At 56.6% G+C, this 266,289-nt stretch overlaps 24 protein-coding genes and 4 long non-coding RNA genes across 39 annotated transcripts in view; 13 read left to right on the top strand and 15 right to left on the bottom strand.

Moving 5' to 3' along the window:
* Window positions 1–3,829: 3,829 nt before the first annotated feature.
* On the bottom strand, window positions 3,830–17,244 carry PIN1 (peptidylprolyl cis/trans isomerase, NIMA-interacting 1). Its single transcript, XM_072848406.1, has 4 exons — window positions 17,125–17,244; window positions 15,163–15,363; window positions 8,396–8,506; window positions 3,830–5,089 (listed from the first exon to the last, which is right to left on the bottom strand). The coding sequence occupies exons 1-4, from the start codon at window positions 17,180–17,182 to the stop codon at window positions 4,980–4,982; spliced, it is 480 nt and encodes a 159-aa protein (XP_072704507.1). The 5' UTR covers window positions 17,183–17,244; the 3' UTR covers window positions 3,830–4,979.
* Window positions 17,245–17,543: 299 nt separating this feature from the next.
* Window positions 17,544–18,531, bottom strand: UBL5 (ubiquitin like 5). Its single transcript, XM_072848419.1, has 5 exons — window positions 18,461–18,531; window positions 18,257–18,317; window positions 18,062–18,145; window positions 17,874–17,911; window positions 17,544–17,771 (listed from the first exon to the last, which is right to left on the bottom strand). The coding sequence occupies exons 2-5, from the start codon at window positions 18,310–18,312 to the stop codon at window positions 17,728–17,730; spliced, it is 222 nt and encodes a 73-aa protein (XP_072704520.1). The 5' UTR covers window positions 18,313–18,317; window positions 18,461–18,531; the 3' UTR covers window positions 17,544–17,727.
* On the top strand, window positions 18,493–21,289 carry FBXL12 (F-box and leucine rich repeat protein 12). The gene is made up of 3 exons (XM_072848412.1): window positions 18,493–18,672; window positions 18,755–18,827; window positions 19,605–21,289. The coding sequence occupies exons 1-3, from the start codon at window positions 18,572–18,574 to the stop codon at window positions 20,376–20,378; spliced, it is 948 nt and encodes a 315-aa protein (XP_072704513.1). The 5' UTR covers window positions 18,493–18,571; the 3' UTR covers window positions 20,379–21,289.
* Window positions 21,290–23,257: 1,968 nt separating this feature from the next.
* On the top strand, window positions 23,258–26,615 carry LOC140645160 (hepatic lectin-like). The gene is made up of 6 exons (XM_072848416.1): window positions 23,258–23,530; window positions 24,452–24,559; window positions 24,977–25,051; window positions 25,440–25,591; window positions 26,055–26,167; window positions 26,456–26,615. The coding sequence occupies exons 1-6, from the start codon at window positions 23,488–23,490 to the stop codon at window positions 26,589–26,591; spliced, it is 627 nt and encodes a 208-aa protein (XP_072704517.1). The 5' UTR covers window positions 23,258–23,487; the 3' UTR covers window positions 26,592–26,615.
* A 3,168-nt stretch (window positions 26,616–29,783) lies between these two features.
* Window positions 29,784–55,860, top strand: LOC140645157 (LIM homeobox transcription factor 1-alpha-like). Its single transcript, XM_072848411.1, has 9 exons — window positions 29,784–29,967; window positions 30,412–30,489; window positions 34,128–34,314; window positions 52,904–53,136; window positions 53,599–53,756; window positions 53,847–53,924; window positions 54,613–54,745; window positions 55,124–55,282; window positions 55,706–55,860. Exons 1-9 carry the CDS (start codon window positions 29,784–29,786, stop codon window positions 55,858–55,860), a joined length of 1,365 nt encoding a protein of 454 aa, XP_072704512.1.
* Window positions 43,273–65,242, bottom strand: CHCHD5 (coiled-coil-helix-coiled-coil-helix domain containing 5). 2 transcript variants are annotated; one of them, XR_012039943.1, is made up of 5 exons: window positions 65,176–65,242; window positions 64,860–65,000; window positions 64,599–64,750; window positions 46,229–46,311; window positions 43,273–43,890 (listed from the first exon to the last, which is right to left on the bottom strand). XR_012039943.1 is itself a non-coding variant. In XM_072848417.1 (4 exons), coding segments are annotated over exons 1-3 (294 nt in total). In that variant the 5' UTR covers window positions 65,178–65,242; the 3' UTR covers window positions 63,410–63,876; window position 64,599. The 2 variants fall into 2 exon arrangements, 1 of the variants encoding a protein (XP_072704518.1); XM_072848417.1 differs by lacking the exons at window positions 43,273–43,890; window positions 46,229–46,311 and adding an exon at window positions 63,410–63,876.
* A 188-nt stretch (window positions 65,243–65,430) lies between these two features.
* Window positions 65,431–80,720, top strand: ATP13A1 (ATPase 13A1). Its single transcript, XM_072848407.1, has 26 exons — window positions 65,431–65,788; window positions 66,514–66,603; window positions 66,912–67,102; window positions 67,462–67,534; window positions 67,854–68,009; window positions 68,334–68,403; window positions 69,053–69,159; window positions 69,798–69,927; window positions 70,202–70,257; window positions 70,867–70,993; window positions 71,268–71,405; window positions 71,919–72,039; window positions 72,703–72,860; window positions 73,674–73,849; window positions 74,253–74,363; window positions 74,896–75,021; window positions 75,348–75,456; window positions 75,993–76,192; window positions 76,590–76,686; window positions 77,123–77,304; window positions 77,625–77,739; window positions 78,040–78,236; window positions 78,680–78,822; window positions 79,449–79,560; window positions 79,815–79,958; window positions 80,320–80,720. The coding sequence occupies exons 1-26, from the start codon at window positions 65,450–65,452 to the stop codon at window positions 80,428–80,430; spliced, it is 3,579 nt and encodes a 1,192-aa protein (XP_072704508.1). The 5' UTR covers window positions 65,431–65,449; the 3' UTR covers window positions 80,431–80,720.
* A 65-nt stretch (window positions 80,721–80,785) lies between these two features.
* MVB12A (multivesicular body subunit 12A) lies at window positions 80,786–83,168 on the bottom strand. Of its 3 annotated transcripts, XM_072848413.1 has the most exons (9): window positions 82,949–83,168; window positions 82,777–82,872; window positions 82,572–82,668; window positions 82,337–82,463; window positions 82,115–82,249; window positions 81,880–81,953; window positions 81,484–81,548; window positions 81,352–81,402; window positions 80,786–81,243 (listed from the first exon to the last, which is right to left on the bottom strand). In XM_072848413.1, exons 1-9 carry the CDS (start codon window positions 83,024–83,026, stop codon window positions 81,181–81,183), a joined length of 786 nt encoding a protein of 261 aa, XP_072704514.1. In that variant the 5' UTR covers window positions 83,027–83,168; the 3' UTR covers window positions 80,786–81,180. The 3 variants fall into 3 exon arrangements, with proteins under 3 accessions (XP_072704514.1, XP_072704516.1, XP_072704515.1); XM_072848415.1 differs by lacking the exon at window positions 82,777–82,872; XM_072848414.1 differs by lacking the exon at window positions 82,337–82,463 and having other exon boundaries at window positions 82,777–83,168.
* A 20-nt stretch (window positions 83,169–83,188) lies between these two features.
* On the bottom strand, window positions 83,189–87,564 carry DSN1 (DSN1 component of MIS12 kinetochore complex). Of its 2 annotated transcripts, XM_072848409.1 has the most exons (11): window positions 87,386–87,554; window positions 87,254–87,299; window positions 86,586–86,933; window positions 86,069–86,142; window positions 85,755–85,827; window positions 85,298–85,385; window positions 84,194–84,253; window positions 83,940–84,011; window positions 83,682–83,829; window positions 83,480–83,567; window positions 83,189–83,371 (listed from the first exon to the last, which is right to left on the bottom strand). In XM_072848409.1, the coding sequence occupies exons 1-11, from the start codon at window positions 87,476–87,478 to the stop codon at window positions 83,283–83,285; spliced, it is 1,179 nt and encodes a 392-aa protein (XP_072704510.1). In that variant the 5' UTR covers window positions 87,479–87,554; the 3' UTR covers window positions 83,189–83,282. The 2 variants fall into 2 exon arrangements, with proteins under 2 accessions (XP_072704510.1, XP_072704509.1); XM_072848408.1 differs by lacking the exon at window positions 87,254–87,299 and having other exon boundaries at window positions 87,386–87,564.
* A 154-nt stretch (window positions 87,565–87,718) lies between these two features.
* Window positions 87,719–101,958, bottom strand: PBX4 (PBX homeobox 4). 2 transcript variants are annotated; one of them, XM_072848395.1, is made up of 9 exons: window positions 101,620–101,958; window positions 98,250–98,323; window positions 91,617–91,858; window positions 91,072–91,262; window positions 90,635–90,770; window positions 90,235–90,391; window positions 89,907–90,013; window positions 89,021–89,107; window positions 87,719–88,551 (listed from the first exon to the last, which is right to left on the bottom strand). In XM_072848395.1, the coding sequence occupies exons 1-9, from the start codon at window positions 101,826–101,828 to the stop codon at window positions 88,459–88,461; spliced, it is 1,296 nt and encodes a 431-aa protein (XP_072704496.1). In that variant the 5' UTR covers window positions 101,829–101,958; the 3' UTR covers window positions 87,719–88,458. The 2 variants fall into 2 exon arrangements, with proteins under 2 accessions (XP_072704496.1, XP_072704495.1); XM_072848394.1 differs by having other exon boundaries at window positions 89,006–89,107.
* An 8,453-nt stretch (window positions 101,959–110,411) lies between these two features.
* LPAR2 (lysophosphatidic acid receptor 2) lies at window positions 110,412–121,565 on the bottom strand. 4 transcript variants are annotated; one of them, XM_072848500.1, is made up of 4 exons: window positions 121,341–121,565; window positions 119,356–119,611; window positions 116,696–117,438; window positions 110,416–112,846 (listed from the first exon to the last, which is right to left on the bottom strand). In XM_072848500.1, the coding sequence occupies exons 3-4, from the start codon at window positions 117,426–117,428 to the stop codon at window positions 112,545–112,547; spliced, it is 1,035 nt and encodes a 344-aa protein (XP_072704601.1). In that variant the 5' UTR covers window positions 117,429–117,438; window positions 119,356–119,611; window positions 121,341–121,565; the 3' UTR covers window positions 110,416–112,544. The 4 variants fall into 4 exon arrangements, with proteins under 4 accessions (XP_072704603.1, XP_072704601.1, XP_072704602.1 ...); XM_072848502.1 differs by lacking the exon at window positions 119,356–119,611 and having other exon boundaries at window positions 110,412–112,695; XM_072848501.1 differs by lacking the exon at window positions 119,356–119,611 and having other exon boundaries at window positions 121,495–121,547.
* An 8,052-nt stretch (window positions 121,566–129,617) lies between these two features.
* Window positions 129,618–147,214, top strand: LOC140645236 (uncharacterized). The gene is made up of 4 exons (XR_012039962.1): window positions 129,618–130,122; window positions 131,355–131,458; window positions 143,055–143,242; window positions 147,107–147,214. It is a non-coding gene; the product is annotated as an uncharacterized lncRNA (long non-coding RNA).
* GMIP (GEM interacting protein) lies at window positions 130,521–154,258 on the bottom strand. 2 transcript variants are annotated; one of them, XM_072848572.1, is made up of 23 exons: window positions 153,872–154,258; window positions 152,369–152,506; window positions 149,250–149,294; window positions 142,985–143,078; window positions 142,826–142,901; window positions 141,888–141,951; window positions 140,896–141,021; window positions 140,554–140,618; window positions 139,979–140,089; window positions 139,649–139,729; window positions 138,821–139,009; window positions 138,565–138,702; window positions 137,918–138,108; window positions 137,238–137,359; window positions 136,902–136,988; window positions 136,678–136,776; window positions 136,453–136,592; window positions 135,958–136,146; window positions 135,739–135,876; window positions 135,435–135,631; window positions 134,568–134,862; window positions 132,925–133,045; window positions 130,521–132,400 (listed from the first exon to the last, which is right to left on the bottom strand). In XM_072848572.1, exons 1-23 carry the CDS (start codon window positions 154,122–154,124, stop codon window positions 131,913–131,915), a joined length of 3,447 nt encoding a protein of 1,148 aa, XP_072704673.1. In that variant the 5' UTR covers window positions 154,125–154,258; the 3' UTR covers window positions 130,521–131,912. The 2 variants fall into 2 exon arrangements, with proteins under 2 accessions (XP_072704673.1, XP_072704674.1); XM_072848573.1 differs by lacking the exon at window positions 149,250–149,294.
* On the top strand, window positions 148,702–157,487 carry LOC140645235 (uncharacterized). Of its 2 annotated transcripts, XR_012039960.1 has the most exons (9): window positions 148,702–148,814; window positions 151,002–151,252; window positions 151,481–151,626; window positions 152,853–153,055; window positions 153,273–153,575; window positions 153,924–154,318; window positions 154,643–154,867; window positions 156,015–156,102; window positions 157,355–157,487. It is a non-coding gene; the product is annotated as an uncharacterized lncRNA (long non-coding RNA). The 2 variants fall into 2 exon arrangements; XR_012039961.1 differs by lacking the exon at window positions 152,853–153,055.
* NXNL1 (nucleoredoxin like 1) lies at window positions 154,832–158,673 on the bottom strand. Its single transcript, XM_072848578.1, has 2 exons — window positions 158,351–158,673; window positions 154,832–157,589 (listed from the first exon to the last, which is right to left on the bottom strand). Exons 1-2 carry the CDS (start codon window positions 158,671–158,673, stop codon window positions 157,292–157,294), a joined length of 621 nt encoding a protein of 206 aa, XP_072704679.1. The 3' UTR covers window positions 154,832–157,291.
* Window positions 158,674–159,500: 827 nt separating this feature from the next.
* Window positions 159,501–169,181, top strand: SLC27A1 (solute carrier family 27 member 1). Its single transcript, XM_072848576.1, has 12 exons — window positions 159,501–159,819; window positions 161,869–162,263; window positions 163,011–163,172; window positions 164,177–164,246; window positions 164,349–164,440; window positions 164,565–164,674; window positions 165,511–165,720; window positions 166,010–166,136; window positions 166,377–166,514; window positions 166,916–167,080; window positions 167,735–167,881; window positions 168,470–169,181. Exons 1-12 carry the CDS (start codon window positions 159,653–159,655, stop codon window positions 168,625–168,627), a joined length of 1,941 nt encoding a protein of 646 aa, XP_072704677.1. The 5' UTR covers window positions 159,501–159,652; the 3' UTR covers window positions 168,628–169,181.
* A 148-nt stretch (window positions 169,182–169,329) lies between these two features.
* PGLS (6-phosphogluconolactonase) lies at window positions 169,330–171,164 on the top strand. Its single transcript, XM_072848577.1, has 5 exons — window positions 169,330–169,658; window positions 169,735–169,842; window positions 169,921–170,022; window positions 170,443–170,583; window positions 170,734–171,164. Exons 1-5 carry the CDS (start codon window positions 169,383–169,385, stop codon window positions 170,869–170,871), a joined length of 765 nt encoding a protein of 254 aa, XP_072704678.1. The 5' UTR covers window positions 169,330–169,382; the 3' UTR covers window positions 170,872–171,164.
* A 139-nt stretch (window positions 171,165–171,303) lies between these two features.
* On the top strand, window positions 171,304–180,718 carry NIBAN3 (niban apoptosis regulator 3). Its single transcript, XM_072848575.1, has 15 exons — window positions 171,304–173,328; window positions 174,207–174,337; window positions 174,707–174,750; window positions 174,864–174,995; window positions 175,381–175,495; window positions 176,517–176,666; window positions 176,933–177,048; window positions 177,132–177,236; window positions 177,713–177,875; window positions 178,195–178,382; window positions 178,753–178,911; window positions 179,160–179,276; window positions 179,472–179,579; window positions 180,209–180,320; window positions 180,511–180,718. The coding sequence occupies exons 1-15, from the start codon at window positions 173,117–173,119 to the stop codon at window positions 180,708–180,710; spliced, it is 2,052 nt and encodes a 683-aa protein (XP_072704676.1). The 5' UTR covers window positions 171,304–173,116; the 3' UTR covers window positions 180,711–180,718.
* Window positions 180,719–182,115: 1,397 nt separating this feature from the next.
* COLGALT1 (collagen beta(1-O)galactosyltransferase 1) lies at window positions 182,116–192,126 on the top strand. The gene is made up of 12 exons (XM_072848289.1): window positions 182,116–182,380; window positions 182,467–182,577; window positions 183,170–183,287; window positions 183,398–183,532; window positions 184,992–185,196; window positions 186,050–186,169; window positions 186,952–187,022; window positions 188,762–188,868; window positions 188,976–189,108; window positions 189,978–190,105; window positions 190,196–190,402; window positions 191,838–192,126. The coding sequence occupies exons 1-12, from the start codon at window positions 182,142–182,144 to the stop codon at window positions 192,103–192,105; spliced, it is 1,842 nt and encodes a 613-aa protein (XP_072704390.1). The 5' UTR covers window positions 182,116–182,141; the 3' UTR covers window positions 192,106–192,126.
* Window positions 192,127–192,234: 108 nt separating this feature from the next.
* On the bottom strand, window positions 192,235–199,678 carry PRKCSH (PRKCSH beta subunit of glucosidase II). The gene is given in 18 exon segments (XM_072848291.1): window positions 192,235–192,419; window positions 192,591–192,731; window positions 193,536–193,635; window positions 193,736–193,810; window positions 194,267–194,353; window positions 194,647–194,719; window positions 195,106–195,178; window positions 195,287–195,362; window positions 195,364–195,416; window positions 195,616–195,702; window positions 195,800–195,878; window positions 195,965–196,052; window positions 196,553–196,682; window positions 197,998–198,115; window positions 198,235–198,292; window positions 199,146–199,241; window positions 199,332–199,448; window positions 199,545–199,678. Coding segments are annotated over 17 exon segments (1,536 nt in total). The 5' UTR covers window positions 199,636–199,678; the 3' UTR covers window positions 192,235–192,419; window positions 192,591–192,596.
* A 9,599-nt stretch (window positions 199,679–209,277) lies between these two features.
* LOC140645106 (adhesion G protein-coupled receptor L1-like) overlaps window positions 209,278–266,289 on the bottom strand; it is a gene marked incomplete at its 3' end in the record, with an annotated part of 87,856 nt that continues 30,844 nt past the window's right edge. Inside the window, 5 exon segments of the mRNA XM_072848325.1 lie at window positions 209,278–209,297; window positions 263,579–263,596; window positions 264,364–264,492; window positions 264,976–265,072; window positions 266,036–266,164. Of these exon segments, the coding sequence (XP_072704426.1) occupies window positions 209,278–209,297; window positions 263,579–263,596; window positions 264,364–264,492; window positions 264,976–265,072; window positions 266,036–266,164 (393 nt within the window).
* Window positions 211,287–214,252, top strand: LOC140645191 (erythropoietin receptor-like). The gene is made up of 3 exons (XM_072848491.1): window positions 211,287–211,443; window positions 213,325–213,475; window positions 214,097–214,252. Exons 1-3 carry the CDS (start codon window positions 211,340–211,342, stop codon window positions 214,250–214,252), a joined length of 411 nt encoding a protein of 136 aa, XP_072704592.1. The 5' UTR covers window positions 211,287–211,339.
* Window positions 214,831–215,793, top strand: LOC140645200 (uncharacterized). The gene is made up of 3 exons (XR_012039950.1): window positions 214,831–214,956; window positions 215,039–215,125; window positions 215,632–215,793. It is a non-coding gene; the product is annotated as an uncharacterized lncRNA (long non-coding RNA).
* Window positions 216,887–219,436, bottom strand: SWSAP1 (SWIM-type zinc finger 7 associated protein 1). The gene is made up of 2 exons (XM_072848498.1): window positions 218,655–219,436; window positions 216,887–217,891 (listed from the first exon to the last, which is right to left on the bottom strand). Exons 1-2 carry the CDS (start codon window positions 218,889–218,891, stop codon window positions 217,409–217,411), a joined length of 720 nt encoding a protein of 239 aa, XP_072704599.1. The 5' UTR covers window positions 218,892–219,436; the 3' UTR covers window positions 216,887–217,408.
* Window positions 218,805–233,835, top strand: LOC140645196 (uncharacterized). 2 transcript variants are annotated; one of them, XR_012039946.1, is made up of 4 exons: window positions 218,805–218,942; window positions 230,983–231,081; window positions 231,888–231,958; window positions 233,612–233,835. It is a non-coding gene; the product is annotated as an uncharacterized lncRNA (long non-coding RNA). The 2 variants fall into 2 exon arrangements; XR_012039947.1 differs by lacking the exon at window positions 230,983–231,081.
* Window positions 222,819–229,799, bottom strand: LOC140645086 (phospholipid phosphatase-related protein type 2-like). The gene is given in 7 exon segments (XM_072848304.1): window positions 222,819–222,917; window positions 224,112–224,288; window positions 225,375–225,490; window positions 225,493–225,627; window positions 228,033–228,085; window positions 228,087–228,145; window positions 229,734–229,799. Coding segments are annotated over 7 exon segments (705 nt in total).
* Window positions 238,234–249,483, bottom strand: LOC140645087 (adhesion G protein-coupled receptor E5-like). Its single transcript, XM_072848305.1, has 6 exons — window positions 249,262–249,483; window positions 248,369–248,563; window positions 247,023–247,243; window positions 246,190–246,255; window positions 242,122–242,213; window positions 238,234–238,283 (listed from the first exon to the last, which is right to left on the bottom strand). The coding sequence occupies exons 1-5, from the start codon at window positions 249,481–249,483 to the stop codon at window positions 242,210–242,212; spliced, it is 708 nt and encodes a 235-aa protein (XP_072704406.1). The 3' UTR covers window positions 238,234–238,283; window positions 242,122–242,209.
* Window positions 249,297–266,289, bottom strand: part of LOC140645077 (uncharacterized) — a 38,665-nt gene continuing 21,672 nt past the window's right edge. The window contains exons 2-9 of the mRNA XM_072848288.1: window positions 256,260–256,276; window positions 255,651–255,774; window positions 254,767–254,804; window positions 254,087–254,167; window positions 252,473–252,635; window positions 251,109–251,216; window positions 249,985–250,206; window positions 249,297–249,425 (exon numbers count right to left, since the gene is read on the bottom strand). Coding sequence (XP_072704389.1) covers window positions 250,019–250,206; window positions 251,109–251,216; window positions 252,473–252,635; window positions 254,087–254,167; window positions 254,767–254,804; window positions 255,651–255,774 — 702 coding nt within the window. The 5' untranslated portion in view covers window positions 256,260–256,276 and the 3' untranslated portion in view covers window positions 249,297–249,425; window positions 249,985–250,018. The remainder of the gene's footprint in view (window positions 249,426–249,984; window positions 250,207–251,108; window positions 251,217–252,472; window positions 252,636–254,086; window positions 254,168–254,766; window positions 254,805–255,650; window positions 255,775–256,259; window positions 256,277–266,289) is intronic.

Genomic DNA, 266,289 nt, shown 5'->3' on the forward strand with positions numbered 1-266,289 from the left:
AGCTACGGCTCCCGTAAAAGCATCTATGTGCCTTTTTACGCAGGCGTCTGTCCCACCAGCGATTGTCTCAGCCCAAATACGAGCAGGTCCCGGAGATGCAGGCTCCAGCCTCAGCCGGGCTCTCCGCGCCAACCTTTGCCTCCCCCAAAAGTCCTTCTGTGCCGTCGCCTCTGTCGGGGGAAGCGATAAAAGCGTTTGAGGCCAGGAGAGAGTAAGCAGCAATCTTAAAATAAGGGATTAGTTAGGAAACTTAGCATGAATGTTAATTGAATGCAAAGTGACATCAGGGTGGCGTGACGGAGGGGCGGAGCGGGCTTCCGCGGATGCAAAGACAGGGCTGCGCAAATGGGATTTTGCTGCACTTGTGACTTCCCTGGGGAGAAGGATCTGAAGGATCAAGAAATTCAGTAACAGGGATTAGATGGAGCCCAAAATAATAATTGCATTCCCCAGCAGAGCCACCGCGTGCTCCCTTGCTTTTTGACGGGTAGAAATGGCAGTGTTAAATAAACCCACTCTGGTGTGTCCGTGTGTCCTTCTGGATCCCAATTCCTAATGCCTGGAGGAGAACCGTCACGTATCCCGTGGAAGGCAGAGAGGCTGCGCCTGCAAGGAAACGCCAGCGTAGCCTGGCCATGGAAGGAAAACTCATGGATGCTCCCAGGATGGTGCTGGCTGGCTGCTGTTTGGCACGGAGACACCAAAGCAATCCCCAGAGCACATCCACGGGCAAGGGATTGGCTGCGATTTATCCAGACCAAAGGGAAAGAGACCACCACAAAGCTCCCGAGGCATGGATGGGACCCAGGGGTCCCAACTTGGGTGCTGCTGCTTTGGTCCATGGAGACCCCACTCTTTCCAGGAGCAGGGACGGACCCTCAGCCACGCGACTGCTGCTCCTCTGTCTGTCCCCCCTCTGGGTCTCATAAAGATACTTCCTTGAGCAGCCTGTGGATAATTTCTATTCTATTTTCCAGAAAAAAACCCAATTTCTGCAAAGCCTTTGTAAAAACTAACATGCCAGGATTGAACCACTCGGTAACAGACCCCAACTTCCTCTCCCTTCACATGAACACCACCAGAACCTCGTCCCAACTTGACCGTTCTATTTAATCACATCAAGACTTTGGTCTATGAACCAGAATATCGCTCACCGCTCCACAGTGCGCCCAGGAAGCTTCCCCCCACCCCCCCAAAAGAACCTTATGATTTCTTCTGGGGCAGAAATGCCAACCGTGAGCATCCTCTGTGTCCTTCCGAGCACAAGGAGACCTGCTCACCTTTCCACATGGGGCCCCAGCAGTTTCACCGCAGCCCCTGAAGAGCAGGCTGTGCATACGAGCTTCCCCGTCTCCCCTACATCCACGCACACCAGCATATACCTCTCCATAGGGGCGAGAGGTGCATTTTTAATGGGACTCTGACATGGCTCCAGTTCCCTCCCCAAGCCCCTTTCCAGGGCTGGAAGTGGGGAGCTGCTGCATCACCAGCCTGAGGACAGGAGTCCAGAGTCTCACAGCCCCGCTTTAATAACAGCGCTTGACAGAGATGGATGCGATCTCCCGCAGCACGGCGATAGCCAGCCAGCACAGGCTGCCCTCTCCGCAGGCGTGCATAATGCACCGCGGATTTGGCAGGCAGAAAATAAGTCTTGAGCCTGGTCTTGGGGTAGGAGCACAGGCAGGGGGGTTACCCCTTCCCTGCCCGCCTGCCCCTTGCCTTCAGCCTCCTCGATACTGCACAACTCCGGGCTGAGAGAGCTGGAGAAAAGCATCCCTCTCCTGCGACAGCCCCAGACCTGCCTCCAACCTGGCTCCTGATCTCCTGGGATGCGACAGCCTCTTCCCCAGGCCCTGGAGAGAAACCAGAAGAAATCCCTTAAATGATCCTTCTGGAGAAGTGAAGGCTTCAAACACGATACAGTCAGAAGCGGTTACTGTTAGTGTCACCGCTCCAGTGACGGAGTCGAAGGGTTGACATGCGTTTGGAGTACTGATCCAGGGTCCCCTGCAGGAACGGGGCTAGACGGAGCCGTGCTGCTCCGTATCTCACCCAGGAATGGTAGCAGGAAGGGACCCGAATCCAGGCCATGACAGCACGCCAAATCAGGTTACTACATCACAGATGCTCGCTGAGCGCAGCAACAAGCGCGCGTTCCCTGGGGAAAGGGCAGGAGACCAAAGCAGCTCATCGTTTATGACCTCTGCAAAGAGAGAGACAGGACCCAGGACGGCGCGCTGGTTTCTGAGCGGAGCTGAACCCAAATCCTGGGACAACCGACACCAAAGCTGCGAGCAGAGCCTCGGGAGAAGCTCCCATCCTCCCGGCGCACACGCTTGCTCTGCCAAGCGTTTCAGCAAGGGCTCGCTGCCGGGAAGTGGAAGGGCCAAGCCAAAACAGCATCGCTGGACGAAGCGCCAGCTAACGATACGCCGCTGCCCAGCGCCACAGAATAGCTCTCCTCGGCACAGCGCAGGGCTGGATACGGCCAATTCACAACTACGCTGAGAACTGAGAGCCGTTAAACCTACTTACTATGCAGTTTCCACCTTGAGGAACAGCAGCGGGACATCCCAAGGGCACTTATTCTTCCCTGGGTGGCCGCTCGGACCCCAGTGTACAGCAAAGCCCCCAAAGCGTTACGCTTTAGGGCGCTTTCAGCGGTAGGAAATATCCTAAACAACATCCCCAACCGTCAACAAGCATTTTTGAGAAGCCGGCACCTTCTCACGCAGCCCCACAGCTTGCTGCTGCGAGGTCTTGACCCATTACAAACGACAATAAGAGAAAACCCTTGCTAGCACCTTAACTCCCGCCCCCAAATTCTCCACCTTCTCTTTCTCTCACGGCCATCTCATCAACCTTTTACTTGCGGTCAGAGGCGATCCCACCCCTGCTTCCCACCTTCTGATGAAGAGCTGAACCCGGTGCTGGGATCGACCCCGCCGCAGCAGGAAGGACAGCTGGAAAGCGAAACCGCTGCAGCCACAGAAAGACACTTGGCTGCCGCTGCTTTTACTGTGTTACCACATTTCCAGACAGAGACGACATCTCTGTTTGCCTTTATTTACCTTTGATCCTGCTTTTGTGATACCACACAGTTATTTGAGGTAATTTTTCTTTTTGAAGTTCTCACCTGCTTGTCACCCTGAGCTGGATATTTTTTTCTTCTTTTTTTCTTTCTTTTTTTTTTTTTTTTAAATCGATGCGTAGCTATGGAAACCAACTTTTATCCGATGTGCAAGAGCCTTCCATCTCCCCAGCATAACCAGCAACAAGCAGAACTGCAAGCATTCAGATGTTTTGGTTTTGGTGATCACAGTAATTGGAGAGAGTACGTAGGAGATGTTGCCTTTCCCCAGCTCTAAGATGGGAGTTTTTAATAAAAAAACCCAAACCCCAACACACCGAGGAGCCACTCTCCATAATGGCTGATTTCATACCACGAATGGCACACCTAAATTTGCAGAACTGAGGAGAGGTAAGAAGTAGTTATTAAATTGCACTAGAAGTACTGGTTTTACCTTATCTGAAGTCACACCTTATACCAGGATTTAAACAGTTCTTAGGAAATAAGACATCGACTCAACACAAAGCAGAACCCAGTAACAGAGAATAAAGAATATTAGCTTATCGCTCAAGACAAATTCCGAGAAGTTCTTCTTAATACCACGCAAGCCACACTTCCATTTTAGCGTTTAAAAAAAGCAGAACAAAACAGCAAGGGCCAACTCGGCACATATTGCAGAGGTTTTTGTTTGTTCTAATAGAAGCAACAAGATCTCTACAGGCAAAGGAGGAGAAATAATCAATACCAGAGCTCTTGAAATGTTTAATTGGAGAGGGCTTTATTTTCTGCTTAAGAGAACTGGAACTATACAGCTGGTTTGCACTGGACCAAAGCTGGAATAGTTTTTTTTTCCGTTTTTATTTCGCTAAACATAAGCAATGCAGTGTAACTGGAAAACAATGACTTACAGTGTCTAAACCACAAGTGGATCGAGAGGAGCTTGAGAAAAAACAAAAAAACAGCCTTCTAGCTAAAAACTGAAAATCCACAATACAGTCTGCCCTACAGAATGGCACTGTCATGTCTAAGTAATGGAGTGACTTCAGGCTGGAATGGGAAGCACACAGCGTCCTACGTACCGCTACACAGCTCAGGCTGGCTACTGATCTTCCTGCAGTGGGAACTACTGGCCGTTAGCCTCTCTCGTTTGTATTCAGAACCAAAAGGCATCTTCAAGTTTTAAAGTCAAAGCAATGGCAGGAGCAGAGAGAGCTCCCGGCACCACTGCGTGAGGGGACAGAGGGACGATCCTCGCCGAGACAGCTGCATTAAGGGAAGCTACGGACGGACACCGAGGGATGGGTGCCTCACGCTAAGCTGGCTCATCCTTTGATATCTTACGGTCAATTTATGAATGGCTTTAGTAAATCAGTTCTACAAACCAACAGACTGGACTGCAGAGCAAATACCGTCCATTCGGGTTAAAATGTGTTTAAAGAAACATGCAGAGGGTTGGGGAGTTCATTCCGTCATAGCACCAGAGTTCACAAGTCAGCTTGGCCATCGTCAGTGCTGCGCTGCAATAAATACTCTGCGTCTCTAACAGGGTGGATGTGGGAAGCACTGAAGTGTGACCTTTAGCATTGACAATTCCTCGGCTTAGGAGACATGTCAATATAACTCAAGCAGCTGTGGCATGCCAGAAATGTTGTTTTTAACATTCTCTCTGCTTATGAAAGATGCTACTGTCTTATTTTGATTGTGTTCTCACTCTTGGCTAACCATGCATCTCTGCAGGTGAAAAACATTGTGTCAGGTGCCACAGAAGATATTGAGATATGAAATGAGCTTTTTTTTTTTTTTTTAAACTGGATATGAAGTTCATTTGGGAGAGTGCAGGGTTGGAGTAGGTTTTGTTTTTTTCCTTTCTTCCCCTCGCCCTTTCCTTTCTACATGTCACCAAGGCACTTCACTCTGTGCGTAGGATGATGTGGATCCCTGATTCTGTGAAAACTGGTCCGCTCATCTCACCAGCCCTCAGCGCAAATGAGGCATCTTCAAAAGGTTTCTGCATCTGACCTGCAGAGAGCAGACACCAGAAAGTTCAATTAAGCTCAGCAACGAATTGAAGATCTTTCTGAGCAAGCAAGCCTCGAATGAAGACAGCTTCCAGGCAAACAACAAAGTCACCAATTAATAACTTGCAGGGGGTGTTTGTTTTCATCTACTCCCAGAAGATGATTCAAAACAACTCATTCACACATGCACGTACACAGACTTTTTCTTTTCTAAACAGGGGGTTTTGTTCAGATCCTACAGACAGCACTGCAGCAAGGAAAGATACTCGGAGAGCTGCGGACCCAAAAGGCAGAGGAAATCTGTTCTGCAGACTCACTGGCACAAGTGGATGTTCGTCTTCCAGTCCCGTGTGCCCTCCAGGTACCCAGGGGGAATGGATGCGGTGTGCATTACAAGCTGCGCTAAATAATTTACAAGGCACACGTGGATAATGTCATGACCTAGATAAGGACTGTTCTTAAGGCACCAGTCTCCAAGTCACTGCGTTTCAGGAGGTTTAGTAATCCAGGCTCAGGAAAGCCGGAGGTGCTCAGAGGAAGGACCCCGCACGGGGATTCACGAGCAGAACTACCGCAGCTCTGCAGGGGGGGGCAGAAGGAATAAGCAGCACGAGTCCTCAGCCAGAATAATTCAAGCCAAGAGGAGAGACACCAGCCTGCTACCGGGGGGGGGGGGGGGTTCAAGGGGGACAGTATTTTTGCCCAGTTTCCTGTGACAGAAGTTAGAGCAGAGAAACTGCCCATCCCAGCCAAAATAATGAGGATTTACTGTTACCAACAGGTCAAAGTGTCACCAGGGGACTCTCAGCAAAAGCTTCAGCAGAAGGACAAGATGCCTGCGAGGGAAGGCCAGGAGGTGACAGTCCCCCAGGCACAGAGGGAACCCTTATTCTCTGCTCTTAGCACTAACCACGCTTGCAAAGCTTGCCTCGAGACGCCTGAGTCTTGCCAAAAACGCCACATAAATCTCCTGTAAGTTTACGACCCTTGTCTCCAAGCTTCGAGGCAGTGCTGTAGCTTTGGACTCCGCAGCACATTAGGAAGGGGCTGCAGAAAGCTTTTCGGCAGCCTGACAGCTAGATCATCAGCAGACATTGCAGCGATATACTAATCTCTTTGCAAAATAAACCTTCCTGACCCCTTCAAAGACCATGTGTCCCAGATGCATCGCATCTAGCTCAGCAGCATCTCCAGAATTTATGTTGTATTTCAGGACCTCCATCCATCCGTACCCCTTTCTCTAGGCAAGGCAGTGAGATGCCACAAAAGATGCTCAATTCCTCCCTTTCAGGATTAGTAATAGCTTCAGCTTGGTGTTTTCCCCCTCCAAAAAAAAAAAAAGTGGTTTATTACTGAAGTGACCTGATGCATATGGCTTTCCAGAGTTTCGCTTCTCTCATTTCAGCATTTAGATTAATTGCTAGGAGAGGCAAGCAGCCTGCCTGGCTCACAAGCTCCAGTTACAAAGCCAGTGTCATTCACTGTCAGGCAGACCTGCCTTGTCACCTGAATTTTTTGGTTATTTTCCACTAGGACCTGAAATCTTTACTTCAGATGAGGTAACAGCCTCCCTGCTACACCACAGTGGTCTTCCTCGAGCAGAAACATGACTTATTTGAAGGGTTTCAGGAAGACAAATTGAAATGTTTTAATAACTTCACCCCCGGAGTAACCAGTGCTCCAAGTTCTAACAAATTACATTTTCAGCCCAGGAAAAAAAACAAAAAAAGGCAGAGAGGGGGATGGAGTGACAGCTCACGGGTTTGGCCACCACGCATGGTTCCAATGCCATCTAGTGGAAACTGGCTCTTGCAGCATTTCTTTACATTTTGGTGCAGCCAGGAGAAAAAAAAAAAAAAAAAAATCTCTTTCCATACATCTCCAAAGAGCACAATGAGCCGAGTTTCCACTGAACCCAAAATAGCAGACACAGCACCCTACGATTAATGTTTCATTATATACAATAAAATATCACTGTTTAGTGCTGCCTGAAAGGATCTATTTGAGGAAGGAACTGTTGCTGAACTGTAGCAACACCGCACCCTAAAAAGGAACAGTGATTAAAACCAGTATTTTGGTGGGAAAAAAAAAAAAACAAACGACCAAAAACCAACCTAGCCAACTACATTCCCAAATACAGTTTCACCTGCCAAAGCTGGGTGGGCTTCAGCTAGCAGGGGCTGAAAGAGCGACTCTGGAGCCCCTTCCGCGGTTACATCTGCAGCAGCAGTGAGCCCACTAGTGTTTTAAATACTCCCGGGACATCCAAAGTGAGGTAACAGCCTGGCATGACGAGGCAGCTGTGCAAAATATCCTGCAAAATCTGTATACTTGCTGCAGGGTACGAGCCCAGGACGAGCTTCTGAATGCTTCAGTCCACGAACCCCGAGCGTGAGCTTAGGAAAAAGACTGCCACTAAAATGACACGCAGGACTGCCGCTCACCGCTTCAGACGTGGGCAGCTCTTACTCTGGGATCGCTGCAAGTCCCTGTGACTTTGGGGCACAGATTAGAACAATAAATATAGCATTCTCTCTCCCTGGCAGGAACCTTTCTAGACCCTCTTCAAATAAAATATGCATGGACACTCTCGCTATAAAGAGATTTTGGTTTGTTCTTTGAATATTGTAGCTGTACTCATGACATCATTGCTTTATATTTTCCTCCTAGTGGAAATTACTGCAAAAAGCATTCCTAAGATAAAGAGGTTTCAATGTTACACTTTCCCATCCCAAAGATTCTTCCTCCCACACCAGCAAATCTCATTAATGAGGAAGCATCCACGAGCTTTTTGTTGCTGCTCCCTCACTGCACCGATCAATAATCCTGTAACAAAATCTCTCACCAGCGACATTAGTTCGGTGGGCTGTGAATTGTTCTTATTTCCACAATTTGTTAACAGCTTTCTCATTGAAGATTAGAATGCCAAATCACTTATCTGGCATGCCGTTAGCAAGACTTATCCACTTCTTCCTTATTCATGGCTCATTACGCTCTGCAAGTGGATTTCCATTCAGTGTAGCTGGAAAATCCTTTTCCAGAGGGAAAAGCCAATTTCATGAAGGGCATTTGCACAACATCGCCTCTCTGCCCAGAATAATATTATGGTTGCATTCCTAATTGGTTTAACTTCTAGGCATCAAACTACATTTCCTGCACAGCAGGCCGCCTAGCATATAAATCCATTTTCATGTTCATTCCCCCAGCAGCGGGGTGCATTATTAAACCTCACCCCCTGCCAAGATCATCAGCATCAACCCCGTAATCTTGATCTGGCGTTCACGCTGCCAGGCTGAGCTCAACTTACCTCTTCCAAACGCACCCAGATCGCCTCCTGCTTTTGCCGAGCTGCAGTCACTAAACTGGGAAGCGAGAGATTCAAAATCCTCTTCTCCCGATTTGATCTTCTGGATGTAGCCTGTAAATACAGGGAATAATTCAAAGTCAGGAGAAGGAAAAACAGAGAAAGAAAAAAACCCACCCAAAACCCCCACCTTAAGCATTACATCCCCCAGCAAGAAGGGCACAAACAGCCACCTACGCACGCCACGTCCACGAAGCAAGGTTTTCAAACCTTCTGAATGAAGACCGAGTCAAAACTAAACTTTCGTAACACCCCGAAAAACACTTGTCTCAGGTTTGGTTGGGTTTTTTTTTTCCCCAAGCACGTTTCCATCTTTGCACTGTGGCCCATTTCTATTTAAGCTTCTATTAAACAAAAAAAAAAGGTGATTCCGCCTACTACTACCCCTGAAGCATGGGAATTTATTATTGGGCTTCAAAATAGATGAGCTTTTGATTTCAGAAGGGCTCGCTTCGGTAGAAGAACGAGCATGAAGAATCCCTGAGGAGTGAATTATTTGTCAAGACAGTTTTTTAAAAGGTCAGTTAAGAAATATTCGTAGTCTTAACCGAGAGCTCTGCCTCACTGTTCTGAATCTTTCTGGACCAGCGGAAACCCCCCCCCCGCTAGCTCATAACAAGAAAACCTAGGAGATAAATCATATTTTCCAGTCAACAGCTTGATAACATGATTGGGGAGCCACTAATTACAGATACTGACTGCTCTCGGAGATGAGCAAAGCACAAGTGCCACTGATACGTCCTTTAACGCCGTGTGAGGCAGATTTTCACGGATTCTCGAGACGACGAGAAAATCCTGCGTAGTTTCATGCAACTCAACCAGCTCTTCCGTTAAAAGGAGCGTAACCACTAATCAAAATCCCAAGCCATCACTGGTCCGACTCGCAGCCACCCCCCACCAAAATGCCATTTAGTACCAGTTGCAAGAAATGTTTCTGCAGGAGGACAGTCGTGTAAGCTGGACTCAAAGCCTGCAAACAGCAGCTCTGTCTGCAGCAGGTCTGGCTGCCAGTTAACTCTCCACCTTCCCAAAGCAGCCTGCCCTTGCCAGAGGGGCTTGCCTTCTGCACTTTGGACCACAAGTGATAAATTAAGACTAAATTACATTGCAAAAAATCATTCATCTATGTATTTTAAGCAAGGGAGCATCTCCCAGAGGAATCCATCCACACGTGCCCCAAAGCGCAGAGGAACAGCCCCAAACCAGTGCTCCAGCTTCCAACCCAAAGCAACTCTCCGTACCAGGTGAAATCCAGCTAAACTTATTTCTCACTAGAGGTTTGTTTAATTTTTAAATCCCTCTTTCCAGAAACCTCCCGTCAGCTTTTGAAAGAATCGGCAAAACCTGTCTTCCATTTTAGACCCAAGCAGTCTTCCACCTTCAAAAAGAAATACTGAGAAGCAGCTGATTTTCTAGCAGAGAAATTAAGAGAAAAGAAATGTCGTTCTACCCCCTCGAAGCTATTAAGTCCCCTGGTTTCGACAACCAAATTTTCTATTTCAGGTCACTCCCATGTAAGCCCTGTAGCTTGCATGTATAAAGAGTCTGCGCTTTGCTAGATAAACCTGTAAAAAAATTAAAAATAAAAAAAAAAGTTGGGCTGGGCATTGTTTCTTCCAGCCGCAAGCAGTGGAAGATCCCTACCTGAAAAAGGGTCATGCAAGTAATTCAAGAGCTAGGCTTATTATTTGGAGGGATGCTCTCACAAAAGGAAGAAGGCAGTTTCTGATGCAAAAGGATGAGGAAATAAGTCTTTTCCAGCTCACTTTAATGACATATACTTGTACACACCTGAGGAAATATCTGGGAGGGCTGGGGGCAGGTAAGAAAATGTTCCTTAAGGAGAGAATGGAAGTTGCCTCTTAGGAGTTGAGGTATCCAGCAGCGACTGAAAAAGCAGGCTATCAATTTTTGAATGAACCCTTTTATTGCAGTTTAGTGCTTGCAAGACCAAAATGAAGGGATTTTAAGTCTTCAAATTAGCCTTCTAGCCTCCAGCCCATTTTTCCTCCCCAATTCAGTCGTCTCTTTAAATCAGCTGCCACTAGCCTAAGTCTTTGGAATTCAGCAAGGTGTTCAGGACAGCTAGGTTTGCTTTTCCAGCTGGACAGGCCAGAAGGAAGAGCCACCAAAAAAATGGGAATAGGAGCTTGATTATCTCTTGTATTTTTGTTTTTAACCGGGTTTGCTGAATATAATTCAAAAGCCATAAAATGCTATCTTAATTCCTAAAGTGCGTAGCCTGCTTTAACAGAAAACACCAGCACTGGTATTGTCACCTAAGTGAGATTATACACATTTATCCTCCCTGCTGCTTAGAGGGCACACATACAGGTGGAGAAAGTCTGAAACTCTACAAACATGAAAGTCTAACATGAAAGTCTGAAACTCTACCAAACTTAAGGCAACAGCTATTTATTCTGCCTTAAAAAAAGGATTATTTAGCTGGGTGGAAGACAGTTCACAGCATTCATAAGTTTTAGGAAAGAAACTGATACTGGTTCATCCTATTAAATTAAGCTGCTTGAGCATAAACAGCCTACTTGCTGACAAAACAGAGTTTATCCTAAAAATACGGATTTGTGCCACCATAAATACGTATCTAATTGCCTACAGCCGCCAGTCCCCAGCAAGTACCCGTCACACATCACACCCAGAAATGTCAGGAATTAGAGCTTTAAGATATATCTGGATGTTAAAGTAATAAAGCATCCAAATTAAGGATCAGAGTGTTGACATTTCTGCCCAAAACTGCCTGCCCTGGTCACATCGGCAGGTTCTGAGGGGTAAAAAGGGCTTCACAAGCTCGTGGAGAAAACCAGTCAACTACATATTGAAATAGAATTTAGTTATTAAAACCTCTTAATTTTACACTAGTGACCAGCCTGAGAGCAAAACCTGCCTGTCAACTAGATGAGGGTTTTCCTGGCTCAAGCCTAAGGCTGAGCTTAGTTGTTCTCACCTCTACCAGGACAAGACACCTGTACCTTGAGTCTAAACTTTGGCTCTGCGAATTGGGATTAATGAGCCTTTTCTCCAGATGATCTCAGCCATTTAGAACAAATTATGCAGACGCGGTACTGTCCAGGTTTTAATAAACTGCCCCTAAAAATCTCCAGGCGTAAGTGAAATTGAATAATGGGAGATTAGTGCAAAAAGAGCAAGATGAAGAATGGCAATGGGCTGCGCTGAAATGGGGAGGATTGGGGAAAAGCAGCTTTCAGGGACTGAACTTTGGGATGAATCCTAGCTGATTCCGCAACAAGAAACAGGGGTAAGCTAACAAAACATGCAAATAACGAGCTGGAGGGTGGGGAAGCACTGTCAGCAGAAAGGAGGATCAGAATATTAAAGGTGCCCTGAATGACCAAGCAAAACCCAACGACACCAAGCGAACTCGCACACGTATTTACAAACGCAACAACAACAACAAAATCCGCTGTATGCAGAGAGCTCGATCAGAAAGAGGAGGATGTTAAGTGCGGAATTACAAATAACTCCAAAACAGGTAGTATGACTTTAAAAGCGAGAAACACGGCGCTGAAGTCATGGTATCCTCAACAGAGAGAAGGGCAGTAGTAAGTGCCACAGTAGAAGGCAGTGCCAAGAGCTAATCTGGAATATTGCATACCACAATGAACCCACGCTCAAGAAAGATTAATCAAAACTGAAGTGCAAAGGAGGGCTAAGAGTGGAAACAGCAGAAGGGATGACCTACATTACCAGAAACTAAAAGCCTGGTTGGCTCAGCCTGCAAAAACAGGCTGGTAAAGAGCAGGGCTCTCTAAATCCACTGAGAGGTCAACATCAGGAAGAAATTAAATTAAATTAAGTAATTAAACAACACTAATGCAAGAAACACCACATAGGAACGGATCATAAGCAGTATTTAGCTGGAAACCAGGTTTCTACACATCAGAGCAAAGATGGTCTGGAATAACCTTCACAGCAAATTCAGCCAGAACCCTAACTGCCTCTTAAACAGCGCTTGATAAAGCTCACAGAGGGGACTAAGAGGTTTCGTTACCTTTAAGATCAGGGTCAGGCTCAAATCTGAAATTTCTTTCGAGTCCCACATTCCCTGCGATGTTATCACCTACCAGAGAAGCACCTGGTGAGCCAAGTCCTCCAACTCCTGCTGTAACACAATGGGAGAGCTAACCTACATTTAATTCTCCACTGCAACTTGCTTAATGGATTAAAAATTATTCACGGACGACGCACCCCTCCAGCTCTCTCGCCTCTCCTCCCTTATTATCGGAGAAAAGCCATCAAATGGAATATTTGACATCAGTCAAGTTCACCTACTGAAAACATTTATCTTTAGTATTGTCCCCTCTCCTGTGGGAACAAAGAGCTCCCTAATCAAATTTCTTTCTCAGATTTTTATCGCATAAAGCATTAACACCAGAGCTAGACTGGGAGGGAGATCTCAGACGTAACCGGTCTCCAAACAAAACATGAAAATGTGTGGTACTGTGCCTGTCAAACAAATTCCTCCCCAGAGACCTACTTAGACAATTCTACACTATAATTACAGTCACCAGGTACAGTACATCTGTTCAGAGAAGTTCAGTGATGCCTGACTGTCAGGAGCCGTAGCGGAGCGAAGCCGTGCATCCTCCCAATAAGTTTCACCTGTTCCAGAAACTTAACTTAAAGTAATTTTCAAGAAGCCACCATGAAATCATTAATCATAAGCTGATGTTCCCTATGACCTTCCCAGGAATAGTGTTTATCAGGGACAAATGTGGACAGAAAGGTGGTTAGGGGTTGGGGTTTTTTTTTTTGACTATACTATTCCCATTATAGGAATTAATTCCCTAACGGCCTTTACCAAGACGACAAGCAGGCTATTTACATGACGTAAGTTTTAATCACAACTCTTTCCTCTTCAGACACCATAGAGATTACAAAACATAAAAGTTATTTGATAGCGAGAAGGCTCTGAAGCTGTCAAGCTTAATCTCATTCTTTCCAGCTAAGGAAAGTTTAAGCTGTTTCTTTCCATCACCTTACAAGGTAGCAAAGAACTGCGGCATCTTAAAGAAAAGGGAAGTAAGATTTGGGTAAATCACCCAAACAAGGTAAGAATGATGACAAATGTTGAGTCCAAATAATGTTATTCAGGCTTCTAAAGATAACCAGTTTACAGAACATCGATGTACCAAAAAGCCTACCTGGTCACAAGCCCCTGAAATACCTCTTTAGAGATAAGGAGACAACTTTCCCTTCTAAAATGTCAGTGATTCCCTTTTACAAAGATCCAAGTCCATCAATGCCTGCTTAAAACACACCAGCATCGTGCATCATTTAACCTCTGATCTGTAGAAAGCTCTGTGCTGGCCTTTTGATGAACATCACTCCAAGAGATGGCTGTAGAACAGTTTTATTCTTAAAAAAGAAAAAAAAAAGAAAGAGGAGACAGAGAGAGAATTTGCAGCTCAGCTGAAATATTTCAATCTGTTTATCTTTGCAACAGTCTCAAGTCCCTTGGCACAGATCACACTAGGCGTGCATCCCGCTTTATCGCCCCCGGTCACACTTTCTCAGCCACCCTAACCCGAAGGAGACAATTCCCTAAGAAAATTCCCCATCTGTGCCAGTTAATTTAACCTCCCCTTCTAAAAGGTGGTGAGCAGCTACCACCTGCTGGTCACTGCCTCGCTGCTTCAAATTATTTAGCAAAGAAATTTCCCCTCCCTGGGCTTTCAAACAAGAAAGTCCTTAAATTTATTGTTGGCTAGGACCAAGGTAATAGACAAAACACCCTCCCTATCTTCCCTCCTTCACTGCTGAAGCCATCAAAGATAAGACGGGCCCAGATATGCGGTACGTATCTGCGTGCTCACAGCTCGCAGCGCGTCAGCTAGCCTTTGCAACCTCACTGCCAGAAAAGACAAAGCTGCCCACTAGAGAGCATGGTCTCAGTTTCATCAATTAATCAGTGGGACTGATTTAAACCTCACCTTAAGCCCTCAAATCCCTTATCCTAAGAGGAAAAAGCCAGTATTAACAGCTGGACTTTGAACTTGCTTCCGTAAGATCAAAAAACCTCGCTGCTGAAGAAACACGACATCAATTCAATTCTACTGCCAGAGTTGCAAGGAAAAAAAATAAAATCTAAGCTGCAAAGATTAACAGCACCTATTACGGAAGGCACGCAGCACCCTCGCTCCTAGACCAGATCACAAGCCTGAACGCTTTGAGAAAAACCCGAGCCGATCAGGTCATCCGTACAGCCTCGTACAAGGTGGACCGCCTCCTACAAGCAACTTGTTTTCAAGCAGAGGTTAATTAGAACTTACTCTAAGTTGCTACTAGGGCAAGGAGTCAAGTGACATTAAATAAAAAGAAGTGTTTAAAGAACATTTGTTTTAGCTTTAAAGAATTTTATTTTTAATATAAAAATACACATTTACAAAGAAAATACAAACAAACCTCTGAAATAACATTACAAAAAAACACAAAGGGGAAGACACACGGGCTGGGACCTATCTTTCCGTCATTTAATCATACAGCAAAATTGTTTCTCCAAGTGGCTGGGCCACACGAAAGTCCACGTTCAAACCACTCGGCTTAAAAAAACCTTTGCTTTAGCAAGTTCCCGACACACCGAACCACTCATCTCGGGGTCCAATTCTAGCCTTAAAATGACTTTTCCCCTTCAACAGTATCATATTCTCTCTCTCTCTCCTGCATTTACTTGCCATTTATAAGCTCCAGTGCCTCATCTTTGGTCCGTGTGATCTTTTCCTGCCTCCACGACGAGGGTCTTCTGGACTGGTTGTGTTTCACCAAGAGATGCGAACATCGCACTTTGCTAGGCTCCCCCTGGCCGTTCTTCCCGCTGCCGCTGGGCCGTTCCCACTGGCTGGCGTTTGTGATGTGGTTGAAGTAATAAACACGGCCTGCGGACAGAGAGAGGGGGCTGGGGTTAAAAAAAAAAGCTCCCGGCAGACCCTGAGAATCGGCTTCTTGACCCCAAGAATCAGCTTCTTGACCCCAAGAATCAGCTTCTTGACCCCAAAGGCACAGAAGACTGGATTTCTGTGAGCGCTCAGCCACATCCACGCGATCAGCTCAAACGTACAAGGTAGGAAACAAGACTTTACAACTCCACATAATTTCCTACGCAAGCGTTTCCGTCGGGAAGCGCCTTTAGTCAAAGCAACAGCCCCGCGCAGAAGCAGGCTCCAGCTGCCTTTCCAATTCCCCACGCTTGCCCAAATCAGCGACAAAACACCCACCGACACAGTCAGAAACCATAAACACCCCCAGGCAACACCCTGCCACTGCCGAGAAGGCGGATGGTGCCGGGTTTCTGGCCTGGGGGTAAGGCTGCGTTTCACTCTAGCCCTATTTACAAGGGTGAAACAGCGTAAAGCCTCTCTGTTAAGCACACCCCGCAGCAAACGCGGTGAGTTACCGTTAGCAAAGATGACATCTTTGCATTGTACAGACCTTTCCTTCTGAAAATCACCTTTTTTTCTACCGGAAAATAAGACCTTCCTGCACAAGATATTCATGGTTTCCCCAGGTAGCAGAAAATGAAGCTCCTGTGAAGTCACCTCTCGACACATTCAGCATTAAAGCCAGGCGATTCTGCTGCTCAAAGGCCTTCCAGTGCTCAAAGCCATGCGTGCATTTACCTGCAATAACTCACAGCACCGATCGAGACAATTTCTGCTTTCTTCTAGAGAATCATTCATCCCAAAGCTCTCCACTGCAGCTAGAAGCAGACTAGGCTCCAGAAAAAAAGCCAACCAAACCAAGGTGAGGGATCGCAACAGCGGAGCTGGGCAGCGGGAAGCTACGACCCAGTAGCAAAGGGCCCGGGATCCCAGTTGCAATCCCAACCAACGGCCTAGAGCTCCTAACTCCAGACAGCCACGGAGCTCCCTCCCTTCAGGACGTTTCAACCACGGTAGTTCTGGCAAAGAAGGGTTCACACGGGCCCCTCTTCTCTCTCAGCCTCCCTAGACTCATCGTCCCCACCTCAAACAAACGAGGAGAGCAGCCAAGGTGATGAACACCACCTCCTAGGAACTGCTTTTGAGCCATTAAGCATGGAAAGCTCTCGCCGCAAAGGAAAAAGCCCTGCTGAAAGCACCGTCCTGACCAACAGCTTCCCTCCCTCCCTCCCTCCCTCCCTCCCTCCCCAAGCCACCGCAGCCCCACCGAGGGCGAAGCGTCCTGCCGCGCTCTGACCCGGCCTTTTAGAAAGACGTTTCTCTCGGCTCTGCCACCCTGCCCCGCTTCCCTCCACCGGTTACCCCACACGGAACAACCCCCCCTCAGCCTCATACATCCGCACGGCCCGGGCATCGCTCCCCTGGCAGACGGCGGTCCCAGGAGCCGCTTTGCCCCCCCCGCCATCAAGGCCAACCGCCCCTCCCAGGGACACGACGCCCCTCGGGCACGGCAGCCCCGGAGCCAGGCACCCCGCAGACCCCTACCCGGGCTCTCAGGCCCGCCCCAAGCCCAGCTCTTCACACCCCGCCGTCCCCAGGCCCCGGGCACCGCTCGCAGCCCCTCAGACCCCGCCGAGGCCCAGGCCGGGCGCACCGGGCCACACCTCCGCCAGGGCCCACACGCCCCGAGAGGCCCGGCCTGCCGCCCCGGGAGCGGGCACCTCCCAGCCCCTCCGCTCCCGTCGCCGCCGCCCGTACCGGAGCTGCGGCTCATGCGCTTCTCCCAGCCCGCGGGCAGCTTCTCCTCCTCCGCCATCTTCCCTCGGCTGCGCCTCCCGCACCGCCCGCGCCCGGCCCGGCCCCATTGGCGCGGGGAGGGGGAGGGGTCATCCCTCCCTCTCCCTGCTCCCATTGGCCAGAGGGAAGGCAGCCCCCAACCTTCCCGCGCTGCCATTGGAGAAAGCGCCCGCCCTTCTAGCGCTCATTGGCTGCGGGCGGGAGGCCGCATTGAGGCCGGAAGCAGACCTGGGCACGTGACGCAGGAGCGGACGGTGGCCGCGGACGGACAAAAGAAGTAGGAGCGCGGAGAGAAATAGCAGCGCAGCGGTGCTGCCCTGCTTCGGCGGTTCCCGGTGCCCCGTCCCCGCTCCCCCCGGAGCCACACAGCACTCAGAGACTCGAGAAACACATTTATTATAAACCACTTAAACACTCCAGGGCAGCTACAGCAGGTTTAGAACCTCAACATGGCTCCAGCTCGGCCATACCGGGGAGCGGGAAGGGGGGAAACGGGGATTACACGGGGGGGGTCCCACGGAGAAAAGAGCACCGGGACGGGAAACCGGGAGGGGATGGCAGCCGTTACTGGTAGTAGAGCTCCAGGTTCATGCCATCGTGGATCTCATCTGGAAGAGGGAGTTAAGGAGAAGGGGGGAGATGGATGGGGCTGGGATCCCCCCCCCCCGGTCCCCGTTAACACCGTAAAACACCCGCCCGGAGAAGGATACAGTCGCCCAGCGTGACGTGATCCTTGAAGATGGTGTACCTGCGGGGATGGAAAACACAGCTATCAAGCGGCCGGTACCGTTTCCACGGCCCCGGGATGGGGCGGGGGCTCCGACGGCCCCGGAGGGGCCGTCGGGGCCCCCCCCCGCCCCATCCCGGGGCAAGGGCTGCTTCGACCCCCCCCACTCACCACTTCTTGAGCACGATTTTGTCCCAACGGGTCCCGGTTTGCGCCGCGATCAACTTCTTCAGGTCGCGGATGGAATCCTCCGTGCTGGCGGGGCCGTTAAGGAAAACGGGGAGGCGAGGGGGGGGGGGAACGGGGGGAACCGGGAGCACCCCCTACCCTCCCTACCCCATCCCCAGTCCCGGTTCTCGGGGATACTTGCATTTCACCCGCACCTTCTTGCCCAGACGATCGTTGCAGACGACTTCGATCATCGTTGCTGAGGGATGGCACGGTACGAGACACCGGGGGTTAACGGGGAGGAGGGAAGAGGCACCGGGAGAGGGAAGGAGGCAACGGGGGGGGGGAGTTCGGTAAGGAAGGGGGTTAATTAGGGAGGTCCCGAGCCCCCCCGGTACCCACCGAGCTCTGCGTCACTCCGCCGCAGCCGCTACCGCCTCGCAACCGGAAGCTACCGGGAGCTGGACCGGAAGCGGAAGTGACGCGCATAAGGCCCGCCGCGAAGCAGCCAAGATGGCGGAGGCGGGGAGCGAGGAGCTGCCGGTGTTGCCCGACTCGGTGTTGTTGCAAGTCCTGGCGTTGCTGCCGCTGCGGGACCGGTTGCGGATGGCCAGGTGGGACCGCCCCGAGCGGCACCGGCCGCCTCCCGCCTCCCCGCCCGGGCCCCGGCGCTGATCGCCTCCCGGCTCCCCCCAGGGTCTGCCGGCGGTGGAAGCGGCTGGCGCTGGACCGGACGGTCTGGAGATATGTGGATCTGAGCCCGCACCGGGTACGGACCGCCCGACCGCCTTCCCGCACCGGGCGGCGGGGGAGGGATTCGCCCCAGTGCGGGCAGGGGCTGGGGGAGCGGGGGGGGGTCACCCCACTGCGGGTAAGGGGCTGAGATGGGGGGGTCACCCCACTGTGGGGAAGGGCTGAGATGGGGGGAATCACCCCATCGCGGGTAAGGGGCTGAGATGGGGGTCACCCCACTGTGGGGGAGAGCTGAGATGGGGGTGAATCACCCCATTGTGGGGAAGGGGCTGAGATGGGGGGGGGGTCACCCCACTGCGGGGAGGGCTGAGATGGGGGTGAATCAGCCCACTGTGGGGAAGGGCTGAGATGGGGAGGGGGTCACCCCACTGCGGGGAAGGGGCTGAGATGGGGGAGGGTCACCCCACTGCGGGAAGGGGCTGAGATGGGGGGGTCACCCCACTGCGGGAAGGGGCTGAGATGGGGGGGGTCACCCCACTGCGGGAAGGGGCTGAGATGGGGGGGGGTCACCCCACTGCGGGGAAGGGCTGAGATGGGGAGGGGGTCACCCCACTGCGGGGAAGGACTGAGATGGGGGGAATCACCCCATCGTGGGTAAGGGGCTGAGATGGGGGGGTCACCCCATTGTGGGGGAGGGCTGAGATGGGGGTGAATCAGCCCATTGTGGGGAAGGGCTGAGATGGGGGGGGGTCACCCCACTGCGGGGAAAGGGCTGAGATGGGGGGGGTCACCCCCTGTGGGCAGGGCCCCCACCCTCCCCCTGGGAACGGGCCGTTTTCTTTCTCACCCCCAGATCAACTCCCGCACCCTGTGGCATGTGGTGCGGTGGCGTCTCTGCGACAGCCTGCAGACGCTGCGGGTGCGGGGCACGCTCCGCTCCGGCGGCAAGCACCGGCTCCTCTCCCCGGCGCTGCTGGCCGCCCTCCGGCAGCGGTGCCCCCAGCTCCGCCGGCTGTGCCTGGCAGAGACGGACCTCCGCCCCATCCCCTACGAGAGCGTGCCCCCTTCCCTCACGGCGCTGGAGCTGAGCTCCTGCGAAATCCCCGCCGCCTGGTTCTGCGGCTCCACCGCGAGTGCCCTGCCCCAGCTCCGGCACCTCGTTGTCCACAACGTCCCTGCCTTTTCCGATCGCCATCTGCTGAACGTCTCCTCCCAGAGCTGCCTGAAGACGCTGAGCCTTTCTAGCGCCTACCGCGTAACAGAGACGGGGATTCAGAGAGCGGCTCCGCATCTAGCGGAGCTGGAGTGCCTGGTGCTGCGCTACTGCGCCATCAGCGACTCCGCCGTGGACTTTATCGGGCGCCACATGAAACATCTCCGGTTCCTGGAGCTCATCAACGCTTACTCCCTGACGAACGCGGGTCTGGCTGGTTTAGCAGCCCTGCAGCGCCTGGAGACGCTGTGCCTTGACTTCTGTGATAACATTTCCCCCGGTGCCGTTATTGCTTTGTGCCAAGCACTGCCCCAGCTGAGGAACCTCAAATTAGGCGGGGCTGGCTTTAAAGATGAAGTATTCAATAAAATTCAGGCCAGTTTGCCCCACTGTAGTTTTTCACATACTCCTTGACACGCAGCCTGAAGCAGCGGGGCTTTCGTCATTCGTTACTACGCCTCAAGTGCTGCTTTTTGGGTAAAATCGGTTTTCCTGAGAACTGTTGTACGTATTTTTGGGACAGAATTTTTGTTGGGGGCTAAAACTGCAAGCGTGTCATGTAAACTGGTTTGTCGGGAACTTGGTTTTGGTAGGATCTCCCCTTTTCCGTGGATCAGGGGAATAGGAAAGCCGGGGAGCATCCAGCTTTTGGGAACCCCACTGATGAGCTGACCAAAGACTGGCTGAGGTTACAAGTTTAACCTCCGCCTGCTCCTCTTCCCCCACCGCTAAACATCAGGCAGCAACTTAACGAGCGCAGAATTCATGGAGTAAAGCGAGGCACCCTCCTGCCACTGAAAAAAAAAAACAGATCTGGCAGCCCAAACCCCGGCCTTCCAGTTAATATCTAACTCTGATTGCTTCACCACCCTGCACGTACACTCCAAACTGTGCCGGGGAAGAAATACCCCAGCGACACGTGCCAGAGCTCAGGCGATCTGCCCCGACAGTGAGCGTTTTCGGTCCAGGATGTCGTCTTGCTTCGACTTTCCTTCAAATTCAGTTCTTCGCGTTACTCTTCAGAAAGGTTTTGGTCGCGGGGCTTCTTGAACGCCTGCTCCCAAGAGTCACAGGTCCCATTTGCGCAGCAAAGAGGCTGGTGTGGGCTCTCGGGGGGCTGCCGTTACCTCCGGGTTTTGCTGGGCCGTGCAGCGGGAGCAGCCACGTTTCCTTGTCGCTTTTCCTCGTCCACATTCTCCTCCTCTTCCCCGCAATCTTGTAACGCCGGATAACTGCCACTGAGCGTTGTGACGTTGCTGTTCTTGGCTCGTTGAGTCAGCCGAGGATGCTTTTAAATCAAATATTGTATTTAATAAATAAAAACGCTTTTGATTTATGTTTTCTCACGCTGCAATGTTTCAACTGAACTAATGTCTTTGTTAAAATCAAGAAGTCGGGCAGCTTTTGACACCGAGCAGTGCCCTCGGGTGTTATCGGCAGAAGAGCTGCTGTCCTGGGATGAAGGTACAAGCGGGGACATCGGGTCAGCACATCAGCCAGGCTGCAGTGACCCAGCGCTCGGCACAGGAGTCCCTCGGGGAGGCCCATCGATTTGTCTCCCGATTTAGTCAACCCTTCAGTCCTAGCAGAGCTTTTCCCTTACGGCAGGGAAAAACGTGGAATTACAAAGAGCTCAAACAAACACCCAAGTCCTGGATCCTCTTAACACCCCGATCCCCTCCCCGAGATTTTCTCCTACGTTGTTCACGTCCTCCCTGCTCCAGACCGAGAGAGATGTGAACCGATGTTTCCCGCAGAACAGTAGTTGCTCTTCCCCCCCCACTTCTTGGGAGCCAGGAGAGACAAGAGCATTCTCCCAGGAAGCACAGCAGAAGGTTTAATGTCTCAGCTGAGCCTTTTTTGGGCTCTGCCTCGAGATCCCGCTGTTTTCACCCCCCACACCCCCTGCCCTCCATTCAGCTTATGCAATAAGCCGTCGGGTTTTAGACAGACCTGGGTGGCAGTGACCTCCCTGTGTGATGAAATCCTCGTCGCTGTGCAGCTCGTTAAGAGCCAGTCTTCGTGCCCTGGCCTCCTTTCTGTTCCTATACACAATCTCAGCGTAGCTTTGGGGCAAATAAACAACGGTAAAATGCCCCGGCTCTGCTTTGGAAAGCATCCCAAGGCTGTTGCCTTAATAACTACCGCTACGGGTTTATCACAGGCCGAGATTTACGCTGGAGTAATTAGCGTTATTAAAACTTCAAGCACTATCTGTCCCAGCACTCTCTGGGCTCGGAGAGCGAAGGTAAAACGGCAAAAGGGAAAATTAAAACCAGTAAAAATCCGTCAGTCAGTCAAGGCGCAGCTCGATGCGGCGAGAACCTAAATGTTCTCTCAATGTTTGCAGTGGGATGTTTGCGAGCCTGACGGCGCAGCGCTCCAAACAACGTCATTTAATATCCGACAGTCCCAGCTTGCCAGTTCTCCGTCATCTCTGCAGAGCGCATAATTGCTAAACATGGAATAGGACGGAACAGCAATTACAAGTTTATACGGCGCAAAGTGGGCTTTTCAGGTTTGGAAGCGGGAGGGGAGCTGTAAATCTCAGACGACCACGGGCAAATTATAAGAATAAAGGACAGAAAGGGTCTTCTCACATCATCAGTTCTGTTTCAGCCCCGGTAGAACAGCAGCTCACCCTCCTCACGCATCTACTGAAGCTCTTGGAGGGCTGTTCTAGACCCTTATTGCTTCTAATTCCCCGATTCAGGGCGGGTTCTACTCCGTTTATCTCCACTTCATCTTTTGCCAACCTTTAACTTGAACGGTTCTTCCCCCAGCCCCACCTTACAGCCGTCTATACGCGCATCGTGACATCAAAGCCCGACTTTTTTAAAAATACAGAATGAAAGACTTACAGAGAGCCAACTAAACCCTCAGCGAAGCCAGGGCGTGCAACAGCTCTCAGAGCCCTAGCAGGGCTGAGAGAAGCAAAAGTCCACAGCCACCAAAGTGAAAACTCCGAGAGGCCCTACATTTTCTGGGTTATCAATTATCGCAGGGAACAACCCTGAATCAGCAAGCTGCTCCTACGCCTCCGTCACACAGAGATTTATACGGCACATTCATACAGGTGCTTTATCAGACCCAGAGCTGTTTTATTTTCTTGGGCGAGCGCACCTTGGGGCACTGCTTGCGCCTTCGGCTTTGGTTTGCAAACCAAAAGACCGTTTGCTATTTTCTAGACTTGCTTATTTCCACGCTTGGTGGAAACACCTTCAGAAACTTGAGAGTTTGCCCTTTTTTTAATCCAAAGGGATGGGGAAGAATTACAAACAAAAAGGGCGCCCAGCTTGGCTGGGGGAAAAAAACCTCCCGACAGATGAATTGTTGGAAGTGGACACAATCCAAGCTGCTATCTTGAGAGGACAAACCAATAGGACACAGCCTGAAAAACTCCTGGTTAAATTACAACCCTTGGCGCGGAACATCCCTAGAGGTATTGCAAATTCCAGAGATCCTGGTGAAAAAGCTTCTGCTTACTTGGTCCTAAGCTGCATCCCAGCCAGAGCTTACCAGGATGGACGAGGAACATCTTCACGATGACCTGCACGTTTTTAAAGGTAAAATTCAGCCGCGCCAGCCCTTCAACCCACCGCCTCGAGGAGATGGGCAGGAGGAAAGAGCGTAACGAGACTGGATCTTGTAGCACGGTCTTTCTCCGCCAACATGCTTGGTTTCTGAGGGAGAGGTCCGTGCTCTCCTTCCTCCTCTAATTAAGCAGCTCGGCTAATCAGCTCTAACAGGGTTGATTGGTTGGGATGGGGAACGCCACCCTGACGAGCTTGGCCCTGGGGTTGAGGCTCAGGTGGAAGATGAGGGCAAGGGACATCGCTGCAGTTGTGGGCTGTCACGGAGATGAAGGTCTGTTGGTGTTGTGAAGCTGGTGGTGCAACACCTGAGAGGGTTCAGCCTTGCAAGCATCCTGGAGCAGAGTCAAATTAGGCTTTTCCTGGAGCCTTCCTAAGCCGAGCTCCCCAAACCGAGTGGCCCGGCACCCTTGCAAACCTCCCAAGGTTGAACCTTGGAACCCATGGGTATTCCCAAGGTTCAGCCCCTCCGAGAAGGACACCTCATGCCAGACCACAGACTGTCACCGGGGGAACCGTTTCCCTTTTGGAAAGGGTTACTAGACAGCCGGGAGGGTTTAAAAACATGTCACAGCCCAAAATACATGGCGTAAGCTTATAATTTCTTTTTATTTTGCTTATGTGGTACCTGAGATCACCTGCCCTGACCTTTGGCAAGGCCACTCCAGCGCTGGCACAACGCACTGTGTGCCAGCCGTCTGGTTTGGGGGCTTTCAGCCCCTCAGGTTGGTCTGAACAGGAATTATCATCAAAATTTTGGCTTCTGTAGCAAATAGTTAACTATTCCGGGTTATTTATTAACCCTTCTATAAATGGAACCAGAGGAGCTATGAAAAAATCCCAGTGACCCGAGGGGAATATTTTCACATCTCCTTTTTTTTTTTTCTTTTAAAGATAGAAACTTCTTCCAGCAGAAGCTGAGATCTTTTTTCACCGTATACTTGCTACTGGCCCTCTCCTTCTTGCTGATCATCACCCTGTTTGCTGTGTCACTCTCCAGAGGTACTGGGACATCTTTGAATTAATTAATTAGGCAGGTAGGACCAAGAGATACATGAGGTCTAAATGCACGCTCATGCTCTAGAGGACTCTATAGGTCCTAATTCCACAGGACAGGGTGACCAGAGGAGCTCCCAGACTGTCCCATCTCGTGACAGCTGACATCTACGCTACCGCCTATATATAAAATATATAAAAATATATATAAATATATAAAAAACTGGCTAATCCAAGCTATAAGCCAGGAGTTTAAGCTTCCTGGGATTTCTTTGCCCCGTAGGCTGCTGGAAAAGCGCATCCCCAGCAGAATAAACAAGCCAGAACAAACCCCGCCTGTAGCCTTGCCGGGGCAAGGTGCTTGCAGGCGACCCTCGGCGCTAAGCCGATACCCCAGCATCTCTCCATCTCTCTCTCTAACAGTTTCAGCCGTTTCTTCTAAACTCAACGAGGTACACCCAGACTGGAAACAGAACTTTTCTGACAAGGATTTTCTGTGTAAGTCCTGGCTGCTGCCCAAACCCACAAGTTTTTCTTCCCCTCTGAAATTTCCCTAAATTGTCCCCAAAGTGTTCCTGCTCTGGAGTGCTTCGCTAAGGCAGTGCAGGGCATCCGTCCCCTTCGGGGTTTGCTGCTCTGCCAGCGGCAAACACTTTTATATTTTAGGAAAAAACAAATTTTCCCAGTGGTAGAGGCTTTTTTGGGTGCCAGTTGCCGCCTTCGTGGCAAACCAATATACAGCAAGCTTCGGGGCTGTGCCATTGTGTCTCTACCAGTTTGGCACCGGAGCGCTGCTGGGAAAGCCCTCTTACTGGGATGAGCCCAGCGAGGACCAGCTCGACTGCCCGCAATCCCCCTGACTTCCCCCTCGTCCTTCTTTCACCAGTGTTTCCCTGCGGACCCAAATCCAGGGAATGGGAATACTTTGATGGAAAATGTTACTACTTCTCCCTAACCAGAATGAGCTGGTACAAGGCGAAGGCTCAGTGCGAAGAGATGCACTCGCAGTTGGCTGTCATTAACAGCTACGCCAAGCAGGTAAAGACCCCAGCTCTAGGCAGGGGTTGCCCAAATTAACGGCTACGCCAAGCAGGTCAAGACCCCAGCTCTAGGGCCCAGGCTTGCCCGAATCCTTCCCGCAGCCCCAGCCTTCTGCAGAGCCCCCCGTCCCTCCCTGCTGCCATCCTGCACACCCCAACCTCGCTGGGCAGCTGAGAGCTGGTGCTTGTTATCCTTTGCATCAGCCAGCAGAGAGCAGGCAGAACCTGCTCTGCCTGCCCGCTGCCTGCATCCAGGGCTTCTCTTGTACGTCTGCGGGATGCTGAGACACAGCACCAGCACCCATCCTGCTCCTCCACGTTGTAAATAAATAGCCAAGTGCAGAATTGTACCTCGCCGGCTCCTCCGTGGTGCAGCCGCAGAGCTGAGATTGCCCCGAGCCTGCCGGCTTGAGGAGCCGTTTCCTGGTGCTTTTCCCTCCTGATCCCTCTCCCCGCTGCAGAATTTTGTCATGTTCAGGACCAGGAATGAGCGTTTCTGGATCGGGCTCACGGACCAGAACTCGGAAGGGGAATGGGAATGGATCGACGGGACCGACTATAAAAGCACGTTCACGTGAGTGCCGGCCTGCCCTGCGTTTTCGTGCCCATCACCCCAAAACAGCAGGCAGCTTCCCTGCCCGCACGCCCCTGTTTCAGCCAGCAGACCGGGTTTCTTCACCCTGCCCTGGCATGGGCACTCACACAAGGTCTAACAGCAGCAGAAGCAAGAATTAGCATCTAAAACCAGCTAAAATCAGACAGGTTTAGCTAGTCCCTGCCCTTCTCCCAGCCCTAGGGAAAGCTGCTCCGCTCAGCTGCCTGCACCCGCTGCCCTCTCTCAGTTTGAGCCTTCTCTGCCCAGGTTTTGGAAGGAGGGAGAGCCCAACAACAGCGAAAACAGGGAAGATTGTGCCCACGTCTGGTTCTCTGGGGAGTGGAACGACGTCTACTGCACCTACGAGTGCTACTACATCTGTGAAAAGCCTCCGCCCCACTGAGTAAAGCCAAGCGCGGAGGCAATGGCCGATGCTCTGGCACCGCAAATGTTCCTTTTTCTTCTTAATTTATACTCTCCGAGTGCCCGCTCCCCGCTCTTCCTCTCCACCGCGCTGTCCTGAGGAAGAGCAGGGATGGATTTTGATGGTCCTAAGCAATATATGCAGGAATCCGGGTTCTCCGTGGGGAGCTCAGCCTAATAAAGGACAATTATTGCGCTGGTTAACGAAGCTTCTCTGTTTCTCGGCGTGCGTGCGAAGGGGTGAGGGTGAGCTGGGGCTGCAGAGGGACGTCGCACAGGTCAGCAGCAACGCCGGGAGCAGGCTGGGGACAAATGGGACAGAAGAGGGGATTTGCTGCCCAACGCAGCATCCCGGGAGCGGGACGGGGGCATTTCCCGCGGTAGCATCAGGGAGGGGAGGCTTGGATGGACTCGGTGTCCGGAGGATTTGGTGTCTCCGCCGCCAGCCTTGCTGCTCCTAAAGGGGTTTGGTGCTAAGGATGGGTCTGCATCGCTAAGAGCAGCCCCTCTGCCTGCTGGCGCCTGCCTGCAGTCGGGGCTGCCTGTACCCACTGCTCCCGGCTCGAGTCCCTGCCACCGAGCAGAGGATCTGAGTCAAGCAGCCGTGGGAGACCAGCAAACACAGTTTCAGAGGTGGAAATGAGGTTTGGGGTTTCCTGCTGAAGGGAAAAAAAACCAAAACCCAAACCCATCATTTTCATAACTTTCCCTTTTTTGTTGTTGTTCTTTCAATTTGGACTCCACACAACAAAGTTGCCCGGTATTTGTTTGTTATGATACGAAACTCCATCATGGTTCAGCGCTGCGTCAGGTCACCCGTCACCGACGGGGTCCTTGGGCCAGCGGCGGGGGCTCCAGGACCCCGCAGGGATGGGGCTCCCTCCCACATTTTCCATCCTTCCCCCCCAAAAAAAAGCTCATTTTGGGCCAGGCTGGGAAGCCTGGAGCTCCCGCGCTGGGTTCGGGCAGGAGTGGGCTCCCCCCGGCTCACCCCCGTGCCGCGAGCCGCCGATGGCACCCTGGTCGTGCAGGGTCGGCGGGAGTGTGCCCGTGGGGGTGCGCGCTGCGAGGTGCGCGTGATGCGTGCGGGTGTGCGTGCGCTGCAGGGAGCAGGTGTGCGCACGCAGGTGTGTGCACTGCAAGGGGTGTGTGTGCACTGCAAGGGGTGTGTGTGTGCACTGCAGGGTGTGTGTGTGTGCACTGCAGGGTGTGTGCACTGCAGGGTGTGTGTGCACTGCAGGGTGTGTGCACTGCAAGGGGTGTGTGTGCACTGCGGGGTGTGTGTGTGCATGGGGGTGTGTGTGTGCACTGCAGGGTGTGTGTGTGTGCACTGCAGGGTGTGTGCACTGCAAGGGGTGTGTGTGCACTGCAAGGGGTGTGTGTGTGCATGGGGGTGTGTGTGTGTGCACTGCAAGGGGGTGTGTGTGTGTGCACTGCGGGGTGTGTGTGTGCGTGGGGGTGTGTGCACTGCAGGGTGTGTGTGTGCAAGGTGTGTGTGCACTGCAGGGTGTGTGTGTGCACTGCAGGGTGTGTGTGTGCACTGCAGGGGGTGTGTGTGTGTGCACTGCAGGGTGTGTGCACTGCAAGGGGTGTGTGTGTGTGCACTGCAGGGTGTGTGCACTGCAAGGGGTGTGCGTGTGCACTGCAGGGTGTGTGTGTGCAAGGGGGTGTGTGTGCACTGCAGGGTGTGTGTGTGCACTGCAGGGTGTGTGTGTGTGCAAGGGGGTGTGTGTGCACTGCAGGGTGTGTGTGTGCACGGGTGTGTGTGCACTGCAGGGTGTGTGTGTGCTCACGGGTGGGTGTGTGCAAGGTGTGTGTGCACTGCAGGGTGTGTGTGTGCTCACGGGTGGGTGTGTGCACTGCAGGGTGTGTGTGTGCTCACGGGTGGGTGTGTGCACTGCAGGGTGTGTGCACTGCAGGGTGTGTGTGTGCTCACGGGTGGGTGTGTGTGCACACTTCAAGGTGCGTGTGTGCACTGCAGGGAGCGGGTGTGCACGCACGTGTGTGCACCCTGCAAGGTGTGTGCGTGCACACGGGTGTCCGTGCACACTGCAGGGGTGTGTGTGTGCGCACGGGTGGGTGCGTGTGATGCACGGGAGCGTGTGTGCGCTGCAGGGGTGTGTGTGTGCGCACGGGTGGGTGCGTGTGATGCACGGGAGCGTGTGTGCGCTGCAGGGGTGTGTGTGTGCGCACGGGTGGGTGCGTGTGATGCACGGGAGCGTGTGTGCGCTGCAGGGAGTGGGTGTGCGCACGGGTGGGTGCGCACCCTGCAAGGTGGGCGTGTGAAGTGCGTGGGCGTGCGTGCCCTGCGGGGAGTAGGTCTGCCCACGCGTGTGTGTGCGCTGCAGGGAGCGGGTGTGCCCACGCGTGTGCGTGCACACTGCAGGGTGCGTGTGTGTGCGCTGCAGGGAGCGGGTGGGAGCCGCTCTCCGTCGCCCGGTACCGGGGGTGCCCGGCCGTGCCCCCCCACCCGAGGGCAGCTCGGGGCCGGGCCCCGGACCCGGGGGGGCAGCACCCATCGCACCCGCCCCCCGGGACACCCACCCGGCCGCAGCCCCGAGGCCCTGCCCGGTGCCCGGGGCCCGGGGCCCGGGGCCGCCCCCCAGCTCCGGCCGCGCCGCTCGGTCCCGGGTCGCAGCGGCAGCCCCCGTCCCCGTTCGCCCCCGTTCCCCGCCGGTTCCCCCCCGGTTTCCCGGACGATGCCCGCGGCGGATTCGCTCGAGGAGCCGCGGGAGGGGCACGGACATCGCCCCGCCGCCCCCCGCCCCGGCCCGGTGCCGCCTCCGCCCCGGTGGGACCGTCCCCGGGGTCGAGCGGGGCCACGGCGGCCCCGACGGCGGGAGGACGCGCCTCCGCCTGCCCTGTCGGCGACGCGACTGTCGTGACAGAGCCCGGCAGCCCCGCGGTGAGCGGCGAAGCGGCGGCGGAATAACGAGAGCGGAGGCGCGGAGCCTCCCCCCCTCCCCCCTCCCGCCCCGCGACGGTCCCGACCCCGCGGAGCCTCCCCCGTGCCTGCGACAGCCCCTGTCGTGAGGAGCGCTGCCTCTGTCACGACAGCCGCTGCCGGGCGCGCCGTCGGTATCGCCTCTTGGGCGCACCGGGCTCCGCCGGCATCAACCCTCGGGGGGAACGGGGGGGTCCGGGTTTGGGGTGGGGGGGGGTCCCCGCCTTGATGGGGCCCCCGCCGCGCTCCCGGCTCAGGCGCGCTCCCGGGGGAGGCGGGGGGCGGCGGCGCTCACGGGCGCGGGCGCGGACACGGGCGGGGGCTGCGCGCTCTGCCCCGCGCACAGTCGCGCCCCGCTCCGCTCCTCTCCCGTCCCCTCCCTGCCGGTACCGCTGCCGGTATCGTTGTCCCGGTAAGTGCCCGCGCGTGGACGGGGCGGGCGGGGATGCGGTGTCGGTAACCCGGGATGCCCCGTATGGGGAAACCGGGGGAGGTGACACGGGTGTTTGTGTCCCGTCCGTGAGCGGCACCGGCACCGGCACCGGCAGCGCAGGGACCCGTCGGGCCGCCGTGTCCCGACAGGACGGGACGGGACGGGGATGGGGGGGGGAAGCACCGCGGCCGCAGTCCCCGGGGCAGCCCCCGGGGTGGGCTCCGGGGATGCCGGGGGCAAGGTCGGTCTTAACCCCAACGGGACCGGGAGGAGCGGGATGGGTGGACGCTGCCGCCGCCGTGATTTCGTTACCGTTCGTTAACCGAAGCTCCGGGACGCGGAAAACGACCGGGAGGCACGGGCAGCCCCGACCCACCGGGGGGACGACCGGTCCCGGTCCTTAACGCTCCTCTCCGCCCGCAGCCCCCGCGCTGGCCGCCGGCATGAAGACGGAAGAGGCTCCGTCCTGCCTGCAGCAGGCAACGCCGGTCCTGGGCTTCGGTGAGTGCCGGAGAGACCGGGAGCGGGTGCCATGCACCGGGGAGCGGGGACCGGGGAGACCCTCCACCATCCGTGGACCGTCCGTGGCTGCCTGCCCCATCCTCATCCTCCCCGGGCCGCTCCGGGGGGGGCTCGGCGTGTCTGCAAGTTGCAGCGGGACCAGGCGGCCCTGCCCGCGCTCCCCGTTTTCCCCCAAGCGTATGATCCCATCTGCCGTCAGCGACATTCCCCGCTCCTCTGCGGTGTTTATTCCCCACTCAGGAAGGAGATTCCTTCCCCCCGGATTGTCGGGGTGACCAGGGGAGAGGGAGCACCCCCCTCGCTCAGCCTGGCTTTGTGGTTTGCTGATTTTCAGGCAGCAAAAGCTACGGCAAGATGTTGGCACGCTGCAAAATGCCATCTTGCAACCCCAAAGCAGCTGCGGCTCTGTGGGCTGAGGCCGTCCGTAACGGCAAACAGCACCGGCATTTACCAAGGCACAAAGCACGGAGCCCGGAAGGGACAGGGACACCGCGAGCATCCACCCCTAGTCTGTCCCGACCTCCTGGAGAAGCCCCTTCGGAGCCTCGGTTCATCCCGGTCCTTCGCTGATTTTAGGGAGCCTCCCGTGCAGGGCCAGGCTGCGGTCGCGTGGCCCTCGACCATCCCAGCCACGGGTGATAGCTGGCTTCGCTGACCCCAATTTTCAATTACAGCGAGGATAGCTACCCATGAGAGCCGGTGGGGCGTTCACGTGCTGCGGGAGGGCCTGGATGCGGGGGGTTAATTTTGGATAATACCGGGATGAGGCACCCGAGCTGCCTCCCCTTCGATGCTGGGTCGTGTCCCCCTCGTTGTCCCCTTTCCCTTTCTCAGAGAGCCACAACACGGTGGGTTGGGATTGCTCTCCGTTAACATATTTGCGGGTCCGAACTGTTGCGTTTTTATAAGCCCGATGTCTTTAGGGCAGCGTAAGGCAGAATCTCCTTTACTTTCAGTTTTGCCTCTTTCTGCCGGGCTGGCTGTGGGGGGATTCAGGGAAGGTGACGGTTTTCCTGGGATTTTTCACATCCCCTCTTCCCCCGGAGCTCGGGATCGCTCGCTCGTCTCCCGTTGTGTTACAGCATCGCCATGACCGTGGCCTTGTGCCGAGCACGACTCAGGTGTGACTTACTGCCAGGTGGCAACCTCTGCTCCGGGCCCTGTCCGTGCATCCCGAGCCACGGCACGGGCAGGCAGCAGGCAGGATTCCGCTGCCTCCCACCACCCCCGATCCCTGCCATCCTCCTGCCTGCTCGCTGAGCGAGAGGGAGGGACAAACATCCCCGGGGCTGAAGTTTTGTGTCTCTCCCTTTTAGACTGATCCCACATTCCCGGAGCTCCCTGGCGATTTAACTATCTGCTCTCAGACTAATTTGCTATTAGATTATTCCTTGGTTTTTTTCCCCCCTAAATTAAAGAAGAGTTGGGGATTTTTAGTCCCAGATGCCTCTAACCCACTGGAGGTTTGGCTGGTCCCGCGGTGACACACAGCCTGTGGGGTCAAAGTCAAGAAGGGTGAAAATATTTGACCCCAGAAGTTAATAACGGAGGGAAAAGTGAGAAGTGGAGGCTCAGCGTGGGATAGACATCCACGGAGAGGAGAACCTCTGCATGTGCCCACAGCCACTGCGATGTGGCTGCTTGTTGCCTTGGCCGTCCACGCTGCCCTCCTGGCATTACAGAGCTGCACCATTGCAGCTCTTGTGCTGCTGCTCTGGCACCACCAGCAGCACGGCAGACATTCATTTTTCCTCTTCTTGGGCTAAAATCCTCATTTCCACTCCTGATCTGCTGGATCCCAAACTGCAGGAGGGCTCTCAGGGTCTGGTCCCCTCCAGCTGATGCTGTCACCCGATTTCCAGGTCCCAGCACTTAATTAATGAGCTGTGCCGAGCCTGGGAGCTGCAAGGGACTCGCCTTGCCGCAACGTCCTGCTTCGCCCAGGCACGTGTCTGCAGGCTCAGCCAGCTGGGATGCTGGGGATGCAGGACCCAAACCCAAGCACCGCAATGAAGTGGGGCAGAAGCTGCCTTTGCACAAGACACCCCCATTTTCGGGTGCACAGAGAGCCCAAATTAGCCCAATTTGCCCCCCTCCCCCCCCAAACAGTCCCTCCTGCGTTGGTGTAACGACAGCAGCGCCCATCAAGGCAGAGAGCATTTGCCGTGGTTTCAAATGATTTCAGGACTTTGGGAAAGCATCTGTAGCTGAAATTGGACAGAAAAAGTGTTCAGAAAGCTTCCTGCTCGCGGACACTTTCTGACTGCCTGCATTTTGCCTCCACCACGGCAGTCCTGCTGGCTCCATGCTCCCCTCATCCATCCTCCTACCACCAATTTGAGCCTGCTGAGTCCAAGGAGCCGGAAAGCAAGTTGCTGATGAGCTGATTTAGGGTCCTGGCTGGGATCTTCATCAGTGTGGTCAGGTGTAAGGGCTGCTTCCCAGAGCCTGGGAGAGATCTGCAGGGCTGGGAAAGTCTCTGCGTGTTCCTGGAGAAGCAGAAAATCCTCTTTTTTTGGAGATGCTGCTGGGTCAGGGCTCCTCTGTGTCTCCCAGCCTTGCGCAGAGGTGCACGGCTCTCCACTGGAACGCGGCTCCTGCCATTTGCCACCGCTACTTGTTGGCTTTGACTCCTCGCCCTGGGACAGTGCCCAAATTAGAGCTGGGGTTAGTGTTCCCCCTCAACCCCACGTTCCTCCAAGGTGCAGCAGAAGACCTTGGTTGCCCTCGGCAGCTCACTGCCTTTTAAAACAGCCATAAGGTTCATCCATGGGATGCCATCATCCCCCCAACCCCTCGAGGGGGCTTGGGCAGGTGTTACCCCGGGATCCACAAGCTTACAGGAGGATAAAAGCATCGAGAAGCTGGAGAGGACAGAGATAAGTGCTCGTAAAACCCAAGGAGCTTGGCAGGGTGGAGGTTGTGGACATCGGAGAGGGTGCCGCTGCCTGGCTCAGCCTGCAACCTAGATCCGGCACACCAGATAGTGTATTTATTACTCACTCCTTTACCTTGAAGTTATCACAACGAAGCCTTTGAAGAGCAGCCATAGATTTACATGTTGATAACACTGAGGAGGAAGAAAATCCCAAATCTCTGGAGCCTTTTTAAGCAGCTCTTAGCACCAAATCCGGGGTGATACTGGACAAAATTCAGACGCAGGTCTGTCCTCTGACCTGGACCAAGGTTTCCAACAAGCTCAGCACCCACAGTCTCCTGTCGAGACGCACATACATTTGCTCTCTGGTTCCCAAATGTGCGTTCTCCACATCCTCTGCGATTCATACAGTGCCAGAGCCGTGGGCTTGGGGGTCCCCAGGAATTTACCACCTGCGGAGAAACCCAGAACCTGCTGATTTCACAGAGCCAACTTTGACATTTATTTTCAAGGTTGTCACAAAAAACTCGATGCCGAGCCTCCCTTCTCCCTCTCCTACACTAACGCCACGTGGCTTTTTAAAAAAAAAAAAGCAAAAAACAACACTAGATGATTGCAAGGAGTTATGTAAGGCTAAGCATCACTCCCCCCCTCAAAAAGCAGACACTCTTACTGCAGGACATGATCCCCCCCAGCACAGGAAACCTCCTTCTCACGCCGTCTTTTCCCTGCTGCCCAGGTTCAGACTCCAAGATGCGGGAGGTGTGCGCTGGCTGTGACACCCCCATCTCTGACCGGTTCCTCCTGCGAGTCAACGAGCGCTCGTGGCACGAAGGCTGCGTGAAATGTGCCGTCTGCCTGCAGCCGCTCTCCGGGACCTGCTACTGTCGCAACCGGCAGCTCTACTGCAAACACGACTACGAGAAGTAAGTGGTCTCCAGTTTTCTGTGATCTTTCCTTCCCTCTCGGCTCTGTTTTGACTGTGTTGGAGGCTCAGTCGCGAGGTGGGGTTCTGGAAGGGTGGGCTGCGAAAGGGCATCGTGGTGTCGGTGTCATGTAGGCTGGCAAGGAGCAGGTGAGATGATAAGGACCACAGAGGTGTCCTGCAAAGGGATGCTGTCCAAAGAGAGGGATAGAAGTGTTTAGCTTTGATTTAACTTGGTGACACGGCAGGGACGAAGAGGAAGAAGGGATGAGCTGTTGGCTGAAGAAGCAGAAAGGATGAGCTGTTGGTTGTTGGGATGCTTTTTCAAGACATGAGGGATGTCCAAGCCTGCCCAGGAGATGACAGCACTCCATGCCTTGTCCTTCTGGGACAGGCGGGCCAGCAGATTTAACCTGAGGAGCTTTGCTTTGCAGCGAAGGTCCTGCTCATGAGGTCAAGAAGAGCTCAGACGAGGACGGGAGCGGGCACGCTGTCCCCTAACCATTACGCTGGGAGCTGCTAGCAAGCCCTGCATGCTCTTGCAGCGGGGCACCCACTCTTTGGTGCGAGGGAGCCCACGTCTGTGGTTACGCCGCGTGGCTGCGCCTGTCTTTGCTGTGGCCAGGGTGCTGGGCTCTGCTCTGCTTGTGGTGGCAATCCTGTGCCTTCGGGAGGGTCAACACCACCAAACATTTAGAATAGAATGGGAATGGAATGGAATGGAATGGAATGGAATGGAATGGAATGGAATGGAATAGAATAGAATAGAATAGAATAGAATAGAATAGAATAGAATAGAATAGAATAAGAAAAAGAATAGAATAGAATAGAATAGATTAGAATAGAATAGATTAGAATAGAAAAGATAGAAAAAGAATATAATAGAATTAGAAAAAGACTAGACTAGACTAGAATAGAACAGAAAAAGAATAGAATATAATTAGAAAAAGGAATAGAATAGAATAGAATAGAATAGAATAGAACAGAATAGAATAGAATAGGATAGAATAGAAAAAGAATAGAAAAGAAATAGAAAAAGAATAGAATAGAATTAGAAAAAGAATAGAATAGAATAGAAAAATAATAGAATAGAATTAGAAAAAGGAATAGAATAGAACAGAATAGAATAGAATAGAATAAGAATAGAATTAGAAAAAGGAATAGAATAGAATAGAAAAGAATAGAATAGAATAGAATAGAATAGAATAGAATAGAATAGAATAGAATAAGAATAGAATTAGAAAAAGGAATAGAATAGAATAGAATAGAATAGAATAGAATAGAATAGAATAGAATAGAATAGAATAATTTCAGTTGGAAGGGACCTACAATGATCATCTAGTCCAACTTCATTTGCTTTTGAGCACCTTGCTCGGGCTTCCAGGAGAAGACAGGGCTGCCGCGCTCCTCTGCTCGTTGTGTGATTTTAATTGCGTAGATCAAACGAGGTGGTTGAGCATTAGTGAATCCAGACAGAGCTGAACAGAGGGAAGCGGCCCGCGGAGGTGGAGGGGCTGAAGGCATTTTGTAAGTGGAAAGCTGGGTTGTGGTGGTGTGATATGGAAGGAGACATCCCTAAAATGAAAGCGTGGCAGGTACCTGGAGGGGCTGTAGGACAGCTGGGGAAGCAGCCGCCCTGCGTATCGCTGGGCTCTGCTCTGGGCTGCGTGATTTGATAAAATATAGCCATTGCCGTGTGTGAAATCATCAGAAAAATCAAGTTTTTAGCTGTATCCCAAACTCAGCCTTGTCTGTGAAACTCCAAGAGCAGCATCTCCCGCAGCGCTGGAGACGCATCCCTGACTGTCGGCAGCGCCTGAGCTGGCCGTGTGGTCGCACCCTGCCCCAGCACTAAAGCAGTGAAGGTTTTTTTGCCTTTAGTGGTCATAAATGCACTTTTATTAATGAAGCTGCTCAGATGCTTCTGTTAGCATTTCTCACACTGTTGGGAGGTGAACATGGGATGGAAAATCTCCTCTCTCTGCCACTGTCTGGCTCTGTGGCCACAGGCAAATCCTTTCCCCTTCATTTTGACCCCCTCCAATGGAAAACTGGAGCCTTCACCCTTTGCTTTCCTTCAAACGCTGGTGATTTCCTTTTCCAAGGGGCATCGGGAAGGCCAGGGAGCCTGTTTGTGCACTCCTATTTTTTACAGCCTGGAAGCATCTTGCAGCAGAGCAGCAGCTTGAAATGAGTCTGGGAGGACACGGAAAGGGGCTGTCCTCTAAGGACGGCTTCGTGTCCCCAGTTCTGCCTTCCCCTGGCAGCCACCACGAGCCCCAGAGGGCATTTTTGGGGGGGGTGATGTGGCACAACAGGCCACTCGTTTCCTCTAAGGTTGATCCCTGATCCTGACAGCTCTGAGCTGGAGCGGTGAGAGCTTGTTCTCTGGCCATCCCCTTTCCTTCAGGAACAGGAGATAAGCTGGAAGAGCCTGAAGGGAGTGCAGGATCTGCTCCTCCGAGCAGGACTTTGAATGATGAGCCAGCACCGCAGCCTCCTGTCTGGATGCACCAACCAAGTGGCATCGCTCCACGGAGCCGGGGCAGGGTCGATCCTGCCGGAGGTTATCTCTTGGCATGGAGCACTTTGATCATATCTGTAAAAAACGGAGCTGCTTCCACGCTGGCTGCTGGCTCTGTCCGCCTTGCAGCAGGGCAGGGGATGGCTTGAAGGCAGGAGATGGCTTAAAGGCAGGGGATGGCTCGAAGGCAGGGGATGGCTCGAAGGCAGGGGATGGCTCAAAGGCTGCTGCCTTTCCTTTTGCCTCTGGCAAGAGAGCTAAATAACCATGGTGACACTCCAGCAAATTTCAGATACATCGGAAAAAGCTGTGAGCTTCTCCCTCGCTGGGATAGGGAGCTCCTCGGAGCTCATCAGCTCCCCAACATCGCTGCTTGTCACCACAGCTGCTGGCGATGCCATTAATGCCATGGCACGAGGCACGGAGGAGATGGCCCAGGGTCAGTCGGTGGCTCATGCTGACTGTGATGCTTCCTCCGTTCTTCTCCTCTACCAAATAGGCATCTCCCGTGGGCACAACACAAACTGCTTCCCACACACTCCCTCCCGGCTCATCTTCCTCGTGCTGAGACTTCCACTGAAATATTAGTGGGGGGACAGTGCTGCTGCCCGGAAAGCCCGTGGCTGGTTGTGACCTCCAAGCCCGTGTCTGGTTGTCACCTCCAAGCCCATGTCTGGTTGTGACCTCCTGCGGCTGGTGCCGCTAGGAAGAGCTGGTGACACACAGACATCCAGGGATGCTGGGAAGACACTCCATCAATTCCCTCAAGTTTGGCAGCATCCTCTAAAGACTTAACGGTCCAATCTTATCTTCCCTGCGCTTCGTAAGAGGGAGCTCAGCCTCCTCCCGGCCACTGACGCAAGCGCTTGGCAGCAATGGGAATGGTAATAAAAATACCAGGGCTTGCCCACTTGCCCAGGGTGGCTGGGAGGGGCAGGGACAAGGAGCCGGGCAGGCACAGCCACAGCTTGACGTGGAAAGGAAGGACAGGCTGTGTGAGCATGGTGGCACCCACACTGTCCCTGCAAAGGGTGAGGGTCCCAGGATGCTTTGAAGCAAAGGAGGTGGACCTCCGTAAGGCCTCGGCTTTGGCTGCTGCAGACAGGAGCCAGCGCTGGAGTGGGTTTGACCACTGTGGTTAAGAGTAACCAGATAAAAACATGTTTGCAAAACCGGTCTGTAAGGAGCATCGTTTCCTCCTCCGGGCAGTCGGGTGCCTGACCCGAGGCCAATGACGGCATTTCCACGTGGGGAGACCTCAGCCTTCAGCGTTGCTTTTTTGGTATTGATTTTTGGGCAGGGTAGCGTGGCCACGCTGTCTTCTCTAGCACTGTCCTGCATTTAGCTGCAGGGCTGCAGACCCCCGGCACGGTCTGCTCCATCCCACTTCTGTGCTCCGAAGGATCTGTCTCAGCCGGTTTCAAAAAGACCCCTTAGGGTCTCCAGCTCCTTAAGTGCATTTTAAAGTTGGTGCTTCAGGCACTTTCGAAGGCGTCTCCGCTCAGCACCTTTGTGCTTCCAGCATGGGAATTTCCAGGGAGGCCAACTCTCAGTCCTCCTGTTTGGAAATCTTGTCCCCCAGAGTATTCATTCTTGGCCTTGACTTTCCAAAGTTCGTGTTTTTGGCCAACGATGAATCCCAGACTGCAGAATCCAGTGTCGCCCTGGGCTGCGGCGTAGACCGGGGCTCGCAGCACGGTGACCTGGAGGGGAGACCCATCTGGCATTTATTCCTCCTCATGTGAAACTGCGCAATAAGAGGAAAATGCTTTAATGGAGAGATAAGCCAGCAGCTGCAGCTGAACGTGGGGGAAGGAACGGACTGTTGATCTAGAGATGAAATGTTAAGCCTGAAGATGGATGTTGTTCTGCAGTCCCTATCATATAAAACCACAATCTGAAGGCTTTTGTGAAACTCTCCTCTTCCCCTTTTGCCTGGGGCCCAGCCAGCTCTCCTGTGCTTTGCTCAGGCACCTGCCCTGTAAATCCAGCTCCGGGCAGCTCGTGTAAATGCAATGGCTCAGGAGAAGGGGAGGGGGGGAGGAAGGAAAAATACTCCTGAACGATGATAGAGTGGCTGCAACGGCCGGGTCCTGGGCGCCTTGTTTACTTTGAAGTTTGTTTTGTGGAATGACAGGCGATGTGGGGGCTGCCGGGGAGCTGTCAAGAGGGATCTGAACCGCAGCCTTGCGCTGGCAGCCTTCCCCCTCTCCTCCACACTCTCCTTTTGCCCATGTGGAGATGATTTGCTCGTCCTCTGTAGAGATACGGGGTGAACTCGGCTCGAACCTGACTTGCAGCTCCTCCATTGCCGAGCGGCTGCCGGCACGTGACCGGCACAGCTGAGCACAGACCGAGTCCTCCGAATGCCCTCCTGGTCCTCAGTCTTTGCCTGAATTGCTGTGGTTTCTCCATCTGGTTGTAGAAGCGAGAGGGTTGAGGAGGGGTTGACCAGCACATCCCAGCCATTGGCTCTGCCTGCATCCCTTTCAGGGTCCTCTCGGAGCTGTTCTCATCCGTGCCGGGTGAGATGTGCAGAACGTAGCGCTGCACTTGAAGTCAAGATAATATTCCTAGCCATGAGGGTTTTGAAAGCCCACAAAAGGGTGGCCAAGGTTCAGGGAGATCCTTCTGAACCGAGAGCAGCTCATTTGCTTTTTGAAACCCACCGCAGATAACCTCAGCTACCCCTGCGTGTCGAGCAGGGATGTTCAGAGAGCAGAGATGGGAAACTCGGGCTCCGAGACCGGAGCATTTGGTACATGGCTGCCAAATTGCTATTTTGGTACCCTGGAGTGACATCCAGCATCGTCCTGTTGGGATTTTTAACCATTTTGGCCAATTTTCTGGGCTGTGCAGGTTAGGAAAAGCCCAGCAGAGAGGTGAGCAGTGCGATACGAATGGAGTTGCCCGAGAAATGGGAAATAGGAGCTGACTTTTTTCATTGGGTGGAGTAAGAAGGTTAAAGATGTGGGCGCAGGTGACGGCTGGGATGTGGAGGGAGGGGAGAGGGGACCAAAAGTCTCTTGTGCACGCAGAGAAGCAGCGCGGTGCAGCCAAGGAGTAGCCAGCAGCCCTGCTCCTCCCTGCCGAACAGGCAGGGAGCAAGGCAGTGACCCTCCCTGCCTGAATATCGGGGACTGACCCAGACCGAGCACCTTGGCAACTCTTCTGAGCAAGCTGGTTAATGTTTAAAACCATGTGGGAGGGCTCCCCTCCGAGCAAAGATCTCCCGGGTAGGAGAAGTCGGGACAGGAGTTGGACAAGAGTGAGCCCAGGCGCTGTGTGCAAACCCTATTGCATTCCAGGAGCAGGAGTCAGGCCCTAAAAATTATGAAATTGGTGTTGAAATCAGAAGGATTTGGGATTTTCTTGGCTTTTAAGTATAAAAGCTTCTCCTTCCCCTTTGCTGCGTTTGGGACATTTGGTTATAGTAATCTCAGAAATTATCAGAGCGCTTCCTGGGCATGAGGACATTAAAAAGTGGTGCTTGAGATGTACTTATAACCCAAAAAACAGGGACTTGAGGACAAAACAGTGCCAAAACATGACGGATTGCAAGAGCTGATGATAGCTGCTACTCTTAAAAAGGGGCTTCTGGTTGCCCATCCAGCCTCGCTTTACCAAGCGCCGCTGTTCCCGACTGTGCTGGGCATCCCAATCCTCTTGCTTTGAAGGCAGCAGGCAGGGATCCGTCCCTCCTGCCCCGCTCGGCCACGAGCAGCTTCTCCGTCTGCTGAGCAACGGGGTCCCCCCGAAGTCATGTCTTCTCCTGGCCCTCCCTCTCCATCGGGCTGGAGGGAGGTAATGAAAAGTGACAGTGCTCTGAAAAGTGAGCAAATAAATGAGATAACGAGCACCCTTGACAAGGCAGTGATGAATGGAGCCCGCGTGCCCGGCTAACAGACCCTGCGGGTACCTCCACGAGTAGCACAACGGGAGACGAGGGGACAAAGGAGGCGGGAAGGAAATAGCCTGCAACTCCTTCCAGCTCCTCTGGGCTGGGTGATGGGACCGAGTCCGGACGCCCTTCGATAGCACCCATTAGCGGGGCGAGTTGTGCTTATTGCTGGTCCTCTGAGGAGCATCCACAGCCCTTATCTTGAGATACTTTGCTCCTCCAAACTGGGGAGGTCACTGCAGCCAGCCCTGCTCCACTGGTGAGGACCAGTGGGACCTCAGTAGTGCAGAAATTGGGCAGCTTCAACCTGGGAAGGAGCCTGGTGTCCTGTTTTTAGGACAGCCCGGTGGGTTTGCAGCTTTACATCTCTGTTGGACGCGGCGGGACCGCTGCCGTGGAGCAGGACCGGTCCCCCAAAGCTTTAGCAAACAACCCAATCGCGAAAGCTCGTGCCTTTTCCCCATCCCAAACATTTCCTCCTTCCTCGTTGGGTGGGTGGCTGAGCCCCGTCTCCCACTGAGAGCAAAGCCCGTCTGATGATTAATGACGTTAATTACATGAAGCTATTCCTACCCCAGTTCTCACTGTTCCCTTGCATTGGTTTGTTCACAGGGCCCAGGAAATTAAACACTAACTCTATAATCACTGCGAAATGAAAGAAATATGCAGATGCGCCTTGAGCGTGATTAAGAAACCAGCCACCACGTGCTGTCTGTTCCCCATCGCTGTTGGATTGTTTTTATAATGGGGGGAATACATGGGGGAGGAAGAACTTTTTTTTGTGCGCGGCACATTATTTTTCTAGTTTAATTAAATGTAATTTACTTTGATAGATATTCTTTCTCTTTTGGGCTGTTTTTTTCCTTCCATGTTTTGTGTTCCACGGCTTTGAGTCTCTCCTGGACCCATGTCACCAACTTTCTTACTATTACTGGGCAGAGTTTTCTTAACCACCCAGCTCCTGGAGTCCTGTGACCATAATCTAATATCAGCTACACCTGCCTGTAAAAATAATTTGCTTTCTCTTCGGACGAGGAAAAGGAAAATATGAACCCAAAAGAGTTAGATATCAAAGTAAACAACTATAATTCAAGGTATGGGCTCCCCCCAACCAGAGGACACAGATGTACCTTAACAATCGAGCGGTTGTAAATGGTTTGGATCCTTGGCACTTCCAGTGAAAGACGTTTCTTATCCCTTTCAGGCTGCAGGTGACTTTACGGGCACGAAGCAGATATCGAGGATGCTACCGCCTGGCACCTGGGTTTGGGGAGGTGGACATGGTCCAGCAGGCAAGCAGTCTCAGAGCAGCACAGGGCTCGACAGCCTGCTCTTCAGGGCTGAGCTTATTAACGTGGCGCTGATAGACGTGCTACAGCTCTACCTTCCCATGCTCACAGCCTTGCAGTCTTGCTTGCAGAGCTCCCCAGGCTAGCTCTAGGGCTGGCCGCGGTTTGCTGGGCTGGGGAAGGAGGAGGGAAGTTTCGCTCAGGTCAGCGGTGGCTGTAAGAGCGAGGGTTTGCACCGGACACAGTACCTGGCTGCGTTCTGACAGCGTGCCTGGCAGTATTTCCCCGAGATTAATTTGGTTTAGACCCAGCACAACTCCAGCTGGGCTTGTGGGTTCTTACCCTGAGAGAACCGGTGTCTGGGCGAGGAGTGGTGTGATTGCTGCAAGGCTGGGCCAGCAGGCAAGGAGCGGGGTTAGAGCTCTGGGCGCCGGTGCTATTCTCATCCCGGCACCTCCGTTTCCCTCTCAGTGCCTGGTGTACCGCTTGCCCCTCGCAGCAGGTATGAGTAGTGCAGGGGGGTCTGGATGTTACGTGCACGCACTGAGCACTGCAGCTGGTTTGCAGGAAAGCCGACGCACTGCTCCGTTGACTTTCCCAGCATCAGCTCCTAAAGCAGCACACCAGGAAGGGCTCTGGGACACAGACTTACAGTTTGGAAGGCGCTGAAGGGTTGGAGGCTGTACCATGCTCCTGCTTCTGGACGCAGCATCTCTCTCAGTCCGGAACAGGGACCACCAGAGGGCAGCCGCGAAGGCAAAGGTGCCAGAAATAAAACTCCTGAGAGCCAGCTTCCAGCAGTGCCAGGGGCTGCAGTGCTGGAAACAGCAGGCAGGCAGGCGGGCAGGAGCTGTTCCCATGCAGCATGAGCATCCTGATGGGCAAAGGGGAGCCCTGAACTGTTAATGCTTTAAGAAACCAGTTTTCTCCCAGACTAGGAGATTCCTGGAGCGTGGCAAGGGGAGCCCAAACCCTGTTCTTCTCTCTTATAAGCAGCAGTGGTTTAGAGAGGATGCACTAGAAGGTATTTGCAGGCACTCGGTCTCAGCAAAGAGTGTGCACTAACGTGGGGAGCCCACGGCTGGTGTGACATTGCAAGGATTTAAGGGAAAGTGATTTAGGAAACATAGAGGTGCTGCCGTCCCTGTATTAGCACATTTCTTTTATTTCTAAACTTGTCTAACGCTACAAGTGTAGCACTTGCAATCTATCACCTAGTTTCTTCATCCTCTATTTCCTTCTTTGAGAAGTCTGTGTGAAACCAGATGCTAAAGAAACAAGGGTGACAGCTGGCAACGTTGAACGACTGTTGTTGGTGTCACACAGTACCCTGAAAACGAGATCCTCCGACCTGTCCTCTCAGTCCTCTGGGAGAAGTTAAGTTGCTCTTTCTCCCTTGTTTCTCCCAAGGTATTTTCCTACCTTCTGCTTCCCAATCCTCCCTGTCTTTCCCTCTGCTGTTTCTGCTCACTGATCGTCTCTAGAGTCCTCGTAGTTCCACGCCTCCTGCGTTGCTAACACGCTGCTGGAGAATGTGGCCCCTTCTTTCCTAGCTGTTGCACAAATTGAATTATAAGCCAGATCCATAATCTGCTTCCAGCTTTCACTTCCCCCTCCCCCTTAATGCAATTAAGCTTAAATGTGGTTAATTACAGTTTATCCTAACTATCTTGGTGGCAGCTTCACACATCTTTGACTGCTCACACAGGTTTCTTCCATTGTTGAGGTCTTGCCGATACAGCCGCGGTAATATCGGAGCCGGTCAGCCTTGCGTGGAGAAGCACCGTCCCAAATCCCTTTCCTGATTCCTGGACGTGGTTTTGCTGGTGCCAGGAGAAAGGTGAAGCTAGAAAGAAGCCTGGCCTGTAAAAAAAAAGATGCACAAGTTTAATTACCAATATGCTTTTAAACTGGTTACATTCATCCCCAAAAGCAGTATAATTCACTTTCAGTGCTACAGTAAATTTAGGGCCACAGTTTTAAGTAGAGAAATGAGCAGCCACGCAGCACTGCACCCATTTAATGAGCTTGTGCATGACTATGCAGCCTGGCTACTGCCAAAATGGAAGCTGCCTCATTAATCTAGACTCGAGCTCAAACCAATAATCCTAGTTAGTCTTGGAAGCGCAGTAAAGCTACCACGCTACTTTTGGATCACAGTCCGCTTGTGTACAACTTGCTACTGGCTTTGTGGACTAGGAGAGTCTACGCTGCAGTTTGTGCCCTGGTCCCTGCGGCTCTGGCTTGCTTTTTTTCCTGTTCTTTTCTTTCTTCTCACAACTTTTAACTTCCCTCCTCTTTATTCCTACCCCCTCCTTCACAAGTCAGGCTGGTCTGTACATGGAGATCTCCCTTGCTGTAAAGTCAGCCAGTTTCTTGAGTTAAACAGGTGGGTTCCTATTATGTGACAGCTTAACAGCTTTCACCGTTTAAAAAATCTCGTTAGATTTTTTAAATCTGGATTATGTTTAACTAGCATCTGCCTTAAGAGCATCCACACAGAGGGATTCAGAAGCTGACTGCGTTAGCTTGGCGTGCTCTCTGTAGTAGATCACTCATCAAGGCAACTTTAAATTCAATTTTTTTTCCTAAGGTCGCTGTTAGCAGAAGTGTACCTTTTCCCTTCCCAATCCTTAAGGCAAGGCTTAGTTTTTTGCTGAAATACTGTCCTGGCCACCTCTTGGGCCACAGCTGTTTCGTATAAGCATTTCAATCCTTTCTAAAACGAGTCTTGCTTTAAAGGACTTTAAAGGAGGACTTCTTCTCAGCCCTTGCGATGGGGATGCTGTTATTCCTAATCTGCAAAGAGAACCACGGCACAGAGAGGGTATGCCCAGAGCTACACAAAAAGGCTAGCAGGGCACGGACAGGGACTACAGTTTCTAATTGCCAGTTGCCAGCTTGTCACCCGGTGATGCCCACCTCAGCCCCAGGGTGCAGAGCTCTGAAACCCTTTGGAGGTACCGGAGGCATTTTGCCAGGAAAATTGGCTCCGGTCGCCACGTTAGGGTGGGATGGAGCTAAGCGTCTTTCCTGGCGGCAGGCAGCAGTCCTGCCCAGCCACCCTGCCCCGTTACTGCTGCGTGCTACTGAATCGTCCCCTGTGCCACCGCACGCCCCCTTCCTCGTTTAAAACAGAGAGAAGAGGGAGAGAGCGCAGAGTTTAATTTAAATCACATCTCCCAAGCTTGTTCTTTTCTCAATCAATATTGCTTTTTACATCATATCTAATCTCTTCCCCCCCCCTCCAAAGTAAAATTTAATTAAATAATTCTAATGAATGTTTAATGATGTTCTTTTGTCATTATTAAATCTGTAATAAAAGTGTCTGCAGCCCTTCTACCTCCCTCCCCCTCGCTTCCCCCATTAATACCCCCACCGCCAGCCCTCCCTCTCCCGTGCACACACTGTCCTGCTGTCTCTCTTTTTCCCTGCCTTCCCCCCTCTCGCTGTGACAACGCCAGCATTCAGACCTGCAAACAGGAAATGAGAAAAGGAGAAACAGGATATTGAGTTTGGATACTATCTGGATTGGTAATATCACCCCTAGCTACTAAGCGAAGGAACCCTTCTCCTGCCAGGCATACTAATGGAGATGCGGAGGCTTCCCGGAGCCATGCAATAAGGCAGGACAAAATCAATATGAATTGATAACTCCCAACTTTAAACCTGCGGACCTGGAGCGAGCTTTTGGTTTGTGCCTTGTTGAGTGGAGAGGGGGAAAACAAGAGGAGAGAGAAAGGAGCTGATGGTTCCCTTCTCAGGGGACAGCAGAAAGGTGCTGTCTTGGTGATACAGGACCAGAAACTTCCTCCCTTCCCAAAGAGGTGGAATCCCCACAGAGATGCAGTTCCCATTTTTTTGAACCAGGGATCGGAGCTTCCTAAGAGCTCAGTGTGGAGTAAGAGCCAGCTCGAGTCTGAAAATGGGGCAGCTTGCCAAGGCACTACACCAGCTCTCTGCACTTGGAAGAGAAAATCATTTCAAGAAGAGGGCAATGCCATTCTCTGGGCAGGCAGGCAGAGGTGGCTGGCTTGGGGCAGGACCCACCTCCTCTATCCCACACTAGCCAGAGGCTTTGCTCTGTTGTTCCTGACGGCTTGCAGAGTAGCCTTTAAAAAGCACCAAGTGCAGGACTCCACAAGAGCTCCTGAATCACAGCGGGAATTTTGCATGGGCTACAGAGAAATAAATGCTGCACCTGCACACTGTAGCTTCTGTGCGTCCCGCAGTCTGCTCTGCCTGTCCCCGCTCAGCTCAGGGTAGGACTCCCACGGTCTCCTGCTGGAAATATTAAAAAAACCATTTAGAGTATACTCTAAAGAGCATAAAACCAAAGCTGCAGCCTCATTTCCAGTCCAGCGCAGGTCTGTAGAGATTCGACAGCTGAATCCCACCTTCCTGCACCTCAGAGTCAGCCTAATGTGGGATTAAAGCAGAGCAGGAACATTTTTGCCTCTGCTTTGCAGAGGTGAGGGTGATTGCAGAAGCTGAATTCCCCTCCACCGCACTGCCCCAGTGACAGAGTATTTTCAGCTTAGGGGAGCCCTTGCAGGGCTGCAAGTGCAAAGGCAGCTTGGATGTTAAATGGGGTGTTAGCAGCTCAAAGTGAAGGGCAAGAGGGAACCGCTCAAGGTACACGTACTGCTGTCATCCCTCTGTTCTGGATGTGTTTGGAAGGAGTCTGCTCATTTTCTTCCTCGGAAGCAGCGGTTAATGCTGGCTCCTGTCAAGAGCCAGGATACCTGGCAAGTGTGGTCCTGCCATGCTCTTTCCATCACTGCAGAAGCCCCCTGCCCAGGGGACAGTGGGGTTTGGGAAGGGCTGCATGCTGCAAGCTGCCCCTCCAGGAAAGAAAGCACCTGCGGGTACAGAGACAGGTAAAACTCATCTTTGGGACCCATTTTCCCCGCCACTGAGCTCTGTCTGCAGGGAGCGGCTGTGGGGTGTGAAGGGGGATGGTTTGGGGGGGGGGACGTGCTTGCAAAAGTGCGTCCCCCCTTTTCCCACTGTACTTTAGCCAGTAGCACCGTCCCTCCCACCTCTCCTTCACCTGACAGAGACACGCACCGCAACACAATCCCTCCCTGGCAGTACTCAGGGAAAAGGGGGGAAAAGAAAAAAACCAACCCACATTTTTTTGTTAGCATTCAGCAGTGATATGACAGGCGCCCTATGAATTCTGGGAGATTTTAATAAAGAAGACAGGCCTGTGAAATTTAATAAAAGAGTTCATCAGATTATATGGTGATGGCTCAGTGCCACCGTGCTGGCAGTAATATCCTCGCAGTGGGGGGTTTAACCCCTTGAGGGACAGAGCAGCAGCACAGTATTAAATCTTTCAGTAGCATTTCACTCGTGTCACTTTAATATTTATGAATCTCTCTGGCTTTGGGAACCTCTTTGGTGTTGTTTTGCTTTTCTGTTTTGCTTGTGGTTTAGGTTTTCGGCAGCGGTAGTGGTTGTTTGGGGTTTTTTTTTCAGCATCAGTTTTCATTGCTGACATGAACAGAATCAAGCCCAGGGAGCAGAGCTTGTAACACCTCTTACCTTCTGGGCGGATGCCAAGGGCATTTACAGGGTCCAGTCAAGCAGGACCACACTTACGAGATGCAGTTTTTTTGGTTACTTTTTATAACCAAGAGCAATTACATTAAACGCTGCTCATGGTGCTAGATGTAGAACTCTGGGGAGATCTCTTTGCTGCATGCCCCGTCCCAAAATCCTTCTGTTCTACACGACCGTGGTGGTGCCCTCATCCTTATAAGTAATATTTCCAGCGATGGATAGAGAAGGTCGGGTCATTCCCTCTGTGCGACTGCGAAGATGCAACAGCAATAGTGCGATGGTGGCTCTTCTCCGACTCCTACCCCATCCTTCTGCCTTTTAGTGAAACATTTAAGTGAGATGACTAACACCTGGTATTTTAAATTTGTTTTTTCCGCTCCTCGGGGGAGAACTTTGCATGCAGCAGGCAGTTTGGCTTTGGTTAGCTTTGACTTCTGAAGACTTCTTTTCTGGTGTACACGCTCACATTAGAGGAGGTCTGAGTACATTTGAGTCTTGGCTGTTTCTGACAAGAGGCACAATTACATAATTACACAATTACAAAGTTCCTTTCTGGGGGTAAATCTATTCATGTAACCCACAAAGAGCTTTGGAGGGAATGGAGAGCAAAGGTAACTGTTGCCCCCAAATTACTCCTTCTTTCTCTGACCCAAACGTTGCTGGAAGAAGTCAGAAATTAAGCAGAAGGAAATTTTTTCCCCTTAATCCCCCAGTGCCACTCTGTATCGCTGAATTGGGGGAAATGGCTGTTGTGGTAGGGAATGAAAGAGCATATTGTGCTGCTGCTGCCTCCTCATTTCCCTTGTGTGTCCCCTTCCCCATCACACCCCTAGCCCCCAGCCCGAAATCTGGAAAGAGGCTTTGCAAGTTCCACTTCAATATTTCAGACGGCTACAATGGATTTTGCAGCTCAATGTTAAGTAAACAGACCTTGCTTAAGCCTGGACTGCTTCATTTTGACTAAACCCTAACTAAATAAGCTAGTTTCATGAAGCACAGGCCTCCCAGCTTATTCCTTGCTTCATTAACACCTTTTAATCCCATCGAGACAATCGTATGCCCCCCAAATTACCCTTCCCAGGCCTGGGTCAGCGTCTTCTCTGTGCCATGGCAGGTCAGAGAGGTTCTCAAATAACTTGCTGCTCAGCTCATCCCCATCTGGAGAGCTGGGCTCCCACTTCTCCTCCAGAGCCATCGGCAGAGAGAGCGGTGCCCTGAGCTGCGACAGGGGTGCTCTGCAAGGATTAACGGAGAGTTAGGCGTTGGGGTGTTTTACCAGGGCTAAAGTCTGATAAATTAAGTCCATGAAATGTCTGAAAAGACGTAGAAAGATCTCAGAGCTCCTCAGCTGTGTGCAAAAGCCAGGCAGATGCACGTGATCACTTTGCTGCGATTCCTCTTCCCACTGCTCCACGCTTTGAAACTTTACTGAACTTCTCAGGGGGGAATTAATTACACGCTGGGCTCTCCCCAACTGTTTTGTTATTACAAGAAAAGCAAATTGTTGATGGTAAAAAAAGAGACAGTGAAGCTGTAGGTAGGGCGAGGGAATCAAATAATGGAATTGTTTTTCACAGAGTATGTAACTCCTTGCTACAGGATGCTGTTGGGACCAAGATTTCAACCAGCTTCAAGAAGATGTTGGGCTATGCTGTAGTGTCCAGGCATAAAAAAGAAACAGAGAAATAGCGTTGGGACTTTCAAGGCATTGCTGCACGTGCTCCCGCCAGCCACGTGGCCCCAGAGCTGGCCTCAAATACCTCCTGGCAGGAAGAGTGTGGGCAGCTAGTGAATTTGGCCTCCAGCCCAGCATCAAAGCTCTCTTTAAGATACCGTGTATCTTCATCCTTGCTTCGGTGACACGTGCTGTCTCCGAGTTGGCAAACGGTACAGATGTGCTTGCCCTCTATCGGGCGGCTGCCAGGCTGCTATTCTGCCTGCAACACCGGTCCTCTTGCCTTGGGTGTCCATCAGCATGAAGAACCAGCTGCCAAAAACTGTGCCTGTAGCCCCAAGCCTCTCCCACGATGCTGACTTGTGAGTACTCACGATGTGAGTAACCATTCCGCTTGCTCCAGAGCTGCCTTCTTTGCAAGTCCCAAAGACGTTCCCACCTATAAGCCCATCTGCCTTCCTGCTACTGACACTTTTTCCATCAAGGTGAGCAACTCCCCAGCAGGAAAATCAAATTCTATCATTTGCAAAGGTAATTGATTTGAGGCAAGCTGGTAAGAAGGACATGGGATATGTACCTGCGTGCATGCACCTGCCTCTGCTCGCTGGATGGTTTCTGAACATTCCCAGGAATAAAAGTTGATAGCCTTACCACACCTCAGGCAGGGAAATCTTGAACAGAAATCAAACTCAGCTGGGATCTTGAGGAAACAAGGGTGTTAAGTAAGGACATGGGGAGACTTGGTCAAAATAGAAGCGGAGGCATGTGGACTATGAGGCTTATGCAGCGTAAGGGTCCTTCCAAAAGAAGTGGATATAGTTTTTGTGAGTTACAAGCACTTGGAAGCGGTTGGGCTGCCGCCGAGGCTGTTCTCTTCTCTGGGAGCATGCAGAGAACTCGCTCGTGTCACTGCTGTTCCTAAATGCACTTTTCATTATAAACCTGGGAACCCGCTTATTTTTCGGGCTGTCCCTCAGCGTAGTTTCTGCAGGCAGCCGCTTCTAGATATCGTGTAGTCGCGTCCACAGCACAGCCTCCCAAGCCTCCTTGTAACCCACTGCCAGCAACGGAGATGTATTTTGTTCCTATGGCAACCCAAACAATATTACCTTGACTTAAACGGATTCAGGCAATATTAAAACCAGCCTCTTTAGGAATTCCTGGTGTTGGAGGGGCTGAGAATTTTAATTTTGTGTAATGCGAGCTGACACCGTGTTTATGAGCTGCTTGCTGAATGTTTTCTTCAATTAGTACAAAGCAGAGAGGATTTGTTTTCGGGGCTTAGCTGGGAGATGGGAGGGTGCGAGCTTTGCGATGCCAAAAGTGTTATTGAGTTACGCTGCAGTAACGGCGCTTCCCTCACCTGATAGCTGCAAAAAAAGCCCTTTTCATGGAAATCTGGCACATGACAGCTTCTTTAAATAAGGTTTGCTAACTGCCTCGTCCCAACAGCAGCGGGAGGAATCGGCTTGGTGCCTGGCAGGTGAATAGGTCTCCTTTCCCAGCTCTGATACCTGTTTCCACGTTTTCTTGTTCTGCTCCATCCCTTTCGCCATCAGCCTGCCCACAGAAGCACATCACGCTCAAAGCTTTCCTCTACCTGCCTCGGCTAAGCAATATTCTGGATGTTTTCCTCAAGCAACCAGTGACATCACTGAGGCTAGAAATATAAAAGGACCCAGGGAATGCTCCACTTTCTATAGGGATAAAAATAATTAAGAAAACACAAGTGTGAAACAAGACAAGGAGTCCTCCGTCAGTGTTTTCCTAAACTATCCTGTTCCTTACTTGGACTCAAGTCGGGATATTGAAGTAAAGCTTCTGTTTGTCAGGTCTATGTCCTTAATGTGTCTGTCCCTGGATTTGGGGCTCTGGGGCAGAACCAGCTTGGCCCGGGTGTGTTACAGGAGTAAACCCGTCTCTGAAAGATACGGTAAGACCAGATGGGAGCTTGGGGCTAGCGTGTCTCAAAGTCAAATGGTATTTGTGTCACTAGATTCAGCTACACGACAGCATAGAGCGAAGCCATGCAGATCTTTCTTTGGGGACAGTAATTCTCCCAGCCAAGATGCAAAGAAGAGTCGGTACTCACTTTTAAACCAGTTGTTTGAAGAATAAGGGACAGAAACCTGGAAAGAAGAATAGTTTGATTGCCCACAATTGGCAGAACTAATTAGAAGTGGTTCTCAAGAAGATAAAGACATGACAAAGTCTAGTTGCTGGGCACGGAATAAAGGAAGTTTCAAATTGGAAATAAGGAATGAGGAGCCAGTTAGCCTCTGGAACCTCTTCCAAATGGATGCGGACAGATCTTCCTTCACTCGGAGCCTCCAGACCGCGACTGGCTGGCCTTTGCTGTACATCTACCACCAGCGAACAGGCTTGAGGTGGGAGTCCCTGGGCAAGATTCTCTGGGTTGCAATGAACACGGCGTCAGACTACATCACCATTATCTTCCATCTGGGCTTAAAGTCCAGGAACGTTAATAACTTAATGTTTAGTAATATGTCTCATGTTCCTGACTGATCCCAGATAGCTGTGATCATGGATTGGCTCTATCGTTGGGTCTTTTTATTCTTTTCAGTATTTCACTTCTGCTGTAACAGAAGGATGTTGGTGTTAGGAAAGGGACAATTTGGACTCAGCCCAGATTTGGACTGGGATTGTGCCTGGAGCACGCTCCCAGTTTGCTCCTTCATGAAGACAGTAAGAGGTTGTGGTTAAGAGGCTGCTCTTTACACCCACCTTTTACAACTCAAATTCGATTATTATTTTTCAAGTGTGACTTACAGAAAGACAAAGAGGAAAGGGGGAGAGAAAGAGAGACGGGGAGCGAGAGAGGAACATGCATGCAAACACGCTCACACAAAGGAGAGAGAAATCCCACACCATTCCAGTTGGAATGTCCCAGACACTTCAGCCGAAAGCCACCGCACAGCACAAATCCATGGTGGTATTTGGAAGGGATGAGCCCACCCCTGTAAGCCTCTTCATCCTGCTCCACAGAGTTTGCCAGGAGGATTAACCCAGTCTTGTTCTCAATCCCAGTTTATGAGTTCCCTGCTGGTGGGGAAGATCCTGTGTGTTTAAACAACAGCCTAATTAATCCCTATTTTATTACTTTCTCTTGTCAAGTGGCTAAATAGAAGCTGTCAGCCGGCAGCCACCACCGCTCGCATTTGTTTAGATCCCAAATTACTTCATCAGAACCATCTGCTCTGTACGCGGGGCGCTCAGCAGTTGTTTATTTCTCTCTCTGGACACGGTATGGGGCACAAACAGCCTTCCCCGTGGGACTCCCTGCGTAAGGCTCCTCCAAGCCCTGGAGATGGTCCCAGAGGGGTCCCCAAACTCCTCTCACTAGGAGCAACCTAACAAAGCCAGGCAGTGAACAGCCCTAGAGAGGAAGAGGGGACATAGAGCTCTGTCCTATTGGGCCAGGCACGTTCGTGTTCCTCCCTGGGGCTAAGGAAGGTCAGAACGCCCCAAAGCCCAGTTGGGATGTACGCTTGTTGCTGGGATGTGCTAGCACAGCTCCAACCATCCACCCCCTTCTTCCCTTGGCTTTCTGAGCCTCAGTCCAGGGCTGATCTTCCCTGCCCAAGTGTCTAACCACCAGGACCTTCTTTGCAGGCTGTTCCAGACCAAGTGCAGCAGCTGCTTGAAGGCGATCGCCCCCTCCGAGCTCATCATGCGGGTGCTGGAGAACGTCTACCACGTTCACTGCTTCTACTGCTGCGAGTGTGAGCGGCGCCTGCAGCGGGGAGATGAGTTTGTGCTCAAGGAGGGGCAGCTGCTCTGCCGCAGTGACTATGAGAAGGAGAAGGAGATGCTGAGCGCTATCAGCCCGGCACCCACTGAATCCGGTGAGGGGCCGGGGCTGGAGCAGAGGGTGGGGAACCAGGGTGAACCTTGTAGAGGGCAGGTATCGCCTGGTCCCTAATCAACTATAGGGAAGGCTTCAGAGGGAGGAGATGGAGGTAGGTGGAGGTTGTAGCATCTCTTCCCCATGGTGATAGGCAGCCAAGGGGGTACCAGGCTGCTGAGATCTGCTTGGCTGATCTGGACAGGTTTGGGTGGGCTGCTCTGAGACGTTACAGAATGGATGATACGGGGCCAGGGTGGTCCATCAGCTCTGTCTCTGAATTGGCAGTGTTCCCCTGAGCCACAGCTCAGTCCACGAGCTTTGCTGGCTTCGTTCTGCGCTTCTCCTCTAAATCGCACCTTGGGAGGAGCAGAACTCTGACAAGTTTCTCTGAACCCTTGCTCTGGGAGATGGCCCAGAAAGGCCACTCTGCTGAATCACCACTACTGATCTTCCGTTGCAGTAAAAAGCGAGGATGAAGACGGCAGCCACTCACACGGCAAAGGCAGCGAGGAGAGCAAAGACCACAAGCGCTCCAAGCGCCCGCGCACCATCCTCACCACACAGCAGCGTCGGGCATTCAAGGCCTCGTTCGAGGTTTCCTCAAAACCTTGCAGAAAGGTATAAGGAGGCCACTCAGCACAACTGCTGGCTTGGATCCTTTTAAGTGCAACTTAAGTTCTGATTCAGCTCTCCGGGTTTTGTGGACAGGTAAGAGAGACCCTGGCAGCTGAGACGGGCTTGACTGTGCGGGTGGTACAGGTCTGGTTCCAGAACCAAAGAGCCAAGGTGAGTGACGGTTCCCGTGCCACAGCTGGGTTCTGCATACCTGTGGGATATCACACACACTCGTCCAATTAAAAGGAAACATAGAATAGCTTAGAAAAAGAGAAAACAGTTACAAGAATAGAAGAAGAGCGATGCGGGACCAAACCACAGGTCCACCTAGTCCTACAGCATGTATCTAGTAGTAGCAAAAGCTTAAAGAGAAATACAAAACTCGATTAATTATAGATGTTTGCAGGGCTTAACATTTTTCACAGGTTTTTTTTTTTATTACTCTTTTTCTACTTGCTTTTTCCCCCCTCTATAAAAAGACTAGCAGGATTTCCTACTTCTTTCTTCTAGAAGTTGAAACAATTCTAATTTTGCAGAATTTAAAGGGTGAAACCAGAAAATATGTGGCTTTGAAAACCTCACTTTGTAGTAAAACAAAGTCCTTTGTTTTTTAAACTGCAAGTGGCATCTCCCACAAAGATAACACCTTTTCTGTCAGCCCCGTTTCTCACGTGGGGCCGACCGCAGAGAACGTTGACTGCAGAGGAGCCACCCAGAGAGGTCTGAGCAGGGTTATATCATGGCAGTGCTCGGTCTCTGTGAAAGGCAGGCGGCAGTGGGCCGCTGCTGTGTTAAACGCAACCCGCTCCCCTCCTCTCTCAGTCAGAACCTCAAATCCGGGGTCTCTGTCTCCTTGCAGATGAAGAAGATTGCTCGCAGGCAACAACAGCAGCAGCAGCAACAGCAGGAGCAAGACCAGCTGGGCAACCCTCGCTTAGGGACCGGGAGAGGGACCGGTCGCAACAGCAGGCAGAGCAATGATGATAGCGAAGGTGAGGAGCTCTTGGGGGCTGCAGGCTGGGATGGAGGGGATTGACTCGGATATGTTTAAGAGAGAACATGCGCAGGAAGAGATTAGCAAAAAGCATGAAGGTTGTAACTGAATTGGTATGCACAAGCAGGAATAACTAGGTAATGTTCAGCAAGACTCGTGGGTACTCGTGATGCAGCGCGTATCTCCTCTTTTTGAGAAGACGACGGGTTTTTTCTGTTGCGTGTATGCACAGAGCTTAGTACCGTGCAGTGCTGGTCCAGAGTTAGACCACCAAATATCGCTGCAGCAATGCGAATAATGTTATCGCGACAGTGCTCTGACCCACTGCGTGCTGTGCACCCTTTGCTTCAACCCATCCCGCTGGTTGTGTCTTTAGACGGCGCAAGCGTTCACGGCCTGGATGGGCTCATGGTCCCCTACCCCAGGATCCCCCAGCAGCAGCTGCTGCCCCTGGATCAGAACGGCTACAGCACAGACTTGTACAGACAAGGGCTGACGCCACCCCAGCTGCCAGGAGACCATCTGCACCCCTACGGTAGGAGAGTGGTGTGGAGATTGTCCTGTCTCTGCATCAAAGCTGCACGTCGCAGTCCAAATCATGACAAGCCAACTCTGCTGTGACTGCTGACGAAGCCAGCAGCAGCGAATGCTCCACAGGGCTTGGACTTTGTGCAGAGCCTTTCCCAGAAGTTTGGTGAGGCCAGAGCCTCAGACTGAGCTCTGCTAGGGGCCGGGGAGCGGGGCTGGGGTCTTACCTCCATCCAACATGAAATGTTTGGGTGAGGGAGGAAAGAGTTATGCCTAAAGCTGATCCTGTGTATGGGGCTCACCTCGTACCTGCTCAGGGTGACCATGGCTCCAGGTGAAACATGGCCCTGCTGTCACTCTTTTTCTGTGCTGCAGCTCCCCACGAGACATGCTCACAGTCACACTCATTTCCTTTTCCTTCCTCTTCTAGACTCGGAAGGAGTTTTTCACGACATGGACAGTGACAGCATCAGCCACCTGGGAGACTGCCTGCTGTCAACGGCTGAAGCCAACCTCCTCCAAGCCCGCGTGGGCAACCCCATTGACCGACTCTACTCCATGCAGAGCTCCTACTTCACATCCTGACCATAGAAAAGCTCCCAGCTCTTCACAAGTATCTCGGATGGATGCTGCTTCAAATTCAGAACGAGAGTGAGGGAGAAGAAACAAGACTGAGACCTTCAGAGACATTCCTTGAGCACTGCACAACTGAGGAGACAACGAGGTCCGCCACACATAAGCACTAATTCATGGAGACCTTTCACAGCCTGAAGGACTTTGGATCGCCTCTCTCCTTTTTTCTAGCCACCAGTAGAGCGATGGTATGATGTTGTTTAGCTGTAACTTTAGCAGTTTGTCCTGTGTTTAAGCTTTTGAGCATTACGTCCTGCAAACAAAGACTGGCCAAGCTAACCAGAGCTGCCCCTAGAAGTAGGAGGTGCCCTTCCCACAAGAACTCGGTTTATTTAAGTCTCGGTTGCAGCTGAGCTGCTTGCTGTGCTGTTTTGCCTCATTTCCCGATCCAGATGCAGGCTTCATGGGACAAGGTTAATTTTCAACAGTAAAATCCAAGGTCCCGAGGCATCTCTAAAGGATGCCACTGCTGCTTCAGAGATTTTCTACATGGTTGTCAATCAGTCAGACCAGGACAGTTTTTTTAACGTTTGACATTTCAGAAATGCACAGTAGTTTGGCCCCTGATCGAAACAGCTATGCTCGGGTATCTGCTTCAAGAAACAACAGACTATTTATCCTCTGTCATGTTCGAGGATGCCAAGAGAAGTATAACACACCCGCAGTGAGTTCTCTACCGCCTTTATGTCTGTCTGTCTGTCTCTAAAGGGGCAGTTTTACTCCCTGTATGGACAGAACAAAGACTTAGATTCTCACAAAATCACAGCTGCCAGCCGCACTAATTTCTGTTTGTTTCTTTTTTAAAACAGCAAAGCGAAATGCTTTTACTCTAAAAATATTCCTGCTAGAAAGCCCTTCCTCTGTAGGTCTGTCCACAGGAGGATTTCCCACCCTGACTGCGCTCTCAGTTCACTGAAGGCATCCTAGCACCTCGCTTCCCTCCAACAAGTGATGGGAGAAAGGAACCGGATTGCGTTATCCTACAGTGCCAAGTCACTTAACTCCAAGAGGCTTCGTTTGCTTTTCGCTTCGAGGGCAACCCAGGGGTGGCATCAGGACTCAGCCTAGAGAAAAGCATGTCTCCGCTGCGGATAGAAAGGAATAATCCATTTTCTCTACCCATCATCATGCCACGAGGCAGGCAAGGTGGCGAGAAGCAGGTGGGCACTAATATGTGTACCCACAAAAAGGGCAAGAAAGAGAGAGCAGAGAATGGAAGTCTGAATTATTACCAAAGGGAAATTCTTTATTCTCCTGCCTAAGACCCAAGTCTGGGATTTTGTTCTTTATATACGTGAAGGATAGCCGGTTTTCCTGGAAAGGTCAGGTTTTCCCATGAGCCTGCTTACAGCATGCCAGCTGAAGGAGTACGGTTCTCCAGAACTAACCTTCCCTTGTCTATTTGAACTGAACAACTTCGAAAGGAAATAATGACTTATTTTTAAATCTTGGATCTCCAGAGTTGTGAGTCCAGCGGTGCAACCCGAGAACCTGGCTGACTGATGTTTCTGTATGTGTTGTTTTACTTCTAAGCCTCCACAGGCTTGTCAGTCTGATTTTGAAGGTGTGTAGCCTCTCAAATGAAAAAAAAAAAAAAAAAAGAAAAAAAAGGAAAGGCTAATTTTTGTTGTCTGCAGTTATGACGAAGACTTCCAGGAACTAAAAAATCCTGGATTTGGGGATGAAAGGAGATGCAGTCCTGATGCATTTTGCTTTTTATCAGGAATTTTTCACCTTCTCAACTACCTATAGAGAACTGACATAAAGAATGACGTGTAACAGAACCACAGCCCTGATAAAGATCACTCCACCGTTGCTTCACCTTTAATAAAGCTGTGTGAACGTGACACGTTGCTGATGTGCAGTCACTTCCCGTTGTGCTTACAGTGCTAGGTTCTGTAGCTGGACTTTCCTTTGCTCTCGGTATCAGACAATGTCTCTCCCCAGAAGGCAGTCGTGTACATAGTTTACAGACACTTTGACATTTCTTTTTATGAGGGAAGGGGGAGCCTTTCACAGAAACAGCTATTTATGACATATATTTGCCCAGACAGGCAAGTTCTAGACCAAGCTGCTGCAGTTGGGTGACTTCCACCTTTGCTGTGTGGTCATCCACCCCTAAGAAACGAAATGCAAAAACTCCTAAAGCTGTGTTACTTTTAGAGGCTCTTGCACTAGAGGCGGTCCCAGTTTAGATGAAGTTTTAAGAGAATGTTACAGTGAACTATGTGCAAATTGATGTTTCTCCCAAATACCAGAGCCGGCTTCACCCACTGAAACCCCACCCTCTCTTCCTTGTGATCTAGTGCTGTGATGTGCCGATGTTTTTTTGCATGTACATTTGAAAATAAAAAAAAAAGCAAACTGTAAGTGGAAATCTGAAGCTTGCCTCAGCACAGTCAGACAAACTGCATGCACGAGCAGTCCGCTGGCTCCCGGCAGTCCCACGAAGGCTGGCCTGGGCTCCGCAGGAGGACGGCCCATCCGTTACCTTTCCCAGGAACCAGGTATCCTGGAGCAAAGGAGCAACTAGCGCTGGCGGCTGTTGATACCTTAATGGAGTCAGCAAACTCAATAGCAGGAGTCACAGTTAGTTGCAAGAGGAACTAGAATCCCAACGTGAATAAATAAATATGGTGAAGAGCTATGCTAGACCTGGAGCTACTGATGCAAAGGAGTCTGATGGTGACAAGAGAGTTCAAGTACAAGAGCCACTGATGAGATTCGTACCCTGTAGCTAAGGGAAGAAATGACCACCTAGGTTGCAAGTGCTTTCCAATTTCGAGGCCAGATTCTGCCCGAAAAGAGCAGAAATCAGAAAGGCGGACACCAGCGCCACAGCTGACAGAGCCCAAAAGCTATCAGGCTTGCCAAGCAAGTCCTGCTGCTTCTCTCACCAAAGGATAGAGCTGCTTTTAGCATCAACAGCCAGGTATCAGAGTTCAGTGACTGCAGGTGAGTCTACTCCCAACCGCATCTTGCAGCTGGAAGTCTTCTTGTAGCAACAAGAGACTTGGGGAGACAGCGAGCATTGAGTAGGAAGAGGCAGAAGTAGCTTTGTGTATGTATGCAGAAGGAATCTGACCCTTTGGCAACCTACGGGTATCAACGTGTGCCCCACAACACCTATGGACAGCAGTGAAACAAGTCTCATGGCTATCGTAGGACTTGGGGAATGTGTACTGGTGAGGAAATAATAGCAGCAAGAGGCTAAGCCCGCTCTGCAGCAGAGCAAAGAACAGAATCACACGCACCTTGGGCAACACCCCCACTTTTTGGCTTTCCCCTTTTGCTCTGCATGGTCAAGAGACAGAACAATTGCTCTCATCAAGCAGAGAGGTGCAGGTCCTTGGCTGTGAAACACCAACGTATTTGCTGAGAAGGAGGGTTTGGGAATCCCCACTGCTCCCTGAAATGCCCAGATGTGTTTCTCTCCTGTCTTTGCAGACAGGAGAATGAAGGTGAACAAAAGCCAGTCGAGGTGACAGACTGACCACGAGATGAAAAACGCTCCCCTCTGCCCACACAATTTCCCTCGTGCTCACGAGTGACTCAAAAAATTGCCTGGACGACAGCCAAGTAAAGCAAACGTGTGTGTGAATGGAATGTGGCTTGGTACAGCTCTGCCCTCGACAGTTGCCCATTTCAGACCCGGGCCTGCCAGCAGCACTAAATCTCTCCCTGTGACTGCAAACACCAAAGGAACACGCTGATTTATGGTTCCTTTAAGTAAGAGAAGCAGAGTGTAAAACGAGAATATTTTCTGGATGAAAAATTAAAGAGATGTTTTTGTTAGTTCCTCATTCTAGGATCGTGTGTAATTTACCTTATTGGTTTTAAAGTTCCACTTGAAAGGAAAAGTGACATCAACAGGAGTTAAAGCAACAGCCTGAAAAAAATCCTGACACACTTAACTTCACATTCTGAGAGATCTAAACCAAGAAGAAACGGAGGAAAAACAAAGCAGAGAATCAACTAACCTAATGATCCTTGGCTTTCTCTTAGTTAAGGACCTCAGAACTCCTTGCATGCATTAATTAATTATCCCTCATTACTCCCCAGCCAAGTAGGTGTTATTTATTTCAGAGATGAGTAAACAGAGACATAGAACATGTTACGACTAGCTTCCAAGGCCACACAGAAAGACAGTGGGTAAGTTAAAACAGAAAAAACCTGATGTCCAGTTTGGTTAACTACCAGCCAAAATGCACATTTGACTGAAAACAAGAGTCGAGAACAATTGGAAGGGGAGAAAACACAATACCAGGAGACAGAAACCAAGCAGAGAATGGCAAAGCCCACGCCAGAAGACAAGAAACAGAAGGACTATAGTGACACAAAAAGACTTGTGTGAATGAAGGATCCTTTACAATAATTAACCGCCAAGCAAGAACGCCTACGCAAGTCTGACACTGCTTTCTTAACAGTTCTCAACCATCTTAGAACTTGCTCCTCTGGGTTCTTCTCCTTGGTACTGCAGGGCTTTAGTGTTTATTTCTGGTCTGGTTTGTGTTTGGCAGGATGTGAGAGGACCAATCTATCCAAATCCTGCTCTAAAGCTTCCCCACCCCACCCCCCAAGTCTCCCACTCTGGGAAATACAGGCTTATTCACTTATTGATTTCGGCCACTTGACATTAATTTAGCTGAATCTCTTTGCAGCCTTTGGAGATAAAGCTGAACCTACCAGTTTGACTGACTGCCCGAGGACTTCTGTTCTTTGTTTAGCTTTATGCCAGTAACTGTCCTAACAGCTCCCTCCACTTGCTTCCATGAGCCTGTCCTAATCAAACTAAGAGGTCCAAGAGAGTATCATAACCCTGTGGTACAAGACATGAAGGGAACGCTTCCTGGGTTCCTAATTCTCATTTAATTCTCAGGTTTTCAGAGGTCTCCCTTGCCAGTTTACACCTTGTGAAAGATACTGGAGCAACCGATGCTCTTTTTGGCTTTTATTGCTAAATCTCCAGTGACAGGACCAAAAAACCAACAGCTGGATTTGGAAAGAACAGCTTTGCCCGACGCTCACAGGGACGCTTGTTCACCCCGTGTATATGGCTTTGCCTTATTTCCAGCTGCTACCACACATCCAAGCAAGTCAGATCCACAGCAGCCTTTCCCTTCCGTTTGTCAATGCCCGAAATAGCTGTAATTGCCACTCCGATTTTATTCCAGCAACCAGCAAGAGCAGGTAGCCCATGCAGTTAGAAAGAAGAGAAAGAGCTGCAGAACTCCTGCTCCATGCTTCTCACTTAAAGAGGTCTTAGGCCCCTCTGCCTAAGTGAGAATTAAACTGATTAATCGTGCAGTACTGCACATATAGCTACAGATTCCTTCCAGGCTAAGAGGAAAGCAAGAGAATACTCCCTGGCTTCTTCTAGTCATTACCTGGCACGTCCAGTTGAAGGAAAGAAAATTGTTGGTAGTCCTTTCACTTTTCACAAAGGCATTTGCCAAATTTGCCAGGGCTACAAGTTGATTTCATCTAGAAACTTTTCCAAGGGAGCTGGTAAACGGAGGAAGGCAACAATTTCAGGTAGTGACCATCACCACAATACTTCCCTCCACGGGAAGGTTCCGTCACTCTCTGCTATGCGAAGTTATTTTACATTTACATGACACATGTAGTGAAAGATGTACGAGGACATTCTTTATTCAGAATAAAACTTGCAGCTGTCTACTATTGTCTCAGAAAGCATTTCTCTCCTCAATTGCACACGGAAACAGGATGAAGCAGCATCTTCCTCTCCCCCCTCTCCCTTGTAAGGTAACTGAACCCTGTGAGAGTTTGGCTCATCGATGACAACAGCAAGTGCCTGGCAGCTCAGTGGTTAATGTGTTAAAGTAATAATAGAGTGGCTAAAGCTCCTGAGAAGGAGGAGGCATAACTGGGCTTAAGAGGGGGCCCAGTGCACCTTAAACGTAATGAAAAATGGCTTTTCTGCTGACAGGCTGACATTTCAATACAATGTCAACAACATGTAAAGCACCTTCGCTCCTGTATAACGGCATCCTTAATAAAGCTATTCACACCACAGACATTTATGACTAATGGGGTGCTGCCTGGTATAAATAAAACTCAAAAGACTCACTAAAAATAGATTTCTCCTCCTTTTCTGGTAGCACTTGCCCCCTCTCTAAATTCATTTTGAAGCAAAGCTACCGTCACCTTTTTCTCCCAACTTTTCTGCCAGAAGATAAAACAGCTCTTTATGCTTCAAATGCACAGCATTTGATAAAAGCAAACAAAGACTTTTCTGCAAGCGTGCAGAAATGTTTTTAGACATGACTCCAGCATCTTCGTGTGTTCCCACCGCTGCTGAAATGCAGCCACTGCTGTGAGACAGACAACGGTGACGCCGACAGCCAGCTTTGCGATCCGGGCTCTGCTAGAAGCTGGAACAGATCAACTTAAATCTGCTGTCCCTCTCCCAAAGGAGTTAAACTCTGCCCAACTGGAAAATGCAAGCAATGTTTGCCAACCACCACAGGCTCAAAGGCGAACGCTTGGACTTAAGCCTGGCTGAAACACGAATAAGGATTAATGTGTCCTAGGAAGGGGGTATAAACCCCTGGGAACCCGGTCAAAGCCAAGTTTCCCGGTCCATGCCTCACCCTCTCTTAGAGGTACAAAAAAACCTCACAAACATGGCAAAGCTGTGCTGTACTTTCAGACAAAAGACTCTACTGGCGCTGTACACAATAGTTTCTGCGTGTCCTCTGCTCCCTGCACACTTATGGAAAATTTTGTGGTTTGGTTCCCTGTAACTTTTCTGGAAGACCGAGTTCCTACTCCAGACAGCAGCAAAGCCGTTCCTCCGAAGCTGCGTTTGTATAACTAGGTCGTAGCAGCTCATTTCTCCTTCCTCGAACCTGGGCTCAAGTACCCCAAAGGACTTTCCAAGGTTTAAACTTCTGCTGGGAGAGATTCTCAGTCCCACTTAACAGACCACACATTAAACAGACCTACGGCGATTTTCAGACACGGCACGCTGCAGTAGACCCAAGGGTCCTAGATCGCAGTGCCCCAAAGCTCCCCCTCCACAGAAGTGCTCACAGATCTCATGAGCCCCGGGTCTTAATCCACTCCTCGTCAGACCATCTATTGTTTCTTGTATTAATTTTTTTTCCACTAGTTACAGCCCAGAAACAACCTCTCCTTAGAGCTGGGCTCTTTGTTCCCCCGTGTAAGAACAACGGAGGCGCCCCCCCACACCCCTGCATCGGAAGATCTCTGTTGCGCTGTCGATAGAGCAGTCGGTGCTCTGAAGTCTGCAGTTTTTCTGCCGTCTCTGCCGGTGGGAAGACTCCCTCTGCTGTTCTGAACCAGCAGAAGGCCCGGGGCTACAACCCCTCACAGCACCCCCAAAACTGGGAGCCGCACAGAATGTTTTCAAGTGGGTCAAGCTGGGCCATTTACAGTCAAAGAAATGTCCCTGTAGCCAGTCCAGCTCAGAGAGCAGCTTCCATCATCAGTGGGAAAAGCCAGAACTGGCTTTGGATCTTGAAAAGTGGGGTTTTTTTATTGGGACGAAGGAAAATATTGTGCTTAATTATCAAAGGAACTGTCGAAGAATACAGACTGCAGAAAAAGAGGTAAGGGCTGATTTTAGCTTTCGGTTCCTATTCAAGCACATCTGCAGCTTGCCGCCGATCCTTTGGTGTCGCTTCAACAGAGTTCTGTAATTTATTTACTTATAAAGTTTGTAGAGGCAACTCAGCAGACAAAACCCAGCGTTAACAGCACACAAGTGCTGACGGATCAGGAACGCTCTGACAGCCCGGTCAGAGTCCAACTGTCTGCTGGAGACAAGTGTAGTGTGACCAGAACCAAGAAAACCACATCGCAGAGCTGCGTTTCGTTTTTCAGAGGGGAAAAACCAACCCAACCAAGCATTGGAACGATACTCCGGAGTACAGAAAGACTTTTAATTCGCTCCTGAAGATGAATTTTAATTCCAAGGCTCCCCTATGAAAAAACAGCACAAATAAAAGCATCAGGTAGGCTCCGTGCGTATGCAGCACCCTAGTTATGAGGTACAGTAGATTACCACGCGGGAGTACGTCCCATTCATGGGATACTCATGAGAGTACGTCACATTCAGCTGATTTTATATGCTTAGTAACATGTTACTTACTTTAACGTTGCTCCATAGAAGTTTACAAGACCTTTAGCAGAGCGCTGCAAGCTGACCTACCCCAACAAAACCATTCTGTATACATTACTGTACAAAACCGATGACCAGCTTGATTAATAGATTTGGACAAAACTCATGACTTTACCTCAGCAAGATTGCTTTCCTCCCAGAGCCTTTTGCCACAGGGTATCGGCTTAGTCCAACACTGAGAATGACCAACCCGTTTGGAGAAATACGCTCTTGCATTCACGTCCATCATGGCCACGCACACATCACTTACAGCCCCTGACAATCCCCACCGATGAATTAGCACGCTTTTAGCCTAGATATACTCTATATTTTTCTGAGGAGGCTAAGTCTGAATTTTCAGAGACAGGAAGGGAAGGTGGGTGGGAGAAAAACGCGGGTCTGTGTGTATTCTGGGCTGTGCTGTTCCACTCTGGCTGTTTAAATGAGCAGCTCCCAAGCAGATGTGGAGAGGGTCTGTCAGGAGGAGGGCTGTGGACCGCAGGTCTAGAGGGAAAGCGACCCCCCTCTGCAGCCCGACACTCACCTCACGTGGAGAGCTTCACCTGGTCAGCGCAGAGCAAGAAGGCGTTGACGTGGTCGCTGCAGTTCATGACGGAGGCTTGGTTCTCCTTCAGGCACTGCTCGAAGGCGGCGAACGGCTCCGCGCAGTCCTGGCGAATCTGCTGCACGATCGGGCTGTGGGACGACACCGGGTCCTCAGCTCCCGGGAGCCGCACGGCCCAACCCTGGCAGACCCAACCCGGCAGCCCCGGCCCCGACCCTAGCCCGCCCCTCCCTCACGCACTGGGCGGCGGCGCAGCGGGACATGCTGAGGCGGAGCCGGTGACAGTCGCGCTGCCAGGAGGCCGGACTGGCGGCCACGCACCGCCCGTACTGCTCCATCTCGCTGCGGCAGTAGCGTGCCGTGATCTCCAGGGCCGCCTGCCTGGGGGGAGACAGCAAAGTTAATACAGGGAGGGGAGGGCAGCGCAGCGCGGCCCGGCCCGGCCCGGCCCAGCCCAGCCCAGCCCAGCCCGGCCCGGCCCGGCCCGGCCCGGCCCGGCCCGGCCCGGCCCGGCCCGGCCCGGCCCGGCTCGCTCTCCCCGCCGCCCCCTACTCACATCCCGCCGTTGCCGACAGAGCTCCGGACGCTACCTCTGTGCGCATGCGCGGCCACCAATAGACAGCTGTGCGCATGCGCGGCCACCAATAGACAGCTGTGCGCATGCGCCAGGAGGCTGCGCATGCGCAGCCACCGCGCCCCTCCGCGCCCCCCTCCTGGTGCCTCCCCTCCCGCGCGGCTCTGAAATTGGCCACTGCGCAGGCGCTGAAGCCCCCCCTCCCGCGCGCACCCCCTCCCGGAAGCGGAAGTGGGTCGTTGCGGTCTCTCGGAAGATGGCGGCGGCCGGCCCGGCTCCGGGTCCCGGGGACGAGCTGGTCTCGTCGGTGACGCTTTACCGCCGGCGGCCGCGGCTCCTCCACGGCACCGTGCTGCCGTTCGTGGCGGGGCTCTACCCGGCCTGGTTGTGGCTGTGGGGACCGCGCGTGTGGGCGGCATGGGGGCAGGCTGAGGCGGCGGCTGCGGCGGAGGAGGAGGGCCCCAGACCGGGACCGGGCCCCGCTCCCCCCGAGGCCGCGTTCCTGGCGCTCGCTGCCATCGGTGTCGTCCATCTGCTGACGGCGCTCTCGGGGCTGTGGTCGGTGCACGCTCACTGCGCCCTCACCTGCGTCCGGGTGAGTCCCGGGGCTGCCGGTGCCGCGGGACCGGCCACGCTGGAGAACCCTCCGGGGTTCTTGCCGCTCCCCGCGGGCTCTTCTGTCGTGCGGGGGCGGCTGAGGGCGCGGGGGCGTTCGGTCTGCTGGGGAGCGGGGTTGTTTGTTGCGGCGTGGCAGAGCCGCATCGGGCAGCTTTGCAGGCGCGATGAGGGAGAGGGCGTGGGCGTGAGGAGACGCTTTGCACGGAAACGCTTCTCGCTTTAGCTGGGCTTGGGCAGCGCGGCTGCGTGCTGCCGGGGGGGGAAGGAGAGGTGCAGGCGTTCAGCAGGCCCCGGCCCCGAAGCGCTGTCGGGGAGTCCAGCGATGTGTCTGCACGCAGGCAGCCTGGGATGAGTTGAGTGCTCAGGGTAGGGGCCGACTGCCTTTGCTAGCATCGACCGTTCCGTCTTTTGACGGTGGACAAGCTGGTTCCCATTTTTACAGTCGCTGTTGTAACCGTGTCTTACTGGCAGCTACATATGTTTTCACTGAATAGACTTGCTCTGGGGGTAGGATATGATTTTGGGGATGGATTGTGATAATCTGAATGTCTTTGATTCTAACGACGGCTCTGCAAAAGCACCCGGCTGCAAAGAGTTCTTTTCTCCGCGTGTCTTAATGCGATCCAGCAAGGCTTCCTGCCGACGCGTTGAAATTCAGGGTCTGTGATCCGCTTGACGAAGCGCGTCTTGTTTGTGTTTCAGGAACCTTGTCCTAAGAAAGCCACATTGGCCAAAGTTGTGCCAACCCCAAATAATGGCTCAGTAGAACTAGTGCCTCTCCACAGAGACCAGGTAAGGATACGGCTGTCGGGAGCAGAGCTGACGCTTGTCACGCACCAGGGAACTGCTACATTGTGCCGTCAGCCTGCAGTTTGTTAGCTTTTAACTTAAGTAATTAGGGAAAAATCAGCTGCAGTCAGTCAAAAGTGGGGACGTTAAAGATTGCATGGTGTTTCCTGCTGCGTGTACCACAAGTAGAATCATACAGTAACTAAAGATGTAAGGGGTTGGGGTTTCTTTCCTTCTTCAGGCCAGATTATGTGTGGAGTGAAGCCTTTGGTGTGTCTTCAACTGGTTGGTTTTTTTCCCTCTCTCTGCAGGGTGAGGACGGGCAGGAAGCTCTTTCCTTTGAATTTCAGAAAATCAAATACTCGTATGAGATAGATGGCAAGAAACAGTTTCTTCCTGTTGCTTTCCCTGTGGAACATCCCCTTTATTACTACCAGAATGCCCGGGGCTATCAGGAGGACAAAGATATCCGAGCAGCTGAGAAGAAATACGGTACAAACAAGTAAGTTTTCCAGGCGTGTATCTCTCTTTGTCAAAGTAACCCAGTCTGTCAGGAACAATGGTGTTGAACCACAGTTCTAGTCCTGTTTTTTTAAATTTCAATTAGTCCCGGCACTTGCTTCAAATTCCTTTAAGGACAGAGAACAGTATCGGACCAAGGGGTTTTCTCCAGGGTGGGCTATAGGTGGAAATTAATTGCATATGACTAATTAACTGAATCAAAGTAATTGAAAATAGGGCGATTGTGGACATTCCAGAGTACAGCCTGGTCTGACACCAGAGGCTGTGCGTGGCTTTCGGGTTGGGCTTTTGCTGAGAATCTGGAAGGTTTAGGTTAATAAAGATTCAATTCTTTCCCAGGGCTGAGATGGTGGTGCCGGAGTTCTTGGAACTCTTTAAAGAAAGAGCTACAGCTCCATTCTTCGTCTTTCAGGTAAAATGACCAAAGAGAGCTGTAAATACTTCTCCCTGCTAAAAAACGAGAGAATTCCTCACAATCCTGTCTTGAGAGCCATAAATCAGCTGGCAGCTTTCTAAAATCAGGAGTAGATGCTGCTCTTGCACTGTAATATTGATTTTACTTCTGGGAGGGACCCTGTTTCTCCCTAATGAGTTACCGCGATGTTCTGTTTTTCTGGCTTCCTACAATTAAATGTGTGCCAAGGTAGCTTGAAAAAAAAATGCCTAGAAATTGAAGGCTTTTGTTTTCTGAGGGAGATTAGAATAACTTCCGTGTCACCTTCTCCCCACAGGTGTTCTGTGTGGGTTTGTGGTGCCTGGATGAATACTGGTACTACAGTGTTTTCACCCTCTCCATGTTGGTTGCATTTGAAGCTTCTCTGGTCCAGCAGCAAATGAGGAACATGTCAGAGATTCGAAAAATGGGCAACAAGCCGTACATGATCCAGGTAATCAGAACCAGAGAGGATTGTGCATGAAATTTTTGATCTAGCTGTCTTTTTAGCTCATTTGCTGTTCCTTTTTCCCATCTTTTTCCTCTAATCTTTTTCTGATGCATGCAGGGCTTCTGAAAGTGAAGTGCTGCTTTTTTCTACAGGTTTCTGAAAGTGGTTTGGTTTTTTTCCCTACAGGTTTCTGAAAGTGGTTTGGTTTTTTTCCCTACAGGTTTCTGAAAGTGGTTTGGTTTTTTTCCCTACAGGTTTCTGAAAGTGGTTTGGTTTTTTTCCCTACAGGTTTCTGAAAGTGCTTTTTTTTTTTTTTTCCCCCTACAGGTTTACAGAAACCGCAAGTGGCGCCCCATTTCCAGTGATGAGATTATTCCAGGGGATATTGTTTCCATTGGTAATGACTTGCATGATGGTTGTAGTCAAAAGCTTGTTTAAACTCAGATTCTTTCCGGTCCGTTAATTTGCGCAGTAAATTGAATTAGGCATAAAAATCTAACAGTCTTGGTTGGGTGCTTTTGAGGACTTTGATTCGTAGGTGTTCACAATTCAAGGGTCCAAAAGATCCATTCTTGGGCTGGATCTCTTGGACCTGCTAGCTGTCTTAAAGAAAGGTAAATGCCTAGATAAATCAGCCTCAGATTCTTCAGCTTAGGGTTGTGAAGATGCAGAGTTCCCTTCCTCCTGCCAATATCTTCCTAGAATGGAAAGGGGAAGGGCAGATCTCTCAACCCTGCTCTCCCTTTTGAGGTTGTGTTACCCCAGGATGTGATCCCAGTCGTTGAAGCCTGAACAGCAATGAGAACTAAGTGACTTGATTTTAAACTTTCCTGGTCTCAACAGAGACAGAATAACCTTCAAACCCTTTCGGTTCTCAGCAATGCTGAGTTGGGTACATGCTGTGGTAGATGTGAGAGGTTTGAAGCTTTAGGAATCTCCTGTATCTCGGCTAAACTGAAGGAGAGCTGTGCCCTGCCAGACAAATAGCTAAACAAGAGTCGCTTCTGCCTTTGAGCTTCTTCTCAGGTTTAATGTATTAATTGCAGGCCGATCTCCTCATGAAAATCTAGTGCCCTGTGATGTGCTGCTGTTACGTGGAAGGTGTATTGTAGATGAAGCTATGCTGACGGGAGAGTCTGTGCCACAGATGAAGGTCTGTGAAACGTCCTCTGTGCTGTCCCCTGGTTGCAACCTGGAAAAGTGAAAATATTCAAGCCGCTGCAGCATTTGCGAGTGCCAATTAGTCTCTTTGTGTGAATGCTGGCCCAGGCAACCTGGTCTGTTTGTTATTGGCTCCCTGTCAGTGACTGATGGTCTCTGGTAAATGAGAAACAGAAATGTCTGTTTTCTCTGGCAATGTCTCCAGCCTTTGGGTCTGAACTGCATCGTGTGGGCATGGCATCGCCCTCCTACACATTCCCCAGTCTGGATTCCTTTGGCTGGGTAGAGGTGGGAGGAGGAACAAGCATAAAGCACTTCAAAACCCTGAATCTTCCTTCTTTTTGTGCCAGTGGGTGACTTAAAAATGATAAAGTAATACTTGCAGAGCCTCCCTTGTTGAATTCAGCGTGCCAAGGGTGAACTAGTCCCCTGAAACCAGAATTTGCACAGATGCCAGGCTCTAAACCCAGACCGATCAGGAGCTGAATGGCCTGTTAAGGTCTAGATTCTGTTCAGGCCACCTTCGGCTGAAGTGAAGCTGAGAGCATCTTGTGGGATAAGAACAGAAAGGAACACTTGAAGTTTACTTGTTGATAGCTGTGAATCTGAGACCTGAACGTTGTCCTGCAGGAGCCCGTGGAGGATCTCAGTCCAGAGCACATCTTGGACATGCAGGCAGATTCCCGCCTACACATCATATTTGGGGGAACAAAAGTGGTGCAGCACATCCCGCCCCAGAAAGCCAGCACAGGACTGAAACGTAGGTACCGGCACAAATTCTCTCTGAGAAGGCATGTCAAATACCCGCAGATTTGTTTTTTAAATGGCTTTGATGCAACAGTTGGAGGGTGTTGTTGAGTCAGTCTCCTTGGCCCTGTCACTAATGGTTTACTGTGATTATTAGACTGCTGTGATATTCCATTAAAGTTGACTATGTCCCCTTGTAAGGTGTAGCTTCAAGTGTATTCTGTCTGTGATAAGCCTGTAAAAGATGTACTCTAAGCTTACTGTCTTCATTCCTGCTCCTGTTCCAGCTGTCGATAATGGGTGTGTGGCATACGCTCTGAGGACCGGCTTCAACACATCTCAGGTAAGATGTGAACGTGCCTTCTCACCTCTGTCTTGTCGATGATGTTGGTTGTGTCGTTCGGCGCTTTGCTGTCAGGAAATCCATGTGAAGTACGTCAGTGGGAAAATATAAATCAGGGCATTAAAATTACTTGTTTGGAAAAGGAAAAAATAAGGTTGGTCTCTGTGTGTCAAATAAGTAATCTGATGTTTGATGCAGAAGGCTGGGAGTCAGGATTCAGGGTTCCTGTTGCAACTGACCACACTACGTACATACTTCAGCTCCTGGTTATCCCTGTTTCTGTAACGATAATTGTTGGAAAAAGGCAATTGAGTGTGTTTGTAGAGACTAGAGATGTGAACGTGAGCTTTTTCAATTGAAAATTGAAGAGTTCTTCAAAGAAATCATCAACTTAAGTGACTTTGCAACGAGTTTGGGGTTTTTTAACAGGTTGATTATGGGTGACTCTAGGCTGCTGCCTATTAAGAGGATCAGAGAAGTGGGAATAATTTTCAGGCTCTGGCACCAAAACACCGGAGTGTAGTTTTAAAATTGGGTTTCATACATATTTTTAACAAACTACTGCATGCGGCAGAGATAGCTTCTTGCACTGAAGGCTGTTCTTCTCAGGGGAAATTGCTACGTACAATCCTCTTTGGGGTGAAGAGAGTGACAGCCAATAACTTAGAGACCTTCATTTTCATCCTGTTCCTGCTGGTCTTTGCCATTGCTGCTGCAGCATACGTCTGGATTGAAGGTGAGATTTCTTCTTGCCTCTTCCAGGTCTCTACACAGGACTTGTACCAAAGCTTGTGGGAAGGACAGTTGACGTAATTTCTGAGAGTTACAATAGCTGGGTTGGGCTGCGCCAGTGTTTCAGTGTAGGGGCCCACACTGCATTCTGGATGCTTTTCTTGCCCTCCCACAGCCCTTCCTAGGTAGGTGAGCTTCTTTGTGGTACTCATCTTAGCTCTGTGGGGCACACAGCCTGAGGATGAGGAGGTATACAGGTGTCCTGTCTCATTCCGTAGGCACCAAGGATCCTAGCAGGAACCGTTACAAGCTCTTCCTGGAGTGTACTTTAATACTGACTTCGGTCGTTCCACCTGAACTTCCCATTGAGCTCTCTCTGGCTGTCAACACCTCCCTCATTGCCTTGGCCAAGCTCTGTAAGTACCAAGCCTAAACCCAGAAACAAAACCAGGATTGCTTTCTTGGGTCTGGAACTGTGGGACGCTGGTGAGGAGATGAGTGTGAAGTTACTGCAGTGTCCTCAGTTTCTACACAGTGACAGTATGGGGTTTTGGAGCTGGTGTATATGAGGGGGTTTAAACCCCAAAGAACTTAGGAGGTGTGTGCCTTGCAGTGGGTCCTAAATCAAGTGTAGGAGGGAATATATTCATATGAAAGCCTGCTTGCTCAACAGTCATGCAGTTCTGCATTGAGCAGGTTCCTATATATGGAATAGGGAGGTCGATGACTTCTGTATTGGACTACATCACTGCTACAACTTGGTGTCTGCTTTCAAATGCCACAAAAACTCCGGATGGGGAGTTCAGGGTTCATTAACTCTAGCTGAGAACCATGTTGATAGCTCCCGTCTTGCAATAAAAGCCATCAAGCGTCCTGTCCTGGCTCTGTTGTAGCTGATCTCTCACAGAATTTCCTCTCCTCTCTCCTAGATGTGTACTGTACAGAGCCCTTCCGCATCCCCTTTGCAGGCAAAGTTCAAGTTTGCTGTTTTGACAAAACCGGCACGTTAACCAGCAACCACCTTGTAGTGAGAGGAGTAGCTGGGCTCAGGTGGGTCCTGGGTGATTTTGGTTATATGATTTGCTGTGCTCTGGCCTTTGGGTGCTGTGGGAACTCCTCAGGCACAAGTGAAATCACATTCCAGTGAAGAGGAGAATATCAGAATTCCAGGGAAGAGGAGATAATCAGGGATTCAGAGAGTGAAAGAAGTGGACTGAGCTGGAAGGAGAGAGGGTCTTTGGTCTCTGGCGACGCCTATGGGCTCAGGACTTGTGAATTTAATTGTCTTGGGGGACTTCTTGCATAGGATTTTTATGTAACTGAGATCTTCGCTGCTCCTCCCTGCAGTAGCATCCCACCTTCTCATTCCACTGCCATAATGAACTGTGCTTGAAGGCTAGGTGCTGCAGCAGAGCGATATCCGAGTCCTTTGATTCTACAGATGCTTAAATGTGTTAGTTCAGGCCTCTACTTCGAGTGTTCTGCTTGAATCAAGTTTGCTTTGGAGGACTGGTAAAAATTATGGGCTTTGGCACTGTTTGCAGTTGAGACAGCGCCAGATTTCCTCTGGCTTTGATCTCATCATGAGGAGCTCCACTGTTTACTGTATTAGAGTAGGAATTTTTTGCTGGGAAAAATTCCAGAATTTGTCTGAGATAATATGAATGGGATCTGTTAACATGGGCAGTCTTTTTTTTTTTTTTTATGCTGCAGGGATGGGAAGGAAGTGACACCAGTATCTGACATTCCTGTAGAAACCCACCGAGCGATTGCTACTTGCCACTCACTTGTACAGTTGGACGATGGGACGCTGGTGGGAGATCCGTTAGAGAAGGCAATGTTGATGGCTGTGGACTGGACCCTGACCAAAGGTAAAACCTGTTTCCACCTCCTCCCTGGTTGATACTGAGCCCTGTTTACATATGCTGTGGGTTGTGGGATGGGGGTTTTGGGGGGGGTGGTGGTGGTGATGATAACACTATTTTTGTCAGTTCTGAGCATGACATTATCTAGTCTATGGAGATTTCCTATGCCTCGTGCCAGCTTTCTGCAAGGAGTGAATTCCATCTGGTATAATCCCAGGAACTGGTTTGGGGCAATGGAAATCCTTGCACTGCATGGCTGAGGGACAATAAATAGTGTAAGTCTGTTCTCAGGACTGCAGATACTGCATTCTGCAACAGGTTGGTGTCTTTTAGTTCTGATTGTGCCGGCTCAGTACAATCAGGGCGTGACTAGCACAGACCGCAGTAGTGAAAACATGACAGTGTGGGTTTTAGCACGGTCTGCGGGCAGTCGCTCTGGAGGCTTTCTGCTCTGCTTTCTTGGCTTTCGCAGGCACAGGTAACTAACGTAGAAATCTTCCAGAAATACTGTGTACATATCGCAGTGAAACCCATGCTGTTGTGGTTTTTGCTTCTGGATTTTTACCTGTGATGATAATATGTGCTACAAATGCACCTTGAACCTGCTGGGTAGCTGTTCGTACTAATGCGTATAGGTGTTCTGATCAGTTATGTCCCTTAATTCTTGGCACTAGAATTTCCAGCCCTGTATGCTTGTGTCTAAGGAGAGGAAATTCATACAATCTCGGTGACCTATGGGTTCCTTTGGGACCCGAAGGGAGGGATGTTGCTTTTGATACCGAGAAACCTTTCAGGATTTCCTGATCTGTTTGTTTCCAGATGAGAAAGTTTTCCCCAGAAGTATTAAAACTCAGGGACTGAAAATTCACCAGCGCTTTCATTTTGCCAGTGCCCTGAAAAGAATGTCTGTCTTGGCATCGTACGAGAAGATCGGCTCGACTGATCTCTGTTACATTGCAGCTGTGAAAGGGGCCCCAGAGACGCTGCACAAAATGGTGAGCGCATCTCTCTAGGAGAAGAAGGGCCTTCTCTAGCATGGGTGCTCGTCCCCTTTCGCCTCTGCTTGTCCCTGCCAAGTCTGGAACCTGAATGACATAGGGATTTCATCTTGCAAAAGAGCGCAGTGAACCTGTGCCTGAAAACAAACTCCACTGGGGAGTTTCGGTCTCATCCCAGTGAGATCTGAATATCTCTGCATGTGCGTTCCTGGTCCTGTTGCTTTTACTGACAGCAGCAGGCTAAATCTGGGGGATCTCCAGTTTTGCCCTTGATGGTGAGGGACCCTCCCAAAGGTGCCTCTTTCCCCTGTCTGCATATTTAACGTGAAATGCTGAAATATGCTACAGAATTGTGTTTGAAACTGTATTAATATGATGCTTTTCCCCACGCCTGCTCTAGTTGTCTCAGTGCCCAAGCAACTATCATGCTGTCCACACGGAAATGTCACGTGAGGGGGCAAGAGTGCTGGCTCTTGGCTACAAAGAACTGGGGCACCTCACTCACCAGCAGGTATACCTGTCTGTTTAAGCCTTGAAATCGAGCACCTGTTAAAGGAAACAGAGGTGGTGTGAGCAGGGAAGAGGAGTGGGACTCTTTTGGGATGTGGTTGCCCAAAGCTGCTGTAACCGTGTTGTTTTTACGATCCGGATCTTCTGGGAAGATTGCAGCTTCTGCGTTGTGCTCCCAGCTTTGAATTCCTGTGTAGCGTCGATCAATCCTTCTGTTTCCCTGTTTGTAAAGCAGGGTCGACTCTTCCCTTGTAGCAATTGAAGAGGCTTAGCACTTGAACTTCTTAGCTGTGAACCTGGTTTAATGTGGGAATGGGCGTGTGTAATTGTTTTCAGGGCTGTGTCTGTGGAGCTTTGTGCCAAAGCAGCCTTTCTTCTAGAGCAGCTGGGCACTGTCCAGGGTTGCTCTGTGCACCTCAGAGCACCAGTTGTGTTTCTAGTGATGCTTTGATTGCAAGGAAGCACCCTTTGGAAAACAAGATTGCTGCTAGAGAGCAGCAGGTAACACTCTGTTTGCTGATTTGCTTTGGCAGGTGAGAGAGATGAAGCGTGAAGCTTTGGAGTGTGATCTTAGATTTGTTGGATTCATTGTGGTTTCTTGTCCTCTCAAAGCTGACTCCAAATCCGTCATCAGGGAGATCCAGAACGCGTCACACCACGTAAGCATTGTCAGCATCCTAGCTTTACTGGTAGCCATGGTGTTTGGGATGTGGAATTTCAGTACCAGAAGCCCTTGTGGAGTGAGGTCAAAGGCTTCCCCATGGTGAAGGCAGGGAGACCTTGTGGATGTGATGTTATTTTTGCGGTGGGGTTTGCCCTGGCCCAGAGAGAAAGCCTTTCTGCAGGGTGCTGCGCAGCGCTACATCTCATAGGCAATGTCACCAGCATCCAAGCTAGGCAGAAGTCTTTTCAGTGTAAAGACTCGCTGTGAAGTCCTGCTCTTCTACCCAGAACTGATTTTTGACCCCTCTCGCTTTCCCCTCAGGTAGTGATGATAACGGGAGACAATCCTCTCACTGCCTGCCATGTGGCCCGGGAGCTACACTTCCTCCAGAGGGAGCACACCCTCATTCTGCAGCCTCCTGTGAGCAAAGGTAACCGATCCCATGCAGGAAATGGCTCTGCGTTTTGGAGGACAACAGCCAAAGCCCTGCTGGGGCATTGTATCAAAGTTAGACACATGCTATTAGCACTGCTGCTTAATGCTGATAAAGGAAACGACTCGCTTTCCAGAATCCCAGATAACTCTCTGTCCTTTTGCCCCTCTCTTCTCTGGCTTGGAGTACTATGCAAGCTGCATACATTCCTCTGCCAGCTCCTAAACCGAGCTATCTGAGCACCAAAATAACAAAAATAACGGCAGCTTGAAGGCCTCCTTGCTGTGCAGGTTCAGAGGCCACCCAGGGAAGCCGAGAGCCATGTCACTGACTGCAGGAAGGAGGGTCCATGTAAAGACTGTACCTAGATGGGAGGTGGGCATGTCACTGTCCTGAGAAGTGGAGGGCCTTGCGTCCGTAGTGCTGAGGGCCTGCAAACACCAGGGTCAGCGTCTGTTGGGTGACTGGGAGCGTTTCTCCCAGCCAGGCACCTCACAGGCATGCTCACGTCAAGCTCGTGCTTCTCTTTCCAGGCTCCGGCTGGCAGTGGCAGTCCATCGACGGTGCTATCGTGCTCCCAGTCTTGCCAAGCTCCTTGCAAGAGCTGACACAGCAGTACGACCTGTGTGTAACTGGGGAAGGTCTCTCTCACCTACAGTCTGTGAACAGACAGCAGCTGCTGAAACTCATACCGCACATCCAGGTGTTTGCCAGAGTGGTGCCAAAGCAGAAGGTGAGAGATTTCAGCAGCTGGTAAAACCCGGTTTTAGCAGGGTTCCCAGCAGGGCTCGTGTGGTGCCTGGGAGCCGCATAGATGCTAGCACATGATTAATGCTAAAGCTGTTTTCAACAAAGCAGCGTAACCTCTCCCAATATCCAAGCCAGCAGGAAGCAAGAACCAGAGCTCAGGATGTGCCACGTTGTTACCCTAAAGAGTCCTGAGCCCGTTGGCCCGTTCTAGCTCTGCCTTCCTAAATCAGAGCCTGAAGGGGAAGCTTCTGGAGTCTGGGTGTGAGGCCAGCGAGTTCCTGCAGAACAGAAGCACTTGGCCAAGACGTGTAACCCAGCCCAGGCTGCAGCATATCAGAACACGCAGGCTGCCAGTTCTCACCAAGCGTTTCTTTTTGCAGGAGTTTGTGATCACTACTTTGAAGAGCCTGGGCTACGTCACGCTGATGTGTGGGGATGGGACCAACGATGTCGGAGCTCTGAAGCATGCAGATGTGGGTGAGTCCACATGCAGGATCTCACGTGTGCCCCTGTCTGAGTTTGGCTAGGGTTCCTAAACACAAAAGCAGTGTTTGTTTCTCTGGTGTTTTGAGGGCTGGGATCGATCTGACCAACATCGTTTGGTGGCGTAAACCATAATAAAGAAGAAGGATCTCTGTGCTGGTGGAGTACCCGCTCTGTGTGTGCCAGCAGGCAGCGGGAATTAGCTGCAAACATTTTCCTGGAAGAAAGACTCTTCCTAATTTTTTTTTTCCTACTCTTTGCCTCAGCAAGTGTAACATGTCTGAAGTCCCTGCGTAACTAGCCTGACTCCTGAACTCCACCTGACTCCAGGTGTAAATAGCAGTTGGGATTCCTACTTGGTGAAGATGCTCTGCCAGCAAAGGGATTACAGCCCTTTTTCCCTGCGGCTAATGTTTTTACACTCTTACAGGAGTGGCACTGCTGGCAAATGCTCCTGAGAGACTGCCCGAACGGAAGAAGAGAACTCGAGATGGACCCGGCGATGGGAGACCTGCTTTGCCGTCGATGGGGAGTGGAACTGTGAAGCCCACCTCCCGCGCTGCCAAGCACAGAGTCATGTCCCAAAGAGAGGAACAGCTGGCCATCCAGAGGGTTGGTAACTAAATGTTTAAAAGCCCGTTAACTTATCCTTGCTCTTTGTTCCTCCTCGGGTTTACTGCTAATTCATGAGAACTGGAAATGGCAGGATGTACTGGGAAAAGACCAGCTTTTCTGCTTCTTATCCTGAAATAGAAGAATGGATTTGGGCAGAGAAGGTGCTGCTTTTCCAGCCAGCCGTCAATGCTGCGAGCATGAAGGCTTCTCAGCTTCCCCTTGGAGCAGGGGTGTGGGAGAGGATAGCACAAGATCATCTTTGATCCAGGTTGTGATAATGAGGTGTGCGTTTGTATCCTTCTCTTTTACGCCTGCAGGAACGGATCAGTCAGGTCCTGAAGGATTTGGAAGAGGAGCGTGTGCCAGTCGTGAAGTTGGGTGATGCCAGCATTGCGGCCCCCTTTACCTCCAAGCTCTCTTCCATTCAGTGCAGTAAGTGCATGGTGGGAGCTGAACAGTTGGTGTGCCCCTCCACGTGTCCGGGTTCCCCGAGGGGAACAAGTCTAGATTTGAAAGAAGCCAAGACAGAGGGCGTGGGGTGGTGAGAAATGCCCCCAAACCCATGGTTTTGCCACTTTTTGTGTGGAGTGACCCTGTGGGAGCTTCTTGGGTGGGGGGTACCAGCAGTGAGGGCTTAGCTTTCCTCTGTACTGCTTCAGAAAAGGAGAGGACTGAGGGACAAAGCCCCAGAACCTGTTTTGTTTCCAAACGCTGCTTCCTCTTGCTCCTTAGTCTGCCACGTGATCAAGCAAGGTCGTTGCACGCTAGTGACAACACTCCAAATGTTCAAGATCCTTGCCCTGAACGCCCTGATCCTTGCTTACAGCCAGAGCGTCCTCTACTTGGAAGGGGTGAAGTTCAGTGATTTTCAGGCAACTCTGCAGGGTCTGCTGTTGGCTGGCTGCTTCCTCTTCATCTCCAGGTCGAAGGTAAGGGAAGGAAAGTGTGTTGGGACAGTGGCTGGTCCATGTCAGTCCTATCGGGATTACTGAAGGAGTGCCTCTCTCCAAGAAAAGCCGTTTATTTTAATAAGTTAGCAGTTCTCAATGCTGGAGGGGGTGGGCTTTTTTGTTCCCCTGGATTTGGGAGGCTCCTGAGGCCAGCGCGTGCTTAAGGGAGCGTCTTGTGATTGCAGGCAGGCAGCTCTGTTCAGGTTACAGGAGGAGCAGGTGGAAGAGGTGGGAAGGGTAATGCAGATAAATGCTTCAACTGAGGCTGTTACTTGCACCAAGCTGTGGGTCTCATGTACGCGTGAAGTGGAATTCTTGCAGGCATTTCCTGAGAAACACAATCGTGAGTTGGATTCTGCTGGAAAACTGCCTAGAGATGGGCAAAACCATTCAAGTCAACCCCGTTTGCTTTTCTCTCCCAGCCTTTGAAGACGCTTTCCAAGGAGCGCCCGCTGCCAAACATCTTTAACCTCTACACGGTCCTGACAGTGCTGCTGCAGTTCCTCGTGCATTTCCTCAGCCTCGTTTACCTGTACCGCGGCGCTCAGGCACGCAGCGATTCCAAGTAAGTGTCTCTTCCTCCAGCGCTGGAATGTTTTCTCCAATTGCTGCTAAGCAGGAGGGTGGAGAGAGGCCTCCCTCACCACAGTGCTCTTGCTGTGAATGCTTTATTGAGCACGCCAGGCATTTAATGTGTTAGACACGTCCAGAAAAAGCGTTTCTGAGTTGTGCATCGGCAGGCAGCCCAGCGTGGCGAGGATGCGATGAAACTGGTGGGAGTATGGTCTGTGCTACGTTGCGGTTCCAGTGGTCTACTGTCCCCACGCTGGGAGGAGAAAGGGAAATAGAAATAACACCGATGAGGTGGATTACTGGAAAATTATAAAGAAAAACACACAAAACCCTCTTTTTTCTTTTTTTTCCACTAGATTTTTATTTTGTGAAAAAGAACTCAGTGATTACCTGTGCTTCCAACATCTGCAGCTCCGCTCTCACCCATGCAAGCACGCTTGCGTCAGAGGTGGGGCTGCTGCTAGTGGGAGCCACCGAAGTTTGGGAACAAACTGTTGTTGTCCCACAAAACCTGCACGTAGTTTAAATAAACCGTAGTTTAAATAAACCGTAGTTAGTTTAAATGAAGTGGTGATTCTGAGTTTGGTCCACTGATCTCCAGCTTTGTTCCCCTTTTAGACAGGAGGAGTTTGTGGATCTGTACAAGGAGTTTGAGCCCAGCCTTGTGAACAGCACTGTCTACATCATGTCGATGGCAATGCAGATGGCCACGTTTGCTATCAACTACAAGGCAAGCCATGTTTAAGTCACATCTCCAGCAGCACCAGAGAAGCGACTTTGTAATGAAGGTGCAATAGTACGAAACAATGTTCTCCTCTAATTGCAAACTACGTTTTGTCAGTGCTCTGCAGGGGAAAACTCCCTCTTTTTGCACCAAGTTGGAATGACCCAAGCGTCCCAAACTGTCACGAATCGCTCCACGTCCCCTAGTCCGAAGGAGTACAGCCTCACCGCTGCTCACGGTTTCTCCCTGCTGTGTTTCAGGGCCATCCTTTTATGGAGAGTCTACGGGAGAACAAGCCTTTACTGTGGAGCATCGTCCTTTCAGGACTTGCCATCGTGGGCCTTCTCACGGGCTCTTCGCCAGAGTTCAATGAACAGTTTGGCTTGGTAGAAATCCCTACTGAGGTGAGCGGGCAGCATTCGCTCTGCGCCTACTGAATTTTACGCGCAGTTTCCAGCGGGAGAACCAGGTCCGAGCCTGTCTTCAGGAACTCTGGAGGAATCTCAGGCAGATAGTGGCTTACAGGAGCACGAACTACCTAAGTAGTTCTAAGTGAGGGGATATGGTAGCAACCCTGCTGAAGCATTGGGGATTTTTTTACAGCGTGCTGTGAAATTTTTACAGTTTAGTGATTTTTACAGCATGCTGTGAAAGGAAGAAGGTCAGGCTCTAGGTCGGCCGTGGCACCTCGTGGGGCACAGGCTCTGTTCTGCGGGGAAAGGATAACTGAGGAGAGGGCCTAATGGATTGTGTTTGTTTTCCTAGTTCAAGATCGTGATCACGGAAGTGTTGCTGGCTGACTTCTTCCTCGCCTTGTTAGTGGACCGAATTCTTCAGTTTCTGCTGGGGAGCGCAAAACTTAAAGTGCCTTCCTGAAACGGATTCCGAGGTCCTCGCCCTCAGCAGCGCTACATGAAGGACAGCACCCAGAGCCGTGTTTTGCCATCACAAGAATCATCCTTAATTCTTTGGACAGTAACTCTGATCCTGTTCAGAAACAGGCGTGGGGAAGCTTTCTTCCAAATCATGTGGAAACCACCTCTGTGAAACAAGACCTGACTTTTTAATGTTTCCAGGACGCACCACCAACTGTCGGGAGTTTTGTACTGCCCTAACGTTTAAGGAAACGTTTACAGAATTTGGTAACTAAAATCAGAATCGATGTATTTTGAAACGTGTTTGGAACTTCCTTTGTGGGGCGGAAAGCTTTGTGATGTTTTTCATAGAGAATGAGGCCGAGGGCAGGAGTAAGAGCAGCAACAAACGGAAGGTGAGGCCGAGGGGCAGGAGTTCTTACACAACAGAAACACTAGAAACACCCTCGCAGGAGGTAAACGTTCCGAATAAAGAGTCGTAGCGTTGACAAAGCGTAGGAGGACAAACACTGCCAAGAACTTCTATACGTTATGCTGCTGTACGTGCCAACCCTGAAGCCCTGTATTTCAAAAGCATTACAAAAATATTTTGGCAGGTGAGAAGAGAAACACATTTATTTTTCTCCCTAAGCAATTCCTGTAATCAGATAGCGATTGCGTTCCTTCAGGTACCCTGAACTTTGAGAGAGAGAGGAGCTCGGCCCAGCTGGATGTTTGGCTGCAGTTTACATCCTCGAGGTAGACTCCGGTGCTAACAAACGCTGGGTGGGAGCCTGGCAGCGGCCGTCCGTTCGACTACAAAAGCATAATTGTACTGAAAATGAAAAAGAATCAGTCAGGACAAGACACTGGTATTTGGGAAATTCAGGATACCACTGCTATTCACCCCAAAAGAGGTGCATGACAAAAGCAGCCCGCTTACCTCTTTCTCGATATCGGCGAGTGACTTAACAGTCAGGTCTGCAAGGATAGCCTAGGGGAAAAAAAAAAAAGGGCATGAAGTGTTTCTAATTAAGATTAGTGATGAGGTAGGACTCAAAGCAGGAAGACTCACGGTACTGCCAGAAGCGAGCTTGCTCTCAAATTTGGGGTGTAGTGTGAAAGGCACTCCGTCCATAGCTGGGAAGAGAAGGGAGAGATGCTTTAGGAACAGCAGGAGCTGCTCAGAATTCCTCAGTTGAGCGGAAGGGGACACCTTAGCACCCAGAGAAGAGTTTGAGCAAGGTGTCGGTGATGTCTTAATTCCAGCAAGGAATAACTTTCAGGAAGGGAGAAGTCTTTTAAGATAAACCTTCCTCTCAAAGCTTAGCTCAATGCCAGTCTTTAAAGGGAACACTCGTGCACAAGCACTTGTGTACGAACCAACTACCAGCCTCTATTTTGATTTTAATACGGAAGCGCTTGCTTTATGCAGCTTCCTCGTTTGATTCCAGACGAAGAAACAGTTTACCTGAGAGGCCGGAGGCGTCATACAGGGATTCGTGCCGAGAAGCACGTTTGATGCTGTATCGAGCCAGGGGTGACCTGTAGCAGATCAAGATTAATTAATGCCCCTCATGCAACAGATAACGAGCCCCAGAACCAGGGGAATGGAAACCACGAGGTGGCACCAGCAGTCGCAGGATTTATTCCCAGTCCCAGACTGGTTCAGGTAAGACTGGAAGAGAAAAACAACCCGTACGTACTTCTGGTCCGAGTCAGGGGGCTGGAGCGAGAGCTGCTTCAGGCCCGCGCTGATCGTCCGCGGTTTGGGGACGGGCTGGGGGCTGGATTTCAAAACCGGCCCTTTTTTACACCAGATGGCAAAATTACCCATTTCCCTAGGGGGGGGAAAAAAAAAAAAAAAAAGGCTTTTGCGGCGAAGGGGGGGAGCAGGAGGGGCGGGGGAGCAGGCAGGGCCCCCCTACCCTATTTTCATGTAGTGCGGGAGGGCTCTGCTCTTAGAGCTCAGCTTGATGTCGAAGACGGCCGTCTCGGCGGCGTCCAGCGGCAGCAGCTTCACGTACACCCGCTTTTTCCGGGAGCCGGCGGTCCCTGCGGGGGGGGGGGAGCGGGTGACAGGACCGGGAGGGCTGGGGACCGGGCCCCGCCACCCCCCACCCCCTTCCCGGGCTTGGTCTCCCGGGGGCGGGGGGCACTTACGAGGCTCCGGGAACTCGGGGACGCGGGTGTAGCCGGCGGGCTGCGGGCTCCGGTCGCTCAGCACCTGCACGTCGGTCACCACCGGCCCGGGAGCCGCCTGGACGGGACGGGACGGGACGGGAGCTCGGCACCGGACCGGGGCACGACACCTCCCCTCCCGGTCCCTCCCCCCGGGGCTGGCACCCCCGCTCCCCCGCCGCCGCACCTGGGCTCCGCCGGTGCTCACGCACAGGTACCCGCCGCCCTTGTGCCCGAAGCCCTTGCCCAGGTTGGCCGCCGCGCCCTCCACGGTAACGGTGATCTGCGGGGCACAGGGAGCGGTCAGGCCCCGATGGAACCGGGCAGCCGTGCCCCTCGGCGCCGCCCCCCGCGCCTACCGCGGTCCAGCCGGCGGGGGCCGCCTCGGGAGCAGCGGCCCAGGCCACGCCGGTGAGCGGGGTTTCCTCCGCCGCCATGGCCGCCGCTTCCGGCCCGGGAGTGGCGGAGCCCCGCCCCCTCCCCACTGCTGCGCAACTATTGGGCGGCGCAGACTGCGGCTGCGGCGATTGGCTGACGCGCTCTGAGCGACGGGCGCGCCGACCACTAAGTGGCGACAGACCCGCCCCAGGGAGTCTTCAAACGCGGAAGCGCGGGGGGAGCGGGCACCGGGACGGCACCGGACTCCCACCGCCTTTATTGACAGCAGCACCGACCCGCAGCCCCCCGCCCCGCTCAGCCGTCTGGCGGCGGCGTCTTCCTCGGCGGGGCAGCGATCAGCTTGCGCACAGGGGAGTTCTCCAGCCGCCGGAAGGTCCTCGTGGCTGGAACGGAGGGGGGGGAGAAAAAAACACCTGTTAACCCCCGTTAAACGGCTTCCACACCCCCGTTAAACGGCTTCCCCACCCCCGCCACGAGGGACTCCCGCTTACCGAGCTGCTCTGACAGGCGCCGGAGGTACTGCCGGCTGTCCTCGCTGAAGGCCTGCAGCAGCTTCACCGCTTGCTGTAGTTCATCGAGCTGCAAAACCAAAAAGCACCACCAAAAAAAAAAAAGATGAAAAATGGCAAAATCCTTACCGGGGGTAGAATACTTTTTTTTTCCCCCCCCTCAAAAAAGCTGAGAACAGCTCACCACAAGCTCCATGCAGCTCAAGACCTCCCCCTGGTCATCCAGGATCTTCTGGTAGTTGGGTTTGCTGCTGAGGACGTGGGCCTGAGATGTCTGGAGGTAATTCAGAGGCTCTGCCTCTCCTCCATTCCTCTTGCGTTCCTCCAGCTGCCTGCAAGACAGAAGGCCTTTATCCGCCGGCGTCCTTTGAAGCAGGCTTTGACCTTTCCTTTTCTTGTCAAACACCAAAACAGCTGTAAGATGGGGGGTAACAGCCCACACCTGGACATTTCTTCAGCGCTTTCCTGGTAGCGCAGCAAGAGCTGATCCCAGGACTGACATTCGGCAGCGAATCTGCGGAGCGAGAGGAGAGAATGGGGCTGTAGCCCAGAGCGTCCCACGGTGAAGGCAAACTACAGCGCAGGCTCGTGGAAAAACCAGCTACAGAATTAAATAGACCCAAAATACCTTCTAGGAAGAGGTGTGCAAACCCGTATTGGCATTGAGTTTTAGATCAGGCGCGCAGTCCATCTTACCTGGCGATGTACTCCTTAACTTGGGCCACCGACTCATCCAAAGCCAAGTCCTGTAAAATCCTAAAGCAGAGATACGACATCGGCACGATATAGGGAGATATATACGTCCACACGTCTATCACAGAGGGCTCTGGCGCCTGTTCAGTGCTTATGCAGCCTCGCTGAACGCTTAGAATGGCGGAGTATGAAAGGGAAAAGTCTCCTTCATCTCCTCGGCAAATATCTCTTCTGAATATTCACCATCCTGGTTGTCCAGTGATAAAAAAATCCTCGTAGCCACCAGCAACAGGGTTACTCCGCAAATTTAGGTAATTGGGCAGGCCGTAAAGCAAAACCAGAAAAAGAATCATGGAATGATAGAGTGGTTCGGGTTGGAAGGGACCTTAAAGCTCATCTCCTTCCACTGCCACAGGCACCTTCCACAACTTCTCTGGGCCACCTCTTCCACTGTCTCACCACCCTCACGGTAAAGAATTTCTTTCTAATATCCGAAGTAAATCAGCCCCTCTTTCAGTTTAAAACCCTTACCCCGCGTCCTATCGCTACACTCCCTGACAAAGAGTCCCTCCCCATCTTCCCTGCAGCCCCCCTGAATTGCTGTAAGGTCTCCCTGGAGCCTTCTCTTCTCTAGGCTAAGCAACCCCAGCTATATATCATCCCCTAAATATATGATCCTTATTATCCATGTGCATATACCTGTGATTTTTATATATATTTATTCATTTGTTTAATAGGCAAAATCTTACTTGGTCCGTCTTTGACTTACAAACCACTCCCCTCTCCAGACCCTGCACAAAGGGATAATACAGTGGTTTCTTTCCCATTTCAAAGTTTCACCCCCCCTGAAATCTGCTGGCACGTCTGCACATTAGCCTTTCCTCGCCGGTTCTGTTATAGTTGCCTGGACGAAGGAAGCCAGCTAATTAAAATGTTTAAATGACCCCAGAGCATTTTGACTGGGTTAGGAAGGTTTACGCTGGCAGGGTGAGGTCCTCGTACGTGGCAACGGCTGCGTTTTGTGTTCAGGCTCCCCCCCCTCCGCCCCCAAAAGCGCTGTGACTCACTGCTGACACTCCCCAGGGGATGGGTTCGGCGAGTCCTTACCCTTCAGGGTCTTCCACGCAGCTTTTTAGTGTTCCGTCTCGTTTCAACTTCTGCACATATCGCTTCAGGTCTTCTGAAACCGAGTGCGCTGGAGATGAAGACAAAATAAAACAGGATAAAACAACGCTCGGACCCTCTGCCTAGAAAATGAGTAATGCTGAGAAACGAAGCTGTTTCCTAACCTGCAGATACCACTCTGATTCCTTATCAGAAGGCATTCTAGTTATTGCTTATACTGTTTCTGAAAGAATAACTCATCTCTGTGGCCACAGTTTCCCTTTGTCTTCTCTCCCAGAAACCGTGGTCACGCACAGCATCTTAAAAACATCATTCCCATATTTCTGGCTGCACCCACCCCTTCTAGAAGACAGCGAGTTTCATTTTGAGAGGATGCTAGGGAAGGGTCAATATTTTTAAATTCAGGATTACCCTTGCTGATGCAAATAGCACACCTTACCGTTAGCTTTGAAAGCCTCAGGGCTAAAGCCGTCCGTTTGCTTCAAGACATGTTCGAGCTTCTGCGCAGAAAACTAAAAGAAGATGGAAAAGAACATCTTGGCACCCCTTCCCGAGTTGTACAACAAAGCTCGCGGGAGGATTTGTTACTGAAGGAGAAAGGAGTCCCTCCTCCCTTCACATGCATTTCATGACTCAGTTATACCAATCAGAACATACGTTTAGTGGCAGAAGAAAGACAAGAGAAAAAAAATATTTCACTTTTTAAAAGAGAAGAAAGGCAAAAGAAAAAAAAAATTAAAGAGAGGACCTTACCTGGAAACTGGACAACAACAGCATAGAAAGCCGGTCTATCTCTGGCAGATCCAGGCTAATTGATTTGCTTAATTCTGAAAAATCAGAGAAAAATTATTTAAGAACAATTAAATTCACACCAAGCTGCAAATGGCTGGAATGTTCCTGAAAGACGCTAAAAGCTGTCTTTGTATAAGAGTCTGGTTTGCAGGGTACAGAAGGAGCAGGGAAACGAGAGAGAAACAGAGTTCCTAACAAGGAAAAGTCACACTTAAGGCTCAACCATGGAAATTAAAAGGCAGCGACTGCAAACCACTGGTCTACAGAAGCCGTTCATGCAGCATCTCCTTTTATCCTCAAGTACCTGTACCTCCAAGATCACTGCCAACACGGACGGCAGTGGCTACCAGGTAGGAATAATGCAATTAGACTGTAATTACCCTAAAGATCATGCCATGAAATTACATTTCAACATGCTGCAGGTTACCCTACAAGTTTTGAGAGCAAGCTTGATAAAGGGAAGAAGCGGAGCATGTACCAGTGACATCTTGGTGAACGGGAGGCAGAGATTTCCGGCGTTTTGTCCCTTTCAGGCTTGAACGACACCAAGAGCGACGCTTGGCTTGAGGAGTGGTGACGAGCGCTCTCGGGGACAAGCTGAAAGAACTCAATGTATGGTCTTTCCTGGGACTGCTTCTCCAGGGAGACAGCCTCTTGGGACTAGGTCTGAGGGGGCTTTTCCTGAGGCTGGGACTTTCGTGGGATCTTTTCCTCGTAGCCGCTCTGGTGGTCTCACAGGGACTAATGTTGTTCTTGCTAACAGCAGTTATGTCAGGTGGCTTTAGGAACTGCTCAGAATCCACTTTCTTCTCTCCAGGGTCAGGATCTGAGAAAACCAGACATAATCAATATGTTAGCAGGGTCAAGTAAGAGGAAAGGGTCTTTCCCAGGGATTCAAAAGCACTGAACCTGTTCTTTGCGCTTTGTTTTCTAGCTCGGAGCAACAGCAGCGCCGAGGTGCGATGGCTGCATCACCGCTTCACAGCCTCCCGAGACCGCCGGTGCCTCCGGTTCTCCCTTCCAGCACGGAGATCCTTCTCCCCGGCCTGGGGACGGCCCCCACCGGGGGAGGGGGTGATGCTCGGCACCGCCCAGCCCTCCCCGCTCCCAGGCCCGCCGCCCCTCGCTGCCCACGACCGCCCTTACCTGACGCTGCACCTTCAGCCGCAGGGCGGGCTCCGCCGGCGGAACGCTGAGGGGAAAAACGGTTACGAGGCTGGCAGCGAGGCCTCCCCGCGGCCCCCCCCCAGCCGAGCCGGCCCCCCCCCCAGCGCTCACCTCCTCCTCCGACCCGCCCGACGGCTGCGGTGGGGCGGCGGGGAGCTCCGGGCCGGCCGTCGCCCCGCCGTCCCTCGCCGGTCGCTCCTCCATGGCGGCACCGCGCGGCCGTTGGGCGCGGGGAACGGCGGGAAAGCGCGGCCCGCTGGCTCTCCGGTACGCGCATGCGCAGAAGCAGAGTGGCCCCTCCCACCCCAGCTTCCCGCCCTCCCCTGAGGGAGCCTGGCGCTCCTTCATCCCCTCAGGGAGCCCCGCCGCCTCGGAGCCCAGGTGAGGAAAGGTGAGAGGAAAGGCAGGAAGGAAGAAAAGAGAAAAGGAAAAAAAAAAAAAAAAAAAGGCTTTGGAAGTTTATTATCTTTGATAAAATCTCAACTGAAAGGGGTGGACTCTGTGTTAACAGCTGCAGAAATGCACAAAATCCTATTATCCGTGGGGAAGTCAGGTGGTTTTGTTGTTTTTTTTCACTAGACATTAAATTAGAATTATGTAGAATGACACAGGATGGAAGGTCCTACCCGAGAGCAAAGTCCAGTGAGAGTTTTGGTAAAGCAACGTTCTGATTAATTAGCTCAGAATGAATTCTAGTTAAGAAAAGCTTATTTTCCTATACAAAATTACAATACAGAGAACGCATACAATTACAATACAGGGGGTTTAACTGTTAGTAGCTATCAACTAGAACAGAAATTTCATAGTAAAAAACTTTATGGAAATTAAAATAAGTCAATTTTCTTAAGCTGTAAAACTTGAGACAAACGCCAAGTTCTAGAAGAGACACTTTCAGGTTCTTACCATAAAATCCATATTTAAAAAAATGAATTTGGTTAGGAAAAATGAAGCAAGTTCTTTTAAAACAATTTCACATCCCAATGGGCATAAGTAAAAAGAACTCAACTGCGTGAGGCTGAGAGGTAGAGAGGTATCATTGTAATCACAATCTTCTATTGGTTCCAGGGTTTTTTCTGAGGTAATTAGCTGTGTGTCAAGTTGTATAAACAATAGTATTGGCAAAAGAGCAACACTGACAAATTACACTAATGACCTCTTTCCTCTCATCAATAGGTCCTAAAAACTTAATTAGACGCATCCGAATTAACACTTCCAGGGTCTCCAGCAGGTGAAGTGATTGATGAAGGGGTGGTAGCATCCTGCCAGCTGCCATTAGCCTGAAGGGAGAATAAATATATAATTTCATTAAATCTTTCAGAAACTCCTTGCAGACAACAAAGTATGCCTTTATATGTTTACACTTACAAGCAACAGTGCTTTTGAAAGGAAATAACTACTTATCGGCTCTGGCAAAGCACAGTCCACGAATATCCTGTAAAACCTCTTTCCACCACACACACACACGCACATCCCCCCTCGATTTTACAGTGTTACTCTTATTCCTAGTGCCATCTCCTTATGGCAAGAATTAACTGAACTACACAAATTTTCTGGTGACCAAAGCCAAAATTATAAATCCAGTCTCTGGGAGGGAAAGGCTGGTGTATTAAACGACATCTTTTCCAGCTTTTTCCTGTCCCCACATCAGAGATGTCGTGGAGCAATAAAAAGTCAACGTTTATTCACAGATCATTAACCAATCTCAGGCAGAATTTTTGTTTCTAGTAATACCTCAGCACATCTTACATCTATGCGCTGCGTCGTATACAAAGGATTCCCCACAATTGTGTCATATCTTCCTGTCTGGTGTATCACATGATGTAAGGAATCCATCTAGAACAAGATCCCACAGGGTGAGAACAATAAGGATAAAAAGTCAAGTTAAAGAAATGCAGTAGTACGTGGTACATAGCTATTGGGCCAAAAACTCTTCAAACAAGGGGCAGGTTTTCTTGCAGGAAGACAAGTTTTATTTGCAGTTCTTGCTATTAAACTGAGCTATACCGAGCTAGTTCATTATCAAGCAAAATTAGAGCCTAGCATCGTGCCTATCGCCTATAGCTTTTATGACAGAGGAACAGGTTTTATGCAATTCAGATGGATTTAGAAATTCAGCAGAAAGCTTAAAATGAGTTTAACAATACTGTTAACCACAAATCCTAAGCAAAGTTCTACTTATATGGAACAAGACTGACTCTAAAATGAGAAAATACTGATTTGTTAATGGAAATTTAAAGGGATAGAAGAATAGCAGTAGGTTAATTTAGGTATCGGTTAATTCTGTAAGAGAAAATTCCGGTTCCAAGAGAAAATACACATTTGAGCAGGTTTGTTTCTTGACTTGTTTGAGAAATTTGACTCTATAGTCATTTCTTGCTGGCCAGAGACAGAAAAAAATTCATCGCTATCTGGTATTAAGAGAATCTACTTTAAAAAAAAAAAACAAATCGAGATTGTCTAATCCAACCCTGCTGTTCAAAGCAGGGTCAGACAGAGCAGGGTGGGTTTTGAATATCTCCAAGGACGGAGACTCCACAACCTCCCTGGGCAGTCTCTGTATAAAGGACAGAGAAATGAGATTTTAACATTTATCTCACTGCTGAAAATATGTATTTTTGTTTTCCTTACTGACCTGCGCCTGCACATTGGCTCCCACTGGGGAGCTCTGGTAGGAAGTCAATGACTGCAAGTTTATAAACGAATCTCCGGAATTTGTCATCTTAAAAGAGCCAGAGGAAGCTGGAAAAAAAAAAAAACAAAAACAAAAAAACACAAACACGTTTTAATGAGAAATAAAACCCACCAAAAATGATGCTTCAATTAGTATTACATTATTTAAGTTTAAAAGAAAAAAAAATGCTACGACTATTTCAAACACCAGTATTCCATGGTACTAATTGTCACAAGAAATAATTAGCGCCTTTCAAGCAGACAGCCTCTTCACCGGCAGGCTCACTCACCTGAATTTGGTGTAGACGGAGAATTTGCCTGGTTGCCTTGAGCCACGACATTAGTCGCATCCACTGCTGTTTTTGCAGCATAAATATTAGCTTCTTCTTGGAACTTCCCCATGTTCTTTTTGTATCGAATTCTTTTGTTACCAAACCAGTTGGAAACCTGGAGACATGTATTGCTGTTAGTATCTGATCAAATGATTACATTTTCCACTATATTCAGAAGTTACCAGCAACGGAGACGTTTCAAACTAGGCTTCAAGCAGAAAATACCTACTCCTAAACCCTTCAGAATAACCTAAATCCTATTTAAAGTACCAGTAACTGAAGCCTGTTGCTAACTAGGGGGGAAAAAAACCCATTTTTCAAGGAAAAATAAGTCAATTCCAGATAAAGCACTTCATACCTGTGAAACTGTGATGCCACCTTTCTTTGCTAGCTCTTCTTTGGCCTCTTCACTGGGGTAAGGATTACTCAGATGCGAATAAAAATACTCATTCAGTACTTCTGTTGCCTGTTTGCTGAAGTTACGTCGTTTACGCCTATAAAAAATATTAGTTATTCCTATTTAAATGGTCTTAGACTGGCTAGAGTACACGTTGGCTTCTCTTTTCCTCTAAAATACATTTGGTTTGAAGGAGAACATAAGAGTTGAGTGTAATTAAATAGATGTTGATGTCAAAGTATACCCTAGCAAGCAAAACGGGTGGCAAATTCTTAATATTTAAACTAGCTCAACACTGGGAATGACAGAGTTGAAATTTCTGATGCAATCGCTGGCATCAAGCACAAAAGAAGTTCAGGCTTAAACGTCAGTTACCGCTAGATTGTGTTTTCTCGTACCTTGCATCGAGAAAGCGTGAACGCAGGATCATTACTGCCTCGCACGTGCTCTGCTTCAGTTGCATCTGGATGGTGCTGAATTTGCCGTGGATTATGTTCACCATGCGCTCTATTTCTTTTGGTGAAATCGGTCTTGTTCGACTCTGTTCCCTAAGCAGGTTCATAACGTGGGTGGTGAACTCACTGCAGGCCTGAAAATACACACATTTGTATCGACAAACAATAAAATACCCTAGAATTCGTTTCCCCAACAAGAATATATATCCCCAAAACTTCAGAGGAGTTTCCATGTTTCAGCTTTACTCTATTTACTCAAAAAACGGCAACAACGATAAACGAGACATTTATTATCTTTAGTTTGATGTCCAGTCCCTCTATCTTCACCTTACTTCTGTAACACTGAGATAAGTTTTCAACTGGATTCGATATCCTCGCGTTCACCTGAATTCATTATACTTCCTGTTCTGTTCTTAAAACCGACACCAAAGGAAAAAACGGTTATTTTTAATTGAGATGATAAAAACTCTTCCATGCAGAAAGATCACCTGTTCATATTTCTCTAGCTCAGAGTGGTATATCTGTCGGATCTGTGACAGCTTGGCCCTGTAGTCAGAGTGTTCAATGCTATTGTCATTTGGACAGCCACCTGATGTTGCTGCTACAGCCATCGGTCCTCCTCTTCCTCTTTTCTCGGGCCCGGAGACACCCTCTGCCAGCAACATGTTATCTAGTCTCATTAGTTGAGCATCTGGGGGATCTTCTTCCTGAATACCGCGAATACTTAACACTAGATAAATATAAAGAGGGAATCGAAAGATTATTTCCGAAACAGGGAAGAGCATCCACTTCAATTCTGGCAAAGATTGAACCACCCTTCAGAGGTTTTAGCAGGTCTTGAGCTTGAGGAAAAAGAAAGGGAACGTTTAACGAAGCCCCGAGGCAACACATCAAAACAAACAGGACGTTGTTCAGATGGATAAACACCAAAACATAAGGCGAGTTTTGAAATGCACACAGATAACAAGACTACTCGGGGTCATGCTAGTTTATACTACATTTAGGAATTATTTGAGCAGTCTATAAAAATTAGAATGAGGTTCTTCCAGAGCAGATGCCCCCCTAGCAGCCTGCTGCCTGGCTCCTTGCACCGTCCTCATCAGCATTCAGCACCACCTTGTGCAGACAGACTGCAGCGGATGGACAAAAGGCCTGAGCCGCTGGGACAAATGCTATGCCTCGCCATCCAGGGATGGGAAGGAACACCATGCTAGTGCAAGATCCCGTTGGAATCTGTACACAAGGCTTGAGTTTGACCTCACTCGCTTTATATGCCAAGGATCCAACTATGCTATACAGCAGCAGGCTACAAATTGAAGTCTTAACAGTGCTGAATTTTCAAATCTATTAAAATCTATCAAAATCTGAAACAACGTGAAAAAATACACCAGAAGCCAGTTTCCTTAAGCTTATATTCAACGAACCCAGACTGCAGCAGTCTGTGTGCTCAGATTATTCAAGTTTGACTCCAAGCAAATTAATTTTAAAAACTTAATTTCCCAATTTTTTTTACAGCTTCTTATGAACTTCCTTTTTTAAAAAGCGTAAGAACTCACAACATAGTAAGTCAACACAAAAAATGCCAACAGCTTTTTGGCTTTTAATTTGATTTTAATTGCTAGACAATTTTAGTTTGATGAACAGTTGGGTCTTAACCTTGTGAAGCTACAAAATTCAAATGACCTTTTCCAAATTGTAACTGGCAGGTTAACGGGATATTATGTTCCCTACCAAAGACAAACCCAAAGACCTCTCGGCATGCAAAAATGCTAGTCTGAGGGCAGGAGAACAATGTATACATACAGAGACATTAAACATACGCATTTTCAGCATTTTGTAGGCAAAAGAATAGCTTGTCTAAAAAAACCCAGTAATAATTTTGAACACACAAGCAGCCTAAACTTCCAGTCACATCGCTGAACTTAATATTTTGCAGGCTGTACAGAAATTACTACGCAATTCTGAGAGTGGCTGCAGATCCTCGCTCTGTCACAGCAATCCAGGTCTTCTCCAGAACACCCCCAGGCTTTTTGCAAGCAGAAAAAGGTGAGGCAAAAGTAGCTGTAACATAGTACATGGGTAACTACTGAACTCAAGCTGAGACAACAATGAGGAAAGTGCTGATTATTTTAAAACTTAGTGGCTTTTCTAGCTCGTTACAGAATTAAAATTAATACCTTTTTAAAAAAATAGCAGACAATCTACTGCATACACCCTTTACTGAGTAAACGTTATGAGAAATGAAACAAACACAGAAAAAAGGGGTTTTTTTTATTTGTTGGTGGTTTTTTGTTTTTAAAAATTTCCAGTTCTCCTTTTTTCCGAAGACCCAGCAGAGACTTCACCGGTGGTCATTTGCTCCTCAGTCTTTTGATAAAACTCACATTAAACTACTTGGACTGGCAAGCGTAAATTCAGTGGAACAGATATTCTGGTGGCACCTTCTTATTTGAACATGCTTCCGCCAAACGTCTTGTTATGCACATTACGATGCATATCAGAGTACCTCATGTTGAAGTCAAGCTCCCAGCTGCAGCTTAATTTTATGTCACTTGTCTAATTATGATAATTAGACATTAGTTATCATCAATTACAGATAAGCTCATCTCAAGTTGACTGCTGAAAAGCATGTATAAAGCACCTTCCTGATCTCCAGGGAAGACTCTGGTTGGCTAGCTCTAGTAAGCTGCAAGAAACTAGAAAGGAGTTAACCATCATCAACACATCGTAAACTGCATTTCCAACCAAATTTTTATTTAATAAACCCTCTCAAAGGTGAGCAGACCTAAGAATCGATGAGTGCAAGAACCTCGGTCTGTCCAACCTGCTCCATCAGGTTGATTTTAAACTTTTGGCATAATTGCATCTTAACACGCGTGACAGTTAAAACACACACTTAGAAGTCATTGCCAGGGATATCAGTTTTAAATTTAAGCCATCATCTCTTGGAATGCATACCTTTTGCTTCAACTTTATTTTTGATCCTGGTATCTTCACCTAATGATCATAAGTTACACGAGATTCACTCAAAACTACCTATTCAGTGAATTCGTAACTGTTTGCTGCAAGTAGCAGCCAGTTCCCATTTCCAAGCACAAGAGCTGCAGTTGTTCATCTATCAACCTTCCAGAGCCGGTCATCTCAAAAGATGGCACAAGGGGAGAGCCAAACCATTGCAGCTACAGGAACACTGTGCTCACACCAGCTTCTGCAAGTCTCGTTTGACAGTCTGGTAAACAGAATTCCAGAAGTACATGCCATACCACTGAGAGTTTTGTCAGGGTAGCTGCATCTACCCTGCGAGCTTTCGGCACGCTCTGGGGGTCAGACGTCACCCGTTTCTGCCTACAGTCCTGAAAATTATGCCAGCAGGAGTTTGCAGTCTGCATGGCTTCTGGAAGAACTAGATTTCATTAAACAAAAAAGATTCCAAAGGGGGGGGGGGGGGGGGAGTTACCACAGTAAAAAAAGGCATCTCGGTCAACACTGACTTGTTACATATGCCTGTCCTTATGCACTGCTTATTACCTCACGATACTTCAAGGAGAATGCCTCTCTAGAAAGCTTACCCCTCTCAGCAGCCTTTTAGTCATCAAATTTTTGAAGTTCCCACAACAGTTTAAGAACGTATGAGAATGTTAATACTCAAGACGCTAAGAGACTGGAGTTATGGCATAACCAGTTATGGCACAGTCAGTGTTTTAAGCGGGATTTAGAAAGTCCTTGTGTAACGCTAAAATCCTTCACACTTAAATCCTTCACTTAAATCCTCCACAACCCATCGTTTTTACGGATGTTTAAGAAATACCCTACGCTGGCTCAAAAAGCCTGAAGAGTCACTCCTGTCAGCTGTACCAACATAATATCGTGCATTCTCTGGCACCTCACCTACCAGATAGTCATCAAATATGTAAAATAATTATACTAGGCAAAATGAAATTCCCATCATTTCTAATTAATCTTTAATTAAACCACATCACAACCTAAGGTGCTGAAGCCTCACTCAGTATGCAAATGCAATCATTACAATATTTTTACATCTCATTAATTAAAGATTTGCGGTTCTGTAATGAACTGTACAAGATCACCGGTACCAAAATAAGTGTATTATACACTTTGTAGAATATATGTGATACACACGTTGCTTAGACTTGCCTTCCCTTCCAGATTTTCCTTCACACAGGAGGTACCACATGATAACACACGACAGAGCAAGAACAGCACGATAAATGCATCTACTGGGTATAGAATATACAAAGGTAGAACCAAAAACTGCCGTATTAGGGCCAGAAATGAACAGCCCATACGCTATGAAGTATAAAATACCTACACAGAGTGCAAGGAAGGAGGCAGTTGGGTCCTGGACCTGCACCCCTCCTCATCCACGCCTCAGTTTTTCCCAGATGATCCTATCACCTATGTTACACTTGCAAATATTTATCCTGTACCTCATGCTAAATACTGACTCCTGATGTTTTCCTCAGGGTTGCCTCGATTTGGCAGTTCACAAATCACACTGTTAGGTGAGAAGGCAGGAGCGTATCTTTGCAAGAGCAGGTCACCTAAAGCAACCACAAACCCCTTCTAAGCTACTTCTTAACGCTACCAAAATACCACAAAATACCAAAATACCCCCCCGTGCACTCTCCAGCAGATCTTTCACCTGCATAAGACACTCCGTTTGTCAGCTGGCAGTCCTTCGTGGGGATACCAGCACCCCCAGCACCCCACTACAGAGCATGACATCACTGTTGACTCAGCTGGTCTCAAAGCCCTGTCACAGGAGAGCGCTTTCTCCAAATCCAAGACCGTCTTGCCTATTCGGGGAGAGAGAGAGAGGATGGAAACAGAAGACAAAAGCCAGCGGGGCTCTGAGCGCTGAGGAACAAGACTCGGCTACGTAAGAACATCAACAAACTCGGCAACAAAGAGAAAGCGTGTTCTTCGGCCACGCCGCTTGCAAAGTTTTATAATGGAATGAAAAGGTATTAACCTAGCTGAGTGCCAGCCATTGAATTAACCTAGCCGAATGCCAGTATGTTAAAGGAAAGACAGAGGGTTGCAGCTAGCAGTGACAAGAAGCAATAAAAAATGGTACTCCGTGTTATGATGCTGCAACAAACGCATTCCCTACCACAAAAACACAGAATCAGGGTCCCACTGCGCGGCGTGTAGCGAGGTATAATCAGCCAAGAAGAAAAACTCTGAAATTTAATATTCAGCACCAAAAGCATGCACCTTTAACACTACAGATGTTTAATTCTGATTTGAAGATAGAATTGTGCCCTGTTTGAATTCAGACAGCTTCAATCATATCAGAAGTGTAACCACAGCAGCAAACCCCCTATCTGCTGCATAGATTAAAAACACTCCAAATGCTTCTGTGATTTCCCAAAAACACTAAGAAGGCTTTATTGGATTACATGTCAAATAGCTACATGTGCTCCAGGCAGCTATTTAAGACTTGAATATAAAATACCAGGTTTGTCCTGTAACTGGTTTAAAATAAAAAAAATTTAAATCATTGGGGGGGGGGAGGGGGGAACAGGGCTTGACCAAAATGTTAAACGTGGCCAAATCTATTTAAATTACAAAGAGTCATTTGTAATTTATTTTTAATTAATAAAGATGACTGGGGAGAATTTGGGGGAGAATTTTTCGGCACCTTTCAGCTGGCTGCCCACTGCCAAGGCATACGGCTTATCCTGAGCTATTGTGAATGATACCAGCGCTCCAACAAAGAAGGAAAGAAAGATGGGGGGGAGGAACATGTTTGAAACCGATTTCCGAGCTAGAAAAGAAGCTTGCATGCCTGGGTCACAAAGAAAGCCCCAAACCTTGTGCTACAGTACGTCCAGGCTTTTGTTTGCTTGAAGCCATAACATCTGCTCCCCATAATTTAAATAAGGAAGAGACAGACCATCAGACATTCAAAAACCTTTGAGACCAAACCAAATCCAGCAGAACCACGGTATCAGAGTCTGTTCCTGCAAGTGTATTTAGCTCAGAGAAGTCACAGTTTCAATCAATAAACCACAGAAGGCGGCTTTCCATGTGAAAAAGAAAAAAAACAGAGGAAACAGCCTCTTTAAGGACAGCAATCCTCGAAGGACAGACAGACAAAAAAGCACACCCAGACAGCGCACACACACTTACTACCACAACATCTTTCTACAGCAGCAAACTGCTGTCGTGAGAATGCAATATATGCAACCAAACTCTCCAGAAACAAATGGGAAATATCTGCCTCAAAGCTGCCTCCCGTGCCAAGAGCACCACGGAGGGCAGAACAGTACGGTCCCTCACCTGGCAATGCAATCAAGAGCCCTGCAAGCTTCAATATGCTTTTAGAAAGAATAATGCAAATGGAGGTTTAGGGTGTTAAACGTTAACACAACTAAAACTTAAAAAAAAAAAAAAAACCAACCAAAAAAACAACACACCACCATTTTAGTTACCTATAATGAAAGTAGTTATTCTCTAAAAAACCATCAAAATTCATTATAGTTTATAGAAATTAGATATTCAAACGACATTGCTGAAGCGTTCCTGTATGAGCATATACTGGGCGATTCAAATCGAAATCCATTTGCCCCTAGCGCTTCTGCTCCTCCAAGCAAGCCGCGTGACCGCCAACGCCATTTCCTGCGACCTCCGTGTTTTCCAATACCCCCAGGCGTTCCGCCTCACTGTCTCTTTTTCTCCGTAACACAGTTATTTGTCAACTTGGAACTCTTACTACCACCACAGTTTTGGTACCAATTCCTTCAAGGAAAAAAAAAAAGAGCATAACAACACAGCAGGATTACTCAGGATTCTTTAGGTACCAAGCCAGACATCAAAAAACCCCCAACCTATAGGTTCTTCATGTACACACAACCAAAACGCTTGCTCAAATAAGCAGCATTGTTTTCTCCAAACCTGCACACAGACAGCATTATAAAAAGCACATCAAAACAACTGCCAGCTTACAGAAGACTATTAAGCCAGGAAAAAAAAAAAAAATAGCCTTAAGTCGTAGAATCTATCAGGGAAAACACAGGCCGCATCAAATGAGAGCAGAGCTGATGAGTGAAGGAGGGTTTTTGGGAAAGCTGAGGCCAGGGAAGATGCCAACGCACCTGTTTTCTCCTTGATCTCACACAGCACGCTGAAAAGAGCAGGCTTCATTCTGTGGCAGTTCAAGGCATGTTTTCTGAAACGGAAGAAGGAAGAATGAGTGAACGCCAACAGGAAAGGCCGAGAAAGACGCCAAGCCTTACGGAGAACTGGATTGCGCTCCAGTAATAGCAGGTTAGCGCATAAGATTCAGAAAGAAACATGCACGTTCCGGTGATGTATTTCATTTCAGGGCCACACGCAGTCATCGCTAGGAGCAAACTGTCATAAAAATATGCAGGCCTTAAAATTCAAAATTCTATGTCACTTATGAGAACTGTAAACACCTTCAGTTCTACCAAAAGCATATTTTACACGTGGGGATAAAAAGTTCCTTCTTGAGTTAGCGCGCTTCTATAGAACCTAATAATGGAATCCATCCAAAAGATAGAAAAAACATATAGATCCGGAACAGGAGGAACACCCTAGAATGGCCATACGGCTCACTGCCTCGCCCAGCTCACACGACAAGCGGGCCGCCTGATCCTACCAAGCACAGACTGTATTTAACAGCATTTTACTACAAGTTTTACCCCACGTGCCAGTTTTGCCTTTTTGAAGCTCTTCCGGTGTTCGCTGCTTCCCCCCCGCTTCTCACCAGGAGGAGATGATGTTAATTACACCATTAACACAGAATCCATCCCAATGTCTCATCAAAGCAGGGAATTACATCTTTTGCTCAGCTGAAAACAGTTGGACTGTGGTGAGTCACCTGCAAAAGAGGGAGCTGAGCTTCCCCACAGAGGACAGGCGGTGTTTTTAGCTAGCCGTCGCCGCTGTTCGAGGGCAGCCAGTGGTTAGGTGCCTAACTTCCACTGGAAGTCCGCAGAAAGAAGGAGCTACCTGCAACGTACGCCTCAAAGAAAGCCTCTTTGGCTTCTCGTGACCCCTTTTGTAATTCAGAAATAATATTTAAATTGCCTTTATAGCTAGGTTTCAATATGTTTTTTATCTAAATAAAAATTGGCCTTTCTTCTTGCACGCCAGTTGCTCCTCCAGCTATCGGGAACGGCGCAAATACAGGTGCACAGCTTCCTTACAACCCCTAACTGCCAGCGCCCACCGGAACGCCCACTTTTCACAAAAATCGCAGAAGCTGAAGTCGATCGGCCACTTTCCTTCACGACACGGCCAAAAGAAGTATAAACCCCATTCAGCTACGGAGATGTTTGATAATCTCAACCCCAGGAGAAGCAGCCTGAGAACAAAGGCAGCAGAGAAGACAGCCTCGTGGAGTCTATTGTCCTTGCCTGATGAGGGAAAAACCGGGGGGAGAGAGGGAGCAGGAGACTGAATTCCGAGCCTCCAGACTGCGCTCTCCACCCGGGTCTAAAAAGCGGTGTTTAGGTACACGGCAGTAGAGACACCAGACCCAGAGAGAACCACGTAACTAATATGGCCCCTCACTCTTGTGACGACGACCAAGGTGATAACGTAGCGTATTTAATAGCAGCGTTCAACTCATCCTTGGCAGATTAATTTCCTTTCAATGAAACTTTCGCTCAAGTTTTCAACTTGGATTTTAAAAATTCTCCTCGCTTGCAGGGAAAGAACCCTCTGACGTTCACCAGGCGATAAAATAACACGCGCAAAACACCTCAGCGTGCGCTTGTAATACAAACTAAAAGGAATCCCCAACAAATAAAGCAGTTAACGCCACGTAAGTCCCGCATCCTGCTCCCTGTATCGCTTCTACGATGGGTTTAACCAGGCCTGAGTTTTACTTTCTCAGCAGCATGTCCTCTTAAGGAGGACTAACTAAACCCAACAAATGTCTTGTCCAGAAGACAAAAGCTTCTTTTATATAATTATACGTAAAAATACACCAAAGGTGCTTTAAAATCTGGGGGCCTTCAAGGCCTGCTCTGCTTCAGGTGGACTGCGACAGTGTTTCTAAGGCAATAAGCAGCATGAAAGTAATTTAGTTTCAATGACGGTCAGGCCATTTCTCTAAGCCTGTTCTGCAACTCTTTAACTTGATAATAAAGCTCCTGACAAATTTATTCTGCTCAAAATTATCTGAAGTACGAGGTCAGGAGAGAAAACTGCAGCTTTTCGGCAACACACAGGCAAATCCACGCCTATAGAATCTATACAGGAGCTGCGGGCGGTTATTTCTGAGATCTAGCGCCAGGTAGAAAAGAAAAGCAGACGGTTGGGGAAGGAGCGGCAGTCCCACGCGTGACGCGCAGCGAGCGCCCTACGAGTCACCTGGAAGAGGCAACTTTAAACCCAACTTAGGACGTTCTTAGAACCGTTTCTCCTTATATTCATATAAACCCACTCAACCGTCACACCCACAGCGACCGTGCGCAACACCCGACCCAGGGGAAAGCCGGAGGAGCGGCATCGCATTAATCGGAGAAAGAAAAAAAAAAAAAAAAAAAGGCCAGAAACCCATTTTGGGGATGTTTAGAAACCCGCTCTGTCAGTCTCCACCTTCTCCCAAACCGCCTCATGGTGGGGGCTGCCCACCTCGCACACGCCGAGGAAGCAAAGCGTGTAATTACGTGTAATTACACCGCGCCAATCAGGGCCAGACGCAGCTCCGGGGCAAGGAGAACACGCCAGAAGATGCCGAATTCTGCCGATTTCCAGGCTGGTTTTGCCATATAATTCTTTACATCCCAATGAAAGAACGAAGGGAATTCTTTTTCCTTTAAATGTTAGAAAGAAACTTCTTGATGGTGGCGGAAAACCTTCCGAGCCCCTCGCGCCCACGCCCCGAGGGGCTCGACGGGCCTCCGGCTCCTGTCGCCTTCCCTCCCAAGCAAACTTTGGCCCTCAACGGCAGCCACCGCCGCTTTGGTTTTCCCGTTCCAAGCGGTGTCAGGCAGGATGATCCCGTTTCCACCGGGATGACGGAGACAATTACATCACCCGGGGCAATTTCTTAATGGGGCAAAAAGGAAGGAGAGTCAGAAAATTAATGACGAGGAGCCTGGGCATCGTCCCGGCCTTGGGCATTGCAGACCCCGCAGCTGACGGGAGGCGAAGACACGGCAACACCGGGCACCGGGGAACGAACGCGGAACTTTCCGCCTCCGGGGGGGGCGATTTCCCACCAACCCCCCTTCCCCCGCCGGCGCCGCGGCCCGGAAGGTCGCACCGCGGGACCCGCTGCCCGCCGCCTCCCCTCGCCACAGCCCCGGTAACGACCGGAGCGGCGGGGCAGAGCGTGTCCCGTCCCCACACCCACGCCGCGCAGAGCTGAGTCACGGCGCCGGGCGTGCGCGGGAAGGCGGCCGGTACCGAGCAGCTCCGCCGGCCCGCTCCGCCGCGCCGAACCCCCTCCCCGCCCGGCGGCCGGGCCCGCCGCGGGCCCGCCGGTACCTGGCCTGGGCCTCGTCCAGGCTCTGGTCGGTGATGGCCATGATCTGCTGCAGGACGTCGCCCGTGTCGTGGTGCGCGGGTGGCGGCGGCCCCGGTGGGGGCGCGGCGGCCGGATCCCCGGCGGCGGGCGGAGGGGGCGGCGGGATTCCGCCGGGTAGGGTCACCCCGGCGCCGTGCGCCGCCGCCAGCAGCCGCGACGGGTCCTCCATGGCGGGGGGCGGCGGGGCCGGTCCGCCGCGGACGGGCAGCGGCGCGGCCCCAGCGGCTCCCACACAACAGGGCCCAGCGCCCGCACCCCCCCCCGCCGCCGCCGCCGCTGCCGCCGCCGCCGCCACCGCCGGGCCCGCCCCGCCCCGCGCGCCGCGACGTGCCCCGCCCCCGGCAGGCCACGCCCCCGCCGCCGCACGCCAAGAGACCTGCGCTGGGTCCCAGCGCCGCCCGCCCTCTTCCTGGTCCCCCGGGCACGACCGGCGGCCCCGTGCGCTCCGTTTACTGCCGGAGGTTCCCGAGGAGCCGACGGGAATCAAATCCACGCTGTAACGACAGCGCGGCAATCGGCCATTTCATAAAATGTACTGTGATGGTATTTGGGATTCCCCGCCTAATTGACCTCTCGTTTGTCTAGGCAGACAGTAAACAAGCTTAACGTGCAAACAGGCATTTAAGTGCAGTGCAAGGATTCCGTTCGTCGCCTAGCCACTATCGTTCTCACATGGACCTGATGTCAGGCCAAGCATGGAACAGACATGACACTGTCCTGATTCTCTGCTTTTTGCACTCAAAGAGAGCAAAATTACTCAGACCAACGCTAACGCAGTTCCATTAGTAAGAAACACAGCTGAAGGAAGAATATGTACTTCTTGGTTACTAATACTGTTCACACGGAGAAAACCATCTCACCTCAAACCGATTTATTCTTCCCAGTTGCCACTAAGCTACTCATCTCCTGAAACACCAACACCACGAGTACCAACTGGTGCCATAATTGCCTTCTTCCATCATCACCAGGCGGCACGGGCTCCAACCCAGGCTCAGGTCGTGTTCGCTCATTGCTTTGCCACCTTGGAAAGATGCTTTCATCTGACCACGCGTGGCTCTGAGCGTGCAGAGGCTTCAACAGCAAAGCTGCTGCGCATCTCATCTATTTGCAGCTGGATAAGGTTTGCGGGTACAAAGCAGTGCAGAAAAAGTTACTTTTTATAGAGGGGGTCACCCGGACAGCTTTATATGCAGTTTGGGTACCTTCCCGAGCTGCTCCTTTAAAGTTACAGCACTACAGCTAGACCCAGGGCTGCCTAAAAATAGAAGTTAAAAAAGGAGAAAAACTCAAATTTAGATTCTGTATTTAAATGCCTCTGTGCAAGCACAGAGCTGACTGCATCAGTCATCGTTCTTCACCTCTTTCAGCGTTTTACAGTCCAGCAGCATAACGCACGTACAGGATTTACATCCTTTTACAGCCGCGTTTCAAGTAGAAGCATCTTCCACGCTCCTACTTGCTACCAACCCAACGCTTGAATCTTCACCTTGTAGCAAGAGTAATTTAACATTCAGTGTTGCAGTTTTAGTGCTGTTTAAAATAACAATATCGATTCTGCAAATATGAAATATTGCGTTCCTCCTCCAAAGCAGGCGTGTGACATTCATCTTCCGCTTCACAACACAAAATCCAGGTTCGAGCCCTCTGTCAGAGGCCTGGTGGCCAGGTCTCGGTGTCAGGCAGGCATGTCAGCTTCTCCGGCTGCTCAGCAAAATCTTTGTGAAGAAAACATTCCCTCCTAGACAACATGATGAATGGTGAAAGTGCTGCAAACTGACCTGCAGCTTCCCCTCTGGGGATGTTCCCAGCAGAGCGAGTGCAGCGTATGGGCAATTGCTCGGCTGAAGTAGCTCTGCTCCGACAAAGTTAAAACACCTTTTCTGTTCCTCTGCAGCAAACACATTGATGTTCTTGTGAATAAAAGCAGCAATTAGGATAACGTGCAGGGTCCTCGTGACTCTGGAAGGCAGCAGGGCCCCTCGGGGGTCCCGGCAAAGCCCCCTCTCCACATACAAAGCCAGGAAACCTCTTTCTCCTCCCCTGTTTAGCTTATTCTCTCCCCCCCTAACACCATGTGCCTCTTAAAACCACTGACATTTTCAGGCACCTCTACAACCATAATCAATGCAGAGTCATGGTCAGCAGTCTTGGCATACTGCTATTCCTGCTGGGGTAATGGTTGTATTTAGACAAAAAAAAAAGACAAATATTTATGATTTTAGAAAATGCCAAGAAACTGTTGGTATCAATAAACACAAACACGTGAGTACCGAGTTCCCAGAACTCTGCTTGTCTCCATCCAGATCACAAAGTCTTGTTTCCAGGCAGAACACTACCCTTCTCTTCATATTGGTGCTTTTATTGATTGAACTGACTGAAGCTTTAAACCAGAGGGGAAACAATAACCACAGTAACGCTCTCAATCGACTTCATCTTCGCATATTTACCTTTTTTTTTTTTTTTAAATCATTGGGTAGTGTTTGGACAGGAAGCAGCATTCATGCCCAGAAACAGAACAGCTTCTTACTGTTTTATTTTTATGCATACATATGTATTTGCATGCATATACATGTGTATATATAGTCCCATTTACGGTTATGAGGAAGCTTCAGTGCTAAAGCAACCCCAGCTTTACATCTCTCTGGATTTGGTTCTATAGGGATGATGCCTGCACAGCCAAGCTCACGCTAATACTTTCCACCATTACTACCACATTAGGGCATTGGCAGCAAACTGCAGCTTATTTGTTAAACTTTCCAAATATGAGCAATTCAAATTGAGCTCTAACATTTATGTATAGGAAAACCAAGAACTATTCCAGTTCTGGACCTCAGGTTTAGATGTTTTGCCATTTCAGGTAAGAAATTTTAGCTAAAAGTCCTGTGGAATAATACAGAAAGTGTTCTAAGCAGGGGACAGCTTATTTGGAAAGGCACCAGAGCAGAAACAGGGTGGGGATGAAGACAGGAGAGAGTGAGGCAGGGAAGAAAGTGACAGAGAAAACAGATAAGCACTGTGAGTCCCAGGGCTGTGACTTGGCTCAGAACAATCAACCCCTCCTCCTTTGTTATCCTAGCTCACCAGCAGGCTGGTAATGACGATGGTATTTATCCTGCAGCTTCAGATAGATTCTAGCACATCACTTTTTAGTGGAAAAGTTCTGCAGCATCCAACTGCAGGCATTCCAACATACCACCACAGATTTGGGACCTTGATGTAGGCCTGGCTTTGTGAGTTGGAAGTTCCCACTCAACTCAGTAAGACAGTGACACCCCCCCCCCCCCTTTGTGACATTGAGAACACACATACTTTTTTTTTTTTCAGGCTTTATTTTAAGCAGGTTCTTGCATAAAACACTGGGGCCAAATCCAATTCTGAGTAACACCCATTAAGACCCCAAAGAAAGCAAAACCTGGCTCCCTGCATTCACTCTTGTCAGGTTTTCACAATGAGGGAACTAATTTTCCCATGTCACAGGGCTGAAATGTTCATGACCCTGTGGCTCCGAGTGCTCCAGGAAGGCTGACTGATGAGATACAGAGCAGGCACCGATGAAAAAAATGCTGTATTCCTCAGCCTTTTGCTAAAATGATTAATAAACCATCTTTTCTCAGTCAGAGGCTGACTATAGGGGGAAAGGGAGCTGGATTAAAAGATGACAAGAAATTAAATTGTCTTGCAAAGTTCTTGCTGATGCAGCCACAGGAACGGGGAGAGCTGTCTCCAGCGCTCTGATAAATCGCCCTGTGCATTTCGATTGGAAATGGACTGGGGTATAATTAGCAAGTGAATTCTCTCCTGTCAGCACAACAAGGGGGGGGGGGGGGAAGAGTTCATTTTAAAACTAAAGCCCAGGACTTCAGATGCCAACTGACAAGTTCTAAACTGAGCCTGAAGCCCACAGAGCATGAATTCACAGGGAGACACACCCCCACTATAGTCTATGCCTTATTTCTGGGCATTTCCATAGCAAGCGCTACAGCTCAAATAAGTGTTTGTGTTGGGATGGGATTAAATCAGCTGCCAGACCCGTGATCACCGCTTCTGCCATGGGAGGCAGCAGCACCCAGAAATTATGATCTCCCCAGCGAGAAGCTTGCGTGCTCCCCAGCTGTATTTCAGAGTTCATCTGGACCAACAGACTGATTTGTAAACGCATCTGCCCATAAGATACGTAAATTATATGTGAGATACCTGCCCACCTCACCTGCATACTGTTCATTCGTATGGGAAGAAACACTCACCTTGCTCTCACATCAGTGACTATCGCTTGCTGTCGGTGTCCTATAAGTTGGAGCTTATGAACTTGGTTTCACGGATCAGTTGGAGGCTTTGCTCAGCCCCAAAACTAACAGGGAAGTTGTGGGAAACAGGCTCCGCTGCCACGACTAACGTCACCCAACTCCTAGATTCGCATACCGGTGACAGCATGGGTGGCACAGCCCCTCCGTGGAGCATCGAAAAGTGCCAATTAGAGTATTAAAAAGTGCCAATAGGACAGCTGGCTGATGGAAGGCCACGCATCCCCCCTCCTCAGGGGAGAAAGGGACATGAGGAAGCATCAGGCAGAGAACAGGAAAACACATGGTAAAAGAAAAGCTTGGCTTGCATTGCCTCCCGGTGGAGGAAGGCTACAGCACGCCACACAACCCTCATCCCCACTCAGCAGCTGCCAAGGTTTTCCTGCCAGTAAGGGGACTCGTGAGCTACTTCCAAGGAGAATCATACCCTCACCATTTCAAAACACCACTCGTAGAGATCTCCGTGGGCTCTGGAAAGCTGCATCCCATCCTGTGCGCAGTCATACCGTTCCTGACTTCTGCTTGTGGTTATTCATGCATGTGTCCTGCAGCTTCAACCTCAAGTTGCTTACGTATCCCTTGGCTACCGCTGCAACAGCCTGGGGAATGTCAAGTGCTGTTACAGCAGATGAAGGTGACTGCACAGTCCATGCCTGGGACCACATGCAACACCGTGGTGACACAGGTCACCATCAGTACCCCGAGGACACCCCATCCATGCTCACAGCTGGGATGCTCTGGCTTTGGCCTTCATCTTTGTGACGTGCCTCCTGGACACACAGTGATCTGCCAGGGTTTCCAAACACTGATGGGTTTTACTGTGATTTGGGCTGTGAACTAAGTTGCTTGTTACAGCCAGATCAAGCAAATAATAAAACTGATCTAGCACTGAAAGCTGCATTACCCTTAAAACAGCTCATGCCAGAAAACATCAAGATGCAAGGATGCATCTTTGATCTCTATTTGCAATAAAAAGTGCGATTTCCCTGACAGCCAGAGAGAAAAGAAGAGCAAGCGCCACTTCAGTGGAGGTCCCTAAGGCATGGAGACGGCAAGAAAACAGCAGCAATGCCAAAAGCACTTCTGTTTTTCTGTCACCATATAGCACAGCAGCCAATTAGCCATTGGTACCTCCACATCCCACTGCTCTACCATGCTGCATTACTCCTACCAAGACAAAAGTGGGTGGTGAGTGCTAAAAATCAGAAGTGGGTAGCACCAAATAAATAATTTTGTGAAAAAATGACTATACCAGAGCAAAATCCAGCATGTGAGCTCCTCTTCCTGGTCAGTGGCACTGAAATCTAGATGAGCCCATGATTATGAAACTTAGGAGGAAGATATTCTCTTGCTGCCTTTAGATGTTCTTTCCATGTAGGGCTCGGGACATCAAGGGTGTGATGGGGACACTTTGCAGCATTAGACACATCTACAGGCACATTCTAGTATAATGTGAGGAAAATCTGAGAAATCCTAGGCACATTTTTCCAGTTTGTATTCCTTGCTTTCAGCAAGCAGAGGAAAAACCTAGAGAGTAAGACCAGTTCTACCATGAAAAGGGTCAACACCACTCAACCAAATGCTCCTTTCTAGATGGAAGCCGAGCAGAAGTCAGCTGAACACTCTCCATCACCATTAGAGACGACTGAGGTGAGATTTATCAGGAAATGGGTGAGAACGACTAAGGGACAGTTTTATTTTCCCTGCTGGGAAATGCAGGCAAATCAGAGCCCCTCCTTACCTCTTCCTTCTGGTGCCTGCTGTGTCCTCTGAGACAGTCACAGCATAAGGACAAAACCTGGTCAAGACCACCAGTTAGAAAAGAAGCATCTTCCAGAAACTCCATTTGAAGCTGGACTCCAGGCTGTAACAGCTTTCAGATGAGATGCGGGTGGTTGTCACGTTTGCTCACAGAAGTTACACTCACATATTGTGTGGAGCGTGGACTCATGAAACCCAACGGCTGCTGCTAAACATTGTGCTTTTTATAGAAAAACTTTTCACACAAATTCCACGGGGAGTAATTATTACACCATCAGTGTGACCTTTCTTACATTATCTTGGCTACACACATGCCAGTCCACTGCAGAGAGATACCAGGCTTCACTTCACAACTGTGTTAATAAAATGTGCGTCCCAAGCCAAGAAGAACTCACCTCATAAAAGCTTTAGGTGCTCGCTGTCTCCTCGCTGGCCTTCGGCTGGGGGAGCACAATGGAAATGTAGGGGTGGGCTCCTAAACCATCTACAACCATCATACAGACCAGGGGCCCCAGATGTCACACCAGTCATCCTCCCACATTAAAACTCAACCTCAGCCCTGATATTTCAGTACTGCCCAAGACTCAGAAAAGCACAACTAACTCCAAAAAGCTTAATTTCTGCATTGGCGACACTTACAGTCCAGCAGAAACTTTGATTTTAATTTTCCATGTCTCAGTAGGTCAGAGAGGTCACCAAGTTTAAAAACAAAGAAAAACCCACCATCACCAGCTTCCCCTTATTAATCTCACTTCCCCCCTTATTCTGACTTTCCCCTTCCTCCAGGTTTGGGGGGGAAGGGGGGGGGGGTGGTGTTGGATTTTTTTTCCTTCTTCAATAAAATAAACCTTTGGAGTCCATCAGTCCCTGCAGTATTAGTCTCCAGTGCTACCCTCCCCAAAAAACACACCAAAATCCATACTACTTTTGGCAGCAGCTTGCTTCAGGAATTCCAACCAGTCTGCAAGGCATGACCTCTCATTCCTGGAACCATACGGCCTATCTTTGATCAAGTTGTGTGTTCTCGCTTGTCCCACATTTGATCCCTTTAAAATAGTTCCTAGGTGTCTCTTCCTTCCTCCCACCCAACACACAATAAGTCTAGAACAAATCTCACATGCCTCAAAAAAAAAACCAACCCAAAACACACCCACAACCCACACACACACTAATTTCAGGGAGATTTCCTCTTAAAAAAAGCTTGATGAAACCAGCGATGAGCCTTCAAAGGCAGTTTCATACTCTGATTTTTAAAAGGCAGGGGGTCTTCCCAAACTGAAAAGAGGGATATTGCCACATTTAAGCTAGACACACCATGGGTTGTGGATTGTGACTTAAAAAACAAGCTATCCCATAAACCTGGCAGCGTCTGGCTCTGTATACAATGACAAAGTTATACTTAAAGTCTTCTCAGCAGCTTTGGGAAACGAACATGTAATTGGATAACACCACACCCTTCCCTGCAGCATCTTGTTTAGGACACAAAACAGAGTGGAACACAGTGCAACGTGGTTCCTGCCTCCATGTAGGTAGACAAGGCTTTGCGTTTCCAAATAAAACTAGAAAGTAAAGTCATGTGGAATACTGAACAGCCTAAACCCCTCTTTTTTTATGATGCATGTTCTGTACACACCATTTATATCTCCCCCTCTCCCCCATCTTCATTGCTGGGAGGGCTGTTAAAATCCTCCTCCCATCTCTGCCTCGTTGATTCATCATTTCTTTTCAAATCTCACTGAAAACAGCTCTTTCCAGGCTAGTTTCTATGACTCCTAATTTCCTGCTCTCTCATCTCTTACAGCCAGCTGGAAACAACTAGAAATCCACAGGTCCCAAGTCACTCAGGAAGAGAAATCTCAAAGAATTCCAGGCAACCTGCCTCCATTCCTGATGGGTGCCAGCCATCACTCAGAGACAAGCTCCGTTAAAGGTTTGGGACTTTTTTCCTCCTCCTTACACCGATCAGTTGCTATTTACCTCTGAAATCATGCATCGGTACATTCAGTTACCATTATTCAGCACAGTCCTTTTTATACAGAAAGTATTGACATCCTCCGGGTAGTCAGGATATTCCGCTTGGTACGAACTGGTCAAATCCTTGATCTACTTTCCATCAGTGTTGTGTACGACAGTTCTTTAGTATTTATACTGGTTTGGCAGTTAGGCTAAATTTAAATAAGCCATTTAAAATACTGGAAAAAACCCTGAGAGATGATCCTCTCTATATGGTGATCATAAAGCATCAAGAGTCTGCTGTCAGTGACTTAAAGTCTGCCTGTGTTGCAGGTACTTACGTGAAAGCGCTTGCCAGAGCGGGATCACATTGCTGAAATGCAGCTCGACGAGCAGCCAGCAGAAGGCTGAGGTCAGGCTAGTTACCAGATCCCTCAGGGAAGAACGTGTACAGCTTGTTAAAGGCCCAATTGGGCATAAAAGCCAACTGCAGTTCTTTTAGGAGCCAAGTGTCATCTCGCCCACTACAAAGATTCATTCACACCCAGACGCAGTACAGTCAATTCTTTACACACGCGCCTACCCCAGTTAAATCCGACTGGTACTAATCCCACACCTAGGCAATATGAACTTTCCCGTCTCCTCCTTCCCCCTTTGTTAATAAAAGCAGAGCTTGGCATGTATTTAATGGCAAAATTATCTTTGCATGAAGTAGGACTCGTGCACTTCTGGCTTTGGGGGTGTTCAGGAAAGCAGAAAAGGTCCAAGTTTGTTCTGTCCCACCTCCATCACTCCCAGTAACAGCTTTCCAGGTGTTCACTATTACAGTCTTCCTCCAGCTACTGCTCATTCACCACCTGCTTCCACTGCAGTGTGTACCTGTATCTCCATAACAGTATTTCCAGTGAAAGTAAAAGTAACTAGAAGTCTTCTTGGGCAATAAAAATAAAATTACACCTTCTCTTAGCCCTACCACCTGGTATGCTTTAATGGTGTGAAATTTCCCCAAACCAGCCAAGTCTAGTGTTTGCAAGCAATGGACCAAGGCTGTGGTCTTACCCCCTGCTCTGGCTGCAGATGGCTGGCTGAAAATTACTTCCTCCAGTTCTCTTCACAGTCTCTCTGGAGGCTACAAGCCCTCGGGACACAGGCGTACAGTCCTGCGAGACACCCTCACAACCTACCTAGAAGGCGGATCAGCAGCAGGGCCACCACACAGCAGGTCACAGTGGGTGCAAGCACAAAGGGCAGTATCCCTCCCTTCCCACACCACAACACACAACTGGAGGATGGTACTTGTCCCAGGGCTTCAGAGGGGGGAGATAGGGAAAAATTCCAACTCTTTTTTTCTAAAACCCAGGACAAAATATTTATTCAAAAAGTCTCTGGGACATGGAGATGGGAACCATATTCCAAGACTGTTTTAGTCGATCCAGGAGACTGTCACCTTAACGCTGTCACTTCCTGACCATGTTCTGCAAGAAAAAGTCCATACACACACACATTTGAGTAACAATGCCTCCAGTAAGCTGTCTTCCCTGCACAGCCAGCTGAGGTGACCAGTCAGGAAGCTGATCATGAGGCAGAACAGGGCTGTTCTATTAAAAAACCAAGCTCTGAAATTATAAATTTAGACAATATTCCAAAACCTGCCTTCTGTTAGCCTCTCTGCTCTCCCAGAAGCCCATGGCAAAAGACTAACTCTAGATTTTGGACTGTCACAGGCGCATTGACACTGTTAAAGTTTAACAGCCTGAAGGTGAAGGAAGCCTGGAGAAGTATTTACAGTTTCTCGGCCACAAATATTCTTCCACCAGCAGAGCCTCTGCCCTCCAGTCGTGGCTCGCAATCAAGAGTGACAGTTTACATTGCGTGTCAGATGCAGCAAATGGACTTACTCAGAAAACTAGATCCTACGTGCACTAATATTAATTAATATTGCTAATTTCTTAATGTGCTTTGCTGAGAGAAAGACTACATTTGAACAGACTGTTAACACATTATTTGAGCAGCTGAGTATTAAGGTACAAACTGCACATTAAAACCTAAGGCAAAATACTGATTGCCTTGGAATCTAACCTAAACCTGTCCCAAAGGGTTTTCAGTGAGTAGAAAGATGGTTTAATGGGAACATGACTCACTCCACATTTATGAATAGGCAATGAACTTGTGAATACCACATGGTATCACTTAGCAGAACACAAACACAACTGCAGTTAGTTACAGCACCACTCTCCATTTTAGGAAAGAATTAGGTGCTCCTAAGACATCTTCCAAAAGCCCAGAATACTTTGAAATTCAGTAACAGACACTTAGGAAAGCAGGGATCTGCTTCTCAGGAAGCAATTCAGATTCCTCTCAAAAGAGGCCTTAAGAAGAGTAAGATTTCTGAAGCGGGCAGAACACAACCTGCATAAGACCCTCTGGGGAAACACTAAGCAGCTCTGTTTAGGAAGCAACACGTAAAGCTGAAGAGCTCTTTAGGGTACGCTACCACTGGAACGACTATTTCTGAAGGCAGTAATACTGAAGTACCAAGAAAATACTTTGCTCGTTGAGAGATCACGTGAGATTCCTGTTGCACATAGCATACTTCTACATGCTGCTAAATTAAATCAACTTTGCATTAGAAATAGCAGTCTTTAATAAGAATACTACTCAAAGTATGTTCGTCCTAAATGACGCACCATCCAGCAGTTCCTTAAAAGCATCTTGTCCTTTATCAATGACAAGTATTCTATAGAATTATTTATGCTTGAGCACATAAAAGAAGTCTCTACTGCTTTAGAAGCAGGTCGCTCTTAGCCTCTGCTCTTTTGCTCAGAAAGTGGCCACTGTTCCTCACCGTGCTTGTCTCGCTGATCAAAGAGCTAAATAGAGGAATCCACAGTAAAGTGCCCGTTCTGAGAAAGTGTTCCTCGGTCTGTCGTGTTTAACTTCACCACCGTGGGGGTGTATTTGGAATTCCTGTAACAGACAAAGCAGAGGATCCTCCGGAAGGTGCTACGCATCTCATTGTCCCTGTAAGAGTAGACAATAGCGTTTATCAACGAATTGATCTCTGCCAGCAAAAGGACGTATTTCTCCACCGCTAGAACATTGCAGCTCTTGCAGCCCAAGCCATCCAGGAGCAGCACAACTTGGCCTGGAGTCCAGCAGATGACAAAAGCACCTGGGGAGAGAAGAACCCCTGTTAGAGAAAAAGCAGGTTCCTGGCCCTGCCCACTCACCATAAAGATGCTCAATGGAATCACTGGTGTTTCATCTTGTGAAAAAAGTTAAAGGGGCGGGGGGGGAACCTAAGCTAGTCTCACTCTGTATTTTTGCTTTGGAGGAAGACCAAGGATTCAACCAGCAAATACTAAAACTGGAGGCATTGGGTTTCCCCCCCACCATGTTCACTCAGAACACTACTTCCAGGTCCTTTCACTTACCTCCCCTCGTCCCCCTCGTTGCATTTACAGAGTGAAGATAAAGTGTCCGTATTTCCTACTTACGTGCCACTCCCTCCAAAAAGGGAAGCAGGCCATAAAATTAGGGAGGAGTCAGAGTAAGACATCTTGAATGAAATAGTCTCTACTATCCATAGCTTATGGGCGCTTTAGTTAACAGTATGAGTTTAGAAGAGTCCTGGCCAACACTTTGGGCAGTCCAGTGAAGTCTGTCTCTCTCACACAGCTATACGCTGAGTAGAAAATAGCCAAGCAACGGGCTGGCCAACACCAGGGCTGAGCTGGACAGACTCCACCACTGATTCAGTTGGGCTGATACTGTGTTCTTGCCACCACCTGCAAAGCTCTTTGGCAAAAGGATAATTGCTGTTTGCGTGACCGAGTGGGAGGTGCCTGCAGCTCCTAAACCCCTTTTTACACTCACAATTTTAAGGCTGACATAAATGGCACGCTCGCCCATAAGGTCGTGCATAAGGTTGTATCTTAAAGCACAGGAGCTGCACCCTGCTGTGTCTTCTGGGAAAGGGTGGAAGAAAACGGACTTGCTGGGAACTTTGCAGCTACACCCTTTACTGAAAAACATCTGTCAGGAAAGAACAACAGCCAGAGGAGCTGCACCAAAACCGAGAAGCTGAATTTAAAGCTGTCATTGAGTGAAATGCTGCACTGGTGAAAAGTCAAAGGAACACATGGGAGGGATCTCCTGGGTTTCTGGGAGTGTTCCCTGCTGATTTCAGGCCACTGCAGCACGTAACCCTTTTTATGTAAGCGAATCTTGCTCCCAGAAGGTCAGCACAGCAGCCACCACACCGAGCCCAGGCAGCCTTCCCTGCACTTCCAGACACGACTTTACCCCCTTTAAATTTAGCAAATATGTAAGAGAGATTCCTGGCTGTCATGAAGGAAGGTCCAATACTTCCATCTTGAGTGAGCCTGCAGGAAAGGGACCTCCTTGTTTAGTGATGTAACTTTTTTTTAGCCAGGTTTTCAGCATCCACAAGGCAAGCCAGATTCTCTAGAGACTTGCTCCCAGCAGCACTAAGTAAAGCCAGCGGAATATTAAAGATGAGAGGGGAAAAACCAAGAAGAGGTGCCTAAAAAGTTTTGGGCCTTTGCCTGCAAATCCAGCTGATTTCCTTTCTCCTTAATGGAAGCTAAAGTATTCAGAAAGCAGCCTGAACTCTTAATAATCTAACACAGCATGATCACCAACGACTCTGCCCTCTGTCATCATGACATCCTGTGTCACTCAACTGGTCTGTGAGAGACTTTGCTACTAGTTTCCAGATCTACCTTGGACTTACTGGTTTCCAGGTCAGCTCCTAGACCTGTTCTTCACACCCAGGACCTGCAGGATTATCAGGTGCTGCTACCTTGCCTTGCAATGAAGTGGCACACAAAGACAGCTCCTACCGCACCCTCGACTTCCTCGCATGCTCACCAGTGGCTACACCCTCTGATGCATAAGGCGCAAAGCATTCCTCTGTGTAGAGTCCAAGTTTGCAGAAGGCTGGGGAACAAGGGTGGAGAAGGAATTACACCAGGACTTTCACAGGGAAGGAAAAAACCCTCTGCAGTCTCAACTTTCTGTATGCCGAGTCTGAATGGAAAGGTATTTTCTCCGAGTTGAGCAATTCCCTTCCTCGCTCCCTCCTGTGCAAGGGACCTGTACAGAACTGCTGCTTCTCTCTGACACTGTCCCACGGAGGAAGGGAAAAACTCTTGGGTTACAAGAGTCCCAAATGCCTGATGAACTCCTGAGTCTCCCTCAACTTTCCACATTAGGTTCCTCCCTACTCTGTCTGTCCTCAGACACCAGTCCCAACTCCCTGTGAAGCCACAGCAGCTCTTCTGAGCCTCCTTGGATCCAAGCCGTTTCCTCACTCAAGGCAGGAGACAAAGGCAGGCAGGCCGAGCCAGGAGGGGGGACACCAAGAGGAAAAGGATCTCCCAAAACAAGGGGATGCACCAAGGGTGAATGGTATTTTCCTTCTTGGCCAGCATCCCCATCCTGCCAACCCTCTTCCAGTTGATGTTGTAAGTCCCATAAAATTAAGCAGTCCTGCTGACACCACGGGGTGACCTCCAATACCGTTCAGGAAGGACAGGGGGAACAAAGCAACTTTTCTCTCCACTGTGGACTGTGCAAAATACATGAAGTAAATAATTCTTCAGCCCCACTGACCCTCTGTGCTGCATCTGATGAGCTCCAAGGCAGTAACAAACTCCCAGCTGTGCACAAGAGATGGGGAGATTGCGAGGCAGGGAAGGCAACATCACAGGAAAGGCAGGAACGGGCAGAAAACTCCGGTTTCGATGCTCACAAGTTGCAACAGGACCTGGCAAGCCGGTGTGGCCCCGAGCAGGGACACACCAAGCAACCCGCCAGCCCCCCCCCATTGCTCCCCCCCCCGCTCCCCTCCCCTGCCGAGCCCCACACTGCCAGCGCGAGTTCACAAGGGAGTAGTCTTTGTTTGCAGCTACAAGGTTTCCCTGACGGAGCAAATTCTGCGCTTATCAGGAAAGATTTGCAAGCAAGGGGTTGTGACCGTAAGCCCAGAGTCGAGCTGGGTTGCAGAAGATCCGAGCGCATTGATTTATTTTGCTTTAAAGAAAGGCTGTTAGACCCTTAAAGCACGAGACCAAAGCAGATTAAAGAAATCATGGAGTGATAGGCTGTTGAAAGCACAGTGTGTGCACCAGCTTCTGCTGTTAGATGCACAGCACTGGGTAGAACGGCACATATCCCAGTAAATATCCTGGAGAGTCGGAGCCTCAGCGCCAACCACTTCCAGTTACTGATCTGCTCCTATTTGCACTACAGACTGCGATGCAGACAGACTGACAGGCAGTTAGCACTCTGCTGGAGATCCCGTGCTCATGGAGAGCAGCTCGAACTAAGAGTTGAGAGCTCCCAGGGCTGTATTTACCCGAGCAGACCGAGACTCAGTACTGAGCTGCTCAAAAAAAATCTGAACAGAGTTCAGTGCTTTGTTCTGGTAAACAGTAAGGAATTTGGATGCAACTCCCTCGGTCCTTCCCCATCACCTTGTACTATCTGCCCCAAACCTCTCTCCATCCTTTAATAAAGGATGCACCAAGTGCTGCTTCTTGATTAAGGCCAGATTATAGCTCCTAATTCCATGCTACTCTTCTGTGGAGGAAGCATACTAGAGTTGAGCACAGAAAAGAGCCTCTTGTTTGCCCAAAGCACCTGCACTTACAGTAGTCAGATATTACCAAGTCACATTAGTAACAGTCCCTCTTGTCCCTGCTAATCAGAGAAGCAGCCATGTCAGAGGGGAAGAGATTCAGGAACTTGCCCTCCCCTCTGTCTGCCAGGCTGCTCTCATTACAGCTCACACAGAGACTCATGCAGAGACTTGAAACTGCCGAGTTCCTCAGCAGCCACACCAAACCATCACCCCAGCAGCTTCAGAGACCAGGGAAGCAGACAGTCACTTCCCAATCCCCCCCACTGTCCCAAGCACATTCACCTCTCCAGCCCCACACAACCCAGGATGGAGGATCAAAGCATCATTTAGACTGACTACAGCAAGTGGACTTACTTAGGATAATAGTGACCGTCTTGACAAGGCTGATCATGGTCTCCTTGTAGCGGGGGTGGAAGCTAGTGTGCTTGGACATCCGTGTCATCTTCCTTTTGACATAGATGAAGATGTGCATGTACACAACCACCATGATCAGGAAGATGACCAGGTTGGAGATGGCCCAGAAGGTCAGGTAGCTCCTGCTGTAGAGCGGTGCCATGCTGGAGCACTTCTCCAGGGCGCAGAGGCAATGCCAGCCATAGGATGGGATGAGCCCCAGGAGCAGGGCCGTGACCCAAATACAGAAGATTAGGATCATCACACGCTGGTTGGACATTTTGCTGTGTAACTGCATAGTGAAAACAGTCTGGTGCCTTTCTACAGCGATTGCCAGCAGGTTCACCACAGAGGCTGTCAAGCTGGTGTCCAGCAGGCTCTGCCGGATGAACCAGGTCTTCAGGGAGAGCTTTACTGTCCTGGGCCCCGTGTGGAACATGAGGAACATGTACGCGATGCCAGCGAAGAGGTCGGCAGCTGCCAAGTTCCCCAGCAGGTAGTAGATGGGGTAGTGGAAACGCCGGTTGATGATGATAGCGGTGATGACCAGCAGGTTGGTCAGGAGCACAATGACACTCACTGTCAGGCCCAGGGCAACCACCAGCACATCCTTCGTCCTCCAGTACGTGGTCAGCTCTTTGCGGCTGTTGTTGTAGAAGAACCCCACAGTCTCATTGTAAAAACAGTGCTTCATCGCTGCTGTCCTAAAGAGGGACGAGAGTATCGTTAGCTTGTTGTGCCCGCACACAACTATTACAAGCCGGGGAGATGCTGAGCATTACGACAACGCCTTTGACACAGATGGCGATGGGGAGGAGCTTGAAACACACAGAAACAACCACACAAGCAACACAAACCCACTTCTGTACTCAATACAGAACTACATATCTCACAGGCTGAGTCCTCATCTGTCCTTAAAGCCATATTGAGGATACAGCAAAACCTTGAACATTCATGGGAGGAGATAAGGTTTGCCAGATCTGATAAGAGATTCTCCCTGTCAGGCCCACGCAGCTTCATGGGGATGACAGACAAAACTATTTTTGTTGTCCCAGATGTCCTACTTCAGAAATGTAAAAACAAAGCAGCAAAGAAGGTTCATCAGTCAATCACTAAACAATGCTCTGGTGAAGACCATGAGCCTCTGCAGCTGTTGCAGTCCCCAGGACTGCTGCTTCTGGTTCAGTGAGCGCTCATCTCTCATCTTTCCCGGGTAGTTTTATTGCTTAAAGGCTAATGTAATGCACAGCTACTTCTGAACACGGCTCTATGCACAGTGCTTGCCGATCCTTCCAAAACAGGTGAGTACTTCCCAAACTTAGCCAAGAGGCAAAGAGCACGTAGAGCTGGGCAGAAACAAACTCCTCAGCCCAGAAAAGTAAACAGTAGCAAGAAGTCAGCATGCACAACCACAGGGCTGGATCATCTGCGACCCCTGCAGCACTGCTAGGCTACACAACAGTGTGGGGGTCAGCACCCAGAGTATCATCAACCCATAAGTCACCTGTGAGGAAAGCAACTCCCTTCTTCCCTTCCAGCTCTGGAACAAGGCTGCAATTCAAAACTCATTGAACTCAGTGGAAAAACGTGATAGGAAAAGATGTTTAAGTCTCAAGAAGGACTTTTCACATTTCTTGGATGCACTGGGCGCTGTTGGGAGCAAGACCAGACAAGCCGTTTGTCTGGTTAACGTTTATCTTAACGTTAAGTCTTAATTTTGAAAGCCCATATACCTCTCTGGTAATTAGCTTCCTGTCCTGCAGACAGCCAAACATGAAGCAGCAGGCTAAACTGAAGGATGTTTTACCTTACAGAGTCAGCATTTAAACCCAGTAATTGATGCTTGTGTTACTTGTCCATGAAAAAATGAAAACATGAAAAATTACAGCACCATGAACAAACCCAAGGGATGAGAAGCAGCCCTATCATTACACCCCACAGCAGATGTTCATGTTCCTTTCCTAACCAAGAGCTTGGAAATCTCAAGTCAGGGCTGGCTGCGGTCCTCGCTGGGATGGGCAAACCCCGTTTGGAGCCTCCTTCCTTGCAGCACCGAGGTGCTGAAAAATGACACAGTTTTTCCTTACCCTGGTGTGTTCTGCACATGAAGTCACTGGTTCTCCCTGTCCTCACATGAGCTCAACCATCATCTTCATTTTAGAGAAAGCCTAAATGAGACCATGCAGCAAGAACACCATCCTCTTCAGAGAGGGAGAAACCCCAAAGTTCCTGACTCACAATTCACTTTAATCACCCCAAAACCAAACCACACTCTTCCTCCACTCTCTAGGCAGCAACTGCTCTGTTTTCCGGGGCACTTCAGCTGCTACGCCGAGAGCTGCTGCAAGGCTGCTATTAGTACCAAGGAGGTGAGATCACTGCAGGCAGGCCAGCTTGTTATCACCTGCACCGCACCCATGCCGAGTTGTGCAAACAAGATGGCTGAGCTGGGAAACCCTATCATACCTGCAGCTGAACTTTTGATCTCTGCTGCCTAGTGGGCTCTGTACCAGCCTGCTTCAGTCTTTACCATGAGGTGAGAAAGCTATACAACTGAACTAATTCATTTTTTACAAATATTGATGGGGGAAAAAGGGAGAAGGAGGCCGAGGAGGAATCACCCTGCCCCTGGGGATGGAGTTATGTAGTACTAGCTCATGACAAGTCCATCTTTCCTCTCTTTTCAGGTCATGGGATGTTTGGAGATCTCAAGCCGTAGAGATGTTCGGGAGAGTCGTGTGGTCCAAATGCTGCGCGGGGGATGAAAGCAACCGAGTGGGTTCTGCAGAGATGCCACGTGGTGACTTGCCAGGTAACTGGGGAGTATTTTGGCTTGAACAGGGGAAAGCGATGGAAGAACGAGGAAAGGAGGAAAGCCTAGGAAGAGGACAAACACAACCACTGTGAGCCACAGGCAGGTAGATACACCCTGCATAGGGTGTATCTGGGGAGGTACCAAGTCCAAGGCTAGGCCATTCTTATGCAAAACAGTTTCCTCTGAACATTGTTCAAAACTTTAATCACAGAAAGGAAATTGCTAAAGTTAGGTAAGTCACTTCACCTTTAAGATTACACATGTGGATGCCCAGAAGCTTGCCTGCGCACAGTGTAGCGCAAAGACAGCTCACACTACTAATTTTTAAGAAACCTTAAAAACACTACAGTGAAATAATGTGTTGATGGATCTAGCTCTTATTCTCAGTAATTTTTGTCTTGGTGTCAGCTCAAATTAAATCCAGGTAAGGCTGCCTTTAAAATTGCCAGTAAATTATGCAGACCTATCTTATTTTGTTGCAAATATTAAGGATTCCACAGCTAGGACAGGCCCCATAAACTTCCTCAGTAAGACTGCACGCTCACTGGCAAATTGTGAACTTTTTTCAAAACATTATACAAGTACTGGTTCAATGGCATGTTTACTGGGGGAGGGGATTAGAACTGCGTAAACCCACAAAGGAGCTGTGTTCTGCATGTATAATACACAAATCTAGAGAAACAGCCCCTCAGCATTAATTCTAATGACGATGTCCGAAATGCTTCTTTAGGCAAGATCCAGTTAGAGCACAGGGAAAAGTTTGAGACTGGCAAATCCCGAAATGTGCGTAGGTTACAAATGAAATCTGTGCAAAGCTGGGTGGGGTCCAGGAGGGACTGACAGGTTAATGCTGGTGACTGGTCCTAGGAGCTCGTGTGCCACTTCACTGCTACCCTGCAATTAGAAAACTGACTTTGGAGCTTGGCATCAAGGGCAGAGAACGCCACAAATCGAAATTTAACAGGCAGTGCCGGGGGAAGAGAAACACCCTGCCCACAGCAGCAAGCAGACAGAAAGTCAGGCTGGTGCCATGATGCACAAAGGAGCTGGATGAGTCTATTGTTCAGTGTCCGAGCAGCCCCCTTCCATGGCCTTACACTCCTCAGCAGGATCTTACAAGATTTTTTCCTTACCGGCATTGTTTACTCGGTAAAACAAGACTCTAGTTACGTGCTGCAACAATTCAGCGGCCCCTTTCCTTGAGCAATACGCAAACACAGACTCCTCTAATCGCGCTACCTCAAACTCCGCTCAAGTCTCTCCCCCTTAAAATCGAGAGCAGCTTTTGCAGTTTGGTAGGAACCACTACACAAAATGAGCGCAAAACGCATCTTTTCCTCTCGCCAGCGTTATCTGTACGCATACACCCTCTCCCTTCTTACTCAGTTAATCACTGCCCCCGGTTCACAGTAAGTTCAGAATCCTTTTAACACAGAAAGTAAAGGTGTAAGTGTCCTCCCTTCTCCAATTCCTCTTGCTTGCAAAAGTGGAAAATGCTAGTCAGCTCCTTGAGATCTGGGAAGACATTCAACACTTGTGAGCAACCCGACAGCCAGCGCAGTGTGGAAGTGAACAGGGATGAATGGCTGAATTTATGCTCCCACTAATAACCACAATCAGTGTTCATCAAGACAGAACAATGGATCTATAAAAGCTCACGGGGACTCAAACCCAACCCTGTTTTACCCATGTCCGCTGCACACGGATTTACGTGGCCAAACATTCAAACCACTGCTCTATTTTTAAGCCAGAAACAGTACAAGCTTTTACGCCAAAGAATAGCGTCCTTACCTGAAAGCACAACCTCCGCATCCAAACCTGACATTTAGCATTGGTCTCCCCACCACAGGAAACCAGGGCAGCTATCCAGCAAGGAGATCCCCATCTCTGGAGGGCAGAGGTGCTTTCCAAGCAAGAAAAAAGAAAAAAAAGCCAAATGCCTTACAGGAAAGTTTTAAACAAGCGTTACAGCCCCAGAGTCCATCACGGACCGCTCCGAAACACTGGCTCCTGGGAGGCAAGTTTGCAAGAGCTCGGATCAGCCCGTCCCTCCTTGGGTCCTCCCCTAGGCGGGTCCTTCCAGGAGACCCAGGAGCTGTAACCCGAGTCCTCGCCGCCTCCATGGAGGCCAAAGCCACTTTCCAAGCACCTCCGGTTCTGGCTGGAACGAGTTAGCTCCGATCTGCCAGCATCACCCTCGTGGACCGTTCCTGCCGGCAAGGTGTTGCTCTGTGGGAACTGGCACCCTCTGGTCCCAACGCTCCCACTGCACCGGTTCGCCCCATGGTGAGGGTTCGCTTGTGCTCACCTGCTGCCCCACAGCCTTTGGCCCACGGCAGGAGGAGAGCAGATCTTCTGAACGACCCGGTGTGATGCCCGTGATGGAGGAGCGCTCTTGCTTTGGCACCAGCAGGCTGCTTTCTGAGCCTACAGCCACAGCACCCACATCTCAAGCAGACTATCTGATCAGGATGAGGCCTCCCACATCCGGTAGAGCAGCCACACTTGCCTGGTGCAACACAAGAAACCTTGAAATGGGTAAGAAGCAGGAAGAAGATGTTGTGAGACACAAGGGAAACTGAGGCACAGTTTTTATGTCGTGAGACACAAGGGAAACTGAGGCACAGTTTTTATGTCGTGAGACACAAGGGAAACTGAGGCACAGACTGGAAGGCATTTCCCTGCTGTATCTTGGTAAAAGTGTGTGTCACTGCTAGAAAAAGAGCTCACATTTCTGATGTGTCAGTCTAGCCAGTCCTTGACACGTCTGAGATAATCTTATCTGTGAAGTACTGTACAAATACCAACTGCACACTGCGTGCTAACAAGCCATAGCTGTATAAATTATGAAGGAAAAAAAACCACCGAGTTTGCAACATCCATTCATTTTGATTTATGCCTGCTGCTCTTGCAAAGGCCCCAGCAATTTCCATTCGACTCCAATTTCCTATTCTCCCACCCTCCTCCTACCATCATCTGTTCCCCAAAGAACAATGTTATCACCAAGCACAACCCTAATCTGCTGCCAGTCAGATACACCGTAGAGCCTGGCAGAGCCAAGTAACGTTATGCAAAATAGGAGATTTACAAAGAAAGCCCAGCACAAAGGGGAAAGAGATAGGGCCAAAGATCCAAGGACACATTAACAGAGCAGGGCAGCCAATAAATGGAAGCAGAACAGTAGCGACACTGGCAGAAGAAAAGATGGATGAATAGGACAGGCTGAGATAGCAGAGGGGCAACTACTGAGTCCTGCAGGAACTGAAAATTGCACCAGGCTCCCTAAATTCTACCCCTACGTCCTGCAGCCCCCAAAGGCCAAAATCATGCTGGAAAGCTCACGAGGGCTACAAAAACTCAGAAAGAACTTCTTGCCACCTGCTTACAAATTCTGCACCTTCAGACCAATGATGCCATCCACAAGACAGTACCAGGCACAGGGGCCTCTCAAGATTTCCACGTGCATTTTTAGAAGGAGCAAAAAGTTGCACTAACAGGTATCCCAGAGTCCTTTCTCGGGGGAAAAAAAAAAATCTATAGTTTAACAAGCTTGCTTTCACATAGCAGAGAACAACCAAGTTACCAAGAAGTCCGCTCCTAACACAGAGAGCCAGAAGTCCTTACTGCAACTAGACAGATTTACAGTATTATAGTTACAAGAAGTCATTTCAAATTTGAAGCATCTTACTCAAGTGACACAGAGCAGATCCTTCACCTTCCCGTGAGGCATTTATTTTCCTTTTGGTTACATTATTAAAGACCAAAGAGACCCAAGTCCAAGCTGCAATAAAACAGCCCGCCCGCCCCCCCCCCCCCTTTCCCCAGCCCACCCTTGGGTCTGCTCCAGCACTTGTGCTGCCAGCAACAGGTTTAAGTCGCAGACTTAAGTCACAACTCTTCACACTGGTGCACAAGAAGCCTAACCCAGGTCAGAGCAAATGTTTGGCAGCAGCGCTGGCTTCGATAGGCTTCAGACAGTTACAAAGCCACACATGCTCTGCAGCTGTGCAGTTTGGGATGGCAGCAGTCTAAAAATACTTTTGATTTACTTGTTCCTTTAAGGTTTCAAACTGGCACTCAGCAAGTGCTTTAGAGGCGTCATTTTCATAAAGAAACACCCAGAGCAATCAGGGAAACAGCCCAGCATAACTGGTTTCAGCTGAAGTGTCAACAGCCCATCACAATAGCTCAGCACGTCAGACAGACCCAGCGAGCTGGGAGCACCCGGTGCTCTCAAAGGGTCAGAAGCACTTTTGCAACTCAGTCCCCACACACCAGAGTTGGGACAAAGTGGGATACAAGAAATGTCAGACTGCATCAGCCCAGGGCTCATGTAAGCCTCTCACAGACAGCATCTGCTTGCATATGGAGGCGAGAGAATATTTCGGGTTTCAAAGTCATGACCTTAATAATAGCAATTTTTCTAGTCCCTTTGTTTAGAAAAAAACTAACTTTACTTCTCTGTGTAACAGAAGTTTGGGATTCTGTTTATTTTCAGGTTTGGGGGATAATAGAAGGAACCAAGACCCATTTAGCTCCTGTCCTGTCTCTAACCACATGATACACAAGTCTGGGCCCTGCACAGCCGCATCCTTTCAGGGTACTACCCACAAAAACAAAAATAATTGCACCTGAAAACCTCACATCAGCTTTTGCAGCCAATGTAATGATTTCATAAAGACTGAGCTCAGGTATCTTCCAACAACGATACTTCTGGGAGTGAGTACCAGATGCTGAACACAGGCAAGACCAAGGAGACCAGATACCCATCGTGTCCAGCCCCTCTGTCTCCCCCCTTCCCCTCCCATCGCTCCAGGAGTTTTCCCGTTTCCACCAGTTCAGAGGGGCTCGCAGGGTGCTGCGCAGCGTCGGTCCCCCCCAAGCAGAAAGGCTGCTCAAGCAGAGTGACCGAGTAACCTGATCTTGATGCAGGCGGCAGATCTGATCGCATTCTGGTGCCCAGCAGAGAACTGGTAGAGACACATTTCCAAAGACAACAGATGTTTGCCTCCCCTTTATTACACTTCTATTTTTCAAAGTGAAGTTAGTTGTTTTAGTAGATTTTGCATTTTCACACAAGCCTAAAGCCAATATTTTTCTTTAAGCCTCATAGCTGTGCCTGTTCCTGTGGATGACAATCTGAAAGGCTGGGGTTTTTTTTTTTGGGTTTTTTTTTTTTTTTTTGCTGAGACCCCTCTCCTGGAATCCCAGGAATGTTAAAAACCTTCTGGAAGGAGTCATGTCACCATCTCCCCCCCAGCAGATCTCTGCAGAGAATCAGTTGCTCAAATTAATACTTCCCAAGTCCCAACTGGCCCAGAGATTCCCAAGCCCTCGGTGAGGAGCACTCCCTTGAGTGCAACAAAACAGCAACACGGTTCTTACAACTTCAGCTAACAGCCAAATCTTTCAATGTAAAGCAGCATATACATCAGCGTTAAGCATGCAGGAATTTCATAACACCCACTGCTGCTGAAATACAGCCAACTCTGAGGTGGAGCGGAGCTGTTGTTTGCAAGCCTACAGCATCAAGGAACACTTTTCAACAAAGAGGTAACGAAGAAATCCGTGCCCACTGCTGCCTTGCTTACAACAGGAATTTTCTTTTCCTCCAACAAGTTAGCAACCATTTACAATCAATGCTCCAGAACAAATCACAAAGAACCTGGAAAATTCCTCTTCCCCTTTTGCCTTCCCAAGGTTTGCTCTGGCTGCATTTGGACACTTAGAATTAAAACATTTCCATATTGCAGACCACACCTTAAATTGAAGCGGGGAGACCACTGAAACAAAACATAACACTGGATCTTGTCACCTTTGCCTTGCTAGACAAGATGGAAAAACAGCTGAGAAAGAATGGCTGGGATATTCCCTCAAATGCATCTGGGTCCTGGCAAAACAACACTCTTACCTTCCCCAGGTAACTATCCTGGAAATGGATTTTGGTGGGCTAACTTCCTTCTGCACAGTTACTGGCTATTCCAGCACTCTCCAAGATGAAAACATTTGTTCTGCAGCAGTGGAGAGAAAACAGGGTAGGGGAGGGAAGAGAGGGTTATTTGCAGTGGTGTTTTGTTTGGAGTCGGGATGGTCTAGGGGCCCCTCTGCTGCTGCTGCTCCTCCTAATTCACACAGGAAGAAGGAGATTATCCTGCACAGAGACAAGCAATACTGAAGGCAGAAGCAGCAGTTCAGAGAAAGAATAGCTTGGCCTCTGAATGATGTCACATTATTAGAAGCCACAGCAAGGTTAAAATCAAGTCGGGATGCTGTGTTTATGAAGCAGGACTCAGCCTCGTCTTCACCCAAAGATAATTTCATCTGGCACTTCGCGCTATTGTCAATAAAAACAAAACTGGGTGGAAATTCCCTTCCTGTGAACCACATGCAGGCAACCCTCAGCTCAGTCTCCGTTTGCAAGAAGGCTGCACGCTGCCTTGCTCTGAACTCCTCTGATCTTGGCTGGCACCCAGCGAGATGAAGTCTCCCTGTTTAGTTGGCACCCGCTGGAAAGTCAGGGAACTTTACAGGCACTCAAGCTCCGCGTGCTTCAGCCTTTGCTTTTGTAGGGATTATTTCTGAAAACCCACTTCCCCCGTGTCTCCATTTGGTTTCATGTCAGATGCCTGCAGCTTATGGCTGGAGAGTCATAAAAAGCACTTAACATGCCTTTCTGCTTAAGTCTAGAAAGAAAAAACAAAACCAATTCAGAAAAGCCTCCAGCTACAGAATAAGCAGATGCAGCACAACTGCAGCTTTATCTTGAAAAAGAACATCAGGGACTGACACATAGCTACTACCCCTGAGCAAGAAAAGGGAATATCTGTCCCTTCAAAGAAATGTGACTTCCTCCAGAGAGTTAGCCTTTGGGGCAGTCTTAGTCAAGCAAAATTCTCAGCAGCATGGCTTTTTCCCAGTTGGGTGAAGGTTTCAGCTCGCTCCGGGGATGTTTCATTATGCCTACAACTGCTTCATCAATGGACTGAATCACGTTAGCGAGTCTTGCATTTTTTCTCAAGAATCAGCTCCCACAAGAGTGAGGTCATGGGGAAAAAAATTACAACACCCTCACTTTAAACAAGCAAAAAAGTATGTTCAGCACAACCCTTCCTTTACAAACCTTTCCCTCACCAAGTCCCTTGAACACGTTCAAGCGATAGCTAGCAAACCTTTCCTGTTCTGCCTTGGCCCTGCAGTCCTGGTCTAACACGAGGTCTTTCCTAGGAAGACCCAGCTGCCTGGGCAGCAGCCAAAACCATTTGGGTTTCGTTGCCTTCGCCACCAGAGCCTGGATTCTCTTTGCCCTTTGCATATCGGTAAGCGTGGGGTAACCGAAAGGATTGCGATAGATTCAGGCCACAGTCTGGCCCATAACATTACAAATGAAACAGTCTTTTCTACTTTTGTTTGCCTAATTCCTGAACTTCTGATCATTTTTGGTGATGTTTTACTAACTTCCTAAAGCCTTGAGCTTTTAGGCACATTTCTTGTGGAAAGAAAGTTACTTCAGATGCCGCCTTCTGTTGCAAAGCGACAAGAAAGGTCTTGCTCCTTCTAAGAAGGATGTTCCATTAACTAAGTCATTCTTGTAAAGGGCACAGGCAGTCTACATGTTCATTTCTTAAACAGATTTATGCTGAAAAATACAACTCCCTTGAAACCCATTTATAACATACCTACAAAAGCGAGCGTCTCCAGGGCCCTGGATGCCAAGTATCTGAAACTCGCTGTCTAAGCAAAGCTTGAATTACAGCTCTACACATCTTTTTTTAAAATAAATGATAGAGGAGAGCAGCCAGTGCCCTGAAAGGATTCCAGCCACAAGCTGTGGGCCTGAATGCGTAGACATGCATATTTGATTTAGTTCATTCCAGACTTCCCTTTGCAAGTGCTTTTCTTGAATGCCCTGAGGTGTACGACACCTACGGGCATTCCTGCCCTGCGATACAAGTGAAGGGATGGAAGCACATTGTAACTCAGCATCTTTAGCAAAAATTCCCCAAGCAAAATGTTTTCTGAATTTCAGATGTGGGAGTTTTGGCTGATCAGAAATTCTTATGCCTGGTTTACTTGCTCCCCCATCTTCCATATGGTTATAGGTACCATTACTCTCTACATTCACAAAGCCAAGAATATTACAAAACATACTGGGGCGGGGGGAGACAGAAGAAGAAAACAAAAGCTGTTTGTCTGCAGCAGCATGAACGCTCAGCAAGACATGCAGAGGAGCTCACTTTTCACTGCCTCATCTGATCTGATAATTGACTGTTGGAAGACAGCTTTCAAAGTAAAATAAAACAAGAATGCAGTAATACCCATGTATCTTACACCCTGCAGTATTCCCAGTGTGTTAACGTCCAAGGTATGGATAGGAGTAATTTCATTTGACTCTAAACAACAACATACACAGCCACTCCTGCTGCTAAACCACCCGCTATAGTGCAAGACAACAAAACAGCTTAGGAGGAGGAATAAAAGTAAATTTGGTACCTGCTAGTAGCTGCTAGAATAGCAAAGCAGAATGTAACGGCCTCGGCTGATCCTTAGTGATAACTGAGCAAGGAAGCACCGTGCACAGGGGTGACACAAATGCTGCTCACGCTTAAGGAATGAAACCTCCCACCCAAATACAAGCCCGAGCTGTGCCCAAGCTAGCCTCAGGAAGAGAGCAGTGGCCATTTTATAAATAGTCGCTTCTGCTGGCCCCTTCTTGACTCAGGGAAAGGCCTTTCCTATCTGCCCACATAAACATTCAGCAACAGCTTATCCCCTTGCAAGCATTCACTCAACGTACTCTAAGGGTGTACGTGGGTGCATGGTACACAGAGACCACCACTGAGATTTGGCTTGCCGTGAGCACATATAGCCCAGTGAGTGGGCCATATGTGCTCAAAGCAAGCAGCAGATGATCTACAAAGGGGCCCCAACCTACAAACCAGCTTCTTGGGATGCTACCTAGTATTTGGATGGGCTTTAAGAAATAACAAAGACTCTATAACATTTCACATTTATGAGAGGCACAGCCCAATAATCAAATACTTCTTACCCTTAGAGGATGGATTCTACAAAGCATAAAAGCTCCTAGAAAAAGCCTGCTCCAGGGAAACCAGTAATAAATGCCACTAAACTCCCCTATTCCTCTATCTCAGGCTCTAAGCAAGCTCATCATCCCTGTCTTTATATTCTAGGGATGCTGGTTCAAAGGCAAACGATAAAGAAGTGCTAATGGTTCAAAAGGCAGCACCTGTGAATGAAGCCTGTTTCCAGCTAATAAATAGCCTGAACTGTTGTTTTTTTCAGACTTTCCTTCTGGGGGTAATTTTAAGAAATATCTGACAGGTGTCTTTTAATCTCTGTTTAGCTTCTCCAATTAGATAATAGGAAACAACAGCACAAAACTTAAAATGAGGAAGAAAAAGGAAAAAGAGAAGGATGGGATCAAGAATTGGCCCAAAGCCTTGAGCTCCTTAAAAAAATGTAATGCCTTTTGCCTTGCTCTACCTTGCTTTGTTAGAACTCTGTGAAGGTAATCCATCAGCAGTCTCTGCTGGAAAAACCTGGAAAGTTTTCCCCTCGAGATTCCTGATACCTGTAGGTCTGTTTGCTTTGATTTTTTTAAGAAGGATAAAGGTAAACTAAAGAGCTTTTTTTTTGGAGGGCAGCAAATTTGGGGCAGAATTTGTCACTAGCCCGGTCGCAATTAAACACTCGGTGATCAGCAAATCACAAATGCTGACTGGCTTCTCCAAGAAAAAGGCATCTCTTGGTCCCTGCTTAAAATTATCAGGTGCCTGAATTTTCCTAATTCAGTTCAGAGTCCAGCGCATGCAGCCCAGCTGAGATCCTTATTTGAGAAGACCTGGGGCCTTTAATTTCCTTAATGAGGAGTGACTGATGTTCAGAAGCACATTGGCTGAGATGAGATGGTTGCATTGTGCTCTGAATTCACATTGGCTGATTTAAAAAAAAAAAAAGCTTAAAGTAAGAAATTGGTTTATTGGTTGTTTGGCTGATAAAAGGTTTCTTGAGAGGCTTGCTGGGGTTTTGTATGTCAATTGCACAGAAAATGTTGCTATCCTCTGCGGTGTAGCTCTGAGTTGGAGGGTCAGCAGCCACCTATGCAATGTGCTGCTGGGAAAATAGGGTATTTGTATAGGTTTTCTCTGCTCCTGCTTTGAACCGGGAAAGGGGCTGTGCAGTTGTTTCTTGTTAGTGCTTCCCAGGACTGTTGCCTGTCTTTTGCTGTACATAAATGCAGCCGAGGCTGTTCCTCTGAAGTGAAGATGCAGCCTCAAGGAGGTGGGAGAAATTGAGGAAATGATGCTTCCCTCCCTGCCAAGCTGCTTCTTAAATTCAGCGTCTTGGTTACCAAACCACATTGGCTGTGGCTGGATGAGAGAAAATCCCTATCCCAACCAGGAAGAGAGATGTGTCAGACCCTGCATCCGAGCTTTCCCCACACAAGGGAGACCTGGCAGCCGTGCCGCTGTGGCTGGAAGCAGTGCTTTGGCAGCTCCTACCCTCAACAAATTACCAGCTCTGCGGAAAGCAGCAAGCAATGAGGAGTTACAAGGTAAGAGCAAGTGTGTTTTCTCTAATAGCATTTTTTGTATGTATTGGACCGCTGGAAGGAAAAGCGGAGGGCAGTGGTCGATGGCAGGAGTTGTACTGTGCAAGCCCCTAACACTTCTCCTGCGTAGAATGAATCTCCTATGTAACTATTGAAGTGTGCAGCAGGAAAAGGAAACTAGGGGGTTTACTAGGGATGTTATTTCTAGGTCTGCTGGTTCCTCAAATTATAAATTATTGTGGGCAAGCGTTACCTTGGTTTTACAGAGACCTGAGCACGCTTGGCACTTTCAATAATAGTCCAGTAAGTGTTTACTTAAGGCTTGCCTATTCACGTTTAACAAATACAGGATAAACTTGTAATAAAACACCCAGTAATTTATTACAGAAGTTCTACACTAAAATATAATTTAGTATTCAATAATTCAAAGCACTATATTAACAAATATACATTGCTCCAGAGAAGCAAACTCTCTTTAGCCTGAACTGTACAAATACTGAGAACAGATCCTTAGCATTTCTTTTACAGCTTTATGTTTTAGCCCTGTTTCTTAACAGGATGTTAAGGTTTGTTTGGTTTGTTAAGGATGTTTGGTCCTGTTTCTTAAGTCTTTTGATGAGGCAAAAGAAATTTGTAAAGTAGATTGCTTAACCTCTTGAGCTGTTTAGAGAAAGCATAATGTTTTCTTTTAGCCTTTAGCTCTGGTCTACAAATACACGTCTCCTAGTGTATTTGTAGCCAATGGTAATCCCTGAAATCTGCCCTAGTGCAGAAGTTTTTACGTTGTTGTCTGAATTTCGTGCTGTATACGCAACCAAACACCAAGGAAATCTGTAACGCTGCCCATCCTATAATGCAAAGCTGTCCCCGGGAGTGAGCGGTATAGGAAGCCTGTCTTCCCCACGCGTGCGTCACGAGATGGCACTATAGGATAGAGTCCCCCCTCTCCTCATGTCAACATTTGGTGGACAAAATCCGCTGCAGGGAGGCAGAAAGGAGCATTGGGGTAAACCCCCATGTAGGTGAGTTGGAGACCCAGCAAGTCAGAGCAACCTCATCTTAGACCCAAGAAATCTTCTTATCTGCTGGGCGTTCGGGGCTTTGCCGCCTTCATGACAGCAGCGGCTTCACGTGGAAGTATTGCAGAAGCTCAACGCGCTTTGAGGGAAACAGAATTCATGTTCTGGAGAAATGGGGTCCGGCTCCAAGTACGGCAGTGTCTTTTCCCTTTACAGAATGGCTTTGTGCTGACTAGCAAGTTGAAGCTCCAGCAACGGAAGCAGAAGGATCCAGAGGACCTGAGGTTTGCCTGCATACCCTGTTCTATTACACTCAAAAAGTGAGTTACACTCAAAAATGCTGTGAAATAAGAATGACAAGACCCAGTGCTTGTTGCAGGTGCCAGAAAATGACCATTTGGGAACGTTTTCTGTCCAATGCCCTACATCTCAGTTGCCTCCTTCCTGGCTACATCTTTCTAGCCAGGCAATCTGTATTTCCTCTACTTCTTGCATCGTCCTTCATGCTAACTAAACAGGGCGTGTTCCAGAGAGAGTGTGCCATTGGGCTTGCTTCTTATCACTCCTATGGGTTTGTTCACAAATAAAAAGCAAATCCTGGGTTAGCCGACAGCCTGCCAGGTAGTTCACAGCAAGTGCCTTTTCTCCAGCCTGCATGGTAAATACAAATGGGATGTTACTCTCACCCCATCGCTATTCCTTTGTTCAGCAGGTGTGGGATTTCAGTCCTCTCTCCCTTTCCATTGCTATTATCTGTTACCCTTAGGGGTTTTTCTATAGGTATGTCCCTGCGTTGAGGTCCTCTGTTTCCTCAGTAGATTCCACGCTCTCCAGAGAAGGCTCAGGGGATGCAGAAGTGTCATCGACTTTAAACTTTGAGACAATCCTGGCAGTTTCCTCTGTGATCTCAAAATGTTTGAGTTGCTGTCTCCCTCCTGAGCGCTGCTTGAGTGTGCTTGTGTCGGTCGAGCTGTTCCTGCTCTTAGTGCTCTCCTCCAGGACGTCCTTTGTCGTGGAGCTGCTGTCGGTAGGGCTGTCTTCTGCGCCAGAGTCCGTTGCTAATGTGGTAGTCCTCAAGGGCAAATTGGAAGACTTGGGGATGACTGGTTTCATTTTTGTCTGTGTTCGAATATATTTTACAGGCTGTCGGCTGAAATGGCATCTGGGCTGGGTTCCTAGGACTGCGTCCGAATCGCTGTCTGTCTTTTCCTGCACAGAGTCCTCCAGGTCCTCCAGCTCAGAGCCAATACTTGTATTCATCTCTGAACAAAAAATTAGACAGTTATCTTAGAAGAGTGAGACAAGGTTACTATGACAAACAATTCTGGCTGATGACTTCTTTTCCTGTTAGAAAGGACACCAAAATCCCTCCTGCATTAACGGGCTAAAACGCCTCCCTCTAACAGCTTCGTTAATCAGGAGCAATCACAAGGTATGCATTTGAAAGAGGTATAACGTATGGATCAGGTTTATATTCTTAAAGCTGTCCTCGATGCGTTAAAGCCAGGAGAGCCGGCAGAGGTGACTGTGGGCTCGAGAGCTGAGGCAGCAGCAGGGGAAAGCCCTTCCTGAAAACAGCAGAAAATGTGCTTGCACTTTCATGTGAGCTACGTGGCGGTTGCTCTGCAATAGGTTGTCTGCACAAAGACTGAGCAGCGATGCCGAAAAAGGCCCAGCTATGCTTTCTCTGCTGTGTAACGTAGAGGCAGGCAGGCAGGAGGTGTGAAAACCAGCAAACGTAGTCCAAGACAACCTATAACAGCATCACGATCACCACTTTATTTACCTAGGGCATCCACGCTTAATGGACTGTGGGCTCCCTCCAGAGTCAGCTCATTGATGGCTTCCCTGGAAGACGAGTTATCAGAGACACAGTCCACATTTAAACCGTGCTTGGAGGAGAAATTCTGTTGGAAAAAGTCACGAGTGTTTATACAGGACTCTTACTTGACATGAAGATACTGTCAACTCCCGCTTCACCCCAAATGCTGTTAGAGGAGGCAACCACTTGAGCTGAAAATGCCTTGATTTCTTTTAGACTATCTAACACTTGGGGGAATAGGGAGGGAGCTTGCAGAAGGTCACAGGGCAGGGCCATGAGAGAAAATTGTGGTTCAAGACCTGCCAACTCCAGCATCTGTGCCGCAACAGCCACAAAACTCACCCCAGAATGCAGCCGCTGCTTTCTGCGGAGCAGCAGTGTGCTGCAACCAATTCCCATGTCCCGCAGAACAAAAAGGGGAAACATCAGAAACAAAGTTAACTGTAGGGCAGTAATTATGGTGAAATGCAAATGGGAAGATGAGTGAAGGGCACGGGAGTGCCTGGGAGTTGTAGTTGGTGTGAAACCAGTGTGAGTTCGCACAAGGAGCAGGTAACCTGGGCAGGGGCTCCAGAGGTTGGTTTTATTAAGGGCAAAATGAGAGCGCCCTTAGAAGCAACTCCCCTTTTTAAAGGTTTGTGACACCTTCTGTGGAATTCAGTCACACTGCAGAAGCAGGTAAAAATGGCTTTGAAAATAGTCAAAGGCATTAGTTGTGTGTATCTCAAAGTGCTTTCTGTGAAGGTTTTATTAATCCTGTAGGATTTCTGCACACAAGAAGTGAATTGTCTACCCTGGTGATTTTATTTCAACTGTAATCACAGTTATTCTAATTTCTGCTTCCTCAGTGAGCTGGACCTGTAGAGAAAGCAGCATTACTGCGTGTCAGACATGGATATGGTCACTGCAGACACACTGTCTTGCACATAAGCACCCATGACTCAAAAGCGGGAGGCAGAGTCCCCAAACCTGGATCTCACTCCCTTTGGCTTGACTTTCGGAAAGTCATTTCCTCTTTCTTGCTCATCAAACCAGCTGTGAAAAGGAAAAAAAAGCCCACCATGTCCCAGCTCAGGGATGCCATGCCCACTTTTGTTTTTCAAAGTGCTGTGAAATATTGTGAGGAAAGAGCTGTGGAGCTTGGGAAGAATGCAGAAGACCTGGTAGCAGGGGAGGAAAAAAAAGGGTCCGTGGCCACAGCTCAAGGATGCAGCAGAGCCCTGTAGGGCTGTACCGGGCAATGTGCTGGGTCTTAAGTGCACGTAGCTGCTTCCAAAGTTGTAGAGCTGTTTATGGAGAGAAACAGCAGTGTCCTAAGCAATTTAGTATGGAGAAGCCCACAATTTTTCAGAATGACTGGGATCTAAAACATGGAGCAAAACCACCGTCCAGGGTGGTCTGAGAAGCTGCTGAGTGATCTGTAGCTTAATTTTTTTCCTGGTTCTCCCACTCCATGTGCAACAGGTTCTCTGTTCCTTCCTCTCGGAATAACCCTCTGATAGCAAGTGGTTTTGTTATCTGTGAAAAAAGTTATCTTTAATTGCTAGTCCACCTTCCTGTCTCTACAGCAGGGTCAGTAAGCCCAGCTCAGTGTCTGGGAGCTCTACCTCTAGAGTTATATTCTGGACTGTGTTTGGGCTCTGAGGTCCTTCATCCTTTTCTGTCGATGCTTCTTGCGAAGGATTTTCACATCCAAGGGATATGGATGAAGGCAGGTCATCCATCCCAAACACCCTTTCGTAGTTCTGAATGAGAAACTCCACAATCTGGGCTTGATACCCAGAGTCAACAAGGCATGACATTGAGACATCGCTCCCTGAGCCTGGCCGGATCAGAGTTGGCCCAAATACTATGCCCAGGTTGTTTGGGGACATCTTGTTCTCTTCGTATTTCTCTGCCACCCTGGGGAAGGGAAACAGGACTGTTAGGGGCTTCCCAGCTCTCAACCCGAATGCACTGAGTACACAGATGGAATCCACCAAAACCCCCATTTCCTAGTAGAGAGAGAAACCCCATCTTTTATGGGAAACAGAGCTCTGGTTTGTGCAGGGAAACTCCAGAGAAAAATCTCAGAAGTTTCCTGGATCTGTCTGGAGGGTGCAGCCCTAATGAGAGTGGCTGTTTCTTATGACCTGCATTCAGAAGCTGGGTGAAAGGGGCTTGACTCATGTTATTCCTTGACCTCTTGCTCTGCACTTTATGAAGCATTAAAGACCTTCTGGTCCTTCTCGGTCACTAAGACTGTCTCCTAATTGCTGCAAGATGGTTTTTTCCATGAATGAATTTTTTTTTACCCTCCGCACAGCTGCCTGCTTGGCTCTAGACCAGCCCTCTCCCACGTTAAGGAAGCCCAGACGCTCTTCTCATACACATGTAGTGCTGAGCCAGCCGCTCCTCTGGCAGCGAGGTCTCAACAGGGATCTCCTGCAGTTGGACCTGACACTAACCAGCGTGACAACCAGCGCGCTCCTCACCTGTACAAGTGTGCAATAAGGTGCCGCAGAGTGTTGTAGTTGCTTCCAGGCAATTTGCTCAGCAAGTCCTTCATGCTCTGGATGGGGTCTGAAGGGAAGCCTGAGCAGTCCAACTTTTCTTCCCCAGGTTTTTGCAAATCTTTGGCAAGTGCAATGAGATCGTTATAGAGCTGCGACAGCAGCACCGGTGCCGAAAGCTGCAGCGAGAGGGGAGGAAAACGGCATGTTACTTCGTCCTGCTGGTCTGGCACCGAGGAATGCGGTCGGCTGAGACCTGCCTTCCCGGCAGAGATTTGGTACCCACTTCCTTCAGGAAATGCTTCAGGACCCCAGTGATGTCATGGGGGGAGTGCTCGGAGAGCTCTACCAAGCTTCGTCCATTCTCGAATGCCTGGCACAGCTTTTCCACCCGGGCTTTGGATCCGCTTATCCGATAGATCCCCTGCATGGTTCAGAGGGGGAGAGGTGAGGAATTTTGGATACAGAGAAGACAAGACCAAAGCAAGAATAACTGACTGCTCACCTGCACCCCAAGGGCACGGGCTTCAATTTCTGAGGTGCATTTCACCACTATGAAGGGAACTTCCTCTGGGAAATCTCGAGGAACCTGTGTGAAGTCAATGCCAAAAAGAGGTACTCGGTTGGGCAACTTCTTGTGGCCGCAGGTGATGAGCAGGTTCTCGAGACACTTCTTGTGGCAGGCCAGGCAGCACTGAAATGGCAGAACCGCCCCAAGTTATGGTCTGGTTGTGGTCCAGCACTGCAGCAGTGGCTGAACTTGGAGGACTTCTCCTGTTCCCTCAACCACCAAAGTCCCACCAACCCCAAGAGGCTTGTTTCAGGCACGTGGCAGCTGGTGGCTTACTCAAGGACAGAAAAGCACGCCTTGTGTAATGCAGAGGAAGAAAAAGCACAGAGCTTTGCAGAGGGGCCCCTTATTCCTGCAGACCTTCAGCGAGATGATGGTCACCCCAGGCTCCCACACAAGGCATCTGCAATGACATCTTCTAGCCCTCACCTCCTCACACTCGAAGCCGCTGACCATGAAGGTGTCGCACTCCCGGCACTTGGATGGTCCCCGCAGCTTCCGGAGCCGGTGGGTCTGCGCTGCGCTGGAGAGGAGGATGTTCTTAAACTGCTGCTGGGATGTACTGTTTTCTGCGGAAACAGCATTAAAGTGTGAGAAGGAACCGATACGTAAGCACAGTTTCCACCTCGTGAGTCAAATAGGTTTGCGGCTCACCATTTTCAAACGTTTGCAAGGAATCTCGCTCTTCAAAATCGTCTGAGGAGGACATGGTGCCAGTGGATGGAGCTTTCAACAATTTCCTATTAGAGTTTCCTTCAGAAGAGAGAAAATACAAACAGCTGTTCTCATCCTCATGATGCACAAAGTGGGTCAGTGTAGACTTTATTCCCATTTTAGGTTTTTGGGCAATATGAGGCAAGAATTTCTGCAGCTCTCACCTGGGCTAGAATTGGGAGAGTCCAGGGATCGGGATTCACAACTCCCACCGAGGCTTTCTGTGTCGCTGCAGAGGGATTTGTTTGCGCCTGCGGAAGGTGGATACGGTGACAGACCATCCCAAGCGCTCTTGGGATACTTCAACACGGGGCTGAGGTCCAAACCAAGCTCCCAAGAAAATCCATAAATACTTGCCAATATTTTTGTCCCAGTCTGAGCAAAGCCTTAAGTACTGCCCTAAGAATTTGAGAACCTCTCCCACCTCTTTGACTACTAATCTAAATTAAACTACAGCAACTTGAGAGAAAATTGGGTTGTCTTTATTAAATTCAACCTACTCTGTTCACCGTTTGTGGAGAGCTGCTTTCTGGATGTATCTTCTGGACTGCTCGCATCCTTTGCTGCGGAAGAGGGTCCGGTGTAATGCAATGCCATCTTCTTTTTGCCACTGGGAGGGGACCTGAGAAGGGGTTGCAAACAATTTTCCAGCAGTGAAGAATAACAGACAATATTGCATCACAGAGGTGCCTTACAGGCACCTGAGACAAAGCATCTGTTTCGGGCAGCTTACAGGTGTAAGCTGAGTTTTCAAGGAGACCGTAATAAACACTTGCACAAAACTAGGAAAACAAATTTGTTCAATATAATTTCACCTTTTTTATCCGCAGGAAAAATTTAGAAATCAAACTGCACCCATGTGAAGAGAGAGTGATCCAAATCTTTGGCAAATGGTAGAAATAACTGAAGGGAGGTGGTGCAAAACTGCTGCCCTGCTTTTACTGATGTTGGTCCTGTGCTCAGCAGAAGGAACCAAGCGCATCGTTAGAGATCTGTTCTTCATTAGCGGAGCTATGCAGAGAGAAAAGATCCTAACGTCTGAGGCTGCGGGCTTTTCTGTAATTAGCAATCACAACGCTGCAGCGCTGCTAGTGACTTTATAAATGGGTTTGTTGTCGTTCTGTGCACTATATATTTCTGACCTTTCAGCTAGGATGTAAGTTTTCCACATTTTTTTTACCTCTGCCCTCCGGAAGTGAGTGGCTCGAATTCATACACTTCCATATGAATGTCTTTCTTCTGCAGAGCCTGAATGAATTCCAGGTATTTCTCGCCTGCTTTGTATGGCTTGCAGACCTCGGACAGGTACTGGTATCCCACCGGAATCTGTTCTGACTGAGTCTGCCGTTGCTTGAACATCCTTAAAGTGACCTTATAGGGGAAAGAAAACAAAAAAAAACATTGCTAGTCAAAGCCCGGGTGCTTTTTCCTCCCTTGGATCTCACAGTTATTCCCCAGGCTTCAGTTTTTCATTACCCAAACTCAGTTACCTGCACTTCTGCTTATTGATAATTCTACTTAACCGGTCAGATAAAAATTCTTTGTCGGTGTTTCTTGTTCTAGGATATTTTCCCCCTAGACTTTTTCTATGGATGTCTGTGTCCTCAGAGCAGTAGTAATTGAAAATGTGATTATATATCTGAGATTTTTTGGTAGCAGGTTGGTAGCAAAGCAATGTCCAGAGCACTCTCCTAATTTCAACTGTTTGAGAATGGTCAGTTACAGGGTGGTTCAATGGTGACATGGTGAAGAGCCTAGAGGTCTTCTCCCAAACTAGCAGTTTTCCTGAAACGAGGATTAGAGGAGAAATTATAACGCTACACGTACCCACGTCAGCACCTCATCCCCTTGGTAAATGAGCTTCCGAATATGGGAGACGATCCGTGCTCGTACTTTCTCCAGTTCTTGTCGTCGAAAGTTGGCATCGCTGATGCACATCTTGTACAAAGCTTCTGTTTCCTGAACCTGTGCGCGATCAGAAATGGAGCAAAGCAGGAGAAAGTCACCAGGATGGGTGGGAGGATGCCGTAACACGGCGTATGGGATGGCTGGGAATACCAGCAGCCTGATCCAAACTCATCACCTTGGCTTGTGCCTCCTCGCAAGAACGGCGTCTCTTCTCCAGCTGCTTGTTGGCGCTGCCGGGGTTGGTGATGGCTGTGCTCTGGTATTCGTCCTCTGCCTTGGCGCTCAAGTGCTTTGCTTTCTCCAGCTCCTCGCAGCGCTGTATGTATTGCAGGCGGGACTTGCGCAGGGATGACAAGGATTCATTCTTCAACAGGAAAGGGAACAGGTTGAGGAAGCCCAAAAAAGTCACAGCACTCTGCTTACAAGGAAAGTGCCTGTCTCTTGGTTCAAATGGATATTATGATTCAAATGGACATCAGTATTCTCCCTCCCTCTCCTCCCAAAGTTCAGGAGCTCGAAGGGAGCCCCCGGCTTTCCTCTACAGCTGAGCAGAGCCCCAGCCATCCTGGATCACGTTCTGCAAGGTGCCCAGGAGCATCTTCCTCCTCAGCAGGAAACCCTGGAGAAAAGGGCTGATGGTGAAGTGCTAGCAGAGGGTGTGCAGCTGGGTTTTGGTGGGGGGTCGCAGGCACAGAGCCTGCCTTTGCAGGGGATCCCTCTCGGCTGAAGACAGCCCTCGTGCCAGCGCGTGCAAACCCAAACTGCATCCTCGCTCTGCCAGCCTCTGCAGTCGGCAGGAGGTGATGGGATCTAGCAGGTAGCCCAGGCAGCGTGGCATGGGAACGCCGCTAGCACTCCCCCCTTCTACTCTTTTTAAAAGCACTTTTATTCAATAGCAGGATGCATGTGACATTGTTTAGTTATCGCTCGTTCATAAACATTTGTTTTCAGTGTTTTGAGCCATGACTGGCATAAAGGTCAGGCCCATCTATAGGCCTCTTACCATTCTCTTTTGCTCCTTTGTCCACTGATCTTTGAATTCTTTCCTCCATTTCTCAATTTCATTCTTCTTGGCTGACAGAGGCTGCAGAGGAATTACAGTTAGGATGGCAACAGTTCCCCATGAGGCAGGAAAAAGTGTCTGACAGATGAGGGCATGACATTAGAAAGCAAGCCTTGCAAGATGCCTCTTTTTCCCTTAAACTCGGTGTGCGTTTCCTTCTTTCATCCCCTCCACCCCCGTGGACCAGAATAAATCACTTCTGTTAGGTGTCTGTGCTGCTCCCGGCTAATCTGTCAGCAAAGTTGTCTAGTCCACACAGAAATACAGTACCTGGTAGAATTCCTTCTGTTGGAGCAATCCTGCGGTCTCACTAGCTGAATTTCCAACCTTTATGTCGTGTTCCAGGACCATTGTATAGAGTGCCCGAAGAGGCATATTGTACTGCAGACACCAAAAAAGCAAATGTAAAATGACAGATAATTACTGCAACTTTCCTAAACAAAAGAGCTTTTGGTAGCTATGACCAAGGTCTGTTACAGAGAGGTGAGAGTGTCTACACTGGTTAAACGAGGGTGGTTATTTCAGACGACACAGCAGGATGCTGGAAGCAGAAGAGCTTTTCTGCTGGGCAGTATCGTGCTGACTCCTTGCCCGTTCATCCCTCTTGTCTAATTTTCCAGTCACTCCCTGTGTTATAAGCCAATGGAAGAAGAAGAAAGGAATTGTTCCCGTACTGAGAGGCTTAGGAATGGTTTTGGGGGCATATTTGCTGTAGGGCTTAAGCTGGACTCTACAAGCAGTTGATGTGTGCGGACAGCCTCACGTTTGCTCCGCATAGGACTCCCGTCCTCCTCCTCCGAAGGGAACCCCGTGCAGCGAAGCAGGAACATCGCAAGGACCCATACCTGTTGGAAGATGGCATTTCGTCCCGATTCTGCTATCTTCACCATCCCTTTGGCAAACTCTGTCTCTGTAAAAGGGCAGAGTGGATTAGACACCAGATTCACAGTCGCAGAGGTGGGTTTGTCAAAGCCAGAGGTCGTTCCAGTCAATTAGGATCATTCAAGGAAGAAGAAATTCTGACTCCGTGTCTTTATCTTCAGGCAAAAGCAACTAAAAGGGTTGGTGTTTGGCCAGTTTCTCACTGGTATATTTTTGCTTGCAACGGTGTGTTCTTGGCTCTGATTTTAAAGAAAAAGGTATTGAAAAGTGTACGGACTCCCAGCTGGTTCTGTGCACAGACTCACCGTAGTTCAGACGTTTTTCAATCCAGCTGAGAAGCTCTTTGACGTATTTACACCACATTTTGGCATATTCGAGGGCTGCGTCGATGCCGCCTTCACATTTTATCAGCATTTCGTCTGCCTCCTGAACTGCAACAGAATGAATCCAGGTTCAGAACGGCTCTGGCTGATGGGCAGAGGCCCCCCCAAGAGTGGCAAAATTGGAGTCTCAAGAGTTGGTGCTGCGAACACCATAACAGCCATAAAACAGGTCTTTCACTGAACCATGTCATTATGATCTACTTCACGGCAACCCCATGCAGTCCTGCCCATGGAACCATGCAAGTTCCAGGTAATTTAGACACGTATATTCCTCTGCCCTCCACTTGTAATTAAATATTTTTATTTAATTTGTTTTGAAATGCAAAAGTGAAGGACCTAATGGGTTACTGGGGAGTTGCAGGAAGGATTCTTCTTCCTTGGTGGAACCTAATACAGATTCACCGCACTGCAGTGAGCAAATCTAAACACATTTCAAGCTGAAATCTGTGCGAAAGCAGCTTAGAATTTTTTTTTTTGCTTCATAGGGACTCTATATGAAGAAAAAACAATCTTATGTTGCATTTTATGACACCAGCGACGAGTACAGAGCTGGTGAGAACCCTCCCAGTGGGCAACAAAGTGCTTCAGAGTATCCCAAGTTTCACTGGGATCCTTACAGTGCTTAAAACCAGCAGACCTTTGGGAACTGATGTCTCAGTATTTAGAAATCGAGACCTCGTGAGAAGCTCCTTAACGAGATGTTAATGGATGAACAGGGGAAGATCTGCATGCTGGAGGAAGCAGCGGGACTACTGAGCTCAAAACAGGCATCCGCATCCTCGCTGGCCATCAGCCCGCGCCTGATGCCAGCAGAGACACCGGCCTTATTTGTCCATGCCATAGGAGGCTGCCAGGTGCTTGACTAAGTGTTCTCATGTCACCTCTTTGATTTTTTTTTTAATTAGCAATGTTACCTGTTAGGTCTGCCTGCACTTGCCTCTCTGAACTGGTTTTGCTCTTGCAGAAACTTTCACTCAACTGTGGGGGGGAAAAGAGAAAAAAAAAAAAAGAGGAAAATGGTGAAAGAAAAAATGAGTATTCAGAAATTTGGAGGATTTTTCAAAAAAGCCAGCTAGAGTGCTGCTTTTGCTTAGCTAAGCAACCCAGTGCAGTTAAAATAGTAGCCTGAGATTTGACAGAGGGAAGGTAGCATGGCATAAAAGTCTACAGAAACACGGAGGAAACACATCATTAAGGCAGAGAGATCAAGGCTGGAAAAGGGCTGCAAGACTGAATGCTGGCAGCTCTTATTTTACTCTAAATCACACAATATTTGATTTTTCTTTTGAAGTTTAGCTCATGGGATAATATGATTACATGAGAACAGTCGCTGTCAGAGAAAAATTAAGTTCCCAGCCCCTTTGTTTATACAGAAAAGCATGAAATGAGGCTGATGATCCCCAAAAGTCCCATACTGCCCAAAGCAAGCTCAAAAACATTGTTCTATTTTGAAAGTCTTCTGTTTCTTAAGGCCAAAATTTTAGAGATTTTTGATGCATGACACTCAAATGTCTTTTGGATTTCTGTCTTGTCTGATCTTTTTCTTAGCACGCAGAACTTAAACCAGCAATTTCCACATCTTGTTTTCCAGAAAAATATAAATCCAAACAGTAAATGCCCAAATGTTTCCACTAAATATTTTCTGCTCTATTGCCACCTCCATCACTGTTACAACCAAGTGATGTACAGTTCTTTTCTGTCTATTCAAGTAAGAGCTGTAACTATTTTTATTTTTCAGATGATCACCCAAACCCCAATTTTAATAACATAGAATTTAGTAACATAGAATCATGCACTTTGGCAATGGACATGGATAATTTCTTTAATAAAATGGATCTCATTTTTTGCCTACCGGAACGACCTCTCTCTCTGTGGTCAGGTCTGTGTCGTCAGTGCTGTCAGCATCACCGATGAACATATCAACCGTCCTGTATAATGAAAAAGAACACAATTAAATAAATGAAGGTTGCAAAGACCCAGAAAAGTAGTTCAGCCCCGTTTCTCTACATACGCATTTCCAATTGAGATTTCGATGGCATCCAGGCTCCGGAATATCTCACTGTACCGCTTCCTATTTTCAGGTGTCCTCTCTTGATTGTCGAGACCTGGAGTTGGAGAAGAAATCGTTTCACTGAAACGCCTGACCCAAAGCTCCCTGAGGTTGACAGGACGGTTTCTAGAGACGCCTGGGAGCATGGCTGAGCCCTGCTATCCTGCGCGGATTCACACGGAAGCGACAAACTGTGACGGTCTGGCAAAGCACAGCAAGGTGAGGCTGAGGGTGAGATGGGGTTCAAAAGAAAACTTGGGTAACGGTAAATTCCTCGAGGTTCTTTGGGCAGAACCCCTAGAAAACGAGTCTGCGGATGACCAGGGGAGACATCTAAGCTGATTTTAGGGCCTGCAATCAGACCCAAGATCAGCTGCGAAAACTGCACGGAAATCTTTATTGTAGCCCCTCTGAGCTGAAGTCACGCCACTGTCCTTCGCTGGGTGCTGGCAATGCGCTGGCAGACCTGGTGGAGGGGCTCACAGGATGCAGTGGCACGCCCTGCACCTCGACATACAACGTGTGTCAGCAGAACCATGTGTGTAGGACGCAGCAGGCGTTCCTGCAGTCCGGCAGCGTGTGGGCCAGGCTGCGTTGCAGAAGTTGTGCATCACGTGTGTGTGTGTCGCAACATTTTATGTGCAGGGACCATTTCTCAATGTTCTATGTGCTTATTTATGGTGATAAGCTACGCTACAAGATCCTGTGTCTCATTCGGTCCCCAGCGGGTACAAATTATTGGGCATGCAAAATATAAAATGGGCTTGTCCCTACTTGGGGGCAATGCACTCCTGCCCCACATCTCCATAAGGTCTAAGCATATTCTGCCTGCAGTTGCCTGTGCAGCAGAGTGGAGGTGAGCACAGGCGTTTTACACGGGGTAAATGCTGTTAATCTCACTTTCCACTCTGTCATGCGTTTGTCACTGAGGGCTGAAACTAAAATTGACTCAGCCTGAAAGTTGCTGCAAAAAAAAAAAAAGGGAAAAAAGTTTTAAAATATGAAACTGGGCACAATTGGTAAAAACAAAAGAAAACTTCACTCTTCTTTGTCCTTTTGACATTCCAGGAAACAGGATGTGGTTAACCTAAATCAAGAGTTGCTTCACTGATAGTTGAGTTTTTGACAGCAAGCAGCAAGTACTTGCAAATGTTGCTCAAATGATGCTTGGTAGAAAAGTCAGTTTGTGTCTCATTTAGTTATGGCTACTCCTGGGTCTTGTTTCAGTCCTGAAAACCACAGATTTTTCAAGTCAGGTTTTGATTAGGAGCGGGCCTGCCATGAAGCAAGGTGGCAGGCTATGTGAACAGCATCACACCGTTACTGATCCCAGACTTGCACAGCCACGTTGCCTCCGGGGAGGCCAATGACTCTGGGAAACTCCCAGCACGCAGGGGAAGACCCAGCTACTGGGCACCTGCCGGAGGAACAGCACAATCCTGGTCATCTCCCACCCTTCCAGACAAAAAGGTGCAGAAGAGCATAAGACTGGCTTGTCCATACTGGTAATGAGCATGTACATATGCATACGTATCTTTTTTTTACTCTATAAAGGTATCAGACAATGCAAAGAAAGGATATGAAGAGAGAATATACAATTAAAAGAAAGATGGGGAAGTATTAGGGATTTTGTTTCACAAAGCTCCTTGCTTGGTGTCAAACGAGAGTGCTCTCTGACAATCGTATAGTCACAGTGTCCAAGTTGTGAACATCAGCCTGTCACCAGCTTAAAAATAGAAGTTACTGTGAAGAAGGCTGGGTGGGACACCAAAGCCACACTTCCACTCGCAATCAGCGCTGAGCAGCGTGGGCCAGATGCTGTGTTCCCTTCTGCACCGAGAAATGAGCTGGGAACGCTCCTAGCTTACTTGCCTTTGCTGAGCAAACAATTAAGATTTATGCTGGCCTTGTTCTTTAAAAGTTTTCTGAACGTTTTACTCCAAAGTAGAACGAGACACTGAAAATGTGTGAAGACACACTTGGTTTTTTACCATAAACCACTGAGGTCTGAAGGAACTGCCCAGAATGGCCTGCCACGCCTGGGGACCTGGGGAAGGGATTTAAAAGCACCAGTGATGCTAACAGAGAACTGCAAACTGTACCCAGCACCTCTCCTGCTCAATCGTGACAAATCAACATCTCGCACTCAGTGGGTGACCCGAGACAGGCAGTTTACCAAACATCTCATGCTGGTTTTTCTGGAAGAGACGCAAATTATTCACAATCCCAAGACGTAACAAATCCAGGGCATGTGAATTTAATTTGAATCCTAACTACTCTTGTTACTTTGAGCAGAGGGACAGCTTTAATTTCTCTTGTTTACCACTAGCAGAGGATTGTACAACAGGAAGAAGTGACTCAACTTGAGCAGTGCTGGTGACGGGTAAAATGAAACATTCTGCTTTTGAAAGCAGCTGTTGTGAGGTGCCGTAAGATAAGCAAGAACCTCAGGTTCTCCCAAGTCTTTTGCTTCATCTCACTAAGATAATATTGTCTGTAATACCATAAAAGTAGGAAGGTGGAAAAATTGGACATAAAATGTTTTCCTAGCCTCGCTGCAGACGATGTTATTAGCCACGTTCTCACGAGTTTAAACCTCTGCTTCCCTACACGCAGCCCCTTTCTCGTTCAGGAGCAGCACCGGTTTGTCCCATCTGTTTGAAACCTTTCGAGTGGCTTCTTGGCATGTGCAGGTCTGGGCCAAATGATTCATGTGCCTCAGATGTATCTCATCAAGGAAATGAATTGCCTGGAATGTACTGCTCTTCATTGTCACAGCTGTCATCAGTCAGCCAGCAGTCGGACACCTTCAAGATGTCCCTTCCTGACGAACCACGTGCTCCTGATTGCCCGCTTGCTAAATATGTAAACGTCTGTATACGTTTGCCTGTAGAAAAGGAAAATGGAGCCCCTGCACCCGGCAGGCTTGCAGAGGCTCCTCCCATAAATATCCATAAACTAATTAATCTTTCAAATCCTGATGAAAGCCTCCTTGACCAGTGAGGATTAGGTAGCAGAGCATCCGCTGCGGCACTGGGATATAGGACCACAGGCCTGGAAGAGACTCCGGCTCAGTCCTTTGCCTGTTCACTACGACTCTGCAGCCTTATTTAGGAATGGACGCTTCAATTTAAAACCAGTTATCTTACTGGACAACCCAATGACAGTTGGAAGGCTGATCTAGAAACTAAGTCTTCTAGAGATTAAACACGATCTATGTTTCTTGAAGGACAGCGTATCCTTGTTCTTCTTATCGTAGACAATTCCAGCAGAAACCTCTTCCAGTGTCAGCGCTAGACCTGCGTGCTAAAGGAAAGCATCTCTGCACGGCCAACGCTTGCACTGGAGGTTGTGTGAAGTTCTGCCCCGTCCTAGGATGGACAAGACTCTCATCTCATTGCATCATCTACCTTCTGGAAAGCTCACCGCTCTTCTCTGCCTTCTGCCACCGTTACGGGGAGAGCAAGCTCCCACAGTGGTGGGAGTGCAGAGTGTCAAGGATATTTTTAGCAGGAGCAGCTCTTGTTCTGCCATTCAGCAGAAGCATCACTTCCCTTTCAGCCGCAGTTACCGTGAAATGAGGTAAATGTCTAAAACCCTAATTCAGCATGGCACCGTTGCCAAACTTTGGTATCACAAGCCTGTTCCTGGTAGCGCCTTCCTCTTCTCTGCACTCAGTCTTGCACTTTGCAACACAACATCTGAATTTTTTCCACCGGGGAAAATCTCCTGTTTCTGCATAAAAGGACTGGCACTTCTTAGCAGCTTCTGTGTAAAATCCCCTACTTGCTAAGCCACAGCATGGTTTGAACTAAATTAGGCCACCTAAGTCTGAAAACTCTCAAATTGTTGTCCGCCACTCCTGCGGGAAAGCCTCCCTCTTTAACTAAGATATCCCTCAGTGAGACTCTGGTTATGGCTAGCAGTGAAGGATGCTGCTCTGGCTGCCTAGATCAGCATCTCTGTCTATCTGAGGAATAAGTTTTGGAACAAAATAATCCAAGTACCTTGACAACAGTTTTGCAAAACCAAGACCACTTCCCATCTGTCACTCTGATTTCTCATCTTCTCTTCCTACTGCAGTGCAACAAAGGCCCTGGCAAACGCTGAATTTACCAATCGGCTAATTTTTGAGGAGGTCGGAACCGCTACCAAACAGTGCGATCACCCTCAACTGACAGGAAATACTAGCAAGGTCAGATGTCTTAAATAGCAGCATGTATTAACGAGGGGATTAATGAAACATGTCGGGGAGGGGGAAAGGAGAATTTCCACTTAATACATCAAATTCATTGAAAAAGGAGGTGTGCGCACTGCAAATGTTTCTGAGATGTCTGACAGCAGAAACTGAGCGTGGGTGCATTAGTTTGCAAAATAAAAATGAGGCGATTGCCAGCTTTAGAGGAAAATATTAGTAAAAGGGACTTGTCTTGATAGATGGCAGCCCCCTGCAGTACGTCATTACGTAATGAACCTTGCTTTTTAAGTAAGAAAAGTACAACTACATTAAACTTCTGGCTGTTTATTTCTTCAATATTAAGAATAAGGAAACGTTAGTGATGGTAAGAAGAATTTAGACTGGCAGTGAAGCACAGCAGATGATTCCAGTACTGGAAAGCAGCAAAAGGACCTCCCAATTAGCAACAGAAGGATGAATCTAGGACACTTAAGGGCTAAAAAATAAGACTGAACAAAATCATTTATACCAGTCATTTTGGTTTTGCAAAAGAGCTCTCAAATAAACCTCTTTAACAGATGAGATTTTGTTGATAAAAGGCACTCTGTGCGTACGGCACACTTGGATTTCTCAAGGGCATTTGACTTTTAGTCATGTCACGTTCTGGGTGGCATTCTTGGTTGCATGTTAAAAACTGTTTCACTGACAAACCTAAAAATACATCTTTAATTAACGTATGAGATTCTAGAGGGATCTCAGATTCCTGCTTTTTGGTGGGTTCATTAAATGATCAGACTTGTATCATCGTCTCTCCTGGTAAAGTGCTTCATGAGACCAAGATTGTAGGCCAAGAAGGAAGGTAGCTATTTATTAGAGAGTCTTTAAGCGGCCTCAGAAATGGTTATGCTTCTGCTGCAGCATATAGCTGAACATCCACAAGTTAGGCGCAGATGTCATATCGCCAGACTGGAAGTCTCTGCCCTGAAAAGCAGAGATGGACACGACTGGTAGTTGCCTAACACGAGCTTCATATGCAATGCTGCGGAAAGAGGACCTCTGCAAGCTCTGGGTACATACAAAAGGGGAACATCGAGCAGAAATGGGCTCTGCTGGTGCTTCTGCATGCAATGCTGGATGATGAGCACATTAGATGTTAGTGTCAGTTCTGGCAAGGGGTTGTGCAGATGTTGCTGAAGACACAAAAGTGCTCTGTAGGGCGAGAGTGGGCAGAAAACTAGCCTCACGATAGTTTTGAAACAAGCTCAGCTTATCAAAGACACTGAGACATCCTTTAACTGTCCCCGTGTATGATCATGAGCTATAGAAATTCTCCTAATGGTTTTTCTATTTTCATGACAAAGACATGACAAGATCCAGCTGCTGAAAGGCAAGCTGAAATAAAGACTTTTCTAGCTATAAGGGTAATGATGCATTTGAATGTGGCAGCAGGGAAAGGACTAATGTTGCTTGCTGTGTCTCCTTGATTACAGAGCCAGTGAGATTTTTTTTTTCACCTCTCTGAAGCACCAGGGACTGGCCCCTGTTGAAGATGGGGCTCTGGCAGGAGGGATTTGTGCTCTCAGGTGGTACAGAGACCTCTAAGATGCTCAATCGGTAAGCATTACTCCAATTCAAACTGATTATGTTCATAATTAAGGTTGTCACCTTTGAGAACAAGGACTTACAGCAAATTTTTGTCAGAGGGACTTGAGCTGATGATATGCAAGTACCAGCATTATGTACTTCTAATCTCTTAAGAGAAAACACTGCGCTTCTGCCTCCTGAAAAAGCGGTTTGCACCCTTTCCTCTTACGTAAGTCAATGTCCAGCACAAATACATCAAATAATTTCATCTGCCAGAGAAAGACTTAGAGAACTGAACAGTTGCGATCTTCATGGAAACCCCAGTTAGAGGAACTTACAGCTGTTTTCTAGCACCCGTATTTCCTAGGCAGCTCACAGGCTGATCTGCATCGTATGTCATGTCATATGCCCCAAAAGCTTACATTACAAACAGTATAAAAGGTTGTTTCAAATGCCGTCACATACCACTCGGTTCTGGGTCTCCCATGGCTGAATCTTCAGTGTTTTGGTCTGAAAGCAGCAGAATCCCAAATTACCCAGCTTTGAATCACAGCTGAATTAAGTAAAACACAAATTCTTGGTCAGATCAGAGGTGAAGAAATTATCCAGAGGCCCATGATAGCTGCATGTGAAGATCTCCCCGAAATAACTGGCAGAAGCACCCGTCGGTGCATGTGGCTGCTGTAGCCAAATCTGCTTCCTGCAGACACGCTTCCGTGTAAGGAAACAGTATGCAGCATACATTGGTTTGATCATGCAATTTGCATAACTCAGATGTGTCTTGGTAAATAGCAAAGAAGGGACCGTTTCTGAGTCCTCCTGGCTTCAGTGCTTGCAGCTATCACAGCAGCCCCAGTTTTTCTACCTGGAGAGCACTCTCTGCTTCCTAAGAAACACCCGTGCTTCCAAATATACTGAAGAAACCACTGAGAAACTGTCGGTGGTGAGGGGAAAGGGCTGTTGGGTTAAAAGAGGGGACAGAAGGAGGGAAAGAATGAGCATCTGGGGCAGGGACGGGCCAGCAGTGGTCCTTGCCTGAGCCACCGTTCCTCTGCTCTCTGCCGGTGCGTGGGTGTAACGGAGCCTTCTCAGAGATCACAGCCCTTCTCGACTTCTGCTCCGCAAAACTGAAATCTGAACTTTTGAGGGTTTGTTTCTTAAATAAAAACAAGCCCTGATTTTGTAAGTTTTTGATGAGTTAGGGGAAAAAGCTATCTCTTGTCAAGATGTTTTTCAGCCTGGGAGCATTCTCCAGACTGTGGACTGGGACGTAAGGCTTTAAATCCGACTACTCCTCGCGCTGTACGATACGCTCCAGCTCACAAGCAATTGATTTACTGGCTGCAAGCACGTCGCTAGCGTTGCCGTCTTTAAAATTGGTGAATTTTGCCTTCAGTTTAGGAACGTTGGTGGTGATTTAATGATGAAACTGTGCTATGGGAAATAGAAAGCATTTATTCAAAGATTATAGATGGGCAGAAACTGAAGTGAACTTTTTTCTTCTGCAAATAGTAGAGAAACTGACAGCAAAAACGTGATGACAAACAAACTTGTGCTCAGCAGTGAAGCTATTGATTTTTCTTCACTAAATAATGAATAACTTAAAAAAATGTATTTTCTTATGCAACCAAAAAATATGCTTGTTGCCCTGGACCCCTAAAAAACAGTTTCCCTTTCCTCGGCGTCTGCTGGAGACTCAAGTAATGCCGCTAAATTTCTTCTGCGAAATTTCTCACTGCGATTGCTCCGCAGATTTCATGGCAGGCAAATCTACAGCCTCTTCTGTCCCACTAACCATAATTGGTATAATTATGGGTATGTTTAGTATAAGTATCATACCCTGTTTGCAAAGTGCTTTATTTACTGATAAGTGCTATAAAAAGTGTTTTTTCTAGTGTAAAGGATTAGGTTTTTTCTAGTGTAAAGGATTAGTGTAAAGGATTAGTGTTTTTTCTAGTGTAAAGGATAGCCAAAAGGATTGCAACATAGTACAGCAAGACCTCTCCAATTAATTATATTTTAAAAAGCTAATAAAAGCTAATGCAAAGCAAGGGGTGTGGCTCCTTATTTACCAGAAACATAACTCAGGATCCCAATTCCCAGTCTCATCAGACTGTTTCCTAGACATTCTTGCTGAATGAGTCTGTCCTTTTTTGGTGGGAGGTTTTTTTGGAGGGTAAAAGTGGAGGTGGTAAAACCCTAAATGTTCTTTTGCAGATCAGAGGCTCACAAAAGGGAAGTATGGGAATTCTTGAGAAATGGCTCATCTTCCACTTCCAAGGTAACACAGAGCTGCGTACGGTGTAATAACGCGGTCCTCTAACCAGAGGGAAGCTGCAGCAGCAGCCTCTCCGCTTGCCGGTGCACTCGGATCGGCACTGGTCGTGGGGCAGAACGCTGTTTCGGCTGCTCTCCTGACACCGAGCTCCTCCAGCACAGCCTGCAAACTCCTCCTGCATCTCTAACAGGTAAATTTTTTTTTTAATTACTATTTTAGACCAAGTACAATGGCAACTTACTGCAGACAATACACAGGAACAGCCCCCTGTGAGGTCTCATTAAACTTCCCTTTACGTCACCGCTGCTATTTTATAAGGCAAACGTATTTTCACATCGGCAAGTCTTTTGAAGACAGGGGAGGAAAGAAACAGGGAGTGAAAGCAGCGGTGTGGTTAGCGCACTTTCCTTCTTTCCAGCTCCCCACCGAGAGCCTCGTGCCGCTCCTGCCTCTATTCATACGCAGAATATTGGGACGGGACATCCAGTGCTTCCTCGTGAAGCTCATCTGACCCCCAAAACAACGGCCAGGAACCTCTTCCTAGGAGGCAGAGACTAGTTTCAGGTGAGTATTTTCCACTAGATTTAAGTATATCTGAGCTCCCAAGACAAAAATGTGCAAAACGGGGATAGAAAGAGCGTTAAGGATTCATATTCAAACCAAGAAGGTCAGCGTGGCGTAGGACACTACCCTTACCTCCCAGAGGCTGTTAACAGTTTCTTAATGAGTGCGTAGCGCCTGCAGAGCTCCGAGGACTGTGTGAACAACCTATCGCAACCCTTCTGTGGGTCAGTCTAATTCTACCCCCCTGCCACACGCTGACAAGCAAACACGTGAAAACGTCGTGCACAGGGTTATACAGGAATTGAGCACTGAGAGAAGTCCTGACACGCGCCTGCTCGCTCCAAGAGACGTAACCAAGCCAAGAACAGCTCCCCGGGGCCTCGTGTTTCCGCTCTTTGGTTTCACCATCCGAACGCAATGTGTCTTTATTAGTGGAAAACAGACAGATAGGTGCCGTTTGCCAGCACAATTGCCAACCTAAATAGAAGGGCTCTCACATCTAAGCCTTTATCTTGCTTTCATGTGTTTTAAAAGCACTGTCTTCCCTAACGATATGGATCTGGATACGAATAAGCCGTGATGATCACTGACTTCTGCTCAGCTTCGGTAGCGACATGTGCTTTCCATGCGCATGGACACCCGTGTGCGTCTGTGCTGAGCCCGGTATGAAAGCTTTCCATCACCACTGAGCAGAGGACAATGACCATAGCGCTCGTTAGGTTCTCTAAGGTTATGGATTTACCATGGATATTGGCGATAAGGGTTGCTACGGCAGGCTGGATGGCATCCCCGGTCAAAGCAGGATATGTGTTCAGGAAGGAGGAGATGGCTTGCAGTAAGTCTGCCAGCTTGGCTTCAACACAAGCTGAAAGAACTTCTCCTAAAATTAAGAAGGGGGAAAATTACGATTTTTTTTGCATGCATAAACTCTCATCCTCACCTCTCCCAGAACAAGCACAATGGTACAGGTACCTGGCTGCTCCTAAATATTCTAGTTCTGTGTGAAACAGCAAATAACAAACTCTGAAGACTGAAGCAAACAAAAAACCCACATGCAGCGATGGGATGGATGTGGAAATTGCCCAGTCCTTAGCCACCAGGGCCAGGACCCTCGATGAGGCTCCACGCTGCCTTTTGTCTGGGTTCTACTCCACGAGCCCAAGCGATGAACGTCCCCGCTTCCTGCTGCAGGAGTGTTGTGTATATTCATGTCTTTACATCCAAAGGCCAACCTCCGAGACAAAAATGCAGCCCCAAGCTCGGAAAGCCGGTCAGCGAAGGAGCGAGCCCAGGCAGGTTGAATTTCCATGTACAGCCAGCATCGTTTGGGGGCTGTTAAAAGCAAACATCTTGCGAAGCTAAGAGCACCACCGCACTTAGGAGTCTGCTCGAGAAGCGTGGCCAACCCAACTTGTTCGGCATGCCTGGGGTAAGGCAGTCACCGTGACCGAGAGCTACAGCTTGCGGCTGTGGGTGGGGAGACCAAGATCACAGGGAACTCCGGATGCCTTGGTGGAGAGGGTGGCACTTCTCCAGGAGGTTTCTTGTTCCAGCAAGTAGTTGAAGGGATTTTGTTAATGCTGCCATGCTGTACGAGGTTTCTAGAGCAGCACCGAGCCTGCGATAACTGTTTTCTTAATTCTCAGTTTAGGTCTGTTTGCTTGGGCATGGAGAGTGTGGAGAGTGTCCTGCAAATACAGAGGCTATCCGGGGAAAAAGGAGGAGAGAGGGGGGAAAGTGCCGGCATGCCGGACAAGAAGGCATGGCGCTTCTTCTGGAGCACGTTTCCAGGCTGTGACACACGCCTGGGCTCCCACCACCACCCTGAGCGCCACCAGCTTGAGCCTCTCTTCGACCGGTGACGCCTGGACTCCTTCCCGGTGATGAATCCCGACTGTCTCAGCAGGGTCAACGCCGGCACTCTTTCTTCGAGCCAGTTTAACGCACTCGTGAGTAATTGCAGGTGCTGCCAATAGCACTTAACATGGTTTTGCATCGCTTTTGGAGGAAACCTGTGCACTTAGATGGTTAAGTGCTCTGAAATTTTATCTATTGATGCAATTCATTACAGGAAAAGACGCTTGCATAATTAAGTATCTGCGCAGCGAAAAGCCACTCTAAACTCTGAGGGCCGTCTAAATTCATTGTTTTAAATAAATAATGCAGCAAGAATGAGACAGGATCGCTTTTGCTGAACATATTTGCTTCCAAAACAAGCAGATTAAGTGGATTGAAAAATATTTACCTTTTCGGAAGAGCTCGCGGAAGTTCTGAAATTTCCTGTCGATGTTCCTCAGGTGTTTGGTGATGCAGAGCACCTCGCCGGCCGTGAGGTCCACGCGGCCGGCACGATCACCAGGGGCAGGGCTCTGGGTCGAAGCCCAGGCAGCAGCCAGGCATCCGGCATCGGGCTCGTGGCTGGGTGGAAGGTGTCTGCCTGGCGATCCGCCTGCGATCTGAGCACGACCAGCGCTGTCCTGGGCTCCCAGCCCACTCATGGCGAGGTGGAGCACCCGCTGCCGAGCTTTCCCGAGTCAGTGGGTGAGCCTTTTTCTCAGGCTATGTTTTTGGGTGCACACCTCCGAGGTCCCGCGGGCCGTGAGCACGGCTCCCCCTCATTGAAAGGAGGAGAAGCAGCATTCTGCAAAAGCAACTGGAGACGCAAGACAAAACACTCGGAAAAAAATGGAAGGTATGGGATGAATTCTCATGCTCTCAGCATTTATTCATTTTCTAATTCAGTAGAGCTGCAACCAGTGTTTTCTGAGAAATGACTGAAGCAAGTTTTAATTACCAAGTTTCTTCACACCCTTTCCAGCAAATGGAAACCCAAGTTTAGGAAACTTTTTCTTAGCAAGGCTTGGATATCAAAAACAAGCCCTGAATATCCATATGCAATAGCGCTGCATTTCCGTATCGGTCTCTCTTATTTACCATAACATTATCTGCAAGTAAAAATGTTGGTTTAGGCGAGCCGTAGAGAATGGCTTCCATCTCTTTCATTGTCCTTCCTCAGCTAAAACACGGACGAGGAAAAAGCCATCACCTCTCATGAGAAATCTCTCCGTTCATCCAAAGTACCGCAGCATCTTGTTATTTGCTGGTGAAACCAGAAAACCGAGCCGTTGCCGGTGTCCCGTGCGGTTGAGCTCCCGAATCTCTGCTGGGCTGCCCCATGCCTCCGCGGCGGGAAGCGACGCTACGTGCAGTCTGCGTGGGATGAGTCTGCAACCTCAGACAGGTGTCAGGCTGTGTGGATTTTCCACATTCCTCTTGGGAGTTGTGAAATTACTCACTTCCCAGGCTATCTACGGGATCGGACCCATCCTCCTACGTGGCTTTCGTTAACTCTGTGCTGTCTGAAACTTGTGAAGCATCTTCGTGCTTCCACGTGTATCAGTATATTTTAGTTTTATAGAACAGCGAGGGTCTTTGTAAGGAGATTGCGTGAGACGGGGAAAAGGCAAAGCAAGAATTACACAGACTGACTGTAAGGCAGCATGTTTGAAAAAGTAAAGATATCAGAAATTTATTATTTGCACTAAATGGTGCTTAGATACTGCCCTAAGCATTCAAATGCGCTTTGTTCTATAAATATCAATAATAAGCCCCACGCATGAAAGCAGAGCTAAATGTCTTAACAGCACCGTGCAATGCATCCAGCGGGAGGATTTTCATCTCTGATGGAACTTGAGATGGAGAAATAATATTTGTGGCTGTTTGTAGGATTTTTCTTCTCGGGGCCAGCGTGAAGCGCGATACTGCGTTCACTCACTAGGTCGAGAACATCTGCCGGCGCTGCCTCCCCGCGTTCTCCGATCTGCAGAGGGGCTCCTGCCCACATGCAGCGCATAGATTTTGCTTTCTTGGCTTCCCACGTATTTATTAGTTATAAGAAAAAAGCAACTCCATCTCACGCTTTTGTCTCGCATACGCTCGTAAGCATTATGGCTTCTTTTACTGGGGGGAAATAATCCAGAAAATCAAGAAGATTAACTAAAGCACTTGTTTCTCTTTACGGTGGTGATGAGGTTAGCACAGCAGTACTGTCCTGTGCCAGCAGATTCACTTTATGCTTGCTCAGCATCCCTTCCTTGCCCTGTTGCTCTTTCACACAACAACCGAGAAAAGGGCAACTTTCAGTTTTGAACAGCGGAAAATATGGTGGTTAAAAAAAAAAATGGGTAGGGCTGGTAAAAGTCAACATTTAATATTATTGAATTTTCATAAATTGAGGTGGAGAGTGTCCTTTTATTGACATCAAAGTGCTATGGGGACGAGAAGAAGCACCTGACTGCGTTAATGACAGGTGAAAAAGTTGCCCTCTGTCTCCCTCCCATTGCTCCCCGTTCCTCATTTGTGATTTATCGCTTCTTTTTTAAATACAGGTGTACCAACTGCTGGACGTTGCCCGAGGCAGATGGAATATTGTTTCGTTAGTGACCGTCAGGCAGCACAGCTTCACTCCTCCAGCAGGTATGTCACCTGAAAGCACTTCTGGGTTTTATCCGTGCCTTTTCACGCAGTGTCCGTGCCCCATAGAGCATCCTGAAGGAAGCGTCCTTCTTCTGCCTAACACAGAGTCCCTCCCAACCCTTTATTTTATAGCGCTGCTCCTCCTTCCCTCGTCTACCTGTCAAACTTGCTGGGTGAAGAGAGGGAGGATTAAGTGAGAAAACAAGTTGAACAAGCCGGCCTTGCATGGCTTCTCTGTCTGTCTTCGACACGCACTTTCCTTCCCAGGTCCTTCATGGATCCAGCAAAGCTTTTGGAAATCCTCCGCTCATCCCCCAATGATACAGCGGAGAAGACGGGACCAGAAGCGAGCAAATGAACGGTCCCTTTCCCCCTTCTCCTGCTTTTCAGACCCCTTGATTACGGAAAGCGGGGGCTGCGTGCAGCAGGATTCCCTGCAGGCTCTGTAAACGAGATTTTTGGCTACAGAGCGTGGTCCCTCTCAGCCGTTCAGAGTCGGCCTCGTACACAAAGGATGAAAGGATGAAGCAGAGTGATGCTAAGGATGGGTAAACTGCCAGGGCAGTGCACGTCTGCTGCCTGCCGTTATCCAAAACGTAAATTTTCAGCAGTGTAACGTGAGCAGCGACATGGGAGATTTCTCAGGACTTGCTCACTTAGCGCGTGGGTGTCTGTCTCCTAAAAAACCCCTGTATCGGCTTATCGTAGGGATTCTGTTCCTGTGGTCGTTTGCCACAGCTTCTCCGTACCTCCATAGCAGCGCTTGGGCACACTGCGGGGTTTTTTTTAATGCAATTCCCATTTTTAAAACTGTTTAGTGTGAGTCATTCACTGAATGCCGGTCTCTAGCAGTTACTTTTCTTCTCACTTTTTTGGTAAATAAATGACAAAGATGTCACTGTGAGATTTTTACTACGCTAGGTCCTAGGGTGATAAAAAGGAAACGTAATTCAGGCAGGGTCGGGATATCCCTATTACGCTAACCGATTTTTCCAGATATGAAAAGCTGTGCATGGGAATGGAGCACGTTTGCCTTAAAACAATTCTCCTTTGGGGAAAACTAACGTTGATTTTAGTGGACTTCTACAATAGAGACAGCTGTTGCTGTTCAGGAGACGTCATGTAGGGACAGCGACCTGAGGGACGTCCCCGGCCAAGTCACCCCGCGCAGCCGCAACCTCCCGAGCCCCTAAGACGACTCTTCACCTTCCTCTTTCCTTTCCTTGTTCTTCGCCTCCGTCTTCTTGTCCAGCTTGTACTTGAGGCGGCGGATGGGGTCGGTGATGCTTCTCCTGGTCCAATCATCAAAATCCTCTGCCAAGAGAAAATTTCTGTCTACCAGCTCGGCGGCCTCCTGCCAGTTTCGGAAGCAAGCAGGACCCATCCGCCGGATCTCTTCCACGGCGTTTCCAACGATTACTTCCCCGTTCGGCTTCAGCACCACCACTGCGGGCACCTCGGACACAGCAAACCGCAGCTCCAGCTCCCTGCAAGGCAAAGGGGGGAAAAAAAACCTCAAATCGGGAAGGGTGTAGCGGTCCTCACCGCTCATCGTCCTCACCGCTCCTCATCCTCACCATCCGGTAGGATTCCCGCGGCTGTCCTGACGCAGAGTTACGCAGAGCCTATTTGCAGAACATGACCCGCTCGTTTGTCCAACGCTGGTAATTAGAGCCTTACCGGATCTCTGGAGGGCCGGTAAAGGGGGAAGGGGATTTGGGCGTCAGCCCCTTGGGGTACGGGAGATGCGGGACGGCTGCTGGGACGTGTTTTAAACGAGCAGCGGTTGAACAGCAGCAGGACGCTTGAAATCTTAACGTGCTCCAGTTTGCCCTCAAAAGGAGGTGGGAATAATTCTCGGTATTAATTGCAGCTCGTTCTGTCACTAATGAGGTTACAGTAAGTACGTGAGCGCTTCCAATCCGCCGGGCTGCACCCACCTTTCACACTATGTGTTCTGCCTGGAGGGTCGGCTGATGTGTCTAATTTAGAGTTATAAATAGTTATAAAATCGAAATACAAATATATCAGCAAAAAAGTGAGGTGAAAGGAAGAGGAACTATTTTTGCTTTATAAATACGTGCAGCCAAACAGCTTTAACGTTTTTTCCATTAACACACCACACTGACCGCTCCGGTGGGGACTGAATATGAGGGGAAACATCTGGAAAAAGACTCTTAAAGATCTGAAAATCCAGCCGGAGCTGGTCGGAGGGGCCGCCTGCCTTGCTACTTCACCCGGGACGTACCTTTTGAAGGTGTCCCCGAAAGGTACGGCCAGCCAGCGTTTCGGCATGGTCCTCAGGAAAGCGCTCTGCTGCTCCTCCGTCTCGTCCCGGGACACGTACACCAGGACCAACTGCGAAGCTCGTTCCACGTAAAACTCGTCCGTCAGCCGTAAGAAGAAATCCTTGAGGAGCGGGGAGAACTGCCGGCACTGCGGGCACTGCCCGGAGCCGAAGTAGAGCAGCAGCACCTTGTTCTCCAGCGCCCGGCCCAGCTCCCGCTCCGTCTCCACCTCGTCCTGCTCCCGGTTGGCCATCAGGACCTTCCCGGTGAAGAGGGCGGCCATGGGCGGATGAGGCCGATCGATCCGGCGGGATGGACTTGGCCCCACGGCTCCCGGTGGGTGCTCGGCGGTGGGAAGGGGTGCGGAGCCCCCCGGATTTCAACCCCCCGCTCCCTAGCCCCGCAGCGGCCACCCCCGCCGCCGGCTATTAACGATCGCGGATTGCCCGGAGCCTCCGGTAATCCGCTTAAACGGGGAGGTCAGCGCCTGGGGGGCGGTGCCGGGTGTGCGGGTCCCGGGCCGGGGGGGGTCCCCGGGTGGGCGTGTTCTGGGCCGTGGGAACGTGGGCAGTGTCGGTCCCGGCCGTGGGAACCCAGGTGCGTCGGTCCCGGGTGGTGCCGGTGCCGGGTGTGCGGGGGCCATGGGAACCCGGTTGTGTGGGTCCCAGGCGTGCGTGTCCCGGCTGGTGCCGGTCCCGGGCCGTGGAAACGTAGGCAGTGCCGGTCCCGAGCGTGCGGATCCCGGGCGTGCGCGTCCTGGGCCGTGGAACCCTTGGGCGTGTGCGTGTCCCACGCGGTGCCGGTGCGGACACGAACGGCAGCTTCCCAAACCGCCCGCTAACCCCGGGGCGGGCAGAGAACACACGTCCCCGCCCCGGTTCCATCAGTCCCGCAGCGGGATCGCCGGCCCCGGCCCCGGCCCCGGCCCCGGCCCCGGGGCGGCGGGAAGGAGCCGCGCCCCGCCCCTCCGCGGCGACGCGGTGACGCCTCGTGGGCGTTCCCCAGGCCGCTCCGCCTCGCCCAATCCGAGGCCGGCAGCCGCGTGTTCGGCCAATAGGGTGTCGTCTTTCCCGCTGTCCCGCCCCCTCAGGGGGCGGTCTCGTCCGGGGCGGGGCTGAACCTGCGGCGGCGGCTGAGGCGGGAGCGGGCGCAGGAGCCGCTGGCGCCGCTCAGGTAGCGGGGCTGGGGGGGGCCCAGCCGCGGGGGAGGCCCGGCCCGGCCCGGCCCCCGGAGCCCTGACGCCTGCCCCTTCCCTCCGCAGCATGCACCCGGCGGGGGTCTGCGCCGCCTCCCTGGGCTCCCTGGGGCTGCTGCGGTTCCTGGGCGCTCCCTGGTCCTGGAGCCTGGCCGCCTCCCTGGGCGTCTGCCTGGGCAGCGGGGGATGGCGGCTGCTGCGGCTGGTCCTCAGGACGGCTCCGCGGGACCTCTTGTAAGTGCTGCCCCCGGGGCCCCTCCAGCCGCCCCTCGCAGGCGGCTCACGGCCCCCACGCGTGAAGGGGTGAGGGCCGGTGGCGAGGTGCTGGGTTCGCTGCCTTTCAACCCGGAGCCACGTCGGGTTTTAACTGCAGGCAGCGCTTGCTGCCCTGCCTGCGGGCAGGCGGCGGTTGGAAAGGCTCGGCCTCAAAGGGAGCGAGGGAAGGGATGCGGGATGCTGGCGGGATGCACGCCACGGTTCACCCGTGGAAGGAGTCACGGGGCGATGCCTGCCGTTACCCCCCCTCCCCGAGCTTAAAGAGAGGGTAGATCCCTCTTGAAACGCATAGTCCAAACTAGGGGCTTGCGGCGTAAAGAGCGGTGAGTCTCCAGCAGCTTCCCCATCTCCTGGGAGCCCATCGCCGCCGTCGCATTTAGTTCCGTGGTTTTTAGGCCTGGGTGAGGATGTGTCTTTATTCCAAAGGATTTAGAGCTCCTGCCATTGCCAGCTTCGCTGGGGCTGTCACTGTGCTTTGAAGAGCTGTTTCCTCCCGATTGCCCGGCAAGCTGGGAATAACGACAGAAAATAAACTGGGCAGAATAAAGCCCTTTAAGTATCTGGAAAGCACAGCTCAGCAGTGAAAAGGCTCCTCTGTTCTGTATTTGGCACAGCGCGGCGTAAGGTCACTGTGAAAGCCCAGCTCGGCCTGAGCATTGCCAACAGCTTGATTCTGAAGCGCACCCTTCCCCCTTTTGCGAGGCTCCTGCTCTTGACATTCAGTCGTGAGAGTTGCGGGGGTTTTTAAGTGCTAATATTAAATGACCTCTCGAGTTTCTGGGGATTCTTCCAAACCCTCGTTGCACAACAATTTCCTATTTTAATGGTGGAAAAATACCACCTCCGTCTTCTTACCTCCGGGAAGGAAACAGGATCTGTTACGTGCACCCAGACCTGCTGTCCTCGTTTCGGTGGCGGTGTTATGGTAGCGTGCTTTAATAAATTTATTTTTGTATCGAAGTTATAACTGATAGCCAAAGCAAGAGAGCCCACGTGCCCCTAAAGATAGTCTCCTCCAGGACAACGTGAGACAGTTGAAGTTCAGACAACAACTTTTGCTGCCATCAAGCTTGAACTGTGCCGAGGTTTAACTTGCAGCTGCTGCCTTGGAGACTTAAAATAATTATGTAAATTACAGAAAACAAAGGAAAGGCCCCGTTAGAGCAGTCTGGTTGGTTCTTTTATTGAGCAGTTGCTCTTCCTGGTATCAAATATCCACAGAAGCAGCAATTCTTCTTTTGATAAGGCACCACTGTCTTTAAAGGAGGTTGCCATCCAAGAATCATTATTATTATTATTATTTATTATTATTCAGATCTGTGGCTTCTGCCTGGTAGTATTTTGATAGCCTCGCTTCCTATCGTCCCAGGACTGTGACAGAGACTGACTCACAGGAAAACACGCCTGCAGGCAACACGCCGGCAGTCCTTCTCTTGTGGGTGAAAGGGGAAGCCTTTGGCTTTGTTCTCTTGGAGCTGAGGCCATGTGTCATTATCAAAGGGTCAGGTTGTCGTTGAAATGCTTTGGGATCCCGAGGGGTACGATTGTATGAAATAGCACAAAGATGCCGCAGAACGTCCTGGCGAGAAAGACGCTTCCCACGTGAAGTGCATTTGCTTCCTTTCTAGGTAAAAGCAATGGTTGCAAAGTCCTCCTTTTTAGGATGGCAGAAGCGATCGTTAAAAGATGTAATTTACCCTCTGGAATATTTTCTGGGGGCTTGTTTGAATTGCTGTCAATGTGAAGATGGATTCCTTGTGTTTTATAGCGTAGAAAGTACCAGAACAGCTGCTGAATACTATTTATTTACCATAATGTTAAAATAGCCGTCACTTTCTGTAGAGCAGCAGTGATTCCAAGTTCCAGTTTCAGGGTGACGCTTCAGCCGTCCAAGGACGGGGGGATGCCAGTGGGACCCTCACGTGGAGTACGCGCGTCCTGCCCACGTCCCTTCTAGTTCAGAAATTGTGCTGAAAATTAAGTTGTTACACTCTTTCTTTGCTGCAGCGGCCTCTCGGTGCTGTTACGAGTCAAGTACAAGTTGCGAAAGCATCAAAAAGCCAAAAGCACCATCCCCAAGATGTTCCAGGACGTTGTCCGCAGGCACCCTGACAAAGTGGCTCTGATTTATGAGGCCACCGGTGAGCAGTGGACCTTCAGGAGGCTGGATGAGTACTCCAACACCGTGGCTAACTACTTCTACCAGCAAGGCTTCCGGCTGGGGGACGTCATTGCCATCTTCATGGAGAGCCGCCCTGAATTTGTTGGCCTCTGGCTAGGGATGGCAAAAATCGGCATCGAAGCGGCTCTAATCAACTTCAATTTGCGTTTGGATTCTCTGGTTTACTGCGTGATGACTTCGGGGGCGAAAGCCGTGATCTTCGGAGGGGAGCTGTCTTCAGGTGAGTCGCTTGGGTGTTCGTACGCCTCATGGGCAACTTGTGAGCTGTTGGCTTGGTCCTGAATAAGGCAGAGATCGAGTAAACTAATACGGCCAGCTGCCTTTTTGTTTTTAAAAGCTAGGAAAGATGGTAAATCTCCCAATTACAAAAGGCAGAAGCGTTCAGCTACTGTCTGAGGCTAAACGAGGAGCCGTGTTGTGAGTAGAGCAGTCAGTAGCTGGGTTTCATCTGCCGGCATCTTGCTGGTTTCATGGTGCCCGAACTGAGCGCGCTGATGTGGTTGCTGATCCTTGGATCTGGAAGAGCTGCATCAGGAGTCTTGTGCTTCATCAAGAAGCGGCGTATTTTTCTGCCGCAAGGATAGGTTTGTCAGCGGACGCTGGTTTTAAATACATCCCTGTTTCTCTAATGACCCCTGTTCCGATGGTTATTGTTAGATTTGGTGGTTTATTCTTCTGAATCGTCTCCTTGAACCATTCTGGGTCATTTGAAGATCATGACGTGGTGGGTCATGGGGAGAGGCAATTTTGTGTAGTTTATTTGTTAGGGTCTTTACCGGACCCAGGTCAGTCTGACCGTGCTGATGTGGATGTTAACTGGACGGGCGTGACGTAAGTATTTTAGAGAAGTCCCTGGTTCTTTGGGTCCTTCCATGGTTTTGGGGCCCAGTAGGATGTTATACAGACTATTTTTGCCACTGCCTAGAGCATTATGTTTGTTACAAAAGCGACTTGTTTTGTCTTGCAGCAATATCTGAAGTGAATGGGATGTTGGGGAAGAACATGGCGAAGTTCTGCTCCGGCGACTATAACCCGGATGTCGTTCCTGCGGAGACCAGACATCTTGATCCTCTTCTGAGTACCGCATCGAAATCACCCCCGACTCAGATTCCAGTCAAAGGTTTAGATGGTAATTTTATCGACGATTTTTATTTCTCAACGTGATGTGTGTGAGAGCTGGACTAGGCGACAGCAAAACGAGAACACTAAGCAAGATGGAGGGATTAAATTGACGCAGTTTGGGCTCACAAATAGAAGAAAGGAGAAAAAAAGCGGGGGGGGGAAGATCCTGGTTCCAGGGTACTCTGGGTTAAGTTTCTCATTGTCTGAGACTCCCGAGCTTTACGTAACTAACGTATTTAGTACCTGACGGAGGGAGATTGGTGCCTTCCCAAAGACACCTCTTCCGTTACAAGAGAATAGCTGCTGGAATGGGTGTGGGGTGAAGCAGCCAGCGTGTCAGGACTTACCCCGTGCTTCAGTAGCTCTACGAGTCCATCTGATTTATCTGTAGCGTTTAACAGTCCATTCTGCCTTCCCCCACAGCTGGCTCGTGTCTAATTAAAATCTTTCCTTGTAACATGCCTGTGGTGAGGATGAGTGTTGGTGGGCGTGTGATTCAGGAGGGGAAAGGAAGATGCTAACTGGCCTCAGTCTGTATTTTGTACTTTAAGACAAATAAGCTTATCAGAGATCCCCGAGGTGTGAGACTCCATTTGTTTACGGTAGAAGGAACGATGCTGCGAAGAGGCTTTTCCTTTAGATTATTTTTTTCAATCGTAGGGTTAGATACCTGCCCTACCGTCAGACCTCAATTGATTTGGAATTAATGTCTGACCTGGAGAGCTAATCTAGTCCCAGGACAATTTGCATAAAGGTATACCGGTCGTGTCCTCAGAGCTCTGCAAACCCTTCGTTACACGTTCCTGTGTTTACCGTTACGGACAACACGCAGATTCTCCATCAGGCTGCAACTCCGCGTGCGTGTTGGCCTTTGCAGCTCGCTGTCACCATTTCAAAGCCATTCCTCAGCCGCTGGGAACAAAGCCTAAAACACAAAACCAACCCTGCGGGGCTTTTCTCAGGCAGTTGAGAATAGTCTGTCTGACTGACGCCTGTTTCCGTGCTTTCTAGACCGGCTCTTCTATATCTACACTTCAGGAACAACAGGAATGCCCAAAGCTGCCATTGTGGTGCACAGCAGGTGAGGACCTGAGGAGGTACTTCCCTCTCGAGGCGCATTTTGCATCCCGAAACCCCAAGCTTTACCCGCCTCGCTTGCTTAGCACGCGCTGTTTTCTTGCAGGTATTACCGTATCGCTGCCTTTGGTTACTACGCCTACAAAATGCACCCGGAGGACGTCCTCTACAACTGCCTCCCGCTCTATCATTCTGCAGGTAAGCATCCTCCTCGGAGGCGGAGGTAAGGCGTTGGTCTCCCCTCTGCCTGCTCCTTCGTGTGTCCTTGTGAGTGAACGGACCCAGGATGGTCGGAGCTATCCCCGTGATCCTTGTTTTCCAGGTAACATCATGGGAGTTGGCCAGTGTCTAATCCATGGCCTCACCGTGGTGATCAGGAAGAAGTTCTCGGCCAGTCGCTTCTGGGACGACTGCACGAAATACAGATGCACGGTGAGGGCTCTGCAGTCGCTATCTTTGATGCTCAGCTCAAGAGCACCAGGTTCACTGCTTAATTATTGATCTCTGCATGATTCCCCGTCCCTTGGCAGATATTGAGGTGCCTGTGCTGTGGCGTCTTCAAATTGCCAGTGCCGCTTCAGGCATGCAGGACTTTTTCTAAAGTCTTTCATCCATCTTCTCCTGCTTCCTCGTCAAGACCAGCTTTTAAAACAACAAGTTTGCATCCCTTACTGTTGCAGGAAAGCTCTGCCAGCTTGATCTGCGTTAGGAATCTCTGTGGAGGAATCCTCTTGGCAGTTCATAGCCAATAAACATCTATTTGTGTTTAGGTCAACAGTACAGTCTAATTTAGGCAGCCTGTTCTCCTCCCTGGTGTTTCTCTCGCCCTTCCCCCACCGGCAGTATTTATAGCTGGTAATTGGATCTCCACTCCGACTGCGCTTTGCTGGGTCAAGCTGTTAGTTTACGATTGACCACTCATTCCCCTAATCTTTCCAGCGGTCTTTTAGTCACCTATTAAAGCCCAAGGGTTTTTCTTTACACGAGTATCTTTATTCACGCTGAGGGATCCCTCCTGTGCTCTTTTCTGGTGCTAAGGTGCGGGTTCCGGAGGGCAATAACTGTTTTATCTTTACGTTTGGTTTTTTTTTTTTTTTTGTGGCAAGAAATCCCAACTTGAACTTGCAAAACCTCAGAGTTTATTAAAATGCCTGATGTGTCTAGTTCCACGAGGTACGCTGACACCGGTGGCCTCGTGGTTGGCTTTTTCCAGGGCGTTGTAAGGGTCGCCTGAAGCCTGAGCTATGTTTTTGTGTTTACTGCTTCAGATTATTCAGTATATCGGGGAAATCTGCAGGTATCTTCTGAATCAGCCGGTCCGAGAGTCAGAAACCCAACACTGCGTGCGGCTGGCGGTGGGCAATGGTTTGAGACCCACCATATGGGAGGACTTCACAAAGCGCTTCCGAATTAAGCAGATCGGAGAGTTCTACGGAGCCACGGAGTGCAACTGCAGCATTGCCAACTTGGATGGAAAGGTGAGGAGGAAGAGGGTATGGCGACGGCCGGGGGAGCGTGCAGAAAGGAGAAAAAGCTCTGCTGGGGTCTCTGACTCCTCCTAGTCCTCTCGCAGGGGATGGCGGGGAGCTAAATTGGTCATTAGAGGTGGCGTGCATGAAAACCTGGGAAAAAATCTTACGTTTTGGGTGAATTTGCCTGTTAAATGGAAAGGGAGGAAAGATCGGAGAATTCCCAGAAGGCGGTAGTGCAAAACCCAAGCTGTTCTCTTCAGCCTTTTGGGGTTTTTTTTTTTCTGTCTTTTGGAAGGTCGGTGCCTGTGGTTTCAACAGCCGGATTTTGCCCAATGTTTATCCCATTCGTTTGGTGAAGGTAAACGAGGACACGATGGAGCTGATCCGGGATTCCGGTGGGCTGTGTATCCCCTGTCGCCCAGGTGAGCGTTAACCCAAACAAATCAATCGCAGCTTTTTGTTCTTAAAAAAAAAACAACAAACCCAACCATATAATAAGCTCTGGCTGGTGTAAGGGGTTTCCAGCGTCGTATACGGATTTTCACTTCCAGTTCTTCCTCCAAAGATGGATCGGTTCAGCAACTGAACATCTTTTGGTCTGCACAAAGTTTAGCTTGTCGTGAAATGTCGGTGTCATCTTGTGTTGATCCCGTTGCCTGCAGGAGAGCCGGGATTGCTCGTCGGTCAGATAAATCAACGGGATCCCCTGCGTCGGTTCGACGGCTACGTCAGCGAGAGCGCCACCAACAAGAAGATCGCTTACAACGTGCTTCGGAAAGGGGACCAGGCGTACCTTTCAGGTACTGTCGGTATGGATTGCAGATGTTCCTTGTGCAAAGGTGGTCTCGAGAGACCTAAATCGGGGATTTTCGAGAGGAATCGAGGATCGTAAAGGTCTTTTCCAACCAAAATGATTCTATGAACAGATGTGTTAGCGTTTTGAAGCTGCCAGCTGTTGAGCTGCTAAAAAATTAATGTTTCAAAGAGGGAGAGATTTTTATTTTCCCCCCCCTGTCCTTTTCCTACCACTGCCTGTCTCCCGTAAGAAGGAGAGGCAGCGCACAGTGGTGGGAAGTCACCGAGGTAGTTCTGTGCTTCCCTGGGAAGAAATCAGCGCGACGCTGAGCAGAGGGCGGTGAGGCAGTTGAGTCACGAACTTGAGTCCCGAGGTGGTTTTTGGTGTCTCTTCTCCCCCTCCCAGGAGACGTGTTGGTGATGGACGAACTCGGTTACATGTACTTCAAAGATCGCAGCGGGGACACCTTCCGATGGCGAGGAGAGAACGTCTCTACCACGGAGGTGGAAGGAATGTTGAGTCACATCCTCAACCAGACGGATGTGGCAGTGTACGGAGTGGAAGTACCAGGTAAAACATCGAGTTGGAACTCTCGGGATTTAGGGAGAAAGGCAAATATTGGGCAAACGTACCAGATCTATGTCGGAACGGGTGGAAATCGGTCACCTCTATTGTAACCAGGCACCCGAAACGAAAAGACAGAGTAGAGTCAAACAGCGGAGTTTGACACGTTTATTCTGAGCAGTAAAAATGACGAGATCCAGTAGCGGAATCTTTATTTGCGCCTTAAAAAGGCGGATTTTTACGACGTGAGCTTTGCAGAAGCTCTTGGCGCGCAAAGACCGTTCCGCGGGTGTGCCAGCCCTTAGATCCTCAAGTAATCCAGGAACGGGGGGTTGAGGAGGGCACGAGGGCGGGAACCGAGTGGTCATGCGCGTGGTGTGGGCACGTCGGCCAGAAAGGTGCCCGTCGTGGCACTTTGCCCTGAATTTTTCTCACGGCGTACGTGAGAGAAACCCGATGGAAACAAGAACTGGATTAGCTTTCAGGGGTGGCCTCGACTGAGGGGTGAGGGGACGCGTTGGCAGCGGACTCGGAGCCTCTGATATTAAACTGGGTTTTCTTCAGCACCTTTGCACTTCGCCTTGAAGAGGTGCGGGGGGAATACATCTGCTAAACGTTTTGTACTGCTGTCTGCACCCCGGCTGCGCTCTTCTGTTTCAGGGGTGGAGGGCAAAGCCGGGATGGCGGCGATCGCAGATCCCAAAGCTAAAGTCAACCCCAACGTCCTCTACCAGCAGCTGCAGAAGGTGTTGCCTCCCTACGCCCGGCCCGTCTTTCTCCGGCTCCTGCCCCAGGTTGACACCACAGGTACCGGTGATCCGGCTGCTCTCCGGGGAAGTTCGGATCCCAAAAGGAGCTCGGAAGCGTTTCCGCCTGCTTCAGGGCAAAATAACATCCCGACTTCGGTGCAGAGGCACAGGAGTACCGCTACTAAAAACGATGATTGTAGTTAAGTCTTAAACAAGAAATCGGCACGTTCCAGGCCCTTAAAGAAAAGATATATAGATATATAGATAGGAACACGAACCCTCTAACTTGTATGCTGTCCCTTGCCGTTCCCCGGGCTTTATTCCGGCGCTGCAGAATATTCCGACTGACGGCCAAGTCAGCTGCTCTTTGGCTGCTGCATTTTCTGTTTTCAATTTCCCAGGAATTTTAGCGAATTTTACCAGCCCGTGCATGAGGAGAAGTACAAATTGCGCAAGGTTTATGTAAGAACTCTGGTAACGATCGGGAGGGTTAACGAGCTTCGGGTTGCTAAAATTCTTAGGCAAAACTGTGAAGTAGAGGTGAAACGCCACCCCTGACGTTTCCTCCTCGTTCTGATGCTTAAGCAGGCTTTTTGATGCAAAGTATTTTTAATTTTTGTTTCCTTTTTTTTTTTTTTTTTTGAAGGTACATTTAAGATTCAGAAAACCCGCTTACAGAGGGAAGGATTCGACCCCCACCAAACCTCCGATCGGTTGTATTTTCTGGATCTAAAGTTGGGAAAATACGTTCCTCTGGATGAATGCCTTTATGAAAGGATTTGTTCTGGAAAAGCCGCTTTATGATCTGGTCGGATTCAGCCTTTTTGAGGAAAAACGCTGACTAATCGGAGGGCGACGCTTGCGGGAAGCCATGGATTCCTGCGAGGTCCTTACGCAGTGAAGCGTCTGGCGCGGCGTCTCCCTCCCCTGAAGCACATTAACCCGTCACCCGCTCTCTCCGCGAGCGCTGACGTCCCGTTAACCTGCCCTTACGCCTCTAGAGAGTATTTTTGTAACCACTACCTGCGTAGGGAGGAGGGCGATGGCCATATTTATTGACGGAGATACCTGTGCCCCCCCCCAGGGGCCTTCTCTCTGCTCCGTCTGAACTTTACTCACCCACTTAGACGATTTTTAACCTCTCTAATGTAGGTTACGTTTTAACTTAGGGCTGGGGATGTGAGGACATTAAAAAAAAAAAAAAGAAAAAAGCGACTGTGATGGGTGCTGCGGTGGAGGGGAGCGGCCTTTGACTTTGTGGTGTTGACAGCCTGGGCCCCTCCGCCTGGAGGCCGCTGCCCGGGGCCTTACGGAGCCCGGCTGAGGGAGGAGGGGCTGGGGCTTTGTGCTCGGATCGTGGAAAAGCGAGTACCGGGGTAAAGCTGCGTGAGCTCCGCCCGCCTCCGCCTCCCTTCTTCCGCCTGCGCCGGGACGCGGGGCCGGGGCCTGGGGCGGGGAGGGGAGAGGCCTAGGCCGCGGGTTGCTAGGCGACAGCGCGGCGCGCAGGACGCGTCACTTCCGGCGCGCCGCTCCCGGCCGTGCCCGCCGCCGCCGCCGCCATGGCCGGCGCCGCTGCCCGCCGCGTCTCGGTGTTCCCCTCGCCGCAGGAGCTGGGCCCGGCCCTGGCGCAGCTGGTGGCCGAGCGGGCGGCGGGGGCCGGCGGGCGCTTCTCGCTGGGCCTCTCGGGAGGGAGCCTGGTGGGGATCCTCGCCCGGGACCTGCCCCCCGCCGCCGCCGCCGCAGGCCCCGCCGCGCCGGCCCGCTGGCTGGTGGCCTTCTGCGACGAGCGGCTGGTGCCGCCCGAGCACCCGGACAGCACCGTCGGGGCCTACAAGGTGAGCGGGGCCGGGGCGGTGGGGCCCTGCCGCCGGCCCCGGGCCGGCCCTGACCGCCTGCCGCCGCTCTCCGCAGGCCCAGCTGCTGCCGCGGCTGCCGGGCCCCGGGCCGCGGGTGCTGGCCCTCAGCCCCGGGCTGTCCCCCGCCGCCGCCGCCGCTGACTACGCCGCGCAGCTCCGCCAGGTACCGGCCCCGGGGGAGCCGGGGGTCCGCGGGAGGGCGCGTTCCTCGCCCCGGCTCCATCTCCCCTCCTCTCCGCAGGCGTTCCCGGGCGAGGAGGTGCCCGTCTTCGACTTGCTGGTGCTGGGGGTCGGGCCGGACGGCCATACCTGCTCCCTCTTCCCTGGCCACCCCCTGCTCCAGGTGAGCTCAGCCGCCGGCCTTTGGCTCCCACGGGTGGCCGTGGGGATGCTGCTACCCCCATATTTTCATCGCTAACTCGCAAATCGTGTCCGGGCGGCAGTTCCCGATTCGGGGGTGTCGTAGTTTAAAAAATAAAGAGGAGGGGAAAAAAAAAAAAGAAAGCTGTTGGGGGGGGGAGGAGAAAAAAGCTGTTGAAGTTGAGTTACCCCCCTGCTTTCTTCTTTTATATTTCTGCTGATTTGGGGAAGCAAAACAGGAGATCTTGACGCGGGTGGAGATGTGGAAGGGTTGAGGACCCGCAGTCGCCCTCAGCAGCCGTCGCTCGCCTGGTTTGTGGTCAGAGCCTGGGTCGCTCCCCTGCTACGGGGGTTTTCTTTTCCCCTCTTTTCATGTTTTTTTTTTTTTTTTCCACTCTGATAGGAGAAAGAGAAAATAGTTGCTGCTATTACCGACTCCCCAAAGCCACCAGCGGAGCGAATAACGTTGACGCTGCCCGTGCTGAATGCCGCACGGATGGTTGTGTTTGTGGCTACGGGGGAAGGCAAAGCTGCCGTTTTAAAGGTTTGGACCCAAACTTCATGAAAATCCAAGGCGTTCAGGGGGAACGAACGATCGAGAGGCTTCGGTCAACCGCCAAAGCGGTTTAGGTGCGGTTTGGGGTTCCCTTTCGCCGACCGCTCGGCTGAGGTGCCGTTCCCTCTCTCCCGACAGCGCATTTTGGAAGGCGACGAGGAAAACCCCCTTCCCGCCGCTCGCGTGCGGCCTCACTCCGGGCAGCTGCGCTGGTTCCTGGATGAGTCGGCAGCCAAGGAGCTGACCATCCCCGTCGAGAAACATTCCGTCCTGTAGAGCCGACTGCCGGCCGGGCTCGGGTGACGGTAACCGCAGCGCCGGCTGCGTGACATTCCAGGCGAAGACCGCCACGTTCGATCGTAGCGCTCGGCTGTGGCACGAAACGTGCTCTTTTTTCTTTTTTCTGGAACAAACGGTGCTTTGCCGAGCACAGATTTCCACGTAGTCATTCCTTCGGTTCGGTGGGGGCGGGGTGCCAGGTTGGAATCGCGCATGGTGTCGGCGTCGTGTGCTTCGTTTCGGTCGCTGTGATGAGAAAGGGGCGCGTGATATTAAAGGGACGGATTTCAGCTCTTCTGCTCCTGGTTCTTTTTCCGCCTGGCCGCGCTCTTCGTACAGGAGGGACCGAAGGAGCAGGCGCAGGGTTTGGGGCATCGCGGTGTCGGCGACGCGAGGACGGACGGACGCTTGCCTGCAGCAGCTCTGGCTGTAGACTAACGCTCGGTTTCCCTCGTTGGTTTGTTGGATTTGTCTTTGTTAATCCTGACTTTAACCGTGCCTTAGTTCTCGCCTAAAACTTTGTGTCGGCGGCTCCTTCCTACCTGTTTTTTCTCATACTTGCATGCGTAGCGGTGAGGTTTTAGCTTTCGGTAGCGAAGAGTTTGAGATCACACGGTGTCCGACGATCCGTTGGTGCAGCAGGAGCGGTGTTCCTGTATTGACAGGTGAAGAAGCTGAGTCAGAAAAGGCAGACGACTTTTATGCTCTGGGAAGTGCAGCGCTTCCATGCCAGATCTGGGGAAAAAAAACACCCCAAGAATTGAGGTTCCTGGGCTGGATGTGGATTTTTACAGATGCATTGCGCAGAACCGGATGGGACTTGGAGCATAAAAGCCCTGAACCTGCAGTACGGGGCGCAGCCGTCCCTCTCGGCGTCTTTCAGAGCTGCGGAGTCAACGGCTACTGGAGTACGAGCGATTCAGCCTTCGTCAGCGAAGTGCCCGGGGTTCTGGTTTGTCCCTGCTGTCCGTAGTCGTCTCTAGCGCAGCTTTCCTGGTTGGAGCTGTGAAGCAGGCCTGGTTAGCGGCTGTTCTCGGTATCTCCGCAATCAGTTTTAAGGAGATCCAGGCAGAAAGCGTTGGGATTCGTGAGTTAAATACGAACGTGACTAAAATCACGTTTGTATCTGCCTGATAGCTGAGCTCTGCATCTTAAAAACGGGGAGGAAACCAGCAGAGCAGGTGCACGCGGACAAGACTCCGAAACTCAAAATCTGAAGCCGATTTAAAATAATATTTAAAATAATACTTAAAGACCACAATTCCCCATTCTCGCACCTGACAAACGACACAAGTTTTAACGAGATAGTTTTGGCAAAGGTGAGTCCAAAAACGCGTGGCGGTAAGTTGTCGTGCGTCTGGTCCGTGGTGCCGTGTCTGCAGAAACCCGCTTCTCGCGCGTTACCCTCGGGCGACGCCGAAACCTTTTCCCCTCCAGCTTTATAGCTTTTTCTAAACGATCCCCCGTTGATTTCCTTGTGTTAAAAGTATTGGGGGTTTTTGACCAGCTGGAGGGGCTGATGCAAGCGCTGGATATTTCTGCTCAGAGTTTCCTGTTTCTACACGTCCCGTGGGGCGTGAAGGGCATCGAAAACCACCGGTTGCGTAACGGTAAAAGTGGCAGATCGCGTTCGGTTTGGTTAGGGAAGCGAGAGCAGGTGCAGAGGACGGCAGCGAGCAGGGCTCTTTCCATGATACGCTCTCAAATTTGGAAATAACTCAGAAAAATCCCCTTGCTGTGTCCCGCTCGGTCCTGAATTCCTCACCCCCTTCGTTCGGTCGTGCGGTATCTTATCCGGGCGGTAGCGGAGAGGGGGGCGAGGTGGGCAGAACACGGAGCACCGAGAGCAAATTTGGATAAATCCGGTTGTGCCTTTCGTAGCATCGTGTAAATTTACAGCCTGAACCGCTTTAGCATCCTAAATTTAGATTCCAGCGCGCGCAGTCTCGGCTTGAATAGTCCTGTGTTAATTAACGGTAACCAGCAATTATTTCTGGGATGGAAATAGTACGTGTGGGCGAGTGGAGAGGCTGAATTAGCACCGTCCCGCTGCAAATCAGGAGCCTCTGAGCTGGAAACGCGGCCGAGCATGAATTCGCCCAGTCTCAAAACTAAATCAGAACCCAAATTGGTGCCGTTTTAGCGTAGGAAACTTGGGGTGAAACTGGTAGAAAGGGGTGGGGAGCGGCAGAGGTGCCGCCGCCCCTTTAAGGCTTATTTTGAAGGGGGGGAGGGTGTTGATATGAGATTGTATTTGAATATTTATGGGCCGATGATCTGGAGGGGAGTGAGACAGAAAAGCGCTGCCGGACGGAGAAGCTGGAAGGCGGCATGTGGCACGTCCCCCCTCCGCCCCCGGCCTCGGAGCCCGGCCAGCGGCGAGCGCGCTGAGGCCGAAGATGGGAGGAAGGTGTTCGAGCCCTCTGAGCGGGAGGCAGCGCCGGTATCTGAGAGGTGAGAAATGACTTTTACTGTCTCCGTTGCTTTGATTTTGAGTTTCGGGGGGGGAATATAAATCCTGTTTGCAGCGAGTTGCGGCAGGCTGCCTCGGTGGTGTCAGCCTCCTTCCGCACCGCGAGGCTGCCGGCGTTGGCTCGGTGCTCGCTGAGCTCGCGTTTGGGCTTTGCGAGACGCGAAATCTGGTTTAGCTGTTGGTTTTAAGGAGTTAGTTGGACAAAAAGAAGACCCAAGCGTGTGAAACGAGTCTCCAAGCCCTCTTCTCTGGTACCGTCCTCTTTGGATGGCACTCGGAGAGGGGGTTGGGAAATGCCTCCTCCTCGGGCCATCAGCTCATCGCTCTCCCTGCCTCCTCCTGTGTCTTGAGCAACGCGTCTCTGCCGTAAGACGCCTCCAGAGCTTCGGACCGTGGCTTTATTGTCCGATTCTTTCAAGCTGACGGGGCGTGACATTTCGATAACCCTGCTATCGATGAATTTGCTCCCTTGTTTCCATCTTTCCAGCTGGCGGAAGAAGCGTTTGGAGGAGCAGTGGCACATAAAAAGCCTTTTGAAATTCTGATTAGCGTCAGACCCTCTGACATTTCAGATCCCTGTTTGACCAGACGCCTTCCCATGCTACGCTGACCGCATTCCCGGGGTGATAAAGCACCGGCGGTTTGGGAGCGGGGTCCAGCGACAAGTGCAAGATAAATAAGAACTAAAGAGCCGGAGCTCGCTATTTCTTGAGACGCGGAGAGGTTGCTTCGTGCCTCAGCGCTCGCCTTCCGCTGCTGTTCTTAGAGGAGAGGAAAAATGTTAATTACAACCAGCGAGCAGCCTCCGCTGGGAGGAGGGTACCCCCCGCAACCGGCTCTGTTCTTGCTCTGCCCGCAGGTCGCGCAGGCGCCACCGTGAAGAACTTCGTGCCCTATTACCGGAGGCAGCTGGCGACCGCTCTTCTGAGACGGGTCTCGGGGGAGCTGGACCCCCAGGGCAGACCGGCCCTGCAGCTCCTGCCGAGCGAGGTAAAAGCCCGGTGCGGTCCCTCCCAGGAACGCTTCTCTGCCGAGGCCGATCTTGCCTCGAGGCGTCCGTCCTCCTTACGAACGCGAAGGTGCGGCTGCTGTTCCCTGTCCCGTCGCAGCTTCATCGTGTAACTGAGCGTTATGCAGAACAGGGACCCGTCGCTAGGGAAAACTTTCTCTTTTGTGGCCTAGAAGTAAATATTTAGGAGGGCGTTTTAAGAGAGTTGAGGAGGTGGGATCGACAGCCGAGGATCTAGCTCACAAATCAACGCCAAAAACCATCAAAGCCCTCGCAGCATCGCCATGGTTTATCACGGAGAGCGACGACGCGTTTTTTTAGGCTCTCTCTTTGCTTTTCATCGCCACTAGATGTCCGCGTCCCGCTGCCTCTCGCTATAATTTCTACAACGCCGGTAGCAAAAGCTCCCGCTCTGGGAACGCGCCGGGCGACGGCTCTGTCCCCCGCAGCGCTGACGCTTTGCACCGTTGCTGAGGTTTTTCTGACTCTCGTTTCGTGTGTCCGCAGCCCCGGGAGCCGCCCGACGCCGCTCTGCACGACGGATTGCTCTCCCAGTACGACGGCGATTCCCACAGCTGGCAGGAGAATTACTTCGTTCTGCTCGGAGATTTTACCCTGCAGTGGTTCGAAAGCGAAGAGGTAAACGCGCTCCTGCTGCAGAGGCTGTAAAATCGAGGATTTTTTGTGGTCGTACCTCGTGAAATCCTCTCTGGGCATCCCTTGCAGGCCGCTGCCAGCACAGCCGTGTAAAAGCCTGCCGCTTCCCACCCGCACGGCTGAACGACGATTCTCCTTGCACGGAGAATCCCTGCACAAATATATTCCGTTTCCTTTAAAATTCGCCCCGGTTTCCTGCGTCGCGTTCGATTCTTGTGTTAATTGTTGCTCCTCAGCCGCGCGAAAGAGGCACTGCGTTCTGCAGCTGGCGTAAGCGAAGCCACGAGAAACGAACCCGGTCGGCGTGAACGATTCGTTACCGCCCGCAGACCCTCGCTGAGGACTCGCCCTTCCATTTCTTTTCCAGGCCCTGAGGAAAGGCTGCGAGCCCAGAGGCTCGACCGCTCTCTCTGGCTACCTGCTGCTGTCTTCGCCGAGCGAATACGCCGAATCGCTCAGCCGTCTGTGCCAAGGGCTCGCAGGTAATTCTGTGGCGCGTCGAGGGTTAAGCAATAGGTAACGGCTGAGCTATGAGCGGAGTCCGGCTTGGCACCGCAGAGCGTGACGGAGGAGGATGAGGTGAGCGCACGAGGCAGGTTCTGTGTCCGGCCAAGAGACCTTGCACCAAAAGACACCCAAGAAATTTCCTGGCGCGTGGGCAGAGCCGTAACCCTCGGGGCTTGGCGCTTTCAAGATCTCTTGCAGCTAAATCCGTTGTTTTCCTTGTTTCTCCGCATCCTCTGGCCGCTCCCCCGGCAGGGAGCTGTGCTCGGGGCTGCCGGCAGCCTGCACCGCTTTCCTCGGCCAGCTGGAACGCGAAAATTTTAAACCCAAGTGGCCTGAAACCAGGAGCAGCTGCAGAGAAACTTTGCCAGTGACTGAAATTCATTTCAGATTGTTTTCTCTGTTCAGCTCGTCAGTGTGCGGCCCTCTGGCTTTTATTAGAGAGCTGCCTACCGTAAAAGAGTTTATATCTGGTTGTGAATGCGTGTAGGTTACCGTTGCTTTTTTAAATTACGGACAGCACCGTTTAAAATAAAAACGGAATCGGGATCTTTCCAGTCTGCTGCAGAACTGGCTAAAAAGCAAGCGAGGCTTCACCAATTGGCTCTCGGAACGACACGTTTGTACTCCTCCCCTACAAACGGTTCTCGCCGTTTGCAACCCCGCGCCAAAACTCCTGTTTGTTGCGTCTAACGGCGCTAAAAAAAGAAAAGCCGCCCGCCTCGGCAAAGGCCGCGCCAGCCGATGCCGTTTCCCCGGCTCGACGGCCGGCGTCTGGCAGGGCGCGATCCCCGCGTTTTCTAACGAGGGGCTGCGATGCAGCAGGCCCCGGAGCGCTCCCGAGGGACGGCGTTTTGTCTGTAAATTGGTATTTCTGAAGGCAAATACGAACGACAGCCTTACCGCTAGGGAAGCTGCCCGGAGTCGATAGAGAATTAATTTAAAATCGTAGCCGCGCCAGCGTACGTCGTGCTTCTTCCTCTCTGCTTCTTCCCCGAGGCGGCAGCCCCTTCGCCGACCCGCCGGGAGAGTTTCTGTTTTTCCTCTACCATCCCTTCCGGAGGCACTTCTGCTTCTGCGCAGACTCGGTGGGATCGCGGCGGACCTGGACGGCCGCTCTCCGGGACGGCATTCGCTACCGCAGTACGGGTGAGGATGCCGGGGCGGATGGGCGCCGCCTAATGAAGCGGCGAGGTCCGAGAGCGTGAGCTCTCTGCCCTTGGGGTCTTTTCACGGCAGCGCGAGCGGGGTCTCGCTCCATTTACGCCTGGAGGGCGAGAGCCGCTTGGAGCCTTTAGTCTTGCTCGGAATGGTTTTTAGCCGCTGCGTTCCCGCAGTTCCGCGTGGTTTGGTGGGAATCGCTCTGAGCCTCCTCGATTAAACGTCACCGGGAATACGTTGTCCTTTGTCCTCAGAATTACAGAGGAGGGATTCTCTGGAAGCAGAGGCGTTCCTCGAGGCTGTGCGGTTTTACAGGCAAGAGAGAGGCCGCTACGGGGCAGGGGATCTTCTCCTGGGGCTGGAACCTGAGGTCGGTAAAGTGTTTTGAGACCGGAGCGTTTCCAGCAAGGTTGTTGCTCCGAGGTGGTTTCAGCCGCTCGTTTTGGGTTTCAGATCCTGGGAAACGTGCTAATGGAGGATTTGCTGCCGGTGCTGCGCTCGCAGGTGCTCCCCAGCATCGGGGGCTCAGAAGGGAGGAGGCAGCAGCTGTGGCTCCAGGTGATTCCCCGGGGCATCGCTCGCACCAGGGCTCTGCCGACGCCGGCACACGCGGTGACAACCGGCGTGCTCGGAGGGAGTATAAACTTCTCAGATAAAGACCAATTTGACAAAAAATGCCGGTTCCGCGGCCCGCGGCAGCGCTGTCCGTAGCAGCGAGCTGTGAGAAATAGGGAGCGTTGCGGTGCGCGAGCGGCGCGACTCGTTCTGCGCGTTGGCGGCGAGGGGATGGTTGTAACGGAGGGGGACGACTTAATTATTCGATGTTGGGGTTGGGTGAAAGGAAGCTGGATGAGTCAAAGCATTTTAGGAGCGTGACACGGATGGGAGGTGGGTTTTTGTTCAGTGGTGAGCCCGGTAACTGGCCAGGAATCGGCATCTCTTCTAGCAGACGGTAGTGTTTCCAAAATTTGTGCCTCTTACCTCTCCTTTATTTCTCTTCTCTCTGGTTCATCCGCTTCTTATCGGCCACCCAGTTTCTCCAGGAGGTTTACACCCTGATCCTCAGCGAAATCTCCAGCGCGTTCGAAGGTTTTCAGAAGGAGAAGGAAAAACTACAGATTGAGCTGGAGAAGAAAATTCGCCCCGACCTGGATCAGATGCTGACGCTGAAGGATCAGATAGCCGGCAAACTCCAAGGTTGGGCAAACGGGGAGGGGGTAAAAGGCAAAAAATAGGCAGGTTCAAAAAAACCTGGACAAATCTATGAAATTTGTCCGGCTGCGGTCGCCGGCTTCAGTTTGTGAAGCGCTGGCTTGGATAGCGTCGGTTTGGGAACCGCAGAGCAACAGCTAAGGCGAATTTGGGTGTAATAAAGAGGGGCTGCGGGTGGAAGATCTCGGGTGGCATTTTCTCCCTGACCTGGGCCCCGCTGGCTTGATTCCGTGCCCCGCGGAGCCGGCGCGGCGGGAAGCGCGGCGCGGTCTGCCGGGCGACCCGCGGCTTTTGGTCTCGGCAGCCGTGGTGCGGAGCCCGGCGGAGTCGTGCTGCGGCTGGGGAGTGGAGCCTCACCTGGAGCGCGTGATGGAGGAACTCGTGCGGCCCCTCGGCGCGGGAGTCGAGGCGGTTCGCTCGCTCTTTGCCCAGAGGGTTGACGAGATGATCGGCCTCGTCCAGAGCTCTCCCGTCGCCGTCCTGCAGAAGGAGGTAACGCGGGAACGGGACGGCAAAGGCGGCTGCTCTCTTCCAGCCCCGCCGCGGCCGTTGCGGGTGCGGGACCGATTCCTGCGGCGTCGGCGGCGTCGCGGTGCTGCGGCTCCTTTGGATCGGTGTCGAATCCTGGCAGGAAGGTTCTGATGGGGTTGGGCTTTATTAAGCGTCGAGTCTCAGCTGCTGGGGGGATGCCGGAGGGCGGTTTTTGCTCGCACGCTGCCGGTCCGTGCTCCTGAGAGGACGCGGAGAGAACGGGGGGAGCGGGAATACGGAGCTGGGGACCCGAACGACCCGGGGAGCAAACGCTGGGAAGGACGGGGGCTGCCGTGCGCCGCCCGAGCAACGCGCTGCTGCTCTGACGTAGCTTCTGACGCTGGCGAGAACGTCCTGGCAGCCCCAGGTCATGCAGCCGTGCTACGAGGAGGCCGACCTGTATCGAGAAAGCCTGCGAGGGCTCGAGGAGCGGTTCGGCTTCCGCGGCGTGACGAGCCTGGTCCTGGGCGCTCAGAACCTCATGCAGCAGGTAGGTGGGGACGCTCGGGGAGGCGAGGCTGCGGGCTGGCCCCGGCCTCGGCCGCTCGCTCCTTCCCCTGCTGGTGCTCGGTTTCCCCTGGGGCCACCCAAACGGCACGAAGCAAAGACTCGAAAATATTTTTCTTAGCGTAAAAACGCGACGAGTTGGCTAACGGAGGACGGAGGCACTCGCACGGGGGGGGGAAAATCCCGTGTCCTGCGTGCCCGGCACCAGCTCAGCAGGGTTTTATCTTGCAGCTGATGCAGAATGCCACCCACACCTTCCAGCAGCTCTCGCAGCAGCACCTCGGCCGGGCGTCCAGCCGCCCCCAGCTCACCCAAACGCTGGGGAAAGTCAAAGAGCGGGTGCTGAAGGTGAGGGGCGGCTCGCTCTCCCTTTCCTTTTACGCGTGCAACGGGCTCATTTAGACGCAGTTTGGTTTTTTCCTGCGGGATCGCCCTGCTTCGCCGCCTTTCCCCGCGGTTCTGCGTCGCTCTCGCGCCGCAGGGGTGAGGTTGTTAAAAGATCGGGGCCCGCCGCACCGATCCTCTCTTTGAATTCGGTCGCAGAAGTTTGACTACGACAGCAGCTCCGTCCGGAAGCGGTTCGCTCAGGAGTGGCTGCTCCGCATTTTTCTTCCTTTTCTGCTGAAGCATTTGGAGTCCGGCTGCAAGCTGGTACGGTCGAGCCCGCAGTGGGCTGGGGCGGGGGGGGGACGGACCCGGCTGGGGGGAACGGGCTCAAACAAGCGGGTTTTAGTTCAGCGAGAAAAAGCGACTCCTTCCCTCGGCGTAGCCTTCCCCTCTCGCCAGCGTCCGCGTGCTCGGGAACCGTCTCCCCACAGAAAAGAGCTTTTAATTCAAGCTCCAGCGGCGCAGGCTGCCAAACCGCAGCGCTCTCCTAGACGGCATCCCGAAAATCTCCTCCGCACGGACATAAGCCGTGTTCTGTTTCATGCCGTCGTGGGTGTGACCGTCCTTTAGCTGTTTCCCAGAACATTCTGCCTTTATTTTTATTTTATTCCCTTTTATGCGGCTTCCCCTTTGCTGTGCCAGAACTCTGGCTGGATCGATTCCCTCCGTAGCGAGTCCCCGGGGGGTGTTTTTGGAGGTGAAGGGCGTTCTGCCGCGGGGAAAACGGGGTCCGAGGGATCCGAGGGTGCTGCCGTAGACTCCCGGTCTCGCTCTGCCCAATTTTTTGGGGAGCCTTACCCAATTCCCATCAATTCTTCCCATCCTGGCTGCCGGTTTCTCCTGCCTCGCTGGGAGCACAGACACTGACGCTGCCCCGCTCTGCCCCCGGGTAGGAGCTGCCGCAGTACGAGAGCTTCGTGTTCGCCGAATTCAGCGGCATCATTAACCTGGAAAATATTTACGAAGAAACGGTGCTGGCCGTGCTGCTGCGGGCCGTCGGCAAAGGTGAGGGGGCTGCGTTCCGTTCCCCGGGGAATGCCGGGCTGGAATATCCCCCGTCAAAATATTTACGGTCGCCAAGTCGTCTCTGCGGCTTTTCCGTACGCGGCAAGATTTTTGGGGTTGTTTTTTTTTTTTTTTAAAAGCCGTTAAACAGCGATTTCCATGTTTGCACATTCAAGGTTTTTTTTTCCAGATGTTGCCCTTGGTCCGTTCCAGAATCCCAAGGCCGAACTATTTTCTTCCTGCCAGTTTTCTTTCCCTCCCCCTCGCTGGCTGGAAGCTCTAAACCTCCCGCCGGCCAAAGCCGAGGGAAAAATGAGCTCATTTTACAGGCGCGGTGCGACGGGAGGGCTGCGTGCTCGCCGTGCTCGCCGGCGCCTTGCCCGGCGCTGAGCAGGGCGGCTTTTGGGGGCAGGGGGAGGCGGGGGCCGGGGCGAGGAGCGGTCTCGGCGCCGCCGGCGTTCCTGAAACGGTTGGTGGGTTTTTCCATGGGCCGGGCGTGAAAACGGGGTGACGACGGGCTGAGCCGGGTCCGTGGTGTCCCCTGGAAAGTCAAGTTTTGAGAATTTGACTTGAAAATTTGACTTGAAAGGCGAGTTTTGGAGGTGAGATACTGGGAAGTGACGTTTGGAAGGCGAAAATGCTTGAAAATTTGAAGGGGAAATACTCGAAAGCAGGATTTTGAAAGTGAAATACTTGAAATGTGGGCGTAAAATACTCGAAAGTAGAATTTCAAAGGGAAAAATGCTTGAAATTTTGAAGGTAAAATGCTCGAAAGTAGAATTTTGAAGGGAAAAATACTTGAAATTTGGAGGTAAAATACTCGAAAGTAACATTGTGAAGGGAAAAGTACCTGAAATTTTGATGGTAAAATACTTGAAAATTAGAGGTAAAACACTCAAAAGTATACTTTCGAAGGGAAAAATACTTGACATTTTGAAGGTGAAATACTGAAAAGCAACCTTTCAAAGGGAAAAATACTTGAAATTTTGAAGGTGAAATAGTCGGAAGTAGAATTTCGAAGGTAAAAGTACTTGAAATTTTGAAATTTTGGAGGTGAAATACTGAAAAGCAACGTTTCGAAGGGAAAAATACTTGAAAGGTGGAGGTGAAATACTCGGCAGTGGAATTTCGAAGGGGAAAACGTTGACCTTTTGCCATTCTGAAGGTGAAGCGGTGGAGGGCCAGGCACGCGTGGGCTGGGGCGCGGAGCCGGCCCTGCCCGGGGTCGCTCGCCCCCAGCCCCGCGCCGCTCCCGTCCCCCGTCCCCGCCAGCGCCGGCCGAGGCCTCGCGCCGCAGCCGCCGCCCCGCCGCCGCCAGCCGCGCCCGCCGGCCCCGCAGCGCCCGGGACCTCGACCAGCAGATGGGCTGAGGACCCCGGGTGTGAACCCCATCCCCACCCCGGGTGTGACCCCCCCCCCCGGCCCGGGGTGACCGGGCAGGGCCCGGGGCCGGGGCGGAGGATCCCGACCCTTCCTCGGGTGAAGAATGGAGCGATTGGAAATGGCGCCATGTGCAGAGTGTGCCTGGGGGGGACGGAGCCGGGGGAGGGGGGCTGAGGGCGGGGGAGCCGGGGCCGGGGGGCCCCGGTAGAGGCAGGAACGGCCCCGGGCCCGGCCTGGCCCCGCTCCGGGCGCGGCGGTGGGCGAAGGCCCCGCGGGGGGGGCGTGGCTACAGGGCGGCGGGGGCGTGACCACGGAATGGGGGGCGTGGCCACGGAGGGTCTGGTCATAGACGGGTCTGAGCGCGGCGGGGGCGGGGCGTGCGGGGGCGTGGCCAGGGAGGGCGGGGCGGGGGCGGGGCGGAGCCGCGGGCGGCCCAGGATGGCGGCGGCGCGGCCGTGGCCGCTGCTGCTGCTGGCGCTGGCGGCGGGGCCGGGGCCGGGGCCGGGGCCGCGGCCGGCGGGCGGGTACTTCCCCGAGGAGCGCTGGAGCCCCGAGTCGGCGCTGCGGCCGCCACGCGTGGCCGTGGCCCTGCTGGCGCGGAACGCGGCCCACGCGCTGCCCGCCACGCTGGGGGCGCTGGAGCGGCTGCGGCACCCCAAGGAGCGGACGGCGCTCTGGTGGGTGGGACACGCGTGGGGCGGGGGGCACGGAGGAGCCCCCACGGAGGAGCCCCCACGGAGCTGACGGCCCCGGCCCCACGCAGGGTGGCGGTGGATCACAGCGTGGATAACACGACGGCGCTGCTGCGGGAGTGGCTGGTGCGGGTGCGGGGGCTCTACCACCGCGTGGAGTGGCGGCCCATGGAGGAGCCGCGGTGAGTGGGGGCGGGGGGTCACCCGTGGGGGGGGAGCCCCGTGGGTTGTGGGTGCTCGGGCTGTGCGGGGGGCGGGACGGGACGTTTCCCGTGGGCTGTGGGTGCCCGGTTTTGGGGGGAGCCCTGTGGGTGCCAGCCTTGGGGTGCCCGTGGGCTGTGGGCCCCCGAGTTTGGGGGGGTCCACGGGCTGGGGGTCCCCAAGTTCCAGGGGGTCCATGGGCTGCGGGTCCCCGAGTTTGGGGGTCCACGGGCTGAGGGTGCCCAAGTTCGGGGGGTCCATGGGCTGGGGGTGCTCATGGACTGTGGGCCCCCAAGTTTGGGGGTTCCATCGGCTCAGGGTCCCTAAGTTTGGGGGTGCCCATGGGCTGGGGGTCCCCGAGTTTGGGGGGTCCACGGGCTGGGAGTGCCCAATTTGGGGGGGGGGGGGGCGTCTATGGTCCGTGGGTCCCCAGTCTAAGGGGGGTCCCATGGGCTGGGGGTGCCCAGGTTTGCAGGCTCCCCATGGGCTGGGGTGCCCGGCCCTGGGGGGTCCCCACTGGGTGGGGGGGGGCGGCTCTGGGGGCAGGAGGGCAGCGCGGACCCCCTCCCCCAGGTCGTACCCCGACGAGGAGGGCCCCAAGCACTGGTCCCCCTCCCGCTACGAGCACGTGATGAAGCTGCGTCAGGCGGCGCTGGACTCGGCCCGCGCCATCTGGGCCGACTACCTGCTGGTAAGGGGGTCCCGGCACCCCCGGGGCGGGGGGGGGGCCGTGGGTGCTGACGGCACGTGGGCGGCGGGTGCTGACGGGCGCCCGTCGGGCGTCCGGGTGTCCCCGGGCAGTTCCTGGACGCCGACAACGTCCTGACCAACCCCGACACCCTGGGGCTGCTGATGGCGGAGAACAAGACGGTGGTGGCTCCCATGCTGGACTCGCGCGCCGCCTACTCCAACTTCTGGTGCGGGATGACGGCCCAGGTGAGAGCCGGGCGGGTGCCGCGTCCTCCGGGTCCCCTGGGTGCCGCGTCCCTTGGGCACTGGGTGCTCTGGGTCCCCTGGGTGCCACATTCCCTGGGCACTGGGTGCTCTGGGTCCCCTGGGTGCCGGGTCCCTTGGGCACCGGGTCCTCCGGGCACCGAGTCCTCCAGGTGCCGTGTCCCCTGGGTGCCGGGTCCTCTGGGTCCCCTGGGTGCTCTGGGTGCTGGGATCCCTGGGCACTGTGTCGTCCAGGTGCCATGTTCCCTGGGTGCTGGGTCCTCTGGGCACCAGGTCCTCCATGTGCTGCGTCCCCTGGGGGCTGGGTCCTCCGGGTCCCCTGGGTGCTCTGGGTGCCGGGTCCCTTGGGCACTGTGTCCTCCAGGTGCTGGGTCCCCTGGGTGCCGGGTCCCCTGGGCACCAGGTCCTCCAGGCACCAGGTCCTCCATGTGCTGGGTCCCCTGGGGGCTGGGTCCTCTGGGTCCCCTGGGTGCTCTGGGTGCCGGGTCCCCTGGGCACTGTGTCCTCCAGGTGCTGCGTCCCCTGGGCACCGGGTGCTCCAGGTCCCCTGGGTGCCATGTCCTCTGCATCCCTTGGGCACTGGGCGCTCCATGTCCCCTGGGTGCCACATTCCCTGGGCACTGGGTGCTCTGTGTCCCTGGGGTGCCACATCCCCTCGGTGCTGGGTCCCTTTTGCACCGGGTCCTCCAGGCACCAGGTCCTCCATGTGCTGTGTCCCCTGGGGGCTGGGTCCTCCGGGTCCCCTGGGTCCTGTGGGTGCCGGGTCCCCTGGGCACTGTGTCCTCCATGTGCTGTGTCCCCTGGGGGCTGGGTCCTCTGGGTCCCCTGGGTGCTCTGGGTGCTGGGTCCCTTGGGCACTGTGTCCTCCAGGTGCCGTGTCCCCTGGGTGCCGGGTCCCCTGGGCACTGGGTGCTCTGTGTCCCCTGGGTGCCATGTCCCCTGGGTGCCATGTCCCTTGGGTAGTGGGTCCTCTAAGTGCCATGTTCTCTGGGTGCCAGGTCCCCTGGGTGTCACATCCTCTGGGTGCTGTGTCCCCTGGGCACCGGGTCCTCTGGGTGCTGGGTCCCCTGGGTGCCACATCCTCCATGTCCCCTGGGCACTGGGTCCTCCAGGTCCCCTGGGTGCCAGGTCCCCTGGGTGCCAGGTCCCCTGAGTGCGGGCCCTTTGGGTGCCATGTCCCCTGGGTGCCGTGTCCCCTGGGCACTGGGTCTTCCGTGTCCCCGGGGTGCTGGGTCCCTTGGGTGCCACGTCCCCTGGCCACCGGATGCTCCGTGTCCCTTGGGCACGGGGTCCTCCAGGCACCAGGTCCTGCAGGTGCCAAGTTTCCTGGGTGCCGGGTCCCCCGTGTCCCCGGGGCGCCGGGTCCCCCGGCCGTCGCATCCCCCGTCCCGCCGCTCCCCGGGGCCGAGCCGGGCGCCCAGGCGGTTCCTGCCTCTGCCAGGGCTACTACCGGCGGACGCCGGCCTACCTGCCGATCCGGAAGCGGGAGCGCCGGGGCTGCTTCGCGGTGCCCATGGTGCACTCCACCTTCCTGCTGGACCTGCGGAAGGAGGCGTCGCGGGCCCTCGCCTTCCACCCGCCGCACCCCGACTACACCTGGGCCTTCGACGACATCATCGTCTTCGCCTTCTCCTGCCGGCAGGCGGGTGAGGAGCCGGGGGCCGGCGCTGGCTTAAGCTTGGGCCAGCCTTGGGTTGAAGTTTAAGTTTGGGCCAGTTTTGGGTTGAAGTTTAAGTTTGGGCCAGCCTTGGGTTGAAGTTTAAGTTTGGGCCAGTTTTGGGTTGAAGTTTAAGTTTGGGCCAGCCTTGGGTTGAAGTTTAAGTTTGGGCCAGCCTTGGGTTGAAGTTTAAGTTTGGGCCAGCCTTGGGTTGAAGTTTAAGTTTGGGCCAGCGTTGGGTTGAAGTTTAAGTTTGGCGTTGGCTTTAGGCTCACTTGACTTCAACTTGAGGTTCTCTTAATTTTAACTACAACTTCAACTTTAGGCTCACTTAATTTTCACTTTAAGTTTAGGCTCGTTTAACTTTAGGCTCCTTTAACTTTAACTTTAGGCTCCTTTAACTTTAACTTCAGGCTCGCTTAACTTTAACTTTAGGTTCCTTTAACTTTAGGTTCCTTTAACTTGAGGCTCGCTTAACTTTAACCTCAGCCACGCTTAACTTTAACCTCATCCCTGGTTTAACTTCAACTTCAGCCCCAACTAACTTTAACTTCAGCTCTGGGTTAACTTCAGCCCCGCCTAACTTTAACTTCAGCCCTGCTTAACTTTAACTTCAGCCTTGCTTAACTTCAGCCTTGCTTAACTTCAGCCTTGCTTAACTTCAGCCCCGCTTACCTTTCCTTTCAGCCCCGCTTAGCTTTAACTTCAGCCCCGCTTAACTTTAACTTCAGCCCCGGGTTAACTTCAACTTCAGCCCCGCTTAACTTCAGCCCGGCATCGAGTTCAGCCTGGCGCAAGTTTAACTTCGGCCTGGCTTAACTGCAGCCCGCCTCCGTTTCCAGAGGTCCAGATGTTCGTCTGCAACCGGGAGGCCTACGGGTTCCTGCCGGTGCCGCTGCGCTCCCACAGCACCCTGCGGGACGAGGCCGAGAGCTTCCTGCACGTCCAGCTGGAGATCATGGGTGAGGGACGCGGGCGCGGCCCCGCTCGGCTCGGCCGGCTCCTGCCGCGACGGCGCTTTGAGGATCTCGCCCTCTCCCTCTCCTCTCCCTCTCCCCTCTCCTCCCTCCTCTCCCTCTCCCTCTTCCCCTCCCCTCCCCTCTCCCCCTCCCTCTCCTTCCCCCTCCCTCCCCCCCTCCCTCCTCTCCCTCCTCTCCCCTCTCCCTCTCCTCCCTCCTCTCCCTCTCCCTCTCCCCGTCCCTCTCCCCCTCCCCCCCCTCCTCCTCCCCCTCCCCTCCCCCCCCTCTCCCCCTCCCTCCCTCTCCTCCCCTCTCCTCCCTCCTCTCCCCTCTCCCTCCCCCTCTCCTCTCCTCTCCTCTCCCCTCCCCTCCCCTCTCCCCTCTCCTCCCTCCTCTCCCTCTCCCCTCTCCCTCTCCCCTCTCCCTCTCCCTCTCCCTCTCCCTCTCCCTCTCCTCTCCCTCTCCCTCTCCCTCTCCCTCTCCTCCTCCTCCCTCTCCCTCCCTCTCCTCCCTCCCCTCCCTCCCCTCTCCCCTCCCTCTCCCCTCTCCCTCTCCCCTCCCTCCCCCCTCCCCTCCCTCTCCCCTCTCCCCCCCCCTCCCCTCTCCCCTCTCCCTCCCCCCTCCCCTCTCCCCTCCCTCTCTCCCTCTCCCCTCTCCCTCTCCCTCCCCCTCCCCTCCTCCCCTCCCTCCCCTCCCTCTCGCCTCCCCTCCCCCTCTCCCTCTCCCCTCCCCTCCCTCTCCCTCTCCCTCTCCCCTCCTCCCTCTCCCTCCCTCCCGCAGTGAAGAACCCCCGGCGGAGCCGTCCCCGCACGTCTGGGTGCCCCCCAAGGTCCCCGACAAGATGGGCTTCGACGAGGTGAGCGCCGCGGCCGCCCCGCGCCGCCGGCCGGGCTGGGGCTTCCTGCTCGCCCGGGTGGCGGGGGGTCCCCGCTTGGGGATTTGGGGGGGTTCTCCCCTCTCTTCTGGGTTTCGGGGTTTTTCTCCCCCCCTTTTCTGGATTTTGGGTTGTTTTTCCCTTTTCTTCTGAATTTTGGGGGGGTTTCTCCCCCTCTTCGGGATTTTGGGGTCCATCCCACTTTTCTTCGGGATTTTGGGTCATATTCCCCCGCTGAATTTGTTTGGTTTTTTTTCCTCCTGTTTTCTGGATTTGGATTCCCCCCCCCCTTATGAATTTTGGTGCATCCCATCCCATCCCCCATCCCCTGTCCCCCCCCCATTTTGGGGGTGTCCCCCCAGTCTGAATTTTGGGGGTGTTTTTTTCCTGTCTTCTGGATTTGGGGGTTCCCCCCCCTTTTCTGGATTTTGGGGTTGGTTTTTCCTTTTTTCTCTGAATTTGGGGGGGTTCCCCCCTTTTCTGGATTTTGGGTCATCGTCCCCCTTCTGAATTGGGGGTTTTTTTCCTCCTCTCTTCTGGATTTGGCTTTCCCCCTCTCTTCTGAATTTTGGTGTCCGTGTCCCCCCACCCCCCAATCCCCCCCTTCTGGATTTTGGGGTGGCCCTCCCCTTTCTGGATTTTGGTTTTTTTTTCTCCCCCTCTCCTCTGGATTTTGGGTTTTTTTCCCCCCTCTCTTCTGGATTTTGGGGTTCCCCCCCTTCTGGATTTTGGGGTTTTTCTCCCCCTCTCTTCTGGATTTTGGGGGTGTCCCCCCCCTTCTGGATTTTGGGGTTTTTCCCCTCTTCTCCTCTGGATTTTGGGGTTTTTCTCTCCCTCTCTTCTGGATTTTGGGTCGTGCGTCCCTGCACCTCCCCGGATTTTGGTTTTTTTCCTCCCTTCCTCTCTTCTGGATTTGGGGGTTCCCCCCCCCTCTGGATTTTGGGGTTCCTCCCCCCTTCTGGATTTTGGGGGTTTCCCCCTCATCTCCTCTGCATTTTGGGGTTTTTCTCCCCCTCTCCTCTGGATTTTGGGTTCCCCCCCCCCGGATTTTGGGAGTTCCCTCCCACCTTCTGCATTTTGGGGTTTTTCCCCCTCCTCTCTTCTGGATTTTGGGGTTCCCCCCCCCCCCTCATCTGCATTTTGGGGTTTTTTCTCCTCTCTCCTCTGCATTTTGGGGTTTTTTCTCCCCCTCTCCTCTGCATTTTGGGGTTTTTTCTCCCCCTCTCCTCTGCATTTTGGGATTTTTTCTCCTCTCTCCTCTGCATTTTGGGTTTTTTTCTCCTCTCTCCTCTGCATTTTGGGGTTTTTTCTCCCCCTCTCCTCTGCATTTTGGGGTTTTTCTCCTCTCTCCTCTGCATTTTGGGGTTTTTCTCCTCTCTCCTCTGCATTTTGGGTTTTTTTCTCCTCTCTCCTCTGCATTTTGGGTTTTTTTCTCCCCCTCTCCTCTGCATTTTGGGGTTTTTCTCCTCTCTCCTCTGCATTTTGGGGTTTTTCTCCTCTCTCCTCTGCATTTTGGGGTTTTTCTCCTCTCTCCTCTGCATTTTGGGGTTTTTTCTCCTCTCTCCTCTGCATTTTGGGTTTTTTTCTCCCCCTCTCCTCTGCATTTTGGGGTTTTTCTCCTCTCTCCTCTGCATTTTGGGGTTTTTCTCCTCTCTCCTCTGCATTTTGGGGTTTTTCTCCTCTCTCCTCTGCATTTCCATTTTTTTTCCCTTCCTTTTCAGGTTTTCATGATCAACCTGCAGCGGCGGGCGGACCGGCGGGAGCGGATGCTGCGGACGCTCTACGAGCAGGAGATCGCCTGCAAGCTGGTGGAGGCGGTGGACGGCAAGTGAGTGCCGAGGGCCCCGGGGTCCGGGCAGGGGCCGCGGGGCCGGGGCAGCCCCGGGGCCGCTCTCCGGTGGGGAAGGGTCCCGGGCGGAGCCGGTCGGTTTGCAGGGCCATGAACAGCAGCGAGGTGGAGGCGCTGGGCATCCGGATGCTGCCGGGGTACAAGGACCCCTACCACGGGCGGCCGCTCACCAAGGGGGAGCTGGGCTGTTTCCTCAGCCACTACCGCGTCTGGCAGGAGGTGAGGGGGGACGGGGGGGGATGAGGGGGATGGGGGGGGCCCTAATCCCGACGGTCACGAAGGGGACAAGACCCCGATCCCTGTGGTAGTGAGGGGGAAGAGGCCCTAGGTCTGACAGCAAGGAAGGGGACGAGCCCCTGATCCCGAGGGGAGGACGGGGACGGGCCCCTAATCCTGAAGGGAGGACGGGGACGAGCCCCTGATCCCAAAGGGAAGATGGGGATGGGCCCCTAATCTGGAGGGGAGGACAGGGATGGGCCCCTAATCCCGAAGGGAAGACGGGGACAAGGCCATAATCCCGAAGGGAAGATGGGGACGAGCCCCTAATCCCGAGGGGAAGGAAGGGGATGAGCCCCTCATCCCGAGGGGAGGATGGGGACGAGCCCCTAATCCCGAGGGGAAGGAAGGGGACGAGCCCCTAATCCCGAGGGGAGGACGGGGATGAGCCCCTAATCCCGAAGGGAAGACGGGGACGAGCCCCTAATCTGGAGGGGAGGACGGGGATGAGCCCGTAATCCCGAGGGGAGGATGGGGACGAGCCCCTAATCCTGAAGGGAGGACGGGGACAAGCCCCTGATCCCAAGGGGAGGACGGGGATGAGCCCCTAATCCCGAAGGGAAGATGGGGACGAGCCCCTAATCTGGAGGGGAGGACGGGGATGGGCCCCTAATCCCGAAGGGAAGACGGGGACAAGGCCATAATCCCGAGGGGAGGATGGGGACGAGCCCCTAATCCCAAAGGGAAGATGGGGACGAGCCCCTAATCCCGAGGGGAGGACGGGGACGGGCCCCTCATCCCGAGGATTCCCGAGGATTTCCCTTTTCCCATTTAAAAAACCCCAAAAAGCGCATTTCCCGTGCACCGCCCAGATCGTGGCGAGGGGGCTGGAGAAGTCGGTGGTCTTCGAGGACGACCTGCGCTTCGAGATCTTCTTCAAGCGGCGCCTGATGAACCTGATGCACGACCTGGAGGCGGAGGGGCTGGCCTGGGACCTGATGTGAGTCTCACGGCTAATTAACCGCCCCCCCCGGCCCGGTGGCGACCGCCGACTCGCCGGCGTTAACGATGGCGGCGTCGCTGCCCGTAGCTACATCGGGAGGAAGCGGATGCAAGTGGAACGGCCGGAGAAGTCGGTGCCGCGGGTGAGGAACCTGGTGGAAGCGGATTATTCCTACTGGACGCTGGGCTACGTCCTCTCGCTGCGGGGAGCCCGGAAGCTGCTGGCGGCCGAGCCGCTGGCCAAGATGCTGCCGGTGGACGAGTTCCTGCCCGTCATGTTCGACAAACACCCGCTGTGAGTGCCGGGGGACGGCGGAGGGCGCGGGGAGGGACGGGGACGGGGGGAGCCTCCGTGGGCCCCCAGCGCTGGAGAGGTTCCCCCACGGAGACCATTTCTTGTCCCTTTTTGTGTCCCATGTCCCCTCAGAGACGGTTTCTTGTCCCTTTGGAGCTGTTTCTCTTGGGGATGTTTTCTTGTCCCTTGGGCACTGGTCCTCTTTCTTTGGATCCGTGTCCCCTCAGAGACGGTTTCTTGTCCCTTTTCTTGTCCCGTGTCCCCTCGGAGATGGTTTCTTGTCCCTTGGGCACTGGTCCTCTTGTCCCCGTGGATCCATTTCCCCACAGAAAAGGTTTCTTGTCCCTTTTCTTGTCCCGTGTCCCCTCAGAGACGGTTTCTTGTCCCCCCCATTTCCCCTCAGAGACGGTTTCTTGTCCCTTTGGAGCTGTTTCTCTTGGGGACATTTTTCTCGTCCCACTGAATCAATTTCTTTGGATCCGTGTCCCCTTGGAGACGGTTTCTTGTCCCTTTTCTTGTCCCGTGTCCCCTCAGAGACCATTTCTTGTCCCTTTTTGTGTCCCGTGTCCCCTCGGAGACGGTTTCTTGTCCCCCCTATTTCCCCTCGGAGACGGTTTCTTGTCCCTTGGGAGCCGTTTTCCTTGTCCCTTGGGCACTGGTTCTCTTGTCCCCGTGGATCCATTTCCCCTTGGAGACGGTTTCTTGTCCCTTTTCTTGTCCCGTGTCCCCTCAGAGACGGTTTCTTGTCCCTTTGGAGCCGTTTCTCTTGGGGACGTTTTTCTCATCCCACTGGACCCATTTCTTTGGATCCGTGTCCCCTCGGAGACCATTTCTTGTCCCGTGTCCCCTCGGAGACGGTTTCTTGTCCCTTGGGAGCCGCTTTGTCTCTTTGGAGCCGGTTTTCTCGTCCCCTTGGACGCATTTTTTCCCTCGGAGATGTTTTTTTCTTGTCCTTTTGGATCCGTTTCCCTTGGTGGGTTTTTCCCCCCCTTGTCCCTTTGGATCCATGTCCCCTCGGAGCCGGTTCCGTGTCCCTCAGGAGCCGTTTCCCTCGAATCCGTTTCCCTCAGCGCCGTTTTTCTTGTCCCTTTGGCTCCGTTTCCCCTCGGAGCCGGTTCCGTGTCCCTTGGGAGGTGGCTTCACGGCCCTTAGGATCCACTTTCCCTCGGAGCCGGTTCCGCGTCCCTCGGGAGCCGCTTTTCTTGTCCCTTTGGCTTCCTCTCCCCTCGGAGCCGGTTCCTCCTCCCTTTGCCACGGTCGCGTCCTGCAGCCGTCCGCCGAGTCCCAGGCTGGTGGGGGGGTTCGCTCCAGCGCCCCGTTCCTCGGGACCATTTCTCCTTCCAAAATCCTTCGCCTTCCGGTGGGAAAAACTCTTTTTTTCCCCAGCTTTTCCCCGCCCCGGGCTCCCCCTAACGCCTCCTCTCGCCATCCCCAGCGCCGACTACACCAAACATTTTGCCAAGCGGGATCTGGTGGCCTTTTCGGCGGAGCCGCTGCTGGTGTTTCCCACCCACTACACGGGGGAGGAGGGTTACGTCAGCGACACCGAGACCTCGGTGGTGTGGGACGACGAGGCCACCGTCACCGACTGGGACCGCGCCAAGTCCCAGAAGATGAGGGAGCAGCAGGAGCTGCGGCGGGAGGCCCAGAACTCCGACGTGCTCCAGTCCCCCCTCGACAGCGCCGCGCGGGACGAGCTATGACCCGGCGGGGGCTGTGGGGACGCGGGGGGGGGGGATGCACGCCGCTTTTAAATTCTATTTTTATTTTTATTTCTTGGTTTGGAGAGTGATGGAAGTGTCTGATCCCCCACCCCCCACCCCCCCAATAGGGACCCCGGGCGGGGGGAGGAACCAGTCTTTAGTGCCCGCGGCCCCCCCCCCCACCCCCCCGGCTCAGTCGCAGTGTCCTGTGTGGGGTTTGTGTGTCGTGTCCCCCCCCCAAACTCCTCCCCCCCCCCACGAGGGGTCCTGGGTGGGGGTCGCGGTCCCGTGAGGTCCTGGCAGCTCCCGCCGGGCTGTGGGAGAGGGAAACTGAGGCAGGGACCGTGCTGTCACCCGCCCCCGGGACGAGAGCAGCGGGGAGCGTCCCCCGAGGGGAAACCGAGGCACGGCCCAGGCGACTGTGGTGAGTGCCCGTGCGAGGAGAGGGGGGGTCCCCTCGTGCGAGGGGGCGCGGGTGGCGGTACCCGGGGTCAGAGCTCGTCGTGGTCCTCGTGCGAGGGGGGCGTGTGGCACGCCGCGGGCGTCACCAGCTCCATCAGGTACTCGCAGCGGCTGGGCTCGGTGGTGGCTGTCACCGCCGTCTCCGTCCCGCACAAGAGCTTCACCTGCGCTGGGGGCTCAGTGGGGGGGGCGCAGGGACACCCCCAGGGGACATGGGGCACCCCAAGGGGACAGGGACCTCCCAGGGGATGGGGACACCACCCCAGGGGACATGGGGCACCCTGGGGGACAAGGATGGGGGCACCCCGAGGGCATGGGGACACCCTGGGGGACAAGGATGGGGGTACCCGAGGGGACAGGGACAGATAGGGACACCACCCCAGGGGACATGGGACACCCCGAGGGCATGGGGACACCCTGGGGGACAAGGATGGGGGCACCCTGAGGGAACAGGGACACCCCAGGGGATGGGGACACCACCCCAGGGGACATGGGGCACCCCGAGGGGACATGGGGCACCCTGGGGGACAAGGACGGGGGTACCCCGAGGGGACAGGGACACCCCAGGGGATGGGGACACCCCGAGGGCATGGGGACACCCTGAGGGACAAGGATGGGGGTACCCTGAGGGGACAGGGACACCCCAGGGGATGGGGACACCACTGCAGGGGACATGGAGCACCCCAAGGGCATGGGGACACCCTGGGGGACAAGGATGGGGGCACCCCGAGCAGGCATGGGGACACCCTGGGGGACAAGGACGGGGGTACCCCGAGCGGACAGGGACACCCCAGGGGATGGGGACACCCCAGGGGATGGGGACACCCCGAGGGCATGGGGACACCCCGAGGGACAAGGATGGGGGCACCCCGAGGGACAAGGATGGGGGCACCCCCTCAGGAGACAGGGATGGGGGTCACGGACAGGAGGGAATGGGGACACGGCGGGGGACGCGGGGACAGCCTCACCGTGGTGGCCCGGTTGGGGCCCTGCCAGCAGCCCGTCCCGTGCTCGTACTTCATGGCGCTGAAGCGATCGTGCTCGGGGCCGGCCCAGGCGCCCCATGTCCTGGGGGGGCACGCACACGACACAGGGACACGTGAGGGGCGGGGGGGACAGGGGACGGGGGCCACCGCGGTGTCCCTGGGGCTCCCCGGGGTCCCCTCACCCCAGGTTGGTCTCGGCGCCGCCGTGTTTGGGTTTCTGGGAGACGCGTTTGAAGGGGCAGAGGCGGTAGATGTACCTGGGGACAGAGGGGACGCGGTGACGGGGGGGACACGGGGGGACACCCCAACTCCCCTGTGTCCCCCAGAACGGCCCCCCCCCATCCCCATCCCTGCCTCTCCCTGGTGTCCCCTGTCCCCAACCCTCCGCTGTCCCAACTGCACCCTGGTGCCCCCAACTCACCCCCCCCAACGTCCCCTGCTAACAGCCCCCCCCCATGTCCCCTGGGCCCCCCAGTGCCCCATACCTGGTCCCCCATGACCCCCCCACTGTCCCCACAACTGCACCCCGGTGCCGCCCAATGTCCCCTGCTAATGCCCCCCCCAGCACCCCCATGTCCCCTGGGCCCCCCAGAGCCCCCAACATCCCCATTACCAGCCCCCAACACCCCCCAGTGTCCCCAGCCCCTGTGACCCCTGTACCCCCCGGCCCCTCTCCCTGCCCCCCGGCCCCCCGCTGCCGGCCCCCCTCTCACTCGCTGGTGCCCAGCTCGTAGCACTGGCTGTACAGGTAGGAGAACTCGCCCTGGGGGCCAAAGTCGAAGGCCAGCTCCTGCTCCAGGGCCCTGCCGGGATGGGGGGTCATGGGGGGGGAAGAGACACCCCCAGCCCCCCAAAATCCCCCCAGCCCTCCCCCCCACGCACCCTCAGCCCAGGGGGAAACTGAGGCACACGGTGCCAAGAGGTGACAGAGGTGGTCAGCGTGTGTCCCCCCCCCACCACGGGTGGGGAGGGGGGAGTTGGGGTGTCCCCCCCCTCATGAGGGTTTTTGGGGTCCCCCCCCGCAGTGGGAGGGGACAGAGGTTTTAAGGTGCCCCCCCCATAAAGGGGTCTCGGGGGTCCCAGGCCCCCGCCCCCCCTGACGGACTCCTCGGTCTCCTTGGGGGCTCGCCCGGCCTCCCCCCGCTCCCCGCGGGCCCGCCGGGCGGCTGGGGGCACGGGGGGTGAGGGGGCCCCCCAAACTGGGAGCAGCCCCCCCCAAACTGGGAGCAGCCCCAGATCCCCACCAGGGGGCAGAGAGGGGTCCCCCCCATCCTCCCAGCATTCATAACCCCACAGCCCCCCAAAACCCCATCACCCCCCACAACCCCCTTTCCCCAGAGACCCCCAAAATCCTGGGGCCCCCCTTGAACCACCCCAACCCCCCAAGACCCCCCAAACCTCCCCTTGATGCCCCAAAGCCCCCAAGACAACCCCCATGACCCCCCAATATGCCATAGACCCCCCAATCACCTCCCAGGACCCCCAAACAGCCCCTGGGACCCCAGAGCCCCCCGGGACTCCCAAGACCCCAGAGCCCCCCGGGACCCCATACCATCAATCAGGGCCTGAGTGGCGGCGTCGAAGGGGGTGCCGGGGGATTCCTCAGGACCCTTCTCCTCGGGGTGCTGCGGGGGGCACCTGGGGGCGGGGGGGCAGCAGCGTCGGGGGGTCCTCCAACCCCCCATAGTGGGGTACAGGGTGGGGGACCCCAGCCGTGCTCCCCTCCCCCAAACCTTCAGCTCATCCTCGGGGCCTTCGCTGTCGTCCTCCTCCTCTTCAGCCTCTTCTTCCTCCTCCTCTTCCTCCTCCTCGGGGGTCTCCTCCAGGGGGCTCGGGGGGGGCAGGGGGGGGCTCGGCTTGGCCCTGCGCATGGGGGGGGTCAGGCCACCCGCACGCCGGGGTCCCTCAGCCCCCTGCCTCAGTTTCCCCATAAGAACTTAATGTAGGACCTACCCAAAGACAGGGGGTAGCAACAATTCCTGCCCCCCCCCAAAGCCCTGGGGCCCCCCCCCCGGAGTCCAGCGGACCCCCCCCAAGCTTTGGGGACCCCCCCCAGCCCCACCTGGGGCCGGTAGCGGTGTTTGATGGTGGCCCAGAGACGGTCGCGGAAGGCAGCGGCGTCCACCGGCGCCGGGTCCCCCAGCAGTGCCTGGGGGGGGGTCACGGGTTGGGGGGTGTCACCTTCCGGACACCTGGGTCCCCCCAGGCCCTGGGGGGGGGGGTTTGGGGGGGTCTGGGGGTCCCACCTGGGCCTCGTCCTCCGAGACGGCGCCGTCCCCGTCGGTGTCCAGCTCGGGGCGGGCGCGCAGCTCCGCCGCCGTCACCCTGGGGAGGGGGCGCGGGGTGAGGGGGGGGGGTGTCCTGGGTGCTGCCCCCACCCCGGGGACCCCCCCCGCACCCCCCCAGCTCACCGCCCGTCCCCGTCGGCGTCCAGCTCGGCGAAGGCCTCGTCCGCCCGCGCCGCCTCCTCCGCTGCCGCCGCCGCCGCGCGCTGCTCTGCTGGGAGCGACCCCGTGGGGGGGGGGGGGGGCCCAGGCGCCCGGGAGACCCCCCCACCCATGGCACCCAGTGCCCGGGAGACCCTCACCCCCCCGGGGGGGGGGCAGGCACCCGGGAGACCCCCAGACCCTTCCCAAACGGGACCCAGGCGTCTGGGAGCCCCCCGACCCCACCCTAGTGGGACCCAGGCACCTGGGAGCCCCCCACCCACAGGGACCCAAGTATCTGGGTACCTCCCCCCCACTGTGGCACCCACGCACCCCCACCCACTGCACCCAGGCGTCCGGGAGACCCCCACCCACGGGGACCCAGGCATGTGGGAGACCCCCCACCCATGGGGACCCAGGTGTCCCCCATCACCCACCCATGGCACCCCGGTGTCCCCCACCCACAGGAAACCAGGCACCCCCACCCCCGGCACCCAGGAGACCCCCACCCCGGCACCCCGGCACCCAGGAGACCCCGCCCCGGCACCCAGGACCCCCCGGTGGCGGCCGTACCCTCCCAGCGCCGCCGGTGCTCCTCCTTGGCCGCCCGCTCGGGGCCCTCGGCCGCCTCCTTGGCCGCCCGCAGGGTGCCCACCCGCTGCTCCAGCCCCCGCCGGGCCTCCTGCAGCCCCCCCAGCTGCGCCTGCCGGGGGGTCAGCACCCCGGGACGCCCCGGCCGCCTCCCGCACCCCCGAGCCCACCCCTGCCCCCCAAGAACCCCTATGTCCCCCCGGGACCCCCTTACGTCCCTCAGGGGGTCCCCCACGAACCCCTATATCCCCCACATGCCCCCAGGACCCCAAGAACCCCCATGTGCTCCCCAGGACCCCTCCATCCCTCAGGGGCCCCCCAAGAACTCCTATGTCCCCCATGTGCCCCCAGGACCCCCAAAAACCCCTATATCCCCCATGTGCCCCCAAAACCCCTCCATCCCTCAGGGGCCCCCAAGAACCCCTATATCCCCCATGTGCCCCCCAAGAACCCCTATGTGCCCCCAGGACCCCTTACATCCTTCAGGGTCCCCAAGAATCCCTATATCCCCCATGTGCCCCCAAAACCCCTCCATCCCTCAGGGGCCCCCAAGAACCCCTATATCCCCCACGTGCCCCCAGGCCCCCAAGAACCCCCATGTGCCCCCAGGACCCCTTACATCCTTCAGGGGCCCCCAAGAACCCCCAGGCCCCCAAGAACCCCTATGTGCTCCCCAGGACCCCCTTACATCCTTCAGGGGCCCCCAAGAACCCCCACGTGCCCCCAGGACCCCCTTACCTCCCTCAGGGGCCCCCAAGAACCCCTATATCCCCCACGTGCCCCCCAGGCCCCCAAGAACCCCTATGTGCCCCCAGGACCCCCTTACCTCCCTCAGGGGCCCCCAAGAACCCCTATATCCCCCATGTGCCCCCAGGCCCCCAAGAACCCCCATGTGCCCCCAGGACCCCTTACATCCTTCAGGGGCCCCCAAGAACCCCTATATCCCCCACGTGCCCCCCAAAACTCCCTCCCTCCCTCAGGGGCCCCCAAGAACCCCTATATCCCTCATGTGAACCCCAGAACCCCCTTACATCCCCCACGTGCCCCCCAGGACCCCAAGAACCCCTATACCCCCACATGCCCCCAGGACCCCTTACATCCCTCAGGGGCCCCAAGAACCCCTATACCCCCACGTGCCCCCAGGACCCCCTTACCTCCCTCAGGGGGTCCCCCACGAGCCGCTATATCCCCCACATGCCCCCCAGGACCCCCAAGAACCCCCATGTGCCCCCCAGGACCCCCTTACATCCCTCAGGGGCCCCCCACGTGCTCCCCAGGCCCCCAAAAACCCCCATGTGCCCCCAGGACCCCCTTACCTCCCTCAGCATCCCCCCTCCCCCCAGCACCTCCATCCGACCCCTACGCTCCACGTGGGTCCCCCTACTCGCCCCCCACCCCCGGGGGCCCCCCAAACCTCCCCCCCGTACCTGCTTCTCCTGGCGCCCGGCGGCCGCCTCCTGCACCAGCTGCTGCCGGAGCCGGAAGCCCTCCCGGGCCACCTCCGCCCGCCGCTGCAGGGCCTCCCGCTCCCGCCGGCCCAGCTCCCTGCGGGCACCGGCGTGGGGGGGCGCCCCGGGAAGCAGACCCCCCGGCCCTGCCCCCGGTCCTTCCCAGTTCCTCCCAGTCCCTCCCAGTCCACCCCCCCCCCCCCTCCCCGCTCTCACTTGCAGGTGTTCTCGCAGGCGGCCCCGCTGCTGTACTCGTCGGTGGCGTCGCAGCAGTCTGGGGGTTCAAAGACCTGGGGACCCCCCCGGGGACCCCAAGGATGCAGCACAGACCCCTTTGGGGGACCCCAAGGCACCCCAAGGATCCCTGGGGACCCCTGTTTGTCCCCCCCAAAATACCAACACCCACCTGGGGAGCCCCAGAAACCTCCCCAGGGACCCCAATACTTCTCAGGGGCACCCAAAGCCCCCCAGGGACCCCACCCAGCCCCTGGGACCCCCAGAAGCCACCCCAGGGACCCCAACACCTCCCGAGGACCCCCGAGAGCCCCCAGGGACCCCCACCCACCCCCTGGGACCCCCAGAAGCCCCCCAGGGACCCCAACACCTCCTGAGGACCCCTAAGAGCCCCCAGGGACCCCCACCCAGCCCCTGGGACCCCAGAAGCCCCCCCAGGGACCCCCACCCAGCCCCTGGGACCCCCAGAAGGCCCCCAGGGACCCCAACACCTCCCGAGGACCCCCGAGAGCCCCCCAGGGACCCCCACCCAGCCCCTGGGACCCCCAGAAGCCACCCCAGGGACCCCACCCAGCCCCTGGGACCCCCAGAAGCCCCCCAGGGACCCCAACACCTCCTGAGGACCCCTAAGAGCCCCCAGGGACCCCCACCCAGCCCCTGGGACCCCCAGAAGCCCCCCAGGGACCCCAACACCTCCCGAGGACCCCCGAGAGCCCCCAGGGACCCCCACCCAGCCCCTGGGACCCCAGAAGCCACCCCAGGGACCCCCACCCAGCCCCTGGGACCCCAGAACCCCCCAGGGACCCCCCAGCCCCTGGGACCCCCAGAAGTCCCCCCAGGGACCCCAACACCTCCCGAGGACCCCCGAGAGCCCCCCAGGGACCCCCCCCCACCGCAGACGCCGTCGTTGACGTGGGCCGAGGGGATGTTCTGGGGCCGGTACCCGGCGTTGGTGCAGTGGAAGCGGCCGTTGGGACACGCCGCCGTCCCTGCGGGGGGGACGGGACGCACGGGAGGGGACCGTCACGACGCCTGGGTGGCCAAGGAGGGGGTCCCCAGTGGCCGGGGGGGGGGCTCACCGGGCTCGTCAGAGCCGTCGCGACAGTCGCAATAGTCGTCGTTGACCCAGGCGAAGGCGATGGTGGCGGAGCCGTCCAGGCAGGTGAAGGGCTTGGAGGCCTCGTAGAAGTGGTGGTCTGGGGGGGGGGGGGTACGGGGGGAGCTCAGGGGGCCCCGACGCCGGGGTCCCCGTCCCCGTCCCCCCGTGTCCCCCCCGCGGGGCCGTCACTCACTGGAGAGGGAGACGCCACGGGGCCGCGTCACCTCCACGGCGCCCGGCAGCACCGGCGGCGCCGGCAGCAGCAGCAGCAGCAGCGGCAGCATGGCGGGACGGGGGGCTGGGGGCTGGGGTCAGCCCTCCTGCCCCCTATAGATCTCCCTATAGAGGCGCGCTACACCCCCCACGCTTCTTCCCACCCCGGGGCCTCCTGCCCCCCCCACGGCCCTAAACCCCCGGGAACCCTACAGACACCCCCAGCCTCCCCATAGCCCCCCCCGGGCCCCTATAGACCCCTTCGGCCCCCCAGAGCCCCATATAGACGACCCCCCAGGCCCCCCAGAGATGCCCTCACACCCCCTGCTGCCCCCCGGGGTTCCCTATACACCCCCTAGGACCCTCTATAGACCCCCCAGGTGCCCTATAGGCCACCAGGCCCCCCACAGATCCCCCAGGACCACCTATAGACTCCCCAGACCCCTATAGATTACTCAAGACCCCTTTACACGCCTCAGAACTTTCTACAGACCCCTCTCAGAGCCCCCTATAGTTCTTCCAGGACACCTATATACCCCCCCAGAACTCCCTGTAGGCCCCCCCGACCCCCTATAGGCCCCCTTGTCCCTCTATACCCCCCAACACCCCATATAGACCCCCAGGTCCCCTATAGACCCCCCAGAAGTTTCTATAGACCACTACAGACTACCCAAGACCCCTTTACGCTCCCCAGGACCCCTATAGGCCCACTACTTCTCTCTTTATGGCCCCCAGAACCCCCTATAGACCCCGAGAGCTCCCTATAGACCCCCCAGAGCCCCCTATAGAACCCCTCAGAGCCCCCTATAGACCCCCCGATCCCCTATAGGCCCCCACGACCTCCTATAGGCCCCCAGATGCCCCGTAGACCCTCCCTGTCCCTCTATCCCCCCCAACACCCCATATAGGTCCCCCAGGTCCCCTATAGACCCCCCCGGTACCGCGGGGTCGTCCGCGCGCGGCCGGTTCAGGCTCCACACGGCGGAAGCGGAAGCGGGCGAAGCGGAACTTCCGGCCGCGCCGCCAGGGGACGCGGCGTGCGGCCGCCGCCGCCATCTTGAGTGTGGCGGCCACCGCCGGCGCTTCCCTGTTGGGGCCGCCATCTTGGGAGTGGCGGGGGGGGCCAGTGGGCGGCCGAGCGTCCCGTTGCCATGGCGACCGGGGGGGGGGCACACAGGGCGGCCGGCGCTGGGCGGCACGTGCGTGCGGGGCGGGGGGGTTTGGGGTCCCGGGGGATCTGGGGGCCCGGGGCCCCAAAGGCCCCCGAGGGGGGGCTGCGGAGCCCCCCCCGACCCCCCGACCCCCCCAGGAAGCGGGAGCTGCTCCGGGCCCCCCGCCATGGCCGCCCCTCGCTGCCCCCCGGGCGCCGCCGCCCGGGGCAAGAGCCAGGACCCAGGTACCGGGGGAAGGGGGCGGGGGAGGAGGAGGGGGGAATTGGGGGCGTTGGGGTGGGGCACGCTGACGCTGTCCCCCCCAGCCCCCCGCGGGCCCAGCACCGGCGGCTGCAGCAGGACCCGGTGGTGAGGGGGCAGGACCCCGCGACCCCCGGTCCCCACGGGGTGACCCCCGTCACCCCCGTCCCCTCCCATGACCCCTGCAGCCCCACGCCCCCGGTGACCCCCCATGACCCCTCTGTGACCCCCCTCGGTGACCCTCCATGACCCCTGGTGACCCTATGACCCTCCTGTGACCCCCTCGGTGACCCCCGTGATTCTCCCATGACCCCCAGTGACCCCCATGACCCTCCCGTGACCCCCTCGGTGACTCCCCCGTGACCCTCCCATGACCTCTGGTGACCGCCATGACCCCTGCAACCCCACGCCCCTGGTGACCCCCGGTGACCCCCCTCGGTGACCCTCCATGACCCCTGGTGACCCTATGACCCTCCCGTGACCCCCTCGGTGACTCCCCGTGACCCTCCCATGACCCCTGGTGACCCCCATGACCCCCGGTGACCCCTCGGTGACCCTCCATGACCCCTGGTGACCCTATGACCCTCCCGTGACCCCCCTCGGTGACTCCCCGTGACCCTCCCATGACCCCCGGTGACCCCCATGACCCCCTCGGTGACCCCCCCGACCCCCCGTGCCCCCCGTGCCCGCAGGCGGGGCCGCTGCGGGGGCGCTGGGCGGCTGCGGCTGCGGGCGGAGGAGGCCGAGCGGCTGACGGCGCTGTACCGCCGCCTGGGGCGCACCTCCAGGTACCCGCCCCGCCCCCGCCCCGCCCCCGGCCCTGCCCCCACCGCGCCACACAGCCCCGCCCCACACAGCCCCGCCCCACACAGCCCCGCCCCACACAGCCCTGCTCCACACAGCTCCGCCCCACACCGTGCCCCACAGCCCCGCCCCACACCGCGCCACACAGCCCCGCCCCACACCGGGCCCCACAGCTCCGCTCCACACCGCGCCCCACAGCCCCGCCCCACACCGGGCCCCACAGCCCTGCTCCACACCGCGCCCCACAGCCCCGCCCCACACCGCGCCACACAGCCCCGCCCCACACCGCGCCCCACAGCCCCGCCCCACACCGGGCCCCACAGCTCCGCTCCACACCGCGCCACACAGCCCCGCCCCACACCGGGCCCCACAGCTCCGCCCCACACCGTGCCCCACAGCCCCGCCCCACACCGCGCCACACAGCCCCGCCCCACACCGCGCCACACAGCCCGGCCCCACACCGGGCCACACAGCCCCGCCCCACACCGCGCCACACAGCCCCGCCCCACAGCGGGCCACACAGCCCCGCCCCACACCGCGCCACACAGCCCCGCCCCACACAGCCCCGCTCCACACAGCCCCGCCCCACACCGTGCCCCACAGCCCCGCCCCACACCGCGCCACACAGCCCCGCCCCACACCCCCCCACACAGCCCCGCCCCACACAGCCCCGCTCCACACAGCCCCGCCCCACACCGGGCCCCACCGCTCCGCCCCACACCGCGCCCCACAGCCCCGCCCCACACCGGGCCCCACAGCCCCGCTCCACACCGCGCCACACAGCCCCGCCCCACACCGGGCCCCACAGCCCCGCCCCACACCGGGCCACACAGCCCCGCCCCACAGCCCCGCCCCACACCCACGGGTGAGGGTCCCCTGGGTGGTGGGGGGTGTCCTATGTGTGGGAGTCCTGTGGGTCCCACGGGCGCGACTCCCCCCGGGTGAGGGTCCCTTGGGTGGGATGGGCGCGTCCGATGGGTGCTGAGTGCCACGGGTCCCCGTGGGTCACCACGGGTGCTGGTTTCCCTGGGTGGGGTCCCACGGGTCCCCCAGCTGTGATTCTGCGGGGCGGGGGTCCCCAGGCGCTGTGTCCCTGGGTGGGGGGCCCCAGCGGGGTGGGGGTCCCATGGCTGGGGGTCCCCAGCGGGGTGGGGATCCCGGGGTGGGGGTCCCAGGGTGGGGGTCCCGTGGTTGGGGGTCCCATGGCTGGGGGTCCCCAGCGGGGTAGGGGTCCCATGGCTGGGGGTCCCGTGGTTGGGGGTCCCATGGCTGGGGGTCCCCAGCGGGTGGGGGTCCCGGGGTGGGGGTCCCATGGCTGGGGGTCCCATGGCTGGGGTCCCCAGCGGGGTGGGGTCCCGGGGGTGGGGGTCCCGGGGGTAGGGGTCCAATGGCTGGGGGTCCCGCGGGTGGGGGTCCCGCGGGTGGGGGTCCCGTGGCTGGGGCTCCCGCGGGCGGGGTCCGGGGGTCCGGGCCGCCGCTCCAGCCGGGCCGTGGGGCAGGAGGAGGCCGGCGCCGCCCGGGGCCGCCTGGAGCAGCTGGAGGCGGAGCTGGGCCGGCGGCGGCGGCAGCTCCGGGAGCTGCGGGAGCGGCGGGGGAGCGGCCCCCGGCCGGGGGGGCGCCGGGGCGGGGCGGGCCGGGAACGGGTACGGGGGCAGGGGAACCCCGGGGGGCAGGGCGGGTGCCGGTGGGGCAGAGAGCGTCCCCGTGGGGCAGGGTGGGACCCTGTGGGGCAGGCCAGGGCCTCAGGGGGCAAGTCAGGTCCCCATGGGGCAGGGTGGGTGCCTGTGGGGCAGGTCGGGTCCCTGTGGGGCAGACAGCATCCCTGTGGGGCAGGGTGGGTGCCTGTGGGGCAGACAGCATCCCCATGGGGCAGGGTGGGTGCCTGTGGGGCAGGGTGGGACCCTGTGGGGCAGGCCAGGGCCTCAGGGGGCAGGGTGGGTGCCTGTGGGGCAGGTCGGGTCCCTGTGGGGCAGACAGCATCCCCATGGGGCAGGGTGGGTGCCTGTGGGGCAGGTCGGGTCCCTGTGGGGCAGACAGCGTCCCTGTGGGGCAGGGTGGGTCCCTGTGGGGCAGACAGCGTCCCCGTGGGGCAGCGTGGGACCCTGTGGGGCAGGCCAGGGCCCCAGGGGGCAAGTCAGCTCCCCATGGGGCAGGGTGGGTGCCTGTGGGGCAGGCAGGGTCCCCGTGGGGCAGGATGGGACCCTGTGGGGCAGGTGGGTGCCTGTGGAGCCCCCCAGCACCCACGGGTGCCCCCGCAGGAGGTGGGGGCTCGGCCGCGGGCACTGGCGGAGGAGCAGGGCCAGGAGCCGCCGGGGACGGTACGGGGGGCCGGGGGCCGGGGGGCTTGGGGGGCCAGGGGGTTCTGGGGGTCGGGAGGGTTCGGGGGCCAGGGTGGGCCCAGGAGGAGTTGGGGTACGGGGCTGGGCTGGGGGCAGTGGGGCCGGGGGCCGCTGGGGACCTGGGGGCAGGGGCCCTGTCCCCCGCGGGGCCGTGCCACCCCCTGCGCCCCCAGCCCGAGCCCCCCGCGAGTCCCCGGAGCCGCCGGAGGAGCCCCCCAGCGCCCCGCCCCCCGCGCCCCCGCCCGCCTCCCTGCCCCCCGGCAGCACCAGCCCCCAGGTGAGGACCCCGGGACCCCCCGTCCCCGTCCCCGTCCCCCGGCCGGCCGTGGGGCAGCGGGCGGCCCAGGCGCTCCCCACCCCGAGTCCCCGTGTCCCCACAGCGGGCAGCCTGGCTGCCCCCGCACCCGTGTCCCCACGTCCCTGCCCCCTGTCCCCATGTCCCCACGTCCCTGTCCCCGTGTCCCCACATCCCCGTGTCCCCACGTCCCCCTGTCCCCGTGTCCCCACATCCCCACGTCCCCTGTCCCCACGTCCCTGTCCCCGTGTCCCCCTGTCCCCACGTCCCCCTGTCCCCGTGTCCCCACGTTCCCTGTCCCCGTGTCCCCATGTCCCCTGTCCCCGTGTCCCCACCTCCCTGTCCCCGTGTCCCCACGTCCCCTGTCCCTGTGTCCCCACGTCCCTGTCCCCGTGGTGTCCCCGCAGCCCCAAGCGCGTGTCCCCACGCGTGGCCTCACAGAAGGTGGCCTGGCTGGTCCCCACGCCCGTGTCCCCATGTCCTTCTGCCCCACGTCCCCGCGTCCCCGCATCCCCACGCCCATGTCCCCGCGTCCCCATGTCCCCATGCCCACGTCCCCATGCCCCACATCCTGCATCCCCGTGTCCCCATGCCCCACACCCCATGTCCCCGCGTCCCCATGCCCAGATCCCCACGTCCCCATGCCCCACATCCTGCGTCCCCACGTCCCCACGCCCACGTCCCTGTGTCCCCATGCCCATGTCCCCACGTCCCCACGCCCTGTGTCCCCACGTCCCCATGTCCCTGTGTCCCCGCATCCCCCCGCCCACGTCCCCATGCCCCACATCCTGCGTCCCCACGTCCCCATGCCCACGTCCCCCGTGTCCCCACACCCCACATCCTGCGTCCCCACGTCCCCACGTCCCCATGCCCCACGCCCTGTGTCCCCACGTCCCCATGTCCCTGTGTCCCCGCATCCCCACGCCCATGTCCCCGCGTCCCCCTGCCCCACGTCCCCACATCCCCACGCCCACGTCCCCGCGTCCCCGCACGCGTCCCCACGCCTGTCCCCGCAGCGGGCGGCCCGGCGAGCGGTGGGCCAGGGGCTGGTGGCCCTGGCCCGCGGGCAAGCGCTGGCCCTGGGGGAGCTGCGGGCGGAGGCGGCGGCGCTGGGGGAGCGGCTGCAGCGGCTGCGCTACGGCGGGGAGGGGCAGCGGGCAGGGTGAGGGGGGGACGGGGGACACGGGGGACAGGTGGGACCAGGGGGACACGGGGGGACTGGGGGACATGGGGAACATGGGGGAGACGGGGGACACGGGGGACACAGGGGACATGGGGAACACGGGGGAGACAGGGGGACAGGGGGACATGGGGAACACAGGGGACATGGGGGAACACGGGGGACAGGGGGACACGGGGGACATGGGGGACACGGGGGGACTGGGGGACATGGGGAACATGGGGAGACGGGGGACACGGGGAACACAGGGGACATGGGGAACACGGGGGAGACAGGGGGACAGGGGGACACGGGGGACACAGGGACATGGGGGAACACGGGGAGACGGGGGGACACGGGGGACACAGGGACAGGGGGACACGGGGGACACGGGGGACCAGGGGGACACAGGGGAACCCGGGGGTCAGGGGGACGGGGGACACAGGGGAACCCGGGGTCAGGGGACGGGGGACACGGGGCCCGGACACCTGGGTCCCTAGGGGTGGGACGTCTGGGTCCCCCAGGAGCGGGACAGCCGGGTCCTTGGGGGTCCCTGGAGTGGGGGGGACACGGGGCCCAGACATGTGGGTCCCTGTGGGTCCCTGTGGGTGGGACACAGGGGTCCCTTGGGGCCCGGACATGTGGGTCCCTGTGGGTGGGACACCTGGGGCCCCACCCAGCTATGTGGGTCTCTGGGGGTGGGACCCCTGAGTGCTGGGGGTCCCTGGAGGAGTGGGGGTGTGGGTCCCACACGTGGGGGTCCCGGGGCAGTGGGGGGTGTGGGTCCCACACATGGGGGTCCCAGGGTGGTGGTGGTGGGGTTCTGTGGGTCGCACACGTGGGGTCCCGGGGCAGTGGGTGGTTCCATGGGTCCCACGCGTGGGGGTCCAGGGTGGTGGGGTTCTGTGGGTCCCACGTGTGGGGGTCTGGGGTGGTGGGGTTCTGTGGGCCCCACACGTGGGGGTCCAGGGTGGTGGTGGGGTTCTGTGGGTCCCACACGTGGGGATCCAGGGTGGCGGGAGGTTCTGTGGGTCCCACACACGGGGTCCCAGGGCAGTGGGGGTTCCATGGGTCCCACGCGTGGGGGTCCAGGGTGGTGGGGTTCTGTGGGTCCCACACGTGGGGATCCCGGGGCAGTAGGTGGTTCCATGGGTCCCACGCGTGGGGGTCCAGGGTGGCGGTGGGGTTCTGTGGGTCCCACACGTGGGGATCCCGGGGCAGTAGGTGGTTCCATGGGTCCCACGCGTGGGGGTCCAGGGTGGTGGGGTTCCGTGGGTCCCACACGTGGGGGTCCAGGGTGGCGGGGTTCCGTGGGCCCCACACGTGGGGGTTCAGGGTGGCGGTGGGGTTCCGTGGGCCCCACATGTGGGGTCCTGAGGTGGTGGGGGTTCCGTGGGTCCCACGTGTGGGGGTCCAGGGTGGTGGGGTTCCGTGGGTCCCACACGTGGGGGTCCAGGGTGGTGGTGGGGGTTCCGTGGGTCCCACACGTGGGGGTCCAGGGTGGCGGGGTTCCGTGGGCCCCACACGTGGGGGTCCAGGGTGGTGGTGGGGTTCTGTGGGCCCCACACATGGGGTCCTGAGGTGGTGGGGGTTCTGTGGGTCCCACACGTGGGGGTCCAGGGTGGCGGGAGGTTCTGTGGGTCCCACACACAGGGGTCCCAGGGCAGTGGGGGGTTCCATGGGTCCCACACGTGGGGGTCCAGGGTGGTGGTGGGGTTCCGTGGGTCCCACACGTGGGGGTCCAGGGTGGCGGTGGGGTTCCGTGGGCCCCACCCGTGGGGGTTCAGGGTGGCGGTGGGGTTCCGTGGGCCCCACATGTGGGGTCCTGAGGTGGTGGGGGTTCCGTGGGTCCCACGTGTGGGGGTCCAGGGTGGCGGGAGGTTCTGTGGGTCCCACACACAGGGTCCCAGGGCAGTGGGGGTTCCATGGGTCCCACACGTGGGGGTCCAGGGTGGTGGTGGGGTTCCGTGGGTCCCACACGTGGGGTCCAGGGTGATGGGGTTCCGTGGGCCCCACCCGTGGGGTCCTGAGGTGGTGGGGTTCCGTGGGTCCCACGTGGGGGTCCAGGGTGGCGGTGGGGTTCCGTGGGTCCCACACGTGGGGTCCTGAGGTGGTGGGGGTTCCGTGGGTCCCACACGTGGGGGTCCCACACGCGGGGGTCCCAGGGTGGTGGTGGGGGGGTTTCCGTGGGTCCCACACGCAGGGTCCCGGGGTGGTGGGGGGCCCCGTGGGTGCGCGGCGCGGGGTGCCGCTGACGGTGGGTGGCAGGGCGCGGCGGCGGGCGGAGGAGCTGCGGCAGCGGCTGGCGCAGGAGCGGCGGCAGGGGGACGCCGCCCGCCGTGACCTGGCCGAGGTGACCCGGGCCCTGGCCACCGCCAGCGCCGGCCTCCAGCACCTGGCCGGCCGCCTGCGGCACGTGGCCCTGGTGAGCCGGGGGCAGGCCGTGGGGGTCCCCGTGGGGCGGGAGGCCCGGATCCCTGTGGGGCAGGACGTGTGGGTCCCTGCGGGGGGACGGCTGGGTCCCCGTGGGGCAGGATGCTGTGGGGCGGGAGGCCTGGGTGCTGGGGAGCGGGACATGTGGGTCCCCAGGAGGTGGGGGGCTGTGGGGCAGGAGGCCTGGGTGCTGGGGGCAGGACGTGTGGGTCCCTGGGGGCAGGAGGCCTGGGTGCTGGGGGCAGGACATGTGGGTCCCTGGGGGGCAGGAGGCCTGGGTCCCTGTGGGGCAGGACATGTGGGTCCCCGGGGCTGGGGGGCCGTGGGGCAGGAGGCCTGGGTCGCTGTGGGGCAGGAGACCTGGGTGCTGGGGGCAGGACATGTGGGTCCCTGGGGGTAGGAGGCTGTGGGGCAGGAGGCCTGGGTCCCTGTGGGGCAGGACATGTGGGTCCCCGGGGGCTGGGGGCCGTGGGGCAGGAGGCCTGGGTCGGTGTGGGGCAGGAGACCTGGGTGCTGGGGGGCAGGACATGTGGGTCCCTGGGGGGCAGGAGGCTGTGGGGCAGGAGGCCTGGGTCCCTGTGGGGCAGGACATGTGGGTCCCCGGGGCCTGGGGGGCCGGGGGGCAGGAGGCCTGGGTCCCTGTGGGGCGGGAGACCTGGGTGCTGGGGGCAGGACATGTGGGTCCCTGTGGGGTGGGATGGCTGGGTCCCCATGGGGCGGGAGGCCGTGGGGCAGGAGGCCTGGGTGCTGGGGGGCAGGACATGTGGGTCCCCAGGGGGCAGGAGGCTGTGGGGCAGGAGGCCTGGGTCCCCGTGGGGCAGGAGATCTGCGTGCTGGGGAGCAGGACATGTGGGTTGCCGTGGGGCAGGACACCTGGATCCCAGCAGAGCAGGATACCTGGGGCCCCGTGGGGCAGGGTGCTGTGGGGCAGGAGGCCTGGGTCCCCGTGGGGCAGGACGTGTGGGTCCCCGTGGGCCAGGACACCTGGGTCTCCATGGGGCGGGAGACCTGGGTGCCGGGGGGGGAGGACACGTGGGTCCCCATGGGGCAGGGGGCCTGTGTCGCCGTGGGGCAGGAGGCGGTGGGAGGGTGTGGCCGTGCCTCAGTTTCCCCCGGCAGGAGGACGGGGGGGGGCAGCCGCAGCCCCCCCCGGGGGACCCCCAGACGCTGCCCCAGCTGCTGGCGCAGACCCGGGCCCGGCGGGCGGCGCTGCGGGGGGGGCGGCGGGGGCCCCCCCAGGCCCAGCGCCCCCCCCCCAGCACCCCCCAGCAGGTGGGCACCGGGGGGGGCTTGGGGGGGCCCTGACCCCAGCTGGGGGGGCTGAGCTGGTCTGGGGGGTCTGGGGGGCCCTGAGCCCCTCTGGGGGGCTCCTGGGGGTCCCTGCGCTGGTCTGGGGGTCCTGACCCATTTCGGGGTCCCCCCGGCCCCCCAGCCGGAGTCCCTGCTGCAGCACGGCCACCCGGCCCCCGAGGACCCACGGCCCTGCCCCACAGCTCCGACGGTGAGGGGGGCTGGGGGGGGCTATGGGGGCCTGGGGGCTATAGGGGCCATGGGGGGCTGGGGGGGGGGGCTGTGGGGCTATAGGGGCCATGGGGGGTGGGGAGGTATAGGGGGCTGTGGGGGCTATAGGGGCCATGGGGGGCTGGGGGGGCTATGGGGGCCTGGGGGCTATAGGGGTGGGGAGGTATAGGGGGCTGTGGGGGCTATAGGGGCCATGGGGGCTGGGGGCTATAGGGGTCATGGGGGGTGGGGAGGTATGGGGGCTGTGGGGGCTATAGGGGCCATGGGGGGCTGGGGGGCTATGGGGGCCTGGGGGCTATAGGGGGTGGGGAGGTATAGGGGCTGTGGGGGCTATAGGGGCCATGGGGGGCTGGGGGCTATAGGGGTCATGGGGGGTGGGGAGGTATAGGGGCTGTGGGGGCTATAGGGGCCATGGGGGGCTGGGGGGGGCTATGGGGGCCTGGGGGCTATAGGGGGTGGGGAGGTATAGGGGGCTGTGGGGGCTATAGGGGCCATGGGGGCCTGGGGGCTATAGGGGCCATGGGGGGTGGGGAGGTATGGGGGCTGTGGGGGCTATAGGGGCCATGGGGGGCTGGGGGCTATAGGGGCCATGGGGGGCTGGGGGGGCTATGGGGGCTGGGAGCTATGGGGGCTATAGGGGCCATGGGGGCTGGGGTGGTATAGGGGGCTATGGGGGCTGGGCTATCACGGGGGGCTATAGGGGCCTGGGGGGTCTGAGGGCCACGGGGGCTGTGGGGCGGCCGTGGGGCAGGTGTGGGGCGGCCGTGGGGCAGGTGTGGGGCAGGTGTGGGGCGGCCGTGGGGCAGGTGTGGGGCTCACGCTGGGTCCCCGCAGAGGAAGGAGCCGCCCCCCCCCCCTCCCCCGCCCCCATCAAGCGCCAGTCGCGGCTGATCCTGGAGGGGCGGCGGGGGGGGCGGGGGGGGCGGGGCCCCCCGTGATCCCAGGGCCCCCCAGCTGCTCCCAGTATCGCCCAGTACCACTCCAGGTGCTCCCAGTATCCCCTAGCGCTCCCCTAGCGCTCCCCCAGTGCCTCCCAGTATCCCCCAGTGCCCCCCCAGTAGCTCCCAGTATCCCCTAGTGCTCCCCCAGTGCCTCCCAGTATCCCCCAGTGCCCCCCAGTAGCTCCCAGTATCCCCTAGTGCTCCCCCAGTGCCTCCCAGTATCCCCCAGTTGCTCGCAGTATCCCCCAGTGCTTCCCCAGTGCCTCCCAGTAGCTCCCAGTGTCCCCCAGTATCCCCCAATATCCCCCAGTGCCCTCTCGGTTGCCTCCAGTATCCCCCAGTGCTCCCCCAGTGCGTCCCAGTACCCCCAGTTGCTCCCAGTATCCTTTAGTGCTTCCCCAGTTGCTCCCAGTAGCTCCCAGTGCCCTCCCAGTATCATCACAGTATCTCCCAGTACCTCCCAGTTGCTCCCAGTATCTCCTAGTGCTCCCCCAGTTGCTCCCAGTGCCCTCCCAGTGCCTCCCAGTATCCCCCAGTGCCTCCCAGTTGCTCCCCGTGCCGCCTGTGGCCCATTAAAGCCCGCTCCCCTCCCCCCCGCCTGTGCCTCGTCTCTGGGGGTCGCGGGGGGGGGAGGGCTGTCCCCCCGAGGACCCAGGCGTCCGGGCCGCCCCTCCCCCCCCCCCAGCCCCATCAACATCCCCTCCCCCCCCCCCGGGCCTTATCTGCCCCCCCAGACCGGGGGTGAGAGGGGGCTAACGCCGGGCCAGGGCCCCGCCCAAACGCCTGGGTCCCCCGGGGGGGAGGGGCGGCCCCGGCCTTATCAGCGGGTGCGGGCGGGGGGCAGGAGCGCCCAGCGCAGCACCCACCCGCCATGGCGGGCCCCGGGGTGCTGCTGGCCCTGGGGGGCTCCTGGCCTGCGCCCGCGGGGAGCCGGGGGCTCGGCCGCCGCCGCCGCCGGGGACTTCGAGGTGGAAGGTGGGGAGGGGCGCTTGGGGGAGGGCTCGTGCAAGGGGCGGGGGCGGGCGCTGGGGGGCGGGAGCGGGGAGGGGGGCGGGAGCGGGGAGGGGGCTGCGGGCCCTCGCGGGGACCCTCGTGTAAATCCCCCTCGTGTAAATCCCCCCGTGCAACCCCCTTGTGCGACCCCCGTACAACCCCCCTCTTGTGCACCCCCGTGCGACCCCCTTGTGCGACCCCCTGTGGAAACCCCCTTGTGCACCCCCTTGTGCAGACCCCCGTGCAGACCCCCCTGTCCACTCCCCTTGTGCGACCCCCTGTGGAAACCCCCTTGTGCACCCCTTGTGCAGACCCCCGTGCAGACCCCCCCGTCCATTCCCCCTGTGCCCCCCGTGCACACCCCCGTGCACCCCCCGTGCAGACCCCCGTCCACTCCCCTTGTGCACCCCCCGTGCACCCCCTTGTGCACCCCCTTGTGCAGACCCCCTGTCCATTCCCCCTGTGCACCCCCCTTGTGCAGACCCCCTTGTGCAGACCCCCCTTGTGCAGACCCCCCGTCCACTCCCCTTGTGCACCCCCCGTGCAGACCCCCCCGTGCACCCTCCCCGTCCATTCCCCCTGTGCAGACCCCCCTTGTGCACCCCCCTTGCACAAACCCCCCTTGCACAAACCCCCTTGTGCCCCCCCGTGCCCCCCCGTGCCCCCCGTGCAGACCCCCGTGCCGACCCCCGTGCCCCCCAGCGCGGGTGCTGCTGGCGGCCGAGCCCCTGGACCCCAAGTGCTTCTCGCGGCGCCTGCACGACCTCACCTGCTTCTGGGAGAGCGCGGCCCCCCCCGACCCCCGCCCCTTCCGCCTCCAGTACCGCCTCGAGTGCGTGACCTCCGCCCCGCGACCCCTGCCCTCTGCCCCCCGGCTCGGGCGCCCCTCGACCCCAGTGCCCCGTGACCCCGCCCTCCACCCGCGGCGCCCTCTGCCCCGTGCCCTTTGCCCCCGGTGCCACCCTGGCCCCTGCCCTTTGCCCCCAGTGCCCCCGACCCCGGTGTCCCCCGACCCTAGCGTCCCCTGACCCCAGTGCGCCCTGCCCTTTACTCCCAGTGCCCCCCGACCCTGGTAACCCTTGACCCCAGTGTCCCCAGTGCCCCCTGACCCTGATAACCCCTGCCCCTGGTGCCCCCTGACCCCAGTGCCCCCTGACCCTGATAACCCCTGCCCCCAATGCCCCCTGCCCCTGATGACCCTTGCCCCCTGCCCCCAGTGCCCCCGGTGACCCCTGCCCCGGTGCCCCCTGCCCCCGATAACCCCTGCCCCCTGCCCCCGGTGCCCCCTGCCCCTGCCCCAATGCCCCTGACCCCTGCCCCCAATGCCCCCTGCCCCTGATGACCCCTGCCCCCTGCCCCCAGTGCCCCTGGTGCCCCCTGTCCCCAGTGCCCCTGCCCCTGATAACCCCTGCCCCCGGTGCCCCCTGCCCCTGATGACCCCTGCCCCCTGCCCCCAGTGCCCCTGGTGCCCCTGCCCCTGCCCCCGATGACCCCTGCCCCTGCCCCCAGTGCCCCCGGTGCCCCCTGCCCCCAGTGCCCCCTGCCCCCTGCCCCCGGTGACCCCTGCCCCCTGCCCCCTGCCCCAGGCAGGAGCCCTGGCAGGGCTGTGCGCTGGCGGCCGCCCGCACGCGGGGAACCGCTCCCGCTTCTGGTGCTCGCTGCCGCCCGCCGCCGCCGTCGCCTTCCTGCCCCTGGAGCTGCGGGTGCTGCCGCCCCCCCCCGCGCCCCCCCTGCACCCCCGCACCCTCTTCATCGACCAAGTCGGTACGGGGGGGGGCCGGGGTGGGGGGGGCCCGGGCGGCGCCGAGCCGCCGGGGTCCCCGTCGTCCCCCCCCGCCCCTGACGCCCGCCCCCCCCCCCCAGTGCTGCTGGGCCCCCCCAGAACGTGTCGGCGGCGGCGGCGGGGGGGGCGCGGGGGCAGCTCTGCGTGCGCTGGCAGCCCCCCAGCCCCTACCTGGAGTCCAGCCTGGCCTACGAGCTGGCCCTGCAGGCCCCGGGGCTGCCCCCCCGCACGGTGGGGAGCGGGGGGGGGTCCCAGCACATGGGGCTGGGGGAGCCCCCCCCGAGCCCAGGGGAGACGGAGCCCTGGGGATCCAGTGGCTCCGGGGGGGCGCGGGGGACTGGGGAGGAGGGGATCCTGTGGGTCCGGTGGGGCCCGGGGGGATCCAGTGGGGAGTGGAGGGGGGATCCAGTGGGTGGGGGTGGTAGGGGATCCAGTGGGGCCCGGGGGGGGGATATCCAGTGGGGCCTGGGGGGATCCAGTGGGTGGGGGTGGTAGGGGATCCAGTGGGTCCTGGTGGTTGGGGTCTGATGGGTCCCAGGGGGGATCCAGTGGGGGTGGTAGGGGATCCAGTGGGGCCCGGGGGAGGAGGGGGGATCCAGTGGGGCCCGGGGGGATGGGGAGGGATATCCAGTGGGTCCTGGTGGTTGGGGTCTGGTGGGTCCCGGGGGGGATCCAGTGGGGGGTGGTAGGGGATCCAGTGGGTCCTGGTGGCCGGGGAGCCATAGGTCGCAGGAGGGATCCAGTGGGGCCCGGGGGGTCGGTGGCTCCTGGGGGGGCACCTCCCGGGTTGGGGGAGGGGCGGCGGGGACCCAGCGGGTCCCGGGGCTCCCCGGCGCTGACGCCCGTCCCCAGGTGGGGGTGGCGGCGGGGCGGCGGGAGCAGCGGGTGGGGGCCCTGCGGGGCAGCACCCCCTACAGCGTCAGGGCCCGCGCCCGCCCCGACGGCCTCAGCTACGGCGGCTACTGGAGCCCCTGGTCCCCCCCCGCCACCGCCGTCACCCCCTGGTGAGCGGGGATGTGGGGGACACGGGGGCGGGGGGACACTGGGGGACACAGAGGGTGTGGGGGACATGGGGGGACACGGGAGGACATGGGAGGACACGGGGGTGGGGGGACACGGGGGACACGGGAGGACATGGGGGACACAGGGGGTGGGGGGACATGGGGGGACACTGGGGGACACGGAGGGTGTGGGGGACATGGGGGGACACGGGGGACACGGGGGTGGGGGGGACATGGAGGGACACGGGGACACGGAGGGTGTGGGGGACATGGGGGGACACGGGAGGACATGGGGGACACGGGGGCGGGGGGACATGGAGGGACACTGTGGGACACGGAGGGTGTGGGGGACATGGGGGGACACGGGGGTGGGGGGATGGGGAGGACAGGGGGATGTGGGGACCTGGGGATGGGGGAGACGGGGGGACGGACTTGGGGACATGGGGGGATGTGGGGACAGAGGGAAGGGGGAACAGAGCTGTCACCCCCAAGCGAGTGGGGACACCGGGGGGCTATGGGGGGACAGGGGAGGATGGGGGCCGCCATCACCCCTGAGCGGGGCCACGGCGGGGGGGGGGGGGCGACACCGCCGTCCCCCCGTGGCGCTGAGCCCCGTCCCCCAGACGTGGACCCGGTGACGCTGGGGCTGTCCTGCCTGCTGGCCCTGCTGCTCCTGGGCCTGGGGCTGCTCGGCCTCCTGGGCCACCGCAGGTACGGGGGGGGCCGGGGGAGGCCGGGGGGGGGGGCGGCCTGGGCCTCGCACGGGGGGCTCGCACGGGGGCTGTGCCCGCAGGCTGCTGCAGAAGAAGCTGTGGCCGCCGGTGCCCGGCCCCGAGCGGGAGTTCGAGGGGCTCTTCAGCGCCTACGGGGCAACTTCCAGGTATGGGGGGCCCTGGGGGGCGGATGTTATGTAGGCCCTACAGTAATGGTGGATGGGGAGGGGGGCCGGAGGGGGGCCGGAGGGGGGCCGGAGGGAGGGGAGGGTGGGCCCTATGCTAATTAGGGGGTTTAACATGGGGGTGGGTGTGTTATTGTAGGTCCTACTGCAAAGGGGGGCGTTGGGGGGGGGATTTGGGGGTTACCCCAAAGGGGGGGCATTGGGGGATTTTGGGGGGTTACCCCAAAGGGGGGCGTTGGGGGGATTTGGGGGTTACCCCAAAGGGGGATTTGGGGGTTACCCCAAAGGCAGAGCATTGGGGGGTCCTCCAACAATGGGGGCGTATTGGGGGGGTACCCCAATGGGGGGTCCTACCCCAGTGGGAGGGTGTTGGGGGACCGGGGGGTTACCCCAACGGGGGGTCAGGGGGAGGTGTTACCCTGAAGGGGGGTTTAGGGGGGTGTTCGGGGGGGCTCCCCCACCCGGGTGCCTGACCCCATGCCCCCCAGCTCTGGCTGTGCCAGGGGGTGGGGGCTCCCTGGGCCCCCCCCGGGGGTGGCACTGAGCCCGAGGAGCTGCCCAGCGCCGTGGAGGAGGTGGGCCCCCCCCCGGGCAAGGGCCCCCCCCCGGAGGTGCCCCCACCGCCGCCGCCGCCCCCCCGCCGGCCCCTCGCCCGCCTCCAGCTTCGAGTACACCCTCTTCGACCCCGGCTCGGCCCTGCTCTGCCCCGGGGCCCCCCGGCAGCCCCCGCCCCGGGGACCCCCGGCAGCCCCCGCCCCGCGGGCCCTACGCCAACCTGGCCCCCCAGAAAGGGGCCCCCCGCCATCCCCAAATGGGCCCCCTCTGACGGGGACCCCCCCGCTGACGGGGACCCCCCCGGGCCGGGGCCCCTCGCCCCGTCCCCCCCCTACGTGCTCTGCTCGTAACGCGGGGGGGGGGGGGGTCGGGGCTGGGGACACCCCCGCGGCGGGGACAGGGGGACGCAGGGAGGGGACGTGGCACAGGGGTCCCCGGGACGCCCCGAGGGAGGGGACGCGTCCCTCTGGCGTCGCACGGAGACGCCATGACATCATGATGGAGGGGACGCGTTACATGGACGTCACACGGAGACGCCATGACATCACGATGGAGGGGACGCATCACGCTGGCGTCACACGGAGACGCCGCGACACCACGACGGGGGGGGACGCGTCGCAGCGATGTCACACAGAGATGCCGTGACACCACGACGGAGGGAGGGGATGCGTCACGCTGGCGTCACACGGAGACGCCGTGACACCACGACGGAGGGGATGTGTCGCAGTGATGTCACAGAGATGCCGTGACACCACGACAGAGGGGACGCGTCACAGCGATGTCACACGGAGATGCCAGGACAGCATGACAGAGGAGGCGTGCCACACGGAGATGCTGTGACACCACAACGGAGGGGAAATGTCGCGCTGATGTCACATGAACACCGTACGACACCATGACAGAGAGCATGTGCTGCTCTGACATCACACGGAGACACCATGACATCGTAACGGAGGGAACGCATCGCACTGACGTCACATAGACACCTCGTGACATCACCACGGAGCAGACGCGTCACCGTGGGACACGCAGGCCTGGAGACAGGCGGAGGCAGAGGGGACGCGTCGCAGGGACGCGCCGTGACGAGGAGGCGCGGAGGGGACGTGTCACCTGCATCGCGCTCGCGCCGTGTCGCACGGACACACGCAGGACACGGGGACGCTCGGTGACACGCGGACGGAGGGGACGCACCCTGTGGGGACTGTCCCCACGGCCGGCGTGTCCCCGGGGGGGGAAGGACGCAGGGGACACCCCCTCCCCCGGCGGGGGGCACTGAATTTTCTTTGCTTTGGGCTTTTTTTAATTCCTTTTTTTTTTTTTTTTTTACAATAAAACCGCGTTGGGCTCAGCCGCACGCCTGCCTCCCTCCCGGTGAGGGTGGCTCCGCCCGGACGCCTTCGTCCTGCGCTGGCCGGGGGGGGCTGATAAGGCTTATCAGGAGCACCCAGGTGCTGGGCGGGGCCATCGGGGGGGCCCACAGCAGGGGGCACCTGCCACCCGCCATCCGTGTCACTGTCCGTGTCCCCAAGGTCTGGGACCGGCGTCACCCTTGGGTGGTGGCCAGTGTCCCCGTCACCCTCGGGGGCTGCGTCACCCCGATGTCCAGGGTCCACATCAGGGTGACGTCAGGGTCCGTGTCACCGCAGCGTCTGGGGGTCCGTGTCACCCCGACACCCGGGGGGGGGGGGGCGGGGCACGTGACAGCCGAGCTCACCCCCAGCCCTCGTCCCCATCGCCGTCCTCGTCCCCGTCGGGATCGGTGTCCTCGTCCCCCTCGCTGTCCCCGTCGGCGGGGGCCACACGGAGCTGCCCGTGGGGGCCGAAGCGGAGGCGCCAGCGGCGGGGGGGGGCCCCAGGGAGGGTGAGGCGGGCGCGGATGCGGAGGGGGGCCCCGGGGTCGGGGCGCAGGCGGCACTCGGCGGGGAAGTAGCGGCGCAGGGCGGGGAGGACGTGAGGGCCGGGGGGCGGCAGGCACAGGGAGGCCAGAACCTGGGCGGGGGGCCGGGGGGGCCCAGGAGAGCGGGCGGCCTCCAGCAGCAGGGCGGCCAGGCGGGCGGGCGCCCCCGGGGCCCCCCCCAGGTACCGCTCCAGCCCGTCCAGCAGCAGCAGCCCGGGGGGCCGGGGCCGGGCCGCCACCGCCCCCAGCTCCCGCCCCAGCGCCCCCGGGGACGGGGGGTACCGCAGCTCCAGCCGCTGGGGGGGGGGACGGGGACGGGGGCGGGTGTCAGGCCACGCCCCTCAGCGGCAAGCCACGCCCCGTGAGGCGGCAGGCCACACCTCCCCCCCACCCCTCGCTGCATGGATGGGGATGGCCCAGAGCCCCGCCCCCTGTTTAAGGCCCCTCCCACACGCGGCACGCCCTGCCCCTGCACCTCATGCCCCGCCCCCTGCGGCAGGCCCCGCCCACACACGGGGCAGCCCTCCAGATAGTTCGGCATGCTCACCCAAAGCCCCGCCCCGCGGCAGGCCCCGCCCATACGCGACGCCCCGCCTCCTGCCGTCGCTCTCGCACAATGCCACGCCCTCTCCAGCAAACACCGCCCACATGCAGAGCCCCGCCTCCTGCCGCAGGCCCCGCCCACTCACGGCACGCCACGCCCTCTTTTAACGAGCAAACCCCGCCCCCACACGCCCGGCAGCACAGCGTGCTCACCCAGAGCCCCGCCCCCGCCGCGGGCCCCGCCCTCTCGTACCGGCCAAGCCCCGCCCACACGCGCCCCGCCCTCTCCAGCAAACACCGCCCACATGCAGAGCCCCGCCCCTGCGGCACGCCACGCCCACACGCCCGGCCCCGCGCGGCTCGCCACGCCCCCTGCAAGAAACCATGCCTCCACGCAGCACCGCGCCCTTCATCACGCCCCGCCCACTCGCCGCCGACCCCGCCCCCTGCAGCGCGCCCCGCCCTCCCGAGCTCCCTCCGCCTCCCAGCCCCTCTCGCCCCCGGCGCCCCCCTCACCTGCAGCGCCCGCGGGTCGTTGCCGCCGCCGCCGCCACCGTCGCCGCCCGGGAGCCGCGGGAGCGCGCTGGGCGCCAGAAAGAGGGCGCGGGGCCCGTCGCCGCCGCCCGCCAGCGCCGCCCGCAGCAGCAGCGCCGTCCGGCCCGAGCCCGCCGGGCCCAGCACCAGCACCGGCACCGGCGGCGCCGCCTCCCCCGCCGTCACCGAGCCCAGCGCCCGCTCCAGCGCCGCCGCCATCGCGCCCCCGGCCCAACCGCCGCGCGCGCTCCCCGGATGGCAGCCAATCAGGTGAGCGCCCCTCGGCCGCCACCCAGCCAATCGGGGGGGAGGTTCCCTCAGAGCCTCTCCTGCTCACCGCGGCCGGCGAGCGCCTCAACCAATCGGAGGGGAGCTTCCCTCAGCGCAGCTCCCGCCCACGGCGACCGGCGAGCGCCTCAGCCAATCGGAGGGCAGCTTCCCTCAGCGCCGCTCCCGCCCACCGCGGCCGGCACGCGCGTCTTAGCCAATCGGGGGGGAGCTTCCCTCGGCGCCGCTCCCGCCCATCGCAGCTGGCTCTCGCGCGCCTCAGCCAACCGGGGGCGTGGCGCAACACCCTCCCCGCGGCCCCGCCCTCTCCCGGTCCCTATTGGCCGCTCGGGCCGCCAATCCAGCGCCGACTCGTCTCCTAATGAGATTCAGCGTACCGCCCCTTTACGCACCGCCCGGCCAATGGGGAGGCGGCGGTCGGCCGGAGGCGTGGTCAGGCGTGGTCAGGGGCGGGTGGCGGCCGGGGCTGTCAGTCACCTTCGCGCTGCCCGGCAACGCGTTGCCTGGCGACGGCGGGCGGTTGCCGGGCGACGGGGGCGGGGCGGGCGGTGGCGTGTGTGTGTGGGGAGGGGGGCGTGTGCGCGCACCCGCGTGTGCAAAGCCTCGTGCACCGCCCCTGCGCGTGCAAACGCGCCCGTGCAGGCCCCGGGGCACGCGCGGACCCCACGTGCACCCCTCCCCACCCCCACCCCCACCCCCACGGTCGTGCACACCCTCGTGCACACCCCCACGCACGTGCAGGCCCCGTGCGCTCCCCCAGCCGTGCACACCCACGCAGTCGTGCACACCCGCGCGCACGGGCCGAGGCACACGCCGGCCCCACGTGCGCACGCGCTCGTGCACACCGCAGCGCGCGCGCTGGCCCTGCGCGCGCGCAGTTGCGCACAGCCTCGTGCACAGCCCGGCGCGGTGCACGTGCAGGCTTGTGCACACTCGTGTGCTCTGCACGCGCACGCGCGCGTGCAGGGTCGTGATCTGGGCCCGGCTGCAACCCCGGAGGCAGCGAGGGCGCACGAGGGGCGCACGAGGGTGCACGAGCGTGCGTGAGGGTCACACGAGGATGCGCAAGGATCGCACGAGGCCTCACCGGGATGCGCGAGGCCACAGGGCCGGGATGCACGAGAGCTCACGAGGGCTCGCGAGGGCGCGCGAGGGTTGCACCGGGATGCACGAGGCCACAGGGCGGGCATGCACGAGGGCTCACGAGGGCTCACGAGAGCTCGCGAGGGCGCGCGAGGGTTGCACTGGGATGCACGAGGCCACAGGGCCGGGATGCACGAGGGCTCACGAGGGCTCACGAGAGCTCGTGAGGGCGCGTGAGGGTTGCACCGGGATGCGCGAGGCCACAGGGCGGGCATGCACGAGGGCTCGCGAGGGCGCATGAGGGGGCGCGAGGGTTGCACCGGGATGCACGGGGCTCGCACGAGGATGCACGAGGATGCGCAAGGGTCGCACGAGGCCTCACCGGGATGCACGAGGCCACGGGGCCGGGATGCACGAGAGCTCACGAGGGTTCACGAGGGTTCACGAGGGCTCACGAGGGCCGGGGCGGGGCGTCCCCTCGGCTACGCGTATTCTCAAGCAATAACAGCGCGTCCGTATTATCCGCCCGAGAATACCCGTCGCCGAAGGGAGCGGGGGGCCGGCGAGCGGGGGGACCCCCAGGCGTCGGGGGCGGGGGGGGGGGGACACGGGACGGGGACACCCGGGCATCCGGGGCTGCCCCGCCCCTTTCAGCACCGCGGACAGCTCCCCCCTCCCCAGCCCCGCTCTATAGGGGCTCTATAGCGGCTCTATAGGGGCTGCCCGGGCTCCGGGGCTCCGCTATGGGGTTGGGCGGCCCCGCACGGCCCGTTGCGGCCTCGCCGCCCGCCCATAGGGCCCCTCTATAGACCCCGGCCATAGGGCCTTCCTGCAGGCCCTGGCTATAGGTGCCGCCTATAGGCCCCTCTCCAGAGGCCCCCTCCTATATGGCCCAGCCATAGGTCCCTCCTATAGCCCCCCCGCACTCACCGCCGCCGCCGCTGCCGGAGCCGCCGCCCGCCCCGCCGCAGTCCGAGGGGGCGGGGCCGAGGGGGCGGGACACGCCCCCTCCAGCCCACCCCGCCCCGGCACGCTCCGCCCCTTCGCCTAGCCCCGCCTCGCCGCAGTCCGGGGGGCGGGGACCGAGGAGGCGGGGCGAGGCCGGGCCACGCCCGCGCCTGGCCACGCCCCGTGGACCTCTCCCACCTCCCCCCCCGGCCGGCGCTCCCTATAGCGCCCTATGGGCACACTATAGGCGCCCTGCAGGCACGTGGGCTGTGGCCACACCCTTTGCTCCCTATAGGCTGACACCCCCAGCCCCTATAGGCACCCCCAGCCCCTATGGATACCCATCAGCCCCTATAGGACCCCACAGCCCTATAGACACCTCTCAGCCCCTATGGTTACCCATCAGCCCCTATAGGACCCCACAGCCCCTATAGGCACCCCCAGCCCCTATGGATACCCATCAGCCCCTATAGGCACCCCCAGCCTTATAGGCACCCCCAGCCCCTATGGATACCCATCAGCCCCTATAGGACCCCACAGCCCTATAGACACCTCTCAGCCCCTATGGATACCCATCAGCCCCTATAGACACCTCTCAGCCCCTATAGGCACCCCCAGCCCCTATAGGCACCCCCAGCCCCTATGGATACCCATCAGCCCCTATAGGCACCCCCAGCCCCTATGGATACCCATCAGCCCCTATAAGCACCCCCAGCCCCTATAGGCACCCCCAGCCCCTATGGATACCCGTCAGCCCCTATAGGCACCCCCAGCCCCTATAGGCACCCCCAGCCCCTATGGATACCCATCAGCCCCTATAAGCACCCCCAGCCCCTATAGGCACCCCCAGCCCCTATGGATACGCGTCAGCCCCTATAGGCACCCCAGCCCCTATAGGCACCCCAGCCCCTATGGATACCCGTCAGCCCCTATAGGCCCCCCGCTCCCCCTCCCCTATAGCCGCCCCCTACACAGACCTGGCGACACGGGGACGTCACTCGCAGCCACTTTATTCCCCGGGGGACGCCCGCCCCTCCCCCCCGTGTCACAGCGTGGCCCCCCTGCACACGCGTGGCCCCCGGCCCCCCCCAAATTCGGGGTCCCCGTGGGGTCCCCCCGCGCGGGGGACGCTCAGGTGACGGCCGGGAAGTCGGCTCGGCGCGCCTGGGGGCACGGGGGCCGTGGGGTGCACGGCCCCCGCGCCCCTAATATCGGGGTCCCCCACAACCTCCCGAGGCACCCCCCCCCACGGGGTCGGGGTCCCCCATGCCCCCAAACACCCCCGTGGGGCTCAGGACCCCCCCCCATGCCCCCCAAACACCCCCGTGGGGCCCAGGACCCCCCCCATGCCCCCCAAACACCCCCGCGGGGCTCAGGACCCCCAGCGCCCCCCCATGGGGTTGGGGGTCCCCCGTGGGGCTCAGGACCCCCCCAGCGCTTCCTCCCACTTTTGGGGTGCCCCCCAAACACCCCACGGGGCTCATCCCCCACCCGAGCCCCCAGTGCCCCCCCCCAGATCCCCCATGGGGCTCAGGACCCCCTGGGCCCCCTCCCAGTTTTGGGGTGCCCCCAGTGCCCCCATACACCCCCAAAGACGCGGGACCCCCGTGCCCCCTCCCAGCTTTGGGGTGCCCCCCAGATGCCCCATGGGGCTCAGGACCCCCGTGCCCCTCCCAGTTTTGGGGCGCCCCCAAACACCCCCCGGTCTCAGTCCCCCCCAGATCCCCATGGGGCTCAGGACCCCCCTGGGCCCCCTCCCAATTTTGGGGTGCCCCCGATCCCCCTGGGGCTCAGGACCCCCGTTTTTGGGGTGCCCCCTCACCTGGGTCACGCTGATCTCCTCGAGGGGGGCTGGGGCTGGGGCAGCTCAGGGGGCTCTCGGGGGCCCCCCCCCGTGCTCTGGAAGTTCCCCACCACGCAGGTCACCTGGGGGGGGGGGCAGAGATTTTGGGGGCCTTGGGGTTATGGGGTGGCGGGGGGGGCCCTGGGGGACTTAGGGGGGCCCTGAGTGAATTTAGGGGGCCCCGGAGGGGCTATGGGGTCCCGGGGGGGTTTGGAGGTTTTGGAGGGTCCTGGGGGTGTTTTGGGGGTCCCAGGAAGGTTTTGGGGTCCCAGAGAGGTTTCGGGGGTCCTGGGGTGTTTGGGGGGGTCATGGAGAGGATTTGGGGGTCACCAGAGATTTTGGGGTCCCCAGGGAGATTTCAGGGGTCCCCGGAGCAGCTTGGGGGATCCCGGGGCTGCAGAGGGGATTTGGGGGGCCCTGGAGGAGTTTGGGGGTTCCTGGGGGGATCTGGGGTCTGGGGAGGTTTGGGGTCCCAGGAGGTTTTGGGGTCCGGGACAAGTTTTGGGGGTCTGGGGAGGTTTTGGGGGTCTCTGGGACAAGTTTTGGGGGTCTCTGTGGGTTTTGGGGTCCCTGCGGGGTTTGGGGTCCCGGGAGAGGTTTGGGGGGCCCGGGGAGGTTTAGGGGGTCCCCGGAGAGGTTTTGGGGTCCCTGTGGGTTTTGGGGTCCCGGGGAGGTTTGGGGGGTCCCTGCGGGTTTTGGGGTCCCCGCGGGGTCTGGGGGTCCCCGGAGAGGTTTTGGGGTCCCCGCGGGCTCTGGGGGTCCCTGCGGGTTTGGGGGTCCCGGGGAGGTTTGGGGGTCCCCAGACAGGTTTGGGGGTCCCTGGGGGTTTTGGGGTCCCCGTGGGGTCTGGGGGTCCCTGGAGAGGTTTTGGGGTCCCCACGGGCTCTGGGGGGTCCCCGGAGAGGTTTTGGGTCCCCGCGGGGTTTTGGGGTCCCCGCGGGCTCTGGGGGTCCCCAGAGAGGTTTTGGGGTCCCCACGGGCTCTGGGGGGGGTCCCCGGAGAGGCTTTTGGGTCCCCGCGGGGTTTGGGGGGGTTCCCGGGGATTTTGGGGTCCCCGCGGGGTTTGGGGGGGTCCCCGGGGGTTTTGGGGTCCCCGCGGGCTCTGGGGGGGTCCCTGGGGGTTTTGGGGTCCCCGCGGGCTCTGGGGGGGTCCCCGGAGAGGTTTTGGGGTCCCCGCGGGGTCTGGGGGGGGGTCCCCGGAGAGGTTTTGGGGTCCCCGCGGGGTCTGGGGGGGTCCCCGGGGGTTTTGGGGTCCCCGGGGGTTTTGGGGGGCCCACCAGGAAGGCGGCGATGGCGGTGCCGGTGAGGAAGCCGGCCAGGACGTCGCCCCAGTGGTTGCGGTGCTCGGCCACGCGCAGGGCCCCCAGCAGGAACGGGGGGGGCGCGAACCCCAAAACCGCCGCCGGCTTGGCCAGCCGCGAGCCCCCCCCCCGCCAGGCCAGCGTCACGTAGAGCTGGGGGGGCGCAGGGTCACCCCAAAAGAGAGGGGCACCCCCCGGCCCCTCAAAATCCCCCCGAGCACCCCCAAAGCCCCCGAGCCGCTCCACCCCCCCCAGCAACCCCCAACCCCCACTGCACCCCCAAACAGGCACAGCCCCCAAATGAACCTACCCCCCATAGCGCCCACCTCCCCCCCGGACCCCAAATCCCCACTCCCCCCCTCCCCTTAGCCCCCCAATTTTCCCGTTTTCCCCACATTTCACCCCAAAACCCCCATACCCCCCAAACCCCCCACAGCCCCCCAACTCCCCCCAAATGAACCTTCTCCCCGTAGCCCCCCCATAGCCCCCACCTCCCCGGACCCCAAATCCCCACTCCGCCCCCCAGTCCCCCTTAGCCCCCCAATTTTCCCGTTTTCCCCGCATTTCACCCCAAAACCCCCTAGCCCCCAAACCCCCATACCCCCAAAACCCCCTAGCCCCCCAAATGACCCTTCCCCCCATAGCCCCCAACTCCCCCATAGCGCCCACCTCCCCCAGACCCCAAATCCCCCACTCCCCCCTCCCCTTAGCCCCCCAATTTGCCCATTTTCCCTGCATTTCACCCCAAAACCCCATACCCCCATAGCCCCCAACTCCCCCCAAATGAACCTTCTCCCCATAGCCCCCATAGCCCCCACCTCCCCCCCGGACCCCCATATCCCCCCTCCCCCACTCCCCTTAGCCCCCCCAATTTGCCCGTTTTCCCCACATTTCACCCCAAACCCCTGTAACCCCCCAGATGAACCTTCCCCCCACAGCCCCCAACTCCCCCCAAATGAACCTTCTCCCCCATAGCCCCCATAGCCCCCACCTCCCCCCCGGACCCCATATCCCCCACTCCCCCCCACTCCCCTTAGCCCCCCAGTTTGCCCGTTTTCCCTGAATTTCACCCCAAAACCCCCTAGCCCCCAAATGACCCTTCCTTCCCCATAGCCCCCCAACTCCCCCATAGCGCCCCACCTCCCCCCGGACCCCAAATCCCCCACTCCCCCCCTCCCCCTTAGCCCCCCCAATTTGCCCGTTTTCCCCGCATTTCACCCCAAACCCCCGGACCCCCACCCCGGCGTAGGCCCCGGCGTAGGCCCCCAGCGCCGCCTCCTTGCAGGGAAAGGCCCTTCGGGCGGCCGCCACCAAGGGGGGGGCCCCGGCGCAGGGGGCCCCCGGGGGCACGAAGCAGGGGGCGGCAGAGGGCGCAGCAGGGCGCTGTAGTTGGGGCGACAGACGGCGAGAAAATGGGGGGCGGGGGCCCCCGTCACCACCTGCCCCGCGTTGGCGAAGATGGCGGTGGCCAGCAGCCCGAAGGAGAACACCCCTGGGGGGCAAAGGGGGCAGTTGGGGGTTATGGGGAAAGGGGCAAGTGGGGGGGCAGAGGAGCAAATTGGGGGGTATGGGAGCAAAATAGGGGGCAGGGGGGAGTTAGAGGTTATGGGGGAAAGGGAGTTGAGGGGCAAAATGGGGTATGGGGGGAAAGGGGGAGTTGGGGGGCAAAATGGGGGGCAGGGGGGAGTTGGGGGTTATGGGGGAAAGAAGGGGGTTGAGGGGCAAAATGGGGGGTATGGGGGAGTTGGGGGTTGGGGGCAAAATAGGGGGGCAGGGGAGTTGGGGGGTTTATGGGGAAAGGGGGTTGGGGCAAAATGAGGGGGTATGGGGAAAGGGGTAGTTGGGGGGCAAAATGGGGGGCAGGGGAGTTGGGGGGTTATGGGGGAAAGGGGGAGTTGGGGGGCAAAATGGGGGGTATGGGGGGCAGGGGGAGTGGGGGGTTATGGGGAAAGGGGGAGTTGGGGGGCAAAATGGGGGGCAGGGGGAGTTGGGGGGTTATGGGGGGGAAAGGGGGGTTGGGGGGCAAAGGGGGAAAGGGGGAGTTGGGGGGTTATGGTGGGGGTTGGGGGGCAAAATGGGGGGCAGGGGGAGTTAGGGGTGTTATGGGGGGAAAGGGGGGTTGGGGGCAAAATGGGGGGCAGGGGGAGTTGGGGGTATGGGGGAAGGGGGGTTGGGGGCAAAATGGGGGGCCGGGGGCGAATAGGGGGAGTCAGGGGAGCAAATTGGGGGGCAGGGCCAAAAGGGGGGCAGGGGAGGAATCGGGGGGCAAGGGGACAAATCGGGGGTCAGGGGCGATAGGGGGTGCCCCCAGCCCTTGCCCCCTTTTTCCTTACCCCCCATTTGCCCCCATCCCTCATTTTGCCCCCCATTTGCCCCATTTGCCCCCTTTGCCCCCTTTGCCCCCCATTTGCCCCCTAGCCCCCCTTTGTATTTGCCCATTTGCCCCCTACCCCCCTGCCCCCTTATTTGCCCCCCGTTTGCCCCCATCCCTCAATTTGCCCCCCCAGCCCCCCGTTTGCCCCATACCCCCATTTGTTACCCCCAGCCCCCCTTTGCCCCCTACCCCCATTTGCCCCCCCCCCATTTTGCCCCCCAGCCCCCTTTGCCCCCCATCTGCCCCCCATCTTTTGCCCCCCCCTTTGCCCCCCCTGCCCCCCCCTCCTTGGGAAGCGCAGCACCTGCCGCAGGACCGCCCCCAGGTAGCAGCGCTCTCCCCGCAGGATCCGGGGTCGCGGCCCCAGGGGCCCCCAGCAGCTCCCCACCACGATCTGCGCACCCCGTCACCGCCGGGACCCTGGGGGCCGCGCCCCTCTGGGACCCCCGACTCCTTAGGACCCCCCAGGGCCCCACGGAGACCCCAAGGGACCCCCGGGACCCCTTGGGCCCCCCAACCCCTTCGGAGCCCCCTGGTCCCCCAGGGGCCCCCTGATCCCTTAGGAGCCCCCCAGACCCCTTGGGACCCCCTGGGTACCCCCAGCCCCCTTAGGACCCCCCGGGCCCCCTAGTCCCCCAGGGGACCCTCTGCCCCCCCAGCCCCCAAAGTGCCCCTCGGGACCCCCAGGAGCCCCCAGCCCCCAAAGACTCCTTTTGCCCCCCAAGGTGCCCCTTGGGACCCCCCAGCCCCCAAAAGACCCCCTTTGCCCCCCCGCCCCCTTAGGACCCCACCCCCAAGGTGCCCCTTGGGACCCCCAGCCCCAAAGACCCCCTTTGCCCCCCGCCCCCTTAGGACCCCCCACCCCCAAGGTGCCCCTTAGGACCCCCACCCCCTCAAGGTGCCCCTCGGGACCCCCCAGCCCCCCAAAAACCCCCTCTGCCCCCCCCCAGCCCCCTTAGGCCCCCCCAGCCCCCCAAAGACCCCTCTGCCCCCCCGCCCCCTTAGGACCCCCCCACCCCCCAAGGTGCCCCTCAGGACCCCCCAGCCCCCAAAACACCCCTCTGCCCCCCCAGCCCCCTTAGGACCCCTCAAGGTGCCCCTTGGGACCCCCAGCCCCCTTAGGGACCCCCCACCCCCAAGGTGCCCCTCTGCCCCCCCCCAGCCCCCTTAGGACCCCCCACCCCCAAGGTGCCCTCGGGACCCCCCCAGCCCCCAAAGACCCCTCTGCCCCCCAGCCCCCTTAGGACCCCCCCACCCCCAAGGTGCCCCTTAGGACCCCCCCACCCCTCAAGGTGCCCCTCGGGACCCCCAGCCCCCAAAAACCCCTCTGCCCCCCCCCAGCCCCCTTAGGCCCCCCCAGCCCCCAAAGACCCCTCTGCCCCCCCCGCCCCCTTAGGGACCCCCCACCCCCAAGGTGCCCCTCTGCCCCCCAGCCCCTTAGGACCCCTCAAGGTGCCCCTCGGGACCCCCCAGCCCCCTTAGGACCCTCCCAAGGGCCCCCCGAAGCCCCCGTGTCCCCCCACTCACGGTGAGGACGGGGACGGCGGTGACGAGGGCGTAGACCAGGGCGGGGGGCGCGGCTGGCGGCGGGGGCCGGGGTAGGGCGCCCGTAGGCCGGGTCCCGGCAGAAGAAGCCGCCGTCGTGCACCGGGAAAGCGTCGGTGAACTCCAGCTGGTAGGCGAGGGCCGCCGTGCCCCCAGGATGCCCAGCTGGGGGGACACTGCTGGGACCCCCGCACCCCGGCTGGGGGGGACACCCGCTGGGACCCCCGAACCCCGGCTGGGGGGACACTGCTGGGACCCCCGAACCCCGGGTGGGGGGACACACTGCTGGGACCCTCGAACCCCGGCTGGGGGGACACTGCTGGGACCCCCGAACCCCGGGTGGGGGACACCCGCTGGGACCCCCCCGAAGCCCGGCTGGGGGGGGGACACTGCTGGGACCCCCCGAACCCCGGCTGGGGGGACACTGCTGGGACCCCCGAACCCCGGCACCCAGGCAGCGGGGACCCCAGGATGCTCAGCTGGGGGGACACTGCTGGGACCCCCGCACCCCGAACCCCGGCTGGGGGGACACCCGCTGGGACCCCCCTGAACCCCGGCTGGGGGGGGGACACTGCTGGGACCCCCGAACCCCGGCTGGGGGGGACACCCGCTGGGACCCCCGAAGGCCCGGCTGGGGGGACACACTGCTGGGACCCCCCGAACCCCGGCTGGGGGGGGGACACTGCTGGGACCCCCCCGAACCCCGGCTGGGGGGACACCTGCTGGGACCCCGAAGCCCGGCTGGGGGACACTGCTGGGACCCCCGAACCCCGGCTGGGGGACACCCGCTGGGACCCCCCCGAACCCCGGCACCCAGGCAGCAGGGACCCCCAGGATGCCCAGCTGGGGGGGGGACACTGCTGGGACCCCCCCGAACCCCCCAAATCCCGGCTGGGGGGGGGGACACACTGCTGGGACCCTCTGAACCCCGGCTGGGGGGACACTGCTGGGACCCCGAACCCCGCACGGGGACCCAGGCACTGGGGGCCTCACCCCCTCTCCCCACACCCCATTGTCCCCCCAATGCCAAGTAGGGGACCCCGGGGTTAGGGGGTACCCCGGTATGGGGGTACCCCCTGTGTGGGGGGGTACCCCGGTGTCGGGGGGTACCCCAGTGTTTGGGGTACCCCGCTCTCTGGGGGGTACCCCGGTGTCGGGGGGGTACCCCGCCGTTTGGGGGTACCCCGGTGTTTGGGGGGGGTACCCCCATCTCGGGGGGGGTACCCCGGTGTCAAGGGGTACCCCGGTGTTTGGGGGGTACCTCCGTCTCGGGGGTACCCCGGTGTCGGGGGTACCCGCTGTTTGGGGTACCCCGCTGTTGGGGGCACCCCGGTGTTTGGGGGGTACCCCGGTGTCGGGGTACCCCGCTGTTGGGGGCACCCCGGTGTTTGGGGTACCCCGGTGTTTGGGGGTACCCCGCTGTTGGGGGCACCCCGGTGTCGGGGGTACCCCGGTGTTTGGGGGGTACCCCGCTGTTGGGGGCACCCCGGTGTTTGGGGGTACCCCGGTGTTTGGGGGTACCCCGGTGTTTGGGGGCACCCCGCTGTTGGGGGCACCCCGGTGTCGGGGGCACCCCGCTGTTTGGGGGGTACCCCGCTGTTGGGGGTACCCCGGTGTTTGGGGGTACCCCGCTGTTTGGGGTACCCCGCTGTTGGGGGCACCCGGTGTCGCCCCCGTACCTCCACGAAGAGGAAGCAGGGGACGATGGATCCGCTGCGCTTCACCTCCCGCCGCGGAGCCGCCATGGCGGGGGGGCACCCCGGGACCCCCGGGCTCGGGCAGGGGGGCTCCGGCGCACGCGCTGTGGGGGGGTGTGTGTCAGTGCCACCCCCATCCCCGGGACAGCTGGGTCTCCCCTTTTTGGGGGACACCCCCACCCTCCCGGACGCCTCTGTGCCCCCCCAAGTGGGGACGCCCCCCATGTTCCCCCTCCCCCCGGACGCCGGGGTCCCCTTTGCGCCCCTCCCCAGGCAGGGACCCCCCGCCCCCGACGCTGGGTCCCCCCGTGCCCCCCAAAGCAGCCCCCCCCCGGACGCCGGGGTCCCCCCGACCCTCACCCGCCTCCTTCACGCCGCCGCCATCGCCGGGGGGGCCGCGGGGAGGCGGTGGCGCTGTCGCGACAGAGGCATCGCGATACTGCGGGGGGAGGGGAAGGGAGGGGCGGCGGCCGCTGATTGGCTGCCGGCGGGACCCAGGCGTCCGGGCGTGCCCCCCCACTGCGGCAACGGGGGACCCAGGCGGCGGGGACCCCCCCACAAAGGGGACCCCGGCGTGGGGGTCCCTGTGCTTGGGGGGGCAGTGGGGTCGGGGAGGGGCACGTTGGGGGGCTGGGTTTTGGGGGGCGCAGCCGAGGAGCCGAGCGTCCGAGCAGCGCGCATGCGCGAGGGGCAGGGCTCCAGCAGGTGCCGGGGGGGCGGGGGTTCCAGCAGGTGCTTGCCCCGCCCCCCCTCAGCCTCAAGCCCCGCCCCTCTCCCCGCCACCCGCCAGGTGTGGGCGGGGCCGGGCGCCCAGGGGAGGGGCGGGGCCGGGGTCACGGGGGCGGGGGCGGGGCGGACGGGAGCGGCCGGAGCCGACGGGAGCGGAGCGGGGCGGTGAGCGGGGCCCCTCCCCCGGGACCCCGCGATCGGGGGGGCGGGGCCGAGTGGTCCCCCACCCCCTCACCCCTCCCCCACCCCTCCCCCCACCGCGAACCTTGACCCCGGGCCCGCGCGCCTGGGTCCCTCCCCAGGGGCCCAACGGCGGGGGGAGGGGGGCAGAACTCCCCGGGGGGTGGGAGTCCCGGGGGGGTGTGGTGCCGTGGGAGGGGTTTGGGGAGCCTGGGGGTCCCGAGGGGGGTCCATGGGGGTGTCTGGGGGGTCCCATGGGAGCCTGGGGGGTCCCAGGGGTATTTGGGGGGGTCTCGGGGGGGTCCTGACCGTGTCCCCGCAGCCGCAGGAGCCCCGGGCCCCCCCCGCCGACGCCCCGCCATGGCGGGTGCCCCCCGCCTCGCCCTGGCCCTGGCCCTGCCCTGCCTGGCCCTCGCCCAGAGTAGGTGCTGGGGGGCCCGGGCGGCTGGGGTCCGCGGGGGGCATGGGGGGCCAGGTACCCGGGTCTCTCTGGGGGGTTATGGGGGACCCAGGTACCCGGCTCCCTCCGTAGGGGGCTATGGGGGGCCCAGGTACCCGGGTCCCTCCCTGGGGGGCTATGGGGGCCCAGGTACCCGGGTTCCTCCGTGGGGGGTTATGGGGGCCCAGGTACCCGGGTTCCTCCCTGGGGGTTGGGGTCCCGGAAACCCGGGTCCCTGTGTGGGGGGGTTACGGGGGGCCCAGGTACCTGGGAGCCTCCCTGGGGGGTTAAGGGGGGCCCAAATACCCGGGTCCCTCCGTGGGGGGGTTATGGGGGCCCAGGTACCTGGGAGCCTCCCTGGGGGGTTATGGGGGGCCCAGGTACCCGGGTCCCTCCGTGGGGGGTTATGGGGGCCCAGGTACCCGGGTTCCTCCCTGGGGGGTTATGGGGATCCCGGACACCCGGGTCCCTGTGGGGGGTTATGGGGGCCCGGGTACCTGGCTCTGAGGGGGTTACGGGGGGGTCTCAGACGCCTGGGTCCCCCCTGTACAGACCTGGGGGGGTCTCGGGGGTCTCCCCACACCCCCGGGTCCCTCCACTGGGGGGGCTGGGGTGTCCCCGCACCCCCGGGTCCCCTCCCCGCCGGGGGGCACGGGGCCGGTTTCGGGTGCCGGGACAGGGCGAGGCCGTGACTCAACGCTGGGCGTCGACAGGTGAATGGCGGGGGGGGGGGGGGCAGGACACCCGGATGCCCGGGTCCCCTGTGACCCCCCCATTTCACCCCCCAGCCTCTCCCAGTGTGACCAGTAACGGCACCAGTAACAGCACAGACCCCCATGGCGGCGGCGGCGGCCTCTCGGTGAGTTAGGGGGGGTCCGTGGGGGTGAGACCAGGTTTGGGGGGCGGGGGGGTGTGTCCCTGGGGGGCTTGGGGGGCCCAGCCTGGCTGGGGGGTGTCCCTGTGATGTTGGGGGCTCCTGGGATGGTTGGGGGTCACTGGGGGTCCCCAAGGGGGCTTGGGGGGTCGCTGGGGCTCCTCGGGAGGCTGGGGGAGGTCCCCAGGGAATTTGGGGGGTTGTTGGGGGTCCCCAGGAGGGTTGGGGGGCCCAAGGTGTCCCCGAGAGCACTGGGGGTCCCCAGGGGCTTTGGGGGGCCCCAAAGTGTCCTTGAGAGTATTGGGGGTCCCCAAGGTGTCCTCGAGAACACTGGGGGGTCCCCAGGGTGTCCCTGAGAGCACTGGGGGGGCCCAGGGGCTTTGGGGGGTCCCCAAGCTGTCCCGGGGGCTTGGGGGGTCCTCAGGGGCTGCCGAGGTCCCCAGGGTGTTCTTTGGGGTTTTGGGGGTCCCTAGAGTGTCCCCGGAAGGTCCTCAGGGGCTTTGGGGGGTCCTCAGGTTGTCCCTGGGGGTCTTTGGGGGTCCCCAGGGTCTTTGGGGGGTCCCCAGTGTGTTTCTGGGTGTCTGGGACGGTCCCTAGGGTGTCCCTGGGGGGGTCGCTAGGGGTTTGGGGAGTCCCCAAGCCGTGTTCTTGGGGTGTCGGGGGTCCCCAGGGTGTCCCCGTTGGATTTGGGGGTCCCCAGGGTGTCCCTGAGAGCACTGGGGGTCCCCAGGGGCTTTAGGGGGTCCCCAAGGTGTCCCTGAGAGCACTGGGGGGTCCCCAGGGGCTTTAGGGGGGTCCCCAAGGTGTCCTGGGAGGCTTGGGGGTCCCCAGGGCCTTTGGGGGGGTCCCCAGGGTGTCCCTGAGAGTATTGGGGGGGTCCCCAGGGCTTTTGGGGGTCCCCAGGGCCTTTGGGGGGGTCCCCAGGGTGTCCCTGAGAGTATTGTGGGGGTCCCCAGGGCCTTTGGGGGGGTCCCCAGGGGCTTTGGGGGGGTCCCTAAGGTGTCCCTGAGAGCACTGGGGGGTCCCCAGGGGCTTTAGGGGGGTCCCCAAGGTGTCCTGGGAGGCTTGGGGGTCCCCAGGGGCTTTGGGGGGGTCCCCAGGGTGTCCCTGAGAGTATTGGGGGGGTCCCCAGGGTCTTTGGGGGGTCCCCAGTGTGTTTCTGGGTGTCTGGGACGGTCCCTAGGGTGTCCCTGGGGGGGTCCCCAGGGGCTTTGGGGGGGTCCCCAAGGTGTCCCTGAGAGCACTGGGGGGTCCCCAGGGGCTTTAGGGGGGTCCCCAAGGTGTCCTGGGAGGCTTGGGGGTCCCCAGGGCCTTTGGGGGGGTCCCCAGGGTGTCCCTGAGAGTATTGGGGGGGTCCCCAGGGCTTTTGGGGGGGTCCCCAGGGGCTTTGGGGGGGTCCCCAGGGTGTCCCTGAGAGCACTGGGGGGGTCCCCAGGGCCTTTGGGGTCTCCCTGGGAAGTTTGGGGGTTCCCGCGAGGGTCGGGTCTCCCCACGAGCTTTGAGGTGACCCGGGGGCTCCCCGTGTGCCCCCCCCCCCGGGCAGCGGGGGAGGTGGCGCTGACGGTGGTGCTGGGGGGCCTGGGGGCCTTCGGCCTCGTGGGGCTCCTGCTCTTCCTCGCCCTGCGCCTGCGGGAGAAGCGTCGCACCGAGGGCTCGTACCGGCCCAGCAGCGAGGAGCAGGCGGGGGCCCGCGCCCCCCGGCCCCCCTGCGCCTGCCCCCCGAGGAGCGCCTCATCTGACCCCCGCGCCGGGGGCCTCGCACCAGGGGCCTCGCGCCGGGGGTGTCGCGCACCGGCCGTGCGACGCGGCTGGGAGCGTCTCGCGCGGGGAGCACGTCGTCGTGTGGCCGTGGCCGTCCCCCCCCCCCCGTAGCCTCGCACGAGGGTCTCGCACGAGGGCGTCTCGCACGAGGGTCTCGCACGAGGGTCTCGCACGATGGCATCTCGCACGAGGGCGTCTCGCACGAGGGCGTCTCGCACGAGGGTCTCGCACGAGGGTCTCGCACGAGGGTCTTGCACGAGGGTCTCGCACGAGGGCGTCTCGCACGAGGGCGTCTCGCACGAGGGGGTCTCGCACGAGGGCCTCGCACGAGGGTCTCGCACCACGGCCTCACATGAGGGTCTCGCACGAGGGTCTCGCACGAGGGCGTCTCGCACGAGGGTCTCGCACGAGGGTCTCGCACGAGGGCGTCTCGCACGAGGGCGTCTCGCACGAGCGCGTCTCGCACGAGGGTCTCGCACGAGGGCGTCTCGCACGAGGGCGTCTCGCACGAGGGTCTCGCACGAGGGTCTCGCACGAGGGTCTCGCACGAGGGGGGTCTCGCACGAGGGTCTCGCACGAGGGTCTCGCACGAGGGGGTCTCGCACGAGGGGGTCTCGCACGAGGGCCTCGCACGAGGGTCTCGCACCACGGCCTCACATGAGGGTCTCGCACGAGGGCGTCTCGCACCACGGCCTTGCACAAAGGGGGTGTGTGTGCGCGTGTGTCTCGCACGAGAGGACTCGCACGCCGCCCGGACGGCACCACCCCCCCTGGGGGGGGGGAGAATTTCTATAATAGTCTATTTTTGAGATAAAAACCTCAAAAAATGGTGGTTTGCTGGTTGTTGCCCCTCCCCCCTCAGCCCCCCACTTCGCCCCTCCCCCCATAACCCCCCCCAGCCCCCATATTCCCCCCAGCCCCCGTTTCCCCCATATTCCCCCCTCAGACCCCATATTCCCCCAGCCCCCATATTTTCCCCAGCCCCCGTTTCCCCCCATATTCCCCCCCCAGCCCCCATTTCCCCATATTCCCCCCAGCCCCCATTTCCCCCTCCCTTTTGGGGTACCCTGGGGGGGGGTCTCCCGTGGGGCCCCCCCAAAACACAGGCACACAGGGCACGATCGGGGTTGTTATTGCCATCAGCCCCCCCCCCCCCGTGCACCCCAAAACCCACCCGGGGAGGGGGGGCTGGCACCGGGGGCTGCCTGCACCCCTATGGCTGTGGGGTGGGGATCTGGAAATGGGGGGACCCCAATTTGGGGGGGGTAATTCCCCAAGAGGGAAACTGAGGCAGGGAGCAGTTTGGGGGGGCCCTGGGGAGGGGTTCACATCCCCAGCCCCCCCTCCCTGGCACAGAGACACCCCCAAAGCTGGGGGGGTCCCCGAGGGGCAGCTGGGGGTGCTGGGGGTCCCTAAGGCGGTTTTGGGGGTCCTGGGGCAGTTTTGGGGGTCTGTGGGGAAATTTGGGGCATCGAGGGGCAGATTCGGGTATTGGGGGGCCTGGGGAATTTGGGGTCCCCGAGGGGCTGTTGGGGGGCTGGGGGCTCCCCGGGGCTGGGTTTTGGGGTCCTTGGGGCACTTTGGGGTCCCCGGGGGCAGTTGGGGGGTGCTGAGGGGGGGTCCCCGGGGCTGGGTTTTGGGGGTCCTGGGGCAGCTTTGAGGGGATCCCCGGGGGAATTTGGGGTCCCCGGGGGGCGGCTGTGGGTGCTGGGGGGGCCCTGAGGTGGTTTTGGGGTCCCCCCTGTTTGGGGGGTCCCCCAGCTCCTCCCTGCCTCAGTTTCCCCAGCCCGGGGGGGGAGGGGGGGTACCGGTGCCCCCCCCCCCCCCGCACGCTTGGGTTCCTCTGGGAGGGCACCTGCCCCTCCCCCACACTTCCCCTTCCCACGGGGAGGGGGGAGGGGCGGGGGGTGCCCGAGGCCACGGGGGAGGGAGGGGGGCCTTGCACGAGTGTGTGAGCGGCCGCGCACGGGCCTCATGCAAATGCCCTCGTGCGACACCTCGGGCCCCCCTCCTCGTGCACGGCCCTCGTGCGACACCTCAACCCCCCCCCCCCGTGCACGGCCCTCGTGCAAACACCTCATGCTTCGTGCACAGTCCTTGTGCAACACCTCCCCTCCCCTTGTGCATGGCCCTCGTGCAAACACCCTCGTGCGACACCTCCCCCATACACAGCCCCGTGCAAACGCCTTCCCCTTGTGCACAGTCCTCGTGCAACATCTCACACGCCTCGTACACGGCCCTCGTGCGACACCTCACCCCCCTTTGCACGGCCCTCGTGCAAACACCCTTGTCCAAACCCCTCACACTCCTAGTGCACGGCCCTCGTGCGACGCCTCACCCCCCTCTGTGCACGGCCCTCGTGCAACATCTCACATGCCTTGTGCACAGCTCTTGTGCGACGTCACCCCCCCTTTGCACGGTCGTCGTGCAAACACCTCATGCTTCGTGCACAGTCCTTGTGCAAACACCTCACCCCCCCCGTGCACGGCCCTCGTGCAAACACCTCACCCCCCCCGTGCACAGCCCTCGTGCAAACACCCTTGTGCAAACACCTCACCCCCCCCGTGCACGGCCCTTGTGCGAACACCCTTGTGCAAACACCTCACCCCCCCCGTGCACGGCTCTCGTGCAAACACCCTTGTGCAAACACCTCACCCCCCCCGTGCACGGCTCTCGTGCAAACACCCTTGTGCAAACACCTCACCCCCCTGTGCACGGCCCTCGTGCAAACACCTCACCCCCGTGCACGGCCCTCGTGCAAACACCTCACACGCCTCATGCACAGCCCTCGTGCGACACCTCCCCCCCCGTGCACGGCCCTCGTGCAAACACCTTGCACGCTCTCCCACCCCCCAGCGCCCGGACGCGGGGGGCTCGTGAAAACGCCTTTAATAACGGCACAACTCAACCCCGGGAGGGACAAAAAGACCCCCCCAAGGTGGGGGGTGGGGGCACCCATGGGTGGGGGCGGCCGAAGCAGGTGAAGGCGCTGCAGGGAGCCTGGGGGGGGGTCTGGGGGTTCCCCCCCCCCCCCCCAATCCTCGTGCGAGGGCTTCGCACGACTACGTGTACATCTGCTGGCGGGAGAGCTGCGGGCAGAGCACGGGGGGGGGGGGGGCGTCAGGGCCTGGACCCCCTCCCCTCCCCCCCTTCGGGGGGACCCCGCGCCAGGGTGGGGGTGGGGGCTCACCCGCGTGTTACTGGTGTTACTGGTGTTACTGGTGAACTCGGAGTAGCGCTTGGCGCCGGGGCAGAAGCAGGCCCGGTAGGCCTCACGCACCTGCGCACGGGGACGGCTCTCATGGGGGGGGGCTTGCACGAGGATCCCCCCTCGCACGAGGACCCCCCCTTGCCAAGAGAATCCCTTGCACGAGGATCCCCTTGCACGAGGGACCCCCCCTTGCACAAGGATCCCTTTGCACAAGGGACCCCCCCTTGCACGAGGGACCCCCCCCCTTTGCACGAGGGACCTCGTTGTGTGAGGGCCCCCTCGCACCAGGACCCCGTCGCACGGGGATGGCCTGACAACCGCGGGGGGGGAGGATTTGGGGGGGATATGGGAGGGATGGGGGTTAGGGGTGCCAGGGGCTGTTGGGGGGCACTGGAGGGTTTTGGGGTGCTGGGGGATTTGGGGTCCTGGGTGGGATCGGGGCACTGGGGAGGGGAGATTGGGGGATGGGGGGATTTGGGGACCCAAGGGCTTGGGGACCCCGGGGGGTTGGGGTGCTAGGGAGGGTGGGGGTACCGGGGGGTGGGGTGGTGTTGGGGTGCTGGGGGTTTTGGGGTGCCGGGGGGTTGGGGTGGTGTTGGGGTCCCGGGAGGGGGGTTGGGGTGCCGGGGGTGGGTACCCGGGGGTTGGGGTGGTGTTGGGGTGCCGGGGGTTGGGGTGCCGGGGGGGGTACCCCGGGGGGTTGGGGTCCCGGGGGGGGTTGGGGTGGTGTTGGGGTGCCGGGGGATGGGTACCCCGGGGGTTGGGGGGTTGGGATGCCGGGGGATGGGTACCCCGGGGGTTGGGGTGGTGTTGGGGTGCCGGGGGTGGGTTGGGGTCCCGGGGGGGGTTGGGGTGGTGTTGGGGTGCCGGGGGGATGGGTACCCCGGGGGGTTGGGGTGGGGTTGGGGTGCCGGGGGTGGGTTGGGGTCCCGGGGGGTTGGGGTGGTGTTGGGGTGCCGGGGGGTGGGTACCCCGGGGGGTTGGGGTCCCGGGGGGGTTGGGGTGGGGTTGGGGTGCCGGGGGGATGGGTACCCCGGGGGTTGGGGTGCCGGGGGTGGGTTGGGGTCCCGGGGGGGTTGGGGTGGGGTTGGGGTGCCGGGGGTGGGTACCCCGGGGGGAGTTGGGGTGGTGTTGGGGTGCCGGGGGGGGGTTGGGGTGCCGACCTGCGGGTGGGCCAGGCAGTGGCAGAGGAAGATGAAGAGCCCCTGGGCCGCGTTGAGGGCGCAGAAGAGGAAGAGGGGGAGGGGGGAGGCGGCCGCCCCCAGCCCCAGCCCCAGCCCCAGCGCCCAGCCCGTCCCCAGCAGGCAGAGCTGCCCCGTCCCCGTGGCCAGCAGCACCCTGCGGGACCCGGCCACAGCGCCTCGCACCGGGCCCTCGCACGAGCGCCCTCGCACCAGGGCCCTCGCACGAGCACCCTCGCACGAGCACCCTTGCACGAGCACCCTTGCACGAGCACCCTCGCACGAGCACCCTCTCACGAGCACCCTTGCATGAGCGCCCTTGCACGAGCACCCTCGCATGAGCACCCTTGCACAAGCACCCTCGCACCAGGGCCCTCACACGAGCACCTTTGCCCGAGCACACTCACACAAGGGTGTTTACACGAGCACCCTCGCACGAGCACCCTTGCACAAGCACCTTTGCACGAGCACCCTTGCACAAGGGTGTTTGCACGAGCACCCTCGCATGAGCACCCTTGCACGAGCACCCTCGCACAAGGGTGTTTGCACGAGCACCCTCACACAAGCACCCTTGCACAAGCACCCTCACACGAGCACCCTCTCACGAGCACATTTGCACGAGCACCCTCGCACAAGGGTGTTTGCATGAGCACCCTCTCACGAGCACCCTCGCACAAGCACCTTTGCACGAGCACCCTTGCACAAGGGTGTTTGCACGAGCACCCTCGCATGAGCACCCTTGCACGAGCACCCTCGCACCAGGGCCCTCACACGAGCACCTTTGCACAAGCACCCTTGCACAAGCACCCTTGCACAAGCACCCTCGCACGAGCACCCTCTCACAAGCACCTTTGCACAAGCACCCTCGCACGAGCACCCTCTCACGAGCACCCTTGCATGAGCGCCCTTGCACGAGCACCCTCGCACGAGCACCCTCTCACGAGCACCCTTGCATGAGCGCCCTTGCACGAGCACCCTCGCATGAGCACCCTTGCACAAGCACCCTCGCACCAGGGCCCTCACACGAGCACCTTTGCCCGAGCACACTCACACAAGGGTGTTTACACGAGCACCCTCGCACGAGCACCCTTGCACAAGCACCCTCACACGAGCACCCTCTCATGAGCACATTTGCACGAGCACCCTCGCACGAGCACCCTCACACGAGCACCCTCACACGAGCACCCTCACACAAGGGTGTTTCCACGAGCACCCTCACACGAGCACCCTCGCATGAGCACCTTTGCACAAGCACCTTTGCACGAGCACCCTCGCACAAGGGTGTTTGCACGAGCACCCTCGCACGAGCACCCTCGCATGAACACCTTTGCACGAGCACCCTCACACAAGCACCCTTGCACAAGCACCCTCGCATGAGCACCCTCTCACAAGCACCTTTGCACGAGCACCCTCACACAAGGGTGTTTGCACGAGCACCCTCACACAAGCACCCTTGCACGAGCACCCTCTCACAAGCACCTTTGCACGAGCACCCTCGCACAAGGGTGTTTCCACGAGCACCCTCACACGAGCACCCTCGCATGAACACCTTTGCACAAGCACCCTTGCACGAGCACCTTTGCACAAGCACCCTCGCACGAGCACCCTCTCACAAGCACCTTTGCACGAGCACCCTCGCATGAGCACCCTTGCACGAGCACCCTCGCACGAGCACCCTCTCACGAGCACCCTTGCATGAGCGCCCTTGCACGAGCACCCTCGCATGAGCACCCTTGCACAAGCACCCTCGCACCAGGGCCCTCACACGAGCACCTTTGCCCGAGCACACTCACACAAGGGTGTTTACACGAGCACCCTCGCACGAGCACCCTTGCACAAGCACCCTCACACGAGCACCCTCTCATGAGCACATTTGCACGAGCACCCTCGCACGAGCACCCTCACACGAGCACCCTCACACGAGCACCCTCACACAAGGGTGTTTCCACGAGCACCCTCACACGAGCACCCTCGCATGAGCACCTTTGCACGAGCACCTTTGCACGAGCACCCTCGCACAAGGGTGTTTGCACGAGCACCCTCGCACGAGCACCCTTGCATGAACACCTTTGCACGAGCACCCTCACACAAGCACCCTTGCACAAGCACCCTCGCATGAGCACCCTCTCACAAGCACCTTTGCACGAGCACCCTCACACAAGGGTGTTTGCACGAGCACCCTCACACAAGCACCCTTGCACGAGCACCCTCTCACAAGCACCTTTGCACGAGCACCCTCGCACAAGGGTGTTTCCACGAGCACCCTCACACGAGCACCCTCGCATGAACACCTTTGCACAAGCACCCTTGCACGAGCACCTTTGCACAAGCACCCTCGCACGAGCACCCTCTCACAAGCACCTTTGCACGAGCACCCTCGCATGAGCACCCTTGCACGAGCACCCTCGCACGAGCACCCTCTCACGAGCACCCTTGCATGAGCGCCCTTGCACGAGCACCCTCGCATGAGCACCCTTGCACAAGCACCCTCGCACCAGGGCCCTCACACGAGCACCTTTGCCCGAGCACACTCACACAAGGGTGTTTACACGAGCACCCTCGCACGAGCACCCTTGCACAAGCACCCTCACACGAGCACCCTCTCATGAGCACATTTGCACGAGCACCCTCGCACGAGCACCCTCACACGAGCACCTTTGCACGAGCACCTTTGCATGAGCACCCTCACACAAGGGTGTTTCCATGAGCACCCTCACACGAGCACCCTTGCACGAGCACCTTTGCACGAGCACCCTCGCACAAGGGTGTTTGCACGAGCACCCTCGCACGAGCACCCTCGCATGAACACCTTTGCACGAGCACCCTCACACAAGCACCCTTGCACAAGCACCCTCGCATGAGCACCCTCTCACAAGCACCTTTGCACGAGCACCCTCACACAAGGGTGTTTGCACGAGCACCCTCACACAAGCACCCTTGCACAAGCACCCTCACACGAGCACCCTCACACGAGCACCTTTGCACGAGCACCCTCGCACAAGGGTGTTTCCACGAGCACCCTCACACGAGCACCCTCGCATGAACACCTTTGCACAAGCACCCTTGCACGAGCACCTTTGCACAAGCACCTTTGCACGAGCACCCTCGCACGAGCACCCTTGCACGAGCACCCTCGCACCAGGGCCCTCACATGAGCACCTTTGCACGAGCACCCTCGCACAAGGGTGTTTACATGAGCACCCTCACATGAACACCTTTGCACGAGCACCCTCTCACAAGCACCTTTGCACGAGCACCCTCGCACAAGGGTGTTTCCACGAGCACCCTCACACGAGCACCCTCGCATGAACACCTTTGCACAAGCACCCTTGCACGAGCACCTTTGCACAAGCACCCTCGCACGAGCACCCTCTCACAAGCACCTTTGCACGAGCACCCTCGCATGAGCACCCTTGCACGAGCACCCTCGCACCAGGGCCCTCACACGAGCACCTTTGCACGAGCACACTCACACAAGGGTGTTTACACGAGCACCCTCGCACGAGCACCTTTGCACGAGCACCCTTGCACAAGCACCCTCGCACCAGGGCCCACCCAACCGCACCGGGGCCCCAAGGGACCCCCCCCCCATGTCCCCTCAGGTCACCCTGGTGACCCCTGGTGACCCCATGGCCCCCCTCTCCCCGTCCCCCCACGTCCCCGTGTCACACCCCCATCCTAATGTCCCCCGTGTCTCAGTGTCCCCCATGTGTCCCCATGTCCCCCTTGTCCCCCATCCCACATCCCCCATGTCCCCTGTCCCCCACGTCCCTGCGTCCCCCTGTCCCCCCATCCCCGTGTCACCCCACCCAATGTCCCCCGTGTCTCAGTGTCCCCCATGTCCCCCGTGTGTCCCCATGTCCCCCATCCCAATATCCCCCATGTCCCTCTGTCCCCTAGTGTCCCCCATGTCCCTGTGTCCCCTCTGCATCCCCCGTCCCCGGTGTCCCCCGGTGTCCCCCGGTGTCCCCCCGGTGTCCCCCCCGTCCCCCCACCTCATCTTGCGCAGGTGCCCCGTGTCGGGGTTGATGTCGTTGAATTTCTGCACCAACTTCCAGACGGTGACAACCAGGATGACGGCGTTCAGCTGGGGACAGGGGACAGGGTGACACGGGAGGGACACGGGGGGGACGACAGGAGGGACACGGGGACACCTGGGGACACGGGGACATGGGGATGGGGGACACCCGGGGACACCTGGGGACAGGGTGAGACAGGGATATGGGGGGACACAGGAGTGACATGGGGACACAGGGGGACACGGGGACACCTGGGGACACGGGGACATGGGGATGGGGGACACCCGGGGACACCTGGGGACAGGGTGAGACAGGGATATGGGGGGACACAGGGGTGACATGGGGACATAGGGGGACACGGGGACACCTGGGGACACGGGGAAAGGGGGGTACACGGGGACACACAGGAAACAGGGTGACACAGGGGTGACATGGGGACACTGGGAGGGACACAGGGACACCTGGGGACAGGGGGACACAGGGATATGGGGAGACACGGGTGACATGGGGACATAGTGGGACAGGGGGACATGGGGAGGGACACGGGGACACCTGGGGACACAGGGATGGGGGGCACACAGGAAACAGGGTGACACGGGGACACCTGGGGACAGGAGGACACAGGGATATGGGGGACACAGGGGGACATGGGGACATAGGGGGACAGGGGGACACGGGGAGGGACAAGGGGATCGGAGGGCACACATGAAACAGGGTGACACGGGGACACCTGGGGACAGGGGACACAGGGATATGGGGGGACACGGGTGACTTGGGGACACTGGGAAGGACACAGGGACACCTGGGGACACGGGGACATGGGGATGGGGGTCACACGGGGACACACAGGGGAACGGGGGGGACACAGGAAACAGGGTGACACAGGGACACCTGGGGACAGGGGACACAGGGATATGGGGGACGAGGGGTGACATGGGGACACAGGGGACAGGGGACACGGGAACACCTGGGGACATGGGGATGGGGGGTACATGGGGACAGGCAGGAAACAGGGTGACATGGGGACACCTGGGGACAGGGGACACAGGGGTGACATGGGGACAGAGGGGACAGGGACACACAGGGGATACAGGGGATGGGGACATGGAGGTGACACAGGGATGTGGGGGTGACATGGGGACATGGGGACACGAGGGGATGGAGACATGGGGTTGACATGAGGACACTGGGACACAGGGGGACACGGGGCGACAGGGACATGGAGGTGACACGGACATGGGGGACATGGAAGTGACATGGGGATGTAGGGGTGACACGGGGACACAAGGGACATGGGGACACATGAGGGTGATGGAGACATGGGTGACACTGGGGATAGACACGGGAGGACATGGGGGCGAGGGACACTGGGGGACACGGGGGTGACACCAGGGGACATGGGGCCCAGTGGCACTAGGGAGGGACGCTGGGGGACATTGGGGGACATGGGTGGCACAAGGGACACGGGGGACAGGGGGTGACATTGGGGATGGGGTGACAGGGGACACGGGAGGGCATTGGGGATGGGGGGTGACACTGGGGACAGGGGGTGACAGGGTGTGACACTGGGGATGGGGGTGACAGGGGGTGACACTGGGGACATGGGGGGTGACAGGGGGTGACACTGGGGATGGGGGTGACACTGGGAACATAGGGGTGACAGGGGGTGACACTGGGGATGGGGGTGACATTGGGGATGGGGGGTGACACTGGGGACAGGGGGTGACAGGGTGTGACACTGGGGATGGGGGTGACAGGGGGTGACACTGGGGACATGGGGGTGACAGGGGGTGACACTGGGGATGGGGTGACAGGGGGTGACACTGGGGACATGGGGGGTGACACTGGGGACATGGGGGTTGACAGGGGGTGACACTGGGAACATAGGGGTGACAGGGGGTGACACTGGGGATGGGGGTGACATTGGGGATGGGGGGTGACACTGGGGACAGGGAGGTGACAGGGTGTGACACGGGATGGGGGTGACAGGGGGTGACACTGGGGATGGGGGTGACACTGGGGACATGGGGGTGACAGGGGGTGACACTGGGGACATGGGGGTGACACTGGGGACATGGGGGTGACAGGGGGTGACACTGGGGACATGGGGGTGACACTGGGGATGGGGGTTGACGGGGTGACACTGGGAACATGGAGGGGTGACAGGGGGTGACACTGGGGATGGGGGTGACAGGGTGTGACACTGGGGACATGGGGGTGACAGGGGGTGACACTGGGGACATGGGGGTGACACTGGGGACATGGGGGGTGACAGGGGGTGACAGGGCGGTGACACTGGGGATGGGGGTGACACTGGGGACATGGGGGTGACAGGGGGTGACACTGGGGACATGGGGGGTGACACTGGGGATGGGGGTGACGGGGTGACACTGGGAACATGGGGGTGACAGGGGGTGACACTGGGGATGGGGGTGACAGGGGGTGACACTGGGGACATGGGGGTGACACTGGGGATGGGGGTGACTGGGGGGTGACACTGGGAACATGGGGGTGACAGGGGGTGACACTGGGGATGGGGGTGACAGGGGGTGACACTGGGGACATGGGGGTGACACTGGGGACATGGGGGTGACAGGGGTGACAGGGGTGACACTGGGGATTTATGACACTGGGGACAGGGGGTGACAGGGGGTGACACTGGGGACATGGGGGTGACAGGGGGTGACAGGGGGTGACACTGGGGACATGGGGTGACACTGGGGACATGGGGGTGACAGGGGGTGACACTGGGAACATGGGGGGTGACAGGGGGTGACAGGGGGTGACACTGGGGACATGGGGGTGACAGGGGGTGACACTAGGGACATGGGGGGTGACAGGGGGTGACAGGGGGTGACACTGGGGACATGGGGGTGACAGGGGGTGACAGGGGGTGACACTGGGGATGGGGGTGACACTGGGGACATGGGGGTGACAGGGGGGTGACACTGGGGACATGGGGGGGTGACAGGGGGTGACAGGAGGGTGACACTGGGGACAGGGGGTGACAGGGGTGACACTGGGGACATGGGGGTGACAGGGGGTGACACTGGGGACATGGGGGGTGACACTGGGGATGGGGGTTGACAGGGGGTGACACTGGGAACATGGGGGTGACAGGGGGTGACACTGGGGATGGGGGTGACAGGGGGTGACACTGGGGACATGGGGGTGACACTGGGGACATGGGGGTGACAGGGGGTGACAGGGGGTGACAGGATGGTGACACTGGGGACATGGGGGTGACAGGATGGTGACACTGGGGACATGGGGGTGACAGGGGGTGACAGGGGGTGACACTGGGGATGGGGGTGACACTGGGGACATGGGGTGACAGGGGGTGACACTGGGGACATGGGGGTGACAGGGGGTGACAGGAGGGTGACACTGGGGACAGGGGGTGACAGGGGGTGACACTGGGGACATGGGGGTGACAGGGGGTGACAGGGCGGTGACACTGGGGATGGGGGTGACACTGGGGACATGGGGGTGACAGGAGGGTGACACTGGGGACATGGGGGTGACAGGGGGTGACACTGGGGACATGGGGGGTGACACTGGGGATGGGGGTTGACGGGGTGACACTGGGAACATGGGGGGTGACAGGGGGTGACACTGGGGATGGGGGTGACAGGGGGTGACACTGGGGACATGGGGGTGACACTGGGGACATGGGGGTGACAGGGGGTGACAGGGGGTGACAGGATGGTGACACTGGGGACAGGGGGTGACAGGGTGGTGACACTGGGGACATGGGGGTGACAGGGGGTGACAGGGGGTGACACTGGGAACATGGGGGGTGACAGGGGGTGACAGGGGGTGACACTGGGGACGGGGGGGTGACAGGGGTGACAGGGGGTGACAGGATGGTGACACTGGGGACAGGGGGTGACAGGGGCTGACACTGGGGACATGGGGGGTGACAGGGGGTGACAGGGTGGTGACACTGGGGACATGGGGGTGACAGGGGGTGACAGGGGGTGACACTGGGAACATGGGGGGTGACAGGGGGTGACACTGGGGACGGGGGGTGACAGGGCTCACCGCGATGACGAGGCACACGGGCCCTGGAAGCTCCAGCGGAAACCTCGCTCCAGGGAGAGCCAGCAGCTGGGGGGGAGAAACTGGGAGCACTGGGAGGGACTGGGAGCACTGGGGGGAACTGGGAGCACTGTGGGGGGAACTGGGAGCACTGGGAGGGACTGGGAGGGGACTGGGAGCACTGGGTGGGAACTGGGGGCACTGTGGAGAGGGAACTGGGAGCACTGGGAGGGACTGGGAGCACTGGGAGGGACTGGGGGGAACTGGGGGCACTGTGGAGGGAGAACTGGGAGCACTGGGAGGGACTGGGAGGGGACTGGGAGGGACTGGGGGGAACTGGGAGCACTGTGGAGGGGGAACTGGGAGCTCCGGGAGGGGAGGAATTGGGAGCACTGGGAGGGACTGGGAGCACTGGGGGCGGCTGGGGGGGAACTGGGAGCACTGGGAGGGGAGGAATTGGGAGCACTGGGGGAGGGGGAACTGGGAGGAACTGGGAGCACCGGGAGGGACTGGGAGCACTGAGGGGAACTGGGAACACTGGGAAAGGAGGAACTGGGAGCACTGGGAGGGACTGGGGGGAACTGGGAGCACCGGGAGGGAACTGGGAGCACTGGGAGGACCAGGGCAGCGCAGAGGCCGTGGGGGGGCTCTCGCACGAGGAACCCCCCCCCCCCCCCGCCCCCCGTCGCACGAGCGACGCTTCGCACCAGGAGCCGCCGGCGCCGCAGCCCTCGCACGAGGGCCTGGTGCCGGAGCCCTCGCACGAGGGCCTCGCACGAGGGCCTGGTGCCGGAGCCCTCGCACGAGGGCCTCGCACGAGGGCCCGGCGCACTCACTAGTGCCGGGTGCCGTAGCCCCCGGGGAAGGCGACGGCGGCGATGGCGACCAGGAGGGCCGGCGGGCCGTAGCCGGCCAGGAGGACGTGTCGCACGCGCAGCCAGGAGGGCATGAAGACTCGCACGAGGAGCACGTAGAGGTGCAGCCCCTCCAGGCACATCCAGCAGAACGCAGCCAGGAAGGCGAAGTGCAACAGCCCGGCCACCACCGCGCACGCCGTCTGCACGGGGCGCGCACGAGGGGCTCGCACGAGGGGCTCGCACGAGGGGCTCGCACAAGGACCTCGCACGAGGGGCGTGCAGGACCTCGCGCGAGTCGTCGTCCCCCCCCTCCCCGTGCACAACACCCGGCACCTGCCTCCCTGCTCGTGCACGTGGAAAGAGCCGCCGGCCCCTCGCACGAGTGCACCCGCTGCCCTCCCGTTCACCGCCAGCCACGTGCAAGGCCTCCCCCACCCCTCCCCAGCTCCCCCCTCACCCCCCATCCCACTCGGCACCCACTGCCCCTTGCACGCTCTTGCACGAGCGCAGCCACCACTCTCCCGTTCACCGCCAGCCCCGTGCAAGGCCTCCCCCACCCCTCCCCAGCCGCCCCCCTCACCCCCTCCCACTCGGCACCCACTGCCCCTCGCACGAGCGCACCCACAACCTTCCTCTGCACCACCAGCCCCGTGCAAGGCCTCCCCCACCCCTCCCCAGCCCCCTGCCTTTGCACGCCCTCGCACGAGCGCACCCACCGCCCCTCCCTTCCCCACCAGCCCCGTGCAAGGCCCCACCACCCCATTTGGCACCCGCTGGCCCTTGCACGCCTTTGCACAAGTGCACCCGCCGCCCTCCCATTCACTGCCAGCCCCGTGCAAGGCCTCCCCCACCCCTCCCCAGCCCCCCTCACCCCCCATCCCACTCACCACCCACTGCCCCTCGCACGAGCGCACCCACCGCCCTCCCCTTCCCTGCCAGCCCCGTGCAAGGCCTCCCCCACCCCTCCACCCTCGCACGAGCGCACCCACCGCCCTCCCCTTCCCCGCCAGCCCCGTGCAAGGCCTCCCCCACCCTCCACCCTCGCACGAGCGCACCCACAACCTTCCTCTGCACCACCAGCCCCGTGCAAGGCCTCCCCCACCCTCCCCAGCCCCCTGCCTTTGCACGCCCTCGCACGAGCGCACCCACCGCCCTCCCCTTCCCCGCCAGCCCCGTGCAAGGCCTCCCCCACCCTCCCCAGCCCCCCCCCACCCCCATCCCACTCAGCACCCACTGCCCCTCGCACGCCCTCGCACGAGCGCACCCACCGCCCTCCCCTTCCCCGCCAGCCCGTGCAAGGCCCCCCCGGCCCCCCGCCCCCTCACCGGGTGCTCGGGGTGGTCGATGCCCAGCAGGAAGGTGGCGTGGGCCAGCAGCAGGCTGAGGCTGAGGTGCAGGTGCAGCGTCGTGCGAAGCCCCTTCAGCGCCCGGCAGAAGAGGAAGGTGGCGGCCGCCGCCACCAAGGACACCACCGACACCCCCAGCGCCACCTTCGTCACCAGGTCCAGCACCCAGTTTTCCTGGGGGGGGTGGGGCACACACACACAACGACAAACGTCAACACCCCATCCCCCGCCATGAGCCCACCCGTGCCTCAGTTTCCCTATAGGGATGGGGTGACCCGGGAGCCTTGTGAGGGTGCTATGGGGTGACCCAAGGAGGGGGGGCACAGGAGGGTCCTGGGGGCACCCTGGTGCGGGGATTGGGGTCTCAGCACAGCCCTGGGGGTTCTGGGGTGCTTTGGGGGCACAGGGGCATCCTGGGCGGAGGTTGGGGGTCCCAGGGAGTTCCTGGGGGGGACTGGGGATGTTGAGGGTCCCGGGGGTGGGTTGGGGGTCCTAGGGGGACGACTGGGGATGTTGAGGGTCCCGGGGTGGGTTGGGGGTCCTAGGGGGACTGGGGGGGGGACTGGGGGATGTTGAGGGTCCCGGGGATGGGTTGGGGGTCCTAGGGGCATCCTGGGGGGACTGGGGGTCTCAGGGAGTCCTGGGAGGTTCTGGGGGGACACTGGGGGCTCACGGGGGTTGGGGGTGGCCCAAGAGGTGGGGGGGACCCCAGGAGGGTCTCAGGGGGTCCTGGGGGGTCTGGGGGTCCCAGGAGTGAGTTTGGCTTCCCAGGCGCACCCTTGTGGGGGGGGTTATTGGGGGTCTCGGGAGCCCTGGAGGGCACTGGGGGTCCTGGGGTCCCAGGGGGTCGCAGGGGGTTTGGGGGTCCCTACCTCCAGCTCGTGGAAGGCCATGAGGACGGCGAAGCTGGTGAGGTGGTTGCAGGCGCAGGTGACGCCGGGGGACCCCGGGGTGACGTCGCGACACCCCGCCGTGGCCCAGAGCTGGTCCTGGGGGTGCCAGAAGGCGCAGAGCACCCGGCCCCCAGCTTGGGGACCTGGGGGACGGAGGGGTCGGGGGGGCCGTGTGTGTGTGTCCCCCCCAGGGCTCCTCATAGCTCTGGGGGGTCCCATCCTCTTTGGGGGTCCCCATCGTCCTGGGGGGGGGGGGGAGGGCTGTCCCAGCACCCAAGGGGGTCCCACCGCCTTTGGGGGTCCCCAGAACCCTCGGGGGGGGGGGGTTCTGGGGGGCGTGTCCCCATGAATGGGGGGGGTCCCCATGAATGGGGGGGTCCCACAGCCTTTGGGGGTCCTCATCACCCTGGGGGGGGTCCCCCCTATTGCCCTGGGGTGGGGGGACAGGTCCATCTTTGGGGATCAATGTGTCCCCCCCCAAGTGTCCCCATGCCCCTTGGGGGTCCCCAACCTCCCCTCCCATGTCCCCAACCCCTTTCAGGGTCCCGACCCCCCCATGTCCCTGTCCCTTATGGGGGTCCTCCACCCCCATTGCCCCCCCACCCCTATTGGGGGTCCCCAACCTCCCCTCCCATGTCCCCATCCCCCTTGGGGGTCCCCCACCCCCATAACCCTGTCCCTTTTGGGGTGTCCCCCCCTCACCACCGTGTTCTTCAGGGTGAAGCGCAGGGTGACCTCAGGGGAGCCGGGGGGCCGGGGGCGGGTGACAAAGGCGGTGGCCACGGGGGACAGGAGGCGGTAGGAGGGGTGACTCCTGGCCCGGGGCGGGGGGCAGGTCCCCCCACCCCTCCCACCGCACCTTCTGCGCCCCCTCCAGCACCCGGTCCAGTCGCCGCTGGGACAGCAGGGCCACCAGCGCCCGGCCTGGGGGACACACACACACACATGTGCTAGCACCCCGACCCCAGCACCCCTGACCCCCCCAGCACCCCCAGTAAACCCCAGGACCCCCCAGTACCCCCCAGTAACCCCCAGGTGTCCCCCCCCAAGACCCATGGGACACCCAGAACCCCCTCAGCCCCCTCGGTAACCCCCAGAGACCCCCTGGACCCCTTAAGACCCATGGGACCCCCCCAGTGACCCCTAGAGACCCCCAGGACCCCCAAGACCCATGGGACCCCCAGGACCCCCAGGTGACCCCAGGACACCCCCAGGGACACCCCCCAGTACCCATAGGACCCCCAGCCCCCTTCAGTGACCTCCAGGGACCCCACCAGCACCCATGGGACCCCAGGACCCCCCAGTGACCCCTAGAGACCCCAGGACCCCCCAAGACCCATGGGACCCCCCGGACCCCCAGGTGACCCCAGGACACCCCCAGGGACACCCCCAGCACCCATAGGACCCCCCAGCCCCCTTCAGTGACCTCCAGGGACCCCACCAGCACCCATGGGACCCCAGGACCCCCCAGTGACCCCTAGAGACCCCAGGACCCCCAAGACCCATGGGACCCCCCGGACCCCAGGTGACCCCAGGACACCCCAGGGACACCCCCCAGCACCCATAGGACCCCCAGCCCCTTCAGTGACCTCCAGGGACCCCACCAGCACCCATGGGACCCCAGGACCCCCCAGTGACCCCTAGAGACCCCAGGACCCCCCAAGACCCATGGGACCCCCAGGACCCCCAGGTGACCCCAGGACACCCCCAGGGACACCCCCCAGCACCCATAGGACCCCCCAGCCCCCTTCAGTGACCTCCAGGGACCCCACCAGCACCCATGGGACCCCCAGGACCCCCCCAGGACCCATGGGACCCCCCCGTACCAGTGTCACTGTCCCTGGCCACCTCCCCAGGGACGTCCAGCTCCACGTTGGGGACCTGCAGGTGCACGGGGCCGGGGGGGGGACGCTGGTGCACGACCAGATGCAGCTCTGGGGGGGACGGGGACAGGGACACGTCACCCTTGCATGGGGACACCCCCAGGGATGGGGACACCCCAGGGATGGGGACACCGCTGCCACCAAGGATGGGGACACTGCCAGCCCCGGGGATGGGGAGGGTGACACCACCAGGGATGGGGACACCGCCATGCATAGGGACAGTGGCACCCCTGGGGACAGGGACACTGCCACCACCGGGGACAGGGACATCGCCACCGCTATGCACAGGGATACTGCCAGGATGGGGACACTGCCACGCATGGGGACAGTGCCATCCCTGGGGACAGGGACGCTGTCACCCCTGGGGACAGGGACACTGCCATGACCAGACACAGGGACACTGCCAGCACCACGCATGGGGACACTGCCACCTCTGGGGACAGGGACACTGCCACCACCGTGCATGGGGACACTGCCACCTCTGGGGACAGGGACATTGCCACCACCATGTATGGGGACACTGCCACCACCATGTATGGGGACACTGCCACCTCTGGGGACAGGGACACTGCCACCACCGTGCATGGGGACACTGCCACCATCGGGGACAGGGACACTGCCACCATTGGGGACAGGGACACTGCCACCACCATGTATGGGGACACTACCGCTGCCATGCACAGGGACAGTGCCATGACCAGACACAGGGACACTGCCACCACCAGACACAGGGACACTGCCACCATTGGGGACAGGGACACTGCCACCACCGTGCATGGGGACACTACCGCTGCCATGCACAGGGACAGTGACATTCCTGGGGACAGGGACACTGCCACCACCACGCATGGGGACACTACCGCTGCCATGCATGGGGACAGTGCCATGACCAGACACAGGGACACTGCCACCTCTGGGGACAAGGACACTGCCACCTCTGGGGACAAGGACACTGCCACCACCATGTATGGGGACACTACCGCTGCCATGCACAGGGACAGTGACATTCCTGGGGACAGGGCACTGCCACCTCTGGGGACAGTGACACTGCCACCACCACGCATGGGGACAGTGACACTGCCACCACCATGTATGGGGACACTACCGCTGCCATGCGTGGGGACAGTGCCATGACCAGACACAGGGACACTGCCACCTCTGGGGACAAGTACACTGCCACCACCGTGCATGGGGACACTGCCACTGCCATGCATAGGGACAGTGACACTCCCGGGGACAGGGACACTGCCACCTCTGGGGTTGGGGACACAGGGGGGTGGCAGGGGGTGACAGGGGGTGACGGGTACCTGTGCTATTGGAGGAGATGGCGGCGTCCGCCGCGGGCAGGAGGGCCCCCACCTCCCGCACCAGCTCCTCGGTGGCCGCCAGCAGCGCGGTGGCCCTGCGGTGACGCCTGGGGACATCCTCGTCCCCCCCCTCGAACGCCCCGTCCAGCGTGGCCAAGAGCTTCTGGGGGGGCGAGGGGGGGAAGTGGGGGTCACTGCCAGCACCCCACCCCCCAGAGCCCCCCCAGTCCCCCCCAAACCTCCCTGCGACCCCCTAAATGCCCCCCGGGGACCCCCAAATCTCGGGGACACCCCCGCCCCCAAACCTCCCATGGTCCCAGGACCCCCAAACCTCCCTGGGACCCCTAAATGCCCCCAGGGACCCCCAAAATCTAGGGGCCCCCTGCCCCCCAACCTCCCATGGTCCCAGGACACCCCAAAACCTCCCTGGGACCCCCTAAATGCCCCCTCAAGCACCCCAGGGACCCCCAAACAGTCTTCCCCCCCACCCCCAAACCTCCCATGGTCCCAGGACCCCCAAACCTCCCTGCGACCCCTAAATGCCCCCCGGGGACCCCAAAATCTCGGAGACCCCCCCAGCCCCCCCAAACCTCCCATGGTCCCAGGACCCCCAAACCTCCCTGGGAGCCCCTAAATGCCCCCAGGGACCCCCAAAATCTTGGGGCCCCCTCCCGCCCCCCAAAACCTCCCATGGTCCAAGGACCCCCAAACCTCCCTGGGACCCCTAAATGCCCCCTCAAGCACCCCAGGGACCCCCCCAAATGTCTTCCCCCCCAAGCCCCCCCAAACCTCCCAGGGTCCCAGGACCCCCAAACCTCCCTGGGTGCCCCTAAATGCCCCCAGGGACCCCCAAAATCTCGGAGACCCCCCAGCCCCCCAAACCTCCCATGGTCCCAGGACCCCCAAACCTCCCTGGGAGCCCCTAAATGCCCCCAGGGACCCCCAAAATCTTGGGGGCCCCTCCCCCCCCCAAAACCTCCCATGGTCCAAGGACCCCCAAACCTCCCTGGGACCCCTAAATGCCCCCTCAAGCACCCCAGGGACCCCCCCCAAATGTCTTCCCCCCCAAGCCCCCCCAAACCTCCCAGGGTCCCAGGACCCCCAAACCTCCCTGGGTGCCCTAAATGCCCCCGGGGACCCCCAAAATCTCGGAGACCCCCCCAGCCCCCCAAACCTCCCATGGTCCCAGGACCCCCAAACCTCCCTGGGACCCCTAAATGCCCCCAGGGACCCCCAAAATCTTGGGGCCCCCTCCCCCCCAAAACCTCCCATGGTCCAAGGACCCCCAAACCTCCCTGGGACCCCTAAATGCCCCCAGGGACCCCCAAAATCTCGGAGACCCCCCAAATCTCCCTGGGACCCCCTAAATGCCCCCAGGGACCCCAAAATCTCGGGGCCCCCCACCCCCCAAACCTCCCATGGTCCCAGGACCCCCAAACCTCCCTGGGACCCCTAAATGCCTCCTCAAGCCCCCGGCCCCCCCGGCCCCTCCCAACCTCCCTGGGACCACCCAAATGCCCCCCCCAAGCACCCCCACCCCAGGGACCCCTTGAGACCCCCCCAAACCTTCCAGGGACCCCAAAAGCCCCCCAGCCCCCCCCGGCCCCCCCAGACCTGCAGGATGTGCTGGGGGTCGCGCTGCCCCCGCAGCAGCACGTAGAGGCGGGTGAGGGTCTCCGCCAGCTCACAGCCGCTCTGGGGGGGGGCACCGGGATGGGACCGGCCCCCCCAATCTCCTGGGGACCCCCCCCCCGGGGGGACGTGTGTCCCCCCTCCCATGTCCCCAGGGACCTTCCCCAGGTGACCCCACCCCCCCAGGACTTGGGGACCCTCAAAGTGACCTGTGTGTGTCCCCCCATGTCCCCAGTGACCCCCCCCAGGACTTGGGGACCCTCGAAGTGACACGTGCCCGCCCCCCCATGTCCCCAAGGACCCCTCCCGGACTCAGGGACCCCAAAATGACCCAAGTCCCCCCGTGTCCCCAAGGATGCCCTCAGAATTGGGGACACCCCCAGGCCTTGGGGACCCCAACGTGACCCATATCCCCCTCATGTCCCCAAAGACCCCCCCATGAGGTGATCCCCCCTCCCCAGGACTTAGGGACCCCCCAAGGTGCCACACCCCCCCCACGTCCCTGGGGACCCCCAGGACTTGGGGACCCCAAAATGACACGTATCCCCCCATGCCCCCAGGGACCCCCCGCAGGACTTGGGGACCCCAGGACTCGGGGACCCCAAAGTGACTCATGTCCCCCCATGGCCCCAGGGACCCCCCAGGACTCAGGGACCCCCCACCTGGTTTTTGCTGCAGACATTGGGGTTCACCATCACGGCTGTGGGGGGCAGGGAGCAGCGTTAGGGACCCCCCTCCCCACGCAAGGACCCCGCACACTCGTGTGCAAGACCCTGCCCTCGTGCAAAACCCTCGTGCAAAACCCTCGTGCAGGGGGTCCCCCCGGTGCAAAAGCCCTTGCACAAGCGGGGGGGGCAGCCACAAGCACAGGAAACGGGCGGGGCTGGCACTTCCCTCCCCCCCAGCAGGCCCCCACTTCCTCCTGCCATGGGAACGGGGGGGGGGGGGGGCACCCCCCAACTTATGGGGCTGGCGATTTGGGGGGCAGGGCATGGGTTTGGGGGGACCCTGTTGGCCTGGGGGGAGGGGAGGGGGGCATCCCAGGGGTCCCAGCATGATTTTGGGGTCGGGGGACGCCAGGAATGATTTGGGGGTGCGGGGGGGTTGGGGAAGGGGGAAGACCCCGGGGGACTTGGGGGGTGTCAGGAAGCTCCCAGGGGTGTTTTGGGGGTCCTGTGGGGCTGGAGAGGCCCCCGGTGGGGATTTGGGGTCCCGGGGAGGTGGGGAGCCCCCGGGAGGGGTTTTGGGGTGCAGGGGCTTTGGGGGAAGGGGGCAGACCCCGGGGAGTTGGGGGGCAGGAAGCGCCCAGGGGTGTTTTGGGGGTCCTGTAGGGGCCCCCGGGGGGATTTGGGGTCCCGGGGAGGTGGGGAGCCCCGGGAGGGGTTTTGGGGTGCAGGGGGCTTTGGGGGCAGGGGGCAGACCCCGGGGGAGTTGGGGGCAGGAAGCGCCCAGGGGTGTTTTGGGGTCCTGTAGGGGCCCCCCGGGGGGGATTTGGGGGTCCCGGGGAGGTGGGGGCCCCCCGGGAGGGGTTTTGGGGGGCACTCACCGGCACAGCCGCCGGCGGGGGTGGCCGCGTAGCCGGGGGCACAGTGGCACTCGAAGCTCCCGGGGTGTTGAAGCAGACGTAGCCCCCCGCACCGGTCCTGCCCCCTCCGCGCACTCATCCACATCTGGGGGGGGGGGGGAGCACCATCAGCGGGGGGACCCCCACCCCATGGGGACCCCCACCCCACGGGGACCCTGGAGTCTCGGCCTCCCCCCCCCAGCCCACGGTGGGGGGCAAGGAGGGGCATTAGGGGGTTTTGGGGGGGGCAGGGGGTCGGGACCCCCATGAAGGTTTTGGGGGTCCCTTACCCTCACACCGGGAGTTGGGGGGCCTGGAGGGGTTTAGGGGTCACTGGGGGGTGGGATCCCCAGGAGGGTTTTGGGGGTCCCTTACCCCCACCGGGGGTTGGGGGGGCTCTGGAGGGGCTGGGGGGTGCAAACATGGGGGGGTTCAGGGGTCCTGGGGAGGGCAAGGGGTTCTCGGGGGGTTGGGGGTTCCCGGGGGATTTGGGGGTCCCTGGAGGGGTTGGGGTGCAAGTATGGGGGGAGTTCAGGGGTCCTGGGGGTTCCCGAGGGGGTTGGGGGTTCCCGGGGGGTTGGGGGTCCTTACCAACGCAGTTGAGGGGGCTCCAGGGTGGTCCCCGGGGTGGTCCCCGGGGGTTCCGGGGTGGTCCCCGGGGGTGCCGGGGTGGTCCCAGGGTGGTCCCCGGGGGTCCCCGGGGGCGCGGGGCGGTACCCCGGGTTGCAGTAGCAGCTGAACCCCCCCGCGCTGTTCTTGCAGGTCTGGTCGGGGCCGCAGCGGGGGGGCTGCTCCACGCACTCGTTGATGTCTGCGCCGGGGGGGTGTGTCACACGCGGCCCCCCAAACCCTGCCCCATGGCGTGACACCCCCAGACCCTGCCCCGTGGCGCGGTGTCGTCCCCCCACCCCCGCCACTTATGGACTCCATGTTCCTGCCCTCCCCACCCCCTCTGTCCCCATGTGTCCCCCCATGTCCCCCCATGCCCCCCTCCCTGTGCCCCCCATGTCCCCCTCTCCCTGTCACCCCGCTCCCCCTGACCCCGATGTCCCCCCTCCCTGGGCCCCCCATGTCCCCCCTGTCCCCCCGTGCCCCCATGTCCTTCCCCGTCCCTCCTCTCCCTGTGCCCCCATGTGTCCCCCCCGTGCCCCCATGTCCCCCGTCCCCCCCCGTGCCCCCCATGTCCCCCCCGTCCCCCCTCTCCCTGTGCCCCTCATGTACCCCCCGTCCCCCCGTGCCCCCCATGTCCTCCCCCGTCCCTCCTCTCCCTGTGCCCCCATGTGTCCCCCCCGTGCCCCCTCCCCGTGCCCCCATGTCCCCCTGTCCCCCTGTCCCCCTCCCCGTGCCCCCATGTCCCCCCCGTCCCCCCTCTCCCTGTGCCCCCCATGTCCCCCCTCCCTGTCCCCTCCCCGTGCCCCCCATGTCCTCCCCGTCCTCCTCTCTCCCTGTGCCCCCATGTGTCCCCCCGTGCCTCCCATGTCCCCCCTCCCTGTCCCCCCCCGTGCCCCCCATGTCCCCCCGCCCCCCTCACCGTCGCAGCTCTCCCGGACGCTGATGTTGCGGAGACCAGGGGGCCAGTACCCGCGGGGGCACCCGCAGTGGGTCCGGTTGAGGCAAAACGCGTTCGGGCAATCGGGGCAGAGCGACAAAGCTGGGGGGGCACAGCCAGGCCTGTCCCCCAGCCCCCAAACCTCCCCAGCCCCCAAACCCCCAGCCCCCCAGCCCCTTTATAACCCCCCAGCCCGGGGGGCACCTCCCGCCCTCAACAGCCCCCACGGAGCCCCCTCAAATCCTCTCTCCTCCCAGCACCCCAATAACCAGCCCAAGCCCCCCCCAGTGCCCCCAAACACCCCCAGCCCCCAATAGCCCCCCAATAGTCAGCCCCACTGAGCCCCCAGACCCCTTCGAGCCTCCCAGGCTCCCCACAGCCCCCCAGGCTGCCCCCAACTACCCTCCCGGCCCCCAACCCCCTCCCCGAGCCCCAAATACCCCCAGAGCCCCCAAATACCCCCCAGCCCCCAAGCAGCCCTCAGACCCCCAAACACCCTCCAATCCCCCGAGCCCCCAAATCCCCCAGCCCCCGAAGAGCCCCCAAAGCCCCCAGGGCCCCCCAAAGCCCCCAGGGCCCCCAAAAGTCCCAGCCCCCCCCCCCAACTCACTCTGGAGGGCAGCCGGGGGCACGGTGCTCAGCACCAGGCAGAGCCCTGCAGCAAAGGGGGTAAATTTGGGGGGTCCCCTATAGGACCCCCCCAGGGCCCTTCCTAAGCCCCCAGCCCAAACTGGGACACGCTGGGGGGCGGCACTAGGAAACACCCCCCCAATATGGCACTAAGGGTCCTGAAACACATTAGGGGGGCACGGGGGCCCCCAAACTGGGTGACAGAGTGTGCCCCCCCGGGGTGTGTGTCCCCCCTCCGCGTGTTGTGACCCACGGGTGCCCCCCCACACGCCCTGACCCACGAGTTGTGGGGGCGAGGGGGGGCGGCACCAGGGCGTCCCAGCCGTCCGGGTACCCCAAATTCCCGTCCCCGGGGGGGGTGCGTGGCCTCAGGGACCCCCCCAAAGTTATGTCCCCCCCTCTCCGTCCCGTCCCGCTACTCCCAGTAACCCGCGGGCACTGGGAGCACGGGAGCTACTGGGTGTGGCCGCCCCACCCCCCCAGGAGCCCTGCGGGGCCCCCCCCCCCCCAAGGGGGGCCCCCAACATCTGAGGGTGGGGCCAAAGAGGAACCCGGGCGTCCGGTGCCCCCCGGCCCCCCCAACTTCCCCTTCCAGCCCTGGGAAAGGGACCCGGCGGCCGGGCTCCCACGCCCCCCTGCCCCGCGTGGGAGGGGACCCGGCCGGCCCGGGCGCCGCTCAGCCCCCTCCACGCAGGGGACCCGGGGGGGGGGCGGGGGGGGACACGAGGGACCCAGGAGTCCGCGTACCCCCGCCCCCCGGTGCGATGGGGAAACTGAGGCACGGGGATACCCCCGCCAGAAACCGTTATCTCGGGGGGGGCGGGGAGCCGGGAGGGGGGGGGAGTCCAGGCCCGGGGGTCTGGGGGGTGGTGGGGCGGCCCGGCCCGGGGTCCCGGGGGGGGGGGGTCCCAGGGGTCAGGTCTCACCGAGGCGCCCAGCGGGTCCCATCGCGGCGGCGGCGGCGGCGGGGGGGGGGGAGGCTTTATAGCCTCGGGGGCGGGGCCGGGGGCAGGGTCTGCGGCCGGGGGTGTGGTCTGGGGACCCGGGACACCCCATCCTGGGGGGCGTGGCCAGGAGGGGCGCGCGGTCGGAGCCCCCACCCCCAGGTGTGAAGCGAGACGCCCCCCGCCCCCCCGGGGGCGTGGCTACGGGAGGGGCGTGGCCACGGGAGGGCCGAGGCCCCGCCCCGGGGCGGGGTCAGAGCACCAGGGAGCGCAGGACGCGCCCTCCCCAACAGCGTCTGTGCCTCCCGGGCCCCCCAGGACCCCCGTGTCCCTCCCAGGGCCCCCTGTCCCCCGGGGACCCCGGTGGGCCAGGGTCCCCTGTCCCCCAAATACCTCTCAGGGTCCCCCCTCATGCCCCCTGTCGTCCCCCCAGGAGCCCCCGGGCCAGGGTCCCCTTGTCCCCCTAAATCTGTCCCAGGGTCCCCCTCGTCCCCCCCCAGGACCCCTTGTCCCCCTCCAACCCCCCGGACCACCCTGTTCCCCCCCGGGATTCCTGTCCCCTCCCCTGGGGATCCCCTGGGCCAGGGTCCCCCTGTCCCCCCTCGTGTCCCCTTGTCCCCCCCAGGACCCCTGACCACCCTGTGTCCCCCAGGACCCCCCCAGGACCCCTTGTCCCCCTCCAACCCCCCAGACTGCCCTGTCCCCCCCCGGACCCCTGTCCCCCTCCGAGCCCCCCTGTCCCCCCCCGGACAGAGGTGGTGGCTCCGACCCCGCTCCAAGAACTGGTGTCACCTTTATTGGTTCCCGTTCGCGACTGTCCCCATGGTGGCCCTGCCCCCGTGGTGGCCATGACCCCATGGTGGCCCTGACCGTCCCCATGGTGACCTTGACCCTGTGGTGGCCCTGACCGTCCCCGTGGTGGCCGTGACCCTGTGGTGGCTCTGGCCATTCCCATGGTGGCCATGACCAACCCCATGGTGGCCCTGACCCCGTGGTGGCCATGACCCCATGGTGGCCCTGACTGTCCCCATGGTGACCTTGACCCTGTGGTGGCCCTGACCGTCCCTGTGGTGGCCGTGACCCTGTGGTGGCTCTGGCCATCCCCGTGGTAACCATGACCATCCCTGTGGTGGCCCTGCTCATCTCTCCAGTGGCCTCGGCCACCCCTGTGGTGACCCTGGTGGCTTTGTCTGTCCCCACGGTGGCCCTGGCCACCCCCTCAGAGTGGCCTTGGTGGCCCTGGCTGTCCTCCGGTCCCTTTGGTGGCCTTGGCAGTGGCCCACCTCCACAGTGGCCCTCGCTATCCCTGTGGTGGCATTGGTGGCCCCAGCAGTGCCTGCAACTGTCCCTACGGTGGCCCTGACCAGGATCTTGGTGGCCCTGGCAATCCTCTGGTCCTTTTGGTGGCCCTGGCAGTAGCCTTGCCCACCTCCGCGGTAGCCACGGTGGCCCCTGCAGTGGCAATCTCTGTGGTGGCCGTGCTGGTGGCCATCCCTGTGATGTCCCCTCATGGTGGCCATCCCTGTGGTGGCCTTGGCTGTCCCCTATGGTGGCCATGATGGCCCTGGCCATGCCTTTGGTGGTCCTGGCCACCTCCATGGTGGCCCTGGCTGTCTCCGTGATGGCCTTGGTGGCCTCATGGTGGCCCTGGCCATCCCTTTGATGGCCCTGGCCACCTCCACGGTGGCCCCAGCAGTGGCCGTCCCTACGGTGTCCCCTGATGGTAGCCATCCCCGTGGTGGCCCTAGCCGTCCCCATGGCAGCCCTGTCACCTGGCTCTTCCCGTGGTGGCCCTGGTGGCTTGTGGTGGCCCCGTGTCCCCTCCGTTTCCTCTTCCGGTTTCGTTGGTTTGACGCACTCGACCCAAAGTTGGTTTGGCAGAATTGGGGGGGGGAAGGGGAAGGGGCCCCCCAAACCCGGGGGGAGGGACCCCAAAATCGAAGGGGAGGGAGAAATCCCCTCCCCCTAAATTTGGGGGTCCCCAAGTGGCCGCTGGGTTGTGGGGTGCCCCCCCCCCGCACTAAGGGGGGGGGAGAAGGGGCACCCCAAAACCTAGGGGAGGCTGCACCCCCCCCATGTGCCCCCCGACTGGGAGCTTGGGGGGTCCCCAAAACCTGGGGGGGGTCCCCAAAACCCTGGGGGGGCGTGTCCCCAAAATATGGGGGTCCCTAAATACTGGGGGTGTCCCCAAATTCTGGGGGTCCCCAGACCCCGAGGGTGGTCCCCAAGCCCTGGGGGCCCCCAAACGCTGGGGGGGGGGTCTCCAAATTCCCCCAAACTTGGGGGGCTTCCCCAGATCCCAGAGGGGATCCCCAAGCCCTGGGGTGTCCCCAAAATATGGGCGGTCCTAAATACTGGGGGCACCCCAAATTCGGGGGTCCCCAGAGCCAGGGGGGTCCCCAGACTCTGGGGCGTCCCCAAAACTCGGGGGGGAACTCCCAGAATCCAGGAGGGGTCCCCAAGCTTTGTGGGGGGTGTCCTCACCCTTCATACCCCCCTCATTTTTGGGGGTCAGTCCCGGGGGTCCCCCATCCCTATGTACAGCGCGGCGAAGCCCCAAACTGGGGGTGGGGGGTGGGGGCGGCGCTTGTGCTTCCAGGGGGCCCCGCCGGGATGGGGGTACCCCCGGGGGGGGGGGCAGTTTTTTTGGGGGGCCCCCGTGCCTCAGTTTCCCCGGGGGGCTGGTCCATTTACATCTATATTACAAGGAAAATGTGTCTCTTTTTGGGGGGCTGCGGGGTTTTTGGCAACAAAAGTGTCGGCCTGGGGGGTGTCCCCCTTTTGGGGGCCCCTCAGATTGGGGGGGTCAGCACCCCTCCTCACCCCAGCTCGCTGTTGCCAAGGACACGGGGGCCCCCGGATGGCTTTTGGTAGGGCACCCCCCCCCCAAAATGGGGCTGTGGGGCCCCCAGCGCCGGCCGTGCCCCCCCCAAATCCCCCCATTCGCGGGGGGGGGCCCCCCATGTCCAGGGTGGGGGGCACGAGGACCCCCCCCCCACCACGTCCAGGGTTTGGGGGGGGGGGCACGAGGACCCTCGTGTTGACACGGGGGGGGCCACGAGGGGCCCATGTCCAGCTGGGGGCGGGCAGTGAGGTGCCCTCGTGCGAGGCTGCGTCCTCGTGCAAGGCCGGGTCCTCGTGCGAGGCCGTGTCCACGTGCGAGGCTGCGTCCTCGTGCAAGGCCGGGTCCTCGTGCAAGGCCGGGTCCATGTGCGAGGCTGCGTCCTCGTGCGAGGCTGGATCCCCGTGCGAGGCCGGATCCCCGTGCGAGGCTGGGTCCTCGTGCGAGGCCGGGGTGACGTGTGAGGGCAGGTCCCCGTGCGAGGCCGGCTCCTCGTGCAAAGCTGGGTCTCCGGGTGAGGCTGGGTCCTCGTGCAAAGCTCGGTCTCCAGATGAGGCTGGGCGCTCGTGCGAAGCCTGGTCCCCGTGCGAAGTGAGGACGACGTGCGAGGCTGGGTCCCCGTGTGAAGCGAGGCCCCCGTGCGAGACCGACCCCCGGCGCAAAGCCGAGCCCTCGTGCGAAGCCAGATCCTTGCGCGAGTCTGGATCCTCGTGCGAGGCCGGGTCTTCGCTTGCGGCCGGCTCCTCGTGCGAGGCGGGATCCTTGTGCGAGGCCGGCCCCCCCCACGGGGCCGGCTCCTCGTGCGAGGCGGGATCCTCGTGCGAGGCCGGCCCCTCGTGCGAGGCCGGCTCAGAGGCTGGTGACCAGCTGCATCTGCCCGTCGGGCTCGGCCCCCCCCGGCCCCTCGACCCCCCCGAAGGCCTCGGGGCTGTGGCGGCGGGCGGGGGGCGCCCAGGGGGCCCCCAGATAAGGGGGTGCGGGGGGGCACCTCGGGGCTGCTGTCGGGGTAGGCCGAGTCCCGAGGAGGGGGGCGGGCGGGGGGTGGCGGGGGTCGCGGGGGGTCGGGGGGTCCCAGCCCCCTGGGCTCGCGTCAGCTCTTGGTAGAGGAGTCCCAGCTCAGGGGCGCCGGGGGGCTCGGCAGGGGAGGGGGGCGGGGGGCGGGGTGGGAGGAGGGCCCCCCCGTGGGAGGAAGCCCCCCCGTGGGAGGCGGCCGCCCGCAGGTTGTTGTGCACCAGCTCGGAGATGATCATCTTCTCCAGGGCGGTGGGATCGGGGGCCGCGGCGACCCTCGGGGGGCCCCCCGGCCCCCCGCCCCGGGCCCCCCGCCCTCGGGCCCCCCGCAGGCTGTAGCTGTTGTTGAAGTTGCCGTTGAGGGGAAGAGGCTCCGGTGGGTCGCGGGGGCCGCCCGGGGGCTCTGCGGGGAGGGGGGGGCGTCAGCAGCAGGAATGGGGGGTGGGGGCGAGGGGGATGGGGGCGTGGGGGAGGACGAGGGGCACGGGGGGGGCTGGTGGGGGCGAGGGGGCATAAGGGGATTGGGGGGCACAGAGGGGGGCACAGGGGGACTGGGGGGCACGGGGGGCACAAAGGGACTGCGGGGCACAACGGGGGGACAGGGGGCACGGGGGGCACAAGGGGGGCACAGGGGGCAGGAGGGGCGTGGGGCATGGTGGGGGCACAGGGCACGGTTGGGGGTACGAGGGGACTGGGGAGCATAAGGGGGGGACAGGGGGGCACGGGGGGCACAAGTGGATGGGGGACACAAAGGGACTCTGGGGGGGCACAAGAGGTGGGGGGGGGGCACGAGGGGCCTGGTGGGGCACAAGGAAGTGGGGGGCAGGGGCTGTGGGGCAGGAGGGGGCACAGGGAAACATGGGGGACACGGGGGGGCACAAGGGGACACGGGGGGGCACACACACGGGGGGCACACACACGGGGGGGCACTTACTGGTCTCACGGAAGCTCCCTGGGGACAGAGGCAGCAGTTAGGGAGGGACCATGGCCCCCAGCCCCCAAAACCTCCTCCAGCCCCCACGGCCCCTCTAACCCCCAGCCCCCCACCCCCCAGCCCCTGAGGTGGGGGAGTTGGGGTGATTGGGGGATGGGGGGTATTTGGGGTACTGGGGGGCTCCTCTCCCCGTACCCACCTGGGGAGGTGAAAGTGGGGGGCGGGTGGGGATGTGGGGGGGGCACAGGGGGGGGTACCCCCATAGCTCCCTGGGGGGGTGAAGGTGGGGGGCACTTTGGGGGTGTGTCCCCCAGTACCAAACTGGGGAGTTCAAGATGGGGGTGTGTGGGGCTATGGAGGAGCACAGGGGGCCAGGGGTTTGGGGGAGTTTGGGGCCGGCCCCCCGTACCCACCTGGGGAGCTGAAATTGGGGGGTACCGGGGGGCTGGAGCAGGGACCCCAAACACCCCTGTACCCACCTGGGGAGTTGAAGGAGGGGATGTGGGGCTACGGGGGGTCGTGGGGCTGTGGGGGGCTACGGAGGGGTGCTGGGGGATTTGGGGGTGTGGGGGAGTTTGGGGGCCGGACCCCCCATACCCAGCTGGGGAGCTGAAATCGGGGGGTACTGGGGGGGAGCTGGAGCCAGGACCCCCCCAAACACCCCCCCGCACCCACCTGGGGAGTTGAAGGAGGGGATGTGGGGCTACGGGGGGTCGTGGGGCTGGGGGGGGGTACTGGGGAGGGGTGGGGAGAGTTTGGGGGGGCCGGGCCCCCCCCGTACCCACCTGGGGAGGTGAAGGCGGGGGGCGAGGCGGGGGCGAAGCCCACCGACTCGGCGATGAGGGTGTTGTAGGGGCTGGAGCCCCCCCGCGGCTGCAGCACCGGGTTGGGCAGGAGGTGGTTCCCCATCGTCCCTGCGGGAAGGCGGGGGCGGGGGGGTCAGCACCCAGCCGGGGGGTCCCAGGGGTCCCAAGGGTGTCCCGGAGGGGTCTGATGGGGGTCTGGGGATTCCCAGGGGTCCCAGGTGGGGTTCTGGGGTCCCAGGGGTCCCGGAAGAGTTCTGGGGGTCTTGCCTCAGGTTGGGGGTCCCAGAGGGATCCAAGGGGTGTCTCGTCTTGGTCGTGGGGTGCCAGGGGTCTCACCTGGGTTAAGGGTGGGGGTCCCACGGGGTCCCGGAGGGATCTGGGGGGTCCCAGGGGGTGCTGGGGGAGTCCCAGAGAGGATTCTGGGGGTCCCAGCCGGGTTGAGGGCAGAGGCGGGGGTCCCGGGGGTCGCACCTCCGTATGAGGGTGGGGGTTCCAGGGGGTCCCGCCTCAGTTAAGGGCAGGGATGGGGTTCCTGGGGGGGTCCCGGGGTGTCACCTCGGTTGAGGGTGGGGATCCCCGGGGGGGTCTCACCTCGGTTGAGGGTGGGGGTGCTGTTCAGGTCCCCCGCCATGAAGCTGGACTCCGTCTGCTTCCGCACGGTGTCGTTCCACATTCTCCGGATCCGGCTCTGGGGACGGGGCGCAGCTGGGACCCCCGGGACCCCCACCCTGGGGACCCCCACCCTGGGGACCCCCACCCCGGGGACATCCCCAGGGGATCCATCCCCCACCAGGGACCCCCCACCCTGGGGTGCGCGTCGCCCCCCGGGTCCCGTCACCCCCTGGGGACCCCGTTGTCCCCAAGCCCCATCACTATTGGGGACCCCCCTCCCCTCTTTGGGGACCCCCCCCTTGTCACCTCCCAGCCCCCACCCTGGGGGTCACCCACCCAGCTCCCCAGGACCCCCCACCCTAAGGCCCCCACGTTTGTCACCCGCAGGGTGACCCCAGGGCAGTGTCACCAATGGGGGGTGTGTCATGGGGGGTCTGGGGGTGCCAGGGAGGGTTTGGGGCTGCGGGGAGGGGGTCTGGGGGGATCTGGGGTGCCATGGGGGTCTGGGGGTGTTGGGGGACTGGGGGAGGTCTGGGGGTGCTGAGTGGAGTCTGGGGGTGCCAGGGGTGGGATCTGGGAGTGCTGGGGGGCTGGGGCACTGAGGGGTTCTGGGGGGTGCCAGGGGGTCTTGGGGTGCTGAGTGGAGTCTGGGGGTGCCAGGGGTGGGATCTGGGGTGCTGGGGCACTGAGGGGGTTCTGGGGGGTGCCAGGGGGTCTGGGGGTGCTGAGTGGAGTCTGGGGGTGCCAGGGTGGGATCTGGGGTGCTGGGGGGGGGCTGGGGCACTGAGGGGTTCTGGGGTGCTGAGTGGAGTCTGGGGGTGCCAGGGTGGGATCTGGGGGTGCTGGGGGAATCCAGTGAGGTCTGGGGGTGCTGGGGGGTTCTGGGGTGCCATAGGAGGGGCTGGGGTGCTGCAGGGGGTGTGGGGGGTCTGGGGATGCAGGGGGGTCTTGGGCACTGAGGGGGTCTGGGGGTGCCATGGGGGGGTCTGGGTGTGCCATAGGAGGGGCTGGGGGGTGTGGGGGTGCAGGGGGGTCCCACCTGGGTGCCGGTGTAGTAGCGGGTGTTGGTGCGGATGGCCGAGGTCTTGAGGGCGCCCAGGGTGGTCCCGGGGGGGCTGCGCAGGCAGCAGGGCGTGTGCCGCAGGCACTGGCTCAGCTCCCGGTGCACCTGAGGGGGGGGCGCAGCGGTGGTGAGGGGGCAGCACCCCGGGGACCCCCCCATTGGGGATGTCCCCCACCCTGGGGACATGCCTGTGGGGGGACAGCTCATCCTGGGGACCCCAACTCCTGATC

The sequence above is a fragment of the Ciconia boyciana genome, chromosome 31, assembly GCF_034638445.1.
Source record: "Ciconia boyciana chromosome 31, ASM3463844v1, whole genome shotgun sequence".
Classification (NCBI taxonomy): Eukaryota; Metazoa; Chordata; class Aves; order Ciconiiformes; family Ciconiidae; genus Ciconia; species Ciconia boyciana.

What these genes read in the sequence shown, in the direction of transcription:
- LOC140645160 (XM_072848416.1), top strand. Translation starts at nt 23,488, where the DNA reads ATGGACGAGGAACATCTTCACGATGACCTGCACGTTTTTAAAG. An exon ending in TGCTGTGTCACTCTCCAGAG is followed by an intron (nt 24,560 to 24,976) that starts GTACTGGGACAT and finishes TCTCTCTAACAG; the next exon opens with TTTCAGCCGTTTCTTCTAAA. An exon ending in TTCTGACAAGGATTTTCTGT is followed by an intron (nt 25,052 to 25,439) that starts GTAAGTCCTGGC and finishes TTCTTTCACCAG; the next exon opens with TGTTTCCCTGCGGACCCAAA.
- LOC140645087 (XM_072848305.1), bottom strand. Translation starts at nt 249,483, where the DNA reads ATGAGGAGCCCTGGGGGGGACACACACACACGGCCCCCCCGACCCCTC. An exon ending in TGGCCTTCCACGAGCTGGAG is followed by an intron (nt 248,564 to 249,261) that starts GTAGGGACCCCC and finishes CACCCCCCCCAG; the next exon opens with GAAAACTGGGTGCTGGACCT. An exon ending in TCGACCACCCCGAGCACCCG is followed by an intron (nt 247,244 to 248,368) that starts GTGAGGGGGCGG and finishes CGCCCCGTGCAG; the next exon opens with ACGGCGTGCGCGGTGGTGGC.
- NIBAN3 (XM_072848575.1), top strand. Translation starts at nt 173,117, where the DNA reads ATGAGATTGTATTTGAATATTTATGGGCCGATGATCTGGAGGGGAGTG. An exon ending in TGCAGCTCCTGCCGAGCGAG is followed by an intron (nt 174,338 to 174,706) that starts GTAAAAGCCCGG and finishes CATCGCCACTAG; the next exon opens with ATGTCCGCGTCCCGCTGCCT. An exon ending in GGCAGCAGCTGTGGCTCCAG is followed by an intron (nt 177,237 to 177,712) that starts GTGATTCCCCGG and finishes TCGGCCACCCAG; the next exon opens with TTTCTCCAGGAGGTTTACAC.
- LOC140645191 (XM_072848491.1), top strand. Translation starts at nt 211,340, where the DNA reads ATGGCGGGCCCCGGGGTGCTGCTGGCCCTGGGGGGCTCCTGGCCTGCG. An exon ending in CGGGGACTTCGAGGTGGAAG is followed by an intron (nt 211,444 to 213,324) that starts GTGGGGAGGGGC and finishes CCCCCCCCCCAG; the next exon opens with TGCTGCTGGGCCCCCCCAGA. An exon ending in CGGGGCTGCCCCCCCGCACG is followed by an intron (nt 213,476 to 214,096) that starts GTGGGGAGCGGG and finishes GCCCGTCCCCAG; the next exon opens with GTGGGGGTGGCGGCGGGGCG.
- NXNL1 (XM_072848578.1), bottom strand. Translation starts at nt 158,673, where the DNA reads ATGGCCGCCCTCTTCACCGGGAAGGTCCTGATGGCCAACCGGGAGCAG. An exon ending in TTCGGGGACACCTTCAAAAG is followed by an intron (nt 157,590 to 158,350) that starts GTACGTCCCGGG and finishes TTTGCCTTGCAG; the next exon opens with GGAGCTGGAGCTGCGGTTTG.
- MVB12A (XM_072848413.1), bottom strand. Translation starts at nt 83,026, where the DNA reads ATGGCGGCGGAGGAAACCCCGCTCACCGGCGTGGCCTGGGCCGCTGCT. An exon ending in CCCCCGCCGGCTGGACCGCG is followed by an intron (nt 82,873 to 82,948) that starts GTAGGCGCGGGG and finishes TGTGCCCCGCAG; the next exon opens with ATCACCGTTACCGTGGAGGG. An exon ending in TCGCCGATATCGAGAAAGAG is followed by an intron (nt 81,244 to 81,351) that starts GTAAGCGGGCTG and finishes TTTCATTTTCAG; the next exon opens with TACAATTATGCTTTTGTAGT.
- COLGALT1 (XM_072848289.1), top strand. Translation starts at nt 182,142, where the DNA reads ATGGCGGCGGCGCGGCCGTGGCCGCTGCTGCTGCTGGCGCTGGCGGCG. An exon ending in CGTCCAGCTGGAGATCATGG is followed by an intron (nt 186,170 to 186,951) that starts GTGAGGGACGCG and finishes CCCGCAGTGAAG; the next exon opens with AACCCCCGGCGGAGCCGTCC. An exon ending in ACTACCGCGTCTGGCAGGAG is followed by an intron (nt 189,109 to 189,977) that starts GTGAGGGGGGAC and finishes TGCACCGCCCAG; the next exon opens with ATCGTGGCGAGGGGGCTGGA.
- PIN1 (XM_072848406.1), bottom strand. Translation starts at nt 17,182, where the DNA reads ATGGCGGAGGAGGAGAAGCTGCCCGCGGGCTGGGAGAAGCGCATGAGC. An exon ending in GGCACTGGAGCTTATAAATG is followed by an intron (nt 8,507 to 15,162) that starts GCAAGTAAATGC and finishes CTGTATTTACAG; the next exon opens with GCTACATCCAGAAGATCAAA. An exon ending in TCTGGGTGCGTTTGGAAGAG is followed by an intron (nt 5,090 to 8,395) that starts GTAAGTTGAGCT and finishes TGCTCTCTGCAG; the next exon opens with GTCAGATGCAGAAACCTTTT.
- ATP13A1 (XM_072848407.1), top strand. Translation starts at nt 65,450, where the DNA reads ATGGCGGCGGCCGGCCCGGCTCCGGGTCCCGGGGACGAGCTGGTCTCG. An exon ending in AAGAAATACGGTACAAACAA is followed by an intron (nt 67,103 to 67,461) that starts GTAAGTTTTCCA and finishes ATTCTTTCCCAG; the next exon opens with GGCTGAGATGGTGGTGCCGG. An exon ending in GCAGCCTCCTGTGAGCAAAG is followed by an intron (nt 75,457 to 75,992) that starts GTAACCGATCCC and finishes TTCTCTTTCCAG; the next exon opens with GCTCCGGCTGGCAGTGGCAG.
- CHCHD5 (XM_072848417.1), bottom strand. An exon ending in TCCCGCTGCGCCGCCGCCCA is followed by an intron (nt 64,751 to 64,859) that starts GTGCGTGAGGGA and finishes GTCGTCCCACAG; the next exon opens with CCCGATCGTGCAGCAGATTC.
- UBL5 (XM_072848419.1), bottom strand. Translation starts at nt 18,312, where the DNA reads ATGATCGAAGTCGTCTGCAACGATCGTCTGGGCAAGAAGGTGCGGGTG. An exon ending in AAGGTGCGGGTGAAATGCAA is followed by an intron (nt 18,146 to 18,256) that starts GTATCCCCGAGA and finishes CGGCCCCGCCAG; the next exon opens with CACGGAGGATTCCATCCGCG. An exon ending in AAAATCGTGCTCAAGAAGTG is followed by an intron (nt 17,912 to 18,061) that starts GTGAGTGGGGGG and finishes CCATCCCCGCAG; the next exon opens with GTACACCATCTTCAAGGATC.
- FBXL12 (XM_072848412.1), top strand. Translation starts at nt 18,572, where the DNA reads ATGGCGGAGGCGGGGAGCGAGGAGCTGCCGGTGTTGCCCGACTCGGTG. An exon ending in GACCGGTTGCGGATGGCCAG is followed by an intron (nt 18,673 to 18,754) that starts GTGGGACCGCCC and finishes GGCTCCCCCCAG; the next exon opens with GGTCTGCCGGCGGTGGAAGC. An exon ending in TGGATCTGAGCCCGCACCGG is followed by an intron (nt 18,828 to 19,604) that starts GTACGGACCGCC and finishes TCTCACCCCCAG; the next exon opens with ATCAACTCCCGCACCCTGTG.
- LPAR2 (XM_072848499.1), bottom strand. Translation starts at nt 121,381, where the DNA reads ATGCTAAATGTCAGGTTTGGATGCGGAGGTTGTGCTTTCAG. An exon ending in TGCGGAGGTTGTGCTTTCAG is followed by an intron (nt 117,439 to 121,340) that starts GTAAGGACGCTA and finishes GTCCCTCTTTAG; the next exon opens with GACAGCAGCGATGAAGCACT. An exon ending in GACGGTCACTATTATCCTAA is followed by an intron (nt 112,847 to 116,695) that starts GTAAGTCCACTT and finishes TTCTCTCCCCAG; the next exon opens with GTGCTTTTGTCATCTGCTGG.
- GMIP (XM_072848572.1), bottom strand. Translation starts at nt 154,124, where the DNA reads ATGAGTGGGCTGGGAGCCCAGGACAGCGCTGGTCGTGCTCAGATCGCA. An exon ending in GAAATGCCATCTTCCAACAG is followed by an intron (nt 140,090 to 140,553) that starts GTATGGGTCCTT and finishes TGGTGTCTGCAG; the next exon opens with TACAATATGCCTCTTCGGGC. An exon ending in CTCACTTCCGGAGGGCAGAG is followed by an intron (nt 137,360 to 137,917) that starts GTAAAAAAAATG and finishes ACCCCTTCTCAG; the next exon opens with GTCCCCTCCCAGTGGCAAAA.
- PBX4 (XM_072848394.1), bottom strand. Translation starts at nt 101,828, where the DNA reads ATGGAGGACCCGTCGCGGCTGCTGGCGGCGGCGCACGGCGCCGGGGTG. An exon ending in TCACGCTTTCTCGATGCAAG is followed by an intron (nt 90,771 to 91,071) that starts GTACGAGAAAAC and finishes TATTTTTTATAG; the next exon opens with GCGTAAACGACGTAACTTCA. An exon ending in TCCGTCTACACCAAATTCAG is followed by an intron (nt 90,014 to 90,234) that starts GTGAGTGAGCCT and finishes TTTTTTTTCCAG; the next exon opens with CTTCCTCTGGCTCTTTTAAG.
- DSN1 (XM_072848408.1), bottom strand. Translation starts at nt 87,551, where the DNA reads ATGCGCGTACCGGAGAGCCAGCGGGCCGCGCTTTCCCGCCGTTCCCCG. An exon ending in GTTAAGGAGTACATCGCCAG is followed by an intron (nt 84,012 to 84,193) that starts GTAAGATGGACT and finishes CTCGCTCCGCAG; the next exon opens with ATTCGCTGCCGAATGTCAGT. An exon ending in AGCGCTGAAGAAATGTCCAG is followed by an intron (nt 83,830 to 83,939) that starts GTGTGGGCTGTT and finishes TCTGTCTTGCAG; the next exon opens with GCAGCTGGAGGAACGCAAGA.
- LOC140645157 (XM_072848411.1), top strand. Translation starts at nt 29,784, where the DNA reads ATGGGGCCCCCGCCGCGCTCCCGGCTCAGGCGCGCTCCCGGGGGAGGC. An exon ending in TGCAAACACGACTACGAGAA is followed by an intron (nt 34,315 to 52,903) that starts GTAAGTGGTCTC and finishes CCTTCTTTGCAG; the next exon opens with GCTGTTCCAGACCAAGTGCA. An exon ending in CCTCAAAACCTTGCAGAAAG is followed by an intron (nt 53,757 to 53,846) that starts GTATAAGGAGGC and finishes TTTTGTGGACAG; the next exon opens with GTAAGAGAGACCCTGGCAGC.
- SLC27A1 (XM_072848576.1), top strand. Translation starts at nt 159,653, where the DNA reads ATGCACCCGGCGGGGGTCTGCGCCGCCTCCCTGGGCTCCCTGGGGCTG. An exon ending in TTGCCAACTTGGATGGAAAG is followed by an intron (nt 165,721 to 166,009) that starts GTGAGGAGGAAG and finishes GTCTTTTGGAAG; the next exon opens with GTCGGTGCCTGTGGTTTCAA. An exon ending in GTGTATCCCCTGTCGCCCAG is followed by an intron (nt 166,137 to 166,376) that starts GTGAGCGTTAAC and finishes CGTTGCCTGCAG; the next exon opens with GAGAGCCGGGATTGCTCGTC.
- SWSAP1 (XM_072848498.1), bottom strand. Translation starts at nt 218,891, where the DNA reads ATGGCGGCGGCGCTGGAGCGGGCGCTGGGCTCGGTGACGGCGGGGGAG. An exon ending in ACGACCCGCGGGCGCTGCAG is followed by an intron (nt 217,892 to 218,654) that starts GTGAGGGGGGCG and finishes CCCCCCCCCCAG; the next exon opens with CGGCTGGAGCTGCGGTACCC.
- PGLS (XM_072848577.1), top strand. Translation starts at nt 169,383, where the DNA reads ATGGCCGGCGCCGCTGCCCGCCGCGTCTCGGTGTTCCCCTCGCCGCAG. An exon ending in GCACCGTCGGGGCCTACAAG is followed by an intron (nt 169,659 to 169,734) that starts GTGAGCGGGGCC and finishes CGCTCTCCGCAG; the next exon opens with GCCCAGCTGCTGCCGCGGCT. An exon ending in GCAAAGCTGCCGTTTTAAAG is followed by an intron (nt 170,584 to 170,733) that starts GTTTGGACCCAA and finishes CTCTCCCGACAG; the next exon opens with CGCATTTTGGAAGGCGACGA.